This window comes from Monocercomonoides exilis (assembly GCF_001643675.1).
Source record: "Monocercomonoides exilis strain PA203 chromosome Unknown scaffold30-1206723, whole genome shotgun sequence".
In the NCBI taxonomy this organism is placed as follows: domain Eukaryota; phylum Preaxostyla; order Oxymonadida; family Polymastigidae; genus Monocercomonoides; species Monocercomonoides exilis.
Window position 1 is genome coordinate 533,882 of NW_027150575.1, and position 217,517 is coordinate 751,398.

General features: G+C 35.1%; 39 protein-coding genes across 39 annotated transcripts; 13 read left to right on the forward strand and 26 right to left on the reverse strand.

Moving 5' to 3' along the window:
* Window positions 1-1,707: 1,707 nt before the first annotated feature.
* Window positions 1,708-2,238, reverse strand: MONOS_14491 (uncharacterized protein; the record flags this gene model as incomplete). The annotated part of the gene is made up of 2 exons (XM_067867296.1): window positions 1,708-1,942; window positions 2,054-2,238. The coding sequence occupies 2 exons, from the start codon at window positions 2,236-2,238 to the stop codon at window positions 1,708-1,710; spliced, it is 420 nt and encodes a 139-aa protein (XP_067725124.1).
* Window positions 2,239-3,525: 1,287 nt separating this feature from the next.
* MONOS_14492 (uncharacterized protein) lies at window positions 3,526-4,795 on the reverse strand (the record flags this gene model as incomplete). Its single annotated transcript, XM_067867297.1, has 3 exons — window positions 3,526-3,873; window positions 3,924-4,381; window positions 4,432-4,795. The coding sequence occupies 3 exons, from the start codon at window positions 4,793-4,795 to the stop codon at window positions 3,526-3,528; spliced, it is 1,170 nt and encodes a 389-aa protein (XP_067725125.1).
* A 238-nt stretch (window positions 4,796-5,033) lies between these two features.
* On the reverse strand, window positions 5,034-5,411 carry MONOS_14493 (uncharacterized protein; the record flags this gene model as incomplete). The annotated part of the gene is made up of 1 exon (XM_067867298.1): window positions 5,034-5,411. The coding sequence occupies one exon, from the start codon at window positions 5,409-5,411 to the stop codon at window positions 5,034-5,036; it is 378 nt and encodes a 125-aa protein (XP_067725126.1).
* Window positions 5,412-6,804: 1,393 nt separating this feature from the next.
* MONOS_14494 (uncharacterized protein) lies at window positions 6,805-7,410 on the reverse strand (the record flags this gene model as incomplete). The annotated part of the gene is made up of 1 exon (XM_067867299.1): window positions 6,805-7,410. The coding sequence occupies one exon, from the start codon at window positions 7,408-7,410 to the stop codon at window positions 6,805-6,807; it is 606 nt and encodes a 201-aa protein (XP_067725127.1).
* Window positions 7,411-8,620: 1,210 nt separating this feature from the next.
* Window positions 8,621-12,241, reverse strand: MONOS_14495 (uncharacterized protein; the record flags this gene model as incomplete). The annotated part of the gene is made up of 1 exon (XM_067867300.1): window positions 8,621-12,241. One exon carries the CDS (start codon window positions 12,239-12,241, stop codon window positions 8,621-8,623), a length of 3,621 nt encoding a protein of 1,206 aa, XP_067725128.1.
* A 10,108-nt stretch (window positions 12,242-22,349) lies between these two features.
* Window positions 22,350-23,549, reverse strand: MONOS_17765 (uncharacterized protein; the record flags this gene model as incomplete). Its single annotated transcript, XM_067870717.1, has 1 exon — window positions 22,350-23,549. The coding sequence occupies one exon, from the start codon at window positions 23,547-23,549 to the stop codon at window positions 22,350-22,352; it is 1,200 nt and encodes a 399-aa protein (XP_067725129.1).
* A 140-nt stretch (window positions 23,550-23,689) lies between these two features.
* On the reverse strand, window positions 23,690-31,389 carry MONOS_8980 (uncharacterized protein; the record flags this gene model as incomplete). The annotated part of the gene is made up of 5 exons (XM_067879435.1): window positions 23,690-23,970; window positions 24,153-26,380; window positions 26,552-29,909; window positions 30,372-30,794; window positions 31,143-31,389. 5 exons carry the CDS (start codon window positions 31,387-31,389, stop codon window positions 23,690-23,692), a joined length of 6,537 nt encoding a protein of 2,178 aa, XP_067725130.1.
* Window positions 31,390-33,474: 2,085 nt separating this feature from the next.
* Window positions 33,475-33,906, reverse strand: MONOS_8981 (uncharacterized protein; the record flags this gene model as incomplete). The annotated part of the gene is made up of 1 exon (XM_067879436.1): window positions 33,475-33,906. The coding sequence occupies one exon, from the start codon at window positions 33,904-33,906 to the stop codon at window positions 33,475-33,477; it is 432 nt and encodes a 143-aa protein (XP_067725131.1).
* A 152-nt stretch (window positions 33,907-34,058) lies between these two features.
* MONOS_8982 (uncharacterized protein) lies at window positions 34,059-34,718 on the reverse strand (the record flags this gene model as incomplete). The annotated part of the gene is made up of 1 exon (XM_067879437.1): window positions 34,059-34,718. One exon carries the CDS (start codon window positions 34,716-34,718, stop codon window positions 34,059-34,061), a length of 660 nt encoding a protein of 219 aa, XP_067725132.1.
* A 10,362-nt stretch (window positions 34,719-45,080) lies between these two features.
* Window positions 45,081-46,707, forward strand: MONOS_8983 (uncharacterized protein; the record flags this gene model as incomplete). Its single annotated transcript, XM_067879438.1, has 4 exons — window positions 45,081-45,193; window positions 45,247-45,392; window positions 45,700-45,991; window positions 46,218-46,707. 4 exons carry the CDS (start codon window positions 45,081-45,083, stop codon window positions 46,705-46,707), a joined length of 1,041 nt encoding a protein of 346 aa, XP_067725133.1.
* Window positions 46,708-49,046: 2,339 nt separating this feature from the next.
* Window positions 49,047-49,340, forward strand: MONOS_8984 (uncharacterized protein; the record flags this gene model as incomplete). Its single annotated transcript, XM_067879439.1, has 1 exon — window positions 49,047-49,340. One exon carries the CDS (start codon window positions 49,047-49,049, stop codon window positions 49,338-49,340), a length of 294 nt encoding a protein of 97 aa, XP_067725134.1.
* Window positions 49,341-51,386: 2,046 nt separating this feature from the next.
* Window positions 51,387-52,081, forward strand: MONOS_8985 (uncharacterized protein; the record flags this gene model as incomplete). The annotated part of the gene is made up of 2 exons (XM_067879440.1): window positions 51,387-51,419; window positions 51,515-52,081. The coding sequence occupies 2 exons, from the start codon at window positions 51,387-51,389 to the stop codon at window positions 52,079-52,081; spliced, it is 600 nt and encodes a 199-aa protein (XP_067725135.1).
* A 5,759-nt stretch (window positions 52,082-57,840) lies between these two features.
* MONOS_8986 (putative CMGC/CDK protein kinase) lies at window positions 57,841-59,917 on the reverse strand. The gene is made up of 7 exons (XM_067879441.1): window positions 59,880-59,917; window positions 59,714-59,785; window positions 59,543-59,599; window positions 58,962-59,481; window positions 58,655-58,718; window positions 58,347-58,489; window positions 57,841-58,085 (listed from the first exon to the last, which is right to left on the reverse strand). Exons 2-7 carry the CDS (start codon window positions 59,781-59,783, stop codon window positions 58,040-58,042), a joined length of 900 nt encoding a protein of 299 aa, XP_067725136.1. The 5' UTR covers window positions 59,784-59,785; window positions 59,880-59,917; the 3' UTR covers window positions 57,841-58,039.
* A 9-nt stretch (window positions 59,918-59,926) lies between these two features.
* On the reverse strand, window positions 59,927-65,555 carry MONOS_8987 (uncharacterized protein; the record flags this gene model as incomplete). Its single annotated transcript, XM_067879442.1, has 2 exons — window positions 59,927-65,451; window positions 65,541-65,555. The coding sequence occupies 2 exons, from the start codon at window positions 65,553-65,555 to the stop codon at window positions 60,055-60,057; spliced, it is 5,412 nt and encodes a 1,803-aa protein (XP_067725137.1). The 3' UTR covers window positions 59,927-60,054.
* Window positions 65,556-65,608: 53 nt separating this feature from the next.
* MONOS_8988 (pre-mRNA-splicing factor ATP-dependent RNA helicase PRP16) lies at window positions 65,609-69,291 on the reverse strand (the record flags this gene model as incomplete). The annotated part of the gene is made up of 2 exons (XM_067879443.1): window positions 65,609-68,824; window positions 68,934-69,291. 2 exons carry the CDS (start codon window positions 69,289-69,291, stop codon window positions 65,841-65,843), a joined length of 3,342 nt encoding a protein of 1,113 aa, XP_067725138.1. The 3' UTR covers window positions 65,609-65,840.
* A 22-nt stretch (window positions 69,292-69,313) lies between these two features.
* On the reverse strand, window positions 69,314-70,231 carry MONOS_8989 (uncharacterized protein). The gene is made up of 3 exons (XM_067879444.1): window positions 69,991-70,231; window positions 69,769-69,921; window positions 69,314-69,712 (listed from the first exon to the last, which is right to left on the reverse strand). The coding sequence occupies exons 1-3, from the start codon at window positions 70,200-70,202 to the stop codon at window positions 69,562-69,564; spliced, it is 516 nt and encodes a 171-aa protein (XP_067725139.1). The 5' UTR covers window positions 70,203-70,231; the 3' UTR covers window positions 69,314-69,561.
* Window positions 70,232-70,261: 30 nt separating this feature from the next.
* Window positions 70,262-77,000, forward strand: MONOS_8990 (uncharacterized protein). The gene is made up of 16 exons (XM_067879446.1): window positions 70,262-70,311; window positions 70,380-70,636; window positions 70,691-70,832; window positions 70,898-71,128; window positions 71,284-71,493; window positions 71,738-72,302; window positions 72,556-72,795; window positions 73,026-73,122; window positions 73,341-73,621; window positions 73,815-74,405; window positions 74,603-74,693; window positions 74,939-75,032; window positions 75,270-75,367; window positions 75,645-75,734; window positions 75,944-76,073; window positions 76,254-77,000. Exons 2-16 carry the CDS (start codon window positions 70,416-70,418, stop codon window positions 76,416-76,418), a joined length of 3,246 nt encoding a protein of 1,081 aa, XP_067725140.1. The 5' UTR covers window positions 70,262-70,311; window positions 70,380-70,415; the 3' UTR covers window positions 76,419-77,000.
* A 7,906-nt stretch (window positions 77,001-84,906) lies between these two features.
* On the reverse strand, window positions 84,907-86,522 carry MONOS_11608 (TSET complex, TPLATE subunit A; the record flags this gene model as incomplete). Its single annotated transcript, XM_067864154.1, has 4 exons — window positions 84,907-85,878; window positions 85,940-86,022; window positions 86,241-86,430; window positions 86,498-86,522. The coding sequence occupies 4 exons, from the start codon at window positions 86,520-86,522 to the stop codon at window positions 85,007-85,009; spliced, it is 1,170 nt and encodes a 389-aa protein (XP_067725141.1). The 3' UTR covers window positions 84,907-85,006.
* Window positions 86,523-87,444: 922 nt separating this feature from the next.
* Window positions 87,445-88,320, forward strand: MONOS_11607 (uncharacterized protein; the record flags this gene model as incomplete). The annotated part of the gene is made up of 1 exon (XM_067864153.1): window positions 87,445-88,320. The coding sequence occupies one exon, from the start codon at window positions 87,445-87,447 to the stop codon at window positions 88,318-88,320; it is 876 nt and encodes a 291-aa protein (XP_067725142.1).
* Window positions 88,321-90,445: 2,125 nt separating this feature from the next.
* On the reverse strand, window positions 90,446-90,865 carry MONOS_11606 (uncharacterized protein; the record flags this gene model as incomplete). The annotated part of the gene is made up of 1 exon (XM_067864152.1): window positions 90,446-90,865. The coding sequence occupies one exon, from the start codon at window positions 90,863-90,865 to the stop codon at window positions 90,446-90,448; it is 420 nt and encodes a 139-aa protein (XP_067725143.1).
* Window positions 90,866-92,480: 1,615 nt separating this feature from the next.
* On the forward strand, window positions 92,481-92,845 carry MONOS_11605 (uncharacterized protein; the record flags this gene model as incomplete). The annotated part of the gene is made up of 2 exons (XM_067864151.1): window positions 92,481-92,607; window positions 92,691-92,845. The coding sequence occupies 2 exons, from the start codon at window positions 92,481-92,483 to the stop codon at window positions 92,843-92,845; spliced, it is 282 nt and encodes a 93-aa protein (XP_067725144.1).
* Window positions 92,846-97,125: 4,280 nt separating this feature from the next.
* On the reverse strand, window positions 97,126-98,403 carry MONOS_11604 (uncharacterized protein; the record flags this gene model as incomplete). Its single annotated transcript, XM_067864150.1, has 1 exon — window positions 97,126-98,403. The coding sequence occupies one exon, from the start codon at window positions 98,401-98,403 to the stop codon at window positions 97,126-97,128; it is 1,278 nt and encodes a 425-aa protein (XP_067725145.1).
* Window positions 98,404-99,951: 1,548 nt separating this feature from the next.
* Window positions 99,952-101,231, reverse strand: MONOS_11603 (uncharacterized protein; the record flags this gene model as incomplete). Its single annotated transcript, XM_067864149.1, has 2 exons — window positions 99,952-100,953; window positions 100,998-101,231. The coding sequence occupies 2 exons, from the start codon at window positions 101,229-101,231 to the stop codon at window positions 99,952-99,954; spliced, it is 1,236 nt and encodes a 411-aa protein (XP_067725146.1).
* Window positions 101,232-104,660: 3,429 nt separating this feature from the next.
* MONOS_11602 (uncharacterized protein) lies at window positions 104,661-105,119 on the reverse strand (the record flags this gene model as incomplete). The annotated part of the gene is made up of 1 exon (XM_067864148.1): window positions 104,661-105,119. The coding sequence occupies one exon, from the start codon at window positions 105,117-105,119 to the stop codon at window positions 104,661-104,663; it is 459 nt and encodes a 152-aa protein (XP_067725147.1).
* Window positions 105,120-105,603: 484 nt separating this feature from the next.
* MONOS_11601 (uncharacterized protein) lies at window positions 105,604-113,079 on the forward strand (the record flags this gene model as incomplete). Its single annotated transcript, XM_067864147.1, has 1 exon — window positions 105,604-113,079. One exon carries the CDS (start codon window positions 105,604-105,606, stop codon window positions 113,077-113,079), a length of 7,476 nt encoding a protein of 2,491 aa, XP_067725148.1.
* Window positions 113,080-118,003: 4,924 nt separating this feature from the next.
* On the forward strand, window positions 118,004-118,317 carry MONOS_11600 (uncharacterized protein; the record flags this gene model as incomplete). The annotated part of the gene is made up of 2 exons (XM_067864146.1): window positions 118,004-118,112; window positions 118,166-118,317. The coding sequence occupies 2 exons, from the start codon at window positions 118,004-118,006 to the stop codon at window positions 118,315-118,317; spliced, it is 261 nt and encodes an 86-aa protein (XP_067725149.1).
* A 1,834-nt stretch (window positions 118,318-120,151) lies between these two features.
* MONOS_11599 (uncharacterized protein) lies at window positions 120,152-120,802 on the reverse strand (the record flags this gene model as incomplete). The annotated part of the gene is made up of 1 exon (XM_067864143.1): window positions 120,152-120,802. One exon carries the CDS (start codon window positions 120,800-120,802, stop codon window positions 120,152-120,154), a length of 651 nt encoding a protein of 216 aa, XP_067725150.1.
* A 141-nt stretch (window positions 120,803-120,943) lies between these two features.
* On the reverse strand, window positions 120,944-122,845 carry MONOS_11598 (uncharacterized protein; the record flags this gene model as incomplete). The annotated part of the gene is made up of 2 exons (XM_067864142.1): window positions 120,944-121,358; window positions 121,602-122,845. 2 exons carry the CDS (start codon window positions 122,843-122,845, stop codon window positions 120,944-120,946), a joined length of 1,659 nt encoding a protein of 552 aa, XP_067725151.1.
* A 12,803-nt stretch (window positions 122,846-135,648) lies between these two features.
* MONOS_7838 (uncharacterized protein) lies at window positions 135,649-136,552 on the forward strand (the record flags this gene model as incomplete). Its single annotated transcript, XM_067878194.1, has 2 exons — window positions 135,649-136,371; window positions 136,445-136,552. 2 exons carry the CDS (start codon window positions 135,649-135,651, stop codon window positions 136,550-136,552), a joined length of 831 nt encoding a protein of 276 aa, XP_067725152.1.
* A 1,732-nt stretch (window positions 136,553-138,284) lies between these two features.
* Window positions 138,285-139,306, reverse strand: MONOS_7839 (uncharacterized protein; the record flags this gene model as incomplete). Its single annotated transcript, XM_067878195.1, has 2 exons — window positions 138,285-139,097; window positions 139,160-139,306. The coding sequence occupies 2 exons, from the start codon at window positions 139,304-139,306 to the stop codon at window positions 138,285-138,287; spliced, it is 960 nt and encodes a 319-aa protein (XP_067725153.1).
* A 23,319-nt stretch (window positions 139,307-162,625) lies between these two features.
* Window positions 162,626-166,975, reverse strand: MONOS_7840 (uncharacterized protein; the record flags this gene model as incomplete). The annotated part of the gene is made up of 1 exon (XM_067878197.1): window positions 162,626-166,975. The coding sequence occupies one exon, from the start codon at window positions 166,973-166,975 to the stop codon at window positions 162,626-162,628; it is 4,350 nt and encodes a 1,449-aa protein (XP_067725154.1).
* Window positions 166,976-167,011: 36 nt separating this feature from the next.
* Window positions 167,012-171,007, reverse strand: MONOS_7841 (uncharacterized protein; the record flags this gene model as incomplete). The annotated part of the gene is made up of 3 exons (XM_067878198.1): window positions 167,012-170,171; window positions 170,247-170,648; window positions 170,796-171,007. The coding sequence occupies 3 exons, from the start codon at window positions 171,005-171,007 to the stop codon at window positions 167,012-167,014; spliced, it is 3,774 nt and encodes a 1,257-aa protein (XP_067725155.1).
* A 13,381-nt stretch (window positions 171,008-184,388) lies between these two features.
* On the forward strand, window positions 184,389-189,203 carry MONOS_7842 (putative Multidrug Resistance Associated Protein (MRP); the record flags this gene model as incomplete). Its single annotated transcript, XM_067878199.1, has 2 exons — window positions 184,389-184,823; window positions 184,895-189,203. The coding sequence occupies 2 exons, from the start codon at window positions 184,389-184,391 to the stop codon at window positions 188,744-188,746; spliced, it is 4,287 nt and encodes a 1,428-aa protein (XP_067725156.1). The 3' UTR covers window positions 188,747-189,203.
* A 307-nt stretch (window positions 189,204-189,510) lies between these two features.
* Window positions 189,511-195,510, forward strand: MONOS_7843 (putative glycogen synthase kinase 3; the record flags this gene model as incomplete). Its single annotated transcript, XM_067878200.1, has 9 exons — window positions 189,511-189,652; window positions 189,708-189,865; window positions 189,918-190,001; window positions 190,052-190,162; window positions 190,221-190,296; window positions 190,453-190,507; window positions 190,640-190,746; window positions 191,127-191,320; window positions 191,527-195,510. The coding sequence occupies 9 exons, from the start codon at window positions 189,511-189,513 to the stop codon at window positions 195,508-195,510; spliced, it is 4,911 nt and encodes a 1,636-aa protein (XP_067725157.1).
* A 2,929-nt stretch (window positions 195,511-198,439) lies between these two features.
* On the reverse strand, window positions 198,440-200,742 carry MONOS_7844 (putative beta-N-acetylglucosaminidase). Its single transcript, XM_067878201.1, has one exon. It carries the CDS (start codon window positions 200,724-200,726, stop codon window positions 198,852-198,854), a length of 1,875 nt encoding a protein of 624 aa, XP_067725158.1. The 5' UTR covers window positions 200,727-200,742; the 3' UTR covers window positions 198,440-198,851.
* Window positions 200,743-200,809: 67 nt separating this feature from the next.
* Window positions 200,810-202,819, reverse strand: MONOS_7845 (uncharacterized protein; the record flags this gene model as incomplete). The annotated part of the gene is made up of 2 exons (XM_067878202.1): window positions 200,810-202,738; window positions 202,801-202,819. The coding sequence occupies 2 exons, from the start codon at window positions 202,817-202,819 to the stop codon at window positions 201,033-201,035; spliced, it is 1,725 nt and encodes a 574-aa protein (XP_067725159.1). The 3' UTR covers window positions 200,810-201,032.
* Window positions 202,820-203,042: 223 nt separating this feature from the next.
* On the forward strand, window positions 203,043-206,016 carry MONOS_7846 (uncharacterized protein). The gene is made up of 4 exons (XM_067878203.1): window positions 203,043-203,078; window positions 203,148-203,677; window positions 203,749-204,071; window positions 204,283-206,016. Exons 2-4 carry the CDS (start codon window positions 203,219-203,221, stop codon window positions 205,406-205,408), a joined length of 1,908 nt encoding a protein of 635 aa, XP_067725160.1. The 5' UTR covers window positions 203,043-203,078; window positions 203,148-203,218; the 3' UTR covers window positions 205,409-206,016.
* A 1,375-nt stretch (window positions 206,017-207,391) lies between these two features.
* Window positions 207,392-209,264, reverse strand: MONOS_15915 (beta-amylase). The gene has a single exon (XM_067868819.1). It carries the CDS (start codon window positions 209,225-209,227, stop codon window positions 207,911-207,913), a length of 1,317 nt encoding a protein of 438 aa, XP_067725161.1. The 5' UTR covers window positions 209,228-209,264; the 3' UTR covers window positions 207,392-207,910.
* Window positions 209,265-213,852: 4,588 nt separating this feature from the next.
* Window positions 213,853-215,634, forward strand: MONOS_15914 (uncharacterized protein). Its single transcript, XM_067868818.1, has 2 exons — window positions 213,853-213,889; window positions 213,973-215,634. Exon 2 carries the CDS (start codon window positions 214,064-214,066, stop codon window positions 214,973-214,975), a length of 912 nt encoding a protein of 303 aa, XP_067725162.1. The 5' UTR covers window positions 213,853-213,889; window positions 213,973-214,063; the 3' UTR covers window positions 214,976-215,634.
* Window positions 215,635-217,517: the final 1,883 nt, after the last annotated feature.

The window sequence follows — 217,517 nt, forward strand, 5'->3', positions numbered from 1 at the left end:
AAAAAATTTTTTAACGAAAATTTTTTAACTTTGAGATCTCGGTATTTTTCAATTTTATTTTTTGATCATTAAATTGATGGTCTTTCCATGAATATAACATTCTGGAAGTTTAAAGGGACATCAACATTACACATCATACCCTTTTTATTGTTTTTATAACTTTTCACATTTCACAAGTTTCTTTTTCATCTGTTTTCTCATTTCATCCACTTTTCGAAAAAATGAAATTTTTTTAAGAACGATGAATTTTTAAAAAAAATTTTAAGATGATCATTTGTTAATATTAGAATGTTAATTATGTTGATATTCAAAAAAGTTTTTTACAAATTTGATTATTAACAGAAAAATGAAAAACATCAATTTCGGTAGTTTTGATTTTTACAGCCAGTAACATTTTTTCATCAAAAAATAATGTCAGTGCACAATAATATTTTAAGTTTTAAATGATATACAGCTTAAAAAATTTAAAAATTGCATTTCATTCAATCAATAATATTATTTTGATAGAACGCAGTGAGAGCAGGTTTGCTCCGAAATTATGAGTTTGATCTTTAAGTGTGGGTGGTTTTAGTGAGAACTTCGCCCTCCCAAATATGACGTGGAAAAAAGGAACAGATGAAAATATTGACAAAAACATTTGAACTATTGAAAAGAGTATTATGCATTGTCCGCTTCACTTCACCACCGACTTCGCCTTTTCGCTTTGGTCACGAGGATCAGAAGGCAGGGGACATGCCCCTCGGAGCTGTCTCCTGCAGTCCGTGCAGGGATCCGGAGAGGCGAGTGTTCCAAAACGGAGCAGAAAGAAAAACCACTCTCGCTTCCGAGAGGAGTGGAAAAGAAAACTGCACGTGATGTGCTCTGCCTCCCTCTCTTCTGCTGATCCAGCAGATCAACCCCAATCATCACACACTGCATATTAAATATTTAATTCTTCTCCGTAAAAACAATAATAATCTGGTTTAGGAGTGGGATCATGTTTTCACTATTCATTTGTTCCCATGTTTCTCTGAACAGGTTCCAGGTTCACTCTTGTGACTTCGTACTGTTGATCTTTCTTTCTTCCCTTGAATATCTCGCTCCCTTTTTCTCGTCATATTGCTCCTAATATTTTTCTCTCTTTGGTACCCAGCTGCTTTGATTCTCTCCATCCGCGTTCGTATTATTTCGGAGCAAATCCTGTCTCACTGCGTTCTGTCAATTCGCAATAGAGCGAATATATGAACGCAAGGAGCAGGTTTGCTCCTCAATAATGAGTTCTGAAATCCCTCACTCTTTCTTCTCTTCTGATCTTAAACACTCCTGTCTAGCACCACATCGTGCGGCGGATGAATAGAGGGACTGCGGATGAAGGTGCGGACCTTGTCTCCACTCCCTCCCTTTCTTGGAATGTTTTCGGGGTGTCCTTGATCGGGTCTTCTGCACTTGAGCGGGCCTGACAATTTGTCCTATGCTTCTATCTCTGCGTTTCCTCCGATCAGTTTCAAGTTTTTTCTGTGAGGCAGTCCGTCTGCCCTCCGTCAGCTCCATAATGCTGCGGGGAATTATGGGGGGTGTCTCATCACCTTTAGGAAGTTGTGCTATATCACTCTCATGCTGCGAACTCCTCTCTCGAATTGTCCCTCGTCTCTTCGATCTCTTTTTCTTGCTCATATCCACTTCTCCCCCCGCTTGTGATGTTTCTTTAGGATACTCCTTTGTTTCAGATTATGTATTCTCATTTATAATATCCTCTCTTTCGCTATCCTTCTCAGACTTGTCTCCCTTTTCAGCACGGGGTACTGGGCTACCGATTGTCCCCAGGATCCAATTTGTGTCTTGAACAAGTAACACTGAATAATATTCCTGGTCCACTCTCGAACCTTGCTCCCATCTCTCATAAGCATTGATAGCCTTCCAGTCCGCTCCTTCTCGTCTTGCTAAGTGTGTAATCACTGCGTGTCTTATTGAGAACACCGTGAAAGTTTCGGGTATTCCGTTCTCTCTCAGAACAGCCGTTAACTCTTCCTTAATTTTCTACAGATTAGCAGGCATGCTCCCTTCTATGTCAAACCGTACATGTTCATCCTTGAACGTTGTCTTTGTCAACTCCATCCAGCGTTGAAGCGCCTCCACTGCATCGATACGTGGATTGGGGTGTTTCTTTATGATAATCTTAACCGTCTTTCCCCCTGATGTTTTTGTTTGAACTTGTGTCTGGACAAAATTATCTTTAAATTTCGATGTCTCACTTCTCATTCTCTCCAGCTCTACTGGCCTTTAAGCACCAAAAATCATAATGAGGATGAGGGCTATCTTCTGGAGTGTTTGTAGGTCTGTTATATCGTGGGTGGCTTCTGCCCATTTCGTGATGATTGTTAAGCCCCACATTGATTTGTATCGCTTGCCCCTTCTCGGCTTCTCCCCAACGTAACTCTTTAGAAATATATCTTTATCTTTCACATAAATCTTTATTTCTCTTAATAGGTTAATAAATTCCAGTACTTTCCGAACTGTCTGATAAATCAATTCACTTTACTGGTTAGTATTCGAAAGTGTTTTTGTGAACTCTGCCATGATTTATTTGACATCTTTGGTTGCGAGAGGGTCAGTGTCATTTATGCCTTCTCAATCCAAGAATTGCTAAAATCTTTTCAGCGCTCTTCATATATCTTTTTCACTTTTCTGATTTTTCAGTATTGTTGCTGCTATGTCCTTTGCTCCAACGCATTCTCCCCATGTTAAGAAGAGATCCCTTTTCTGTATGTTCTCTTCTCCAGCGTAATGCTTATTACCTCTCCTGGGGGTAATTTCCAGTCATCATTTCTCATCTCTTTTGAAGTCAATCCAATGTTTCTCAATATCGAACTAGTTCAATCTCGTTTTTAAACAATTCCTTCTTTCTCTTCCTTTTCAAAGAGGATAGTCTCCACATATTTCTGCAGGGCACCGAAGCAATCGGGTCTGAAATTGAATCAAGTCTTCTCGGTGCGACTATTTGCAATATCTCTGTGACTTTTTCCACTCTCAGTGCATGGTCCGACTTTCTCGCCATACGGCTGAGTAAATATGCCTCCGTGTTCTGCTCTCACGGGAGGTGTTCCGTTTGTATTGTCATGTCCAGGCTGTTCAGTTTCTTCTCCAATGCTCTCAGTGTTGGAATGAGCGATGGAGCTCCCCTCTTCTTCTGAATTGTCCATCTCGTGGACATGTTGTCTGTCCTCAGACAGATGTGGTCTATCTTCTGTTGTTTGCAGCCATGCTCCCTATCTTTCTCGTGTCTTCAACACTGCTCTGGACTCATTCTCGTCTGTCGCTAACGCGCTCTCCTGATGGGTCCAACTTCCATGGACAAAAATCTTCTCCTCCTTGCTCTTTGTCTGTGCTGTTAACACTGCACCCCATCCCAGCTCTGACGCGTCTGTCATTAACTCTGCTGGTCTGTTTCTTCTCTTCAGACTCCTTGGTCTGATCTCTTGCAGGATCTTTCTTCAATGTGTTTATTCTCCCAGTATCATTGGGTTGACTGTAATTGTTCCCTTCCAGTCACCGCGGGCTATCGCCTGACTCAGCCCATATTGCATGCGCTTCATCCACAAGCTCGCTATTTGGTGCTTCAGCCTCACAAAATTCAGTCTCCCGAGGAGTTCTGCTAAGTCTCTCGTCTTTTGTCTCCTTCTTTCCTTTGCATGTGCTATCCATGTTCGCACATCCTCTAGCGGCAGCACTCTCTTCCTCTATTGGAGCGTCACTTCTATCTTCTCTGAATTCCACAGCCATCCCAAAAATTCCGCACTCCTTGTGTGTTCCAATTTCAGTTTCTCCTCCGATAGTATCCAGCCCAGATTCCTCAGGAACAGGGCTATCTCCTGTGAGATCTATCTCAAAACTTCCCTGTCTGGGTGCATGAAGAGGATGTCGTCCAGATATATCACCAGCTTAACCTTCCAATGTTCTCTGATATATGACGCTGCCCGTCTCATAATTTTTATAAGTTCTCTGGGGGATCTTTCGCTCCAAAATGCATCCCCACGTAGGCGTAGCAGTGACTTTGAAAGCTGAAGCACAGATAGGGACTGAACTGTTCGTCCAATTTGACATGCTGGTATGCACTCGATATGTCCAGAGTGGTCATCCAATCGTTCTCCTCCAGGAGTTCCACCACTGTCTCCTGGTAATCCATCTTGAAGTGCTTTCCCTGCACTTCCTCGTTTGGAGCTCTGCAGTCCAAGATCTTTCTCCACTTTCCATTCTTCTTTATCACCATGAATGTCGGGTTGAACCACTTCACCTCCGACTCCTGTATGGGCTTCACCACTCCGTCCTTCAATTCTTCCTCCAAGAGGGATAAATGATTGTTCGTCATCTCCTTCGTCCCTCGAAAATCTTGTCTGTGATTTTTCTTCTCGAGTGAAATTGGGGAGTGGGGACTTTTCCATCGGGCTTTAATACCACGGCTCACAAGTTTGTCTCCCCCAATCTTCTTCCACTCGCTCAGCCTGTTCACTTGTCTCCCCGGAAGTGGTTCCCTCAGTGGTCCACTCGCTGCACTCTCCATCACTTCTGGTATCTTGTGGCCAGGCTGCATCTGTGTATTCCCTTCTCCTTCGAGAGTATCTTCAATAGCTGTCTTCGAGCTCACCTCCAGAGCAGTCCCAGTTGGGGACTCTGAAACAGTCCCAGAAACTCTCCAAACTATCTTCTCGTTCCTCATCTCACTCATCTGTCTCATCACTCGGGAATATGTGGAGTCTTCTTCAGTTGTGTCGTATCGAGTTGCGTATCTTTTCTCAATTTCTCCATCACGCGATTCCATGTAGTTTCTTGTTCTCTCTCCTTCCTTTGGTCTAACGAGCTCAGAGTCTCTCTGACGTTCACCTGTTGTTTTGATACTTCAGTCTCTGATCGCTTCTCGCCTGGAGCTACGGTTTCTCGTTGTATATTCATTTCGCTGCAATTTGCTTCTCTCTCTCCTCTCTCGGTCTAGCGGCTAACCTCGTCTCTCTCTTCTCTCTCTACTCTCTCTTCCCTTTTCCTCACTAATCCTGTGCACATTATCTCTTTCCGAAAGTCGATTCCACAGCTGTTCCCCATTTAGTACTTGGAGGAGCTGATGGCAATGGTCCAATGATAGGGGCTGACCTCCCAGCGAATGTTGGAACAAACTGGGACTGGAACTGGGGTGTTCTCTTCTTTCCTTTGAAGTCTGTGAAGCTCCTGCCGTATCCTCTTCTCTGGAGCTGTCTGTATACAAATCCTTGGGTGCTTCTTCCCGAACTGTATCTTCTCGTAAGTCCACCTCTGACTGTTGTGGGTCCGAAACCTGTTGGAGAGTCGGGAGATGCACCGTATCCTGCTGCATCTCCCTCTGCTTGAAAAAAGCTTGTGCTCTCCACGAGTTTTCTCAGGTTCTCCGGCACTTCCTTAGACATTCATCCTTCTAGAAAGCCTTTCGCACTTTCCCAACTCGATTGGGGAATAACCTTTAGTAGGTTAATTCTGCTGATACAGTCGGCGATAAGCGCATAGGAGCAAAACAATCCTCTTAGTCGTTCCTTCTCCTCTTCCATGAGGTGCGTTTTCTCCAATTCCTTAACCGTGAGGGCGGCGATCGCTTTCGCTGCTTCGAAGCCCGATTCCAGGGCAGGCTGGAGGAGTTCGATTGCTCGACTAGCCTCTGGTGAGTCTCTTCTCCCCTTCGTTGAAATAGCTGTCCTAGCTAGCGCGTTCCAGCTTGTGTCTGTGTGTCTGTGAAAAACTCCATCTCGCTCTCTGGAATAAATGTATTCAATATGTCATCGCTCATTCTTATCGAGTCAGCTTTGCAAAACTCAATAAACTTCCTCAACTCACCAACCTGTTTCATGGATATCAGCCATTCCCAAGGAAAAATTCTGGAAAAGTCTCGTGAGCTTTCTTCTTCTTCCCACAGCTGTTGCTCTTCTGAAACCCAATCACTGTCATCTTCATCCTCCAATCTCCTCATCCGGCTGTATGTGCAATGTCCTTTCTCAGGCTGTCCTTGTTTCCCCCTCGCGATCACATCAATAAAATTTGAATCTTACTCAGGCTATCTCGATCTCGATCTGCTTCTTCTTGTAAGTAGTTCCCTCTTAACTTTCTTCATTGGCAACACTCCCGTTGATCCGGACTGCATTGGCCATGTTCAGCTCCTAGCGAATTCTTCAATCATGTTTTCTACTCTTGAAAGTCTATGTGCAAGATCAAATCTTATGTCCTCGCTGTCGCTGTTTGGCATTCAAACAGGTTTTTGTTCCATTTCAAATGCGGACAATGATGTTCAAGAAAATGTGAGCATTGGAGAAGTTTGATCTAAAACAACCCATAAATCGTAATCAATTCTCATTATTGAGGAGCAAGCCTGCCCCTAGCATTTGTTGATTCACTCCATTGCGAATCATCATAAATACATTAAAAAAATTAAAAGTTGAAAGAATTGTCAATCAACTTATCGAAAGGAACATAAAATATTTGTCTGTCTCAGAGGCTTAAATATTAATAGCATTAAAAATATATATTTGCATATTCATCACTTTTTTTTTCGATCAACCAGACTCTTTACGCAAATATTTTTTGATAACACTTCGTTATTTTTCATGATAAAAAAAGGAAAATCAGTCATATGGTTGTTTTTAGTCATTCCCTCACTCAAACATATAAATATAAGTCATTTTCATTTTCAAAAAATTGGTACAAGTCATTTGAAAGATTTCAATGAAGAATTAAAAAGAAGAGCATTTCACAACATTTGAAGTTGAAAGTTTCATTCGATCATTGCTAACTTCTTCAATTACAAAGAAAATGCTAATATTTCCAGAGAAAATAAAAATGACCAGAAGAAGAGACGGAATAAATAAATAAATTTCCAGGATGATTGAGATATATTTTGTTGAGCTGGATAAAAAGAGAAGAAATGAATTTAAGGAGGTTGTTTGGAGGAGAAGGGAGGATGGGGCGGACGAGGAGTGAGAGAGAAGGTGGGGGAGGAAGAGGAGGAGGAGGATGGGGAAGAGGAAGCGGAAGAGGTAAAGGAGGAGAGAGAGGAGGACAACGAGGAGGTGGAGGAAGAAGAGGTGGAGAAGGAAGAGGAAGCGAAGGAAGAGGAGAAGAAAGTGGAGAAGGTGGGAGTGTATTGGTGAGTGGGTCAGATTTCTCATCTTTTTGTGTGTCTTCAGACCCGTTTCTGGCACCGCCTTTGATACCCCTTGTGACACTCACCCGACTGACCTTCTTCAACATCTCCACAGATCCACAGAAAACAACACATCTGGGTGAAGGGTTGGGCCAAACATCATTTCTGATGAGTGGGTGTGAATTTGTATCAGTGTGGGATGTGTATGATGGGGGCATTGTCCCCTCGCTCAACAGCCCCTCATCTTCCTTGGATGCCTCGAACACCTCGTTTGTCATGTGCTATCGATCACAGAATGTTGCAATCAGCGGGAGTGAAGGGAATCCATCGAAACTAGCGAGACAGCAGAATTCAGATAATGGGACGAATTCGTTAACTTGGTGTGTGTGGAATGGGTCAAAAACTGCGGGAGCAGCAAATTATGAGACAATTCACTTGAAAACTGGGCATCAATGGGCATGTGTGTTTTGTCATCATAAACGCTTTCGGAAAAATATGGCTCATTTATTTAAAAAACAGAATGATCCAAATTGTTGTTTCAGTTTTTTGAGAAAAGCATAATTATCAAAAAATGAAAAACAAAAGAGAATAAAAATCAAATATAGCAAGCATCGTGAATGGATAAATTACGAATCCTAAGTGAATTGTCAGTCAACTTAAATCGCATTAAGCATGGATGCAAGTTTCCGAAAATTTTCATCTTTTACCCACATAAGATTGCTTGCAATTTGAAATCAAAGAGTTTTGTCTGCTTTTTTATAAAAACAAAATGTTTCGAAATTCGATATGAAAAAGAAACTCACCGACAAAATATGAAGAAAGAAGAAGTTTTCAAACAAATTAAGTTGGAAATCAAATCACAATTTTGCAAATAAAAATGAATTAAAAGTCATGAGCTCTTTTCATAAAATAATTTTTGATATTATTTTCGAATGCAACAAATTGATAACTTTTTATCACTATTGATAATCATTTGCTTTAGAAATTAATTCTATTGACTTTCAATAAACAATTATCAAAGTCAATATTTCATCAAAAAAGAATTATCTCAATAATGGTTTCCTATATTCATTCTTTTTTAATAACAAGGATCAAAAGTTAATTTCAAAAGCACAAACTTTTTATTTGAACGACAAATGCACGATGAGTCAAATAGCATTTCAAAAAATGAAAATTTATTGAAAAGTTTTGCTAATATATTCATCAAAGACTGAATACAGCCTTGATGATGATAATAGTGCGTGGAATTGTGCCACAAAAATAAAATAAACAAATTAATTATATCAAAAGATAAAGGAAAAGAAAAGAAAAGAAGGAAATAGATGAAAGATTGCATGTTTGTTATCAACAAACAAGCATAATAAAAATCAAAAACTTCAGCATCACGGGTTTAACTTAATTAAAAATAAAAAGAAAAAAAAAAAAATAAGCCTTAAACTTTTTTAATATAGCACATCAGCAACAATTAATGTTCTGACTTTTCTTTTTTTAGTTGCGAGACCTCTTCTTCCTGACAACAACAATTACAATAATCACCACAACCACAACAATCACCACAACAACAATTGGAACCACAATTGCAACAATTGTTCCAGCACTCATCTTCTTCTTTTCTGGTTCTGACTCCTCTTTCTTCAAGTATTTCTCATACACATCTTCAAGGTCAGATTTTTCATCTTTTGCTCCCACGATCCATCCTTTGTTATCATTGTTGTAATTCTTTGCAAACCCAAATGCATTTTCTTGTTTACAAAAGTTTTCAAAATCTTCAGCAATAATGCACAACGATGCAACTGATGAATCTTTCCCTTTGTTTGTGCTGTCAATATCAAGATTTCCTTCAGCTGGAAGTTTCAAATGATCAACTGCTTTTTTCACCTCAATGAAAATTGCACCTGCCTTTCCTTCAGCTGCGACACACGACTTGAACGTGCATTTCTTTTCTTTTCCCATTTCCACTATTGAATCCCCATCAACCATCTTCATCAATATTCCTGCAGTAAATCCGCTTTGTGATGTCACGCCATTCATGGTCAACCCTTCAATTTCGACTTTCATTGCTTTATCAGTAGCATCTTGAATGCTAACTGCCGCTCCATCCATCACTATCACTTTATTGATCTCAACTGTGTCTAATTTCACAGATGATGCTCCATTAACTTCGAATAACGGTTTCAAGAAACATGCTTCATTCTTCTCATCAGTGCATTTCACATCTCTCATTTCTAATTCTCCAGCTTTGACATTTGCAATCTGGATCATTGCAGCAACAACATCATTTGTCGGTGCAACTGGCTCTGGTCTGACAAATTTGCAGTTCGCAACGATCAACTTAGCATCTGCTCCATCAACAACAATCAGTGAATAAATTTCTGGTTCATCATTTAATGAAGCTGGAGGATCAATCGGATACAACGACAATGGATACAAAAATGAAACACTTCTGAACTCAACTTTTTTCTTGCATGTGAACAAATTTCCTCCATTTTTGGCATCACAATCAAGTGTCACTTCTTCTTCAACTTCTTTTGTCGTTTTGGTACTTTCATCTTTAACTTGATTCACTCCAACAATCGTAACTTCTTTTTCGAATGTCACAGCTTCTGCTTTAAGAATCTTTTCAGCATCTTCTTCCTTTATTATTTTGATCATATATCCAGAGATGCTTTTCTTTGTAATTAATTTATCATACGCAGCTTTAATGCTACCCATTGGAGTTTCATATGTTTCTCCCTTTTCATCACTTCCATCTTTCTTCACATATGCAATTGCTGGATCAAAGTACTTTGAGGTGAAGTCAACATCTCCATCTTCACTGTTGGCAACAATATTCCAGTCATTTGTTCCTCGTTCATATCCTGTTGCAAAACCATCTTTCATTTCAATTGCAATTTCTTCATGAAGGGCAACTGGCACATCCAAATATATTCCTGTACTCTTTTCGGAATCTCCTTTACCTGCTGTGCACTCAGTGAATTTAAAATTATTTTCAGTTTTTGGCCATTTCAATTGGTCTGCTTTTTCAATATTTGTCATTTTCAGATACAAAGCACCTGACTTTCCTTTTGCACAATTACATGATACAAATGATGTTGGGTATGTCTCTTTCACTGTAAATGTGCTCCCTTTATTTTCACATTCAACAAACAATGCTCCGCTTGTTGCTGTTGATTCATCACTTGAACTGCAACTTGCAAATGAGCAACCATCTAACACAACTTTAACAGCTGTATCAGCTTTTCCCACTATCTTCACTACAGCACTCTCTTTTGAAGTCAACTTTTCAATGTCCAGCAAGGTTAATGAAACAGCACTCACACTTTCAATTAAAAATGGTGATTTTGAAAATAAAACAGCACCAAACTCATCTTCTAACACATTTGGGCACCCAACCATATTCATGGTCAGAGTCCCTGCACTCATTCTTACAAGATGGATTTTCACCTCATCGCTATCCTTAATGTCTGTTGATGGACTAAATATGCAAGTGTCAATAGTCAGAGATGTTGATTCCGAATCTGCATGAATAAGTGCCAATGTTCCATCATTTGACATAGCTGTCCCCTTTTTCTCAAATGATAATGGGAATGTCATTTTCAACTTTTTGAATGCAACAGCTTTCTTGCACGTGAATAAGTCTTTTCCTTCAGTTCCTTTTCCAGATGCGCAATTAACTTCCACAACCATTTCAGACTGAACATTATCAAGATACCCTTCAATTGTCACTAAAGTTGCTTTATCAAATGTGTTCACCTCTGCAACCAATGCCGCCACTTGTTCATCAGCTTTCATAATCTCAATACAGTAACCATCTTCGCTTGCTTCAGTTAAATGATCATAGGCTTCTTTTATGTTGGCCCATGGTTTTGAATCTGTTCCTTCTCCTCCAGTTGCCCCACTTTTGACATAAACAGTTTTCACATCCTTTGGAGCTGGGTCAATGTACTTTGAAACAATATCTTCATCTTCATTTTCTGTTTTTTTTGCCATTATATAATTTTTATTTGTCGTTCTCACATAACTATGTGCAAAGCTCGCTTTCATTGCAGTTGCAATTGCTGCATGAAGAGATACTGGAACATCCAAATATAATGCTGTCATCGTCAATTTTGTTTCATCTCCAACAGCACAATATACAAATTGTAAATTGTTTTCCGTTTGAGGCCATGATAACTTATCAGCGCTCTCTAATGATGTCATTTGAAGAAAAATTGCACCTGCTTTTCCAGTTGGGGTCGTGCACCCAACAAAATTTGTTGGATTTGTATTTTTAACAGTGAATGTACTCCTCTCATTCACACTCTCCACGTGTAATGCACCGCTAAGACCTTCTGCTGAGACAACCGTTGAAAATTGACAACTGTCCAATGAAATTGATAGTGCATCATTGTTTTTTCCAACAACCTTGATCACAGCACTTGGAAGTGATCCCATCATTTGTAAATCTAATGAGGCCAAATTGACAGATGTGACTCCCTCAATTAAGAATGGTGTAACAGTGAACATTATCATGTTTTCTTCGTCACTGCATTGAACATCACTCATTTGCAACTCTCCTGCTTTAACATTAACAAGATGTATTTTTGCCATTGAATCTGCTGGAATAACATCAGGACGTTTAAACTTGCAACTTGTAATTTTCAACAAATTTGAATCGTCTTCAGCCGCGATCAGTGAAAGCGTATCAGTTGTTTCCGCAGATGCCAATGAAAAAGGGAAGATGAATGAAATCTTACTCAATTCAACTGTTTTCCTACACTTTATCAGATCATCTGTTGCTTCAATTTTGCAATTTAACTCCACTTCAGCTTCATCCTCTGAATTATCTGCTTCCTTTATGGCTACACCAACAACTTTCACTCCGATTTGTTTGTCGAATGTTATTGATTCAGCTGGTTGAGGATCTGCTGTTTTAATTATTTTTATTGTATATACTGCATCGCTATCTTTGCCATCGAATTTTGTATATGCCGTGTTCAACGTTTTCACTGGACTTTCCTTTGTCCCTGTTCCTGAATCATCAATAGCACTTCCTTTTACATATATAGGTTCAACTGTTTCTGAATTAATGGAAAGAGTAATTTGCAATAATACAAATGTTAAAAACATTAAAGTTGATGTTCTTATCTCAGAACAATTAAAGATCCACACAAACATAAATTGCATTGAAATTATTGTCATTTATGGTTCATTGTATACTTTGTATTTTTGTTCTCAAAGGTTAGTTGTGATTATTTTTTTCAATTTGATAAGAATAGATATTTTCTGACATTCTTCACACAAAAAATATTCCTGATACGAGAACAATTCCTGAAAATCATTATCTCATTTTTGACTTTCAAATTCTTGTTTTTCTCCTTTTTTTTATTCGAACAACTAAAAACATAATAAAAATACTGACTTTTTCATGTTGAGTGAAACGCATCTTTTCAGAATAAAAAATCATTCGAAAAACCGTCTTTTATCATTTTGAGAACTCTCATCTTTTTTTTTCACAGAGAATGCACATATGTTTTTTTAGAAAAAAAAAATAAAGTCAATTTGTATTTATTCATTTGGTATATATTCCATTTTTATTTATTTTCAAGATATACGAAATTCACAATTATAAAAAAAAATAATATGTTTTAATTATTAACTATAATATTTTTTGTGTGTATTTTTAATAAAACTTTGTTGAAACAGCAAGAATAGACATTCATTTTTTATTTAAGCAACTTAAAGCGCACAAAAAATCATTCATTTTCTTGTTGAGCTGAATGCATCTTTTTTAAATGAAAATACACTTGAAAACCCATCTTTTATTATTTTCTATTCCTTCATCTTTTTTTTATTCATTGAATATATCTCAATCGTAATTTTTAAATAATTTTGAACATATTCATCAAAACAAATATCATTTTCATTTATATTTTGTATATACGAGATTCACGAGAAATGAAAAAAAGTTATATTTCAAAAAATTGCCACTATAATTAATTATGTGTATTCTTCACTAAACTTAGTTGAAATAACGAGAAGCGCTATTCATTCTATTTTTGAATATGAAAATTTTTACGCATCAAAATATTAATTCCTTTATTTGATATGAAATGAATTTGGTTTGTATGTTTCATAATTCTTTTTATTCATATTGCTTCCATTTATTGTTTTCTTTCATTGAATACGATCTTCAATTGAAGCATTGATTCAAAACATTGAAATTTTCAATTTTTGTAAATATATAGATTATTCCAATTTTTTTTAAAATTTTTGATTGTTATTCAATAAAAAATTGACAAGTGAGAAAATTCAATTGAATGTTTCAAAAGCTTTATAACAAATTAACATATCATCAAAAATAGCTTATGTTTGAAAAAAAGCAATGATAAATGTGTGTTTTCAGCTTTTATCTGTCAAACGTCTTGCCAATCGTCATATTTCTCATTCTGCTTTGATAGAAGGATGATTGGATTGAATCTTCCAAGTGAATGCGATCTTAGAACTGCCTGGCAAAAGTTCAACAGCAACGAGTTTGAAGATCATCCATAAAAGGAGATGCTTTTGTGTGAAGTGTGCTGGTGAATTGCAGCTGGACGGACATTTTTTATTCACATCGCAACTTTTTCATCAATGATACAGCTAAGTGCAGGGAAATATATTTGAACTGCAAAAATGACAAAGAAATCTTAACTTACTCCTATTTCTGCTTGATTAATGAACAGTTTGCTGAAGATTCGGAAGTGTTTGTCAGAAGCGAATAGACATTTGTCGATACAGATATGTTCTTGTTTCTTGATCGATTCCATCACACGAGTTGAACGGAAAAGAAAAGCTTCGAACAGATTCATATGGAAAAATTGCACCAAAGGAGATGGGTCATCAAGCTGACATTAATCGTTGCGTGAAAGTCTTATTTTTTGTTGATCATGGGAAAAACTCACGAAATTGTTGTATCTGTGAAAATTCGAAAAAAAACATAAGAATGAACAGAGAAGCGGGGAGGAGAGAAAGAAAAGTTGAAAATACGAAAAACGGTTACCAAAAATTATTTAAGAAAAGAAAATGAATCTCACTAATCCGTTAGAGATGTTGCCTGAGAAAAGTTTCTGCACTCATAGAACATCGATACATGATTTTAGAAGATATGTATTATTGGAACGAAATAATTCGAAAGGGGAAGATTACTGCAAAATAAAGTTATTTCCTTCATTTCACAACGATCAGGATACTTTTCTTTATTTTTTCTCATGGAATAAATTGCGCAAATCATAAAATCCAAGAAGCAAAATCAATTCGTTGAATTTGTTAGATCTTTTTGTTGAAATATACACAAATTGTTTATTTATGGAATAATGATTCAATGATAATTTTTTATTGAATTTATCTGTGGAATTGAAATCCTATTCAATGCTTGCATAAACATTGAATTCGACAATAACATGTGTTTCAATACTTTTGTTAGCAATAAAATTTTGGTTGGTGATGGGCACAAACCTTTGAATAACACAGAACATTTTTTTGATTATGCTTATGAAACGCACATGAAAAATGTTAATTATGTGTTCTAATAAATTCGCTTTTATTCACAAACTCAAAGAATTTGCCATTTTGTTTGATTGTTTTAAATTCGAGAATGAATCGTTTGTTTTTCTTGCTTCACTGTTGAAATGAATGGCACGAAAAAAAAAAGATGTTATCAATGAAAAAGAAGACAAGAAAATTGCACGTTTTTGTTTGTTATTTGAATAAAATTTTCGATTTCCTTTGGTGAAATTTCTTTTCTTGTTACATCTTATCTATTCTCAATTTAAATTTCATGAAGAACAGAAGAATATGGCAGAGCAAAAAATGGAAGAAGCATCTTTTCTGAGATTTGATTTATTATTTATTTATTTATTTGATAATCTATTGTGCTTTGAATGGGTATTTTTGATTCGTTGTGATATGAAGATCTTGATTTTCTTGAGATTGAGAAAGCGCAACAAGAACAAACAATCAAAGAAATCAAAGAAATCAACATATACCATCAGAGATATGGCTTCCTTGTTCATCAGTCCTATTAGATTGACTGATTTTTCTTTTTTTGAAAAGTTGATAAAGATACGGAAAAAGTTATGAAGAAAAATCGATGAATGAGTTGCACTTTGCGAGAGAGAAAGTGAATGAAAAGGAAGAGCATGTTAAATGTGCGGATTAAGAGAGAAAAAAGGAAAGGAAGCGAAAAAAGAAATAAAAATCGGGAGATTGAATAAAATGAGTTCACATTTCCCATCCTCATATAAATTGTTGAAGGATGAATTAGCAGGGATTATTTGCGGCATTTCTCAGGTATTTCGAGCAGAAAAGGGTTATTACAGAGAAAGTTGAAATCGATGCATTTCTAATTTCAGAAATGCAGCAGAAAACAGAAATGAGGATATAGATGATTTGTTGGAGAGTGGGGCTATTGGAGTGTTTTGGATGAAATGAGACAATCGAATTTGCAAAAAATGATTCTGTGGAATTGTTAAAATTCCTTTTTGAGTATTTCAAAACGATTGAAAAAAAAGAAGAAAGAATAAATGGAAGAAATGAAAAGAAAAACAACAAAAAGAAAGATATTTGTGAAGTTGGAAGAAGAAGAATTAAGAGTAATTTAACAAGCTTTCATAAAATATTTGATCTTCAAAACAGAATATTTTTTGATGAAATAACAATAGGTTTGTGAGTCTGCTTCGTGAATGCTCAAGGAAATAAGATGTATTTTTTTTCACATCTCCGAATAGCAAATATTCTTTTTTCACCATTTCACAGAATTGAAATTTCGCAATAGAGCGAATCTACGAACGCAAGGAGCGGGTTTGCTCCTCAATAATGAGTATTAATCACGATTTATGGGAAGTTTGAGATCTGACTTCACCAATTCTCAAATCCAAAATTGATCCTAATTGTCCTCAATGAAAATGAAGCAACAACCTGTAATTATAAAACACAGAGAAGGAGATGGAAAAGAATTAGATCAATTTTTGAAACTGGAAAGAGGAAAAATTATTATTGAAAAATTTCCAGGATCTGTGAATGTTAAACAACATCCGGAACAGAAGATAGTGCACAGCCGAAAGAATTGAACAGAGAGCCGCACATTTTGAAGAGATAATATCAATAACAGAAGCTGCAAAACAGAGTGAGATAATTATTTGAATTAGTAAAGCGTTGTGCCACAAGACAATTTCAGAAACTGAAACCACGAGAAATAGTGAGATATTTAAACAAAATGAAGAAATGATAATTTATTGACTTTAAAAAAGAGAATAAAACAATATAATATTTTGTTTATTTATAAGGAAAAAGAACAACGTATTGAAGTGATAAATAGTTAAATTAAAAAAACACTTGAAACCTCAAAAATTAAAAATGATAGATCCATAAATTACAGAGAGATTATTTTTGAGAAAGAACTAGTTTTCAATTGAAAGATAATTTATTGAAGTGAAGCTGTGCATTCTCAGAAGATTATTCCAAAGAATAAAAATACAAAATAGAGAAAATATTAATGAAGACAAAAGTGGAAAAGAGCCGTGCATTGCCGTGAGATATAGATAAATGGAAAATCTGCAAAATATCGAAGATGTTTTTGAGAATGTTGACACACATATAACAGCAAGATCATCATCAATAAAAAGTTTTGTTGAAATTGAAATATTTGAAATTGAAATGAAACAGTGCATTGTCTCGAAATAACTGCAATGAGTAAAATCGTGTTTAATCTCTTGACCTTGATTGAGGTGAGAGAAGAGAGAGCCGCGCTTTGCCGCAAGATCATGATTTGATTAAATAAAAGAAGAGCCGAGAACTGAAGCGAGAGATGGATAAATAGAGAATCTGCTTTATATCAAAAGAAGATTATTCAGGAAAAGAGCTGCGCAGTGACACGAGATATTGATAAATACAGTGATGAAATATTCATATTATTATTATACAAGGATATTTGTGAAAATTGATACATATATTTCAGCAAGATTGCAATAGAAGGTTAATTTCATTGCGGTTAAAAGATAATTATCAAAAATGAAGCTGTGCATATTCGAGAGATAGTTTCAAAAATCAAACTTCGTTAGATCTCGAGATCATGAGAATAGAGAGAGAAAAGAGAGCTGCACTCAACCGCCAGACCAAGAGATGAAAGAGAAACCGCGTTCAATACCGAGACCATTAGAGGTGAGATTGCAGAGAACCGCGATTTGCAGCGAGATGATAATAGAGATCGAAAACTCAGAAAATTAATAGCTATTGGCAAATGAAATATTGGCAAGCTATATTATGAAACAATATCAAACAAAAAAAGTGAAATATCATTTATTTACTATTAGAAATGAGAAGATTCATTATAAGAGAAATTATCACAAATGAGAAACCGCAAAACATATCTGGACTGAGAGATTAAAGACAGACGTGAATTTTTGCGAGATTAAAGTGGAGTGACAAATCACTTTTGACTAAAAGGGTTTGAAGGAAGAGAAAGCTGAGTTTGCTGCGAGATTAGGATAGAGAAAGAAATTAAGAGAAATTGCGAATAGATAATACGAAAAGAAACAGTGCATTTTCGCGAAAAAGGTTTCGATATTGTAACCGCGAAATTTCGCGAGAAAATTGAAGAAGTGAAACTCAAGAAAAAACGAGGAGAAGACAGAGAATGAGACCGCTGAAAACTGCGAGAGGCGGATACAGATATAAGCCGCATTGCATGGCATGATGAAACTAGGAGAAGACTCCGCTTATCTCAGCTAAAATGCTGATTGACGCACTCAGCTGGACTTAGAAGAAACCGGACTATGCACTGAGAGTGGAAAAAGTCACAGAGATATTGCAAATAGTCGCACCGAGAAGACTTGATTCAATTTCAGACCCGATTGCTTCGGTGCCCTGCAGAAATATGTGGAGACTATCCTCTTTGAAAAGGAAGAGAAAGAAGGAATTGTTTAAAAACGAGATTGAACTAGTTCGATATTGAGAAACATTGGATTGACTTCAAAAGAGATGAGAAATGATGACTGGAAATTACCCCCAGGAGAGGTAATAAGCATTACGCTGGAGAAGAGAACATACAGAAAAGGGATCTCTTCTTAACATGGGGAGAATGCGTTGGAGCAAAGGACATAGCAGCAACAATACTGAAAAATCAGAAAAGTGAAAAAGATATATGAAGAGCGCTGAAAAGATTTTAGCAATTCTTGGATTGAGAAGGCATAAATGACACTGACCCTCTCGCAACCAAAGATGTCAAATAAATCATGGCAGAGTTCACAAAAACACTTTCGAATACTAACCAGTAAAGTGAATTGATTTATCAGACAGTTCGGAAAGTACTGGAATTTATTAACCTATTAAGAGAAATAAAGATTTATGTGAAAGATAAAGATATATTTCTAAAGAGTTACGTTGGGGAGAAGCCGAGAAGGGGCAAGCGATACAAATCAATGTGGGGCTTAACAATCATCACGAAATGGGCAGAAGCCACCCACGATATAACAGACCTACAAACACTCCAGAAGATAGCCCTCATCCTCATTATGATTTTTGGTGCTTAAAGGCCAGTAGAGCTGGAGAGAATGAGAAGTGAGACATCGAAATTTAAAGATAATTTTGTCCAGACACAAGTTCAAACAAAAACATCAGGGGGAAAGACGGTTAAGATTATCATAAAGAAACACCCCAATCCACGTATCGATGCAGTGGAGGCGCTTCAACGCTGGATGGAGTTGACAAAGACAACGTTCAAGGATGAACATGTACGGTTTGACATAGAAGGGAGCATGCCTGCTAATCTGTAGAAAATTAAGGAAGAGTTAACGGCTGTTCTGAGAGAGAACGGAATACCCGAAACTTTCACGGTGTTCTCAATAAGACACGCAGTGATTACACACTTAGCAAGACGAGAAGGAGCGGACTGGAAGGCTATCAATGCTTATGAGAGATGGGAGCAAGGTTCGAGAGTGGACCAGGAATATTATTCAGTGTTACTTGTTCAAGACACAAATTGGATCCTGGGGACAATCGGTAGCCCAGTACCCCGTGCTGAAAAGGGAGACAAGTCTGAGAAGGATAGCGAAAGAGAGGATATTATAAATGAGAATACATAATCTGAAACAAAGGAGTATCCTAAAGAAACATCACAAGCGGGGGGAGAAGTGGATATGAGCAAGAAAAAGAGATCGAAGAGACGAGGGACAATTCGAGAGAGGAGTTCGCAGCATGAGAGTGATATAGCACAACTTCCTAAAGGTGATGAGACACCCCCCATAATTCCCCGCAGCATTATGGAGCTGACGGAGGGCAGACGGACTGCCTCACAGAAAAAACTTGAAACTGATCGGAGGAAACGCAGAGATAGAAGCATAGGACAAATTGTCAGGCCCGCTCAAGTGCAGAAGACCCGATCAAGGACACCCCGAAAACATTCCAAGAAAGGGAGGGAGTGGAGACAAGGTCCGCACCTTCATCCGCAGTCCCTCTATTCATCCGCCGCACGATGTGGTGCTAGACAGGAGTGTTTAAGATCAGAAGAGAAGAAAGAGTGAGGGATTTCAGAACTCATTATTGAGGAGCAAACCTGCTCCTTGCGTTCATATATTCGCTCTATTGCGAATTGACAGAACGCAGTGAGACAGGATTTGCTCCGAAATAATACGAACGCGGATGGAGAGAATCAAAGCAGCTGGGTACCAAAGAGAGAAAAAATATTAGGAGCAATATGACGAGAAAAAGGGAGCGAGATATTCAAGGGAAGAAAGAAAGATCAACAGTACGAAGTCACAAGAGTGAACCTGGAACCTGTTCAGAGAAACATGGGAACAAATGAATAGTGAAAACATGATCCCACTCCTAAACCAGATTATTATTGTTTTTACGGAGAAGAATTAAATATTTAATATGCAGTGTGTGATGATTGGGGTTGATCTGCTGGATCAGCAGAAGAGAGGGAGGCAGAGCACATCACGTGCAGTTTTCTTTTCCACTCCTCTCGGAAGCGAGAGTGGTTTTTCTTTCTGCTCCGTTTTGGAACACTCGCCTCTCCGGATCCCTGCACGGACTGCAGGAGACAGCTCCGAGGGGCATGTCCCCTGCCTTCTGATCCTCGTGACCAAAGCGAAAAGGCGAAGTCGGTGGTGAAGTGAAGCGGACAATGCATAATACTCTTTTCAATAGTTCAAATGTTTTTGTCAATATTTTCATCTGTTCCTTTTTTCCACGTCATATTTGGGAGGGCGAAGTTCTCACTAAAACCACCCACACTTAAAGATCAAACTCATAATTTCGGAGCAAACCTGCTCTCACTGCGTTCTATCAAAATAATATTATTGATTGAATGAAATGCAATTTTTAAATTTTTTAAGCTGTATATCATTTAAAACTTAAAATATTATTGTGCACTGACATTATTTTTTGATGAAAAAATGTTACTGGCTGTAAAAATCAAAACTACCGAAATTGATGTTTTTCATTTTTCTGTTAATAATCAAATTTGTAAAAAACTTTTTGAATATCAACATAATTAACATTCTAATATTAACAAATGATCATCTTAAAATTTTTTTTAAAAATTCATCGTTCTTAAAAAAATTTCATTTTTTCGAAAAGTGGATGAAATGAGAAAACAGATGAAAAAGAAACTTGTGAAATGTGAAAAGTTATAAAAACAATAAAAAGGGTATGATGTGTAATGTTGATGTCCCTTTAAACTTCCAGAATGTTATATTCATGGAAAGACCATCAATTTAATGATCAAAAAATAAAATTGAAAAATACCGAGATCTCAAAGTTAAAAAATTTTCGTTAAAAAATTTTTTCTGTATAAGCAAAATATATTAAAATAAACATTTCTAGTTATTTTTTGTTGGCTACAGGCTTGTATTAAGCCGTAGCCAGCTCCACAAATAAAAAGGTGGGAGTTAAAAAAAGGGTCAGAGGTGAAAGTGTAACCCTATCAAAGAACATGCTTTTGAAAAATTTCAACAATTCTGCAGCTTCATTTATTTCATTCCTTGAGATATATTGTCCAATACACTTTGATAAAAATGAAATAAGACATGAATTCGAACTTGAAAACTTTGAGATTAATATTTGTGATTGCATTCTACAGGTTAATATACAAAGAAGGAAAGCGATTTTTTTGATTTGATCCTTTTTTTCTTCGACATTGATCCTTTTTTCATTTGTGAAAAAAATTGAAAAGCTGATTGTCTCCCTCTCATTCGCACAGTTTAGGTTCTCCGAATTTTTATTTATCAATTAAAAGGATGTGAAAAAATGAAAATATCAAAATTCTTGAGAAATAATTAACAATAGAAATAATTCAGTCAATATCATCAAAGTCTCCACTCATGAATAGATGTTTGATTATGAAATGACGTATGAATTTCTGTAATCTTTATTTTTGTCAGGACTGGTTGAAAACGGAAAAGAAGAGAAAGAGGAAAAGGGAACGGAGGTAAGTGCAACAATTACAGAGGGATAACAACAATTCAGTTCAGAATGGTAGTGTTGTTGCACTCGGTTCTGCTATGCGTCCTGTTCTCAAATAGGAATTTTTAATCATCTGTTTGTTCAGTTCTGCTGTTGCCTAAAAAATTGTTTATAGATAGAAATTTTATATTTGAAAAACAAAATGATTGATACAATTTCTGGAAAATCTGTACGTCAATTATTTGTTTTTGAAAAACTATTTTTATCAGTCGGAACATATTCAGCTCACTTCAAAGAAGATCCATTTTCTGTTGCTTAAGACAACTTTCTCTTCGTTTGCTAACATCATCACATGTTTTTGATATTTTGCAAATTATTGAGCATTATTCGGCTTTGTTGTTGCCTTGCCAATGGAGCTGTGTGCATCGTCTGCCTGACACGATTTATAAAATACACTCCAAGTTCTTCTTTCTCAATATTTATTGAAAAGAAAAGGAAACAAACTGAAGTGATGATGGGGAGCAAGCAAAACATAAGACACAAAGACTTTTATCCCAAACACAGCCAACTATCACATCGCTAACACATACAAACATACATATAAGCATATAAACAAGAATTTTCAAAGAATAATTAAAGAATTAACAACAAAACAAAAACTCATAGAATTGAAAATCAGCTTAAAAAAATTCAAAAAGACACCACAGCACTCTCAAGCAACAACAACAATATCATTTGTCCAATTTTTTTTCTGTGTATAAAATGCACCACATGGCTCGCCTTCTTCTCTCACTCACTGCACAAGAAGAACAATCCGACTGCTTCCTTCTGTTCCTTCTCCGTTTCCATTCCCACTTCCACAAGAGGGCTCCCTCTTGTTCCCATCTGCCGAATAGCAGCACAGCGCATCTGTCATAGTCATTATCAACGATCCTGCCGGAAACCGCTGAATGAACTCTCTCTTCAACTCATTCAGGCTCCCCAGCTCTCTCCAATCCTGCGACACACACTTCTTCACCAGCTCCAGATAGCTCGACTGCTCCGCCTCTCCCATCCCTGGCCTCTCCCCATTCACAATCTTCTGCCCTGCCACCTCCCCTTCATACTCCCCAAACGGGATTTGAAGAGTCAAGCACTCCCACAGCATCATCCCAATCGAGAATACCACCGACTCCTTTGTTGCTCCCATCTTCTTCATCAGCAGCTCTGGTGCCTTCCACCTCAAACACTCTTTTCTGTTGTATTCATCATCCTCAAACGCTGATGAAGGAAGGGAATCTTCATCGTCATCATCATCACTTGCAGATGTCACAACAGTTGATGAAGATATGGATGATGAGTCTGAATCATCAGAAGAAGAGCAGTCCGAGTGGAGGGCAATGCAGATCACCATGTGCTCTGAGAATAAAACAATGTGTGGACTCAAAGTGGAAAGAGAAGAAAGTGGATTTTCCATTTCATCAAACGAGTGGAGTGCCAGATTGGCCACCCAGAACAGGATCTGTGCGGCTGTTTGCTCCCTCTCCTGAAGAGTGCCTATCGCCATCTCCTTCGTCTTATTTCTTCCATGCAACAACATGAACAGTGAATCCCTCAGATCCACAATCAGCTTCTCATGAGGAGACGAGCAGGCCATTGCATCCACCAGATTAGACATCGACGAAGTGGTTGGACACAGACTCTCCGATCGAACAAATGTTGAATCTGAATCTGTTGTTGAAGTTGATGAAATTGATGGTGATGGTGTTCTCTTTCTTGTTTCCTCTTCTTCTTCCTCATCAACCTTTTCCAGCATCCATTGAGGAATCTTGTCTGAATCTCTCCCCAAAATGTATTCAGTTGATCCACTTTCGCTCAATAAATGTTCTGATGATTTCGAGTGTCCCAAGCTTTTCTCATACACTCTCTTTTTTATCCTCTCTTCATTCTTCTTCTCAGCCTCTTTCTCTGCTCTTCTCCACTGCTCCTCAGGTGACATCTCCATCGTCACCATTTCAAATGCCTTCGGATCCTTTTTCACTGTGTCGTTCACAATCTCTCTCAGATCTTCTGCTTCATTCTTCACCTTCTTCCATCGAACAATGAATATAATGGATACAATTAATAATATTACCACGATCACAATACAAACAATCAAAACCCATGAGATTTTCCTTCTTTCCCTCCTTCAGCAATCCTTTCATCTCCTTTTCCAACACTTTCACTCCTGTTCTTCACAATAAATCGCTCTGTTGATGAAGGCGAATCTCCTTTCCCAAACACAATCCACGCACTCACTTCTGTCTCTTCTCTCACTTTCTCCAGTTCTGAACATGAAACAAATGTGTGAATCTCATTATCTGACACAAACCCTTCTTCTTCAATCCCTTTTCTCACAATCTCCTCCTCATCCCCATTTTTCATGCTCATCTTCACTGACAAATCACATGGCAGTAACAACTTTCCCGCAATCATCAACTCCACATCCCCATTTGGCTGTGTTGTGTTCTTCACCTCTTCCAAAATGGGGATGAAAAATGATGATCCTCTTTAGCTGCTATCCCTCCCAATTCGCATCCTTCGTCCAATATCCAAAGCGATGTGTTTGGCAACAAACCATCTCCCCCTTTCACATTCACAACATCCAATTCTCCATCCCCTTCACAAATCACATTCCTTCGCGCTGATGGATATCCCTCAATCGATGGGTTGTTGTTCTCAAACTCTCCTTTCTCAATCTTCAAACTCCCTCCACTCACCCACAACCCTCCTCCCTTGCTCTTCATAATCGTTGTTTCCCTCATCTCCGCATTGCTGTTTTCAATATCAACCAATGACCCATTCCATTTGCACAATCCCTCTTTTCTATTGTTTTCTTCATTGGCAACCTCGACTTCTTTTTCTCCATCAAACACACATGCCTCAATTCTCACATCCTTGGAATTTTTGATCTGCATCATCCTTCCCTTATCAACAGAATTCACACACTTTCCGAATGAGCTGTTCAGCACACTCACATCTTGCTCAGCTTCATCCATCCCAATCACACACCCCTCTAACAACAATGTCACATTCTCAACTCCCATCTCTTTCATCTCCACTTTCGCTTTCCCTCCAACACTCACAACATCTCCCTCACATTCGATATTCGATATTCTTATTTCATCAATTGTCACATTCGATTCTTCATGGAATGAAAGCACTGACCTTGTTGAATGAATATCCCTGAATGTTGTTTCTGATATCTTCAGCTCTCCACTCTCCACACTCACAATCGAACTGTTCAACTTCATCTCCTCAACTGCTGTTGTTGAAGAAGAGAAGAATTTGCATTCCTGTATTTTTGTCATTCCATTCTTCACTTTCATAAAATAAGTGTGAGTTGACTCAAATCCATCTTCAAACTGGAATGAGCACCTCTCCACTGAACATTCATTCACAAACTCCATCACACAATCCTTCTCTGCTGATTTCTCAATCTTGCAGTTCAATCGAACAATCCCCTCTGTCTTTTTCAATGAGTTCACAACCAGATCTCCAATCACGCACTCCTTCCTCACAACCCCTTCCCCATCAATCAGAATCCCATTCATCACCCCTTCCTGGATGTGCTCAACCCCACAGTTGATGCTGAGACATGGATTGCTTTGAGCTCCACACCTTCTGCCATCAGTTCCTGTTGCGTTCACAAACACTTGAAGCCCATAAAAATAGGTGATTAGCGGAATCAGATCAACAGCTCCCTCGCTCTCAGAATCCCTCCCACAGATGGAGTTGTTTGAATTCAATGACTCCTGATTGTAGTTCAGCGCAAACAGTGTTTCGTTGATCTGGTGCTCAATCGAGTGGCATCTGACAAATATGTCTTTCCCCACATGTGCCTCATTCATCACAAACAGGATGTTCACAATCTTGAAGTTCAATGGCGGAATCGGACTTTCATTTCCATAATTCGCATGTGGGTCGGACCCATCAATAAACAGCCCTCCTCCACACCCTGTCTCACTCGAGCACTTGCATATCGAAAATGAGCTCCCATTCACTTTCATCACTGATTCCCCACTCTTCAGCACCACTCTCATCCCCCCTCCTTCAGCACTCAAACCACTCTTGCAGCTTGACATCGAACACTCATCCATCACACACTCCACCCCATCCTCAAATGATCCCACATCAACAACACTCGCTCCAATCCCTTCATTCGTGATGTTCGCAAATGAACATCCAACAACCCTCAAAACTGGTATGTTCCCATTTGAAAACACCTTCTTTTCTCCATTCATCTTGTTCACCTCTTCTATCATCGATATCAGGCTTCTTTCTATCACACCAGCAAATGAAATGTTCACATTCTGAACAGTCACCTCAGATGCACTTGGGCTGAAACAGATGAACCCTTTCAACTCTGAAATCAAACTCAACGAACACTTTTCAATAAATACACTCCCCCCATTCACTCTCATCAAGCAGTATCCAAAACTTTCTGCCACCCCTCTCCCTGGGCCAAATGAACAATCTGACACTGACAATAATGTGTTTGTTCCTGTTGACTCAATCAACACTTCATGATGGGTTGTGATGGATGGCTTGGTGAATGACACATTCACAAATGACAGACTCACATTCGATGATATCATTGAACCATCATCATCCAATTCATTCTCATCTTCATCACTGATCGTCACTCCTGTCCCTTTCTTTGTCCCTTCAATCACCACTTTTGGTGACTCTGAAATTGATGATGAAGAAGAAGATGAAAATGAAGATGAAAATGAAATGGAATGACTCAGCAACCCTGATCCCACAATGGAAATATGTGTTTCCCTTTCTCCAAGTGGTTCGTATCTCAGTGATACAAGTGGTCAATCGATGAACATGGCACTTCCAAATACCCACACCCACTGAAGTCTCCTCCTTTCTCTCGAGAAACAAACCCATCCCCACTCCAGTTCCTCCACAAATACACAACCAGTGGAATCACATATCCCTCATCTGTGCTTGCTCTCCCATCCACACAACTCATCCAATGATCTCAGCTCCTCTGAACTCATCTCCCATTTCAGGTGCTCCTCACTCACAATCTCTCTCAGATCCCATCCTGATACAAACACATTCTTCTCTTTCCACCCATCACATCCCTCAAATTCCATCCCTTCCATCACAAATGTTCCCATCTCATCTGCCAGCTTCACAAACATCCCTCCTCCCATTCCTCTCCCTCCATCCCCAACATCCTCTCTTGGCACTTCACACCCAGATAATTTCACTCCTTTCATTTCCAAACTCCCTCCCTTCCCCACTGATATCTTCATCCCTCCCCCTTTCACCCCACTCCCCCCTGAACACACTGATGACAAATTGCATCCTTCAACATTCACAATCCTATTCACACCCATCTCCACATTCAAACATCCTCCTCCTCCTCCAATTCCACCAACAACTTCCACTCCACTCATTCGGCTGTCATTCATCTCCAATGTCACTCCATTCGAAACAACAATTGGTGATTTCCCACTCATTCTCACTCCCCCTTCCATCACAAATCCATCCACAACCAACCCTCCTTCCTCAACACATATCACATTGAATCCAATCATTTCATCATTGACAAATGAGACTGAACAACTCCTGATTGTGATGGTTGATGATGATGAGGAGGAGTGAATGAATCCATTTCTCTTCCCATTCATCTCTTCATTCAGCACAAATGACAAATATCTCATCTCAAATGACTTTGTACACTCAATGAGGTTGTCTTGATTTATCGATCCTTCATCTCTCACAATCACCCTCATCCCTTCTTCTTTCCCTGAAACACTCACCCCAAATGATGCAACTTTCATCTCATTCTTTATCAACGATTCTGAGATAATTTCAATCTCATTCACATTGCTGCTCGCTCTCTGACTCACACAATAGTCAATCGTCAAACACCCAAACTCCTCAAACCCACAATGGCTCTGATCCAGTGCCCTCTCTCCTCTCCCATCAACTCTCAGCTTTGTCCCGATTGAACACAAATACACAAACAGCGGAATCACTTCCCCTTCTCTCCCGTCCTCGCTCCCACACAACTTCAACACATCTGTGGGAATCACACCAAAATCAAAAAATGAAAATGAGCTCCCATTCACTTTCGACTCCAACAACACTCCTCCACCACATTCAACAAACACATCCTTCCCATATGAAGCTTTGTTATTCTCCCCAAACATAAACAAACCCTCTCCTCCAGACTCCATTTTCATTGAACCATCCCTGCTCTCCATCACAATCATCATCCCTCCCCCTCTCCCTTCACTTCTCCCTTCTGAACTCTCCCCTGAACCCTTCGCCTCACACCCATCAATCACACAACTCCCATTCACAACAACACTCCCTTCCCCCTTCACAACAACACTCATCCCTCCTCCTCTTCCACCAACACACCTGCACCCCTTCACAACACACGATTCAATCACAATTATCCCATTCTTCCCCTCATCTCTCTCTGCTCCAACCACTCCACTCACCCATCCCCCATCTCCACTTCTCTTCTCAATGTTGTTCACCTCACATCCACAAAACACAACTGATTCCACCCCTTCGCCAAACTCAATCAGTGAATGTTCCCCAAATGTCAAGGTCTCTCTGATCACCAATCCCTCCACTTTCACTTTTCCCCCAACCACATTCACAAAACAATATCCAATGGAATTCTCGGATGAACAAACAACAGAGCAGTCAGTAAGTGTGAGGAGTGTGGAATTGGATGTAATCAGAGATGATGATGATGCACCAGATAGAGCAGATGGAATACAGAACTTGATGTTTCTGATTGAACATTTGCTCTGAACCTCAATCAGACAAGATGACTCAAAATTCTCTGGTGCTTTCACCCCAACCTCCATCCCTTTTCTCGCACATGAAATCTCCCATTCATTGCCATCTGTCATTCCAACTGCCTCACAAAGCTCATATCCTGAATCCAATTCGATCTTCTTGTTTGTGTCTGCATATCTCATCTGCGCTGCATGCGTGATGGTGGCACACGGATAATAGTCGAACCCACAGAACCACGAGTCGTATCCACCTAGCCCATCCTTCCCCTTCCCCACATGTGCTGCACTGGGATATCTGTCCAAATACACATTCAGTGGGAACAGCCCCATTGTTGTGTCACTCCGATCATATCCCGCCAGCTCATTGTATTTTGATTCATCATGTTGGACATCCAGCTTTTCTGTTGTTATTCCCCAGCTCGCTGAATTGCTCCCATTCACAAACACATAATTCCCTCCCAATGAGGCAGAACACCCTGAAAAGTCAACTGACACAATCGAGAAGTCAATCGAGTTTTCAGCCAGATACAACATCATCCCTCCTCCATATTTGCCACTTTTGCATCTGTTCATTGTTGTTGTTCTTTCAACCTGAAGCTTGCTCGTATCTGTTTCCAACTCAACCTTGATCCCTCCACCACTGCCATTCTCACATTCACAATCCTCGATTGTCACATTCTGAACAACAAATGTCTCTCCTGCCTTCACATTCTTTCCCACAACCACCCCATCTCCTTCTGTCAACTTCACATTCCTCACAGACAAGTTCGCCAACACGCTCTCTCCTGATGCTGTGGATGACAAAAATAGAGCAGATGACGACAATGAAGATGGTGTTATAATAGGTTCAGAGAACAATGATTTTGAGACATTCATATTCTTGATCTCCACACCAACCATCGACAGCTGTAACAGCGGCACCACAAACACTGAAGAAGATATCATATATTCTCCAATATTGCTCGTGGTGATCACAACATCCTCCAATGAGAGTGACCCACTCCCATCAGACACCACAACCACACTCGGCGAAGGATTTGCATTTGAGTTGCAATCAACCTTCATGTGCAATAAACCAAGTTGGCCTGTTGTCGCACTGAACAGCGCTCCAGTTGATGAAAGGGCTCCTGTTCCAATCGAACTCTTCTCTATGCCTATCCCAATGACCGAAATCTTCTTTTCTCCAATCTCAATTGTTGTCACCTCGCTCGTATGATTCCCTTCCATCAGTGTGATTGCCAAGCTAATTTGCACCTCACACATTTCAAACGCCTTATTCACTGTCAGACACGGATATGTTATGTTTGCTCCACAAAGCGGAGTTGCATCGTTCCCATTCACTGAAACATAAATTGTCTTGTCCTTCAGCCAATCCTTTTTTGATGTTTGGTCATGTGTCCAACTCCCTGAGTCAGAATATTTATATGCATAGCACACTCTCTTTTCATCTGTATTTGTTGAGCAACATTCTTTGAACGGAATACTAGAATTCAAATAAACATTGTGAGCATAAACAAAAAATACATCGTGGCCATCTGGAGGGTTTTTCAGTCCTTTGCATTCATGAAAAAATATTAAATAGCAAAAACACCCATCACTTGGAAGTGTTTCTCGATTAGGTTCAAATCTCATTCCCCCACCTTGTGATGAAGCTTAACAGGAGATAAACTGTACGCTCCTCATTTTGAACACTGCAGGTATATTCGAGCAATGCATGCCTCCCCCAGCTGATGCATTCACTGAACATGAGGCGAAACGGCAATCAAAAATGCATGCGCTTTCTCCTTTTCCGTTTTCCTCTCCAATACAGTCAGGTCCCGAAACCTGAAAAGAATATAGATAAAGCCCTCCTCCATATCCAATTGCTTTACAATCCTGGAATTCACATTCGCTGATCCGAACTCACGAAGATATGTAATAAACATAGACCCCTCCTCCGTGATTATTTCGAGCCATACAGCCTTTAAACATATTATTTTCAATATGAACTGACTTTATTGAACAGCACAAAATACCGCCTCCGTATGCATATGCAGTGCATCCATTGAAAGAGCAATGAGAAACAATAAGTTCACCATTCTCCAGATTGTGCATGCAAATTGCTCCTCCACTTGAAGTTCCATCAGTGAATGAATCGCTTGTTCCTGTTGTATTTGATCCATTCCATTCACACCAAACAAAAATGTTTGCTCCATCATCTGTCACATTTTGTCTCCCTGGATGCTTCTTATTATCTTCAGTTCCTGTGCATTCAACATTTCTTGTCCGACAACACCCAACGAATGAGGTATTTGAAACAGATAATGAAGCCAAGGGGTTGTTCAGAGAATGAACAATTCCACCATCATATGCATCACAAACTGATGAAAATGAGCAACTGTTCATCAAACATGTGGTTTGGGTTGACGAAGTTGCTGGAGATGAACAATCCAAAGATGCTGTTGAAATATTGAAAAATTTCATATCGAAAAGTGAAAAACTTCTGATTGTTGCAGATCCAAAAAGAGGAGCAGATGATGCGCTAAATGATGAAAAGAACGATGAACAGATAAAAACACAGCCACGATCAGATATTTCATGTTCAGCAACATTCGATGAAAAAAGTGGTGAGACTTTTGACGAAAAAGGATTTGAAGGTCTCAATGTGATGTTTGTCATCATTCCGCTGCTTCCAGCAATTTCGAAAATGGACTTTTCACAGCCAACGACAACTTCACATGAACTCAAAACAACATTGCTTCCTTCTCTCCATCAAATAACCGATGTCCCATTCCCGCACTCCAAACTCATTCCTCTCCATTCAACAGAACTGTTCTTCAAATCAAAAACTCCATAAATCTGGCACAGCCCAATTTCCTCAAATATCACTTGCCTCATTTGATTGTGCTCATCAACATTGGATGCAAATGAATTCATGTTTCTGTCTTTTTCAAGCCAAAGCACTTTCCCTTCTTCATTTTCTCCATTTTTCTCATCTTTGCTTCTTTCTTCTCTTTTTTCCTTCTCAATTTCGTCTTGAAATGCATTGTTCATCTTATTATTAATATTCCCACTGCTTTTGTCTTTCGGCTCCTTTTCAGTGAATATGCTTCCCTGTGCAGGAATTATTTTCTCGCTTTTGAAACAGTCATTCTCATTCGCACCCTCAACACTTGAATCAAATAAATAATGTTGACGTTGAATGCTCCATCCAAGTTCCACCAATGCCAAAATCATAATGAGCATCATTGGTGTGAATTGCCTTTTTTTACTTTTTGCTTATATTCTTATTTTATAAAGGGTATAATTTGATCATTCTTTTTTTTATTTTCTTTGAATCAAATACTTTTGATATCCCTGAGAAAATAAGTGTCAAAAGATAATGAAGTCATGAAATAAAATCAAAATTGAAAATGAACAGGATTCTCGATTTTTCATAATTACACCAAAAATTATTTAACACCGAATATTATATATCATCAAAATTTTTGAAAGAATTTTCAAAATTCAAATACTTGTCTGTTGTTATTCTTTCAGAGAAAAATATGAGAAAATAATAAATTTAAATCAGAAAAAAACAATTTTGATGTATTTTGATGTTCGTGAGCAATTTCGTGATTAGGGGAAAGTTGTTTATTAATAAGGTCTGCACACGAGCTCGGGAGATAATAAGTGAATTTCACAAAAAAAGAAATAAGATAGGATAGTTTTTAATCTTGTTATTGACAAAAAAAACAGAAATTTATCTCATTCATAGAAAACGAAATATTTTGAATTTCATTTATTGAATTTGCAACTGATAAAATAAAACATTTTCGATATTTAATTTGATATTTTCAAATTCGTATAATACTTTTTCGATATTGTTTTAAAGTTTTACTATCTTGAATAAAAGTTTTTTGATGCTGAATCATTTTTGGTGTATTTTCCTTAAACGCATTTCTTCTTCGCAATCTTTCAAATTGTTCAAAATCTCACTTCAAAAATTGATGATATGGGTGATTTTTTTTGATTTCATAAAAAAAGATCAAAAATCAAAAAAAAATAAATTCTATTGTGGTATTTTCTGATCAAAAAGAATAATTGATTTAATGCAAGTGATCAGCTTTAATAACCGTGATGTGTATGTGTTTTATTAATTTATAAAAAAACATACCTTTTTATGTATTCAGTGAATATTCTATTTATCGATCAAGAAAAATAAAGGTGTTAAATTAAAAAATAAAACTGTTTTCGATAAACGTCAAGTTTCTCAGATTTCCAAACGGTAGTCATGAATTAAAAAACTTTGAAAGATTTTATTGAAACGGTTTGCTAAAAAGAATGTTTCAATAAATCGATTTATATTTTTTGACTTAATAAAGCAATTGGTTTTATTCACTCAATTTTTTTCTTCAACTGAAATATCATAACAAAATATCAGTCCTTTCTTTTCGATTCTGTTGCTTCATCAAACGTTGAATGAAATACGAGGAAATCAATAATCAATGAAAAAAACTGATTCGAACTCGTCTTTTCTCTCTTTATTCTTCTCATCACTTTTCCTTCCCGCATCCTTTTTCATCCTCTCTCATCTTCCTTCAATATCTACTCTGCTTCTAAAAATTCTCCTTTTGAAAATGCCTCTGACGTTGCTTGATTCCTTTCCAGCACTTTCTGTGTCATTCTTCTCGTTGCATTCCTCAATAACTACAATTGCTTGTTAATCTCTTCTGGAAACAAATTTTCTTTTACACAAAGATCATTGGTCGCTGTGTGAGCGACGAGGTGAGCAAAGGAGGAGGATGAAGAACAACAATCCGAGGAATTTGAGGAAGAAGAAGAAGTTGTTGTTGTTGTTGCTGCTGTTGTGTTTGAATGAGAAAATTGCTGAGGATGTTGCTGAGCAGATTGAAGAGGAGGAGAATAAATACTCTCAGTCATCTTCAAATTGTCAGCATTGTCAGACGAAGAAGCATGAAAAGGCATAATTAGCTGCTGAGGTGTGATTTTAGAAGAAGGTGGAGGAAGAGACGAAGCCATAGGTTTGAGTGTGTGGTGACTGTCATTATTTCCAATTTGTGAATGCTGCTGAGTTTGAAAAGAGTCTTCAGTGCGCATTTGGAAAGAAGAAGAAGAAGAAGAAGAAGTGAATGAAGTTTATGAGCAGGCAGAAACAAATGTTGAGAAAGTGAATGGTGTTTCGATAATTTGCTGCTCAGTCCTTCTTCGATGTTTGATTTCAGGTAAAAAATCTGAGTAAAAAGTGGTTAGAATCGTTACAGGCCTATTCTTCTCTTTTGTCATTTTGATCTTTTCTTTTGCTCCTCTTTCTTTCTGAGCCTTTCTAATTTCTTTGTCAAATCCATCTTCTTCTTCTTCTTCCTCTTCTTCTTCATCTTCATCTTCATTTTTCTCATTATCTATGTATTTATCTGTCAGACACAATGATCCCTTTTCATCTTTATCACTCACAAACTCATTTGCATTCCTCTTCTCATCCTTCTTCTCTCCCTTCCCTTCCTTCCCCTCCTTCTCTCCACCCACCCGAATCACCTGGCTAGCCACATACGCTGCATGGTTCAGTGCCATCCTCTGCTGCTCAGCACATCCCTCGTTGCTGACGCGATGCTGCTCGCAAACACATCTGCATTGGATAATCTGTTCTTTCCAAGTATCTCACAAGGAATGGGCAGCAAGAAGAAGGAAATGGAAGAACAAAGGGAAGAAGATGCAGAGCTGGGTTAAGTTATGACAAGAGATTTCTGTGCGAGAGAAGAGGAGTATGTAGCTGGAGATGAATGAGTGAGTGGCTCTGGAGGAGTTCCAACAAGATCAGAAGGGGCAGACAATTGTGTGTGCAAAAAGGGAGAAAAAGGAGGAGCAGCAAATGTTAAGGATACCTTGATGTTTTCAACGTGTAACTTAGCAGATGAGAGTGAGCTGTCAAACGAGTAAAATGTCTGCTGCTGTTCATCATCATTTTCATCACCTCCTCCTTTTATTCCCATGTCCCTCCTCCTTTCTGTTGATGCCCGTGAAAGTCTTGTGTCGAAAGTGCCAATTTGATATATGAAAAACTCCTCTTTCTCTTTTGTCTTCGTCTTCGCCTTTGGCTCTTCCTGTTGCCTCCCTTTCCTCTCCTCTGCACTCAATTTGCTTCTGAAATCCCCCTTCTCTGCCTCTTCCATTTGAACTCGCACTCCTCTCTCTTCGCTTCTTGGCGGTGTTATAAAGCAAGTGGATGAACGCAATGTACCAAACAGCTCCTTCCCTCTTCCACTGCCATTTCTCATTCGATGTCCATTCACTCCATCCAGCACAGCCGGAGAGCGGAAGTCGTCCAAAGTGCAGAAGCATGGAAGGATGACCGCTGCAGAAGAGAAGAGGGTTCGAATGCACATTCAGTGAAGCTGCAGAATGCATTGATTGCGATGATGATGAAAAAGAGAATAATGAAAAAGGAGGAGGATGGGAAGAAGAAGAGGAGGAGGAGGAGGAGGAGGAGGAGGAGGAGGAAGAAGAAGAAGAAGAATTAAATGAAGAAGAAGAAGAGGAAGAGGAAGATGGAAAAGGAAGAAGATGACGATGAATAAGAATAAGAAGAAGAAAGAGAGGAAGAGGATGATGAAGAAGAAACAAAAGAAAGCGAGACGAAGATGAAGGTGAAGAAAAAGAAACAGTTGAGAAATTTGAAATCAGTTGAAAGATATTTGTGAAGTTAAGAATAAATTGCATGAAGTCGTTTGCTGGACAAAATATTGAATTAGATGAGTTGATTCGAGAAAAAGTGAATAATCGTTATCACAACACTTGAAAAAGGCTAAAGGAAATTGATTGATGAAAAATGGTATTCTCAGTTCGTTGATTGAATTTTTGCAATTGTTCTGCACTTCACTTAGAAACAAAAAATGAAGATATTTCTTAATTTCCTTCCTCTTCCATTTTTCCATCTTCCATTCAGCTCACAAAATTCTCTGAAAATATCAATCCCCTCCTTTTCTTCATCTTTCGCAGTTTCTTCCATAAAACATTCTTCTCCTCTCATAAAAAATACCCCTCTTCCATTTGAACACTTCAGAATATTCTTCTTCCTTCCCGCTTTTGACCTCTTTTCCTTTTTTTCATATTCCAATTCTCCAATTTGTCTCAAATATCTTCCACACCATCCCCAGTCACTTCTCTATATATTTACTATATTATCTTCTCAAAATCTCCACCCACTCTTCCTCAGCCCTTTGCCTCAGAATTTCAATCAATCAAAAACCCCTCTCGAAATATTTTCATTCCAAAAAAACACTCAACTCCCACCCCCTGCCACAAAAAGTATTCTTCCATCTCTTCTCTGCCTTATATCCCTCCTGTGCCTGGTGTTCATGAGATAAACATCAAATATTGATTTGGATGTTTGAGAATATTATTAAAGGAGATGATCATGACAAAAACAGAAAAAACACCTCTGCATATCCACCGCGATGTGTACGGGCTGAGAAGACCCTCCAGCGAGATACACGATGTATTTTGTGGAGATGCATTCCATGCTGCGATTCAACCATTCTGGTGCTGAAATGAAGAGATTGAATTATTTTGAATGATGATGGCTGTGGAAATGAGTGTGTTTTGCAAAATACAGTCGAAGGGCAGTTCGGTCTTTATTTATTTTTCTATATATGAATATTAGCCTTTTGATGTTTTTTGTGTTTCTTTCAGGGCAGGCGGCGGAAAAGAATGAAAATGAATGAAAGCGGGATATCTCGTTGTGCAGGGTGGCTATGGAGTTGGGAGAGCGAATTCATATGGAAAGAATGCATGATGGAAGGATTGGGAAGGAAATTGAAGATGTGAATTTTTGAAAAAAACCAGGACGCTCTGAATTGAGATAGATAGAATTAAGCTTAATGAATAAACTTCACATTTTTGGAAGGGAAAGAAATCTACACATTTTTGGAGAAATAACTGTTAGAAAGGATAATTGGAGAATCAGTTGCTAAAACTGGAAAATCGATTGATTTCAACAAATTTGCTTCGATTTTTAAAATCAATTTTTTTATTTCTTTGTTATATCATAATTTAACAGCTTTTTTTTATTTAAGATATTGATAAATTTTGTATTGTGATTATTGTTATCATGCTTTTTGATCCAGTAAACTAATATTTTGCTCTGTTTATTAAAGTTTCGATATTTTTTGAATAACTTTTTATGTTTTTTTCAAAATATGAAATACAAACAATTGGAAACAAATTAAAATTAACAAATAATTTACAATAACAATATATAAATGTGTATTTTCTCATTATTTTTCAAAAATATTTTTCTTTAAATTTATCCCTTTATGAAATAATTTTTTGATCAAACGTCGGAATTTTTTATGATATCAAAAAAAATCACCTTTGTGGGTAATTATTTTTGATAACAAATTTTTTCCATCAAAAGTTACAGTTTGAACATCAGTAATGAATTTACGTATACGAACCCTGAAATATTAAAGATCTCTTCAATGAAGCATCTCATTTTCTTTCAAGTCAAACTTTGGATTTTGAAATAATAGATTAGACATGTGTTACAGATTAAATAATTCTTGTCACGTCCGTCTTTTATTGAAAATCCACGTCATTATTGGTTTTTTCAAAAAGTCCATTTATTTTTATTGATTTTTTGGGGATCACATAATTCAAATCGATTCATATCAATTAATTCATTTTTTTAAAGACGAACTTTTCTTTGTTTCATAAATAAAATCTAAATATTTTTCCACTTGATACTGACTTTTTTTGGAAGTCACTGACTTCACTTACGGTCTGATGATCAAATAATTCCCATTTTGACTTTTTGTTAATATCCTTTTGGAAAAACGTATTCTTATTCTTCGCAAATTTGAATTATTGTTTAACAATAATTTCATTTATTTATATTGTTTTCATTGTTGACGTTATAACGTGAACATCAAACTCGACCCATCAGGAAACCAATTGTTCCTGTCAGTGGTTGCAAAACAACACATATTCGCGTAAGATAAACATATTAAATTTGAATGAAAATTATTTTGCAAATGACAATGAATTTTCATAAGAAAAAACACCGAAAAAAGATGATTTCAAAAATGAACACACATTTTGAAAAAAAAAACGGTCATTAAAGAACAATATTTTCTTGTGAAAAATTCCACTTTATTTTCCCGATAGTCATTCCTATTTTCATGAAGTTGCTGTGTGCTGTTTTAATTTAACTGTAATTGTTAGTGTTAATAATTGAAAAAAAAATAATTTCTTTAATTCAAATATTTTTGATTTTGATCAAAAAAAGAAAATAGAACTTGTTTCTGTTCATGTTGGTTCAGAAAGCATATCTGATCAAAATGATGTGTTTTATAACGAATACACAACTTGGAATTATATTCTCATGCTTCTTTAAGAAAAAAAATATTGTGCCGCAAACATAGAATCCAAATGAAAGAATTGTTTAAAACAATATCAAATTTCAGATAACGAAAGTGAACGAAATGTTTAAAAAAAGACGTCAATATTCAAAGAAACGATTTGAAAGAATTTGAAAGCTTTTTTTGAACTGCATATTTTGATTTGTTTGCACAATTGGTGAAAATTCCTTCAACAATGATGTCAACTGTACTTAGTGTTGGTGAAAAGATGGTGGGATTTTGGGGGAGCATCATTTGTATGTGCTGTTCAAAATAATGGAATTCTTCACAGCGAGTTGTTGGTGGAGAAGGAAAGACAGTTGAAATCGATGAGGCGATATGGAGAAAACGAAAATATGGAAAAAGGAAAAAGAATGATCAGATATGGATTTTTAGCTGCGCTGAAAGTCTCGAAGGCAGAGGGGCAGGATCTTTCTTTGTGACCATTGTTCCGAATAGAAAAAAAAATACATTGATTTCAATAATCCAAAAATACATTCTGCCGAAAACAATGACCATTTCAGACGAATGAAGAGCATATTCATGTTTGGAATCGATTGGATACGGGCATCAAACCGTCTGTCATAAGAAAGTGTATGTGAACAAAGAGACTCATGAATGCACAAACATGATTGAAGGCCTATTGTCACATTTAAGAGCGTTTTTTCCACGTTTTGGAACTAGAAAGAAGTCTATTTATGATCATATGGGTAATTTTTTTTGACATCATAAAATAATTTCATGAAAGTTTATATTTGTTGGAAAAAAAGATTATGGATTATTTTCATAATTAATCTTCGCAAATCATAAAGACTATACAAAACAAATTCGATATTTTTATTATTTGATTAATCGTTTGCAAAAACAATTGAATAATTAAGGATTATTCAAATTTTTGATCATTCATTATCTTTTTCACAATCAATGAAGATATTTTGAATTCAAGAAATGAAAAAGGATTTATTGTCTTCAATTAAATTTATTGAGAAAATCAAAACTTGAAATCGTTGGGGAAAAAAAGGTGAATAAAAATAATAATTTATTTGAAGTGTTTTTTTCGTTGTGTGATTTTTTTAATAAACAAAATTATAGCAGATGCAACAAATAAATATTATCTTTTATACAAAATAATAAAAGTATAATGGAAGACATAAGAAAAAAACATTGTTGTTTCGATTAAATTGAACAAAAAATTCAAACAATGTTGATAGTGAAGAAAACATCAACAAAATTTTAAGTGAAATTGACAAATGAAAACAGAAAGAAAATATTTGACCAAAATCATCAACCATTTTTGAACTGCACATTTCACCTTATCAATAAATAATAACGTTATACTCGAAAATTAAACAAACAACTTTTTCAATTCTTTCCACATGATCGCAAACAGTATCTCTCTTTTTTTTTAAAAAAAAATTAAGAAATCTTCTTTAAAAAAATGATGAAAAAAGAGGATGAAGAAAATGCTGAATAAGATAATTTGACAAATAAAAAACTTTTATTCCTATGTACACTCAGAAAAATTGTAGTTGATAGAAAACGAATGGATGAATAATGAAAGTTCAAAAAAAAATTTGTATTTCTCGAAAATGACAAAATTGTTGATAACGAATCAAGGAAAAAAACACTTAATTGTTAGGCAGAAAACGATAAATCTTTTTAATCTTCTTCAAATGATAGAATAACAATGATGACTATTTCTTTTCCAAAAAGTTCAAAAAAGCATTTGCAAATAATCTTTCCACACCAAACATACAAAAAAAACATTTCAAATATCACTCAAAAAAGAAAATAATCCATCTCAATTTCTTCGAATAATATTTTCCACAAAAGAACTCAGATGCACAATTTGCAAAGCCCAAACAAAAAACTTTTGAATTCGAATTACAAAAGAAAATCAATAATTGTTTCAATAAAGAGCACATTCACTCAATTATTGACCAAAAAAACATCTTCTCAATACAACAAAAAATCAAAATAATTAATTAATAATCATATCTATCTATTATTTCCCCAATTCAATTTCAAATAACACAAATAATAAATAAAAATATAAATGAAAATAAAAATAAAAACAAAAAATAAATTAGAATTAAGAATCTTAAAAAAAAAATAAAAATTAATCATTAATCATTAAAATGTCATCAAAAGATGAAGACAATATTATAAAAAGAATACATATTTTCGTGAAATTGTTTGAATCAGAAAATGAAAGCCGTGCACCTGGGAGGCAAAACAACGTATCCAAGTTTGGACAGAAAAAGCTGTCAATTTGTTTTGTCTAGTCTTATATTTTTTTCGATTGAATATAAGATAAGCATGCGCAAAATAATTGGGTAATTTTTTATCTCGACAGTTTTTATTGAAATCATCAAACAATAAATAAACATTTTTCAAAAGATTAGCACGATTATCATACAAAACATTTGAAAAAGAATTAAATGAAACAGAATTTTGGGAATATTTTTTAGAGAAATTTGGTTTATTAACTTTTTGTATTTTTTCTTTGATTGAGTATCCGTTAATTGTGATCAATGAACGTTGTGAATAATGACCGACAATTGATACACAAATTGATTTTCCTTTTCGTTCAAAAAACAAATAATTCTTCATATGAGGAATCACAAAAGCACATCGTGTATTTACTTTCGATGGAATGTATTCTTCAAAGAAACGTTGATGAATGACTTTTCTTTTTGGAATGAAATTATAGGGCATGTGTTCGTAATTTGAATGTTGTTTTGTTTTGCTGTTGCTTTGATGATTGGAAACGTTATTTTCATTATCAAAATGTTGCTTGAAGAATTCAATTAGATCCTTTTCACTAACAATTGCATCCGATTCAATGTTGTTTTTAAGAACATTCACAAGTGTGCCGAATTCAGAATCACATTCATTTTTCCGTGGTGTTCACAGAAAAAGTTCAATTCACATTTGCTATTTTTGAATAACGTTGATTGAGGACTCAGAACAAAGTGAAATATGTATTTGTTTCTATTGTGAGGCCCAGAATCACAAAAGAACTTGAAAGAAGAAACATTTTCGTAATCTTTCCTTTTCAGCACAGAAGTTAAACAGTCAATGATATAATTGTGATCGTTTGAGATGTTGTTTGAAATAAAGTTGTTTGTTTTCTTCAATGTGTTTGAATTAGAAGCTTGATATGTGATTATTGAGAGGTGAGATGCTTGATGATAGTTGTAAAACTTCTGTTGAAGTTGATCTTTTCGAAGAGGCAATTTCCACTATTCTTTGAAATCCCACAACACAATGACTTTATTATCCTTCAATGAATCGATTGAGAGATGAAAGTGCCTCCGCTGTAAATCAGCAATTGCTTTGTGCAGTATCAAAAATTTGATTTCCTTTATTTCTTCATTTGAAAGAGTTTTCCCTTGTTGAAGTGATCTCTGCTTTATTATTAAATGCTCGTATTTGTGACACAATTCGCAAACATCAGTTCTCCTTTTTGCCCTGACAAATTGAGAAGTTAATTTATAGAAACTGGACAATGAAACTTTTATTCCAGTTTCAATAATGAATTCTTTCCAAAGAGTTGTCTTTGGTTTGAATATTAAACGCCTTTCAAATGGAGAAAAGACTTTTATTCCATTTTTAATTTTTTTGCTGAGAGAAGATGTCGAAGATGAAATGGTGGGGAAAATGTTCGATGAAATGGCGTTTGCCCTTTTCATTGCTCCAAGAAGTTCTGCATGTGAAAATGTTGGAGGAGAATTATCATATAGAAGATTCTCGTCAGTTTTTTTCCCACCTTTTGTTAATGATGTTTTTGCTGCAATTGTCTGGTTTTTGTGATACAGAGAAAAGGATGGAACGTAATCTTTTTCAAAATGATGTCTCCAAACTTCTCTCCATTTTGATGGTGATATTTCGTTTGTTGTGGAGTCATTGCAGACAAACCAATGATCAACTTTATTGAAAACGGTTTTGCTCACGCAAACATAATGACCGTTTGAATTGTCAAGTTGCTTAAACAAAATTTGACCGACCAGATCGTATGATATGCATTCTCCTTCATTAACAAGTTCGTTCTCATGAAGCTTATCATTTGCATCATCGCAATGAGTTGTTTTTGAAGACTTGTCCATTCTGAATATTAAACTTTTGGGAGGGATTGAAAAATTATCATCTTTCGTTTCATGAGTGATGGTCAATACTGTTGGAAATTTCTTGATTTCTGTCCATTTTTTCGAGTTTTCAAATCCTTGGCATTGTTCACAAAATATTTTGTTATCCTTTGTAAAATTTTCTTTTGAAAATTCTTTCCTCTGCCCTTCAATTACCGAGCTATTGGAAATAATGATGTTTCAAACAAAGTTGTTTTGCTTTGAGTGGAATATTCCACAATTATTGCATAACTCATTGTGCGAGACTTGAATTGTGAATGTGTCAATGTTTGAGCATCCTTATTTATCAAATAGGTCAATCATTTTGAAATATGCTTCGGACACATTCTGTTGATTGAAATGTCCATGATTGCAAAAATTATCCCATTCGAATATGAAATCTGGATTCCAGAGTGCAGACGAGTAATCATTTGTATGTGATGACTTTGCGATGAAAAGGACCTTGTGAGAAAGTTTGTTTGCTGTTTGCTGATTGTGAAAAACTGTGGAACAAATTAGAGTTTTAAAGAAGACAAACATTGAAGCAATGACGAGAAGTAACAAGTATTTCCGAGATTTTCGAGACCTTTTCTTTTTACTATTTGATCACAATGAGAATAATGAGAAAAATCTTCATTCATTTCTCCTTTCGATGAATGATGCTGGTTTTGAACGTTTGACTCTGACAATTGTTGAAATTGTTCGTTCACTGTTATCTGCATAAAAGGAATATTAAAATCCTTCCGTATTGAATGATTTTGATTGCATGGGAAGACTTCATTTGATAAGCTATCTCGTTTTTCCGATAATTATTTTTTTTGACTTGAACCTGATGAACAACATTTTGAATTGTTTTGCGGGCTTTTCAGAATATCGATATCATGATGATCGCTCAATTTAGTCTCAAGAAAAGTGGACCAAAACGTGTGAGGAACAAGAGGAGGAGAAGAAATGCTTAATTTGAAATCATGAATTGAAGATTTTTCACTTGCTTGTGATTATTTCATTTGAACACCAGAAGTCTGTAACTGTGAATTTGCTTTATTTTGTAAACTCAAATCTTTATGGATGGTGGTTATTTGGTGTTGATGGTGATACTTGGATTGTTTTTTGGAATCGTTATTGCTGAAAAAAGAAATGTGAAGAGTTTAATTTATAAATTACGAATAAAAATCAAACGATTTGCTTTTGTTCTTCTCCATCGAATGAACAATGCATTTTTTATCTTGCTCTGGAAGAGATTCAATCATAATTCCAGCAGCTTTCAGGACTTTTTCATTAACGAAATTCTGTTCAGTGGTTTCACCTCCATGACAAATCAGATCATTCCATGCAGATTCATCCAGATACTTGGCTTCCGATGAAGAGATTTTTTTCTTTTGACTGAATGACAATCTGGATGATAATTCAGATGAATGTTCTATCATCCAATTGATTTCCGACATTCCATTCTCCATCAGTCAACCCAAAAATTTTTTGTGATTTGAACTTAGAAAGAACAAAAAAACAAAATACCTTTCTTGCATTCCGGAATTTTAGGTTGTTGCGGCTGCTCGATTATTCCTTGGTTGCGCTTCAAGACACTTTTTGAATAGCTGAACTTTCCTTGAGTAACGTCGAACTCTTTATTTAAAAGCTGCCTTAATGATAAAAAACGAGAAAGAGCCTGCAGAAGCATTGTTTGCGTATGCTGATGCGCAGTGTTGTAAATAATCGCTAAATCACTAGTCAACATTTTTTTGTTTTCTTCGAAATCGAAAAAAGTGAATGAATAACAATAACATTATAAATTATTTTTTTGAAGAGTTTGTTTGAAGAATAGTCATATATCATAAATATCAAATAAACAAAAATATAACAAACCATCAATCTCTTGACGAACTTCGTTCATAACCTCAGACGCATCTCTGTGACTGTTGATGAGGTAGATAATCACTTGCTTTGTAGAATCTCCGCATATTTCTTTCAAACTTTCCCAAGCAGCCGAAGCTTTGGTGGATAAAGTTGATTTTCGAATGACAAAAGATGACATATTGTTCAATATGAAATGAGCAACAAATGCAACCAAATAATATTGATAATTATAGTTAACTCACATTATTCAAATTTTTGTTTTCAAGATAAGAATATTTTCGAAAATTGAGGGTTTTTCAATGGGCAATAATTCAGTGCTGACAGCAAGCAAGCAATATGGTTGAAGAATAGAGGTTTGAGAACAAGTAGCAGAGCTGAAAAAAAACATTTTTTTTTTTGGTGAATGGTGTTGAAGCAAATGAATGTTTTAAAGAAAATAGAGAGAAAAGAAAGAAGAGAAACGAAGAAATGAGGAAGAATTATTAAGAAAGTTTGAGAAGTGAAAAAAATGAATTACGATTAAAATTTGGATGAGATGGAAAACATATCACATTTTTTTATTATTATGAAATTAATTTTTCTTTTCATATGTTTTATTTTCACACATGAATATGTTTTTTGGATCAAAGCAAGACACAAGGATATAGACCAAAGGGATTGAGGCGGAGCAACAACCAACATGACAACGGGGAAGCAGGTAAGTTTTCAATTTAACATTCTTCATTTTCATCACCTTCCACTCCATTTAGCTTCTTTTACTTCTTTGTGCATAAAAATCAAGATAACCATCAGCACAACAAAGGAACAGCCTTCTTTCATTTGGTTAAATGAAACGTTGAAACAATAAATCTGGATTTTGAGCTTCATTAAATTATTCTTGCTTTCAAAGGGTGTGCGGTTGATTCTATTTGAAATGGACGGAATTGGTTAAAATTGAGCAATGCTGATTATTTCTGTCAGATTTACAAGAGAATTTTTAATATTAGGCTGTGTGAAATGCGATAAATGTGAACGTTCAAGACGGGAAACACTGCGAGCTCTATAAATGTTTGCTAATGTATCTGTGCAACCCAGACGAAGAAATAATTATGAGGCTGCTTGAATTACAAACAGAAAATATTGATACATTGATTTTTATCGCATGAAGAGTGACACATTTTGTTTATTTTTTTTTTTTTGGAAAAAGAGTAAAATGAATGAGAGAAAAAAAGTTGGGACAAGATAGAGGAAAAAAGAAAGAGGAAAAAATAGAGCATGGAATTTTGAGAGAAGATGCTTCTGGATTGCAGTTGACTTGATAGAGGAGTTGGTGATATGATGCAGTTTGAAAGGCAAAAAAGTGTTGCAGCGGTTGCTGGAGATAAAGAAGATGCAACGTTTTGCAGAGAGCAGGGAAACTGCGGGCTGTGTGCAAGGAATGGATTTATTCTGTGCAGATGAGCACATGGCCTGTAGAAGCGAAATTGCTTCGGAAGAACAGGGGTTTCGAAGAGATTTTTTGTAGTGTTGATTAATACCTATTCCTCTTGTTTCAGGTGTGACGCCAGCGCGTTCTGTCTTATGCAGACTCACACAAAGGCCGGCAAGTTCAAGCAAGCTAGTGATATGAGCATTTCAAAAAAGAATCTCTCGCTTTTCTTCTTAACTTTTTTGAGAAGAATGCCAGGGCATATTCACCAGAGTTTCTTTCTCAATCGCTAAACTCACTGTCTTTAATATCAAATTCAGCAAATCCCACCATTTCATCTTCTACCTCATCTTCCTCAACTTAATCATGTTTTCATACGTACCACCACAACAAATGTAAATATTTATTTGCATAATCTTCTTTGTCATTGCCATTGAAATCTTCATGGACTCAGCAATTTTGATTTCTCCCTATATTTCGACAGCTTCTTCTTCTTCTTCTTCTTCTGTAACTACCATAACAACTACTTTCTATTCTTCGGTTCGTTCAATCATCTCTTTGATTGATCCATAACATACAGAAGATATCAAGTCGTCAGATCTTCCTCGGCTGAAACTGTGTGAGCTGTCGAAAGCCAATCGTGTTCAGTCAGAGTTGCTGAATCATATTGTGTATTGGATAAATGAGAAAGAAAATATGAGGGTAGAGATGGTTAAAGGGGTGGAGGAAATTGGAGGAAAAGATGAGGAAAAGAAGGAGAATGAAAAAAGAGAAATAAGTGAAGCAACCGAAACAGAGAGAAATGCATCAATGGGAATGGGAATAACGATTCGGAAGAAAACAGATTTGAAGGAAGGAAAGAGAAAAGAAAGGTGAGCTCAAAAAAAGCAGAGGAAAGAAAAAGAATGGAAAAGAATGAAGCACAAGGGAAAGATGAATTAAACAAAGTGAATGACTCAACGAATAAGAACAATGACAGAATACAGACAAGAGAAGGCAGAAATGAGAAAAGGAAGAGGAGAAAGATTCATGTGGATAAAGAAATTGAGTGGACGCTATTGAAGAAAGGAGATAGTCATTTCTTGAGTTATGGGAAAGAACAAAGAGCGGAAGCAGAGGAAATGGGGAACACAAGGGAAAGGAGAAAAATGGCGGGAAAGAAGGGAAGGGGAGTGCAGAGCGGATGAAGTCGCTGTTTGGCGGAAAAGAAGAAGAGGAAAGGAATGAAAGCAACAACGACAGCGACGATGAGTGGTTCTACGATGGGAGTGTGAAGGGGAAGAGGAGGAATGCGAGTGCGCTGACAGAGGCGGGGCAGTTGGCGCTGGCAGGAATGTACATGAGCTCTCCTTCGTCGGCATCGTATTATATTCGACTGTCGCTGCAGGCAAGAAAGCAGCAGAAGATGAAGGAGATAGAGAGAAAGATGGATATCACTGAGAAAAGAAAGGAAGAAGAAGGAGAAGATAATTGTTATGTTGGAAAAATCGAAAGACAAAGTGATAGAATAATCGAAGAAAAATCGAAGAAAAAGAAGGAAAAAATTGAAAACATATTTTTGAATATGAAGAAGGGAGATAACATTTAAGTCAGACTGTGAATGAACAATATTTGCTAGTTCCAACTCATTCATTTATGAAAGTGAGAGCAAGAAAAGATTATTTAGTGAGGAATGTGAATGCAAGGCGAAAGTTATCCATCATTGAAAAAGCATGCGATTTGGAGCAAATAAATGAAGAATAAGCAAAGTTGAAGTTTTCAAGATGACAATAAGAAGATTAAGTAAGATGGAGAAATAATGAAAGAAGAAAAAGAAGGAGAAGGAGATAAAGAGGAAAAGAGTGAAGAAGAAAGTTAAGAGATTTCCAAAGAAGAAGAAAAGATGAGAGAGAAAGAGAGAGAGAGAGAGAGAAAGAGAAAGAGAAAGAGAGAGAGAGGAGGTGATGAGAGATTGAAGGATTTGAGAAGGGGTGAAGGGAAGGTCGTATGCACCTGCGACAAAGAGAAATCAAAAGGAGATAATATTTCTGTATTCGAAGCTGTTCAGTATTTTCATTGTTTACAAACGCCGAATGGAGGAGCTGATGATTCAAACAAATTTCACGCATACAGGAGAAGGCGAGAAGACGTTGCAAGAAAATTACAATGGCAATGAAAATCGCCACATCCACCTCTGACGCTAATATAATCCCTGGAGATATGAGCAGATCAGCAATGCAGAAAATTAATATGAGAGTGGAAACAAAGATGGAGAAGCTGCAAACGAAAAAGAAAGTCAAAACGGAGAGAATATGGATCATGAAAAGCAGTGTGTGTCGAGGCAGTGCAGAAACAAGAAATAAGTGGAAAAGGAAATACAGCAAAAAGACCAGGAAAAGGACCAGGAAGAAGTGCACAAAGAAAAAATAGAGGACAAGCGAGAGAAATTGAAGGAGAAGCTGAAGCCCAGAATGGATCTGCAAGAGACGGATTAGGGGAGCCACTGAATGCAACGCTTCCATAATCACCAGAATAGGATGAGCTTTATCAAAATCGCTTCCGTATTCATACGGTACGGGACAAAACAAGCAACGAGAAGGGATCAAGTCTTTCATATGTAATGAGATTAGATCCATCGGCAGCCATAGTATCTACGTTTCTATTTGGTTCGTTGACATCGCGGACAAGTGGATTGGGAGTGGAACCGAAAATAGGCTTTGGGACATTAGACGGATGGAAAAGAGGAGGATAAGGACAACAGCTTTGGATAGAGAGAACGAGCGGAGCAGACAGGAAGAAGTGATGGGTTCGGGGATGTCCCACTTCTGCGCCTGAGCCAGGTGAAGGGGGTTGAGAAATCGCATCGAGAGAAGAGAGGAAAGCTGGAATGGAGAAGGGCACTGACGCCAATGCGGGAGAGGGAGAAATTTCAACATAAACGAGGCAGAAACAGATATGACAAAAACAACTGTTGGGAGTTTCTTCGCGCACGTATTGTTCATAAGCTGCTTCTAGCATCATCTTTCACACCGACATGCACATTTCCAGATCTATAGACAATTTGATATATATTTGGAATTTTTATCATCTCGATAATGAAATTAACATTTTTGCAGAATATATGCTCGAAGTGTCTGAAACCTCAAACTCTTTTTCTTTTGCATGTGTGAGAACGAGACATTAGAGATGTTATTATCAATCATTTTTCCTGCGCACTGACTTTACAAACTTAACTTCCACCTTCTGCTCCACTCAAGCATTCTTCTGCATCTGATATTTTTGGCATTGCTGAACATATGGGGAATTAATGGAAGAACTCTCTTTTTATACTCGCCAACAACAGCATTTCTGTTGGCTCTGCTGACAGACGCACTTTCACCACCTCTTCAAGATTCCACTTCATATCTCCCATCCTCGACCTCTTCATATTCCCAATCTCCCTCCAAATCTCATCTGTCTCATATCCTCCAAACAATATCTTCAGCATCACATGCACCTGCACCGTCTCCTAAATTGAAAACTTTATCGTCTTCTTCGTCTCATGTTTTACACATCTTGCTTAAAGAAGAGGAAGTGGCAAAAAAAGTGATTTGAACGCAACGAATCAAATTGAAACATGAACCGACTGTCGTTGTTAAAGACAGAGTAAAGAAAACACAACTCGGAGAGGGGCAAATAATTTCAAAGCTGTGGAGAATAGGGGCAATGAATATTCATAAATGAGTATGAATCAATGTTTGATAAGAAGATGAAGAAGAAGAGAAGGATGTGGAAGGAGCAACAGAAAGAGAGATATTGAACGTGGAAGAAGTGTACATCCCTTGCAGAAGCTCTGGAGAATTTACACAGAAAGCTTGCTCATTGGTGCGAGAAGATCGCAAATCTTGAAGAATACGAACTGAAAATTGAAGAAAGATGTATTGCTGAACAGCTGGCTAATGAGGCGATATGGGAGAGCTGAAGAACATGGGCAACAGCCTTCTTTCGAGACGAAGAGATGGAAGTGAAAAAGGAGGGAATGATTTGAAATTTGGCAGATTGACATCAACATTGTGTGGCATGGGAGGTATTGGAACAGGATTGAGAGTGATGGAAGTGGCACATCGATTGCTGCAAATTCAGATGGAGCAGATGGGCTTTCCGCCTGATTCAGTCACAAGGAGAATTCAGCTGAAGTGGGTGCTGTTTGAGGTACCGAAGGAAACAGACGTTGAAGAGATTTTCGCAAGCTTTCGTTGCTGAAGAAGATGAAAAAAGAGGAACAAATGATCGATAATCTGAGAAGAGAATGAGAGGAAGGTGCGCCCACAGTGCCTGTAGCCCAGAGGAAGTTTGATGGGAGAAACGGAGCAGATGCCGAAAAGGAAAAGATTAATATCTTCCATTTCTCACCACGTGTGCGGAACACATGGCGTATCAATCACGAAGGCTCTTCACGCACGCCTGCCCCGCAGCCATCGTCTGTCCCTCAGCGCGCGATGGACTTGTTCTGGAAGCAGCAGGAGTAGCCTGCATTGATTCTGTAGGTGAACATCGAATGTGAATTGTTTTTTTTTTTTTGTGTGCAGCTCTGAACGTGAGCACGAACCTGCTCTGCACACTGAACGCCAACTCAATTGAGCATGAAGGGTATTAAACGGCAGACGAAAAATTTGAGACGAATAACCAGCTCATTTTGTGTGAGGGTTTCATTGTGAAATTCTCTCGCAAGTTCCACTTTTCGCGCAGTCTGGAAGACCCAACGGAAGAGAGAATAATTGCATCGCGGAGTTGTATTTGATCCATAATGCACACAGCAGATACAAACTGACGTGGCTAAAGTTGCAGAGGAGGAAGAGAAAGCAACGGAAGCTTCAGCAAGATCAGTTATTCTGCATTGGATTTGTCGCTATCAAGGTCGTGGGCAGATGAGCTGATGAAGATGAAGATAATGCGAACAAATGGGATTGTGATTGGCAAGCAGATGCAGTTCACATCACAAGAAGAGGAGTTTGTTGAAGAAGCAAATTTTGGTTTTCCAAGAATAGCATGCATTGTGAGTCTGATGAGGAATGCTTCTATCGAACGGGTAATTTGAAACTCTTTTGTTTAAGATTGCCTGAATTTTCAAAGAAGAGAGAGTCAGGAAAGTGAAATAGGAGAATTTGAAGAATGAGTTATTGAGAGAAAGAGAAAGAGAAAGGTAGAATAGAAAAAAAACCATTGCCTTTCCTTTCAAAATTTCATCTTCTACATAACCACTCACTTCTGTTTGGCATTATATCTTCATAACAACCTTATCTTTTGCCTTCACGCATATTCCACTCGCATCCACATATCTGTTCATCGTTAATTTTGAACACACAGCAATTTCATGTTTTGCATTCAGTGTTCTCTTGTAGTGTTCCATTTCATATTTCGCGACCAAAAATGGTACCTTCTTCAGCCCACTGCACGCATCCTCCTTGCAAAATGTTCTATCCGCATCCACCTTGTCAGCAAAGAAACCTTCAAAGAATACAAACAAAACGGAATTCCAGTTGCCAAATGCTTCTGCTCTGAATTTTCCAGCAATCGCATCGTTATTTGACTGATGATTCTCAATAAAGTGAAAGAAGATTCGTTTACAGAAGCGTTATGAGACTTATATACAAAATACACATCTCTTCCTTGTGCTCCTTCACTAATCTCCTGAATAGCAAAGCAGCCGATGAACTTGATGTGGAACAAAAAAGTGTTTTCAGAGGTTTGAAGGCGTTATCAGAAAAATAAAAGGATATCATGAGATGAATGGAGAGAAAAGTGTTGGAGGAAGAAGAATATTGCATCATCAATGTTTCGAAAGGGTAATTTGGATGAATGAAAGAGGAAAAGGAAGAAAGAGGAATGGAGGATAAGAAAGAAGCTAAATGGGAATGTAATATGAAGAATAAAGAGAGAAAGAAGAGTTTATGAAAATTATTATCATTAATTATTGTTTCTCCTTCATTTTTTGAAAGGTTATTTGCAAACTCTGTTGAACTGCTCAGCAATAACAGGAACTTTGTGATGATGTTTCAGCCGCATAAATTCAAAACACATTTCTTCAAATTTTGAATAAATCAATTTTTCATATTGATATCTATCTGTATAATTTTTTATTTATTTGTTCTGTTTTGTAAGTCTTGAAACTTCTATTTTCTCTCTTTAAAAATTGTTTTTTATTAATTTTTATTAGACCTTATTTAAATATATTTTTTCAATTAGAAAAAGTGGAACAAAATTGAAATAAGTTTGATAAAAATACGATAAAACAAATTCTTTTTCAAAATGACTCAATCAATTTCAAAACTTCAAACACTGGTTTGTCGATCATAAAGTTGATTGAACAAAAAATGGTGAAAGATCAATTGAAATTTTGCAAATAAATATTTGTCATGGAACGATTGAATTTTTAGGAGGTTCTTGAGCGTGCAGAAAAAAGAATTACGCTTCCAACGCATAAGCCAATAACTCCGGAAGAGAAAATAAATTCATTAATTGAAAAAGTATGTCAAAAAAGCGAAGATTCCATTCACGGGTTTTTCCGCTTGACAGGTTTCACAAGAACAGAATTTGATATGTTGCTTCTTCTTCTTGATTACGAATTACCTCCACATCGTGGAAAGCAAAAGGCAATTCAAAATATTGATGAACAACTTTTTATTTTACTCATTTTCCTTCATTTGGGCTCAACATCAATGACAGAACTTTTGACTTATCCATTTTACAAATCACATAGCTCAGTTACGCAGTTATTACACAGCATCGTTGGAAACATAAAAGATACACTTGTTAATTTACTTTTGATTTTTCGTAAAGATAGAATCAAAGAGTTGCAAGAGGTTGGTCTAATTATGGATTGCACAATTGTGCCTATAAACAGGCCAAGTGGAAAATTGGCAGATGGAATGAAATTTTTGAGTGGAAAACATTATTCTTACTGTGTTAAAGTTGAAATTGGAGTCAATCCAAAGAACGGATAAGCCAGCACAATCAACGATTTTTACCCAGGAAGCGTTCATGACTACGAAATTTTCAAAAATCACTATCCAACCTTTTCTCAAAATCTCAAAGGTTCCAAAATCATGGCAGACTCAGCCTATATGGGAGCAAAGGCAGAATTGGGAGCTATTATTACAAAACCACATGGAACGCCATATCTATCGAAGCACAGAGTTATTGTGGAAAGGTTTTTTGGACGATTAAAAACTTTATTTACTGTATTCAGAAGAAATTGGCCAATGGATATTAAAACAGTTGAAGATTTTTTTATTGTTTCAGTTTGTTTAACCAATTTTCACATTTTACACAATCCTTTAACGAAATCAGATTGCGAAGCAAACGAGTTGATAATTTACGAACTTCACACTCAATTTTTTCAAAAAAAGGAAGCGAAAAAGAAAGCGAACGAGCAGTATATCGAAAGACAAAGAAAAAAACTTTCTCTTGCAAATGAGAATTCAACTTTTGAATATTCGAAGTCAATCCAAAGAATTGGTTTGTTTTTGTTTTTACACCCATATTGTTCTTTTGAGCATGAAAAGAACATTTTTTTCACTTTCATATTTCCATTATTTATCATTTTTAGAAGAATCAGCAGAATCAGATGACCCATACTGCGAACGATTTTCAAAGCATTCAGATCAAGAGAAAAAACAAAAACACACATTATTGGAATTAGAAGAATGAGAAGAAATAGAAATAGATGATGATTCAACTTTTGAAGAAAAAGAAAAAGAAAAAGAAAAAGAAAAAGAAAAAGAAAAAAGAAAAAAGAAAAAAGAAAAACTGTCAATTCCAATATATCTGAAAGAAATGAAGATAAATTGAAAGAAATTGAAAGAACGAACGATGATACAAGAAGTTTCCCTTTTTCTTGGTTTCTTCCTGATCAATGGAATTCAACTCGTCTGCGGAAGTCGACTTCATCTGATCAATTTTATTCGAATTCCCCTTTGCCTCTAACAAATACACAATATTCTTCTCAACCTTTACGGAATGAATCGACAATTTCTCCTCAACGACTGTTAAATACTCCAATTTCGTCTTTGAATTTTATTTCAACTCATCATTTATTTTCTCAACAATCAGATTCTTCAACATCTTCAGATTCAAACTTATCTTCCCTACGGTCTTCTTCTTTCTCATCCGATGAAAGTCATAGTCAAACAAAATAACAATCACTATATTCAAATAACCACATGAAGGCCATTTTCATAATTATCATTTGTCTTTATAAACATTCACCAATTTTCTCTCTCATTTCTCTCTTTTTAAAAAAAAAAATTTTTTTTTTAGAATTATAAGATTTTTTTCTTTTGTTTTATTTTTCAGCAAAAAATTATTAAACTTAAACTTCATTTTCATTCTTTGTTATTTCATAGCCAATTAAAATTGAAGTTGAAATGAAAATATTGAAAAATGTTAAAATATTTTAGAAAATTCAATTTGAATCTCGTTAAAAGCTAAAATGGAACATCCAAAACATATTACAATATGCAAAGCTTGTGTGCGAAAGAGAATGCATCAATAATAAAAAAAGTCACATTTAAGAAAAATAGACAGTAAAAACTCAAAAATTTCTAAAAATTGATCATACACATTTCTTTTTAATGATGAACCATAATCTTTTGTTCAGTTTTCATTCAAAGTTCGTGAAAAATGCACAAAAACAAAAACTTGCGATGATTTTGTGTTGATCATAAAATTGCCCTTTTAACCAAAAAAAAGTTTAAGGGAATTCGAATTAGATCAAGCAAATTTGGATAAGTTGAAGGTGATTGAAATTGAGTTAATATATTTAAATTTATTGATTCTAACTAAAATAGGTCTATTAAACTTGATCAAAAAATTCTTTTCCACAAAATAGTGAAAAAGGTTTGTTTTTTTTGCATATTAAAATAAAACAAAAACATATTACAGAAATAAAAGCTAAATAATTGTAAAAAATCAATTCAACTCTTTGATCAAAAAATACCACTATAGATTTTATTTATTCGATTATTGATCTTGTTTTACGATGTCAAAAAAAATCACCCATATCGCAATGTGTAAGGTGAAATCCTCAATGAAAATGAGTGTATTGGATCTGATGCAGCATATTTCAAAATGCAAATAAGAAAAAAAGGAGGAAAAGGAACACGATGAAGAAATTGAAATCGATGAAGATGTGCCTATTATTGAAGATTTTTCGGGAAAAGAAGAGAAAGAGAATGAAAATAAAAATCGGAAGATAATGATTCATATTGTATTGGTGATGCAGGCAGTACTTCGGAATATGCTTTATAATGAAAAATATGTCGATGTTTCCTTATAATTAATTGAAAAAATATTTTCCTTATCAAAAATTGCATAGTCCCAATCAAAATTTTTTGAATAAATATGTGTGAATTTTTTTGAAAAATTCCTTTCGATAAGTTTTCTAATAAAATAAAAATTTCATTATTTCACCAAATTTCTGTTCCCACTCTCGAAATTTCTCTAAAATGGAAATAAAACCTAAGCAATACTATTATCACCATCACAATGAAATTTCATGAGTGGGAACAGAAATATGATAAATATATGAAATTTAAGTTTTAATTGAAAATTTAACAAAAGGAACTTTTCAAAAAAAAAAATAGCCATTTTTTTAAGTTTTCCTGAACATTAATGAGTTTTCGTTCATAATAAACAACATATCCATGCTTTATTTGGTATTTCCAATTCATCCATAACGAGAAATATCAAAAAATCACATGACTGAATAACACATCTACACCATGAAAGATTAAAAAATTGGATATTCTTCAGAACATAATTAAAATAATGGAAAACAATAGTTGTTAGAGAAAAAAGAAGATACAAATGAAATTTAAACTGAAACCATTGAATTATTACTTTTCGAAATAGATAATTTTCGAACAATTGTTGAAAAGATTGTTCAAAAATAAACAGAACTCCATATTTATTTGTTATCTGATTCAATATAACAGATACAGTTTTTTGATGCAAATAATTGTACTTTCATAATTAAAAATAAACTTTCATCATTTGTGGAAAAAAGTTATAAATAACAGTGAAAGCAACTTTTTTGCTGAATCTGCGCTCATAGCCATAAAGTATTTGATTTTTTCATTCTTTCAAAAACATAAAAGACTTACACAATGAGTTAAAAACCCGGGACATGGGAAAAAACCGGGACTTTTAAAAAAAAGAACTTTTTTCTTTTATTGAAACATTAGCTTGTTCAAACAAAATATTGACCAATGAAACATTTGAAGTTGGAATGTTAAAACAATTCAAAATATGCAATGTTTTTCTTCTCAACAAGTGTTGTTCGCTTGATAGAATGGTTGATTTTAATTCTTTTTTTGTTGTTGAAAATTCAAGATGAAATAAAGCTAATTGAAAGTGAAATGAAATTATCACACCGTATTTTTAACTGTTTTCGATTGGTTCATATGATTTGACTTTCAAACAACATTTATCCATTTTGCTCATTGTGATCATTCCCTTTTTTGAAATGGAAAAGAAATCGATTTCTTCAGAAGAACTTCTTAGGATTGCAGCCACAAGAGAATACCGCACAATCCATTCCCGATCGAGAAAAATTTTTGAAATCAAGAAAACATATCCATTGACAGTGAACGTTGCAGTCAAAGCGAAAGCAATAACAAGGCAGGCTTGGTACAGAAGCAAAACAGCTGAAAAGGAAAACAGAGATGTTGGAAAAGAAGGAAGACCATCTCTTATCTATTCTGTACAACTGGAAAAAATAAAAAATCAGGTTTTGTCTTTATTATCAGAAGAAGTTATTGTTCGAATAAAGCACATACAGGAAATGGTTTTCGTTTTTTAATATGCAATTTTTTTTTATCTTTGTTTTTTTATGAAATTAACATTTTAAAAACGGAATCAACAAATGAAGAAGAAAACGAGAAACTCCATCCGAAATTATCTTATTATTAAGTTCAAAGAAGCTCCATATTAAAGGCAGCCCTGTCGAGACCGCTTGAGATTGCAATAATCCGGTCACAGAGCCCTGAAAGTGTGACTAATTGGTTTGAAGAAATGAAAGAAATCGTAGAAGGAAACAATATCGAAGTTTCCAATATTTTTAATTTCGATGAATCTTCTGTTCAAATCGGAGAAAGTTCTGCAAAGTTGGTCATCCGTTTGAAGGACCAAATCCCTCCTTCTCCTCCTGAGCCTCGAAAATCTTCAAACGCGACTTTTTGTATTTGCTTGTGCTCAGATGGTTCTCATCTTCCTCATATTTTTTTCTTTTTCCAAAGAAGAAAATACCAGAAGAATTTTCTCATTTTAAATTTTTTGATATTAACTATATTCCTGCACCTTCAGGATGGATAACCACTGAAATTTATAAAATCATCATGCTTCAAAATTGGATTCCTCTCATTCATCAAAAAATCCAATCGACATCTTCGAAAAAGGCTCTCCTTCTTCTTGATAACCATACGAATCATCCATGCTCAGATGTCATTCGTGAAGCAGAAAAAAGCGGAATCTTCATTGAAAAGTTCCCTCCTAACATGATTCATATCCAACAACCATGCGATAACGTAATTTTCTCCAGATTGAAAAGAACGATAAACAATAATTACAAAGTCCCTTCGGATGATTCATCTTCTTCTTACAGAAAAGCACTTGCTGAGGTTTTTCCAGACTCAATCCCTGAAGCAACCACTCCTTCAGTAATAAAAACAGCTTTTTTGAATACAGGAATCTGGCCACTAGCGGCTTCTCAAGTTCTATCAAAAATTAGTGGATCACCGTCAAAATCTTCTTCTATAACTTCTTCAGATGAAGCAAAACAGGAACTATTTGATTCTTTCGCACCGAAACGGAAAATCAAATCATCAAGAAAGAATGAAATGGATATTTAAATCGATGAAAAACATAGCATTGATGGATGGACACAAACAGAAGATAATTTATTCAATGATGAAGATCGCCGTCCCAATTCTGATAGTTGCAATTTCACCAAAAGAATCATCAGAACAAGAAAGAAAAAAATTGACATCGACTTTATATATAAAGATGACGAAGATCACGAAAAAGATGATAGGAAAAGTTAGCAAAAGGAAAGCGCAGAAGATACAACTCAATTTGAAAGTGAAAAATTAAAAATACAGCATGATGATAACGAATAGATGGAAACACAAACAAGTTTGTTTTATAATTCTTTTTGTTGGAAATCATATCCAATTTTTTGCCCAACTTTTAAATTTTTAGCTTGAAATTAATTGTTTGTCTTGTATTGAATGTTTGATGCGACAATTTCTTCAATTCTTCATTTCCAGCTAACTGAATTTAGAAAAGACAACGGATGAAATTCACTGAGCATTGGATAGGAAGTAACTTAAGTTGCGTCGATAGCAACTTTCATTTTTTTTAAAATAATATCACATCAACAATTTTGACAATTAGAGAAATACCATTTCACATTAACGTCTATGAATTCGTTGAAAAAAAATACAAAAATTGTTTTATAATACAATTCTCAATTCAAAAAATCTCCAAATGTTCATTAATAACTGAATAAAACATAAAACATATCGGTCAATTGAACATATTTGAATGAAACAAAATGCAGTTGCAATATTCAAAAAGTCCGGGTTTTTTACCATTTCCAGGGTTTTTTTCTCATTGTACATCTATGTTCTTCAAAATGAAGTTTTTTTGTTTCAAATTCTAAAATTTTCTTTATTATTTAAAATCAGTAATTTAAATTTCAAAATCACTTCAAATAAGATGAATGTTTATTCAATAACCAGAGGTTCTTTTAAAAGAAAAAAAGGAAGTTGAAAATCTAATCGAAATGAGATAGATTTGAAATTTTGATTAACTTTATATAATTGAATGCAAAGCAAAGCCGCAATTTGCAATAAAATTAATTGAAAAAGATATGTTTGCCTCCAACACATATAAATGTTATGTTACACGGTACACTCTTCGCGAAGCTCGCGAGGAATGTCTGAGAACCTGTTAAAAAAGAAAATAAACAAAATTTTGGATTTTAATAATAATAATAATAATAATAATAATAATAATAATAATAATAATAATAATAATAATAATAATAATAATAATAATAATAATAATAATAATAATAATAATAATAATAATAATAATAAAACAATTTTTTCTTTCTTTGTTTATTTTATTTATTTAAAAAGAAAATGCTTCTCAATTCCACTCAACCCCCCAATTATTTTTCAACATCTCACTCTCAAATCATCATACCAAGGATGAGCCATGGCGGCTTTTGCAGAAATTCTACGAGCAGGGTCATACTGAAGCATGGATGTCAGCAAATCGAGTCCAGATGGGTCGAGTGTAGGGACAGCTGAAGCCAGTCCGCGTGGTGGATACTCCGGAAGAGGCGTCTGAGACACAGTTATTATTATAGCAATTATTATTATTATTATTTAAAAAAAAGAAGTTGAAAAACAAAATATAAAATAAAATTATTATTTATTTATAATTCAGCATAATTATATAATAATAATAAGATATTTGTTCAACTAATTTTGACATTAAAGGTAACACACAGCAAGAGATGTTGTAAACTCAGTTAGACCAGGCCACACTTCGGTTGTTGGCGTTCCAAGTAATCTGATTTTAGTTCAATAAATAATCAATCATAATAACAAGCATGATAAAGCAAAAAAAAAAAAAAAAAAAAAAAAAAAAAAAAAAAAAAAAAAAAACTCCAAAAATTTTGATCATATAAAATCCTGACCATTTGTATCATAAAAAAAAGATAGAGAGAAAAAATATAAATAGAAAAATACTATATCTAATCCCTTCAATTTTCAAAAATTTCTGCATCATTGAGAATTGCTTTATCGATCATACTTGAAGATTCTAACCAGTTCGTCTTGATCTGATGAACCAGGGAACAACGGCCTTCCAGTAACCAACTCAGCAAAAATACATCCACAACTCCAAATGTCAACAGGAGTTGAATATTTTCTATTGCCCAACAGCACATCGGGGGCTCTGTACCATAAGGTAACAACTTCATGAGTAAATGAACGCACAGGAATGCCAAATGCACGAGCCAAGCCAAAATCACCAAGCTTGAGTTTCAAATCTTTTGAAATGAACAAGTTTTGTGGTTTTAAATCTCGGTGAAGCACTCTTCTTTGATGGCAATATGCTACTCCTGCCAATAACTGATACATCAAACTCTTAATAATTGGAACAGCAACACGTCCTCTATTCATTTCCAAGTACTTTTTCATGTCAAAATCGAGGAACTCAAAAACCAAGGTAAGCTTTTTGTCCGAATGTATAACATCTTTAAGTTGAACAATATTTGGATGATGGAGTTCTTTCAAAAGAGAAATTTCTCTGATTGCAGTACTTGGAACGCCTAATAGAAAAAACAAAACATAACACTGAAAATATAGATGTACAAGAAGCATTTTATAAACCTTCTTCTTCAGATTCTAAACGAATCCTTTTGAGTGCAACAATCTCTTTTGTAACTTGTAAACAATCAAAATGAATAACACATCAAAAAACAATAATCCACAAAAAATAAGAAATTTAAATGAGAAATTTTCAAAAATTGATGAATCAATAATCAATAGAAAATTGCATATTGTGTCTTGCTTTGTAGACAACTCCATATGTGCCTTCTCCTGCCTTGTCAATTTTTTCATAATTATCCATGGCTTTAAACGTAATATTTCAAATCACAAAACAAATAAGATATACAGTCAAGAAAAACAAAGTTCGATCTGCAAATAAAATGCTTTAGTGACAAACTTGATAAATAACACAATTATGATCTGAAAGAAAAATGTAAATGGGACTTCCCCTTATATTTTTCATCATTATTATTGACTTTTTTCATTTAAATCTATTTGAAAAGTAAGTCGTGTTTCAGACTTATGACGTGAAAAGAGGTGTAATGAAATAAATATAAAAAAATTGTTTTTTCTTATTTTCTATCCTTCACCAGCAAAAATAAAGACTTATCAGAAGTGGATAAAGGTTTTTCTGTTGTAGCAGTTACGGTCGAAGGAAACTGTTCAACAGAAAATTGGGAATTTTGCTGGGCGAGCTGCGGAATAGGCCTAACTCTTCTGATCTGAGAAGGTCCTGTGGGTTTCTGGGCAAACAAGGACGGGGCGGAAGTGGGTGAAATGAAAGCAGAAGTGGAAGCAGAAGAGAAAGAGGAGAGAGAAGAAAGGGAAGAGAAAGGAGAATTAGCAGAAAATGGGCGAGAAGAGAGCGAATTTTGGCTTTGGAAGGAGGAAAAGGGCTGGTGAGGTGAAGCAGCTGGGTTGTATGAGGATTGGATGGGCTTGGGATGTGCTAGGGAGCAAGAGGAAGAAGAAGAAGAAGAAGAAGAAGAAGAAGAAGAAGAAGAAGAAGAAGAAGAAGAAGAAGAAGAAGAAGAAGAAGAATGTGATTGAGAAGAAGCTGATTTAACAGCGAATGGATAAGAATGAGTGGATGGGTATGCCATATTTGTAGAAGGAGAGAACCATCTTTGTGAGGGAGAAATAATTGGAGTGGAAGAAGAAGAAGAAAGAGAAGAAGAAGAAAGAGAGGAGGAAAAAGAAGAAGATAAATCTTGTTGAATAAGAGGAGAAGAATGAGATTGAGATTGAGAGGAAGAAGAAGAATTCTGTGATGTTCTTCTCAGCTCAGCAGAATAACCAGAAGACGGATAATTAAACAAATTATCATCATTTTCTCTTTCTCTTTCTCTTTCCCTCTCTTTCTCTCTTTCTCTTTCTCTCTCTCTTTCTTTCTCTTCCTCCTCTTCTTCTCTTCTCATTGCCTCAATCTCCTTCACAATTATCTCTTCCTCTTCTTCTTCTTCTCTCATCCTCTTCAATTCCATCCGTCTTTTGTACCATTTCGCTATCCTGTTTGAATAAACTCTGCATTTACACTCACAATGCTTGTAATAATATTTCATTTGATTGTACATCAACTTCGAGAAATCTATTAAATCTTTCTTTATGTCTTCTTCTTCTTCTTCTTCCTCTTCTTTCTCTTCTTTCTTCTCCTTCTCCTCTTCTCTTTTAACTTCGTTCTCTTCTCCATTTTCATCAAAGTTTGCTGAATTTTGCAAGCTTTCTTCTGCTTCTCTCAGAATTGTTGGTTCATTTCGATTCCTTTCATTCTCTTTCTTCTCTTTCTCCTTCTCCTTCTCTTTCTCTTCTTCCATCTCCTCTTCCTTTTCTCTTTCTCTTTCCTTTTCTCTTTCCTCTCCCTCCCCTTCTCCTTCTCTCTCTTCTCTCCCTTCCTCCTTCCTCTCCTCTTCTCTCCTCTTCTTCTCCCTCTTTTCCTTCCTCCTGTGCACTTTCATATACAAACTTATCCATTTCAACCCCATTCTCAATGAAAACAACCCCAAAATCGCAAAGAAAACAATGCAAAACAAGAGCGAAAAGCAGAAAGTTGTTTGAGAAGAAGCAGGAAGCAGCAAAAACTGCACGCAAACTGCAAAAAGGAAAGAAAGAATGACTTTAATCAGAGTGAAAGGAAGGAACAAGACACCAACAAAGGAGAAAAGAGGGGAGAATGAAGAGCGAATGGAATAAGAAGGATGAGTCAGTTTTTGTTTGGCTTGGCACAAAAATGAGTATTTGTGGAGAGGAAAAGAGGAAGCGATGGTTTGGTTGTCTGATAAAAGAGAATACTGTCTTGTTGTTCTTTTGCGATGATCCATTCTGTAATTGTATGAAATCGTGTTGATTGAATCTGAATTTGAAGAAGAAGAAGAAGAAGAAAACTGCTTTTCTTGTCTTTTCTCTGTTTCTTTTGGTATTCTTTGAGGATATCTTGATAAACTATCTGGAATATACTGCGTTCGTGTTTCGTATCTTTCTTCTCCTTCTTCTCCACTTTCTCCTTCTTTTTCTTCTCCCTTTCCGCTTTTTCTTCCTTTTCTTCCTTTTCCATCTTGTCTTTTAGTAACATCAATTGCATTTTGTGTCAACATATCGTTTATTTCACTTTGTGTATCAGCCATAATTGAATGGTATGCCCCCATCACAGAATTAGATGGAGAACAAGAAATGCTTTCTTCTATCCAATTCACAAAGGAAAACGAAAATGATTGCAAATTTTGAATTTGTTCTTCTTCAGATAATTCTGATGGTTTGACAGGAGTTGATTCAGTATTATTATTATCATTATTAAGAATTGTGTTGTTGTTATCATTTAAAGTCTCATTCATTGAAGAAATGCCATTGGTTTTGTTTTGTTCTTCTTCAACATTATTTACATTAGCATTCTTTTTTTCTTTTTCACTTTCTTCCTCTTTCACCTCTGAAGTTGCATTCACATTAACATTCTCAATACCAGAATTCTCAATCGTGCTATTTATTGTATTAATTATTGCCTGTTCATTGATATTTTCTTTGTTTTCATTGTTATTATGCAAGGTTTCATTTTTGTTGATTTCATTCTGAAGCTCCTTAAATATCTTCTCTTTTGACTTAACTTCAGTTTGTTTATTTGTTTGCTTTTCTTCTTCTTTTTTCTCTTCCACTTTCCCTTTCACTTCACCTTCAAAGATATTCCCTTCCTCATTCAATCTATTGTTATAATTATAATTATAATGATTATAATCATTATTATTGCTGTTGTATGTGCCAAACATCATCCTCTCTGCATTCTGATAGAACAGATCAAACGCTGTCTGTCTGTTTATTCCACATTCTTCATCGATTCTATTCAACTGAAGCAATCCCTCCACCACACTCATTTCATTCCAGTGCTTCCCATTTGATTTCGCATCAAGCTTGTAAAATGTGCTGTTTCTATTGATATTGTTATTCATAGAAGAAGAATTATAGTTTGAATTAGAAGAAGATAATGAAGAAGAAGAAGAAGAAGAAGAAGAAGACGTTTCTAATACTGTATAGCCCAATTTCCATGGCCACATTCTCTTCATCACCTTCTGCCTCAGCTCTCTTCGTGTGACAGTTGGTGTGCTGCTTGTCCAACACAAATATTCTTCTGACTGTTTTGCCAGCTCCTCTTCCATCACCTTCATCAAAAGAGGTGTTGAAATCTTCTCTTTCTCTCTTCCTTTCAAATTTGAATGGTTTATTCCTCTTGTTGTGGCTGTGTCGACAAGCTGGATGGGGTTTGGCTGCTGACGAGGAATGCATTTCAGTCTTCTTGTTTGTGAATACAAATCTATTGCTCTGTTTGATTCTTCTCTTTCTCTTTCTTCTCTATCTCCTTTTCCATTGTAATTGTTGTTGTTATTATTATCTCCATCTTCTTTCTTCAAATGAGCAAATTTTGAATCCAATTTATTCTCTTTCCCATTTTCCATCAAAGAAGACTGCTTGAGCTGCCCAAATGAGAAGAAAGAAGCCAAAAATGAGTCTGGAAGTTTAACTCGTCTGTATTCTCTATCACACACTGCAGTTACAATTGGCTGTGAAGTAGTAGTAGTAGTAGAAGAAGAAGATGAAGAATGAGAAAGAGAAGGATCAACGGCGATGCAATCAGCATGGCGAGGGCAAGGAATACAAGAAGACAGAGAAGCAGAAATGATCGAGGAAGAAAGAGCAGATTGAATAGACAATGAATTATTAGCTGATAAAAGCAGATAATGTGGTTCAGAAGATAAACGAGAAAGAACAGAATGTGGAAGATGGAGAGGGCGATGGAGGGAATTTATCGGGGTGGGGCAATAAGGTTTTGTGTATGTGTCCTTCCAGTTGTTGAAAGTTGTCACAAGAAACAGTCGTTTGAAGACGGATTTGAGGAAATTGAAAGAAGGTTGGATGAAACGAGAGTAGAAATGGATTGAGCTGATGGAGGAAATGATGGAAGAAATGAATGAAGAAGAAGATGGAGGCATTTGTTGATTAGGAACAGAAGAAGAAGAAGAAGAAGAAGAAGATGTTGATGATGAAGATGTCAAATATATTGCAACTCCTGCAGTTACAAGCAACGCAAATCCGACTGCAAACAAAGCAAGTCTTCGTTTTGGTGAGTCAAATCTGTTTTTGATTGAAGAAACATAATTTTTGGTTTTGGTACACGTTCTTTTTGTGAATTGTTTCGCTTTTTGAAACAGAGGAAGATTGAAAAATGATCGAAAACTGCGCAAAATTGAACTTAAAGCAGAAATGTGGAAGTCTGAGAAGTTGAACAAGACTTCATTCAAATTGGGTGAAGAGTATGGATCTGGTTCAGGCGAGTCAGAATATTTGCGAAGATTCTGGTTGATATATGTGTCTGTCTGTGTGACAGAGAAGGGGAGATTATCAGAAGAAGAAGAAGAAGAAGAAGAAGAAGAATTAGATGAATCTGTCTTGTTTTGTTTTGAAGATCTTCTTTGCCTAGTTGATTGCTCTTCCTTTCCTTCTTCTCCTTCTTCTTCTCTTTCGTTTGATTCTCTTTCTATTTTCGCTCCCTTTCCAGACCTTCTTCTTGTCAAAGGTGTTTCATAACTATCCTCTTTTTGCATGTTCTCTTTCTCTTCTTCTTTTTCCTTTTCTGATTCTGAATCGTGCTCCGTTTCTGGTTCTTCTTTTTCTTCGTCTTTCTTCGTCTTCCTTCGAGTCTGTCTTTTCTGAGGTGATTTTGGTGGAAGCGGAGGCTTTTTGCTTGTTCTTTTCCTCTTAAGCTCAGCGTGTTCTTGTTCTTCATTCTCTTCGCTTTCTTCTCTTTCTTCCTTCTTTGTGCCAGTATGTCGTGTTGACATTCTCGTAGGTGATGGAGGTGTAGTTATTCTTTTTGATTTTGACCTTGTTGATGCTCTTGCAGTTTTTGAAGGCGTTTTTGTAGTTTCCTTCTCATCTGCTTCTGGGGACACAGACGACCTCAAATTATATCTTGATTTGTGGGGGGTCACTTCAAGGGGAAGAGGCGGAGTTGCAGTTCCAATATTTGCTAATTCCGAATCCAATGTTTCATTTGAATCTGGAAGAAGTGGAGAAGTTGGATTTAGTTTTTTGTACTGATTTATAAGCCGAGGGAGGTTATCAATCGCATACAATGTGGAAGGTGTTGGGGGATTGAGAATATTTCCATTGTCAATTCTTGAAGAAGCTGGGGTGCGAGTTGGAGGAAGAAACTGTGAAGAAGGCAACAATGAATTAGTTGAGGATGAACTAGATGAAGAACGAGATCTACGTTCCGAAACTATCTCACCTGCATCTGTTCCATTATCAGAAGAAATATGACGATTTGTAACATCATCTTGAAAATTCGTTGTAGCATCATCTAAATCTATATTTTCCTTTTTCTTTCGAAGGGGAAATAGATTTTTTAATTTACCAAAAGCAGCTGAGAACTTTGATTTTGGTTTTTGCGACGAGTCAATCTCATTAATGTTCTCCGTAATTTCAGCCTAAATTAAAAATTTACATTTTTTATTTCCAATTCATTTTAAAATATAAATTAAGTTCATTGAATACAGTTCATCAAATTAATACAAACCTCCTCAGAAGACATTAAAATTACGTTTCTTTCAAATGATTGATCAGATAAAAAGCAAAACAGGAATATTATACAATGAAATCAAATTTTTATGGGTAAGAATGAAATTAAAAAAAGAAAAAGTATCTTACAACATCGTTTGGTGTAAAACTAACTTTTTACAAATTATTTTTATAACAAAGAAAATCTGTCATCAGCCTGATTTGGCACGATCATATGTCAGATTTTCAACGAATTTATATGTTGGATTTTTTTTATTTTTTTTAAGAATAGAAGTAATATATCATCTATTTTTTTTTTTCATTTTTCCTCAAATTTCATTGATTCTGAAGATAACACATCCTCCGAATCATCAGAGCCCTTCAAAGAATTCTGCGAAAGCGGAGCCGGGGGAATAAAAGACGTCTGTTTTGCATCTTCCCCAAAGTGAATTCTGGGTGTGTTCATAACAGCATTCGAAGCAAGGGTTGAAGTTGCCTTTCGAATGGCACTTGAATAAATTCCATCTGATTGTTTGTTTTCTGATGAAGAAAGAGAAGAAATGTTTGATTGAAGCAAAGATGATTGCCTGGGCTTCTTCATACTGCCACCAAAGAGAACAAGCCCTCCTCCTCCTCCGCCTCCAAAAGTGTTCGAATGACTTCTTCTTCTGAATAGAGAAGAAGAAGAAGAAGAAGAAGAGGAAGAAGAAGAGGAAGATGATGAAGAGAAATGAGATAAACCAATATTCATCAGATCCTCTTTAACGGAAGAAGATGTATGAAAAGCTGGTTGCGATGGTTGCGTTGACTGAAAAGAAGAAGAAGAAGAAGAAGATTTCATTCTCATTGCAGCATTCATCCCTTTGCTTGATTGTTTTGATTCTTCCTCTTCTTCTTCTTCCTCTTCTTCTTCTCTCTTCATTGAAATGTTTCTGTTTGCACCGCCTAAAAGAGAAGGAGGAGCTGTGATTGCGGTTGTATTGACAACAATATCAGATGATTGAGAAGAAGAAGAAGAAGAATTTGAAGTGAATGATGGAGAAGAGGAAGAAGAGGAAGAAGAAGAAGAAGCTGAAAATGAACTGTTAAACCATCCTTTCTTGCTCCCACTTCCATTCAAACTTAAACTTTCCTTCCCTTTCCCTCTCTCCTTCTCCTTCATCTCCCTTTCCCTCTCTTTCTCCTTCTCCTTCTCCTCCAACCCTCTCTTATACTCTTCCTCCATCTTCTTCACCGTCAGCATTTCCTCTTTCCTCCTCCTCCTCCTCTCCTCATACGACAACTTCAGTGAAAAAAACATGGGCCCCAGCTCAGCCAGCCACCTCCCATCAACTGCAGTGACACACTGCATGTACTCCTTCGTCGTCATCACCAGCTCATGATACACAATGTAATCTGGTGGCTGCGTCCCAAACAGAGCAGAGGTTGGATGCAGATGACACGGCGCTCCTGTTCTCATGTTCACATACTGCCCGATCCCTTTCAGCTTCGCGGCCTGGTGGAAGTAGCTGGCACAGATGCACTTCCGCACCAAATCAAAGTTTCCGCAGCACGATTGATTCGGATTCATCTTCGCTTTTGTCACAATATCCACCAGCTGCTGTCGTATTTCCCTTGCTCTCTCCATCGCCTTTGGCTGGATGAAGTGCCTGTTGCACCATTCTCTGTTGAATCTGTTGCGCTCACAGTGTTTGTACACCTCCAGCAGTGTCAAATGATCACTTCCAGGCACAAAGAACTTTTCTCTCTCTCTGTCGCTCTCTTCCTCTTTCTCCTTCGGCCGGTGGAAGATGTTCTGTGCAGACAGCATCGACACAATCGTCAGAATCTCATTGGTGCAGCCCAACTCATCCGCAAAGCAGATCATCTTCGACAAAGGCGGATCCAGCGGAAACTCCACCATTTTCTCGCCCAGTCTTGTCAGTTTCCCCTCGTTTGTGAGTGCCTGCAGCATCCACAGCTGATACATGGACGAGATGATGTTCTGCTGTGGAGGCGGGTCGAGAAACTGGAAGTCCAGCAGATTGTCCACGCCCAGCGACTTCAGCAGCAGCAGGATGTGCCCCAAGTTCGTCCTCTGCACCTCAGGCACAGTGGTCGTGAGCAGATAGCTCTGATACGTCAGCTCTGTGTAGAGTCTGTAGCACTGCCCGGGCTCTGTTCGGCCTGCCCTGCCTGCTCTTTGATTAGCACTTGCTTGTGAAATCGGAGTCAGCTGAAGGGTGTCCATACCCACAGCCGCGTTAAACACCTTCAGCTTGCAGAAACCTGTGTCGATGACATACCTAATCCCATCCAGAGTGAGGGAGGTTTCAGCAATGTTTGTCGCCACCACACACTTTCTGATAGGAGCTGGCTCGAAAATCTTTGCCTGCACATCTGCCGGCAGCTGGGCGTGAATGCGCAAAAGTAGCAGAGGGCGTGCACGTTCTTTTTGCTCCTCCAGCCGCTCAGTGATGGCAGCACAGCAGCAGTCGATGTCCTCTTTTCCTGGCATAAACACAAGAATATCTCCCTTCTGGTCATTCGACTGCAGATGGATCGCCAGCACATGCTTCACTGCCGCCTCTACATAGTCCATCACGTTCTGCTTGGCAAATAGCACTGTGACGGGAAAGGTCTTTCCAGGTATCCGAAACACAGGCGCCCCGCCGAAGAACGAAGAGAAGCGCTCAGCATCCATCGTGGCTGAGGTCACGATGAACTTCAAATCTGCCCGGCGAGGCAGAATCTGACGCATAATGCCAAAGAGCACGTCGGTGTTCAGCGATCGCTCGTGCGCTTCGTCCATCACAATGACAGAGTACTTGCTGAGGACTGGGTCGTGCAGAGTCTCGCGGAGCAGGACTCCCTCCGTCATGTACTTCACCACTGTCTTCTCACTTGTCATATCTTCAAAACGGATGGAATAGCCCACTTCTTCGCCAAGCTTCACACCGATTTCGTCAGACACCCTTTGAGCTACAGAAATCGCAGCCACACGTCGAGGTTGGGTGCAGCAAACTATTCCGTTTCTTCCGTACCCGTCTTCAAATAAATATTGTGGAATTTGCGTTGTTTTTCCTGAGCCTGTTTCACCAACAATTACCACAATTTGATTCTCTCTAATAATCTGTAAGAGCGAATCGCGAACAGCATAAATAGGAAGAGATTCCCTCTGTTGTTTAATTGTTTTTGTCTTGGCAAAATCGGAAACAGCTGTATCCTTAGTTGATTTTAAATATTTTCCAAATTGATTCTTCTTTCTGTAATCAACAACTTCCTCAAATGGCTCAGCTGGAGAATCTAAAGGTTCATCGCCATCTGGTATCAAAAATAAAACACAGCAAAATCATTAAATAATCGAAAAACAGAAATATAATTAATATTGAATAAAAGTGTTAAAAATTAGTAAATCTTAAATGGAAAATACCTATATCTTCTTTTGGATCTGCGCCAACAATAAGTCCCAAAGTCGATGTTGGATTTATTTCCCAAGGCTTGGAAGATTCTTTTTTCCTTTCCTTCTCAATTCTCATGCGAGAAACGAGTGCAGATCCCTCTCGTGCTGCTTTTGCAATATCGGATGTTGAGTCTTTAATGACTGGAACAGGTTCCAGTTGTTTTGTGTAACAGACTCGACCATCTAAAAACGGAGGAGTCAAATTTGATACAATTAGCTCAACTCTTTCTTCAATTTCATCATCGACTTCTAAATCAGCTTTTTGGCGAGAAACAACCCCAGAAGAAAGCAGCCTATCTTCTTCCCATTTATCAACATCTTTTTGCATGAAAAAAATAAAATAATGAAAAACAGGATGATCGGCAACCATTTATTAAAATATTATGTTCTCAAAAACACACAAAACATCACGACTCAAGACAAGATAATATCTCATCCAATTAAGCTAGAATGCTGATATGGTAGAAGTTATTGCCTTGAGGCGTTTAAAAAAAGCCCAAAGGAAAAAGTTATATAGAAAAAAAGTTATGTGGATTGAATTCTCGAATAAAAATACAGGAAGTTGAAAGATTATAGAAGAGAAGGGTGGTGTGAAAATCTACTCTTTGCCTTTATTCTTCAATCTAAGCATCATCTGTTTCATTCTCTCAACATCTTTCTCGTGTGTTGTTTGGAAATCACACATGTCAGCTGCAGCAGCCCATGGTGCTGCAGTTTTCTTGTTTTCCAAGAAAACTGCTTCTTCCTCTCTTAAAAAATTGATTGAAAAATAAATCATATGTTATAAAAATTCCAAAATTCAAACTGATTCTTCTTTTTCTGTGTTTCAATCATCTGGGCGCGTTCAGTTAGAAATGATTCTTTCTCTCTTTCAGCTTGACCAAGTGTTTCTTCAAGCATTTTTGCTGCATTGTCTCTCAATTTTTGCAAGTCAATAGCATGTTGCGCATAATAACGTCTGCAAGAGTTTGAAATATGATTGTTGCAAACATAAAAAAATGCAAAGATATTTGACTAAAATTCATACTGCATTGGAGTCTCCTCGGGAGCAGATGAAGCAGATGCTGATTCAACATCATCAGAGGGTATTGACTCAGTTTCACCCTCAGCTTCAGGTGACGCTTCAGCTTCAATAAATTCAGTTGTTTCGATTGGGTCAGTTACAACTTCCAAGGTTTGTTCTTCAGGGTGTTCTAATTGAATGAGGGTCTCTCCGTTTTCCTCGATTGTTTCGCTCATGTTGAAATCGATCTAGTTCAATGGGATCTAACCAAACGTACTTTTTTTTCTCCCATTTTACATTTTTGAGATTTTGAAGAAAAGCATCAAATATCGCAAGAGTTAAATTGTGCTATTTTCTTTTTTCCCTAATATTTCTCATTTTATCTTGAAAATTCATTTTTGAAAAAACTTCAGGGAAATTAGATCATTAAAGTATTTTATTCGATTTATATGAATAATGTCTGTTCATTAGAACAAAAAGCGTTGTCTAAAATTGCAACAATACCAAATACACTTGCGGATTTGGAAAAAAGGCTGATTCAGGTTAGGGCTGACAAGCAACGATTGACATCCACTCTTCAAGCATCAGTGCATTCTCTTCTGACTGAATCCGGGCTGGCACTTAATTGTTTGAAAAATTGTAGAGATCTTTCCGCAGAACTTGATCAAGGGTATGCCTTTCCATTTTTTTCATTGATTGTGTAGCTATTTTTGATATTTTAAAGAACTCATGATTCCTATTTGTACTGCCAATCTTGTTCTGAAAAAATAGAAATTTTTCAAAAAGCAAAAGGGTTGGTTATCAAAAAGCGAAACATAGAAGCAACTCTTGAACAAGTTAAGGCGCTTTTTACAACACCTCTACAAGTTTGCATTTGGGAAAGTATTTTCATCATAAAGTGTAAGTTCTATTTTTGGAAAAAATTTTATAGATAAAAAAAGTTAATATTCAGCTCGAAGATGAAGAAGAAAATCTGTACATTATTTATCAATCACTTCGTGCTTTAACTGATTTGCGAACAGATCTTCTTTCTGTGACAAATGGAGTTCGAGAGGAAGATTTCAATCGATGCTACACATATTTCAGTGAAATTCCTCAACTTGTTGGAAGATACAATGAGCGAGTGACAAAAGCAATTGAATCATTGTTCAAATTCTGTGAAGTATGAAAGATTATTTGAATCCTTAAATTTTTTGTATTTAAATTGTTAAAATTGAATACTCATTGTTTTTATCTTCTTATTTCGTTTTGGTAAATGATACTATGGCTTTTGTTTTTAATTATTTATTTATTTTATCTCGATGTTGTTATTTTTAGGATAACGATGAAGATAGAATTCGTGATCTTATTGCAGTGATTGAATTTGATGAAAGATGCGATGACCGACACTTTCTGTTTGGACAACGCACAATTGAGCCTTATGAGTTTAATGTGGATCCTCGCTTGATCCGACCTGCAAAGCAGTTTTTTTACATTTTGGCAGATGTCATCAGAGACAGAATTGTGAACACAAGAAAAGCAGCATTTGTATGTTTATTTTGATGCATTTATCTGTTTTTTTTTTTTTTTTTGTTATGTCGTTGAAACAAGCTGTATTTTTTTATAGCTTTCTTTTTGTTAAATCTTAATTTATTTTTTTATTTCATCTCTTTTCTTTTTATCTTCCTGATCATCAAATGATAAAATAACTATCTTTGTTGTTATTATTTTCCGGCACATCACTTATATATATATATATAATTATTTAATATTATTTAATTTTATTTCCTAGGAGAACGACCCAGAAACTGTCAGTTCTGCGCTCTTGTCGATGATTGATGACGTGGCGCTGTTCCACAACAAGCTGATGCCTCTGGTGGAAGACAGAGAAGATCCAATTGTGATTACCATTCCTCCGAGTGTGGCTGAGAACTTGATTGCACAGGACACGAGGCTGAAGCAGCTGTCGATGGAGAACAAGCACAAGAAGAAGAACGAAGGGGACGCGAGGGCGAGGAGGAAGAAGGAGAGGAAGAGGAAGATTGAAAGTGCAGAGGGAGAGAAAACACTGGGAAGAGATGCAGCGCAGCTGACTTCTTTGTCTGACACCATTTCATCCACTTCTTCTTCCTCTTCCTCTTCTTCTTCTTCCTCTTCTTCTTCTTCTTCTTCTGAAGGTATGCTATTTGCCGATGAAGAGGAAGAGGTGTGGACCTTCTGCGATGAAGACGACAGCCTGTGGACAACATTTGTGATTACATTTGATCAAATCATGGCTGAGAACTTTATGATTCTGGTGGATGTGTTTGAGACACAGGGGAGACTGCAATATTCGACTTCTTCCATCATTAAATTGGGTGTGTGATTTGAGGAGAAGTAATCAAGTGAAGAGAGAAAAAAAAAGGAAATAAATTATTTGTCTTTTGTTCTTCAAAGGATGAAAGGAAGAAAGGAAGTTTTATTTTTGATTGCCATGATGTCTCGTTTTTCTCTTTTCATTTCTATTTTATTTACACCTTTTTTTTTCTCTCTTCTATTCAAAATTATTTCACTTATTTCTTCTCTTCCCTTCCCTTCTCTTCTCTTCTCTCCCCTCCACCCCTCCTTCAGTTGAATTCCCTCATCTGTACAAAGAGAAGATGCTCACAGCAGGTGTCTCAGACGAGCTGCTGGGTTCAGAAAAGCTAATCAGAGCAGTCAGCGGGCTTACTGCCATCTACGTGAGGAGCGTGATGGAGAATGCGAACGAGTCGTTAGACAGAATTTCGAATGATTGTGTTCAGCTGGAAGGCGATTTCATGATTACTGATGCTTTGAGCACACTACAGATTAAGCTGAATAAGATACTCGGTGTGTTTGGTTTATAGATTGTTTCGAAGTGAATGGAAAAAAAAAAAAATAAATGGGGGAGGGGGTGAAGAGAGAAGAAGGGCTTTATGTGGGGAATATTTGATGACTTTATTGTTGAATTGCAATATTTAATATTTATTTTGAATGAAAATGTTTTTCTTTCTTTCTTTCTTTCTTTTTAAACTTTAACATTTTATTCTTTTATGTGTTATTTCTGTTTTATTGTTCAGAGGAAGCAATGCAGTATGGAAAGTTGCTACTGGCAGCCACAGTCATCCCAGTGTATAGGCAGATAATTGAGCGATATCGAGATAATCTGCTTGGAAAGTGTGTATTTATTTGATGCCTTTTTATCAAATATATATAAATCTTCTTATTATTGCATTTATCATTTTATTTACTAATATTTTAAATCCAACTTGAAATTGTTATGTTTTCAATTAAAATACATTTGATTTATTAATTCATAATCTTTCTCTCATTCTCTTTATCACAATTTCTCAATTTTTTTTTCTTTTTTTTTTTGATTATCACCATAACCGCAGATTTGAAGAGTATTCGACTCAGATGTTTTCTGTGAGCGATCTGAAGAAGAAAGTGGAAGAGAACAAGAAGATGTACGAATTCCCAGCACCTTTCCACATGATCGTCGCCATCAACAACTCGTTCGAGTTTGGGATGCAACTGCTGGTGGCTGTGCCTGCTATCACAGACATCATCGAAGAAGGGATCAAAGAGAAGGCAGCAGCCGATGCTGCAGTGAGAGAGGCAATGGAAAGGGCGGCGAAGACAGAGGAGGCTGCCGCTGCGGCTGCTGCTGGTGGTGGTTTGATGATTATTTTTTGTTTATTTTAAATAAAATAATAAATTAAATGTTGGTATATTTATGTGTGATTGACAAAACTTCTTGTTTTTCATTCTGTTTGAAAATGAAACAAAACTATCTTCTTCAAAATGTGAATGAACGCTTATTTTCCTTCATTTTTTATTTGATTTACATATTAATTAATTTTATTTAGCTGGTGCTTCGTCTTCTTCCTCGTCATTCTCATCTGCTGTTGCTGGAAGTGGCACAGGAAGCAGCCTCGAAAAGCAGAAGCAAAGGATTGCCTCTGACATCTTGTCAAAGCCTGCTCCATTCACTTCATCTTCAACAACACCTTCTTCTTCCTCCTCCTCTTCATTCTCTTCTTCTTCCTCCTCTGACTATCTATCAGAATTCAAAAAAGTGAAAAGAGGCTCAGAAAAAAGGGGAAGCGATGATTTTTCCGGCTCTTCCTCACAAAACAGCGGTTTCTCCTCTTCCAGCTTGTCTGAGTTTGTGAAGAAAAAACCCGGCACAGCGTCTGTTTTTGAGTCCTCGACGTCTTCCACCACGTTTTCTAGTTCAGCAGACGATAACTTGTCAACAGTGGTTGTGGCAGATGCAGATGGGACGCAGTTTGAGCAGGCAGACAGCAGCACAGGGGAAGATGGGGAGGAAGGGGCGAGTGCTGAGTCTTCTGCCCCGCCGACGGAGATACAAGTGCTGCAGACGACGGCGCTGAAGCTGGCGCAGTCGATTAAGCAGTTCGAAACGCTCAGGGAAGATATTGAGACGATTGCAAAACGTGTGTTGTGGATCGAGTTTATCTTTTGATTGGTTTTTTCTTTCTTTTTTCTTTTTTTTTTTATTTAATTTCAATATTATTGTATTTATTTTTGCTATTTATTTTAAAAATTTTCGTTTTTCTTTTCAAATTCTGATGAGCATTTATTTTCAATTTATTTTCTTTTCTGTTCTATTCTATTCTTTTTGTTTGTGTAGTGTTTGATCAGCAAGGCTCAGAGCTGCTTAATCGGTTTGTGGATGTTGCATATCGCTATCCATTCACTCAGGGACAGCAGACTGAATCATGGTGTGATTGCATTCATCCTTTTTATTTATTTATTTATTTATTTATTTATTATAATTCTTTTCTTTTCTTTTCATTTCTTTTCATTTCTTTTCTTTTCTTTTCTTTTCTTTATTCATTGATATTCATATATATTAATTGTTTAATTTCTGTGGAAATGTGTCGAATTATTGTTTTTTTTAAATTATTATTATTATTATTATTCCAAATTAATCAAAAAATTATTCTTTCGTTGTGTTTCTTCATAGGCAATTCAAAGGAATGAAGAAAAACATCACGACTTACCAGGCTTTCTTAGACTTTGTGAAAGATCGCTGCAAGCAGAAAACTTTAGATACATTTGTATGCTAACATGTTTATTGACTATTACATTATTTCTCTTTGCTAATTGTAATTATTTGTATCATTTGCATTCATTTCTAAAATACCTTTTATTTTTTTTTTTTTTTTTTTTTTTTTTTTTTTTTTTGGCGAATGATATTTTTTATTTCATTTATTTTATGTTCATTTATTTTTATAAATAAAATAAATCCATCTTTTCTTGATGGACATCCAATTCATCGGGATGGGATGCTTCAGGCTGATAAGCTGATGGATAAAATTGTGTCTGGATTTGTCCACTCGTTCCTTTTTGACAAGTTTCAGATCGACGAGTCTTCGTTTGATGACTATGTTGAGTATGCAATTGGATTTTGGTTGCATTTTTTTTTTTCGGTTTATGAGAAAAAACGAACGGAATATTTTATTTTTTATTCTGTGATCGTTTCTATATGCATTTATGATGTGAGCAAAATTCATTCGTCTAACTGATTAATGCTTTGAAATTGAAAAGAAATATTTTTATTTTTTCGATTGATTATTCTTTTTTGATGTTTTTATAACTTGTTTATTTTTTCTCCTAATTTTTAATCTAATTTATTTTATTTTATTTTATTTGTGATATTTTATTTTCAGTGCTTCTGAAAGGATTCTGCGTCTAAATAATAAGTGGGAAATGGACGTTGAAACAGCCATTATAACACATGTCCAGGAATTTGTGCAAGCGTTTGTCATTTCTTTAATTTTTTCTTTCTTTCTTTCTTTCTTTCTTTTTGAACTCACATTTGTTTCTGAATAAATGTTTTATTTTCAATGATTCATACTCATCTTTCCTTTCCCTCTTTTATTTTTCAAATAATCTTTTTGTCTTTTGAATATTTTATTTCTTTGAAATTTTTTATTCTTGTTACTATTTTATTCTCTTGTTTGTGCAGATGCGTGAAGGATCCAATATCAGACATTCTTGTTACTACAGGCCTGACAAAAATTGTGGATATTATCCCTGAATTTGACGAGAAAAGCGCTCTTGCCTTTGTAAAAAGGTTGACAATACAAAAAAGCAATGTATGAACGTAACTTCGTAATTTTGAGATTTCATTGTTATTTTTTTATTTAATTATGCATCAAATTATTTAATTTGATTTTTCTTTTTCAAAATGAAAAATGGATAAATATATATAAATATATTGCATTGAATGCTTCCACACAACGTGTGAATAATGATCTTTTCTGCCTCACTTTCAGGCTACTGCCATCACAAATTGTATTAAAGCGAACTTTTCTGATAATCGATCCTCTTCTTCTTCTTCCTCTTCCTCTTCTTCTTCTTCTTCTTCTTCCTCTTCCACTTCGACATCTTCCTCTTCTTCTGCTGCATCCAAGGTTCGGTCATTCCTTGGATTTGGTTAGTGGCTTCCTTTGAAAGCTTGTTTGTTTTATTCGTACAATAATAATTTTTTTTTCATTGCAATCCTAGCAAATATATTTCGCATTTATATTGAGTCAGTGCAAATATTTTTTGTCTCCATTTTCTTTTTCTTTATTGATATTTTTAGTGAAATCAATTCACGCACCGTCTTTTCAGCGTTGTTGCGTTAATATTGTGCAAATTGATATTTTGTTTGTGTGTTTGACATAGTGTCAGAAATTTATCGGTACCCAAAAAATTAATCGGGACCTAAATTTTCTGGCTCTCAAGAGCACTTTTAGAAAAAAATTAATAATAGAAAATTATTAATATATTATAATATACTATTTCTGAAAATATTTTTTCTTATTTTAATTTTTGTGAAAAGATCTGGTGTTTTTTGTTTTATTTTTAAGATCAAAGACTTGCTCGTATTTCAATGAGCTTTTTGTTCTGAGATTTTAAAGTGATGCTATTACTATTGAACATAACTTCTTTATAATTTTGGTTATTTTTCATTGTTTGACACTTCATTTTTTAATTATTTTTTCCATTTCACGATTTTTTTAACAAATTGAAGAATTCATTTGAATAAATAAGTTTTTTCGTTAATTAAAAAGCGAAAATACATAAATTATCAACTAAAAATGATATACAAAAGGAAGAAAATCTTCAATTTTTTTATGATCGAGATTATTATTCAAAAAAAACTTGTTTTTGCGTTTTTTTATTACCTTTGCTTCAAATCATATTGTTTTGTTTTAAAATTTTTGTAATAATCATTACATTCGTTTTTCCAACTATTTTTCAACATTAAAAAAACAAAAAATTCAATAATCACCACAAAATCTTAAATTTGTTGAAATTGAGTGAAATTGAAAAAATAATAAACAAACGAAGTGTTAAACAATGAAAAATAACCAAAATTATAAAGAAGTTATGTTCAATAACAATAACAATACTTAAAAATCTCAAAACAAAAAGCTCATGAAAATACGAGCAAGTCTTTGATCTTAAAAATAAAACAAAAAACACCAGATCTTTTCACAAAAATTAAAATAAGAAAAAATATGGCAAGTTACAAGTATATGGACCATCGATAAAATATTTTTTATATATTTATAACGAAACAAAATGGAATATTAATTAATTTAAAATTAGTTATTTTTGTCGAAAAAGTGTTTTTTCAACTTTCCATTTTTCTTTTGATCTGTCCCATAACTTTTTCTTGTCTTATACAGGTTTGAAAAATTAATTTTATTTAACGAAATATACTATATTCGAACTTTAATGTTATTTGAATAGAATTAGAATTGATAAAGCTTCTAATAGCTTTAATCGGAGAACGATGAATCCGCTCTGCAAATTAACAGCATTGTTCATTTGAATCGGGCATCAAAAGATAATCACAGAGAAATTAAGATGGACTGTGTTTATGCATTGAAAAAAACAACAGAAAGCAGAGTTGGGAAAGCTGAAGACATTTGGAAAATGGAGCAGTTGACGCAGTTTTGGAAGAAATTGAGCGACCAGCGTTGAAGGACAAAATTGCACAAGTGTGAACGTAATTTTAGATGTTCGTTTCAAGAAGATTGAAAGAAGGAGATAATAAGATGGAAGAAGTGAAAAGAAAGACATCCAAAAAGAAGACATGTGGATGGATGGAAGAATTAAAGAACGAAGGTTGTATCATCGGGTTGGACCATTACATTGGTCGAGATATATTTGGAATCTCTAATTTGATAAAGAATTATTCGGATTTTTTTTCTATATTTCTAATTTTTATCAATAAATATACACTCCATCATTTAATATTTCCATTTTGTAATTATTCATGTTAAAGGCATATTCACTCGAAAAATAAAAGAAATGTGATTTGCAAAATAGATGAAAGTGTTTTCTCAAAAAATATCAAGAATTATTATGAAAAATGAACATTTGAAAAAAAGGAATCTTTAAAAAAAAAAAGAAATGAAAAAAAATCGATAGAGAAAGAATCAATCCTGTCGTAATTTTCTGTTTTATGGAAAAAAGAAAAATAAACCGCTTCTAAAAAACAATCAAATAAAAGAAAAACTCATCCAATTCAAGAAAAATCTGGGCTTTCAAAATAGAAATTTTATAAAGGAAAATAATGGAGTATAAAAAAACACTGGTTTGTTATTTCACACTTCATCAGATATTTGAGTTACAAAATGAAATTCCTCTTTCTTCTTCAGATATTCACAAAATAATCGGAAATATTCAATCACAATACACAAAAATATTTTTCTTAGAAAAAAAATACAGTTTCATTGAAAGTTGTGATGATATCTTCGGATCCTTCTTCTTCCATCTTTTCAAAAACCTTCCTTTTCGTTGACTTTCTTTCCTCTTCTTCCTTATCATCTTCCTTCTTTTCTTTCAATCGTCTTGAAACATTCGTAAAGATTTGCAAGCAATGAAACATCAAATTGAAATTTAATGTTGACTGCTGTATCTCCTCCAAATGGAGTCCAATAGTTCCGCTTTTCAAAAAGTTATAAGTTTTCACATCTTTATTTTTTGCTGCTGCTTGAAATACATATACACATTCTCTGCGAATCCCTCTGCAATCATCCCCTTTTCCTGCTCAATGAACCTGGACAATGTTTTTGATCAGCACCACATTTTCTTCATTCTTCAATCGGCAACTGGGAAAATAAATCACGACTGTAGCAACCCATCTCTTCAATGAAAGCTCTTCGTTCGTTTCTCTTCCTCTTCTTTTTTTTCCATTTTCTTCTTCTTTTCTATTCCAATCGATGCATTTCATCAGCTCTTCCAATTCCCTTCTCACCTCTCTTCCGAAATGCAGCTCATTCATAATAAAACCTTCCAAGCTGTCATCATGGAAGATTCTGTTTATAAAAAATAGCCATGCAGATTGATAGGCCAGATACGTAAGATTTCTGTGTTTCTGTTGAGTTCGATGATTTCTGTAATTTCCTTCAAGTACAGTTCTCGTTCGATAAACTAATTTGAAATAAGGGTGGAAAAAGCAAACATAATAAAAATGAATAACTATGTTCATTCACAAAATCCCATTCAGCTCAAAGCCAGCAAGGCAATTTCCACTTCTTTTTGTGTCTCCTCGTTTTCCTCTCTGCTCAATGAAGCTTTCAGAAGGCACGGTACACAGGTTGAAATCAATTTCAAAGGTGGAACTCCGCTGTGAAACAAAAGATAACATTCGCAGAAGTCAATAAGAAGATGATTGTTATCTTTTTCCTTTTTTTCTTCTTCAATAATTATCTTATGCAATTTTTTGCTCAGAGAAGATCTTTTTAAAGACAGATTCCATACATTTTTCAGCTTGATGCTACATCCAATGCGCCTCAGCAAATAAAAAGCATTTTCCATTAACATTTTCCTTTCTTCAATCATTTTTTCTATTTTGTTGAATGTTTCTTCGTTGAAAATTGATTTGAATTCTTCTTTATTCATTCCATAAAGTATTTCATTCATTTCTTCAATTTTCTGCTTCTGTTCTGCTTCAGAGAATTGTTCCAACTGTGAAAGTTTCACTAAAAAAAGTGAAAAAATCTAAAAAGAAAAAAGAAGCATTTATTATTTAAACCAACTATTTCTAATAACATTTTTACAAACCCAGAAACGTTTGTGTTTTTGAAGGTGACTGTGAAATCGCAAAATGATTTCAACAGCGTAGAAATATCTTTTTTCGAATCACGAAAAATTGGCATATAACTAAAATCAAATGGTTTTTGACAAAATCCTCACAAATAACGAATAAACCAATTTTTCAAACCTGTATAAAACAAGAAAAAGTTATGGGACAGATCAAAAGAAAAATGGAAAGTTGAAAAAACACTTTTTCGACAAAAATAACTAATTTTAAATTAATTAATATTCCATTTTGTTTCGTTATAAATATATAAAAAATATTTTATCGATGGTCCATATACTTGTAACTTGCCAAAAATATTTTCAGAAATAGTATATTATAATATATTAATAATTTTCTATTATTAATTTTTTTCTAAAAGTGCTCTTGAGAGCCAGAAAATTTAGGTCCCGATTAAAAAAGGCGATATGATAAATTACTGAACCTAAGAATGTTTTGTTGAAAAATTTTTCTCTGCTTATTTCTTATTATTTCATTTCAAAACGCAAATGTTGGTTATCGAATTATTTTCATTTACCACTGAGAAATTCGAAAACATTTCAAACGACTCGAGAAAAAAAAATCATTTGAAGTTAATATGGTGAAAAATACGGACTTTCAAGCTTTTCAAGCACAAAGAATGAAAAAAATCGATTCACTCATAACTTTATCTATCATTCTCAGATTTCAATTAAAATTGGTTTTTCTAATCTGCAAGTTGTCATCATTGATGTTATTTCAAAAAGTTTTGTGACATTCCATGAATGTCAAAAAATAAACCCATTTTTTTGTATTTAAAGAACACAAAAAGCTTATCGAAAGAGTAAATTTTTCAATGAAAATGCCGGAAGTCAAATATTTTATCCCATATTAATTAACTTTTATTTTCGAGGAATAAAAACCATTGTGAACATCTTAATTTTCATATCAAAGAGAATTTTAAATGTGTTGTATTTATTGTCATGAACAAAATTAGGGAAAGGGACAAAACCCGGGAATGTCTTATGAAAAACGCATAAAAGAAAAAGTGAATTAATAAAATTGAAATTGAAAATAGCTATCATTTTCCTATTTCTCTTCAAATTTTCGATGCTGTCTTTTTTTAAAAATATGAAATATCAGAATTAATTCAATAAAATGAATGGATCACAAAGTATTTATGTTTTTTTTTCCTTCTTCATCGGAACTTTAAAAAGTTTTCGCAACAGCAAAGTTTCTTCAAATGAAATCAAAAGTTGAAAAATTTTATTTTCTTCTTTCAAGAAAAGATATCTTACACAGAAGAATTATTTTTTTTGTTATGGTCCCTTCCTCTTTACTATATCGACATATCTCTTCATTGAAAAAGGGAAGAGATCAATAGCATATATGAAGGCTATATTTATTCAATATCGAGGAACAAGAAGAAACTTAAAACTGTGACAAATCTCTATTGCCTTCAAAGAAAAAATAAAAATCAAAGACATTGTTTGAATTGTTTGACTTATATTCAAATATTATCTTTGAACCATAAACACATAATGTTATCACGCCGAGAATGAGATGAAGCGAAAAAAACATAAATGAAGATGACATCTGTGAAAAGACGGAAATCAATGAAAAATTAGCCAGACGATTCATTCAGAGTAGCAATGTTTAACAAATGTCAAAACCAAAATAAAAAGACAATAAAGGGAAACTGGCATCCTCTTCAACAAACATTTCGTCACAGTTTTCTTTGTTGTGTAATGAAATGATAACAGAAAAAAATCAGTTCAGATCTGATGTTGAATTTTCATGAAACTGGAATATATTTGTGAAAATCTGATGACAATTACGTAATCAATCGACAAGATAAATAAAATCCAATTTTTCATTCGTGACAACTCTATCCCAATACATCTTTTTTTTTTCGAATGTTTGCTGATTGCTCCTTAATCAATTAAGCGATGCAAAAGCCTTTCAAAGTTGTCTTCAAAGATCCAATTTCTTTTTGATTTCGTAATATAGAAAATAATTATCAAAGGAAGCGGTTGATAACGAAAAAGAACTGTTGAGAAATAATGTTGAATTGACCATCACCAACGAAGACTCGTTTCTGAAACAAAGTGGGGAAAACAATTCTATTTCATCTTATAGTGACTCTCCTTTTCATTCAATTTTGTTTTGTTATTTATCTTTTGGATTTTGTTCAGTTTATTTGATTTTTTCTCTTTGTATCATACATGAGAATGTTTTTTCAATCAGGATTTTGAATGTTCATTTATTGCCACAATTAAGAAAAACTTGTTTTAAAATATTGCATGAACGTTTTCTTCAAATAAATATTAATTTCTGTTGATTCATAATAAAAGATATCAGGAAGTGGAGTCAATTGTTGAAAAACTCCTCAATTGATTAGACATTCCCTGGTTTTGTCCCTTTCCCGGGTTTTGTCCATAACTATATATGTATTTGTTTTAAATAATGATTCCTGTTTTTATAATATGTTGTGAATTCGAAAAAAAAATTTTTTTTTCTTGTATAATTCTCACTTTCAATTTAAATTCTATTTTCTTGAGATTAAAAAGCACATGTTATCAAATCAAAATGTTTTATCACATTTTAAAATAATATATTCACCGATCAATGATAAGAAATTGTCAATAATTTTTCATTTTCATTGTCAGATATGGCTGATCCATTTTGAAATCACACTTTTTTTCGAATTTTGATCAAAAATTTTTATCTCAACGGGATTTGTGCCAAATAATGTTTTAGCAATAGCAATATCATAAACAATAAGTGTTCCCTATTACAACTCATTTTTTTCAAAATCCCATTGAGATTAAAATTTTGATCAAAACTCGAACGAAAAAATGAATTCAAAAAGAATTAGCCCTTTTGTTTAATTAACTTAAACATAAAAATTTCATATGTGTGATTATTTTTGAATACATATTTTTTCTTTCAAAAAATTATGATTGAAAATTTCTTTTTATTATCAACAAAAGAACACAGAAAATGGAAAAAGAATGCAAAAGATATTTTTATCTTATTTGAGGAAATTTTTTTCACTTCAGGCGCTTTCATTGAAAAATTATGCACTTTTCATCGAATTTTTTCGACCAAAAAACAGACTTTAAATTTGTCCATTTTTTGACATTCGTGAAATGTCACAAAACATTTTGTTATTTCATCAATGGTGCCTTCTAATGGATATGAAAATCAAATTTATTATAATATCTGGTTTAGTTTAAAAATGTTATAAGTGAAGTAATTTTTTTTGAACGTTGTGCAAATAAAGCTTGAAAGTCCGTATTTTCCCCCATATGATGAATTGTGTAATAAAAATACAATTTGAAATAGAATTATGTTTCCAGATTGACATTGATAATTCGTGTATTTTAAGTTATTAAAATATATCCAAGTTCTTTTTCATCAAATTGATTTATTTTGAGTTTGCAATACACCAATGTTTGTTTTATTGCGACAATTCGTCTGAATGAATAATTTCAAATCTTTTATTTCCATTATCTCAGTTATGTATAAGCAACATATTTGTGAAAGAAATATGGTCAATATGTGAAATTGTGAGAAATTATTTATTGAAATTAATATTCGAGTTATTTTTTTTTTGATCATTCCTTTTCATGACAATCATGTATAATATTCTGTTAGTAATGATTCAAAGCAAAATCATTCAGAATATCTTTGTATTTCCTCAAAAAACACTGATTAATTTAGTTTTATATATTCACCCAAAAAAATAACAAATGATTGAATGAAATCAAAAGCTCAATTTTTTTTTTCAAATTATAAAGCTCAAAGTGATTTTTGATTGCAATGCATGTTCAAGAAACAAATCCATTTTGTTGTTTCATGAAAAATTAATTTTGCTAAGCTTATTCTTTAAAATAAGAAAGGATTCCATGTTAATTTTCAATAACCGCATTTTTTTTCAAACTATTGATGTTAATTCATATGAACATGCAAAGCTAATTGTTTTTTTAAAGAATTTCTTTTTGAATTTTTGTTTGTAGATTTTGTAATCAAATCATTTTGAAATAACTTTCATTATTAACTGATTTGGAAACCAGGATGTGTTGGCAAAGGAAATGGAGAAGGAAAGTGCTTGCTTGTTAAAATGATCATTCATTTCGTGCTCACTAACAAATACAATTGGACGATGGATGTATTGCTACGGTGTTCCGGCTTCATTCAAAATGAAGGAACAACAACAAAAGGAAAAAAAAAAAAAAAAAAAAAAAAAAAAAAAAAAACTCTGCTGTTCTTATTTTGAGAAGATCATTTGAATGAAAGTGTTTTGAGAATGGAACGAAGAAATGCTCAAATGAAAAAGGAAGAATTTCAAATGACAACCGAGGGAATGAAGAGAATCATCAAAAGATATTCTTTTCTGACACAAAACAAGTGAAACGATTGTGAGAGCTTTTTGTGCTGATTGGAAGAATGGACAAGCAGGTGAATAAATGAGAGAAAGAATTCCATTTTGATTGACTTCTTCAGATAAATTTTTTGTGAATCGCAAATCGCATTTCTTCTCCTTCTTCAAATACGTTGCTGCTTTATTCTGCAATTTCAACATTTTCGATTGGTTTCTTCAGCAAACAATTCTTTCTTCATTTCATTTGTATTCTTCTCCAACATCTTCATTTTTTCATTGAAAATTTAATCATAAAGAGAACAAGTTAAAGAGTTCTGATGATTCAAGAGGCAATGAATGAATAATTGAATGCATTGTTGTATAAATAAATCTTGTTGAAGAAGATGGAAGGTAATGATCCATTCAATGAAGATTCTCGATGGAACTTATTGAAAAGAAATTCTTTTTTTCATTTTTTGAAAAAGGAAAGAAGAATATTTTTAATAAAAATACAATTCTTGTTTTCTTCACATTTTGTGAAAAAATGAAAAAGAAAAGAGAATATAATTTAAGAGTTACAATTTTTACTGAAAAGAATTTGGCTAAACGTTAACAAAATAATCAGAAATTTTCAAAGAAAAAACTTCACAATAATTTTCGTTTTGAAAAGAAATCACTCCATAAAGGCTTGTGATGGTATCTTCATATCCTTCTTCTTCCATCTTTTCAAAAACCTTCCTTTTCGTTGCCTTTCTTTTCGCTTCCTCTTTTTCTTCTTTCTTCTTTCCATCCTTTTCTTCTTCCTTCTCTTCTTCCTTCTCATCATCTCTCTCTTCATCCCCCTCATCAAACTCCTCTTCTTCTTCCTCTTCTTCCATTTCATCATCCTCCTTTTCTTTCAATCGACTCGAAACAAACATAAAGAAACGCAAACAATCCCAAATAATATCATCATCCAAAGTTGATTGATTCATTTCCTCCAAAACAGCATCAATAGCTCCGCTTTTCAACAAGTCATCAATTTCCACATTTCTATTTTCTGCTGCACGTCGAAGTGAATCGAGACATCCATTGCAAATATCTTTGTGATTGTCCCTTGATGCTCGAATCATTTGAACAAGGCTGCCTATTAGTCCAGCAAGTTCTTCGTCCCACAATGTGTATGAGTTTAAGAACTCAGAAATCACATCGAACCATCTCTCGATAACAAGCACTTCCTTTGCTTCATTTTCTCCTTTTCCGTCTTCTTTTCTATTCCAGTCAACACTCTTTGACAGATCTTCCAGTTCTCTTCTTGCTTCTCTCGCGAAATGCAGTTCATTCACAATCACTTCTTCCAGCTTTCGTCTTTGTTTAATCTGTCTATTAAAAAGTCCCATGCAGACTGATGGGCAAGTTTTGTAAGATTTCTTTGTTTCTGCTGATGTTCGACGATTTCTGTAATTTTCTTCAAATACAGTTCTCGTTCGATCAACTAATAAGAAATGAGGGAAAAAAAAGAAAATACAATAAAAATGAAATAGAAGTGTTCATACTTGAGTTCCAACATTGCTCAAAGCCAACAAAGCCGTTTCCACTTTTTTTTGTGCTTCTTCGTTTTTCTCCTTGTTCAAAGAAACTTTCAGAAGACAGGGAACGCAAACCGGAAATAGATTTGAAGAAGCCCACCTGTTCAACAAAAAATAGCATTCGCAAAGGCTAACAATATAATTTTCATCCTTTTCTTCTTTCTTCTTTTCTTCTTCAATAATCATCTGTTCGAATCTTCTTCTCAGCGAAGATTTATCAAATCATGGATTCCACTCGTTTTTCAGCACATTGCAATATCCGACACACTTCAGAAGCAAAAGTGCATTTTCCATTGACATTTTCTTTTTTACTATCATTTTGTGAATTTTATTGAACAGTTTTATTGTGAAAATTGATTTTAATTCATCTCCATTCATTTCATTAATCATTCTTTTCATTTCCTCCATTTTCTGCATTTGTTCATCTTCTCCGCAATCTTCAAGTCCATCAAACAATGCTTCAAAATTATAAAGAAAGAAAGAAATGCAGTTACCAGGAATTCAAATGTAACAATGGATGCAAACCAGTGAACTTTTCAGTGACGTTCATTTCCTTCGACTTTTTGTTAAACGCATCGTTCAAAAGACATCAACATTTTAACCAATCCAAATGAAAAGAATAACCGAGACAGAGAATAAATGACAAATATAAAATTTACAAAACTATCTGGAAAATGTCTTTTCTCATACCACGCTTTTAATGAAAGCACTTTTGGCAAGGAATTGCAGAGAAAAAGAACGCTTAATCCTTTTTGGTTTGCTGTTATGGACGTTTTGATCAAAAATTTTGCAGAAATACAGGAAGATGAATAGAATAATTAGATATTATCAAATTCATTTTTTATATTAAATTATCCTATAGATCCAGCGAAGTTAAAAAATTATGGAAAAGAATTCAAAAAAAGAACATGCAATTCACACTACGAGAATTGGAAAAAACATTGATGAAAAACATTTTATTTCAAAAAAGTTTATTATTTCGGCATTAACACACATTTTGGCAATAAGCAAAATCAATTTTGAATTCTTTTCATGAATATTTAATTTCAAATTATGAAAAGAGAAACCTGCTTTCTGAACGAAAGCATTGGAGATCGAACAGATTTTTTTTAAAGAAATATTACGAATTAAAAAGATTCCATTTCCAAAGATACGAATAAACAATGATAATATGCAATATTTGAATGGTTTCACTCAATGAAAGAAGAAGTAATTTTTTTTAAAAATAGAAGGAGAAAGAAACAGTTTATCATTCATGAAAGAGATTCACTTTGTTTTGATAAAATAAGATTAATTAAAAGCTGTTCCGAAAAGGATTTTGTCAGATATTATCAAAATTAATATTCTTTTTTAAACAGAAAAAAGGCTTGGAGGAGAGCACTTGTGTGTTCGTGTGTTTCTTCACTTCGTGATTGCTTACGAGAATTGATGGTGGAGGGATGTTTTGCTACGGTGTTCCATCTGCATTCAAAATGAGGAGCCTACAGTTTATTTCGTGCTCTGCAGCATCATATGGAGGAGGATTGGATTTCAGGCCATATCAATCAACAGCTCCAAGCAACAACCTTTATTGCTATTTCTTCTTCTTCCACGATTGCAGTTGCAGTAATTCTACTTTATATGACCATGATGTGTATTTCTATGATGGATTCAATCTCTTTGATTCGAATAATCCGTTCTATGAATCATATACAACGAATAGCAATGATAAGAGAGTGTACTACCAATATTATAACGGAAACAACTGGGTGTATCAGGAAACACAAAAGAAGGGATGGCTGAAGGAAGGGATGAAGGATAGATTAGTTGGGGTGAATGGGAATGACGCAAACAATCTGTGTGGGATGAGTGAGGCAGCGCCGTGCAAGACAGTGGGGCATGCAGTGGGGTCGAGCATGGCGCAGCTGAGCTCCACAATCACGTTGCTGAGTGGGAGGCATGTGAGCGAAGAGAAGACGATCAATGTTGGGGAAAAGAAGATTTCCGTTGTTGGGAGAGGGAAAGCAGCGAGTGTGATTGGGACGAGTGAGCTTTCGACCTCTTCAACAACGTTGTTTAGCGTATCTTCTGGCCAACTGGAGGTGGGGCGTGTGGGGATCGACCACAACGCGACAAGAAGCTCATCGCCGAGTATGTTTGTGGTGTCACTGGGGAGCGGGACACTTTTGCTGGAGGATGTTTTGATCGACTCTTCTACATCAGGAGGGAGTGGAATCTCGTCATCAGCGTTTGAAGTTGCGCTGAGGCAGTTGAAAATGATTGATGTGGAGATAGAATATATGAAAATATCACAACCTCTTTTCGCTGAACCATCATCAGCAGAATCAACAAAAGGAGAAAGTTGCTGATGAATGTGACAATTCGGAATGTGAATCGTGCTGGAGGAGATACAGTGAGTGCTTTAGCCGATCCAAGTGCAAAACCCGATCCTTGCAAATATTTCTTTTTTCGTAAAAAATTATTTTAACTTTTCAAAGAAGCTATCTGGTGGTGAAATTACTTTTAACAAGTTCGCATTGGTTTTGGCAACAGATTTATTCTGTGAAGTTTCGGAATATTGGATTTTAAAACAATTTTCTAAGTTAAGAATATTTTCTGTTTTCATTGAGAAAGGATAAAATAAGAATTTTAAAAAAATTACCTGCGTGCTTAAAAATTGAAAAATTACTAATATTTTAACAATTTTTTATGATTTGAAATTGTCTGCAATTATTTTTCTCTTTTTCTTTGTTTGATCATGCCCATTAAGATGCGAAAAACAAATCCAAAGTTCTTCAGCATCTTTGAAAGATGTTTGCGACTATAACTTTGAATGTTTTTCGATGGAAATTAAGTTAAATAATTGTTGAACCTTTAAAATGCCCAGTTTTAATTTGTTTGTATTTAAATTTCAATTTTTATTATTATTAGTTTAATTCTTTGTTTCTTATGTGTATTTATCTTTATAATAATTAAACTTCGATACGCCACTGAATATAGAATTCATATTTAATATGCTCAATAAATCTGAATTATTTTTCGTTTTTATTATTGCATGTTTTTAAAATTGAAAGATTTGTATTGTTTGGAATCCTTTCGATGATAATGACATTTTCATGTGAAATAGTGTTTTATTGTTTGTTAATAGATAATGTTTGCGAAGCCTATATTTCCATGAAAAAAAATATTTTCACCGTTTTTATTTTTCAAAAAATTTAACATTTCTTAGCAAATATGTATTTTTGTTTCATTTCAAACATAGATTATTGTTGCAAAAGCTGTTTTTTCTTTTATAAATTATATTATTGTGTTTCAAAAAATGTTATTTGCTTTGCTTAATGATTATTTTAATTAGCTCTTGTCAATTTCATTTTTCATACCAATTTTTCTTCTGAGGCAAATGTTGTTGACAATAACGTAACAATAATGAAAACAAATAATGCACAAATCTTTTCATCATTAAAGTATTTGCTGAAGATGATAAAACTTTATTCAAAAAATGTTATTAGATCAATTTATTCATTGAGTTTCTTATGAAGAAAGATTTGTAATTTGGTGATTATTTTTTCACATCACAACATAACATTAATAATTATTAAGTTTTGCAAACTTGAAGAATAAATCTTTGATGTTTTTATCCTTGTCATTAATAAATAATGCCTTTGAAATATTCAATTATCAATTTCGAATTTGATAATATGGGTGATTTTTTTTGTTATCATAAAAAAAGATCAAAAATTGAAAAAATAAATTCTAATGTGGTATTTATTGATCAAAAATCAAATTGATTTATTGTAAGTATTTAGCTTTTATTTCTGTAATATATATTTGTTTTATGTATATATTCAAAAAAGCATACCTTTTTTCATTAAAAAGAGTTTTTTGATCAAGTTTCAAAAAAAAAAAAAATGAAAAATCAATCTTTAAAAGGAAAATAAAAAGTTACAGTATTTGTATTGTTATACAAATGCTGAAAGAACATTACAAATAAAGATTGGAGAATATTTCAATGAAGATTAGAAAATTAAAAATTTTAAAGGATGATAAACGTTTGTTTTCTCCAGTTCTTCAGCGAAAATTGTTTTGTCATATCTATCTTCCAGCTATGAGGCTCAACAGTTTCAGCAAAAGTTGAACGAAATTGATGAACATCAGATAACGCTAAGAACAACAACTATCTCCACCTATTTGCTTCTATCTTTATTCTTCCTATTTAATTCACTTCTTGCTTCCTTCTCCATCTGCCACTCATATTCCTTCCATTTCCGCTCTTCCTCAACTTAATCCTCAATTCAAAAATACCACTAAAATTGAAAACTTCCCTCTCCAATGTTTTCTACCATTATTTCTCCACGTCAATCTGTTATTCAAAAACCTTTTATTGATATTGATTGCTCTTTCTTCTCTTCTCAATCCAATATCCAACTAAATTCTCTTCTTACTTCCATTATTCTTCCTTTAAAAAATTTTTGCAATATTCTCTCTGTCTCGTTTTCATTTTCCATTCATCTTTGATAGTTCCATCATCCTCAATAAGCACAATATTTTCTTCCTTTCTTCCCTTTCCATTATCAACTGCACCAAAAACAGCATCATCATAACATAGCTGAACCAAAAAACTGCAACCAATGGTGGGCGCATCTCATTTGCCTCATCTGCCCCTGCCAACACATTTTCTGTGAGTGACACCATCTTCTCCAGCTGTTGTGTGAGCGAGGATACAAGTTCTGGAGGAAGAGGCGGCGCTCTCATGATCGAGTACAAGGATGATTCAGAAGTGTCATCCACAACCTTTTCCATCACCAATATCGTGTTTTCAGCCAACAAGGCCAGCGTCGGAAGAGATGTGTATTTTGTGTGCGAATCCCTTGTCGCTTCTGTGAAGGAACCCTTGTTCGCCTTCATGCTCAGCATCACAAAAAAATATAATCCAGTTGTTGGACATGTTTGAACAAATGCATTTGGCAACTGGAATGTCGATTTGATAATATTTCTTGATGGGCAGACATCTGACAATAAATATGTGGATAATCATCTTGGCAACAAAGCAATGTATTGCTGGCTATCAAAAATACACTTCAAGAGCACACACAATGCGAAGGAGCTTCTGAAGAAGGCGCAGAACATAAGACAGAGATTTTTGAGTGAGTTGATTTGTCTGTGGATTTATGTGTGTGAAAACCAAATGGAGGAATGGAGATTATATAAAGTTGAAGAAGAAGAGGTAGCAACAATTGGAGAAAGTGTGGAAGTTCAGATGAAGTTGAATTGAAGCGAAACGATTAATCCTCTTCTTTTCAGTATAGAAAATCATTATTATTTCATTCACCACTCCTAAAATATCTTCTTTTCTATCTTTCTTATTAAATTTCATACGGACAGCGCCATTCGTTGTCAAATGTTCAAACCCTTCTTTCCTCTCTTTAACTTTCTCTATTCATCATGAAACATTTTTTCACCAAAACATTTGTTCAATCACATTTGTAACAATTATCCAATCACACTTCTCCCTCTTCTCCTTCTACATAACAATCATATTTAACAAGAATAACTTTTTCTTCTTCTTCAATTGCTCCTTCATTAACTTCATCTTCATTCATTTTATCTCCTTCATCTCCTTCCCCTTCTCCTTCTTCTTCCTCTTTTTATTCCTCCTCCTCCTCTTCTCCTTCTTCTCCTTCTTCTCCCTCTCTTTCTTTCAACACATAAGAAAATAGATCTTAATTCTCTTAACTATCTCAATTTGAACTTTCTAATTACTTTCTCATTTCGCTCATACGCAGAATCTTCACTCTTCTGCGTCTTGTTGAAGCTTTGCGGAATTTTTGTTTCTTTTCTTTTGCTTCCTCCTACGCTAAGTGAGTTAAAATATTCGTTGAATTCGATTCATCCAGTTATCTTCGCTTCTCTCTGCTCTTATTATGCTTATGTTCCATTGTTTTAGCATCCACTTCATCTCTCTTTTCCTTTTTCTCATTTCTCGTGAATATATCTTCTACATTTTACTCATCATTATCATCATTATTATTTCTTTAATCGTATCTTCTCCTTTCCTTCCTTCACTTCCTCTTTTTTCTTTTTAATCTCATCCTCCTATCAGATTGTTAAATTAGCTGCATTTTGTGTTGTGTTTCAGAAGAATGACTTCTCACACCTGAATATCACCATCCGCGAACATTTTTGCAATACAGGGGTCATCTGCAGAAAGTTGTTGTGCTGCTGATGCAGAAATCGATAATTGATCTTGTGATGGGGTTGCTAAAGGAGAACATCGAGATGAAGATATTTGGCTCATTGCTATGGTGAAAGTGCTGGACAACTAGGATGCAACGACCTGGGGCTTCAGCTGTGCTCGCTGGACTGGCTTGTGAGGAAAATGTGAATAGATTCGCTGTTCAGGCCAAGAGAAAGAGAGTCATTTTATATGTAAATTCCATGTAGTGTGCTATTAGTGATGGTCATTTCATTGTTGCATAATGTGTTGCTGAAGGAGCCTTGTTGAAGTTCGAAGTGCTTCTGCTTATTGAACATGCCTCAAGTGTCGCTGAAGAGCGAAAGTGGAAAACTGATGAGCTTTCAAGAGTCAATGGAACCCCACTCTGGGCAATGGTTTCTTTGGCTGTTTCACTCGCTGCGCTGCTGTTTCACTATGATAGGTTACCACAGAGCTGATTCAGCGAGATTAAGGTGAAGAAAATGTGAATCATGCTTTAGAAACTTTCTGGTTGATTTGTGATAGAAGAAGCAGAAGAAGAAGGAAATATGTTCCGCAAGGGATCCGCCGAGGAGGCAGTAGAAGGAAGAGCGGGCAAATACGAAGGAAAAGCGGCAGCTGATGAGGATGCAGTTGTTGAAAAAAGCGACAACGGCAACGAGAAAGTTGTGGCGAAGTGAACAGGGACAAGATTTCCAGAGGTTCAATCTACTCGCACGTCAGCAAGAGAGATATGGGTGTCGAAGAAAAAGGAGGCGAAGATTCAGAAGGCGTTGTCGATGGTGCGGTAGAAATAGAGTACGACTGTGAAGAGTGAAGCGCAGGAGGCAAGCGGGGAGCATCACGGAAGGCAAAAGAGATGATGTCTTGGTCGACGAATATCTGTTGGGCGCGTAAGAAGGTGATGAAGGGGAGAAGTTCGATATCTGCATCGAAATCCAAATCAAAATCGGAATGGGAGGAGTCGGAACTACAGTTTGATGTGTTTGTATCGAGGGAGGGCTGTGTGAAGTCGATGGAAAGGAGGGACTCGTTGATCTGGGCGGGGATGGAGGAGCACCGGAAATAATCATCCTTTCCCATAAAGGCAGCATTCAAGGCGAAATGGATGTTGAGGATGAAAAGAGAGGCAGAGGTGTTTGCATGCTTGGGATCGTTGACAAACAGCCCACTAACTCTTTCTGTTGTTTGGGAGCAGTTGCCCAGGTGGAGGATGCATGCTCACATTAACAGCAGCAATTTCTTGCAAAATAGAATAAATGATCGATAACCAGAGAGCAGTCCAGTACCCATATGCGCTGAAGTCCAAGCCTGTTTCTCAGTCAACAAACACCTTGCTGGTCATGTTGGTCCAGAAATATACAACAAGCAGGAAGGAATCCTGAAGCAGGATTTCGCCGGTTCGAATCTGTTGAACTCGTCAAGGGAGCTCAGATTGGTGCTGGTTATGGTCCAGTTGAAATAATCGGTATCCACCACAACCGACAGAATGCTATCCGACACAAACACCTTTTTTCTTTTCCACTCATCACATCCGGCAAACACAACCACTTCAAGTGTAAACTGCTTGGTAGTATCTACTGCTCCAAAGAGCATCTCGCAACCCAGGCCAGAGCTTTGTTCCTGCCTCCATTTGTAGAAGCTGTTTCTTCTTTGAAGGACGAATCATAAATCAGTAAGACATTCTCTACCTCCAGCTCGGCTGCAACACCACCATCTCTGGTATTCGTTTGGTCCCTCATTTCCTACCCTGCCTCGCCTCTTCAAACCCCTGCCATATTCACCAGCCCGCCGTCTCAACTTCACGTCTGTAAATGATTAAAAATCATTTTGCTTCCCTTCACAATGCTGCAGTCTGTGCACTCTGTTGGTAAAAATATGATGCTAGCAACTTCGTCCAGTATTTTGAAGCCGCTCAGAATCGAACTTTATGATCCTAGTGTTATCAGCCAGAAGATCAACCTCTCCACATTTCCAAGTTGCAAGCTGCGACTTGCGTTGCACTATTAGCGTGGCTATTCTAACTTTTAGCTGTGCAAGTGGCACAATGAACCAAAAGCTGTCAAAATTTTGGATCAAATTTTTGTTCAGAAAATTATTAATCATCAGTTAATACAGTGTTGTCTGTGAATTTGGAAGATGGATAATTTTTTCAAAAAGGCAAGTGCAGAAAAGCAGTGGATGACGTTGTCAGTCAGACAATAAATGGGTGAACCTAAAAGGAGGAAGTGGTAGAAGTGTCGTTGAAGAAGAAGCTTGAGAAAGATGAAAGAGAAGAAGAATGGATGCCTGTGAGGAAATCATAAATATGCTAAGGAAGTTTAAGATTTATCTGAAACTGAACTTCTTGAACTGTGTTGCCTTTTCCTTTGCATTTTTAAAACAAAAATTTTCAATAACATTTTTTGATCAGTTTATTTGGAAATTCATTTTATTAAGTAAAACAAACACAACTCATAGTTTTTTTGATAAATGTTATTCATAACAACACATTTATGTTTCATATGCTTTTGAAAAAATGTTGTTTTCAGCAAATTATATTAAAATTAACAAACAAATTTCAAATTTTCTTTTCAGAAACGTCATAACACAAATTTTTCAAATATTAAGATTGATAACGTTTCAATGATAATTGTTATTATAATTTTTAAATAAGAAAACTTAAGTTTTGATGTGTTCATGGAAGTTTTGTATTTTTTTGCATAAATGTTATTATTTTTAAAAATATGAAACAAAAAGTTTAAAAAAACAAATTAAAATCTTCAATTAATTGATAATAATAAAATATTAAACAATTTTCGAATAATTTAAATAAAAAAACTTTCATATCAACCCCACCCTTAATGAAATAATTTTTTGATCAATCGTCGGAATTTTTTATGATATCAAAAATAATCACCCATATTCGTATCAAATTTATTGAAATTATTCTCAACACAAAAACCAAGAATTAATGTGTAACAACATTATTAGAGATAAAAAAGAGTTTTCTTGATAATAACTGTTATGTTGAGAAAATATAAAATTGATAAAAGAGATAATAATTTACAAATCAGAAAAATTTGAAATTTGTGAACTTAACAAGTGAATTTACAATTACACTTATATTGAAAACTTTAATAAAAATTATGATATAATGCACTTCACATTGCATATTTACAAAAAATAGTTTTTCAATAAAAACAAACTTCAGAAAAAAATTGACTCCATCACAATGCGTATGTTCAATGCTCTTATGAAAGAAAAAACAATAAGATGTCACTTATATAAAATTTAAACAATCACAAAAAATTAACAACATATTTTTAACAAAAACTCAACACATATACAAACAAATTAAAACTGGGCATTTTAAAGGTTCAACAATTATTTAACTTAATTTCCATCGAAAAACATTCAAAGTTATAGTCGCAAACATCTTTCAAAGATGCTGAAGAACTTTGGATTTGTTTTTCGCATCTTAATGGGCATGATCAAACAAAGAAAAAGAGAAAAATAATTGCAGACAATTTCAAATCATAAAAAATTGTTAAAATATTAGTAATTTTTCAATTTTTAAGCACGCAGGTAATTTTTTTAAAATTCTTATTTTATCCTTTCTCAATGAAAACAGAAAATATTCTTAACTTAGAAAATTGTTTTAAAATCCAATATTCCGAAACTTCACAGAATAAATCTGTTGCCAAAACCAATGCGAACTTGTTAAAAGTAATTTCACCACCAGATAGCTTCTTTGAAAAGTTAAAATAATTTTTTACGAAAAAAGAAATATTTGCAAGGATCGGGTTTTGCACTTGGATCGGCTAAAGCACTCACTGTAAGGTGGTGATGACAAAGAGCTAAAAGGCAAGAGAGACATATTTTTCTCGGAACACGAGAGTGCAATGGAGCTCATTCAAATCGTGTTTGAAAGGGCTGCGTCAGCAAGAATTTTTATCATCGATGTTTTAAATTTTTCATGATTTTGAACAAAAAATAACAATTTTTTTTGTTTTGGTAAAACCATCCAAATCAACAAATAACCACTTGAAGTCTTTAATACAAAACTCAAAATATAAAATAAACATGAAACACTTCAAATGCTTTAATTCCTGAAAACAAAATTTGATAAAAGTCAATTATCTGTTTGAACATTTGGAATAAAAAAATGTTTCTGAAACGTGCATCTGTGAAGTTATCAATAAATTCTTGCCAATAGAATAAATAACTTTCTGCTATTATACCAGTTTTATTCAATTTTTTTGTTTACGAGGCATGTTTAATGAAAAATATTTGAATGAAAAAATGCCAAGATTTTCTCACAGATAGCTTTTTCAAATAAATACATATAAAAATCAAAAAACATTGAATTGGAATTAGCATTTCTTTAAAAACAAAACAGTTATTCAAAGGACTGATGTTGAAATGAAGAAAAGAAAAAAGACGACAAATTCTCTCCAATAAACGAGTCTTTTGCTTTTCATCTCGGAGCATCTGTTGTTATTACAATAATTGAAACATGCTCATCTTGTATATTTCTTTTGATACACAGCTGAACGACAGAAACAACAAGTTAATCAAAAAATAATTTGTAATGGTGATATTGAAGATCAATTTTTGAGTTTTTGTCTCAGAATATAGATAACAATGAAATAAAACAAACAAAAAGGAGAATTACAATTAATTGCAGCAAGAGAAAAAAATAATAATACTTTATTTGTGTATACTCAACAAAACTGACTTTTTATTCAAAAGTATTAGAAAGACTCAAAAATCTTTGAAAAACTCAAAATTACTGGGTTATTTCAAAATAACTTGATCATTTCAAATTTTTTCAAATATTTCGCATTTCATCTATTTAAAACAATTGTGAAAAAAAAAATTAAAAGACGTTTCAATAATCATTAACAATATGGGTATAAGGAAGCTTTATTTCAATCAACCTAACATATTTTAAACAATTTTGCTCATTTGAATAAACTCACTTTATTCTCATTTTATCAATTTTAACCAAATTCTTTTTCATTGCTTTGATATTCCCAATGTAGCCTCTATCATATTTTTCCTTTCTTCGATACGTGATCAGGTCAACTATATCTGTGCAACCTTCTTCCTCAAAAAGCTCTGCTAAATGAACACATCGCATAACAGCCATTTTCACTTCACTTGTGCTATATTTTTTAATAAAGTTATTTTTAAACCCAAAAATTCCTGATTGCTCATCCGATGAATTCTTTTCTTCCTCCAATTGATTGCTGAGATACGAAGACATTTCCATAAACATTTCTGTTAAATTCGTCACAAATCTTCTCAGAAATTCCAATCGGATAAATAATCCAGTGGTGTACAGAACAAAATCGAATGCACATGAAAATATATCTGGATATTTTGAGAGCTCAAACACAGTGTGCTTTGAATTCAAAAGTTCATTCAAAATTAAGCCCAAATAGCTCCTCCATGAATGCTTCGCGTACTTGATTGCAGGAGGCAAATCATGATTAGATACAAAATGAGAAGAGAAATAAATTGTATTTTTCTTCACTGCACGCATGCAAACAACCAAAAACTCCCGATACTCCGTAGTCCCCACCAATCGCACCAAATTCTTCACTTTTTTAGTCGAATTGAAAATAAAATACACAACTGACGATAATGGATCTTTATATCCGTATTTTGCAATATATTCAGTTTGTTTCAAGTAGTAATCGAATGAAACTATTCTTTTAGTAGAATTGAAATAATCATCCCTCATTGGGTTCAAGTGAATCCCTTTTGTCTGCACCAAAAGAGGCTGAATGCACACAAACGAGAGAGGAATAAAACAATAATTTGGAGTTGATTGATGATATAAGCAACTTATCCGGCAAGCAGGTTTCGTTTGTTTTCTTTCTCTTGTTTCTTTGCCTTTCAGCTGACAAACCGAAGAATTCATATTCTTTCCAGGATTTTGCAATGAAACAACTTTGCGTCCAGAAACAATAGATTTTGTACGTGCCGAACCTGAAATCTTCGCTTTTGAGATTGGTTTTTGAGGAGACGATGAAACAGAAGACGAGCTTGCAGAGCTTGTTGGCTTGACATTTAATGCTGAATTTGACGTTGTTGAAGAAGTACAAATTGAATTGGTGTCTGACGACGAAGCAAACTGCCCTGATTCGCTACCATTTAACGAAGAAGATTGCTGAGTGCACTTGAAACCATCTTCAGGAAACTTGCTGAACCATTCTCTAATAAGTGAATAACATAATTCCATCATCATTTGAACTCTCTCTTTTCCAAATAATGCAATTGGCTCACAATAATAACCAATAATTGAATTTAGTGATTCAATACACAGCCATTGATGAAATGGTGGAAGAGAACATGCATTATTCAGCAAAGAAGTTAAAATTTTTTCTCCTTTCTTTTCCTTTATTAATTTAGAAACTGAAATGCATATCAACAGAAATTGATAAATCCAAGCGATCAAAAAATTATAAAACAATTCCAAACCGTTCTCTGAAAATTTCAAAAAGGAGAAGCACGTAATAAAAGAGTCTTCTTCGTTTAATGGTTTATTCAAAAGATTTTCAAAAGCATCGGCAATTGTACTCGTTTCTTCAAATGACAAATCGAAATTAACCATTGCTATAATGCGAGCAATTATGTTTTTTAAGCGCTGAGGCGTTCTTCGCGAAACTATTTGGTTCAGAAGTATTTTTTTCATATGAGAACGCTCAAAAATAGATCTAATTTTAGCTTCGCAATATAATGAGCACGACGATGACGCTTTAAAAGCAATAAGCTCCAAAAGGGAAAGAATTGAACTTTTTAATTCTACTGAAGGATTTTCAATATAAGTTGAAAGCATTCCAAATGAATCGGTTGTAAATTTTCGAACTTTGCAAAGAGGAATGCTTGCCAGACGCATTCCAAGCTGTTGAATAATGTTTTGTTGAACTTTTTCATTATTCTTCTGTGTAAAATAATAAACTGTCTCTTCAAAAGATAATTCTTTTCCAAAAGTGCTTTCAAAATCTTCTTTTTCTTTAGCCCTTCGAATCAATAAAATTATTTTTGTATTTGCAAAAAATGAATATCAAACATTGAGTAAATCCACAGTCTGGAAGCTTTTAACTTTTTGATTCAATAAAGATCATAAGCATAATAAAATAATTATTTCCAAAGATTTGGGGTGAATATTTCACAATTATGAAAAATTCAACGATATGTTTCAGAATTATTCCGCAATCTCATAATTATAATTCTGACTTCACTGTTTGAAAATAAAAATTGAAATATCAAATAGTTCAGAATAATCTTTGTAAGAACTGTGAAGAACAAAATTCATAAAGCAAAAAATATAATCCCATTTTGTCGCAATAATTAACAGTTATAATTTTATTCTGTACAACATTATTTGGCAAATCATAACAATAGCGGATTGAAAAAGGTCCAGCATTTTCTATTGTTTTCAATAGAAAATTTTGAAATGAGAAAAGAAGGATGATTAAAAATGAGATTTGGTAAATGGATAAGATCTTAGGGTTATCATTTAACCCCAACCCATTTTTTTATTCTGACCAAAATTTTTGAAGTGAAAAATTTTGAAAAAATAAAAAAATCCAAAAGAAGAATCAATTCTTCGAATTATCTTTCTTTTTCCTGGTTTTCTTTGCATCTCTTCGTTTTCCTCTTCGTTTGGGTCATCAAAAATAACATCAGAGCGTCTTCTTTTGATTTTATGTTTGAATTCAACCATTTCATCTTTTTCGTTTTCTTTCTCTTGTTTCATGTCTTTTTCCTTCTCCTTTTCTTCATTTCTCCCTTAAAATCTTTCCCAATTGTCGAGAAGTTCTTTTTTTGTTATTAACTTTCCAAAATAATCGAAACGGAAACGATGGGAAGGATGAGGGTATTTTGAAGATTCCGGCAGTTTGCGAAGAACCGGACTGAAAGTATTATGAATGACTCCGCTTTCTTCTGAAGCTTTTTTGATGGCAGAAGGAGTGAAAGCGGAGTGAATAGCTTGAGGGAGCACGTCGACAAGTGCTTTTCTCGAAGCAGACGATGAAGTTGACGATGGAGCATCAAATGATGAAGAAAGAGAAGTTTTGAGAGTTGCAAATACTCCTCTATCGAGTGGTTGAGACAAATGGGTGCTGTGGGGGATGAACGTTACGACATCTATGTTATTTTCTGAGAAAGTTTTCCAAATTGAAGGATCACCGCGTGAAGGATGAGAGCCGATGAAAAGAAGATATTTCTCTATATCTGGTGACATGCGCTTTCTTCTTTCAACGATGGAAGGGAGAAGAACTGTTCCCGCATATTTCTTGAAGTTTTGCTTGTCCATCCAGCCACTTTTATTAGGCCAGATGTCCAGAGTTGGAGAGAGAAGAGGCTTCAGTTCGTCCGGTTGTTTAACGCTTGGCCAGAGAATGATGCATGGCAATGAATAACCATCTGCAGCCACGGCAGCAACAAGTGTTGCATTGTCCATTCTCTGCGCTTCCTTGCAGAACCCAGCGCTTTGTCCAGTTGGATGGATCACTTCAATATTAGCACCAGATGGTACACGCAAAGATGATTCATCAACATTAAATATTAATGAAGGTGTGTGATGATTTTTTTCATGTAAATCTGTAATCATGTTATACCAAGGCTTCATTACACTCTTGCAGGAAACAGCCAGCCTATTTATGTCCAAACTTTTCGGTTTGCTCTTTGTCAACTCAGGATGCAGCTTCAAAAACCCGTACGCTGCAGCATTTGAAACTGAAATATGTGGCTCGTTTTCTTCTTTTGTATCGTTTGAAACATTTTCCATCTAGAGAAAAAATGTTATTTTTTCAATAAAAAACTTGAGCAAACCAATTCTCTAGTTTTCTTCATTGTTAAACTGCTCCCACAAATAGAATCAATTTTGATCACATCCAGAACTGTTTCTTCTTTCTCTTTGCTGATTGCCTGCGGTCTCCCTGGTTTTCCAATTTCAATTTTCGCTCTCAATGATCGAACTGCGTTTTTAATGCTGCTGCGGCTGAATTGCTTAGAATTAATGGCGTCTGTGATCCTGACGAAGCCATCATGCACAATATGTGACATTCGTTCCAGTTTATTCTTGTATTTTCTATATTGAAAAGAAAGGACAGTTTGGCATGTTTAAATTTTTTAAGTCCTTCTTTTCTTTTTTGTTCAAAAAGAATTCTCATTTTTTATTTTTGTGTTTTGATCTTATTTTCAATATTTCAAATAATTAGAAGTTTATTTAATAATTATGAAAAATGTTTTGAATGAACAATGCAGCTTTTCACACCTTGAAACCAACCAATTTCTCTTTGAAGTTTGATGGAAGGTAAATCCCCCCTCATCTTCCCTGGTGAGATATGGGCTTTATTTAAAAATTTATTTTAAAAATACTATATGGGTGATTATTTTTCAAAACATAATTTTTCATTCATCATTTTCGATTCAAAAAATATCCTTGATAAGTAGTAGATGAACGCTGAAAAGTGAACAGGTGTATTCAAGAGATCGTCATCTTTGTTTTAGCTCATTCATTTGTTTTTAATACAATCGTGATGAATTCAGCATTTGAATTCAACATTTCATCCCAATGACAAATAACCTTCTTAAAATTAACACTCCGAAAAAAGTTATGATTTTAATAATTATCACCCAAATAGATTCCTTTTTATGCAAAAAATCAAGTTGTTATTTCGTAAAGTGGGATTGAAAACTTTGGAAATAAAAAATAAGTCAGAGTTCAAAAAAAAAAAAGAAGGGGTTCCATAATAACCCTATATGCTTTGAAGGAATGTGGACTAAATTTCGAAAATTGTCATCAATAACTGGAAAACGAGATCATTTTGTTGATGGATAATTTTAAAAAAAATTTCTGGAAAAAATACAGAAAATTGATTTTTGAAATTTTTGTTAAAAAATTCATTATTAGAAACAAATTTAATATTTATTGAAAAAATAAAGAAAATTATCATCCAAAAATTTCAGAGAGGAAAAAGGTTCATATGGATTTGTTGATGATTCCATATTTCACCAAAAATAATTCAAATTCGAAAAAAAAAAGTTATTCAGCTTGCAAAACAACACTGATTTAAAGAAAACATAATTTCAAAAAGTTGAATAAAAATGCGTAAAATAAATAAAGTTGAATAGTTTCAAAAAAAACAATTACAGGTATTTTTCTTTTTTTATTCACTCGGCTCATTCATCGCTAGTAAATCACCGTTATTTATATTCGGTCCAGCAGCTTCATCAAACGTTGAACGAAAAATGGTGTAATTATTAGTCATCCATAAAATAAACGAACATCAGCTTTGCAGTAACATATTAGAAGAAAAAGTCAAGGAATATGAGGCATTTCCTGCTCTGTTGATGAAATTGAGGATGAATGTAGAATTAAGTGGCTGATGATGCTAAAGGCACATTTTTTGAAGAAATGGTTATGATAGAAGATGAATAAACACGTCAACAGCAAAACAATCTTCTTCGATCCTTTTCCCTCAAAAAACTGCCACATCAGTAAATATGAGGATTCATCTGCATGTTCCATTTTCTTTCCTCTTTCAGGCGGTGTTGATGAATGTTGGCTTATTAAATCTAAATCAATAAATCCGCTTCTGTGGCTGCACTCTTTTTTTGAGAAAATATCATCATCATTTCCATTTGCTCTTTCCCTCTTTAAATTCTTTCTCAAAAAATACCTTCCAATCTAGCTCAGCCCCATTGACTGCTTTTCCTCTCCCTTATTTCTCCTTTTCATTGTTATCTCTTCCCTCCCTTTGTATTTCCTCGTTCTGCACAGTTTTTCTGCCTTTCTGTCTTTTCCCCATAATACAATCTTCAAAAAGAAATCTGTCAGGAACAGAGTAAAAATAACTTTTATTTCCTTATGGCATAGGAACATAAAGACAAAAACAGATGTGAAATTTCCAATCCAAAATACAATAGAAATACAAAACAATGAGATTTTTCATGAAAATATTCAAGAAAAACAAACATTCAACGGATATTCGTTGATAATGTCATTCTTTTCTTAAGTGCCTTTGTTCTTTTCAAAATTATCCATTTTCAGTCATTTCGGACTTTCACCATTTTCCTTTTTCTCTCAAATTGTATCATTTTCTGCCCTGTTTCAAAAATAGAATCAAATGAATGAATAAAACACCCAATGAAACATCTAATATAAATCTATTCCACACCTTCCATCTCATTGGACGAGAATGTCCAATTCAGCCATCCAACGCTTCAGAAAATAACAATCAAGAAATAACCCTTCCAAAATGCCTCCAATGACTGCAAATGAAAAAATCACACAATTGCCAGAAAACAAAATATAAAAAGTTTCTTAAAAAAAACTTTCACTGCACAAACCTCATCTATTGCTCAGATAAATGAATTCCAAAAAGAAAATCGCTTCTCCAACTTTCCCTTCACATGAAAAAAGAATAACTCACTCAAAGGCTTTAAAACAAATGTTATGACAAATAGATTGAGTTTTAATAGTCTTTCTGTCTGTAATAATGAAAATATCAAAACAGGAACATTTTCAGTCAATCATTTTGTATTATTCAAATGATCAAACAACAAAGAAAATTTTGCTCATTCATAATATTTCAAAATGAATTAAATAATATATCTTGCTTTGCAATTGAACAGGAAAAATATTCTATTTTTCATTAATTTTTATTATTGCACCCATTCTTAAAAAGAAGAAATCCAGAAAAAAAGAAAAGTGTCTTCTTCGTGCAGATAAGTTCCTATGCTGACAGGAATATATTGTATTGTGTGCATATTATGTGTGGAATGCCTGCGCAATGGTGCCACAAATGATGAATCAAATCTGGTGGAGAATTCAATGATTGAAAGAAATACAGATTATTTCAACAACTCTTTGTTTGATCTCCTTCCAAATGATAAGAATGGAGATAAAAACAAGTTAGAAATGATTGTTGAAAGGAATGAAGGTGGAATGGAAGAAAATGAAGAAAAAGAAAAATCAACAAAGAAATATACAAATATGAAAAATCAAAGAGATTGCCGAATTGTGAAAGGAAATCAATTTGAGAAATCGAATGATGAACTTTTCCATTATGAAGGAGAAATGATGAAAATTGAAAAAATATTTGAAGAAAGTGAGATTGAAGGATGTTTTATTCTGATCAATTCTTCAATGAAGTTCAAATCATTGGGGATGATTCAACATGAAGAGAGAAATATTGTAAAAGCAGGGGATGAAAGTCTCGTTGAATTGAACGAGTGTGGTCTTTTTTTGATGAGCGGAATGTCTCCATTTTGTTTCACTGGAGGTTGTGGGGTTTTCAAGAATATTTCACTCAGATCGCGCTCAAATGGGTTTTTGGAGACATTTCCATCTCTTTTCTCTTCAAAAGCACAAGAAGGAGAGATTTCTCAGAAATTTCATGTTTCTGTTTGTTCATCTCATTTTTCCTCTTTTTGTGTGTCATCAGCTCCATTTTTCTTTTCACCATCAATACCCCTTGTATCCCTCTCTCAACTGACATTTTCCAATATTTCAACAGCAAATGGGGCATGTTCACCTTCAACAACAATGTCAACCCAAACCACTTGCATGATGAGTAGTTGCTTATTCTCATCAGTTTGCGATGCATATGATGGAGGGATTGTTCCCTCTCTGAACAACCCCTTGGCCTCTTTGACTGCTTTTAACACCTCATTCGTTTGGTGCTGTCGGACAAGAAATGTTGAATGCATTGGAACTGCAGATAGAAAATTGACTCCGGGGAGACAAAATGAAACATTCAATGGAGCAAACTCATTCACTTGGTGCGAATGGAATGGATCGACAACAACTGGAGAAAGTGACTCGTGGACTGATGGAGTGTCAAGCGGAGGGGCCATCTGCATGTACAATCTGGGAAATGGAGAACTTTTTGTATCACATTGTATATTCAATGGATGTGTGGCATACAGTCGCGGAGGCGGGATCATGTGCTATTCGATTAGATCTTTTCTTATTGAAAATTCTTTGTTTAATGAATGTCATGCAGAAAATCATCATGGAGGAGGGTTATATGCAACTTCCATTTCTTTTTGCACTCGGATCAGCGGGTGCAAATTTCAGAATTGCAGCGCATTTGACTATGGAGGAGGATTATTATTGCAGTCATTTCAGGTTTCTGGAAAAGAATGCATTGGAGGAGAAAATGGGGGAGGTGAAAGTTCATGCCTGTTTGACTGCAGTCTTTCTTCATGTTCAGTTTCACATATTTATGGTGGAGGCTTTTATTGCAGGCATGTTCCTGAACAATTCAAAATGAGGAACATTCAGTTTATTTTATGTTCTGCAGAGCGAGAGGGCGGAGGAATGTATTTTCATTCAAATCAATCATCAATACAAAATGGCACATTCTATTGTTATTTTTTGTTTTTCTATGAATGCAAATGTAATAACAATCCATCATACGGGCATGACATGATGTTTTACGATAGCTATAATTTATTTTTGTATTCGGAAAATCCGCTCAAAGAATGCTTATCTTCAAATACAGATGAACAGAGAGTGTGCTATGGATATAATTATATTAGTTCATGGAATTGGGCGTTTCAACACACTGAAAAGAAGGATTGGTTGAAAGATAAAACGTTATATGTTTCTGTGAATGGGGATGACTCAAATGAGCAATGTGGAGCAAATGAGAAGCATCCATGCCTTTCAGTGAAGAAGGCTTTTGAGATGTGTGAAATATTATTGAGCTTGTCGATCACGCTGATGGAAGGGAATCACACAAGCGAGGCAGCAACAATAGAAATAGTGTCGAAGAAGATGAGAGTTATGGGAGTTGGAAGCGAGATAAGTGCTATTGGAACGAAGACACTTTCATCAGTTGGAGCGCTGTTCAGTGTGTCAACAGGTCACCTTGATTTATTGCACATGAAGGTTGATTGCAACTCAAGTGCAAATCCTTCTTCACCAAGTGTGGTTGTTGTGTCTGATGGGAGTGGGTCACTCTCATTGGAGGATGTTGTGATCACCACGAGCAATATTGGAGACCATGCCATATCTTCTTCAGTGTTTGTGGTGGTGCTTTCACAGCTGTCGATGACTGATGTGGAGATCATTAATATGAATATTTCTCAATCATTGTTCTCTGAACCTGTTTTATCTTTTTCTTCGTCATCATCTGCTCTATTTTTGACAGCCACTGCTTCTGGAGAGAGCACGCTGGCGAACTTAACAGTGAGGAATGTGAAGTTGACAGAAGGAGATGGGGTGGTTGTGGCAAAGAGTGTGGCAGAAGGGGAGACATTTGTTGTTCAGAATGTGACAATCGAAGATTGTGAGTGTGAGAATGGCAGTGGTGGTGGGATCAAGGTTGACCTATTGTCACCCACAAGCAAGCTTCAAGCTGAAAGAACAACAACAATGAACAGATGCACAAGTAGCGAATATGGAGGAGGGATGATGCTGTATCTGGCTGACAACTCGATTGACTTCTCGATTGTGTCAGTTGACTTTTCAGGGTGTTCTGCTTCATTGGGGGGGAATTTTGTGTTTGTGAATGGGAGCAATTCTGTGAACTGGGGAATAACAACAGAAAAGCTGAATGTCCAGCGTGACAATTCAAAATACAATGAGCTGGTGGGATATGATCGGAGTGACACAACGATGGGGCTGTTCCCACTGAATGTGTATTTGGATTCATATCCAGATGCAATTCATGTGGGGAAGGGGAAGGATGGGCTGGGTGGATACGACTCGTGGTTCTGTGGGTTTGACTATTATCCGTGTGCCACCATCACCCATGCAGCGCAGGTGAGATATCCCGACACAAACAAGAAGATCGAATTGGATTCAGGATATGAGCTTTGTGAGGCAGTTGGAATGACAGATGGCCATGAATGGGAGATTTCATGTGCCACAAAAGGGATGGAGGTTGGTGTGAAAGCACCAGAGAATTTTGAGTCATCTTGTCTGATTGAGGTTCAGAGCAAGTGTTCAATGAGAAACATCAAGTTCTGTATTCCATCTGCTCTATCTGGTGCATCATCATCATCTCTGATCACATCCAATTCCATTCTCCTCACACTCACTGACTGTTCTGTTGTTTGTTCATCTGAGAATCTCATTGGATATTGCTTTGTGAATGTGGTTGGGGGAAAAGTGAAAGTGGAGGGATTGGTGATCACAGAGACCTTGATATTTGGAGAGCATTCAGTGATTGAGTTTGGCGAAGGGGTGGAATCGGTTGTGTTTTGTGGATGTGAGGTGAACAACATTGAGAAGAGAAGTGGAGATGGAGGATGGGTGAGCGGAGTGGTTGGAGCAGAAGGGGATGAGGGGAAGAATGGGATGATTGTGATTGAGTCGTGTGTTGTGAAGGGGTGCAGGTGTGTTGGTGGAAGAGGAGGTGGGATGAGTGTTGTTGTGAAGGGGGAAGGGAGTGTTGTTGTGAATGGGAGTTGTGTGATTGATGGGTGTGAGGCGAAGTGTTCAGGGGAGAGTTCAGAAGGGAGAAGAAAAGGGAGAGGGGGAGGGATGATGATTATGATGGAGAGCAGGGATGGTTCAATGAAAATGGAATCGGGAAGAGAGGGTTTGTTTGTGTTTGGAGAGGATAACAAAGCTCAATATGGGAAGGATATGTTTGTTGAATGTGGTGGAGGAGTGTTGTTGGAGTGGAAAGTGAATGGGAGTTCATTTTCATTTTTTGATTTTGGTGTGATTCCAACAGATGTGTTGAAGTTGTGTGGGAGTGAGGATGGGAGAGAAGGGGAAGTGATTCCGCTGTTTGTGTATTTGTGTTCAATCGGGACAAAGCTGAGAGTTGATGGGAAAGGAGAGAGGGCACTGGATCAGAGCCATTGTGGGTTTGAGGAGTTTGGGTGTTTGACGATTGACTATTGTGTTGGGAAGAGAGCGAGCATCAATGTGAATGAAATTGAAGTTGCATCAGAATCATTGATAAAGAATGAGATGAAAGTGGCATCATTTGAGGTGAGTGTTTCAGGGAAAGAAGAAGGGATGAGGGTGATTGTGAGAGATGAAGGATCGATAAATCAAAACAACCTCATTGAGTGTTCAAAATCATTTGAGATGAGATATTTGTCATTTGTGCTGAATGATGAAATGAATGGGAAGAGAAGTGGATTTATTCACTCCTCATCATCTACCATAACAATCACCAGTTGCTCTGTCTCATTTGGAAATGATGAAATGATTGGATTCAATGTGATTTGCATTGAAGGAGGAGGTGTGGTTGTGAATGGATTTGCGATGGAAGGGGGAGTGAGAATGAATGGGAAATTGCCAATTGTTGTTTCGAATGGAATTGAATTGGAGATGAATAACAGCCGAATGAGTGGAGTGGAAGTCGTTGGCGGAATTGGAGGAGGAGGAGGAGGATGTTTGAATGTGGAGATGGGTGTGAATGGGGTTGTGAATATTGAAGAATGCAATTTGTCATCAGTGTGTTCAGGTGGAAGTGGGATGAAAGGGGGAGGGATGAAGATATCAGTGGGGAAGGGAGGGAGTTTGGAAATGAAAGGAGTGAAATATTCAGGGTGTGAAGTGCCAAGAGAGGATATTGAGGAAGGAGGGAGAGGAATGGGAGGAGGGATGTTTGTGAAGCTGGCAGATGAGATGGGGTCCTTTGTGATGGAAGGGATGGAATTTGAGAGATGTGATGCCTGGAAAGGGAAGAATGTGTTTGTTTCGGGATGGGATTTGAGAAAGATTGTGAATGAGGAGCACTTGAAATGGGAGATAAAGGAAGAGGAGTTGGGATCATTGGATGAGTTGTGTGGATGGGAGAGGAAGACAGCAGGAGAGGAGGGATATGTGATTCCGCTGGTTGTGTATTTGTGGAGGAACTGGAGTGGGGATGGGTTTGTTTCTCGAGAGAAAGGAGGAGACTTCAGTGGGTGTGGGTATTCAGAAGCACCATGTTCATCGATTGACCACTTGATATCACTTCGATATCCAACACTTGGAGAAGGAGAAACACATATTGCCATTGTGGGATCAGGGTTGCTGAGCCATTCCATTTCATTTTCATCATCAATTTCAGAGTCACCAAAAGTGGTGATTGAAGGGACAAAGAAAGGAACAGGAGTGACGATCAGTGATGAAGATGAGAATGATTTGTCTGATGATGGTTCAATGATCTCCTTGAATGTGAGTCTGTCATTTGTGAATGTGTCATTCACCAAGCCAGCCATCACAACCCATCACGAAGTGTTGATTGAATCCTCTGGAACAAACACATTATTGTCTGTCTCAGATTGTTCATTTGGCCCAGGGAGGGGGGTGGCAGAAAGTTTTGGATATTGTGTGATGAGAGTGAATGGGGGGAGTGTTGTGATTGAGGGGTGTTCGTTGAGCTTGATTTCAGAGTTGAAAGGGTTGATTGCCTTCAGTTCAAGTGCACATGAGGTGACTGTTCAGAATGTGAACATCTCATTTGCTGATGTGACAGAAAGAAGTCTGATTTCGATGATTGAAGATGAAAACCAGATGAATGGAGAAAAGAAGGTGTTTTCAAATGGGAACAGACCAGTTTTGAGGGTTGTTGGGTGTTCATTTGCGAACATCACGAATGAAGGGATTGGAGCGAGTGTTGTTGATGTGGGATCATTTGAGGATGGGGTGGAGTGTGTGATGGATGAGTGTTCGATGTCGAGTTGCAAGAGTGGTTTGAGTGATGAAGGAGGGGGGATGAGAGTGGTGCTGAAGAGTGAAGAATCAATGTTGAAAGTGAATGGGAGCTCGTTTTCGATGTGCAAGTGCTCGAGTGAGACAGGGTGTGGAGGAGGATTGTTTATTGATGGATCAGACCCACATGCCAATTATGGAAATGAGAGTCAGATTCCGCCTCTGAATTTCAAGATTGTGAACATTCTGTTTGTGATGAATGAGGCGCATGTGGGGAAAGACATATTTGTCAGATGCCACTCGATTGCTCGCCAGATCAACGAAACACTGTTTGCGCTGAACTACAACCAGGAGTCACTGAACTCGAACAACTCGATCTGTGGGAGGGATGTTTGGAGCGAGGGAGATGTTGATCTGATTCCGCTGATCACATTCTATTATTCGGCACAGGTGTTTGTGAGTGGGAGAGGGAGTGATGGGAGGGGATGTGGATCACAGAGCAATCCTTGTTCCAGCATCAACTGTGGGGTTGAGCACATTCAGGAAGGGGTGATGAATGGGATTCTGATTGATGGAGAAGGGTTTGTGAGGAAGGAGTGTGTGATTGGGGATCTGGTTGTGAATTCATTGAAAAAGACACAGGGGATTGTTCGGTTGAACTGCAAGATTGAGAAATCAGGTGAGAAGGATTGTGTGATGGAGTTTGTGAATGAATGTTCAGTGGAGAGGTGCTCATTCCAGTTTGAAGATGGATTTGAGTCAACTCACAATTATCTCATGAAAGTGAAGAATGGAATGACGAAAATACAAGAATGTGAATTCTTCTCTTCTTCAACAACAGTTGAGTTTATGAAGTTGAACAGTTCTATTGTGAGTGTGGAAAGTGGAGAGCTGAAGATATCTGAAACAACATTCAGAGATTTGTATTCAACAAGATCGGTGCTTTCATTTCATGAAGAATCAGAAGTGACAATTGATGAAACAAGAATATCGAATATTGAATGTGAGGGAGATGTTGTGAGTGTTGGAGGGAAAGTGAAAGTGGAGATGAAAGAGATGGGAGTTGAGAATGCGACTGTGATGTCAAAGGGGTGTGTGATTGGGATGGAAGAAGCTGAGCAAGGGGTGAGTGTGCTGAACAGCTCATTCGAAAAGTGTGTGAATTCGGTTGATGAGGGAAGCATGATGCAGATCAGGAATTCCAAAAATGTGAGGATTGAGATATGTGTGTTTGATGGAGAAAAAAAAATCGAGTTTATCAATGAAGAAAACAATAGAAAAGAGGGATTGTGCAAATGGAATGGGTCATTGGTTGATATTGAAAACAGCAATGCGGAGATGAGGGAAACAACGATTATGAAGAGCAAGGGAGGTGGGTTGTGTGTGAGTGGAGGGAGTGTGAAGATTGAAAATGGAAAGTTTGAGAACAACAATCCATCGATTGAGGGATATCCATCAGCTCGAAGGAATGTGATTTGTGAAGGGGATGGGGAGTTGAATGTTGTGAGTGTGAAAGGGGGAGATGGAATAGAGAAAAACACTTCATTGTGGATATTGAACGAGGGATGTGAATTGGGAGGGATAGCAACTGAAAGAGGATCCCCCTTCTTTATTCCAATTCTTGAAGATGTGAAGAACACAACACAGCCAAATGGGAATTTGGAGTTGATGATTGCGGGAAAGCTGCTTCTTCCATGTGATCTTTCAGTGAAGATGAGCATGAAAAATGGGGATGAAGAGGAGATTGTGAGAAAGGGGATTGAAGAAGAAGGGTTTGCGTCAGAGAATGAGATTCACACATTCATTTCATGTTCAGAATGGGAGAAAGTGAGAGAAGAGACAGAAGTGAGTGTGTGGATTGTGTTTGGGAAAGGAGATTCTCCATCAGCAACTGACTCACTTATTGTGAAGAACAGGAGTGAAAGTGCTGGTAAAGGAGATGAAAGGATTGTTGAAGGAGGGAAAGAAGGAAAATCGTATTGGTTGTTGATTGTTATTGTGCTAGTTGTGATATTATTGATAATTCTTATCTCACTTGTGATATTTGTTGTCAGATGGAGAAAGCAAAAGAGAAGAACAAAGGAATTGGAGGAGATTGTGAATGACACAGTGAGAAAGGATCCGAAGGCATTCGAGATGGTGACGATGGAGATGACACCAGAGGAGCAGTGGAGAAGAGCTGAGAGGGAGGCAGAAAAGAAGAATGAAGAAAGGATAAAGATAAGAATATATGAGACGAATATGGAACATTCAGAGTCATCAGAGCATCTTCTCTCCGAGAGTGGGTCAACAGAATATATTTTGGGGAGAGACTCAGACAAGATTCCACAATGGATGCTGGAGAAGGTTGACGAAAAGGAAATTGAGGTTGAGGAGGCAAGAAAGAGAACACCATCACCATCCATCTCATCAACTTCAACAACAGATTCAGACTCAACATTTGTTCGATCAGAGAGTCTGTGCCCAACAACCTCATCGATGTCCAATCTGGTGGATGCAATGGCCTGTTCATCTCCTCACGAAAAACTGATTGTTGATCTGAGGGATTCACTGTTCATGTTGCTTCATGGGTTGAATAAGACAAAGGAGATGCCTATTGGGACTCTGCAGGAGAGGGAGCAGACAGCTGCTCAGATCCTGTTCTGGGTGGCCAATCTCGCACTCCACTCCTTTGATGAGATGGAAAATGGATTATCTTCCCTCTCCACTCTGAGTCCTCACATTGTACTGTTTTCGGAACACATGGTGATCTGCGTTGTGATGCACTCTGACTTCTCATCAGATGATAGTTCAGACTCATCATCCATCTCGTCATCGACCATTGTGACATCCGCCAGCGATGATGATGATTCTCTGCCATCTTCAGCGTTTGAGGATGATGAATACAACAGAAAAGAGTGCCTGAGGTGGAAGGCGCCAGAGCTGCTGATCAACAAGAAGATGGGAGCAACGAAGGAGTCAGTTGCTTTTTCGATTGGGATGATGTTATGGGAGTGTTTGACTCTGGAGATTCCGTTTGGGGAGCATGAAGGGGAGGTGGTAGGGCAGAAGATTGTGAATGGGGAGAGGCCAGACATGAAGCTGGTGGAGGAGAGTGGAATGCCGTTTGTTGTGAGCAAGTGCTTTTCGCCAGATCCTTCACAACGACCAACACTGGGGAATCTGAAAAAAGAGTTTATCCAGCGCTTTCCAGCAGGGGCAGTGATGTTGACTGTGTCAGATGCAATCGACTTGGAGGAGCAATCAAAAGAGGAGGGAGAAAGCAATGGAGAAGACACAGAAACATTGTTGTCTTGAGAGATAATTGAGAATAACAGTGAGCAAAAGAGCCAGAAACGACTTTTAAGTTTCTCAAGAGAGTATTCTGTCAGCATTGCAACCAGAAGATCATGGGGTAATATAGAAGCCTTTCTGTTGCAATGCATGATTTTTCATGAAAAATTCAATGAAACATTTTTTGCAGATGAATTTTTTTTTCATTATAAATTGGATATCCATAAACACCCCCTTGCAAAAGCTCGCTTCAGGTTTTGGGCTCTTTCACTTCTGAAAGATAGAACCCGAGCTCTCAACCGATTTTCCCATCTTTTCATTTTCTCCTTTTTCCTTTTTTTTGCTAGAAATTTTATATTTATGAAAGTGTTTGTGATTTTGAAAAAGTGTTTTCAGTTTGTTGAGATTTGTTTTTAGTTCGATTTGTATATTTTCAGTTCATACTCGTTTTAAATTTGAAAGACAGATTTTGAGTTTATTCAAATTATCATTTTTTTAATTTTCTTTCATAATCACCCATTTCGAATCATTTGTTGTATTCATTTCTTTTTTATTTAAATTTAGAAATGTGTTTTCTTATTTTATTGGTTTGGAGATGTGAAACGTGTTCTTATTTTGAAAGAGAATTAAATTTTTAATTGGTATTAGCTGTTATCTTCTCATTTGGTAAATTATTCTTCTTTTTAAGTTATTTTTTGTGCAACAAATACCATATATACCAAAAATTATTCTAAATCGAAAAACTTTCGATCAAAGTCGACATTTTCGTTAAAAAAGACATATGTTAGGTTAATCACATCTCTAAGAAATTTTCAGAAACTCGTTTTTTTTTTCGGATTTTTTGTGATAGAATGATTTAATATCAAATAATAAACATGCTAGGGGTGAATGTCCCATTTTTAATATACTTTTTTCCAATTAAAAAAATCGTGATTTCGAAAGTATTATGGTTTTGATCAAACTAATTTCAAAATTTTTTGTTTTTAATTGAACAATTTTTGGAAATTTCAAAGTTAAGTTTAACCCTGGGTAACGTGGTGACTTCCGACGAGACATTTTCGATTTTTGACTGACGTTACAGATTTATCCATATCACAAAAAAAAGAAAAAAAAATCAAAAAAAAAAAAATAATTATCAAAATTACCATTGCACATTTTGAACTGACGTGCAAGCGGTTATCGGATTTTTGACACGTCACTGACGTCACCTGTCTCTGACGTCACGCCAAGTCAGAAATGTGTAAATGCTTTAAAGATGTCAAGAAGAATCAAATAGTCAGTAATGTTACAGAATTGTTATTGCTTTTGTTTTTCTGCTTTATTTCCATAATTTTTTTTTTATTTTTCCCTCAATTCTCCATTAATTTCTCAGTGAAATACATACATGAAAAGAAAGAACATGAAAATGCTATTTATTATTTTCTCAACGCAATTGCACAACATTGCGAATGACTTGTTGTCGAGGTTTTAATTTTGTTATTATTCATTTCAAATTTATATTTAGTGTATATTTTCGATCATGACTTAACCTGCAAAATTGTCTTTGAAAGAAAAATGAATATTAAGTTTATTCAACATCTTTGTTATAGAAAAACTGTTGGAGATTGATTCAGTTGTTGAAGAAAAGAAGAAATAAGATTATTTGATTGTTTCCATTTTTGTAAATTTTGTTTCATTCATAAAAAAAGAAAAATAGAAAAAATTCACAAACAAAACTTTTTCATATTTCGAATAAAAATCTAGTTTCAATTTTGTGAAATGGAGAAAAAAAGAAAAAAGAACATCAAAGTGACAATATTCATTTCATCTTATTTTCTCAATCATACGTTTTATAGACAAAAGTGTTCATTGGCAATTAATCAAAATATTTTTTATTTAAAAAAAGAAAAAGCAATTCGCAAAAAATAGCGATGATTTCTTCATATCCTTCTTCTTTTATCTTTTTGAACATCTCCCTTTTGGCAATCTTTCTCTTTGCCTCTTTCATTTTGTAACCAGTTTTTTCTTTCATTCCTTATGACAAGAAAAAAAAATATAAGCACAAATATGCTGCTTTGTGATCAATTGTTGATTGCTGAATTTCCTCAAAAAAAAAATTATTACAGCTCCCCATTTCAACAAGTCTTCAACTTTCACGCTTGTGTCATCTGCTGCTCTTCGAATTGATTCAATGCATTTTTGGCTCATTATACCAGAAGTATCCGTCGCTGCTAGAAATACCTGAGCAATACTGTTGATAAGCCCAGAAAATTCTTCATTCCACAAATGAAAGTTGAGAAAATATGGCTCCAACGAAAGGAGCCATCTCCAAATAATAAACACTTCTTCTTTTCCAGTTTTTTCTCTTATTTCTCTCTTCCAATCCACACATTTCGACAGCTCTCCAAGTTCTCTCCCCGCTTCTCTCACAAAATGCAGCTCATTTTCAACAAAATCTTCCAAGCTTCTTTTGAAACAGTATTTATGAATCAGAAATTCCCAAATAGAATAATAGTTAAGATGAGAAAGAATGTTGCGTTCCTGATTACATTGGATTACTCCCGCTTCCCATTCAGATACAGTTTCTGCTCGACAAACTTCATTAAAACAAAAAAAAACCTTGACATTGGAAATAACATAAATATATTCACACATTCTGCCCAAAAGCAACTCAAAAACACCAATTCCATTTCCACTTCTTTTTGCAGCTCTTCATTTTCCTCTATGTTCAAAACAGCTTTCAAAAGACAAGGAACGAAAATGGAAGGAACTTTTTTTGAAATTTAACCATTGGAAAGAAACAGATAACAATCACAAAGATAAACCAGAGCATTTCTTTCTTTTCTTCTTCTTTCTTCTATTTTTTCGAGAATAAACCTCTCTTACATTTCACAAAGAAACGAACGATTCAAACCATCAATATTCACGCTCATCAAAATTTTCCAATACTCAACGTGCTCCACAAACACAGCTTCAGTGCCAGACACAATTTTTTATATTCGATCATTTTGTGTATTTTATCAAACATTTTTTTTGGGAAAACAAATTAAATTCTCTGTCTAACATTGTTTCTATTCCTCCATGCATTTCTTCCATTTGCTGTCTGCGCATCTCCATTGCATCTTTCAAGCTCAGAAAACATTTCTGAATAAAATCAATAAGATATTATCACAATCATTAAAAATTCAGCATTAACATAAAACGCAAACTCAAAAACGAATTTTCAATATACTTCTCCTTTATTTTTTTGCTTATATTGCAGTTGGAAAGTTTCACACTCCAACAATTCAAACAAAATAAACACATGTTAATAAAGAAGAAAGAAATTGAAGTTATATGTAAATAAGTGTGAAAAAATTTGAATTCTTCCAAGATTAAACTGATTTATTCAATAAATAAGCCATTTTGAAGATAATTTTTGAATAAAAAATGAATAATTTTGAAATGGGATATCTTGATCATTCACAAAAAATTCAAAAAAGATATTATTATATATGTTCATGTATTTATTTATAATATTTTTTTGTTGTTCTTTTCTTAGATAAATTGGTTTATTATTAATATTATAATGTGGAAAATTGGTGATGGACGTTACGAACTTTTTTCTTCACGTCACCCAGGGTAAGTTTTGTTCAAATTGATTTGTTTATAAAAATCTTTCTGTTCAAAGCAAGTGTGTTGAAGATATTTGAAATTCTTATTTGTTTGTATTTTATTTTATTTTATTTTATTTTATTTTTATTTTTTTGGTATGAAAATACGTGAAAATGAACTTGTAATATTTCGTTCTTCTTTTGGGTTTTCTCTCGAATCAAGATATTAGGTTTTGGGTTTTTGTTAAATTTTTGTTCATTTTTTATAAATAGGGTTAGGGTTTTTTTCAAAAAATCACTTTTTCACACATCAATGGCTTTTATTTAAATGATTGTGCAAAATGATCAGAAAAAATAATAAATATTTGAATGAATTGATAACTTTTTCTATTTCTTCACTATATAAAAGAACAATAAAGGAAAGAATATCATAAAAATTTATCTTGAATTTATTATATATATCGATTTTAATTTTAATTTAATAATAATAGTACGTTCATAACCATAATATATTCGAAATTTTGATATTTCCCAGAAAAAAAATATTTTTTTAAAATGGAAAATTCACTTTTAGCATGTTTTTTATTTGATATCAAATCATTTTATCACAAAAAATCCAAAAAATTTAATTAATCCAAAAAAAGAATTTCTGAATGTTACTTGAAGTTGTGACTCATCTTCGACTTTTTTTGATGCTTTTTTTCGCTTTTTCGATTTGTGTGAGAGCTCAAAAACAAAAACAAAATAAATAAACAGCTTTATTTTTTTTTTTATAAATTTTCAGCATTTTGAAGAGAATATGGCACTTATTCTCCACCTTGCCAAATAATTGATAAACATGAGATCATATGTTTAAAGCACATTTGAAAAGATAATTCAATCGTTAATTAGTGGAAAAGTCAGATTTTATAGAAAAAAAATTGATCAACCCATGAAAAATTCAAAATATTTGTGCACAAAATTGAAAGATTAAGTATTGATGAGTATATATATTTTCCAAAAAACATTAACGAATGTCAAATATTAAATCATTTGATGGAGGAAAAACAGAATTCACAAAGATTTTTTGCGATAATGGGAAAACCATGCAATAGCTTCACGACAATGTGATTAACACTGTCAGATGATGCCCAATTGCAACTTGTCGTTCATTAATGATTTTGATTAGAGGAAGCGAAGGAAAATGGTTCTTCAGATTCAGCAAATTCCGAAAAGAAGTCTCTAATAGAACAGGAACTCCGTTTTCAAAATCTAGGCTTTCAATTTCAAATCTTATTCTGATCCTTTTCTTCTAAAACAATCATCTCAACTCAAAACAAACATCATCTCTAACCAAATGATAAAGACATAGTGTTTCTTATTATTATTGCATTTGCATGAGAACATGTGCTCAGATGATTGGTGGAATTCAAACTCCCATAGGAGGTCCTGGCCGCATTGTGGAAATTGACGAAGCTGTTTGGAGAAGGCGAAAATACAAGAGAGGTACTGATTCAATATCTATTGAAACTTAATTATCAATTGAACTTTTTTGTTAGGTCGTACAAAGAAACAAATTTGGATTTTCGGAGCTCAGGATCGTGGAGGAAAAGCATTTGTTTACCCTGTGGCAAAGCGATCTGCTTTAGTATTAATTCCGTTAATAAAAAAATATATTCGTCCTGGAACAGAAATTCACTCTGATCAATAGAAAGTGTATTTTTCTTTTGGTGAGAATGGATTCACACACAAGACTGTCAATCATTCCGAGCATTTTGTAGGTTTTTTTTCCACTTTTTTTATTGTCTTTTTTCATGAAATGTTATTTTGTACTTATTCAGATCCAATTACCTGTGCTTGCACAAATAATATCGAATCGTTGTGAGCTGCGTTACGTAAGTTCATGCCTTCACATGGAGTGAGACCGAATAGAATGCAAGAATATGTATATTCATTTTTCTTTTTCAGAAATAGAAAAGTTTTTTTTTAATTTTTTTGTTGAATGTGATGAAATACAGTGATGAAGAATACAAAGCTCTTGAGGATGAAGCTTTTGTGTGAAAAGGAGATTAGGAAGAGGTTGGAGCAGAAATGCTTCGCGAAGAAGAATCTTCAGAATCAGATAATGAACTTGAAACAGAAACATCATTCGATTGGGCTGGGGATGGAGCTGATGCATCTAAATGGGAGGCTAATAAATAAATCCCGATTTTTCCACAAATCATTCTTTTGAAATTTTATAAACAACATGCTCTCTTTGATTATTTTTTTGTATTATAAAGATTTGCGAGGTGGTTTTTAGTTCAATTTGCCTTCTGTTGAAAGAAATTGGGGCAAGTTCCAAGAATATGGACCAGCAATTAAAAGTTCTTTTCATAAATAATACAAAAGAATATGTTATATAAATGAATAATAAATTAGTTTTATTTGTCGATAATGCAATGAAAATAACTTTTAATTTTTTCATTCGATCTATCCCATAAATATTTATATAAATTTCCTATTTTTATTTCGTCTCATCAATGAAGGCTTGGAGCTTATTCCTCTCGTTACAAGGAATTCTACAGATTAATTTTATATTTAATTGCTTTTAGCTTTTTCTTGAATTTTCAAATCACCATTTTTGACAGTTCTTATTCAAAACAAATAAAATCGTTATGTTTTTACTCAATTTAGAAAAAAATTTTTTTATCAAAAATAAGAACATGAATTTCATTGAATGAAAGCTTACTTTTATAAAACTGATGTTGTGCAATATTTGATCTATTGATAAAATTTTCAAACTGAATTTAATCAAGAACTTTTATGGAAGAAATCCAGAAAAATGAAACGATAATGTATCTGCTCCTTCATGCGATGTTAAAAAAGTTTTATTTGTTCTTGATAATGAATTTGACAACTTAGAGGTTACAGCTGACACAACAAATAAAGATAACTCTTTGAAGATCACTCCAATCAATGCTACAGTGGAGTTTGAGAAAATCTCAATTAATGATTTACCTGCTTTTAACTTTTTTTAAAGACAACGAAGAATACAAAGATGAAGGAGATTCAGATGAAGTCTAAGCAAAAGAAATCCAAACAAATCACTTTTCACCAAACGCTTCTGCTGATGGTTGTTTCCTTGATTCCTGCAAGGAGATTGTTGAGAAATAAACATTGCTCAAACACAAACAATGACTCTCAACACAAATTACAGTATTTGCCAGCTGCTCCGGCTCTTCTGACGTGATTGTGCAGTCACTGAGCGTAAGATTTCCGTTCCTCACTCCAAAGACAGAGCGATGTGGTGAAACGAAGCTGGGGCCGAACACGATGCCCATCTCCAAAATGCTGCACTCCTCAGACGAAGACACCACACAATGGGCGCTTCCATCGGTCTGAGCGATTTCGGAGTTGAACTCAAAAACAGCTGGGCTGCCTCCGACTGCCTGAACTGTCGCTGATGAAATGGCTGTCTCTGCTGAAACAGCTGCCTTCTTCACCACCAGCACGTTCTGGTACAGCTCGTCGTTCAGATGCAGCACAGCCATGCTCAGCGTCTCTCACGGGTCTTCCCTTCGCCCACAGTCCTTCTCGTTCTTCCCGTTTTCTACTGACACAAATATCTTCTCTGACTTGTAGAACACAATAAATGGCACAAAATCAATTGGCTCGTCGTGAACCTTGTCCACCCCGTAGATGACATTTTCTCTGTCGAAGGCCAACTCGCTGAAGTCCATCACAAACAGCGCCTCGTTGATCTGCTCAGCAATCGATCGGCATACAATGAAAAGATCCTTCGCCACACTCGCTCTGTTCAAAGAAAACCGAATCAGCAGAAATTTGATTGGCAGCGCCTTCGCTTTCTCCGAAGACTGTGCATCTGAATCTTCTGAATCGTCCAGGCAGTTTAATGCAATTGCGCCTCCTCTGCCTTTACTCGTTGAGCACGCACATGTAACAAAAGATGACAGATTCGCCAGCACACTGCCTTCATTTGCCCAGCTGCCGGCCAACCCACCCGCCTTCTCCTTCATCCACACACAAAACGCCCCTCCCAGCCGAGACTCGCTGTTGCAGTCGCTGAATGTCGAGTTGTCCATCATCAGCTGTACAGACAGCGCGCTCTCATAAGAAATGATCGACGCCTTCGCATTTGTGCTGCAAATGAGATGCCACTGAAGATTCTCCAGTCTGATTTCGCTTGCTATCATTTCTTTGTCATTCCCTGATAAACTAGATTCCTCATTACCCTTCTCTTCTGCATCGCCCACAGAAATAAACGATCCATCTGCAAAATTCAGAACATCAACAGAAAACGCACTCGCCACAAAATGTGCAACCGGCGCAGCAAGTTAAATGGCTGATGTCGCAAAGGAGAGCTCGGCCATTTTGGACTCTTCAATCGAAAGTGTCCCAGACGAAACATGGAATAGCACAAAGGCAATGCCTTCTTCTGCTGTCTGCATCGCAAAGGAGCATTTGTTAAGTGTGGCTGTTCCTGTCTCAGTGAAAAGAAGTTCCTTTTGCGATGTTTCGAAAGACGAAGGCAGGCAGAAGTTGATGGAGGTGAATGTGAGCACAAGCTTGTTTGTAAGCACAGCCTCAGAAGGCTCAGAAAGAGATTGAATAGCTTTTCCCACATTGATTGTGCATTCATCTGAGGAAGGCTCATCAGAGGAAGAGGAAGAAGAAGAATAACCAGGAGAAGAAGGAACAGCTGGACTTATTGAGCTGTTTGAAAGGTCCCACTCGTCTGAAATGGAAGCACTTGTGTTGATTTTAATTTCTCTGAACTGAATTCCTTTTCAAAAATGCCTCATCCCTTCCCAAAACGACTGACTAGGCTCCTTTTCTGATCCGCACCTGTGGATGTCTCTTCCACTCAACGACACAACAACAGAATTGTTTGTGTGATCAAACAGCAGCTTGTCCAAAGTTATGCCTTCTGAAAAGTTCACTCCATCTGTTCAAAAGAAAGCTGTTGTGTTCTTCCATTCGGTCCAATCAAACATCAACCTTTCAATGACATCTGCAGAATTCAAATCAGAGCTCAATATAAACATGTTTCTTCCAACATATGCTTCATTCTCAGAAAACACCAAATCAGACAAAGAAAATCCATCGATCGAGTTGCAGCAGCTCAGATACAAAAACCCTCCTTTTCCGACAAAAGTCGAGCAAATGCAATGGCTAACAGAACTTAACTGCTCGGAATTTTCTCCCTTCAGACAGAAGCTTCCTTCTCTTCCAAGTTCAATTCTCATTCCTCTGCCTTCCACACTCAACGCAGATGTCAAATCATCCAAAGAGCAGTTCACAATTGACAGATGCGTCTCAAGCTGAACAGATCCAAACGAAGGCTGCTCGTCATACTCACTCACATGAAGAGATTTGAATTCACAGTTCTTGAAGCTTATTTCAGTTGGCTGAGATTCTTGATTGGCTGAAGAGGAATAATCATCTTTCTCTTCTGTTGTTGAAGGAATCAGATCGAAAAGTGAACAAGATGAAAATGACAAATGCGTAAAGCTAACTCCCTCGAATGAAGCTTGGGCTGCTTGTGAAATCACAAAAGGCGTAACAGAAAACTCTGCTTTATCTGCATGGCATTGAGAAAGCTGCACAGCTCCACCCAAAACGCTGATCAAATGCACGCAACTTGAAACATCTTTCGATTCTGAAGAAGTGAGAATGAAAGAGCACAATGAAAATTGGATGTTTCCTGCTTCTGTCGAAGAGGAAAACAACGAAGCACCTTCGGGTGTCTCAACAGCAAAAACAGAAGGAATATGAAAATCGATCGAAGAAAACGAAAGAGCAGCTGTTGATGAAACAACACTCCCAGATGCAAAAGGAACATTGGTGCTGATGTTAATCCCGCTGTGTTCTTTGCCAAATGACACAACATTGACTGAGTTGAGTGAAATGTCATTTTCGATCGAGCCATTCGATTTTACAGTGATCACACGAAGTGGCTCATCTGCACTGCTCTCTGCAAGTCGATTGACAGAATAGTCAAGCGATTGGCAAGGAACATATATGTTCCCACAAAACACCTCGTTCTGCCCTGCTGGCGCCTCAACCAGAACAGATGCATTCACAAAACCTTCCACAAAAATCATCAGATCAACTGCCTCGTTAAAATAACTCCTGTCAAATCCAACCAGCGCATTCGTTTTGTCCTCAAATTGCGTTGCAAATGCAAACAACTCAGAATTCACTCCCTTCCTCAGATCATTCGCCACAATGAACATGTCTCTTCCCTGGTGTGCCTTGTTTCCTCCAACACTTATCTCTGAAAATGAATATCTGTCATTGTTGTCTGTTTCACATTCCAAATAGATTCCTCCCCCACATCCTACAGAAATGCTGAAGGGACTACAGTCAAAACCGGATATAATCACGTCGAATATTATCACATTCGTTTATTGTCACATTTTCCGATGCACCGATATTTTTTGATAGATTTTCATTCATTTTCCATCGAATATAATCACAGGGATGAAAATATATAATCACATTTTAAATAATAATGGGTGCTTTTTTCAATGAAAAATCGATTTTTTGATCAAAAATTTCAATTTTTGATTTTTCAAAAATGTGCTTAAATAAGTCTGAATAATATAATAAAACAATAAAAATTGTTATTTCTATTGAAAAATGTGTATTTGTGTAGAATTTCCAAAAATTAAAAAATCTACCCAAAATTAATTATTTCAAAAATTAATTTTTAATTTTTTCTGTGTGAAGCAGCATCGTTTATTATCACAATCGGATATAGTCACAAAAAGTCGTGCAAAAACTGGTGTGATTATATCCGGTTTTGACTGTACTTGTAATTCCCACATTCCTCATTTTCAGCTGCACATCTGCCCCTTTCAGCCCAAAAGACATCGCTCCTCCCTTTTTGCATCCTTCTGAGCCGAGTGTTTGAACTTCAAATCCAAAAACTTCGATTTCAAAGGTGCTAAGAAGAGGAAACTTCTAACTACACAGATTTGATGCTCAGTTGATGAAGCTGCTGAATAATGAAGATCACAATAGAAAAACTGTAACTGAAAAATCCACTTTGCCTTTTTATTTTTTTGTTTTTAAGTTTTTCCTTTTTAAAGTATAATGCAAAATAAAAATTTTATTTATGCATGTTATTTTGATAAAGATTCTGATTGCTTGATATGAATGGGAATTAATATCATCGATGAAATAAACAATAAAATTGAATTTTGATTTTCCTATTCAATCATAAATACTATTTGCAAAAAATGCTGTTTGTTTTCGACATTTGATTGTTTTTTGATGATTTCGAAATTCATGCATTCTTTTGTTCCCTAAATATTCAATGCAAAAGAAAAAACTCATGGGAAATTTATTCGTTCGAAAAAACATGGAAAAAATAGAAAATATTGCATATTTGTATTTCCAAAAAAATGAGCACAATAAAAGCAAGCGTTCGAAAACATCACATATCAATGACAAGCAGAAAACAAAGAATTGATATTAAAAAAAGTTGAAAAAATATTTATTGGATAGATCGAATTAAAAATATAAAGATATAAAAAGTGCATTATCGACAAATAAAACTAATTTATTATTCATTTATATAACATATTCTTTTGTATTATTTATGAAAAGAATTTTTAATTGCTGGTCCATATTCTTGGAACTTGCCAAGAAATAATGTCATGATTAAATGATACTCTATTTAACACACTTCACACTATTTCTTAATCATGAAAAAAAAAAACGACAAAAGTGTTTTTTGACAAAGAGATGTTGTATTTGAAAGAAACTCATTTTCCAAAGTGGTGATTCTTTTTGATATAATCTTTTTTTTTTAAAACATTTCTGAAAAAAATATCACTTGATTATTTTCAAAAAAAAAAACATTGAAAAGTTAAAATGCTTGAAAAAAATATCTTTATATTTGTTTTTGCACAAGCATTTGCTTTTTTAAATAGTTGAGCTGTATTTTCAAATTAAATTCATAATTCCTTCACAAAGACAAATTACGTTTGAAAAATAAGTTGCTCGAAAAAAGTTATGATTTCAAAAATAATCACCCATATATGATGAAACATCATTATTTCCATTGGGAAATTTGAAGTTTTTTTTAAAATAGTGATCAAAAAAAGATTTATTTTTTATGACCCAATTATTAAACAAATACAACTTTTTCAAAAAAGAAAAAAAAGGATTGCAAAAAGTTCATTGAAATGCTATTAAAATAAATTTTAATAGGAGATGAATATAATATTTTCCTATTTTCAAACGAAGGAATTGCTTTTCACTGTTTCAACGATAGCATTCAATAATCATTTTCATTGAGATATTTTCATTGATTAACAATGATCAACAAAATGATCATTCATTCATTTTTTTTTAACAATTAACAATTCATATAAATGTCCAATTTTTTTATCATCTGGTGAAAAATTTTTCCCTAAGGCATTTTCATCGAAAAATTAAACTCTCTGGATGAACGTTATGTACAGAAGAAATACAAATGAAAAAAGTTTTTTTCATGAAATTTGTGTGAGGGTTTGAAAAAATCTTGAAAGGATATCATTGACATTAATTTGAATACATGAAAAACCATTTTTTTTTGAAATCTTATTAAATTTTATAATTATTTGAATGAAACAATAATTAATTGTTTTAAGAGAAAAAAAGCATCTTTGTCCGCATTTTCTCCCATTTGAACATTATTTTACTGTTAATCGAACATGAATGAAAAAAATAAAAGGAATATCTGAAATATCATTTATTAAAGATTTATCCAGATTTTCAAAAGATTATCACAGAATAAAATGGAAAGATCGATAGATTCTTTGTTAAGAATGTTTATATGCACTGTTTCAGTCACAAGAACCACATAAATCTTTGTCTTTTGTTTCTTTGTCATCCACATCCTCTTCATTTCACAATATGGGTGATTCATTTTTGAAATCACAACTTTTTTCAGTGCGTTGATTTTTCAAAAGTTTCATTTCTTTGAAGAAGAATTATTCATTCAAAAAAAAAAAAATCTTAAGAATTGTTAAAAATAAAGATGTTTGAAATTGAATTCATCAAAAAATTGTCTTCGAATATAAGTTAAGACTTTTCAATGTTTATATGTCAATAATCAAAGTGAATACCAAAACCGAAATTTTTGAATAAAATAATCTGGATTCAAAAATTATTAACCATATTTCAAAAAATCGTATTTTCTTTTTTGAAAAGTTGCACATTTTATATTTGTGGGATCAATAAAACAGATTATTTATTAATAACTTTTGTAAACAAATCCTACAATTTTCTCTTCAATATGATTAATCTCACATCAAATAAAATTTATTATTCAAATTCGCCAAGTGATGATGCTTGATGTTTTTTTTTTTTTTTTTTTTTTTTTTTTTTTTTTTTTTTTTTTTTTTTTTTAGCGAGCGAATAATGAAAAATTATTTTCTCACTTTTATATTAAACATATGAAATACAAAAAAAGAAATAACCGATATTCCTTGATTAAAAATCCTGAAAAATACTAAAGATAATTATTATTTTTAATTTCAGACATTAAGAAAGTCACGTATTTTAATTATTAATTCAAAAATGAAACAAATGTTTTATATTCGGGTTTTATCGAGCAGATTTATTTTTATCACTTTAAACATCTTTTCAATCGAACTTTTTCAAAATGCAATAAAGAACATGAACATTCATTAAAAGGAAGAATATCTTCATTTCAGTGAGAATGAATTGATAATAAAAATTTTCTTTTAAAAATTCCTTCAGCAACCTTTTCGGTGAAAATGAAAACCGAATATTTTCAACAAAATATCATTCCAACTCATAAAACTTCACAAGAAGGATAAAAAGAACATTATTTAGCATTTGTTTTCATGCCGTTGTATTTTTGTGAGTTGGAATTAATTTTTGATAAATAATTTCAGTTCTTATTTTCACCAGTTAATCAAACAAAATGAACTTTACAATAAATATTACACATATGGGGAAAATGAATAATATGAAGGATCAAAAAAATAATGGATGAATTGATGATCAGAAATCGAACACAAATCGTTCAAGAATAACATTTTCTCGAAAGTTCAAAAAATACCAATTTTAATAATTCAATCAACAGCAATGAACAGAATTTGAAGTTTTGAATTACAGCGATAAGATTTTAATTAATGGAAATTTTGTTGAAAAAACGTTATATTTATTTGCGATAATTGAAGTAACACTTTGACAAAAATCCAATATTTGAGTGGGGAAAAGCCGTTTGAATATTTCAATAACACAAATTCTGATGTAGTATTTGTTGTAATTATAAAAGATCAATAGCGAAAAAATCATATTTTGAAAAGATCCATAAGTTATTAATTGAATGATTTCAACACTTTGAAAATTTCAATATTTCAAGATTGTTATATTGTAAACATTAGCAATGGTGGACACATTCAAAAACCGTGGACAGTGGAATAAACTCAACAGCCGTTGACAGTTAACTTTTCGTCAATTAACTCTATTATTGGCTTGAAGTTTTCAAATTTTTGTGACACACATAAATGAAACGACTTGCAATTCACCATAAAGAAAAAAACATTTTTTAATTTTTAGAGAGTCTTGAAGAATGTAATTTCTTCTGATTTCTCATTATAAAAAATTTTTTTTGAATATATTTCGTTACGCAGGAAGAAGAATAATTACGAGGCAAATGAGTTTGTTTTCTTTGAGGGAAAAATTGTAAAATTTGTTGAAAAGCAACAATCAACGGTTTCAAAAATAGTCCACCATAATTATTTCTTTCTTTTGTTATTTTTGAAATAGTCATAGAATTTCAAATAGACCTGTACTACAAGTGGTAATTTTTACCAGTTACTGACACAGGTGACCGACAGGTTCATTTTTTTTTTTGATCAAAAAACAGTTTTATTTTCAGAATTTAAATTACAAATTTATTCTTACGGAAAAATAAAATTAAATGCTGATTATATGAAATTAGTATTGTTTTTGAAAAAGAAAAAGCATATTCGTAATGAAAGCGAAAAACTAAAAATTATTTAATATTAAAATTTTCTGATTATGGTTTAGTGACAAGATCAGCGAAACTTGGAATAAAAAAGCCACTGAAATCCACTTTTGTCACTGACTTGTCACAAGTCTGAAATGTGAAAAAGTTGGAAAAAAACAAGCTAAAGAATTTAATGAACAGAAAAGCAATAATAACATTGAAATTTTAATTACTGATAATATGAAACCATAACATTTCAGAGACAATTAAAAAAGTTTGTTTTTACCAAAAAAGAAACAAGTGAAAGTTCAAGAAGGGGCGAAAGAAAGAAGATCATTATTTTGTTCACTCGAATATGTGACATGAAACGAAATTATACAAAGTTTTGTTTATTTATATCATATATTTTGTTAACTCATTTGTTATGAATCACAAGCAAAGGATTTTTTCTGAGTTAAAAGCAAAAAGAATATCTTTCGAAGATATTGTTATAGGTTTTTTGGAATTCACTGTGACAATAAATGCTTGTTATTTTTGAGATATTGATGAAAAACAATACTTGTTTTCAGCTTCGAACCTGATTGAACAAAAGAGTATTATTTGGAGTTTTGCAAGTCAAGAGCACTTGATTTGTTTGAAACAAAGGAAAAAATTACCTTATGCGTTGTTATTAATCAAATTTTTGGAATAATTAAACAATATTTTTTGATCCACAGATTGAGTTGAAAAACAATCTTATGTATTCAAATACGGAAAACACCCGGCAAGAATGCACATGTAGGGACCTCAAATTTTTTGAAAATTTTTGCAAAGAAAAGAAGAATACGGGAGGAATCGAACCCGCATCCTTCTCGTCCTGTTCCAACACCCTAACCTGTTGTGCTATTTCTGGACCCCAATGGGTTTAATTTTCACTTATTCTTTTATCTATATCCCTAACCCTAAAAATATGGTCTATAAAAAAACTCACTTTTCTCATCAAAACCATAAAAAGAAGACTCGAGTAAACATGTGTGACTTTGTGACTATTGACTGACAAAATTGGTTTCCTGACGGGCTGAGTAATAATGTTCACGTCAGAATATCAAAAATAAGAACAAACAATTGCATATGCAAATATTGATAAATATTTATTCAAATAAGTAAAGAATGAAAATGCATTTCTCAAAAAAGAATATTGACAAAAAATCAAATTTGAAATGAATTGATCATCGAAATGTTAGTGAAGTCAGTGAAGTCAGTGACTGTTAATGGAGTCAGTATTCTGCAGGGAAGTGATATAAAATTTATTTATAAAAAAAAAGAAAAGTTCGAAAAATAGAACAAAATGAATATATAAATATAATTTGATATATATTACGAAAAGTCCAAAAATCAGAGAAAATAATCTTATTTTTCAAATACCAATACTGACGTGGATTTTTTATAACTGAAGGACGAGTCAAAATTTTTTAAATCTGTAACACATGTTTAGATTCGAGACACAACCCTCTAACCTAAAACAACTTTTTGAAGAAGATTTTTATGATAACCCTCACACTAAAACAAATACAAAAGTCAGAAAAAGAATTCATTCAAACCCTATAAATATTATTTTGGTTCGATGATCAAAAGGGTCCGCATATGTGCAATCTTTCCAAACACCCACATCAGCTTAATCTGTCAGTGTATATTAATTTATATTTTTTTAAGCAATAGGGTTATCATTTAACCCCAACCCATTTTTTTATTCTGACCAAAATTTTTGAAGTGAAAAATTTTGAAAAAATAAAAAAATCCAAAAGAAGAATCAATTCTTCGAATTATCTTTCTTTTTCCTGGTTTTCTTTGCATCTCTTCGTTTTCCTCTTCGTTTGGGTCATCAAAAATAACATCAGAGCGTCTTCTTTTGATTTTATGTTTGAATTCAACCATTTCATCTTTTTCGTTTTCTTTCTCTTGTTTCATGTCTTTTTCCTTCTCCTTTTCTTCATTTCTCCCTTAAAATCTTTCCCAATTGTCGAGAAGTTCTTTTTTTGTTATTAACTTTCCAAAATAATCGAAACGGAAACGATGGGAAGGATGAGGGTATTTTGAAGATTCCGGCAGTTTGCGAAGAACCGGACTGAAAGTATTATGAATGACTCCGCTTTCTTCTGAAGCTTTTTTGATGGCAGAAGGAGTGAAAGCGGAGTGAATAGCTTGAGGGAGCACGTCGACAAGTGCTTTTCTCGAAGCAGACGATGAAGTTGACGATGGAGCATCAAATGATGAAGAAAGAGAAGTTTTGAGAGTTGCAAATACTCCTCTATCGAGTGGTTGAGACAAATGGGTGCTGTGGGGGATGAGTGTTACGACATCTATGTTATTTTCTGAGAAAGTTTTCCAAATTGAAGGATCACCGCGTGAAGGATGAGAGCCGATGAAAAGAAGATATTTCTCTATATCTGGTGACATGCGCTTTCTTCTTTCAACGATGGAAGGGAGAAGAACTGTTCCCGCATATTTCTTGAAGTTTTGCTTGTCCATCCAGCCACTTTTATTAGGCCAGATGTCCAGAGTTGGAGAGAGAAGAGGCTTCAGTTCGTCCGGTTGTTTAACGCTTGGCCAGAGAATGATGCATGGCAATGAATAACCATCTGCAGCCACGGCAGCAACAAGTGTTGCATTGTCCATTCTCTGCGCTTCCTTGCAGAACCCAGCGCTTTGTCCAGTTGGATGGATCACTTCAATATTAGCACCAGATGGTACACGCAAAGATGATTCATCAACATTAAATATTAATGAAGGTGTGTGATGATTTTTTTCATGTAAATCTGTAATCATGTTATACCAAGGCTTCATTACACTCTTGCAGGAAACAGCCAGCCTATTTATGTCCAAACTTTTCGGTTTGCTCTTTGTCAACTCAGGATGCAGCTTCAAAAACCCGTACGCTGCAGCATTTGAAACTGAAATATGTGGCTCGTTTTCTTCTTTTGTATCGTTTGAAACATTTTCCATCTAGAGAAAAAATGTTATTTTTTCAATAAAAAACTTGAGCAAACCAATTCTCTAGTTTTCTTCATTGTTAAACTGCTCCCACAAATAGAATCAATTTTGATCACATCCAGAACTGTTTCTTCTTTCTCTTTGCTGATTGCCTGCGGTCTCCCTGGTTTTCCAATTTCAATTTTCGCTCTCAATGATCGAACTGCGTTTTTAATGCTGCTGCGGCTGAATTGCTTAGAATTAATGGCGTCTGTGATCCTGACGAAGCCATCATGCACAATATGTGACATTCGTTCCAGTTTATTCTTGTATTTTCTATATTGAAAAGAAAGGACAGTTTGGCATGTTTAAATTTTTTGAGTCCTTCTTTTCTTTTTTGTTCAAAAAGAATTCTCATTTTTTATTTTTGTGTTTTGATCTTATTTTCAATATTTCAAATAATTAGAAGTTTATTTAATAATTATGAAAAATGTTTTGAATGAACAATGCAGCTTTTCACACCTTGAAACCAACCAATTTCTCTTTGAAGTTTGATGGAAGGTTTTAAACCCCCCCATCTCCCCCCCATGAGAAATAGGCTTCATTTCAAAATACAATTGAAATTCAATATAGATTCCTTTTAAACAAAAAATTGAGTTATTATTTCAAAATGTGGGATATGAAACTTTTGTAATAAAAAAAAAGGTCAGAGTTAAAAAAAAAAGGAGGGGGTTAAATAATAACCCTATTTAAGAAAAAATTTTCATCACAATGATCATTCGTTTTTTTTATCATTTTTGCGATCAAAAAAGAACACTTTTGTTAGATTCTTCTTTTCGTCACTGTGAGAAATGTTGATTGATTGGTTTTAATTTTAATTCTCATTTCGCTATTGTGAACAAAAACATATTTGGAAAAACAATGATTCATTTTTTTAAGAAGAAACATAGAAATAATTATCAATACTTAGGAATAATCTCAAGAAAATATGAATGAACAAGTGCTTATTTTTTCCCTCATAAATCTTTAACAGAGAAAATCATTTGAGGATGTTTTTTATAGAACAGAAGATAATAAATAAGGCTCAGAAGATATCTCACTTTAATTTTTAACATTCATTTTTCAAAATAAAGTGAGATAAAAAAGGTTAAATTTTTCATTAAAAAAACATGTTGCAATTTTCCTGAAGTTTTTAAAAATGATGAAAAAAGAGAAAAATCATCATTCAAAAAACAAAATGAGAAGCATTTGTTCATGTATTCGCAAAATTGTCAGCTATAGCTAATGGTTAAACACGTAAGGATTTTAGTTAAGAAAATCAGTTATTTTATGAAATGTGGAGATGCAATATTCGTATCCTTTTTCTTCCATCTTTTCAAACATCTGGATAAATTTTTTTGAAAAGTTCCTTTTGTTTAATTTTCAAATGAAATGTCAATTTCATATTTTCATCAAAATTTTGTTCCCACTTATTAAAGTTCACTAAAATGGAAATAAGAACATTGTCTTGATTTTATTTTTATGACAGCGAAATTTGGTGAGTGGGAACAGAAAATTGATTGAAATATGAAATTTTTATTTTATTTGAAAATTAAACAAAAGGAACTTTTCAAAAAAATTTAGACATCTTCATTTTGGTTGCCTTTCTTTTCTATTCTTCCATTTCATCTTTCTCCTTTTCTTTCAATCGACTTGAAAACTCATCGAAAATTTTCAACAAAAAATGTCATTTCGTCATCCGATATCAGTTTCTGTGTCACCTCCAAAAAAACATCAATTGCTCCGCCTTTCAGAAAGTTATCAACTTTTATTGCTTTGTCATCTGCTGCATTTAGCGGATATATGCATTTCTCGCCATTTCTTCGTAATAATCCCTTGATGCTGATAATATCTGAGCAACGATGCTGATAAGTTTACCAAATTCTTCATTCCTTAATTGACAACAGCGAAAATAAAAAACAAATTGTTGTTGCCATCCCACTAAAACAAGCTTTTCTTACGTTTCATTCATTCATTCTTCTTTTTCTCCATTCCAATTTACGCTCTTTATCAACTCTTAAAATTCATCTCTTTCCTCTCTCAAAAAATGCAGCTCATTTGTATGAATTCCTTTTCAATTTCTATTATACTCAAATCTTTGAAAAAAGCTACCAACCAGACTAATTTTCAAGGAGGATGAGATTGTGATATCTCTGATGGTATTTTATGATTTCAGCAATCATCTTTAAAAATAGTTCTTATCAAACTATCTAATAAAAAAAAAGAAAGATATAAAATATTAAAAATTTTGAATTTTGAAATGAACACAAACAAATTATTTCATCATTAAAGTTTTCCTTCCACATCTTTGATAATGCATTTCAAACAGAAAACGCGTGATTTTAATCATTCAAATGAAATCTTTCATGCTTTCGGGTTGAAGAAATTCATGAATTATTTTTACTCAAAATAATCACATGTGTATGAGCACTCAAACCATTTTTTTGGGGGGGTTTGATATAAATAACAAATTATTTTTATGTATGCTTAAAATTATTTATTTGTTGACGTTATTATGGTTCACATGATCTTATAAGTGTTTGCGAAAATAAAAATACATCAGTTTTAATTTGTTTATTTTGTTTAAGGCTTTTATTAACATATTCGCATTAAATAAAAATAAGAATTTAAAGACACGTTTTAATAAGGTTAATTTTTTTTTTTTTTTTTTTTTTTTTTTTTTTTTAAAGTGACCGATAGAGTGAAAATGTTGCATGTCGTGTCGCACAGGTCTAATTTCAAATGCAAACACAATGGAAATAAACCTGTCTGACGTGATGACCACTGACGTGAAATTTTTCAATTCTGACGGACTTGACCCAAACATTCACGTCAGCGAAATATTTCTCGAATTTTCAGAAGCAGATTTTTTTTTGAAAAATGAATCATTGTCGATTATTATTTCATTATCTTTATTTTTCACTGAATAATTATTCTTTTTTGAAGCTTTTTTTTCTTGTTTAAAAAACAATAAATTATTAATTTTTATGGGTTACTGACGTGAAGGCAAAAAAGGAATATCAGATCGTCATTGACTGTCCTTGTCAGTCAGGTCACACTAACGTCTTCATGAGTTTGATTGAAAAAGAAAAGCAATACGGTTTAGCTGAAGAGTTAAAATCGTCATTAGTTAACCCTGAAATAGTTTGATATTTTTTGTAATTTGATAATTCAGATTCATTTTGCTTTTTATAACGAAATCCAAGTTCAATGCATTTGAAAAAAAAATAAAACAATTGGAAAAGGTTAATTGTCAAATTGTCCAGTTTGAAATACACTGTGAAACACCATCAGGAAAAGGTTCACTTGTTTCTTTTCTTTTTTTTAATATTTCCCATTTTAAATTTCAAAGTTTACAAACACCCCAAGAAATATAACGAATTCATATCAAAGTTGTCATTTGAAATTGTTGGAGGTGAGTTGTGGATATCTTATGTAATTGTGAACATTGATGGTTCTCCAAAAAAAGATTGTCATAAGTACTATATCTGCCCAAACAGCAAGGAAGGTTATGCTTGTGGAGTATCAGGGCGAAAAACTTATTCTTCAATTGTTAATCATAATTGCAGTTTACTAAATATTTCTTGTATTTCATCTTTCAAAAAGCAACTTGATTTTCAACCAAAGCCAAAAATTGTATCAGAGAAAAAGCTGGATGGATCCGTATCAAAAAGTCAATTACAAGAGTATTTTGCATCATTTGTGAGTCGGAGCAATATTTCTTTTTTATCATGTTCATCGAAGGAAGCAAACACTTTTTTTTCATCACTAATTAAAGCAGGTCAAGAAAATCCATCAAAATCTCCGCAATCCATTTTCCCCTCTTTAACTCGTTGTTCAGTGTCAGAAATCATGATGAAAGAACAAATCAGAAAAAAGGAAGAAAATATCAATAAAATCACCAATACAGGAATTTGTCTCATGATGGATGGAGCAAATGTTGCTGGCAATCAGTACACTGTTGTTACAGTTTCACAGTTGAACATCAATTCAATACCATTTTTCTGGGGTTTATATGAATCCTGCGGATCAACATCAGAATACGAGAAATTGATTTATTCATTAGTATTGGAATTTCAAAAGCATGACGCTGTGGTGAGGAGCATTTGCACAGATGGGTGTGCGTCTCAAAAGAAAGCAATTGAACAATTATCAACAAAAAATTCCTTTCAATCAGTTGCAGTTGATTCAGTTTTATCAATAAATCCGGTATTTATATACTGTTGCAATCATCTGACGAATTTGGTGATTTATCATTCATTCAGCAAAGTTCAATTTTTACGTGATTTAAAAAGACAAATACTGGAATTCGCTCAGCAAGCAAATTTAAAGAAAACCAAACATCTTTTCAAAAAAAGAATACCAACATTTATTTCCACGAGATGGCAAAGTCTGTATGAATTGTGCTCATTTATAAGAAAAAATCGAGAAGTAATCCTAAAAGAAAATCTACTGAATGATGGAACATTGTGTAATATCATGAAAGCGGAAGTGTTTCTTTTCCCTCTTCACCTTTTGCAATTAAAATTCGAAAGTGATAAAACAAAACTATCTTTTGTTTTCCCTTTATTGCTTGAAGCATTTGGATATTTGTTTTTTTTGACTGAACATCCCTTATTTTCTGTTAATGAATGGCACAATGCGATTGTCAACGTGATCGTGTATTTGTATAACTATTTTTTCACTGGTAATAGAGGCATCACAATACCGTTATCATTTGCATTTACTCCAATTGGTTTTCAACTTTACAGAAGAGGAGAATTTACATCGCTTTATTTCAATTCACCAAAATGCTTTACTGAAAAATGCAATGACATTTCAAAGTCAAATGATTCATATACAAAACATCACACTTTTTCATTTCTCTTTTCATCAACAACAGCTTGTCACTCGGAAGCTCAATCATTTCATGCTTCTTCTGAAAAAGATGACCAATTTTCTCAATTCAATTCTTCAATGATCAAAACAAAGGTTTCATTGTTGGCAAATGACATCCAAGAAGGGGCAATGAAAAGATTGAATGAAAAACAATTTGATGGAGATGTCAACATTTTTTCACATTTTGGATCATCAATGGAAAATGATAATGATGAAGAAGAAAGCCACAAAACCTCAAATCACGATGAATTTTCTTCTATTCTTGAGCTGATAACGGAAATCGAAAAAGAAAATTATATCATTCAAAAAGACATAGCAGGCAATGAAGAAGGATCGGATTCGCTCAGTGAAGAAGATGAATATGGATTATTTCTAGCGGAAGAAAATGATGAAGGCGATGAGTACGTTCCAAGGACATGTGAAATCTTATCATCTGAAACTCCATTATCTTCTTCATATTCATCTTGTTCAGCTTCAATATCTCTTTCCACACACCCATCAGCAACATCATCATTCAGTTCATTTGAAAGAAGTCATGCAATATCTTCAGAAAGGCAAGTTGAACAAACTCGTGTTCAACGAAACAAAAAAAATGAAAACAGTGAACGTTTTGATGATGAATGCTACAATTTTGAGTTCAACGATGAAAACGAATGCGATACAGATGTTGAAGAATTATTTTCTACAGGAAAAATTCAGATTTGTTGTGATATGAACGTATTTAAAGAAAAGGAATTGTTGAAAAAGGTTGAAAATTCAATCAAAAAGGACTGGGGGCCACGCCTGTTTGATTCCTTTATGAAATATTCCAAAACAGCGTTGCAAATGCTGGATGAAAATGCTATTCAAAATTTGAACTTACTATTTCAAAGACAAATGCATTCCTGCCCTGAACAAGTCTTTGAAGAAGATCCCGAGGTTTATTACAAAGCCTTCGCTTCATATGGTGACATTCCAATCCTGTTTTCCGGATTATGCTTGACTTTAATAGATTCTCCTTGCAGCGAGGCCAGCTGTGAAAGAATTATCTCAAGGATGCGTTTCATATTGGGAGATAAAAGACATTCGATATGTGCAAAGACATTGGACGCACTGTTGAAAATGTAGGTCTGTATTTCTTGTTTGCATACATCAACATTTCAAATAAATTTAAATGCATTTCATTTTATATCAAAACGAAGACGAATGAGGAATAATACGAGCTATTCATTTATTAATCTTTTGAAACACTGAAATGAACGAAGGAAATATTTTGAAAACTGTGGAATGAATAATTTCATATCGTTTCGTTTCTTTTATCACATTCACATATTACAAATTTCAGGGTTTTTTCTTTACCTTTTTTTTAAATTCACCTATAAAGTTTTTCTCATTTCATACACTTTGGATAAAGTGTTTTCACAAAAAATGCACTATCAAAGGCAGATGATGCAAATAAGATGTACCAGCAGATGGTGGCAGTCTGATTGTTCAGCTGTGGCGAGTCGATATTTGTCATAGAGCAGTTGGTGATGGAGAAAAATAAGGCAGGGAAGGTGGTGGAGGAGAGGATACAGTTGGCGGAGGTGGATGAAGAAGTTATGTAGGTGATGGCGGTTGTGCTGAGATTGATGGAAGGAGACTGATCGGAAAGGCGGAAAAGAATAAAGATCACAGTAATAAAACTTTTGTAGAATATATCTATTATCAGAAACTTAATAGAAAATAAAGATGAAAATGAAATAGAAGCAGAAAAAGACGGAGAAGAAGAAGAAGAAGGAGGAGGAGGAGGAGGAGGAGGAGAAGAAGAAGAGGAATATGAAGGTGATGATGATGATGATAATTGATCAAATAGAGATTCAGCTTCGTCTGTTGAGAGATAAAGCATATCAGAAAAATCTTCATCCATTTCGCCTTCTTCCATATCTCCTTCTGCTGACATACTATTCGATGGGAAGAAGAAGATGGCGAAGAAGAAGGTGAAGAAGAAATGGAAGGAAACGAGGTTTAGGAAGAAGAAGGAATAAATGAAATATAAGTTGGAGAACAAAAATGAACATTGAGAAGAGGCGAAAGATTTTGCATGCCATTTAATGAAGAGAGTGAAGAAATGGAAGAGAGAGAAAAGGAAAAAGCAGAAGGAGATTAAGATCAAATAGCAATTGATTCTTCCTCCATCTTCTCATCTCCCTCATTCAGTATCTTCAATATCTTATTCCCAACCAATCTCTTAAAGAAACTTGGCGAGCCAGCTCTTTCTTCATATTCTGCAACATGCCCGCGCCGCTTCTTGCCTTTTGTTGTTCTGCTTTCTCCAGCTCCAGCCGTTGCATCTCCAGAACATCCTCGGCTGAGAAAGGCATTTCACCTTGAGTATCGTTTCAAAGAATGTTTTTATTAAGAAAGCAAAGAGATTCGTTGAATTGGCATGTTTATTACCAGAAATAACAAACAAAATTGAATGAAGAACGTTAAATTAAAACTTTTTTAGAAAACATTTTTTATCACAGGTTTATTAAAAATATTTAAAAAAAGAAATGCCAAAATGTTTGCTTATTAAATAATTGTTATGAACATTATCACGAAAGTTATTGAACAATGAGAATAAATAAGTCTGGAAATGAAGCAAACTTTGCAAACATCGATGCAGCATTGGTATATCTATAACTAAATAATGTTCAATTATTTGAACTTTTTGGACTCTCATCCGAATGGTTGAATAGAACTGTGGTCTGACAGAGGAAGTTGCCTTGTTCCTCCCTCTTAACGTCCTCTCTCTGTTTCGTTACCAAACTTGTTATCTTTTGAGCAGTCCCAGAAAAATACGTGTGATGATTGGTTCTGTTTGCTCTTCAAGTCAGTTGCGCATGTAATAAAATTGCAACTTCAGTGAAGAGTGGCGTTGCGCGAGTGAGCTCCAGTGAGTTGGTTGTGGTTGTTACCATCTTTCTGTCAAGAAACAGAATGAAGTGTAATGGCTGAGAACAAAAAAGTGATGATGAGGAAAGTGATGATGTTGATTGTGATTGTAAATGTGAGTTTGATGGTTGAGGGATGCCACTGGAGGCGATGATGGTGGCAGTTGCATCGTTGCCTGTAATCATTATATTTGGGGCACGGAATATGAGAGTCTTTAAGGGAGTGAAGGTTGAGGCGAGGAGCGTGAGGGAATTGTCTTGATCATCTGTCAAACATTCAAGAGCATACTCGATTGTGGCGCATGGCCTAAGATGTGTTACTCCGCAGACATCACCATCTGTTCCGTTGCTTGCAATGATTTTGTAAGTAGTAATGAGAGGAAGCCAGCCATTATATATTTCGCTATCAGCTGTTCCATAGATCCATACTCTGTTCGTTGGAGTGGTTGAGCCACATTGCTGGAAAGGAGATTGGGTGATTGCATTGCCATTGAAGAACAAATCATTCCCCCTGCCGTTTGTTGCAGTGTTGCCATCAAAGAAACAGAATGTGATGAATTTATTTCCTCTCATCCAGGAATAAGTGGCTGAACAGCAAAGCGCAGCTCCTCCCCATGAAGTTGAAGTTGATATCAATTTGTTATTTATAATCTGGCAATCATTAACAAAAAATTGATTTGGCTTATTTACAGGAGGATCATTGAATGTGAGAGAACCAGCAGAATCACCACCAGAATTTGAAATGCACTTGCATTTGGTGAATAAGAATTTACCATTTGATGGAAAATCACCAATCCAGAAATACCAACCAGTTCCACACCAGCCAGATATTGAACAACTTTCCACTCTGTTATCTGAGAATGAATAAACAGAATTTGATTGTGACCAGCCAACATGAGAAACTCCTCCATTAGCTGCAGAACAACTTGTGAAATTGGATTTAACAATGTTAACATTTAACAAATATATGCAATAGAACGCTCCACCATGATTATCATTTGAATAATTGAAAAGCGAGCAAGAAGTGATTGTGATACTTGCATATGCGCAAGCAATTTTAAGAGTACCACCTTGATCTCCTGTGCAATTTGAATCATTCCACTCGTACCTTTCAAAGAGATGATTGTTCCTATCAAAAGTGGCCAATCTTAGTGTTTTTCTTTGAGATTCTGTTCCAACATACACAGCAGGTGTATTAGAAGTAGATCGATAAAGAAAAAGAAGTTGGTTGCACAAACGAGCAGAAAGAAAGAATGAAGTGGTGTAGAGGGAGAAATAGATACGGAGTAGAAGATGAAAAATACATTGAAAAAGATTATCTTAAAGAAAATACAAAGAATAATTAAATTGAAGAAGCACTTAGCGTTAACAAAAAACCGTCTGCATTACAGAAATATATGAATGAATTATATCGTTGAAATATTTTATTAAATCGATTGAAAAATGAAAAATGAAAGGAATTTCAAAGGTTTCAAACTGTTGAAGAAATAAATAGCATATATATGTCTGATAAAAAAATAATGTGAAAGAACAAAATACACATTGTTGCACAATCAATGCAAAACGAATCTTAATAAAGAACAATTCATTCGAAAATTCAAACTGAAATAAATTTATGGGATATGAGAAAAAATCAATTTTTGATAAACTCAAAAATGAAAAAAACAAATAAAGTTCAAAAAATAAAAACTCACATAAAAATAATAATTCACTCTTCAAAAAAAAAAAAAAAAAAAAAAAAAAAAAAAAAAAAAAAAAAAAAAACACTGGAAAACTACTGACGGACGTGAAAAATTTTTTTCAACACGTCATACAGGTTTAAATGGAAATAATGAAATTGCAATGAAATTTTCAATCAGATAAATATGATTATTCAAAAATTGTTAAAAGGAAAACTGTTGTTAAAATCATCAATAATAATAAAATGATATTATTTTCATCTGTTATCAAATAAACTATTTTTGGTTGTTGTTTTCGGTTCTATCAAATGTTTTTTCTTTGCGATTCTTAAAGATAAAATTTGATCATAAATATTATTGAAAAATACGAAAAGAAAACGCAAAGTTAAAAGCAATGCAATTCATGAAGTTTAACTTCAGATGAATCAAATGCTTCTTCAGCATATTTTCGAAGTCTTCACAAGAAATCCGCACCTTTTCTCCTCTTCTTTCTCAAACGACATCTCCAATAATTCTTCTTCCACTTCCTCCTTTTTTGTGTAACCTTCTGTTATCTGACTGATAACATCTGCTATTGCTTTGATGCACTTGCTGCTATTAAACAATTTTTTATCTTCCATATTCACTGACAGCTCTGCGTCAATTGATGATTAATATTCTTCTGACTTGTCATTTGAGACAGAAGTTAGACAGCTTTTGGTTCACCTACCACTTGCTAAGCTTAAAATACAACCAGCTACACCAACAATGAAACTCATGTTGCAGCTGGAAATTTGGGGATGTGGAAAGATTATTTTTCAGGTAGATATTATACAGGTTTGAAAGGCGGATCCTGAGCGACTTCGAAATGCAATAAAAAATGGCATGCAGTTTGTTTTCATAAATACAGCGTGAAGGCAGCAGCGATGTTCAATGAAGAAAATTAATTTTTGAATGTTCACAGAATTGGAGAGGAGATGATTGGTGCGTGAAGATAGCAGAAGTTGGAGGAGGTAAAGCAAAGCTGGAAATGAAAAACTACACGAAGGACAGAGGAGGTTGAGTTGCAATCGAGATGGCATCAGAAACAGTCCTTGTTTCAAATGACTTGTTCTTTGAGAACTGTTCTGCATAGGTTGGGGAATGGCAAAATGCAGAGCCATGGCTTGAATGGCGAAGTATTCTTGGAGGCAGCAGATTCCTCCAGACAGTTTGCCCTTGTTTAGGTGGTATTTTCTTATGCGATGCGAAGAACAAAAAGAAATTGACATTGGACAGTATGCTGCAAGCTGTAGTTGGTACATTCCATTTTAACAAGATCTTTAGCAGCATAAATTTGTGCTTTTTCGATGAACTCAAAGCATTCGAGCTGGTGACAGCCTGCCTCTTACACCCCATTCCCCTTACAATGTATTTCTTGGCATTTACGGTGAGCAAGGCGTTTACCGACGAAGACACAGGTTTGGACTTCAGCGCATGCAGGCACTTGGATACTCTCTGAACATCGATCCTTCATTCGATTTTGAAAGAAGTTACAGCTGCTAATATGAGCAAGCATGCTCTCCCAGGAAATATGTTTCCGAACAACAGACAAAGTCAATGGGATATGTGTTAACTACTATCAGCTTGAAAACAAACATTTCATCACATTTTCCATCTATCCATTCCACTTCACCTTGAACGACTTCTTTGTGAGAAAGAATATATTTCTTCTGTTCTCCAGCATTTCTGCAGAAATCAACGAATTCTTCTTTTCCCTCAACTTCGCCAAATCATCTTTCTCCCAAATACCTTCATCTGCGGATTCATCTCCTCCCATTCCTGCTTCAAACTCAATCCAAACTTCCGCTCCTTCATTTCCTTCTTCCACTTTCCTTTGATATTCATCAACCAAGACACGTGCATCAACAACATCCGAATTGGATTGTTTTCAAAAAATCTTGTTTGGGTTCATTTCGCAAACATCAGCTCGCAAATGCTGTATTTCTCAGCGACTGTATCTTCACAAACTTCTATTTCCTTTTATTCATTGATAAATCTGTATGCATTTCAATCTACTGCCTTCTTGAATATCTTCTGAATGTTTTTTCGTCTCTTTATTTTGGAACCAAAGGGCATATCATCTACAACTTCGTTCTTCTGTGCTTTTCCAACTTCCTGCACCTTTCTTTTCCATATCAACCTCTCCGCTCTTAATGCTGCCTCATCCGTGTTTGCGTTCGATGATAGCTCTTGCGACTCTATCGAGCATCTCATCTCTGCAGATCTCTTCGTTGCAACTGACAGCACTGTTCTTCCAAACCCCTTCTGCTATTCCCCTTCTTCTTCTTCTTTTTTCTCGGTGAAATCGACCAGAGGGCTTCTTCATCGTCACTATCTCCTTCTTTTGCCCCGATCCTCCTCATCCTCCTCTTTCGTCTTCTTCTTCTTCTTCTTCTTCTTCTTCTTCTCCTTCTCCTTCTTCTCCTTCTTCTCCTTCTTCTCCTTCTTCTCCTTCTGCTTCTAATTCATTTTTTTATTTGATACCTTTATTTGCTCTTCTTTTATCAATTTGATATGAATCTTGGCATTTCCATATTTCTTTTATATCTTCAACCGAGATGAGTATTGGCTAACAGAAAAAAAGAACATTTTCGAAAGTGTTAAAAAATGTTATTATTTTTTTTTTCTTTGGTTTATTGAAGAAGAGGTGGTTTTCATGAAATTGGGATAATTGGATAAACATTTGATAGAAAGATGAGTTGACAGATTATTTCGCTGAAAAGAAGAATCTGTTAAAGAAAAAGAAATTAAGAGAAAGATAGATTTTATGGCAACTGAATTTTTCCTCCACACAAATGTTTGAAGCATTTTAATGAAATTTCTTTTTGAATATTATTAATCCAAAAATGTTTATCTCTCTCGAAATTACTTATCCTATATGGGACGAAATTTTTTGATTAATGAATTTAGTTCCGTACAGTTCTTTCATAGATTTTTCTCAATTTTTTTTTATTTTCTTCATAATTATGCATGGGAATGTTAGACTTATTATTATTCGATGACAAATAAGTTTGGTACATATAGTTGTGTTTTTTATAAATGCAAATATTTTGCTTCAAATGCAGAAATTCTGTCCCATATTTATTTATTTATTTATTATTATTTATTTTTCATTTTTCATGAAGTGAATAAATGACTTTGACAAAATAACTCAATTGCTCGCTCAATAGCGAAATGAACACAAAAAAGAAAAAAAGAAAATCTGGAGTTACAAAATTCAATGCATTTTCTCAAACTCTCACAAAATAATCAGAAATATTCAAAAATAAATGTGCACGGTATAATCCGAGGAAGGTCTTGAGATACTTCGTGAAAGCTAGTTATGATATCTTCCAATCCCTCTTCTTCCATCTTTTCAAGCAACTTCATTATGATTACTTGTCTTTTCGCTTCTTTCCTTTCAAACATGTTCTTAACTTTTATTTCCTCCGAAATTGAATAAAAAAAACCAAAGATTTCAAATGTCATTCTGTTATTCAACGTTGGCCTATGAATCTCCTCCAAAACAGAATCAATAGCTCTGCTCTTCAGCAAGCAATCAGCACTAAAGGCTCCTTTTTTTGTGGATATTCTTAATGAATGAATGCATTTATTGCATATTTCTCTGTGATTATCCTTTGCTGCTTGAAATACTTTTATGACACTTCTGAAAAGTGAAATATATTCTTCGTTCCTCGAATTGCAACAGTGAAAATAATGGTCTTCAACTTCAAGCCATCGCTTTAAAATTAGTTCTTCTTTCTTTTCTTTTTCTTTTTCCTCTTCTTTCTCTCTCTTCCTATTCACACATTCCATCAGCTCTTCCTGTTCTCTTCCTGCTTCTCTCGCAAAATGTAGCTCATTCATGATGACTTCTTCCAATCTTTTGTCGAAATTGAATCTGTTCATCAAAAATTGCCAAGCTGATTGATATGCAAGCCACGTCAGATTGTGACGCTCTTGATGATATAGGATGATTTCTTTGATTGCATTAAAATATATTTCTTTGCCTATTTCCTATGTGAAAAGAATGAAAAATAAATCAATGATGATAAAAACGGAAATTGAAATTCAAACATCAAATTCGTTAACATTACTCAAAGCCAACAATGCCATTTCCACTTCTTCTTTAGTCTCCTCATTTTCCTCTTTGTTCAACGCGGCTTTCAAAAGACAAGGCACACAAATTGAAAGCATTTCAGGCGATATGCAATAATTTAGCAAAATATCGCATTCGCAAAGGTTAACAAGTAATTTTTCGTTCTTTTCATCTTTTTTCTTTTCTTCTTCAATTATCATCTTTTCTAGTCTTTTGCACAATGAAGATATTTCAAAGCATCGATTTAATGCATTTTCCAGCGCTTTTCGATTTCCAAAATGCTTCAATATCTCAATGGCATTTTCAATCGTCAGTTTCTTTTCTTCAATCTTTTCATGAATTTTGTTGAATATTTCAACATCAAAAACAAAAAATAATTCATCATCATTCATTTCATCAATCGTTTCATTTATTTCAATGATTGCTTGTTTCGGATTTAATTCAGCAGAATTCATCAATTGAGAGAGTTTCTCTGAAAAAATTGAAAATTATAAAATAAATTAAAAAACATCATTTGTCATTCAACCATTCATTTCTTATAAAAATATTGCAAACTCTGTAAAATTTGAAATTTTGAAGGAATCTGTGCAAATGCAAAATGAAACCAAAAACAACAAATAAATTCGTTTTTCAGAATTGTTGTGAAAAATTCGCATAAAAAGAATTAGAAACAATAGATCAAATGTTCATTAGCACAGGAGTCTAAACCTCTTTTTCCATCAATGACTTTTGCCTCAAAACAAGCAAATAAGAGAAAAAATATTCTCCTTTTTGAGCAAATAAATAAGGGTTTGCAACCTTTAATTTTAAAAATGAAGATTTTTGCTTGATGTTTATCTTCAATATGAGGATGTCTGAGATGCTTAGACATGCGGCCACAGATGCACCCATGTGAGTTATGGAACTGCAGAAGAACAGGGATTTAACTATCAAATGGAGGAGCGAGTGGCTGTTTGCATCGATTGCTTGTGAAAAGTGAATTGGTGGAGGAGATTGCATGATATTTAAACTTATTAATATATTGCAAAACATATGACGCGACATCAGTTTCAATATTTTGAATGAAAAATAACTCAAGCAAGATGCAGAAAAAGCGATGAGAATAGCAGAAAGATTGAATTGAACCACTTGTTCATTTCAAGGGAAATATGTTTCACTTCACATATCTTTTGCGCATGACTTGCTTTGCGTGATTTTTTGTGGGATGGTTGGTTTTGTGGAAAAGGAAAGGGAATTGAGGGGTTGGACAATGGAGGAAACGAGCAGAGCGAGACACTCAGCAGGCCTCAATAACAATCGTATTTGCCTTTTGAACGAAGCAAGTTGGAAAGCCATCAGCAAAGACATTGCGTTGAATTGGGTTTTGAAAAGGAGTTAATTTGGAGAATATGTGTTTTTATCTGATATCATGGTCAGCTTCACAAGGGATTCTCTGTGTTCGATGATGTTCTTTGCCAGCCATTTATAATCCAGTTATCTGCTTTTTTTTGTGAAGGTGAGATTCAATTTTGGAGAGCAAAACAGCCAACTGGGCTGATAATTACCAATCCCTTGGAGATGGAAAATATTTTAAAGCCAAAAAGATGGTTTGATTTTTTTGATTTCATTCATTTTTCTTAAATGGGGTATTTTCAATGAATACAGAATGACTATGAACAGGAATGCCATAGAAAGAGAAGCCTTTTTATCCTTTTTCAAAAGATTCGAAGTTTTGAGACTATTCTTGTATGAATTACACACACCGATGGCATTCGTGTCTTTTGCCATCTGTCTTGCATGCTGCATAGCATAACAATGTTTTGCAAGAGCTTGAAAGAGAGAAAAAGCAGTTTGTTTGGGATATTTGTTGAGAGTGTTTGGCAGAGGCGAATCTTTCATCAGAGATGATGAGCTGACAGGGTACTCTCGTTCACAACAAATTTATCTTTTTTTGTCGATCAATTTGAATTGGAAAAGCTGACATCTTCTATTTTTCTTCCCCTTCCCCTTCTTCTTCTTCTTCTTCTTCTTCTTCTTCTTCTTCTTCTTCTTCTTCTTCTTCTTCTTCTTCTTCTTCTTCTTCTCCTCCTCCTCCTCCTCCTCCTCCTCCTCCTCCTTCTTCTTCTTCTTCTTCTTCTTCTTCTTCTTCTTCGCTTTCATCATCATCTATGTTATCTTTTTTATCTTCATTCTCAAGTCAGTGTGTACAATAATATTATCTGCAATTTCCTTATAACAAAGAGAAACCACAGATTAATTTGCATGACTTTTTTTTCTCTTTCCTTCTCCATCTCCTTCATTTTCATGTGCTTCTTCTTCTTCTTCTTCTCTTTCTTCTTCTTCTCTTTCTTCTTCTCTTTCTTCTTCTCTTTCTTCTTCTTCTTCTTCTTTCAAACAAACTCGCAATTTTTCCAACACATTTTCGAATGAACAAAATTCCAATGAAAATGTTCATTTTGATTTTTCTTCTTCTCTTCCGCCTTCGTTTATCTCTTCCACTCCAATTAATTTGGATTCTATGAATGAAAAATCAATTTCTTCTTTTTCTTCTTCTTCTTCTTCTTCTTCTTCCATCATCTTTTCAGGAGGAAGTGGTGATTTCATAACTTCTTGGCTTGTGACTTCTTCTTCCTCTTCCTCTTCTTCCTCTTCCTCTTCCTCTTCCTCTTCCTCTTCCTCTTCCTCTTCCTCTTCCTCTTCTTCCTCTTCCTCTTCCTCTTCCTCTTCCTCTTCCTCTTCCTCTTCCTCTTCCTCTTCCTCTTCTTCTTCTCCTTCTCCTTCTTCTTCCTCTTCCTCTTCCTCTTCCTCTTCCTCTTCCTCTTCCTCTTCCTCTTCCTCTTCCTCTTCCTCTTCCTCTTCCTCTTCCTCTTCCTCTTCCTCTTCCTCTTCCTCTTCCTCTTCCTCTTCCTCTTCCTCTTCCTCTTCCTCTTCCTCTTCCTCTTCCTCTTCCTCTTCCTCTTCCTCTTCCTCTTCCTCTTCCTCTTCCTCTTCCTCTTCCTCTTCCTCTTCCTCTTCTTCTTCTCCTTCTCCTTCTTCTTCCTCTTCCTCTTCCTCTTCCTCTTCCTCTTCCTCTTCCTCTTCCTCTTCCTCTTCCTCTTCCTCTTCTTCCTCTTCCTCTTCCTCTTCCTCTTCCTCTTCCTCTTCCTCTTCCTCTTCCTCTTCCTCTTCCTCTTCCTCTTCCTCTTCCTCTTCCTCTTCTTCTTCTCCTTCTCCTTCTTCTTCCTCTTCCTCTTCCTCTTCCTCTTCCTCTTCCTCCTCCTTTTCTTCTCCTTCCTCTTCCTCTCCTTCATCATCATCTTCTTCTTCTTCTTCTTCCAACACAAATTCATTTCCTTCTCATAACATCTCAGATATCCACAGTTCAGATGATATTTCTTCATCTTTTCTGAGTTTGTCTCCTTCTTCTCCCTCAAAACACACAAATGACAACACAAACAGAAACAGAAATAAAAGTAAAACAAAAAGAAGCATCAAAACAACAAATTCATCATCATCATCATCATGTTCTTCTTTCTCTTCTTCTTCTTCCTCCTTTTCTTCTCCTTCTTCCTCATCCTCCTCTTCCTCCTCTTCCTCTTCCTCTTCCTCTTCCTCCTCTTCTTCCCCTTCTTCTTCAACTTTAACGTTTTCTAAGATGAGCAACATAATGAATATTGTTATTTCCATTTCAACGAACTTTCATCGAATTCCTCGTCAAATATCTGCTTTCTTTTCAATTCAGAAAGACAAAAGGAATGTTTCTTCTATCGCGAAATTTCAGCTGAAGTTATATGTCAATGAAAGTGATTCAATGTCAAACCAAGAATAGCCGATCATCAGGCAAGAAATCAACATGAAAATCGAATCTGGCTTTTTCATTTCAAAACTGAAGTTAACGCCGAAAATAGAAAGAGCAAGGTTTAAAAAGATTTCTTTGAACATACAGTTGCAAGGATGGTTTTCGAGAGATTTCACAAGGCCACATGCCTTCAACAAGTCGCAGAAGATGAAACGATGAGGGAAACATATTTATTTGAAAAGGCAAATTTGGAGGAGAATTCTAAGCAACAAGAGAATAAATGCCCGACAAGCAATGTTGATTTCATCAACCGCGTGTATGATGCAAATTCTTCTATTTTATGTTCCAACAACTTAAATTTCTTCGACTTTGCATTCATTTGCACATTAATTCACCGACAAGTAAGCCGATGAAATGATTTCAGCCTTATGATCTGCACTTTCTTCAGAAGCCTCGTCTCATTGTGCGCACTCTTGTTGGGAGTCTTTTCCAACTCGCAATTCACTTCCTTGATGCCAAGTATTCTTTCCACATGTTCATTGTCAGCTGTATGCCCGTTGATAAAGATTTATTAATCGAAATTCCAATCACCGAATGCTTCTGTTCTGTCATGTCCAACAGCCGAGTTGTCATTTTCAGTGATGCTTGTCATGAAAGTGAACAAGGGTTCCTTCACAGAAGCGACAAGGGATTCGCACACAAAATACACATCTCTTCCGACGCTGGCCTTGTTGGATGAAAACACGATATTGGTGATGGAAAAGGAAGATATTGATACTTTGTGAGCCATTGTCGAGCTCAATCATGAGAGTCACTCCTCTTCTGCCTGTTGTATCATTGCCCGCGTTCTTTCTTATGCAGAATCAGCCAAAAATGGTGTGAAGGTTAATTTGCCAGCAGGGATGGATTGAAGATATTGTGGTGTTGAGTCAAAACTGATCATGGAGCATTTGCCGAAGGTGAAGGAGATGAGATTTGAGATCGCGGAATGATTGAGGAAAAGAAAGTGCTTGAAAGAGATGCCTCACGTCCTCAGCAATGCTTTATAAAAAAAAGGAGGATTTGGATGATGCAGATAGGAAATAGAAGGAAGAGGAGAAGAGAATTGGGATGGAAGGTTAGAAAACAGTATCATTGGAAGCATGAAGAATTAAAAGAGGGTAGAGTAAGTTATCCTGATTGATTGTTATCTCCCAGATGTCACATTCTCCGTTTGATGAAGCTGTTGAGCTGCACAGCTGACACGGAAATTTAAAGAAACAGTAATAGCTGAAGAATTGGAAGAAAGCAAGCATTTGCCATCATTTGAAAAGTTGAAGTTTATTATTCAAATTGCAATCTTCTCCATTCTGTATTTATAATGTTCTTAAAGTATTCCTATTATAAAACATGTTTTGAAACCTTTTATTTTTCTTTTAAGATTGATTTTTCATGCTTTTTTTTAATTGTTCTTTTTTGAAACTTGATCAAAAAATTCTATTTCACTTTAAACATAAAAATAGGTATGCATTTTTGTTTAAACAAATAAAACAAATACCTGTTGTAGCAACACATGCTTGATACTATTGAGAAATCGGTTTTTGCTGATCCAAAATACAACTTTTGACTTTGTTTTTATCTCTTTCTGATCTTGATTTATGTATCAAAAATAATTACACTGATTAATTAAATAAACAACGTTTTTTTGTCACAGGAAATAATTTTCTTGTTTCGAAATAACTTCACAACAATCTATTCATTAAGTTATTTGTCTCATAAATATATTTATCGTTCAAAAGTTATAAATAGAATCATAAATAATTATTTTCAAATTCAAAAAAAATATTTTGTTCAGTGAATGACTTGGAAATGATAGTTTTTATTTCTATTTTAAAATATTGAATTTCATGCAATAAATATTTGTTTTTAAAAAAATGAACTGAACATTCAAAATATTAACTTTTCTTTTTGCCCATTATTAATTTTTGAATAAGACAAAGAGAACAATGTCTGCTTTACCGCAACGGGTTTGTTTTCATTTTTATTCGCATTTTAAGTTTTTTAAGTTTTTGAATTTTTTATGTTCATTATGGTATATTTCTTGATGTCTTTCTTTTTTTTTTTCTACAAATGAAATTTTGAAATTATTTTTAGGAAATAATGACTGAACAATTCAAGGGTCTGTAATTCATTTTCATTTTATCAACTTGTGCTATTTTTTCTTTATGCAGCATTGCTTTTTGAACTTGAAGATCACTCGGATTTTGATCAAAAGAAGAAAATAGAAGAAATAAGTAAAATAATGAACAAGATGGATCGAACAGAATTTGAAGCTCTTTTCACAAATGAAATGCTGGATGAAAGAGAAAAGATAATAATGGAAAAGAAAATGCATTTGGAAAGTGAGTTTATTCTGTTTAAGCTAATCGGATTTTACAAAATTATGAAAAATGTGCAAAGCAACTGTTTTTGCTCACCTTCCTTGTGCCAAAGAATTGAAAATATGATGTTCGAAGAAGAATTGAAACAAGAAAAAAAGAATGAAAAGCTTCTTGTCGATCTATGCGAATGCTATCTGATTCTTTATAATTTTAATGCTGGAGATATTTTTCTGTCAATTTGTGTATCTTGTTTGATGAAAGTCGCATCAAATAAAGAGAAAGACGATGAAACACAAAAAGAAGTCGAAATGGCTTTGTTTGCTTTGAGCAACATTTCAGAAAAACAAGTTCGTTTTTTAGATATATTTATGAATCTATTCTTAAAATAATGATATTTATTTTTCCTCATATTTTTTATTAGCTATTGCAAATTGAATTGAATTTGAATACAATCATTGACATTATTAAATATCATCGAGAGCATCACAACCTCACTCAGCTTGCCAATCAGTCTGCATGGCACATTTTGATATTCAAATTTCAAAATGAAAAAAGTTTGGAATCTGAAAGTGTAAGTTGGTTACATTTCTTGATTGACGCAACAAAAGAATTGGAATTGTGGTCACGAAATGTGAATTGGAAAAAGAAAGATATTGAAGAAGAAGAAAAAGAAATGTTCGTAATCACACGATGGCTGGAAACAACATGGAAATACGTTTTTTATTATTACGACAGGAAATACAAAGCAGAGAATATTGCGTTTATGAATTCAATTGCTTCAATATATGGAGCAGCAAAGAATTGCAATAAATATATATGTAAATGGTGCGTGAATCTTTTTCATTTATTGAAGGAAAGAGATGAAAGCACAATGTATATATTGATGAAAAGTGGAGCTGCTGCATATGTTTTGGAAGAAATGCACAGACTTGTATTGAGCGAAGGTTCAATTTTGTACTGCCTCGACATTTTCTCTGCACTTTGCAATATGTTGAGAAAAAGAGAGAATGATGAGCCCTTGAATTTGCAATGGGAAAGGTTAAAAACATTCATTATTGATCGGCTTGAAGAAGAAGGATATGAAGATATTATGATAGGATTTCAGAAAATGTTCCACGATTTAAACAAAAGATATTCACAACATTTTTCAGAAAAACCTTACGAGTATTTTATCTGTTTTTAACTTTTTTTTTCACTTCATGCTTTTTTAAAACATATCAGAAAAGCATTAAATATTGCATTAAAATGAGCTCCAATAACGCTTGAACTATTTCAATGGCAAATGAATCTTACCCAAAACTTGAAAAGTACTTCGCTAAATATGAAATAAATTTAAAAGAATACTCTTTTTCTGATAAAGCTACTGGAAATGCTTCCTTCTTCTTGAGTGTCTCTTTCTTGTAAAAAAGCACACATCTAATAGAAATGTTTCTTTATGGCTTGATATTATTCTTCTTCGTGAAAAGCTCTTAATACTGTCTTTGATAATATTAAGACTTTATCTTCTTTCTTCTTTTGAGTAAGTTCAAAACACAAAACAGTTATTTTGAATATCCTTCGACATCACATTGTTTTTCAAAAAAAAAATAAAAATTATGGAATTTTTATTTTGTCTTTGTCAGATCTGAAAAGAGAGAAGTTACGTAGAAATGAATAAACTTGGGAAGCTTATGAAAAAGAATATAAAATTCAATAACAACTTTACAACATCAGCTGCAAAGGGAGATTGGATCTTTTCAGAAAAGCAGCTTAAAGACCTTCTTCTTCTTTGAAAACTGAATTTTTGAAGATTGAAGAGAAAAAACTCAAAGGAGGAATTTTGTGAATTTCCATTTCTTCATATTAATTCAGAATTGAAAGTTCATTATTTTCATCTTCTCAATTTGTTCAAAGCGATCCAATATTTAAGTATTTTTGATTAATTTCTCTAACATTGTTGCATTTGGAAGTTGTGGGGGGGAAAAATGGATTTTTTTTTAAAAATAAATATTATAAAACTATTTGTTTTCTGTTTTGTGAAATGTTTTTTTTCAAAAAATATATTTATATAAAAATAATTTTGCGTTGCAAAATTCTAAGCATTTCCTTTCCTTAAATATTCACAAAATAATCTGAAATGTTCATCGACAAATTACGATCGTAGCTTTTTTTCAGAAGAGTGAAATCTCCATAAAAGCTGGTTTAGTAATCTTCATATCCTTCTTCTTCCATCTTTTCAAATACCTCCTTTTTTGTTGATATTCTTTTCATTTCATCATTTTCACTTTTCTCCTTTCCTTTCAATCTTGTTGAAATATTCTTGAAATATGCCAAGCTTTCATATGCCATTTCGAATGATAAATTTGGCTGATGAATCCCCTCCAAAACAACATCAATAATTCCGTTATTCAACAAATCTTCAATTTCAAAAGCTTCGTTTTTCGACATTTTTTCAAATAAAAATATGCAACCGCTGCGAACAATTTCGAAACTGTCTTTTGCTGCTCGATACATCTGAATAATGCTGTTGATAAGTCCAAAAGATCCTTCATTCTTCAATCGGCAACAACAAAAATATCTATAAAATATACTGAGCCATCTCATCAAAGCAAGCTCTTCTTTCTTTTCTTTTTCTTTTTCCTCTTCTTTCTTTTTCTTCCAATCCACACATTTCATCAGCTCTTCCAGCTCTCCTTTTGCCTCTCTCACAAAATGCAGTTCATTCATTACAACTTCTTCCACATTTTCATCCTCCTTTAATCTGCCAAACACACCCAGGCGGATACATACGCAAGCCGTGACAGATTGCAACGATCTTGATGATGTTTGATAATCTCTTTAATTTCATTCAAATATAGTTCTAAATCCAAATTCTAATAAAAAAAAAGAGTGGAAAAATCAGTCGTATTTTTTAATTAAATAAAATACTTATACATCAAGCACATAAATGCAACTCAAAGCCAATAATGCTGTTTCCACTTCCTTTTGAACCTCCTCGTTTCCCTCTTTTTTCAAGGCAACTTTTATTATGCAAGGCACACAAATTGAAAGCAATTCTTTGGAAAGGCCATATTCAACGAGAAAAAGATAGCATTCACAAAGATCAACAAGAAGCTTTTCATTCTTTTCTTCTTTCTTCTTTTCTTCTTCAATAATCAATTCTTCCAATCTTTCGTTTAGCGAAGAATTTTCAAATAATAAGCACCATATATTTTTCAGCACATTGCAATATCCAATGTGCTTCAACAGCAAAATTGCAATCCCCAATTTAACTTTCTTTTCTTCAATCATTTCATGAATTTTGTTGAACGGTTCTTCTGTGAAAACAAACTTAAATTTTTATTCATTCATTTCGTCAATTATTTCATTCAATTCTTCAATTTTCTGCTTTTGTTCAATTTCTTCACAATCTTCCAGCTCACAAAGCTTTTCTTCAAAAACATCAAATTGTGCACAAAACATTGAAAGTTGAATCAAAATAATAAAGCCACAAACTTGTAAACATTTCTTTGAGATCTAATTCGAATTCTTCGTCTTCGTAAAAATCATCATCGTAAGAATTTTCTTCATCCTCTTCTTCTTTGACATTATGCGCTGTACAATATTTGTTCATAATGTATTCTGGATAAATGAATAAAATAATAACACTTCAACAAACAAAGCAAAATTTTAATACAAACATCGTTGATTGTTTTTTCTGAATGAAAGGATTGAAGTATCAATACAAATACCTTTTTCTTCACAAGATAAGCGTAAGTATTGAATATTCAATAAGCCCTATGTCTTTGGCTTGGAAGAGACAGAAATGCAACTATTTTATTTCTGTTTGATCAAACCAACAGGACTTCAAAAAAAGGATTGGATTACGGTTTTTGGTTCATAATTCTGCTTGAAGCAGACATTCTGCATCCGGTGCTGACATCAATTTTCAATACAAAAATGGAAATTATACATGAGAGAAGGCAAAAAAAAACAGCCAGGCACACTTCTTGAAGAAAAAAGAATTTTTCTCATTTTTTGGTCTTCTATTCCAGGAATGGAAAAGTCTGTGCAAGATATCGATTTTTTCGTATGGTGAATGTTTTCCAAGTTTGCTTTTTTTTTTGAGCTGGACTTTGGAGTTTGTTCAAAACAGCAGGACGGACTGTTGGAGATGAAAGAATTTGAAAGCCAAAAAGAAATGAGCAGTCAAAAAGCAATGGCAGATTGTGTGCAAAGAAAGAGATGAAAATGTTTGCAAATTGGCAGAAGGATACACCCAAATTATTCCGAGTGAGATGAACAAATCATGAAAACAGTGAATCCCAGCTCAAACACCAAAGATTCCGAGACTCATGGTTGATGGAACAACAACAAAACAGTGAACCCTTTTTCTTTTGAGATTTGTCAAATACCTTGGATTGCAAAAGCAATCTGATTTCACCCGACTGAACAATTTGATAAGGAGGCATGAGAAAGCAAGCCATTTTCCAAGATCAATCAAGTTTGGTTAGCTCTGAGAAGGTGCGTCCTTGAAATTCAGTTGCTCTTTGAAATGATGATGATGATGATGAAAAGAAAGAAATTTCCCTTGTGAATCAGCCGCTATTCCAGAAGAATGAGTTGAGAGATGATCATTTTGGTTGAGCTCTCAAGTTCTTCGATGTCAATAAAACCTTCTTTGAACTCAACAAAAAAGCTCTTCTTTGGACTTCAAATTCCACATTTCAATTCTAGGCCACCAAAATCAGAAAGGTTGTTTTTTTCAATGGACTCCATCAATCATTCGTTTTTCTGCTACCAACACAGCATTCCAAAGAAACACCTCTTTTTTCGGCTGGTTTGAAGGAATAGTTGAAAAGAGAATGATTTTCAAGCAGCATCATTGCCTTTTCAACACATTTCTGCTGTTGCTGTTGAGGTGGATCCAGGAAAACTTGCCGCCCACAACAGCATGTGTTACAATGGAATTCAACTTAGACGACTTGGTTCTTTTGATGAAAACGCTGAGGAGAGAAGCATTTTTTGACTGTGAAAAAATTTTTCGTTCATTTCGTTTTCTTCTAAAAATGAGGCTGGCCTCAACTTATTTTCTTCTTCTTCTTCTTCGAAGTTGCAACGAACATAAATTTTTCAAGTCTTCTTAAATCAACTCATATCGTTGCTGTTCATATTGTTTGGAGTTGAAAGGATTTCTGCATTCATTCCACGAGCAGTTTCTGAGTAACTTCTTCTGAGCATCAAAAAAAAGAAAAAGAAAGAGATAAGAGAAGAAGTTTGCCAAAGTGCTATAATTGAATCCAACTGCAGTGAAAGGTGAATTTGTGCAGAAAAATGATTTCCGCTTTTTTTGAATGTCGAAAAGCATTCTTACGTTAAGGATCACCAACTGATTGAAGAAAGAAGAACACATCTTCTCGTTCCTGAACTACCATTTCTGCATCCGCTCAGTCAATTCAACATGTCATAAAGTTATCAAACAACAACAACTTTGTCGTGTTCGTTCAGATCCTCACTTCATTCAGCATCTCTTTCTCTCTTTCATTGGTCACACCACTCCGAAATGATATACTTGCTTTTCAACTTCCACTTCACCCATGATTGCCTTTTCCAAAGAATTGGTTGTTCATTTGTGAAACCTGTTTGTAAGTTCGATCTGTTGTTTCGCAAAGTTTGTCTCATATCAAATTTTGCCTTGTTTTGGAGATAAGCAACAAAGCTGAAGCAATCAATGTTTTGATGGAAAAGTTCTATTTTGTTTATCTTGGTTGACTTTTATCTCCTTGATGGTTTTTGTTTCAGTTTTCCTTTTTCATTTCTTTGTGATTTTGAATCTTTGATTGGATCAGTATCATTGAAAACTTTTTCTTTGTTTGTTCTGTTTGAGACAACATGACAACTTCGACACCTTTTATGATCTTTGGAGTATATAATTATTCAAGTTGAGCTCACAGTAGAACCATTTTTGCTCGAGTGGATTTCGAGTGAGCCAGATAATTTCGATTCTGCTGAAGTGTTTGCAACGATAGTCCTGGCAGAATCAACCAGATTCGATGGTCATTCGATTCTGCTGTTTCTGATTTGTCATTTGGATTTTGTTTAACAATCATTTTCAGGAACCTCAATGAAACAGACAGAGAAGGCACTTTCCACTTCAAATCTCTGTTCATTCACTTGCAGCTCTATCCATCTTTGACTCCAACACACATTCATATTCAACTTCACTGATCCAGAATAGCCTCCATCTTCGTTCATTTGATCCACACACACTCACATTCACTCACCCATCAGTGAATATCATATTAATCACATGATTTCTGCTGGTTGTCAGTGTGCATAAACGATAACCCAAGAATTTGGTCGCTTTTCTCTTTGAACTCAGAAATGTTGTCTCCTAATTCTTCTTCTTCTGTTTTTTGTTCATATTTCTTTTCTTCCTCAAAACAGTATCTTCAACTTCCATCTCTCCAAAACGCTTCTTTCGGAAAGGAGAAAGTCACAACTGGCTCCAAAATCATCACTTCCATGAAATAAATTCTTATTTCCATCAGATTCTTATTAACGAATAGCTTTGGAATGAATAACACCCATTTATCTAAATAAGTTCTAAGAAAAACGAACATAATAAATGTGTTTTCACTTTTTATTTGCGAGTTATGAGGTGAAAATGAATGGAGAAATGGTTATTGAAAATTTGCAATAGAGTGAATCTACGAACGCAAGGAGCAGGTTTGCTCCACAATAATGAGTATTATTCACGATTTATTGGCGGTTAAAGATCTAAATTCGCCAATACTCAAATTCAAAGTTGATCCTAATTGTCCACAATGAAAATGAAGCAACAACCTGTTGTTATAAAACACAGAGACGGAGATGGAAAAGAATTAGATCTATTTTTGAAACTGGAAAGAGGAAAAATCAATACTGAAGAATTTCCAGGATCTGAGCATGTTAGACATCATCCGGAATGGAAGATAGTGCACAGCTGACAGAGCCGAGCAGAGAACCGCGCATTTTGAAGAGATAATATCTATAACATAAGCGGAAAAACAGAGTGAGATAATTATTTGAATTAGTGAAGCGTTGTACCACAAGACAATTTCAGAAACTGCAACCACGAGAAATCGTGAGATATTTAAACAAAATGAAGATATAATATTTTATTGACTTTGAAAAAGAATAAAACAACAAAATATGGGTCAAAATATTTGATTTCAGGCATTTTCATTGAAAAATTATGCACTTTTGACAAGCTTTTTGACTTCAAAAAGTTTTATTGAAATGGGTTCATTTTTTGACATTAATGGAACGTCACAAAACATTTCGTGAAAACATCTATGATTGAGATGTGCAGATAAGAAAAACCAATTTATTTTGAAATCTGAGAAAGCGAAAAAAAGTTATGAGTGAAACAATTTTTTTGTGCTTTGTGCATAAAAAGTTTGAAAGTCGATATTTTCCCCCATATTTCGTTTATTTGTCAGGAGAAAGAACCGCGAATTGTTGTGAGATATAATTAAATTAAGAAATCACGTGAAACCTCAAGAATTAAGAATGATAAATCCATAAATTACAGAGAGATTATTTTTAAGAAAGAACTAGTTTTCAATTGAAAGATTATTTATTGAAGTGAAGCTGTGCATTCTCAGAAGATTATTCCAAAGAATAAAAATACAAAATAGAGAAAATATAAATGAAGACAAAATGGGAAAAAGATCCGATCATAGCCGCGAGATATAAATTAATAAAGAAGTGATAAAACAGCAATTGTTTATGTGAGAAGATAGACACACATATTACAGTAAGATCGTCATAAATAAAGAATTTAATTACAATAAATATATGTATTATTAAAATGAAACAGAGCATTGTCTCGAAATAACTACAATGAACAAAAATGTGTTTAATCGAAGGACCAAGATTAAAGAGAGAGAAGAGAGAGCAGCGCTTGCAACGATATCAAGACTTGATTAAAAGAAAGATGAGCCGCGTATTGTATCAAGATAGGGATATGAAGAGAATCAACTTTTAAAAAGAGAAAATTATATAAGAAAAGAGATTCACGATGCAGAAAGATATTGATAAATCCAGCAACAAAATACACACACATTTTCATAACAAGGATATTTGTGAAACAGATACACATTTTGCAGCGAGATATTAATAGAAGGATAATTTCATTACAGTTAAAAGATAATGAATTGAAATGAAGCTGCACATATTCAAGAGATATTTGCAGTGAACAAGACAACGTTAAGTCTTGAGATCATGAGAAGAGAGAGAGAGAGTAGAAAGCCCTTTCTGCAGCTAGTCCTAAAGATGAAAGAGAAAAACCGAGTTCAATCGTGAGACCATGAGAGGTGATAGAGCAGAGACCCGCTCTTCGCCGCGAAATGATAATAGAGATAGAAAGCTCTGTAATTGATAGGCTTTAACAAAGGAAATATGGACAAGCTGCGTAACGAAAAATATCAAAAGCAGAAACGAAGAAATATAATTGATCAATAATAAGAAGTGAAACTGTATTTATTTAAGGAGATAATCACAAATATGAAACCGCGATAAATAACGAGACTGAGAAAAAAAGATAGACGTTTAATGAAGCGAGATTATTTGGAGAAATAAACCACTTTCGATCGAAAGATTTTGAATGAAGAGAAAGCAAAGTTTGCTGTGAGAAAAGGATGGAGAAAGAAATTGAGATAAATTGCGAATCGATAATACGATAAGTAACAGTGCATTTTCGCAAGATAGGTGCAGATATAGTAACCGCGAAATTTCGCGAGAAAATGGAAGAAGTGAAATCCGCGAAAAAATGCGAGGAGAAGACAGAGTTTGAGACTTCGGACGACCGCGATAGGCGGATACAGAAAGAAGCCGCATAGTGCGGTGTGATGAAAATAGAAGAAGACTCCGCCTATCTCAGCTAAAATTCTGATAGACACACTCAGCTGGACTTAGAAGAAACGGGACTATGCACTGAGAGTAGAAAAAGTCGCAGAGATATTTCAAACAATCGCACCGAGAAGACTAGATATAATTGAAGACATGATTGCTCAGGTGCTCTGCTGAACAATTTGTAAACAATCCCCTCTGAAAGGGAAGAGAAAGATAGAATTGTTTAAGAACGAGATTGTGTTAGTTCGTTATGGAGAAACATCGGATTGACCTTGAAGGAAATGAGAAAGGAAGGAAGGAAATCACCCTCATAAGAACTCATAAGTTTAAGACTGGAGAGGAGAATATCTAAGATGTGACCTTTTTTTAAACATGGGGAGAAGACGTAGGAGCGAAGGATTTATCAGCAGCTATATTGACTAATCAAAAGAACAAAACGGATACGTGGAGAGCGCTTCAAAGATTGCAGCAATTTTTGGATAGAGAAAGAATAGATGAAACTGACACCCTCACAACAAAAGATGCAAAATGGATTATGGCAGAGTTCACTGAAACACTCTCGAATACGAACCTCTCAAGTGGAGTGATTCATCAGACAGTACGGAAAGTACTGGATTCTATTAATCTGTTTAGAGAGATGAAAGTTGACGTGAAAGACATAGAGATATTTCTTAAAACCTATGTGGGGGAGAAACCAAGAAGAGGCAATCGATACAAATCGATGTGGGATCTTACTATTATAACTAAATGTGAAGAAGCCACAAAGAATTCTATTGACACACAAATACTCCAGAGGAGAGCCCTCATCCTCACTATAATTATGTAACTTAAGAGCCAGCTGAGCTGGAGAGATTGAGAAGGAAGGAATCTATTTTGAAAGACAATACAGCATTAAGGGAAGTGCAGATAAAGATAACATAAAGGAAACTATAACAATCGATATTAACAAATATTCAAACGCACTCATCGATTCAGAAGAAACGCTCCAACATTGGTTTAATTTCACCAGGATAACCTTTTAAGTTGAACATGTGTGGTTAATATAAGAGAAGGTTAGCCTGCAAATATGCAGAGAATAAAAGAAGAGTTTGAAGCTATTCAAAGAGAGTATGAAAAACACGATCCTTTGAACGTGTTCTCGATTCGATATTAAGTTGCAATACACATATCAAGACGAGAACGTTTGGATTGGAAAGCGAGCAACACGCACGCAGGAGGGGAGCCACGATCAAGAGTGGATCGAGAATTTAAAACATTCAACCTGGTCAAGATATGAAATGGATTTCTGTTGACGATCAACGTCCAAGAACCCCCTCGTGGAGATGAAGAAAAGTTGGATATGGATAGAGAAAGGAAGGAAATGAAAATCGAGAAAGGAAAATTAGAGATGAAAGAGTTCACACAAAATATATCAGAGGCTGGGTGAGAAGAAGATATGAGGAAGGAGAAATCGGTCAAAGAAACGAGACCGATAGCTTAAAGAAGAGAGAAAGCATAGGAAAGCAACTTTGTCACAGAACTCCTCATCCCGACAACCATAGTATCGGAGAACACCCCTCATAATCCGCAGCAGCGAAAGCGAGCTGACTGGAAGCGAACACACTGCCTCACTGAGAAAGAAGGGCACAGACCGGAGGAAGCGTGGTGTGAGAAGTCAAAAGAAGATGAAAAAGAACTCAGAAGAATCGAACTCTCGGCTGGGAAGGCCTCAGAAGCACCTCAAGAAAGAAAGGGCGTAGTGCGGGTTTGCCGCACCTTCATCCACACTCTCTCAGTTCATCCGACGCACGAGCTCGTGCTAGGCAGGAGGGTTTAAGATCACGAGAGCTGAAAAAGAAGAGATTTCTAGACTCATTATTGAGGAGCAAACCTGCTCCTTGCGTTCGAAGATTCGCAGAACGACGAATTGATAAAAACGCAGTGAGACAAGTTTGCTCCGAGATAATAGGAATGCGGATGGAGAGACGATAGGCGGCTGGGTGCGAGGGCGAGACAGAAGTTTGTGGTAAGATGACGAGAAAAAAGTGCGAGACAGAGAAGGAAAGACCAAAGATTAACCGCCCGAAAAGATTTTTCTTTTCCTGACAACGATGCAGATACACAGGGATGAAGAAATTGCTCATATCGAGAGCGCACTCCTGACATCGATTGTGAATGATTCGCATAGAAGACATAAGACACTCAATATGCAGTGTGTGATGATTATGATTGCTATGCTAATACAGAAGAAGAGCGGGAGGCAGAGCGCTGCAAAAGCAGTTTTCTTTTCCACGCCTTGCATGAGCGAGAGTGGTTTTTCTTTCTGCTCCGATCAGAATACTCGCCTCACCGGATCCCTGCACTGACTGCAGGAGAAAGCTCCGAGGGGCAATGTCCCCTGCCCTCTGGTCTTCGTGACTAATGCAAAAAGGTGAAGTCGGTGGTGAAGTGAAGTGGACAATTCATTATACACTTTTTTATAGTTTAAATGTTTTTGTCTATATTTTCATCTCGCCCTTTTTCCCACGTCATTTGGGAGGGCGAAGTTTTCACTCAAGCCACTCATAAATCATGATCAATACTCATTTTCTCGGAGCAAAATTTGTCTCTCTGCGTTCTATCAAGAGTTGATTGACATCTTCCCACAAAATAATGAAAGAAACAAATAACGTTGAGAAAATCCATGAACGATAAATTGAGTTTAATTATGAAATGACATTTTAATTTCCCCAATCTTTATATTTGTCAGGACTGGTTGAAAACGGAAAAGAAGAGAAAGAGGAAAAGGGAATGGAGGTAAGTGCAACAATTACAGAGGGATAACAACAATTCAGTTCAGAGTGGAAGTGTTGCTGCACTTGGTTCATCAATGTGTCCCGCTCCTCAGTAAGATTTTTTATAATCTGTTTGTTCAGTTCTGCTGTTGCCTAAAAAATTGTTTATAGATAGTAATTTTATATTTGAAAAATAAAATGATTGATACATTTTCTGGAAAATCTGTACTTCAATTATTTGTTTTTGAAAAACTATTTTTTTTTTTTTTTCAGTCGGAACATATTCAGCTCACTTCAAAGAAGATCCATTTTCTGTTGCTTAAGACAACTTTCTCTTCGTTTGTTAACTTCATTGCCTGTCTTTGTCGCTCTGTAAATTGTTGAGCATTCTTTGGCTTCGCTGTTGCCTTGCCAATGGGGCTGCGTGCATTGTCTGCCTGATCCGATTAATAAAATACACTCCAAGTTCTTCTTTCTGAATATTTATTGAAAAGAAAAGGAAACAAACTGAAGTGATGATGGGGAACAAGCAAAACATAAGACACAAAGCCTTTCATCCCAAACACAGCCAACTATCGCATTGCTAACATACATATAAACATATAATCAGGAATTTTGAATAAAAAAACAATTGCAAATAAAATGGAAAATCTGTTCAAAAAAGATTCAAAAAGACACCACAGCACTCTCAAGCAACAACAACAATATCACTTGTCCAATTTTTTTTTTCTGTTGATAAAATGCACCACATGGCTCGCCTTCTTCTCTCGCTCACTGCACAAGAAGAACAATCCGACTGCTTCCTTCTGTTCCTTCTCCGTTTCCATTCCCACTTCCACAAGAGGGCTCCTTCTTGTTCCCATCTGCCGAATAGCAGCACAGCGCATCCGTCATCGTCATTATCAACGACCCTGCCGGAAACCGCTGGATGAACTCTCTCTTCAGCTCATTCAGGCTCCCCCGCTCTCTCCAATCCTGCGACACACACTTCTTCACCAGCCCCAGATAGCTCGACTGCTCCGCCTCTCCCATCCCTGGCCTCTCCCCATTCACAATCTTCTGCCCAGCCACCTCCCCTTCATACTCCCCAAACGGGAGCTCCAGTGTCAGACACTCCCACAGCATCATCCCGATCGAAAACACAACTGACTCCTTTGTTGCTCCCATCTTCTTGTTGATCAGCAGCTCGGGTGCCTTCCATCTCAGACATTCCTTCCTGTTGTATTCATCATCCTCAAACGCTGATGATGGAGGTGGCGACTTGGTGAATCTCTCGCTCATCACTGAAACATCAGAGGAAGATGTGACCATGGTGGAGCTTGAAGAGACAGATGAACTGTCAGAGTCTGATGAGAAGTCGGAGTGCAAAACAATGCAGATCACCATGTGTTCTGAGAACAGCACAATGTGCGGAGTGAGATTGGCAAGAGATGAGAGAGGATTCTCCATTTCGTCAAATGAATGGAGTGCCAGATTGGCCACCCAGAACAGGATTTGGGCAGCTGTCTGCTCCCTCTCCTGCAGAGTCCCAATTGCCATCTCCTTTGTTTTATTTAGCCCATGAAGCAACATGAACAGCGAATCCCTCAGATCCACAATCAGCTTCTCATGAGGAGACGAACAGGCCATTGCATCCACCAGATTCGACATCGATGAAGTGGTCGGACACAGACTCTCTGGTCGAACAAATGTTGAATCTGAATCTGTTGTTGAAGTTGATGAAATTGATGGTGATGGTGTTCTCTTTCTTGTCTCTTCTTCTTCTTTCTCATCCACTTTCTCCAACATCCATTGAGGGATCTTGTCAGAGTCTCTTCCCAGGATGTATTCAGTCGATCCGCTCTCAGAAAGAAGATGTTCTGATGACTCTGAATGTTCCAATGTCTTATCATACACTCTCTTTTTTATCCTCTCTTCGTTCTTCTTCTCTGCCTCTCCCTCTGCTTTCCTCCACTGCTCCTCTGGTGACATCTCCATCGTCACCATCTCGAATGCCTTCGGATCCTTTCTCACTGTATCATTAACTATCTCCTCCAATTCCTTTGTTCTTCTCTTTTGCTTTCTCCACCGAACAGCCAGAACAACAGATACAATCAGAACAATCAAAAACAAAACAACAAATATCAGACAAAAAACAGCCCATGATGATTTTCCTTCTTTCCCTCCTTCAACAATCCTTTCATCTCCTTTTCCAACACTTTCACTCCTGTTCTTCACAATAAATCGCTCTGTTGATGAAGGGGAATCTGCTTTCCCAAACACAATCCACACACTCACTTCTGTCTCTTCTCTCACTTTCTCCCATTCTGAACATGAAACAAATGTGTGAATCTCATTCTCTGACACAAACCCATCTTCTTCAATCCCCTTTCTCACAATCTCCTCTTCATCCCCATTTTTCATGCTCATCTTCACTGACAAATCACATGGCAGAAGCAGCTTTCCCACAATCATCAACTCCACATCCCCATTTGGCTGTGTTGTGTTCTTCACATCTTCAAGAATTGGAATAAAGAAGGGGGATCCTCTGTCAGCTGCTATCCCTCCCAATTCGCATCCTTCGTCCAATATCCAAAGCGATGTGTTTGGCAACAAACAATCTCCCCCTTTCACATTCACAACATCCAATTCTCCATCCCCTTCACAAATCGCATTCCTTCGAGCTGATGGATATCCCTCAATAGAGGGGTTGTTGTTCTCAAACTTTCCATTTTCAATCTTCACACTCCCTCCACTCACACACAACCCACCTCCCTTGCTCTTCATAATCGTTGTTTCCCTCATCTCCGCATTGCTGTTTTCAATATCAACCAATGACCCATTCCATTTGCACAATCCTTCTTTTCTATTGTTTTCTTCATTGACTATTTCATCTTTTATTTCTCCATCAAACACACACGCCTCAACCTTCACATTTTTGGAATTTCTAATCTGCATCATGCTTCCCTTATCAACCGAATTCACACACTTTTCGAATGAGCTGTTCAGCACACTCACCTCTTGCTCAGCATCTTCCATCCAAATCACACATCCCTCCAACATCACAGTCACATTCTCAACTCCCATCTCCTTCATCTCCACTTTCGCTTTCCCTCCAACACTCACAACATCTCCCTCACATTCGATATTCAATATTCTTGTTTCATCAATTGTCACTTCTGATTCTTCACAAAATGAAAGCACCGATCTTGTTGAATGAATATCTCTGAATGTTGAATCAAATATCCTCAGCTCTCCACTTTCCACGCTCACAACCGAACTGTTCAACTTCAGTTCATCAGAAAAAGAAAAGAACTCGCATTTTTGGATCTCCATTGACCCGTTCTTCACTTTGATGAGATAACTGTGAGTTGATTCAAATCCATCTTCAAACTGGAATGAGCATCTCTCCACTGAACACTCATTCACAAACTCCATCACACAATCCTTCTCACCTGATTTCTCAATCTTGGAGCTCAATCGAACAATCCCCTGTGTCTTTTTCAATGAATTCACAACCAGATCCCCAATCACACACTCCTTCCTCACAAACCCTTCCCCATCTATCAGAATCGCATTCATCACCCCATCCTGGATGTGCTCAACCCCACGGTTGATGCTCACACACGGATTGCTCTGTGCCCCACACCCCCTCCCATCACTCCCTCTCCCACTCACAAACACCTGTGCCGAATAATAGAATGTGATCAGCGAAATCAGATCAACATCTCCCTCGCTCCAACCATCCCTCCCACAGATCGAGTTGTTCGAGTTCAGTGACTCCTGGTTGAAGTTCAGCGCAAACAGTGTTTCGTTGATCTGGCGAGCAATCGAGTGGCATCTGACAAATATGTCTTTCCCCACATGCGCCTCATTCATCACAAACAGAATGTTCACAATCTTGAAATTCAGAGGCGGAATCTGACTCTCATTTCCATAATTCGCATGTGGGTCAGACCCATCAATAAACAGCCCTCCTCCACACCCTGTCTCACTTGAGCACTTGCATATCGAAAACGAGCTCCCATTCACTTTTAACATTGATTCTTCACTCTTCAGCACCACTCTCATTCCCCCTCCTTCAATGCTCAAACCACTCTTGCAACTCGACATCGAACACTCATCCACCACACACTCCACTCCATCCTCAAATGATCCCACATCAATTACACTCGCTCCAATCCCTTCATTCGTGATGTTTGTGAATGAACACCCAACAACCCTCAAAACTGGTTTGTTCCCATTTGAAAACACCTTCTTTTCTCCATTCATCTGGTTTTCCTCTTCAATCATCGAAATCAGGCTTCTTTCTGTCACTCCAGCAAATGAGATGTTCACATTCTGAAGTGTCACGTCATATGCACTTGGGCTGAATGCAATCAACCCTTTCAACTCTGAAATCAAACTCAACGAACATCTCTCAATCAATACATTCCCCCCATTCACCCTCATCACACAATATCCAAAACTTTCTGCCACCCCCCTCCCTGGCCCAAATGAACAATCTGACACTGACAATAATGTGTTTGCTCCAGAGGATTCAATCAACACTGAATGATGGGTTGTGATGGCTGGCTTGGTGAATGACACATTCACAAATGACAGACTCACATTCGACGATATCATTGAGCCATCATCCAGTTCATTCTCATCTTCATCACTGATCGTCACTCCTGTCCCTTTCTTTGTCCCTTCAATCACCACTTTTGGTGACTCTGAAATTGATGATGAAAACGATATGGAATGGCTCAGCAACCCTGATCCCACAATGGCAATATGTGTTTCCCTTTCTCCAAGTGTTGGACATCGAAGTGATATCAAGTGGTCAATCGATGAGCATGGTGCCTCGGAATACCCACACCCACTGAAGTCTCCTCCTTTCTCTCGAGAAACAAACCCATTCCCACTCCAGTTCCTCCACAAATACACAACCAGTGGAATCACATATCCCTCCTCCCCTGTCGTCTTCCTCTCCCATCCACACAACTCATCCAATGATCCCAACTCCTCTTCCTTTATCTCCCATTTCAGGTGCTCCTCATTCACAATCTCTCTCAGATCCCATCCTGACACAAACACATTCTTCCCTTTCCACGCATTGCATCCCTCAAATTCCATCCCTTCCATCACAAATGTTCCCATTTGATTGGCAAGTTCAGCAAACATCCCTCCTCCCATTCATCTTCCTCCTTCCTCAACATCCTCTCTTGGCACTTCACACCCTGAATATTTCACATTATTCATTTCCAAACTCCCTCCCTTCCCCACTGATATCTTCATCCCTCCCCCTTTCATCCCACTTCCACCTGAACACACTGATGACAAATTGCATTCTTCAATATTCACAACCCCATTCACACCCATCTCCACATTCAAACATCCTCCTCCTCCTCCAATTCCACCAACAACTTCCACTCCACTCATTCGGCTGTGATTCATCTCCAATTCAACTCCATTCGAAACAACTATTGGCGATTTCCCATTCATTCTCACTCCCCCTTCCATCACAAACCCATTCACAACCAACCCTCCTCCCTCGATGCAAATCACATTGAATCCAATCATTTCATCATTTCCAAATGAGACTGAACAGCTGGTCATTGTGATGGTTGATGATGAGGAGGAGGAGTGGATAAATGCATTTCTCCTCCCATTCATCTCTTCATTCAATACAAATGTCAAATTGCACATCTCAAATGATTTTGAATATTCAATAAGGTTGTTTTGGGAAAACGATCCTTCATCTCTCACAATCACCTTAATCCCCTCTTCTTTCCCCGAAACACTCACCTCAAATGAAACCACTTTCATTTCATTTTTTATTGACGATTCAGAGACAACTTCAATTTCATTCGCATTGCTGCTCGCTCTCTTCCCAACACAATAGTCAATCGTCAAACACCCAAACTCCTCAAACCCACAATGGCTCTGATCCAGTGCTCTCTCTCCTCTCCCATCAACTCTCAGCTTTGTTCCAATTGAACACAAATACACAAACAGCGGAATCACTTCCCCTTCTCTCCCATCCTCACTCCCACACAAGTTCAACACATCTGTGGGAATCACACCAAAATCAAAAAATGAAAATGAACTTCTATTCACTTTTGACTCCAACAACACTCCTCCACCACATTCAACAAACACATCCTTCCCATATTGAGCTTTGTTATCCTCTCCAAACACAAACAATCCCTCTCTTCCCGATTCCATTTTCATTGAACCATCTCTGCTCTCCATCACAATCATCATCCCTCCCCCTCTCCCTTCTCTTCTCCCTTCTGAACTCTCCCCCGAACCCTTCGCCTCACACCCATCAATCACACAACTCCCATTCACAACAACACTCCCTTCCCCTTTCACAACAACACTCATCCCTCCTCCTCTTCCACCAACACACCTGCACCCCTTCACAACACACGACTCTATCACAATTATCCCATTCTTCCCCTCATCCCCTTCTGCTCCAACCACTCCACTCACCCATCCTCCATCTCCATTTCTCTTCTCAATGTTGTTCACCTCACACCCACAAAACACAACCGATTCCACCCCTTCACCAAACTCGACCAGTGAATGTTCTCCAAATCTCAATGTCTCTGTGATCACCAATCCCTCCACTTTCACTTTTCCCCCAATCACATTCACAAAACAATATCCAATGGAATTCTCTGATGAACAAACAACAGAACAGTCAGTGAGTGTGAGGAGAATGGAATTGGATGTGATCAGAGATGATGATGATGCACCAGACAGAACAGATGGAATACAGAACTTTATGTTTCTCATTGAACACTTGCTCTGAACCTCAATCAGACAAGATGACTCAAAATTCTCTGGTGTTTTCACCCCAACCTCCATCCCTTTTGTGGCACATGAAATCTCCCATTCATGGCCATCTGTCATTCCAACCTCTTCAGCAAGCTCATATCCTGAATCCAATTCGATCTTCTTGTTTGTGTCGGGATATCTCACCTGCGCTGCATGGGTGATGGTGGCACACGGATAATAGTCAAACCCACAGAACCACGAGTCGTATCCACCCAGCCCATCCTTCCCCTTCCCAACATGTGCTGCATCTGGATATGAATCCAAATACACATTCAACGGGAACAGCCCCATTGTTGTGTCACTCCGATCATATCCCACAATCTCATTGTATTTTGAATTGTCATGTTGGATATTCAGCTTTTCTGTTGTTATTCCCCAGCTCGCTGAATTGCTCCCATTCACAAACACATAATTCCCCCCCAATGAAGCAGAACACCCTGAAAAGTCAACTGACACAATCGAGAAGTCAATCGAGTTGTCAGCCAGATACAGCATCATCCCTCCTCCATATTTGCCACTTGTGCATCTCTTGATTGTTGCTGATGTTTCAGCACGAAGCTTGCTTGTGGGTGACAATAGATCAACCTTGATCCCACCACCACTGCCATTCTCACATTCACAATCTTCGATTGTCACATTCTGAACAATAAATGTCTCCCCTTCCTTCACACTCTTTGCCACAACCACCCCATCTCCTTCTGCCAACTTCACATTCTTCACTGTTAAGTTCGCCAGCGTGCTCTCTCCAGATGAAGTGGCTGTCAAAAATAGAGCAGAAGAGGAAGATGAAGAAGAAGATAAAGCAGGTTCAGAGAACAATGATTGAGAAATATTCATATTAATGATCTCCACATCAGCCATCGACAGCTGCGACAGTGGAACCACAAACACTGAAGACGAAATCACATATTCTCCAGTATTACTCGTGGTGATCACAACATCCTCCAATGAGAGTGACCCACCCCCATCAGACACCACAACCACATTTGGAGAAGGGATTAAATTTGAGTTGCAATCAACTTTCATGTGCAATAAACCAAGATGACCTGTTGACACGCTGAACAGCGCTCCTGTCGATGAAAATGCTCTTATTTCAATCGAACATGTTTCCCTTCCCTTACCAATGACTGAAATCTTCTTTGTTCCGATATCAATTGTTGTTGTCTCGTTTTGATGATTCCCTTCCGTCAGCGTGATTGTCAAGCTAATCTTAACCTTACACATCTCAACTCCCTTCATCACTGTCAGACATGGATATGTCTCATTTGCTCCACATTGCTCATTTGAGTCATTTCCATTCACAGAAACATAAACCGTCTTTTCTATCAGCCAGTCCTTCTTTTCTGTTTGTTTATATGACCAGTTGTTATCAGTGTAATTAAATCCATAGCACACTCTATGTTCATTTGCGTTTGTTGTGAAGCATTCAAAGAACGGATTTCCAGAAGAATGAAAAAGATCATAGTGCACATAAAACATTACATCATGCCCATATGGAGTGGATGTTGTTCTGCATATGCATTCATGAAAGAAGAGGAAATTTCAATAAATGCCATCACTTGGAGCTATTGATTTGTCTGGATACATCCACAATGCCCCTCCATATGAGGATGCTGAGCATGAAAAAAACTGAATGCTTCTCATTTTGAATTGTTCAGGTGTGTATCTGCAAAAAAGACCTCCTCCATGATTTGTTGAAATTGAGCATAAGGTGAAACGGCAGTCAAACACGCACACACTCTCCCCTTCTCCTTTTTCATTTCCAATGCGATCTATTCCTGAAAACTGAAATAATTCAAGATAAAGTCCTCCTCCCCAGCTGATTGCCTTGCAGTTCTCAAAGTTACATAAGCTGATCCGAGCGCACGATGAAATCGAATAAGCATACAATCCTCCTCCATATTGATTTTGAGCATTGCAAGAGCTGAATGAGTTGTTTTCAATTTTAATCGACTTGATTGAACGGCACATGATCCCGCCTCCGCGACTGAATGCAAAACAATTGTTAAACAAACAATGTGAAACAGAGAGCTCTCCGTTTCCAAGATTGTGCATATAGATGGCACCTCCACTTGACACTCCATCTTCATATGAATAACTTTTTCCAGTTGTCTTCGATCCGTTCCATTCACACCAAGTGAATGAATTCGCTCCATCAGTTGTTTCGTTCTGTCCCCCTGGATGTTTCTTATCGCTTTCGCTCCCAATGCATTCAACGTTTTTTGTCCTGCAGCAATCAACGAAGGAGGTGTTTGAAACAGACAATGAAGCAAAGGGATTGTTGAGAGAATGAACAATCCCTCCATCATACACATCGCAGACTGATGAAAATGAGCAACTGCTCATAAAACATGTGGTTTGTGTTGACGTTGTTGTTGAAGGTGAACATGCCTCATTTGCTGTTGAAATGTTGAAAAATGTGAGTCTGGAGAGTGATACAAGGGGTATTGATGGTGAAAAGAAAAATGGGGCTGATGACACACAAAAAGATGAAAAATGAGAAGAACAAACAGAAACAGAACATTTTTCTGAAGACTCTCCTTTTGGGGATTTTGAAGAGAAAAGAGATGGAAATGTCTCCAAAAACTCATTTGAGTGCGATCTGAGTGAAATATTCTTGAAAACCCCACAACCTCCAGTGAAACAAAATGGAGACATTCCGCTCATCAAAAAAAGACCACACTCGTTCAATTCAACGAGACTTTCATCCCCTGCTTTTACAATATTTCTCTCTTCATGTTGAATCAGCCCCAATGATTTGAGCTCAATTGAAGAATTAATCAGAACAAAACATCCTTCAATCTCACTTTCTTTATATTTTCTTTCAAGTTTCCTCGTTTCTCCTTTTCCAAAAAAAATGCTCATTATTCACAATATTGACTGAATTGTCCTTCCCAAATTGATTGCTTCTTTCATCAAATAGTTTTTGATTATTTTTCTTTGATTTTTCTCGTTTTTCATCTTTTTCCATTCCATTTTCATTCCCTTCAACAAACATTTCTAACTTGTTTTTATCTCCATTATTGTCATTTGGAAGGCGATCAGACAAAAAGTTTCCAGAAAAATCCGTTTTTCTTTCAATCATTGATTTCTCCACCAGATTTGCTTTATCATTTGTGGCACCATTGCACAGGCATCGCACACATATTATGCAAATAATGTAACATGTTCCTGACAGCATGTGAACTTATCCACACAAAGAAGGCACTTTTCTTTTTTTCCGGATTTCTTCTTTATTAGAATGGGTGCAATAATTAAAAATTTGAAGAAACATAAATAATTTCCAATTTGAGAATATAGCAAGAAATATTGTTTTATTTATTTTGATGAGTTTTGAATGAGAGAAATTTTCGTTTTCCTCTGATCATTTGAATAATACGAAATGATTGACTGAAAATGTAAATGTTCTGATATTTTCATTAATACAAAGAGAGAAGTTGTTAAACTCAATCTTATTATCTTTTTATTAGTTTTTAATCATCTGAGCCAGTTTTTCATTTTTCAAGTGAAGGGAAAGTTGGAGAAGCGATTTTCTTTTTGGAATTCATTTATCTGAGCAACAGATGAGGTTTGTGCAGTGAAAGTTTTTTTTTAAGAAACTTTTTATATTTTGTTTTCTGGCAATTGTGTGATTTTTTCATTTGCAGTCATTGGAGGCATTTTGGAAGGGTTATTTCTTGATTGTTATTTGCTGAAGCGTTGAATGGCTAAAATGGAACATTCTCGTCCAATGAGATGGAAGGTGTGGAATAGATTTATATTAGATGTTTCATTGGGTGTTTTATTCATTCATTTGATTTTATTTTGGAAACAGGATGGAAAGAGATGCAATTTGAGAGAAAATGGAAAATGGTGAAAGTCCGAAATGACTGAAAATGGATGATTTTGAAAAGAACAAAGGCACTTAAGAAAAGAATGACATTATCAACGAATATCCGTTGAATGTTTGTTTTTCTTGAATATTTTTATGAAGAATCTCATTGTTTTGTATTTCTATTGTATTTTGGATTGGCATCTTCACATCTGTTTTTGTCTTAATGATATAAAACCACAAGGAAATGGAATTCATTTTCTCTGTTTCTTTCAGATTTCTTTTTGGAGATGGTATTTTGAGGAAAAGACAGAAAGGCAGAAAAACTGTGCAGAACGAGGAAATACAAAGGGAGGGAAGAGATAACAATGAAAAGGAGAAATGAAGTGGAGGAAAAGCAGTCAATGGGGCTGAACAAGATTTGTGGATATTTTTTGAGGAAGGATCTGAAGAGGAGAAAGGCAAACAGCAATGATGATGGTATCTTCAAAAAGAAAGAATGCAGCTGCTGAGAAGGATTTATTGTTTACATATTCTATGAACTAACCTTCATCAATATCGCCTGAAAGAGGAAAGAAAATGGAACATGCAGATGAATCCTCATATTTACTGATGTGGCAGTATTTTAAAGAAAAGCAATCGAAGAAGATATTTTTGCTGTGGAATGGTCTCTTCTTCTATCATAACCATTTCTTCAAAAAATGTGCCTTTAGCATCATCAGCCACTTTCTTCCACATTCATCCTCAATTTCATCAACAGAGCAGGAAATGCCTCATATTCCTTGACTTTTTCTTCTTATATGTTACTGCAAAGCTGATATTCGTTTATTTTATGGATGACTAATAATTACACCATTTTTCGTTCAACGTTTGATGAAGCTGCTGAACCGAATATAAATAACGGTGATTTACTAGCGATGAATGAGCCGAGTGAATAAAAAAAGAAAAATACCTGTAATTGTTTTTTTTGAAACTATTCAACTTTATTTATTTTTCGCATTCTTATTCAACTTTTTGAAATTATATTTTCTTTAAATAAGAATTGTTCAGTTTGCTGATAAACTTTTTTTTTCGAATTTGAATTATTTTTGGTGAAACAAATGGAATCATCAACAAATCCATATGAACCTTATTCCTCTCTGAAATATTTGGATGATGATTTTCTTTCTTTTCACAATGAATATTAGATCTGTTTCTTATAATGAATTTTTTAACAAAAATTTCAAAAATCAATTTTCTGTATTTTTTCCAGAAATTAATTTTTAAAATTTTCCATCAACAAAATGATTTCGTTTTCCAGTTGTTGATGAAATTTTTCTGAATTGAGGCCTCATTCCTTCAAAGTTTATAGGGTTATTATTGAACCCCCACTTTTTTTTTTTAAACTCTGACTTATTTTTTATTTCTAAAGTTTTTAATCCCACTTTACGAAATAATAACTTGATTATTTTTATGAAAAGGAATCTGTATGGGTGATAATTTTTGAAATCATAACTTTTTTCGGAGTGTTAATTTTAAGAAGGTTATTTGTCATTCGGATGAAATGTTGAATTCAAATGCTGAATTCATCACGATTGTATTAAAAACAAATGAATGAGCTTAAACAAAGATGACGATCTCTTGAATACGCCTGTTCACTTTTCAGCGTTCATCTACTACTTATCAAGGATATTTTTTGAATCGAAAATGATGAATGAAAAATTATGTTTTGAAAAATAATCACCCATATAGTATTTTTAAAATAAATATTTAAATAAAGCCTATTTCTCACCAGGGAAGATGAGGGGGGATTTAACCTTCCATCAAACTTCAAAGAGAAATTGGTTGGTTTCAAAATGTGAAAAGCTCCATTGTTCATTCAAAACATTTTTTATTTTTTTTTATACACGTCAAATTAATAAAAACAATGAAAATTAGATCAAAACACTAAAATGAAAAATGAAAATTCAGTCGAATAAAAAAAAAAGAAAATAAGGGATTAAAAAATTAAAACTTGCCAAACTATCATTTCTTAAAAAAAAATACAAGAACAAACTAGAATGAATGGAGCTCATTGTGTTTGATTGCATCGAAAGAATCACAGACTCCATCAATTCAAAGAAATTCAGCTGAAGAAGCATTAAAAGAGCAGTTCGATCGATGAGAGCGAAAAAGGCAGGAGGAAAACTAGGGAGATAGCAGGTTATCAGCGAAGAGAAAAAAGAAACAGTTCTTGATATGATCAAAATTGATTCAATTTGTGGAAGCAGTTTTCAATGAAGAAAACAAGAGAATTGGTTTGTTCAAGTATTATAATACAACAATTACAATTTTTTCTTTTCACGGAAAATGTTTGAAACAATTCAAAAAGTGAAAAAGATCCATCTTTTTATGTTTTTAATGAAGTTGCACACAGGTCTTTGAAGCAACATCCTGAGTAAAGCAGGAGCAAATAAAAAATTCTAGGTTTTAATCAGCAAGTTATGTCTTGAAGAAGAGAAATGAAGCCTTTGTATCAGATGATAACTGAATTACACAAAGAAAATAACTCTTAACCTTCTTTTAATTCAATGTTGACGAGTCTTCTTTACGAATATTATTTGCTGCCAACATCGAAGTTATCCATCCATTTGCATAAAGCGATGGGTATTTCATGAAAGCACAAAGAATGGAAAATGCAACACTTGTTGCTTCAGTGGCAGCAGATGGTAATTTATTTCCTTGAATCATTCTCTAGACAAGTGTCAAACAACCTGACGAACTGAAGCCTATTCTTTTCCCTTTTCATCACATCTGGCCTAACAAAAGTGACTGAATAAACAAACAAAATTTCAAGAGACACACTAAAACAGTTCTTCTCCCTTCCATCGCAGAAAGAAGAAAGCGCATGTCACTGGAAACAGAGAAATGTCTTCTTTTCATCGATTCCCATCCTTCTCATAGGGATTCTTCAATTAGGAAAACAATCTCAGAAAATTACATAGATGTCGAAACATTCATCCCCCACTGGATTCACTTGTCTCAGCCACTCGAGGGATGAGTATTTGCATCTCTCAAAACTTCACATTTCTTCATCATTTGATGTTCCTTTATCTTCCTCCTTTTCTGCTTCAAAAAAAGAACTTGTCGACGAGCTTCCTTAAGCAATTCACTCCGCTTTCACTCCTTCTGCCATCAAAAAAGCTTCAGAAGAAAGCGGTGTCCTTCACAACACGTTCGGTTTGATTCTTCGCTATCAACAGGAATCATCAAAATACTGTCTCTTTTCTCAATCCAATCGTTTTGAATATTTTAGAAAGTTGTTCATAAAAAAGAACTTTTAGACAATTGGGAAAAATATATTGGGAGAAATATAGAAAAGGAGAACGAAAAAGACATGAAACAAGAGAAAGAAAACGAAAAAGATGAAATGGTAGAATTCAAACACAAAATCAAAAGAAAACGCTCTGACGTTATTTGAAATGAACCAAACGAAGAGGAAAGCGAAGAGATGCAAAGAAAACCAGGAAAAAGAAAGATAATTCGAAGAATTGATTCTTCTTTTGAATTATTTTTAATTTTACTAAATTTTTCACTTCAAAAATATGGGTCAGAATTAAAAAAATAAGTTGGGGTTATATGATAACCCTAAGATCTTATCCATTTACCAAATCTCATTTTTATCATCCTTCTTTTCTGATTTCAAAATTTTCTCTTGAAAACAATAGATAATGCTGGACATTTTTTCATTCCGCTATTGTTATGATTTTCCAAATAATGTTGTTCAGAACAAAATTATAACTGTTAATTATTGCGACAAAATGGGATTTTATTTTTTGCTTTATGAATTTTGTTCCATTCATCTCCAATAATAATTTTTTTTAACAATTTTTGAACTTATCTGTAATTATTTGCATTGTTATGGTTGAAACATAATGATAAGGTTGGAGAAAAAGTTTGGTTCAAATCACAGTTTTTTTCACAGTTGCAAAAATTAAACCTCAAATGAACGTGAAATAAATAACTTGATTGTTCAAGGTCAATAAAGAAAAAGTCTCTTTCGCTCTTTCTCTCTCTTTTTCTTTCTCATCCTTTTTGTTCACCAATGAACATCCTTTCCATATTATTCCAATCATTCGGTACTCGCTTTCATTCCCACACAATATATACACCTACATGCAACATCCATACAGCTGATTGATGCAATCTTGAGACTTCTGTCTAGTGAGGCAATCTCCGTCTTATGAACAGTCTTCCAAAGAAGAAGAAGAAGAAATTGATTTTATCAATCAATAGAAAAAAACATAACAAAGAAGTCCCAAATTGGTTGAGATGAAACAGCCAGCGGAAAAGTTGAATGTTCAGAAGAGGAAGATCACTCAAGAACTGTTTCATCAACAGAAGAGAATGAAGTGAACTGCCTCATCTGCTGGAACATGCAGAACAGAACGTTGGCCATCAAACACAGTTGATTTCATATGAAGAAATAAGGGAACGAAGACAATCGGATGGAAGATTTAAAAGAAGCATCTTCAAATGAAGATGAGGAAAATGAGGTTTGAGCAGTTGAATAAGAATCGCTGAAACACAAATATCTTCTTTCTATCTCATGTTAAATGAAAACCTTCTGATTATTCAGAGTTCATCTTCTTTTCATTGCATTTCTCTTCAATCATCCACTCCATTTGATGTCTTTCCATCAATCTCTCTCTTTTCACCTTCTTCTCTTCTTCGTCTCTTCTTCGTCTCTTCTCTTCTCTTCTCTCTCGAACATCACCACATATCTCGCATTTCGAATGAACAATGTCACCATTCTTTTATTTGTCTGCCTTTTCTCTTTCAATCTTTCTCTTGAACTGAAATAGCCCTTTATGTTCTGCCTCTGATCAGACCAAACAGACACAAAAACGAAGGCAACTGAACAATCAGCGAAGAGTCGAGGCTCACAATCGAAGAATGAAGACCTTTCCTGTGAAGAAGAAGAAGAAGAAGAAGAAAAAGGCAATGAAGAAGAATAAAAAGATGATGATGTGGAATAGGAATAGAAATGTATTTTTTCTAAGCGTATTGTTGCTGTTTGGCTGACAGAGACGTGTGAATAAGTTTTGCTTATCTTTCTCTTTTTCAATTCACTTTTTCTTTTTTCTTCATCTCTCTCATCTCTCCTCTTCTTTTTCTTCTTTCTTCATCGAAATTCCATGTTTCGGCTGATCTTCTTGAGCGTTTGCAGGAATGGCAAATACAAATGTTTTCTTCTTCTTTTCTCTCAAAGCTGATTTCGAAGAATTCTGTTTCTTCTCATTTGAATATCTCAGTCTTTGCTGCTTTGAAAGGCGGAGAATGTTTCATGAAAGACACCTCATCCTTTCTTTCTCTCTTTCTTCTTCGTCCTCATCTGGAACAGCTTCAATTGCATGATGGACAAATATCGCACTTTAAATCCTTTATACGAAGCACCTTTTTCTCTGCCTTTCTCCCTCTCCCTTTTCACTCTATTTATGTTGCATTTAATCTTCACTTTTTCTCTTCATCTTTCCTTCTTTTTTTTCCTCTACGTCATTCCGTTTTCTTCTTGTCATGTTCTTCTTTCGTTGCCTTCGCTTCATTTCTTCTCTTTCTCTTTCTCTCTATCTCCAAAAGCATGACTCTCTCCCCAGAATTGTTAGGTTATCGCTCCATCTTCTCTTTCTTCTTCTTCTCTTTCTTCTTCTCTTTCTTCTTCTTCTTCTTCTTCTTCTTCTTCTTCTTCTCTTTCTTCTACTTTTATTCTGCTTTTCTTGTTCATATCATTTTTCATTATGTTCCGGTTCATCTCCTCATCTCCTCATCTTCCCTCCTTCCTCTTTCCCTTTTCCAAATCCTCCGATTTCAACTCCATTCCAAAGTTTCTAGAATTCTATCAAACTTCATTCAATTCTGTATATTTCTCCAGAATTGTGAATCTTGTTGTAAAAGCATCAAAATGGCTGCTTCTATCTTGCAATCAATGGAAATGACGAAGAGGAATGACAAATCACATGAGAAGTCGGATGCTTTCTGAATGTGAATGTTGAAAGACCATATCTGTTCAAAAGATGCTTCTTCCAAACGCTCTCAACAAACATGCCAAACAAACTGCTTTTTCTCTCTTTCAAGCTCATGTTAAGCATTGTCAGGCTATGCAACATGCATAACAGATAGCAGAATACACGAATATCATCGTTGAATGCGATGTAAATAATAATAGTCTCAAAACTTCGAATCTTTTGAAAAAAGATAAAAAGGCTTCTCTTTCTATGGCATTCCTGTTCATAGTCATTCTGTATTCATTGAAAATACCCCATTTAAGAAAAATGAATGAAATCAAAAAAATCAAACCATCTTTTTGACTTGTATTATTTTCCCATCTCCAAGGGATTGGTAATTATCAGCCCAGTTGGCTGTTTTGCTCTCCAAAATTGAATCTCACCTTCACAAAAAAAAGCAGATAACTGGATTATAAATGGCTGGCAAAGAACATCATCGAACACAGAGAATCCCTTGTGAAGCTGACCATGATATCAGATAAAAACACATATTCTCCAAATTAACTCCTTTTCAAAACCCAATTCAACGCAATGTCTTTGCTGATGGCTTTCCAACTTGCTTCGTTCAAAAGGCAAATACGATTGTTATTGAGGCCTGCTGAGTGTCTCGCTCTGCTCGTTTCCTCCATTGTCCAACCCCTCAATTCCCTTTCCTTTTCCGCGAAACCAATCTCCCGATTAAAAATCACGCAAAACAAGTCCTGCGCAAAAGATATGTGAAGTGAAACATATTTCCCTTGAAATGAACAAGTGGTTCAATTCAATCTTTCTGCTATTCTCATCGCTTTTTCTGCATCTTGCTTGAGTTATTTTTCATTCAAAATATTGAAACTGATGTCGCGTCATATGTTTTGCAATATATTAATAAGTTCAAATTTCATGCAATTTTCCCCAACAAATTCACTTCTCGCAAGCAATCGATGCAAACAGCCACCCACTCCTCCATCTGCAAGCAAAATCCCTATTCTTCTGTAGCGATTTGACTCACATGGATACATCTGCGACTGCAGGTCTTAGCACTCAAACATGCTCAGGCTGCAGCAAATCATCTATCTAATATTATTTCTTAGAGTTGTGTGCAAGATCTGCACTTGTGCAAAAACCAGCACACTTGACATTTTCTTTCGAAATGCTCTTCCACTTTCAAACATGTGAAAGCGTTTGGCATTTTGATGGCACCTGTAATCTTTTTGTCCAATATTAAGTATTTCGAATGAAAAATCAAAAACAAAAAATTTTGATCAAAAGATCAAAAAAGATCAAAAATTTTTGTTTTTGATTTTTCATTCGAAATACTTAATATTGGACAAAAAGATTACAGGTGCCATCAAAATGCCAAACGCTTTCACATGTTTGAAAGTGGAAGAGCATTTCGAAAGAAAATGTCAAGTGTGCTGGTTTTTGCACATTCCATTATATAATTAAAGGTTTGTTACCCCTATTAAGTTTCCAGAATATATTTGGTTCATTTGTAATTAGGTTGATTTGTTTTGAGGAAAAAAGACAAAGAGTGATGATCGGGAAAGTTTTGAGATAATTTTTAATACACATTTTGAAGAGTATTTTTGCATTTTGTTTTGAAAAATCTCAAAAATTCCGAAAATGTATTTATTATAGTTTCAGACTCGTTTTGCGATTGCACAAGCACTTTCATATGAACAAATATTTCAGAGTTTGTAATGTTCAATATGAAATGATTTGTTAAATTGGGAAATGATTTTTTTTTTATTTTTATTATTTTCATATTTTGAGAGTAACTTTATCGATTAATGAATTCCGCTGACGCTGAGCAGAAACAGATAATCGAAGAAATGAATGGACTAATGGAGAAAATGGATGAAAATAAAATTAAATCCGTTTTCATTGCAGAGCTATTCAACAAAATTCATGAAATGATCGAAGAAAAGGAACTTTCGATGGAAAATGCCATTGAGTTATTGAAGTATTTTGGATATTGCGTAGTGCTGAAAAATGCATGGCGTGAATTTGGGAAATCTTCGTTGAGCAAAAGATTTGAGAAGATGATAATTGAAGAAGAAAAGAAAACAGAAGAAAAGAATGAAAAGCTTTTGGTTGACCTTTGCGAATGCTATCTGACACTGCGTGATAGCCTCTCGGAAAAATTGTTTTCTAACTGTGTTCATTGTCTTATGAAAGCTGCAATGAACAAAGAGGATAATGAAGAGACTCAAAAAGAAGTGGAAATAGCTTTGATGATTTTTAGTTACGTTGGCATGTGTTGTGCATGAACGTTTTCATTTCATTTTTGATATTATTTATTTATTTTTTTTTTATTTGATTTTTATAAGAAGAGGGAAAAAGAACTGTATTTTGATCAAATTACAGAAATCATTATCATCAGGAGAATCACTATCTGACACGGTTTGCATATCAATCAGCGTGGCAGTTTTTAATTGACATTGCTGTCTGTGAAAGAAGATCAGGAGGTCTTGTCTTATATGAGATGTATTTTGGGAGAGAGGCAATAAAGGAACTAGAAGAGCTGACAAGATGTGTGGATTGGAAGAGAAAAAAAGAAGAAAGAGGAAAAGAAACGAAAGAAATGCTTATTATCGTGAGATGGATCAAAGAAGAAAAGAATAACTTATTTTCATTCAGATTGCGAAATGAAGAATCAGTTGGACTTCTCAGGAGTGTTGTTCAGGTGCTGAGAGCTGCGAAGGATGGTAACAGAAACATTGGTCAATTGTGCATTTTTTTCTTGAGAAATGCAGCAGTTAGCAAAGCTGTGGAAGTTTACGATTTGTTGAAGGGAAAAGCGATTGATGCTGTTTTGGAGGAGATTCAGCGAACAATGTTGGATGACAAAATTGCGGATAACGGCTTGGAATTTTTTATGAATATTTCTGAAAGACTGAAAAAAAAGCAGAAATATGGAATGGATGAAGCGAAAAGAAAGACAATAATAAAAGAGTTTTTGGAAAAGATGGAAGAAGAAGGATACGAAGATACCATCACCAGCTTTTATGAAACTTTAGAGTTTTTTTAAAAAAAATTATGATTATTCATTATCTTTGAATATTTCTGATTATTTTATGAATATCTGAGAAATTGAAATATATTAAACTTTGTAACTCAAAAAATATCCTTTTATTTTATTTTATTTTATTTTATTTTATTTTATTTAATTTTTTTTTTTTTTTTTTTTCATTTCATAAAATTTTGGTTCCAATAAAGAAAAAGTACCAATAAAAAGATGACCCTTTTTACGATTTGTGTTTCGCTTTTCAAAAATTAAGATTTCTTTATTCTCTTCGATTTCTCTGTTTCGTTGTTGCTATTTTCTGAAATGCTTGATAAAAATTATCTATCAAATATAATTTTTCTGGTTATCTGTTAATTTCAATCTCTATTTCTCTCTTATTTTCTATCTTCTACAAAAGAGTCAAGCAGAAACAAAAAATAATTCAGCTTATCTTTCGTCTTTCTGGCAATTTCTGCTGTTGTTTTTCTCGTTCATTCTGTATGTTATGCTCAAGATTATCAAATTACTTAAAAAAAAAAAACAAAAGAAAGAAAGAAAAAGAAAATCTATCAATGAGAAGGAAGCTTTTTCTGTTCTTTATTCTTCATTTCTTTTTGCATCGGCATATCCTCTAATGGCTTCTCCTTCCTTAGTTAGTATGCTTGCCTGCTTCCCTCTTCTCATTTTGGCTTTTTTTCTTTAGATTGTTATCTCTTTCATTTTCTTGTTTTTCATTGTTCATTCATCTATCTTTTCACTCTTTTTGTTTCAAATTACTTTCTTGTCTTCAGTTTTATTCCTTTTCATCTTCTTTCATAAAAAAAAATAATTGTTCTTAATATTCGTAAACATCCATAGCTCCTTCATCTTCCATTGTTCACTGATGAATAAAGCCAACAGCAATGTATTCGCATCACAAGCATAAATTGGAGAGTTGCAAGTGACAATGATGAACGAGCATTGCCTTCCTCGCTTAAATCACTCGAATCGTTAAAATTATGCACCCATTTCTGCTATTGTGGTCTTCAATATCACTTATCAATCTATCTTTTCATCTTTCTTCTTCATTCTTTTCCTTAAAACTCTTTTTGTTCTTTTCTGCGTCTTCACTTATTTTTCGTTTACTTATTTATGTATTTTCAAATATCATTTCCCTCGATCTTGATCTGAGTGTAGTTCTCATATCTTTTCCATTTCTGTCTGCGTTTCCTTTCTCTAGTCTAAAACCATCACCTTTCAGAAATCCAATTTTTTGCTTTCAAACCATGTAACATTTGATGCTTGTGAGATTGATGAAAAAAATAGTCTACGATTTCTTTGAAGAAGAAGGGAAAATAAAATGCCTAATGTAAAATTTTGTAGGGATAAAAGAGAACTTCACTGAATGTCGATTGTATTATCAATTGCACACATTGCATGAATGAAATTGAGTGTTCAAATGGCAAGGCAAAATAATATGAGTTAAACGAAGATGAAGAATGTTGAATGTCAATGATTTACGTTAAACTGTAATTGCTATGAGATAATAAAACGTATATAGAAAGAAGAAAAGGCAATAAATTAAATTCAATGAAAATAAATAAATAAATAAATAAATTTCTCACAAAATGCAAAAAGGAAAATGCTTGGGAAATACTGTGATGCATTCAAGAAAAAGTTTCAACAAAAGAGACTAAAAGTTGGCTTCATCAACAAGAAAAAAACAGCCATAATCTTGATAATTTGAATAAAATGCACACTTTCGTCCTTTTTCATTTATCAAAAATGATTGTTGTTATTTTTACGGTGATAAGCAATATTTTCAATCACTATTCTTGGAAATCATAAAAGAGACAAAAATTTAACATATTTAAATAATTAATAGCAAAAGGCTAATATCAAAAAAAAAAAATTAAACCAAAAATAAATTTCATACGCTAGTCCATGTTACTTCTGTAATTGCATTCTTTTTCTTTAACATTGATCAATATTACACAATTTAATTTCATACGGAAAAAATTGAACCCATATTTTTCCGCCATATATTTCCATATTTTCCGAGTTGCTTTATCCGAATAACGTAAATTTATGGGTTGATTTATTTTCCGTTTATTTGTAAAACAAACTTGAATTTTCATGACAGAGGATAATTCAATATTAAAAACTTCCAGCTGTAATTTGAAGCCCGATTCTAGTCAGATTAATGAAGTTCCTGAATCAAATTTGCAAAATGGAGAAAAGAACATCGAAATGGAAGGAACAGATATCATGGAGAAGAAAGAGGTCATACTGTTAAATGATTCTGATAAGAAACAACAAGAAAAAATCACTTTTTCCGAAGAAAAGCCAAAAGAATTCAAAAGACTCAAAAATCGTGAAGAGAGCCATTTTTGCCTTTGGAATTTCTTCTTCTGTTTCTTCTTCCCATTTGTGTGCCGAACAAAGCCTCTTACAGATGACGACATTTACGAGGTGCAAAAAAAGGATAAAACTTCGACAGTTTCCGAAAAGTTTATTGCAAGATGGGCACCACTTTACACAAAATATGTGAAAGAAATGGCTGAAGAAGAGCAAAAGAAAGCTGAAAATCCAGAGTTTGCTACGTTTTAAACCCTTATTGGATTTTTATTCCTTCATTTTTATGAATACTTTTTTCCCAGATATACAATGAAAAAAATTAAACCTCCACCACTTGCCGGAACTGTCATCAAATCCTTAATGAAGCCTGAAATTATATTTGGTCTTGTACTGCAGTTATTGGCGTTTGCTGGCACTTTTTATTTCTTATGCTCAATTTTTCCATAATAATGTTCTTAAATACAAAATATTTTCCTTTCCAATTTCTTCGCAATAAACAAACAAAATACCAAATTATCTGAAATTTGAACATGAAAATTCAGAGTTGGATTTTATTTGGTACAGCCAATAATGATGAAAGAGGTTTTGAAGGCAGTGACATTGAAAGGAATATATGATTCAACAAACGGAATGATGGGGTCGAACACTTTTCCGTATGCATCGGGGATTATACTGATGTTGTGCCCTATTTTGAATGCGCTGCTTGATGGATGTGGCTTTCGTATGCTTTACCATTTTGCCGCACAAATACGTGCTGCATTTACAGGAGCCATCTACGACAAGACGCTTCTTTTGAATATCACAGCTCAGAGCAATATTGATACAGGAAGGCTTCTCACACTCATTTCTGCTGATGCTCGAAATGTGGCTGAGATGATTCCAATGTTCTTGATGATGCTATGGATTCCAATTCAGATTCTTGTTCCATTTGGCTTTTTAATTGCAGATTTCGGTGCTTCCACACTCATTGCTTTGGCGGTTATTGTCGTTCTTTTACCATTTGAGGTTTGAATTAAAAAAAAATTTTTTTTCATTAGGAAATTTTTCGATATTTCTTTTCAATTTGTAAAAAACAGATATTGTGTGTTTCTGTAATGATGACAAGAATGAAAAGTTATCTTAATCTTAACGATGCTCGAACAAAGATCACCAACGAGACACTACAAGGAATGAGAGTAGTGAAATACACAGGATTGGAAGAAGCCTTTATCGCAAAGATCAATGAACCCAGAAAAAAGCAAATAGATGCTGCAAAATCTATGACAACGATCATGCAGATTATGAATGCAATAATGCGTGTAACTCCACAGCTGGTGAATCTTGCGACGTTCTCTGTTTACATCTTTACAAACAACATCACTCAAGATATGTTTGCAGTTTACGTGATGGCAAATTTAGGCTTCTTGACGCTGATGACGCAGCCGATGACGATGCTACCCATTATATTCCAGGGGATTGGGTTAATTAATGTGTCCATAACGAGAATTCGGGACTTTCTCATTCTTCCTGAACTGAAAATAGAGAAGCGAGATAAGCCAAATGACCCAGAAGTTGCCTTGCTGATTGAAAACGGCACATTTAAATGGGGAGAACCTCCAGAAATTCCACTTTCAATGTCAGAAAAAGCGGCTCTTAAGAAGAAGATGGCTGAAAAGAAGAAGGAGGATGCGCAAAGACAAAGAGATAAAAACAATAATACGATTGAAACAAATGAAACTTCTCAACAACCAAATGCGACTATTGTTTCAGAATCATCAGGTTCATCATCATCATCAACAACAACAACAACACCTTCATGTCCTACACCGACATATGCTTCGGTGGTCGATGCTGGAACGCAGTCATCGTCATCATCAAAATCTCTTGTTCCCTCCACCACGCAATCTGATGCTGTTTGCTCGTCTGCCCCAGTCTTCGCGGAAACAGCTGCTGAAGGTCCTGCTAATGCGCCTCCGCCTGCAGATACGACACCCAAGCAGATCTCTCCTGCAACAACTGAATCAAGTGAATCAGCACAGTTGTCAATGGAATCAGCAACAAGCACAACAGCAGATGCTCCAAAAGAACAGAAGGTGTCTGTGTTTGTGCCAACCCCAACGACTGCCTCGTGTGATGGCGTTTCGAGTACTTCAGCAACACCAGCTCTTCCACACTCAGTGTTTTCAACCACTCCAACGCCAATATTCTCTCGCACGCCTTTCTCTTCTGCCTCTCCCAGTCCTTCTCCCACGCCTTCTGAGTCGCCTTCCGGTTCCAACCGCAACGAACCTGTCTTGCGGGATGTGAACTTGGTGATGAAGAAAGGCACACTGACAATGGTTGTCGGTGGTGTTGGATCAGGAAAATCGTCGTTGGGAGCAGCGATCATTGCAGATGCAGAGAAAGTGAGTGGAAAAGTGGAGGTTGATGGACAGGTATCATACTGTGCTCAGACAGCTTGGATCAACAACAACACAGTGAGAGGAAACATCACATTTGGATGTCCGTTTGAACAGGAGAAGTACAGCGAGACAATTCGTGTGTGTGCACTTGAGAACGATCTGAAGCTTCTGGCAGCAGGAGACCAGACAGAAATTGGAGAGAAAGGAGTAAATTTGAGTGGTGGGCAGAAAGCGCGTATTCAACTGGCACGTGCTGTGTATTCAGACAGAGACATTTACATCCTGGATGATCCTCTTTCGGCTGTGGATGCACATGTGGGACGGTATCTGTTTGATGAGTGCATCATTGGAACTTTGAAGAACAGAGGGAAGACAGTGCTGCTGATGACGAACCAGCTGCAGTATCTGGATAGAGCAGACAACATCATCTTGCTTGGAGGAGGAAGAATAGCAGCACAAGGAACAGAGAAGGAGCTGCGGGATCAAGGAATCGACTTCAGCGAGTACATCATCCGGTCGAGCCATAGCGATGAAGACGACGATGAAGAGGAGAATGGCGAAGGCAAAGATGGGCATCACCATCATCATCATCATAAGAAGGGAGGGAAAGCAGCGATGATGTCGAAGAAGAAGAGAGAGGAGATGGCGCGTGGAAAGGCAGGGAACAAAGAAGATGAGAACGAAGAAGGATCCGAGGCTGGAAAGCACATGATGACAGAAGAGGAACAGGAGACTGGTTCTGTGCCGTTGAAGATTTATGTGCAATACTTCCTATCTCTGCTGCCTGGATGGGCCCTTGTTCCGTTTTTGCTTCTGATGCTGCTGTCAGATGCTGTGATGTCTATGGGATCATACTGGGTGGGTGTGATTGGAACAGCAACTCAATATCCTTCAATCTCATATGAGTGGAAGATAGGCATCTACGGGTTCATTGCGCTGGCTGTGCTCGTGCTTCTGCTGATAAGGGCAGCTGTTGTGCGACCAATGTCAGCGAGGTCCAACAGGCTTATTCACAGCGAGCTGCTGCTGAATGTGATGCACTGCCCATCATCTTTCTTCGATACCACTCCCATGGGACGTATCCTGAACAGATTTACTGGCGATATCCCACAGGTCGATCAGCAATTACTGTCGCAACTGCTGCAAGTACTATCAATGTGGCTTGGCTTGATTGGACAAGTGGTGATTGTGGCTGTGGACACAGTGTTCTTCCTGGCGATTGGACTTCCAGCTCTTGTTGTGTATTACATCATCCTGCAGATCTACTCGAATGCTTCAAGAAATCTGCAGCGGTTGGAATCAATGTCTCGATCTCCTGTTCTTTCGCTTTTCAGTGAGACTGTCAGCGGGGCTGGTCTTTCAACAATTCGGTCGTATCATCTGGAGGAGACTTGGAGGCAACGGTTTTATGCACTGAATGATGAATGGAATGTGAGATTTGTGCTGTTCAGAGAAGGACAGAAGTGGGCAACACTGTTTTCATCTCTGCTGTCAACAATTCTGATGGTTGGTATTATTTTGCTGGGGTGGTTCTACATGGAGCCTGCGAAGTTGGGCGTGGCTGTCTCTTCTGGCATCATCTTCTGCATGTTGGGACAACAGATAGTGCAACAGAATGTAGAGTTAGACTCTCGAATGACTGGATATCAGCGTATCAAGTTCTACTCATCACAGCTGCCGCAAGAAAAAGATCACACAAAGAAAGAAGGAGCAATTGACCCACCGAAAGAGTGGCCAGAGGAAGGGAAAGTGGAATATGACCATGTCACTTTCAGATATCGGCCGGGGCTGCCGTTTGTGCTGCGGGATGTGTCGTTCTCGTTAAAGGCAGGAGAGAAGATCGGAGTGTGCGGGCGGACAGGTGCTGGGAAGTCGTCTTTGCTGTTTGCTCTGTTCAGACTGGTTGAGTTGGATCCGTCGCTGCAGCCAACGATGATTGATGTTAACACTGGATTTCCGATTGAGGCAGATCCGAACGAGGTACCGAACAGCGGGCGGGTACTGATTGATGGAGTAGACATCTCAAAGGTGAATCTGGGGAGAGTGCGGAGATCGATTGCGATCATTCCACAAGATCCCACTTTGTTCACAGGAACACTCCGATACAACCTGGACATTGGGAGCAAGTGCAGCGACGATGAGATCTGGGAGGTGCTGGAGCTGATTGAGATGAAGGACATTGTGGCAGGGCTGGAGTATGGGCTGGACACACAGATGGCTGAGGGTGGATCGAACTTCAGTGCTGGACAGAGGCAGCTGATCTGCTTCGGGCGAGCGATGCTGAACAAGTGCAAGATTGTGATTATGGACGAGGCCACAGCAAATGTGGATGTGGAGACAGATGCGAAGATCCAGAACACGATTCGGCGGGTGTTTTCGAAGCAGACGGTGATTGTGATTGCGCACAGGCTGAACACAATCATGAACAGTGACAGAATTTTGGTGATGAACCAGGGGCAGGTGCAGGAGATGGACTCTCCTGCAAACCTCCTCGCCAACCCCGACTCTGCTTTCAACGCGCTTATCCAGAGCTTGAACGGTGCATAGAGCAGAATGAAGGGAAATTATACGAAAAATTACAAAATTAGAAAGAAAAGAAAAGAAGAAGAAGAAGAATATTAGAGAAAAATAGAAATTAGCCCCAAATCGTCATTCTCAACACTTCATTTTCACTTCATTTCTATTTGGGAATTAATGATTGAAGTTATTAATTTTTATATACCGTTTATTTCACTCTCTTTGCCTGTTTGCTGATGTCTGGTGCACTTTTGCAATTGTATGCAAAGCAATGCAAAGATGTTATGTCCAATACAAACTCAAAAAGCAAAGTTTTGTCTAGAATTTTTTTAATTTTATTTTCATCCATTCGCAAGTCTTTTTGAAAGTGAAACTTTTTCTTTTATATATTTATATGTATATGCATGTTAGTATTTTTCTTTGTAATTTTTTTAATATTAAAATATAACGACAATTCGTAAAAAATTAAAAATAGAATACTGAAATTTTTTAATTCTTTTTTTTTTTTTCATGAGTTGGTAAATATCAATTTCAATCAATCATCAAAACAACAATTTCTTTGATTGAGTTCTATTTGTTGGAAATGTTGGAAAACAAAACGATACAAAGATTAACATTGTATTTGTAAGAAAATGCAGAAAATACAAAGAATAAGTGATTTTATCTGTTGATTATATCATTCTTCAATTTAAATAGGATCGAATAAGATCACGATAATCCAAAGATCGACCAAAAATTTTTCAAAGTTCCACTGGGCTCTTATTACTTGGAATTATCGGCAACACATTATCGTCATGACTGAAAAGCAATCTCAGCACAATTTGCCGGGAGTTGTTTTGACCAAATTCAAATCTGCACAAAAAACTGAGACTTTGCATCGCACCCAGTTTCAGTCGCTCTCCATGATGAAACAGGCATTGACGGTTCTTGACATGGGTATAAATTCTTTTTTGTATAATTTCCATTTGAAAATGAATTTTTTTCTTTTCAGAGGATCAAGAGCTTGAATCATCTCAATATATTCAAGATGCTTCGCTTGGAACAAAGATATTGGGATCGGGAAGTTTTGGCGTCGTTTTTAAAGCTGTGGTGAAAGATCATGATGAAATTGTTGCTGTAAAACAAGTTGTTCAAGACAAAAAATTTAAGGTTTCAATCTAAAAATGTGTTTTTATTCTCAATTTCTTGTAAATTAACATAGAATCGAGAACTTCAAATATTGAAGCTTTTGAACCATCCAAATTGCGTGCCCTTACGTGGTTTCTTTCGAACCAAAGATCCAACTGTATGCTGAGATTTTTTTGTTTTTCAAAAATATTTTCATAATTTGTGCAGAGCGACAGGACACTTGTAAATCTTGTAATGGAATATCTTCCACAAACCCTTCATAATGTCTGTCATTTTTTTGTAAAGATGAGAAAAACAATTCCATCATTCCACGTGAAGGTTCGCTCTTTGTTCTATTTTTATTTAATTGAAAATTACATAATAAATTTGAATACAGTTGTTTTCGTATCAGCTATGTCGCGCTCTAGCGTTTTTGCATGGAGTTGGGATAAGCCACAGAGATTTGAAACCTCGTTTGTTGAAATGATCTATTTTTTTTTTTTTTTTTCTGATTGATGAATCGAATTATTCAAAATTTTGAACTCATTGCGATGTTATACAATTGATTTTATAAATTTTATATTGATAATCCAAATAATAATAACCGTTTTTCCCTTTTTTTTATCAAGAAAATATTCTTATTGATCCCGTCAAAGGAATACTGAAAATCTGTGATTTTGGAAGGTTTGTTTAACAGTCATTTTCTCATTAAATTACATGTGAATTTTTATATTTTTTTTTTTCAAAACAATAATAATAATTATTATTATTATATTTATTTTTTTTCAAAAAAAACAACCACGATTTATATGAAAGTGCAAAAGTGTTGAAGAAGGATGAGCTGTCAATGTGTTACATCTGCAGTCGATTTTACAGGGCGCCTGAACTGATCTTTGGAGCACAGTTGTATTCTTCTGCCGTTGGTATGATTGATTCAAATTGATTGGTCGATGGATTGGTTGAGAGAATGAATGAATGAATAAGAAAGAGAGAGAAAGAAAGAAAGAAAAAGATGAAGTGCGATTATTCTGATAGTACTTGTGGCTGTTTCATTGCACTCAAATTTTTATTATAAAAACTGTTCAATTTGTGCATGAACATGTATTTATTCGCTTTTCATGAATTCTTTTCCTTTCTTTTTTATCTTCTTTCTCTTTCTCTCTCTCTTTCTCTTTCTCTCTCTCTTTCTCTTTCTCTTTCTCTTTCTCTCTCTCTTTCTCTTTCTCTTTCTCTTTCTCTTTCTTTCTTTCTTTCTTTCTTTATCTTTTTCTTTCTCTTTCATTTTCTCTCTCTCTTCCCTCAGATCTCTGGTCTCTGGGGTGTGTGATGTGTGAGATGCTGCTCGGCCGCCCTGTCTTCACAGGCACCTCAAATGTTGACCAAATCGTGGAGATTGTGAAGATATTAGGCACCCCTTCCAATGCAGACCTCGTGGACATGTGCATAGACAGAGGAGATCTCTCTATCCCTGTGGTGAAGCCTGTGGACTTTACAAGGGTGTGGTTGATTTTTTTTTATTTTATTAATTTTTTATTTATTAATTTTATTTTATTTTATTTATTTATCATTTCATTGATTCGATACTTGCTTCATTGTCATCATTAAAATCATATCTTCTTCACTTCCTCTTCTTCCTCCCTCTCTTTCTTTTTTTCTCTCTTCTTCCTCTTCTTCCTCCTCCTCCTCCTCTTCCACTCCCCCAGCTCTTCCACCCCGCCACTGACCCTAAAGCAATCGATCTCATCTCCCGTCTCTTCGTCTTCTCCCCTCCCCATCGCATAACTGCCTCACAAGCTCTTCTCCACCCGTATTTCTCTGATTTGTTAGACGGGACCATCACAAACCTTCCTGATGGCTCGCCTCTTCCTCCGCTTTTTGACTTCAATGCAGTCGAACTGGAGGTCACACCACAGCTGGCGAAGTGTGTGGCGTATAGGAGATATGTGAAGGAGGGGAAGGAGAAGGAAGGGAGAGAGGGGAAGGAGGGGAAGGAAAAGGGAGAAGGAAGAGAAGGAAGAGAAGAACAAGTAATGCCTTCAGAACAGAATGTGAATGCATCGCAATCAACGTCTTCTTCTTCTTCTTCTTCTGTTGGAGCGTCTTCATTTGCAACGCCAGCACTTGTCTCTGCTCGAAGAAACGAAGAAAGCAATGTTAACAGTAATAAAAATGATAATAATAATAGTAATAGTAATAGTAATTTGAATAATATTAATAATAATAATAACCCTTCTTCTTCTTCTTCTTCTTCTCTTCCTCCCATCAAAAAATCCTCCTCCTCCTCCTCTTCTTCTTCTTCTTCTTCTTCTTCCATCATTTCTTCTTCAAATGACAGACACACTTCACTTCTTCCTCCAATTTCTTCCTCTTCTTCTTCCTCTAATCAGATTTCTGCTCACACTGCTTCCTATTTAAGTGCAACAAAACATGGAAAAGAAGGAGAAACGGGGCAAATGAATGAAGTTGTTGGTGATGTTGGTTCTATTCCTCTTGCTGTTGAAATATCTTCTTCTTCCTCCTCTTCCTCTTCAATGAATGAATTTCAAAGTAATCAGGTTAATCAACAACCAACTTCTTCTTCTTCTTCAAATACTTTTAATTCTTCTTCTTCTTCTTCTTCCTCAACAAAACCTATTCGAAAGCCTCGTCCTCCTCTAACTCTTGTGATTCCTCCATTCAACAGACAGAACTTGAACAAGCGTCATTCTTCTGGTTCTTCTTCTTCTTCTTCTTCCTCTTCTTCCTCTTCTTCCTCTTCCTCTTCCTCCTCCTCAAATTTTGGTGCTAATTCTTCTTTTGCTACTCCTTCCTCTTCCTCTTCTTCTTCTTTGTCTTCATCTTCTACTAACAATCCTTCTTCTTCCATTTCTTCATCATCATCATCTTCTTCTTCTTCTTCTAATAGTATCAATAATAATAATGCTAATTATCCTTCTTCTTCTTCTTCTTCTTCTTCTTCTTCTCTCTTCCCAAAATCTCGTTCCAAAATCACATTCAGCAAACAGTCGAATAGCAGATTGGGAGGAGGAAAATTTGGTATCTATTACAATGTGGATGATATATCACATAAACAACCTTCTCTTCCTTCTCCTTCAACTTCTTCTTCCTCCTCATCTTCCTCTTCTAATGTTGGTTTATCAAGTTCTTCTTCTTCTTCTTCTGAATCTCAATCTTCATTTCCTTCTTCTTCGTCCTCTTCGTCTTCTTCTTCTTCTCTCTCTGACCATTCGCATACTTTACCTCTTCCTTCCTCTCTTCCTCTTCCTTCCTCTCTTCCTCCTCCTTCTTCTCTTCCTCTTCCTCTTCCTCTCTCTCAATCTCAACCTCAATCTCAATCGCATTCTCTTCTTCATCCGCAAAACACACCAAACGGAGAAAAAGCATCCATTCATCAACTGTCTCTACCTCCTCCTCCTCCGCCTCCTCCTTCTTCTCTTGGATCATCATTGTCTTCTTCTTCCTCTTCTTCAGTTTCTTCTTCTTCTTCAATTTCATCATCATCATCTTCTTCTTCTTCTTCAAAGTCTTTTCCTTCTTCCTCTCCTTCTCATAAGAATGTCCCTTCTAATATTATCATTCCTGTTGCTGAATGTCCTCCAAACGACGAAGTTGTTGTCAGATGTATGATGACTCAAGGATTGCCTTTATCTTCTTCTTCCTCCTCTTCCTCCTCATCATCTTCTTATTCTTTCGATTCTTCCACCTCTCCTTCCTTCTCATCATCATCTTCCTCTTCCTCCTCCTCAGCCTTCTCCAACTGCTCTGCCGGTATCGACCACTCCTTCCTCCCTCCCCTCACCATCCCTTCCACTTCGGAGGCTGATTTAGACAGCTCCACCGGCCTCTCTTCTCCTCCTTCTCGCGCACACAGCCAGGAACTGCTTGAACTTCAATTCGCTTCTCTTTCTTTCTCTCAGCAGCATTCGCATGGCTCCTCAAAGAAAGTCGGCTCAAGGTCTTCTTCTCCTTCTGACTCGGCGTTGCTTCAGGTGCCTTCTTCCACTTCTCCTTCTTCTTCCTGCTCTTCTCTTCTCCTGAATGCCTCTTCCTTCACCGCTCTCCCGGCAGCCATGTCTTCTCGCTCGTCTTCTTCTTCCTCTCTCCAACCATCGTCCCATCACGCAGCACACTCAAACACATTGCAGCAGAATCAGCCATTAGACATGCACTCACAAACAACCAAGTTGTTGATTGACGTCAGTCTCCAGGTGCCAAAGACACCAGCAATGGCACTGTCTCCTCTTCCTCAGAACACTTTTTATTCTCCTTTTACTTCTTCCTCTTCTTCTTCTTCTTCTTCTTCTTCTTCTTCCAACAAAAGGCATTCTTCTTCTTCTTCCATATCTTCTCTTTCTTCCTTGCCTTCTGACCCAACCTCCCCTTTCACCCCACACACCGCCATCTCTCCTCTCCATCAGCCTCATCTCCTCTTAGCTCCTTCTCCTCATCACCCTCACCCCCACCCCACTCCTTTCTCTAATGCTACTTCTCCTGCTATTTCTTCTGAAGGTATCAGTCCAATCTTTCCCGGCCGTCAAACTTCGAGAGGCAACTTATTGCCTGTACAGTCACCCGTGCTGAAGCCTGTGGTGACTGGGGCAGCTGCGCCTTCTTCACCGCCTGCAACCACTCCGACTTCTGCTTCTTCTACCTCGTCGTCGTCGTCTTCTTCTTCTTCTTTCTCTTTGTTCCACTCTTCGTTGAGCTCTGGCCCTGTTTCTCCCTCTCCCTTTTCCAGAAGGTCGCTTTCTTCTCAGCAGATTGCTGTGTCCAACCTGCAAAGCCCTTCAAATTCAAGTGCAAATTCAAAATCGAAGTCGAAGACGAAGTCAATGACAAAGGCATCTTCGAAGAGCAAAAGACTAACAACACCTGGAAGAATACAGAGGTCGACATCAGATTTCTTACCTCCACTTTCTCTTTCTTCTTCTTCCTCCTCCTCTTCTTCTTCTTCTTCTAATTCTGGTGCAAAAGTGAGTGCAGCGCGAACAGCTAATCTTCTCCCAGTGCGCAATGTGTATTATGACTCAGATGTAAATCTTACTCCTTCTTCCATTCAGTCTTCCCATTCAAATGTTTTGTTCTCCACCCGCCACAGTCCCAGTCAGAGCAGCATGTTGGACGATCCGAGGTATTCTCCTGTGTTTTGTGACATGAGTGATGAAGAGTTTGATGGGTGTGGAGGAGGAGGAGGAGGAGGAGGAAGTGGATTTGGGTTTGGGTTTGGAAGAGAAGATGGTGAGGAGGAGGAGGATGAAGAGGATGAAGGAGGAGAAAGAGGAAATGATGTGGGAGAATTCGAAGATGCACGAGATTTTGATGAGGTTGTCGCGTTTAGCGAGAAGGAAAGAGAAACAAAAGGAAAAGAAAGAGAAAGAGAAAGAGAAAGAGAAAGAGAAAGAGAGGAAGAGCAACTAAGCAATGCAAATGTTGATGTCGGTGATGGAGAAGAAGGTGCATTGTCTGATTCTTCTTCAATGGGGAAGTCTCCAAAAGGAGAGAAGAAGACAGAAAAGACGCTGCAGCCACGGTTTATGAACCGTCTTTTCCAGAGGTCTTCTTCGTATTCGATCAGAGCATCGTCGAGAAGACAGAGTGCTCAACAACAACAGCAACAGAAGCAGCAACAGCAGCAAACACAGAAGCAACAGCTGCAACAACAACAACAACAGATGGATAAGAAATAAAAAGAGGAAGAAGAGGAGAATGTGTTATGATGAAATGTATTGAAATGATATGATATATTACGTCATAAAATGTTATGTAATGTCATATAATTTCAGATAATGTTATCTAATGTGATGAACAATGTATTTAAGAATAGCAGTATTTTGGACGAAACGGGCGATGAAGATAATGTTGGTGAAGGTTGTTTCATGGACTTGTATGAATGTTATATCTAATGGAAGATTAACTTGTGTAATGGTTCTTAAATTTGAAAAAAAAAATTGACTTTCTTTGCAATTGCAATTGATATTGCTCTTGTTCTTGTTATTCAAATGTATTGATGCTTCATCGCTTTATTGACAAAATTGAATAAAAATGCATCTGTTGCTGGCTTCTTCAAAGAGAAATGACAACTTTTTAGAATGATTTTTCAGCATCATATTGTTGTTTGTTGTTGTTTGTTGTTGTATTGTTATGCATTCTTCTGTCTATCTGACTTGCGTTGATTGAGCTAATCTTCTCCTCTCTTCTTCTTCTTCTTCTTCTTCTTCTTCTTCTTCTTCTTCTCTTTCAACATTATATATCTTCTTTTCTTTCTTTCTTCATTATTTTTTTGAATGTTCTGAGCTAAAAATCATCTTTCTATGTTAAAAAAAGAAATCAAATGACATTTCATATTCTTTCTATTCTTCGTTCATTTCTTTATCACCAATTTTCATTGTTCTACCTATTTTATGCTTATTTCTTACTGAAAGTCACTTATATTTCATCTTGTTATTCCACAAATGCTTTCATTTTCGAAAATCATCCGCATTTTCAAAAGATGAAGTGTTTTATTTGGATTACTTGATGTTTTTAATGTTTGTTTGAAACACTACAGAAATTTTTTTATTTTTCTATTGTTTTTTTTTTTGTTATTTTTTTAAGTTTTACCGCTTTTTTCCGTTGATTTTTTGATTAAAATTTCGCATGTTATAATTTGATTATAGCAACATTTCCATCATATTTATGTTAACTTTTAATTTTTTATGTTTTATTTTATTGAACTTTTTTTTTTTCGTTAGAGAGTGAATATTGTTGTCTGTACAATATTTTTGTTCTATTTAAGCTCTCCCACATACACATTGTTCATATTTTCATTCTTTTCTGTTAACTTTCACGAGACTTATAATTCGTGCATTTTTTTGTTTGGTTGTTTCATTTTTTTAAAGATTTTTAATGTTTGTTTTTAATTTTGCGATATTTTTTGATTAAAAGTATCTTTACAGTTTTTCTTTCATTCAAACAAATATATTCTTCCATTTCGTTTTATTGCATCGATAAGCATTGGAGAAAAAACATAATCCTTTGTTTTGTTGTTGTTATAACCGATGCATTCTGTTTTTTGGTTTCATATTGATTATTTCATTGAAATCAATTTTTTATGCAGACTTTCTTCTTTTAACATCTTTTTTTGTTTCTATCAACTTATTGCTATTCAATTCGAATATGCATGTTCTTTGTGTCTTTATGATTTTCTAACTTTGCTATTGGATAATGTATTTCTCTAACTTTATCGCTCTTTTGTTCTTCTATTTTTTAAAGTCTCTCTATCTTTTCTTTGCAAATTTTCTTTTTATAACTTTTTAAAGCAATGTGCATATTTTCTATTTTTAATGAATGTTGTCTTGTTTCTAATATGCTTCTTTAGAATTCTTTCTTTCTTTCTTTCTTTCTTTCTTTCCTCTCAACAAATAAACATATGTAGATTGAATATACGAGCATTGTACAATTTTTTATTTTTTTGAATTCTTACTTTTGATATTTATTTATTTTGTAAAGATCTTTCTTCATTAGTCGATATCACTCATATTGAAATTCTTGTTTTCAGTGCTACAATGTTCAACTATAAGTAAAAACTATGGCTATACATTTTGTTTCTTTTTATTTTCCTTTTTAATTTCAAAAAATTTTTTTGTTATCATTACTTTTTTCATCTTCGCTTTGCATTCAACTTACAATGTAAATGCTTCGATCTGTTTGATAATTGTTATTTTCCTTCTCTTTCTTAAAAAATTTGTTACAATCTCTCGTAATATTTAATTCATCTATATGTTTCTTTTGTTGACTTTCTTTGACACTTTGTTTTCCTGAACAATCTTGTTCTGATCGAGGTAAGTTTATCGATATTATCTTTTATAAAAAATGAAATAAAAAGTATTTTTTAATTTTTCGTTCTTGTTATCTTTTGCGTCTTGTGAAAGTTGTGTAAAATTGATTTGTGTTTTGATCAATATATTTTTCCAAAGATTTTATTTTTAAATTATTTTTTTCGGCTTTTCTGTTGTTCGTACATTCAACAGACAATTACAAACTGGTTTGTTTTAATTGTGTTTAATTATTAATTATCAGTTTATTTTAAAGAAAAAAACTTTTTTTCTTCTGAATTTCCTTCTTTCAAATCATTTGCATTGTGTTTGCATTCTCACTTTTTTAACATGAGTACCAATCGTATCCTCTTGGTTTCATTGATTCTTCACGGCTTTAAACAATCGCTTGTTTTATTTTTTCTCTCTCTCTCTCTCTCTCTATTTTCATGAACACAAACTATCTCATTTCTCTTTTGTGCAATCACTTTCTGAACTCATCTTCTTTGAGGTTTTGTCACCTTTTCATCCATCTTTTGCATAATTTGCTTTGGATGGATGTATTTTTTTCTGCTGCTTTTTTAAGAATACCAACACAATGAAACATGACGCTTTGAAGGGGGAAACAGTTAAATTATATTTTTGTGTTTATTATTAATATTGAAGGAATCGTGTTTTTTAAAAACTCAAAACTTATAATTCATTTGTTTCACGATAAGTTAGATTCTCAGTTTCAAATTTATCTCAAACTGCATCAAATTTCTATGAAATATGAAATAAGTCCCTTTGCTTTAATACGATTTTGCCTTGTACCCATTTAACAACAGCCAGTCAAAATGTCTATTTAATTATTATTCACTTTAAGATTATTTTTGATTGAAATGAGCTTCGTCCCTTTTTTCAAAAGAAACAATGCTCAAACATCAAAAAAAGAAAGAAAGAAATATAGAAATATAGAAATTCGATTTCACTCGAAATAAAAAAAAATTGCTTTATTGTGGCCGAGCACCACAATAAAACATGAAAAGTCATCTTTTTGCCTGCGAAATCGCATTCAAAAGAATGCAACTACAAAATTCTAATAATCAATTTCTTGTGTTGTAAAACGTAAGCAAAAAGAGTAAAAAATGAATAACAATTTTGAAAATCTGTCCTTCAAGTGTTTATCAAGCAAACAAACAAGTTTAAAAAATAAGAACTTATAAGTATTTAAAGGCATAACGATTGCATATTCTTTATTTCAGAATATTTGCTGGGTTGTAATTTATTCCAATTGTCTTGTAGTGACCAACAAGATGATATGACAGTCGCTTATGGAATTCGGTGTAATCTTTCTTCTCCTTCGGAGTCCACAGGGCTTCACTCAACGCAGCCAGACGAGGGAACGTGTTGTAATCGCGATTTTCCTGTCTCGGCAACCGCTCCGTCCACAGATTCGCTTGTCCCCCGATGACATGCTTTGCAGCTTTCTCTTTCTCGTCGTTGCTCATTCTCTGCCATTCAGCTGCATTTACCTCGTCTTCCTCGTTGTTGCCCTTTCTCCCTGAGCGCGGGATCGTCAAGCCCAATGGGTCGAAGTCGTACACGTGCTTCAGCCCAGCATTGGCCAGCCGGTTGTCTTCGCTGTTCTCCCCAGGCAGAGGCGGCAGCGGGAACCGCGATGTGACACGGTTCATCAAAGGATACTCACGTTTAAACATTGCAAATGACGATGAAGAAGACGAAGAAGAAGAAAGTTCTTTTTCTTCGTTCTCCAATGCTGCCTCGTTGGCCTCGCTGAAGTCAAAGTAGCAGTGGGACATTGGAGACAGAACCACATCGTGTCCTTCTTTTGCCACGCTGTATGCTGTTGATGGAGAGCGCCACACCATCACTTGCTCATCAGGATCCATGTAGCCTGCATGTGCAATCTCATCCCACCCAATAAGTCTCCTCCCTCTCTCCTTTGCATGATCTGCAAGCTGCTTCATTAAATAGCCGTGGAGATGGCCCACAGATGTCAGCTTGTGCTTTTCCATCTGCTTTTTGCAGTTCTCGCACCTGCTCCAGTCATGTGTTGGACACTCATCACCTCCGACGTGAATGACATTCCCGGGGAACAGATTCATAACTTCCGTCAGAACATCCTGGAGGAATTCAACCACTTCGTCTTTTGTGCAAAACACAGGCGAAAAGATGCCCCAGGATGTGATCACTTTGACCTCTTTTCCAGAGCAAGAGAGCCAAGGATATGAGGCAATAGCTGCTACGGCATGGCCTGGGGTCTCGATTTCAGGTTGAATCCGAATAAATCGCTCGCTTGCGTACTTCACGATTTCTTTAATCTCATCTTGTGTGTAAAATCCTCCATAAATGTCATTCTGTTTTCCAGAATTAACATATCCTTGATCTTCATCTTCATTTTCAGAAACTTCATTTGTTCTTGATTTTTCTCCTCTCCACGCGCCAATCTCAGTGAGTTTTGGATATTTATTTATGTGTATTCTCCAACCTTGGTCATCAGACAAATGAAAATGGAACACGCTCATTTTGTGAAGAGCAAGCAAATCAATCAAGCGTTTAACTTGTTCGACAGTTGAAAAATGTCTGCAAGTATCGAGCATAAATCCTCTGTATGGGTACCGTGGATAATCCAATATTTCGACACATTGTATTGGAACGACATTCTTTGCAGATTCAGCTGTGCAATTTTTCGATTCAATAAATTCTGGAAGCATCTGGCGAATTGTTGTAAATGCATGAAACATTCCATGTGCAGTTTTTCCTTTTATGGTAATTTTAAATGGTTCAATTTTTAAAGTATATCCTTCTTCTTGTTCAATTGAATTATCATAAACGAAAACAACTTGAGATGTGCCTGTTGCAGGCTCGTTTCCTTCATATTCAACGACATCAAATTGAATTCCAACTGAATTTTTAAAAAGATCATTGAAAGCATTGACCACATGTATGACTTGTTCATCGCCCTTTGGATAATTCAGCGTAACCTTCTCATGGAATAAAAATACTCCAGACAAAGGATTAACAGACACGGGCCAAGGTACAATATTTATGCTATCAATAGGACTCGCACAACAAACAAGTCCCAAAAAGAACAATCCAATTATCATCTTGGTTTGATCTTTCAGATAATTTAATTTGAATATAAAACTTTTTGCTGTTTTCGATCATTTAAATAAACAAAAATGGAAAATTTACAAAACATTTATATATTAAAACAGATAAAAATAATAATTTCTGAATGTAAATATAAAAATCAAAACATTTGATATGTAATAAACTTAAATTTCTGGTAATATTTCTCGAAATAACAAATTGCATTCCGAAGAATATTTAATGCCTTCAAATGTATGAGATGAACTTAGAGTGATGTGTAGAAATGAAAGAATTCAGAGGGTGATACGCGAAGATTCAGTCTACATAAAAGGATTGTCCTCATCAGCCTCAGTACCAGAAGCCTGCTCACCTCCAGCATCGCCATCGCCATCTCCCCCATTCGTGTCTGTGTTGCCTGTCGTGATATCTCCGAAGTCCATATCATCATACGTCACTTTAAACAGGTCTTCCATTTCTTCGTCTCCTCCTTCTCCTTCTCCTGTCTCATCAACAGTCACTTCTCCCTCAGGTGCATGTGACTCTTCTGTCTCTTTGTTCTCTTCCTGTCCTTCGTCAAATGTCGCATCACCATATTCTCCCAGATCATCTTCAGCAGCTTCATCAGCCTGGTGCTCATCAGCATTCTCCTCTGCTTCTCCTTCAATGTTGTCTTCTCCTCCTTCTTTCTCTTCTTCTTTTCCACTTTCTTCTGCTTCTGCTTCTGCTTCGGGCTCTGGCTCTGGTTCAGTCTTTGATCCTGGTTCTGGTTCAAATGCATCGTCTTTGTATTCTAGTTCTGTGTTCTCTTCTTCGTGTGATGTTTGTTCTTGATTGTCGGTTGTGGTTGTTTCAGATAAAGATGATGAAGAAGAAGTTGATGTTGTTGTTGTTGGTGAAGATGTTGATGATGATGAGGAAGAAGAAGAAGAAGAAGAAGAATAGGAATTCATATAACTTGTGCTAGGTCTTGATCCACTAACATATTTTTTCTCTGGTTTTTTCTTCTTTCCTTTTTTCTTCTCTTCTCCTTCAAATCCATCATCATCGTCATCATCATCGTCATCTCCATCTCCTCCAGCATTTTCAGACGATGCTGCTCCTGAGTAGAAGTTCCTTATTGTTTTGCCTTCCTTCTCCATCATCTTCTTCTTCGGGTCGTTTGTGTACAGCCTCGAAACTGTCTCGCTCTCCTTGCTGCTGATCGTCCGCATCCTCTTTTCATTCTGGCTTGTCCAGTCCTTCTGCCTCTTCTGCTCTTTTCTCTGCATTTCTTCCTCTTCTTTCTGCCGCATCTTCAGTTCCCGCTGCTTTTTCTGCCGCTGCACATCGCTCAAATAAAGCCGGGCAACAATGTGCTCGTTGGTGACTCTCAATCCATAGCTCACATCTTTTCTTTTCATTTCCTCCTCCTCTGCAATCGGGTCATACTGCCGCCCTCTCTGCTGATCTTGTGCTTTCAGCAGCTGATGCAGTCCTCTTAATCCTTCATTACGCCTTGTTGGCCGGGGACGCTGCACAGGAAGTGTGTGTGTTGGCCTCGAAAGCTCGTCCCTCATTCGTTCTTTTTCTGTTTTCTTTCGTCTCATTCCTTCTCCGCTGTTGCCCAATGTCCTATTGCGTTGTGAAGAACGCGAGACGGCCGATGAAGGACGTGAAGCGTAAGAATGTGAATTGTGTGGTGAAGAACTACTTAAGGAAGAATATGGCGATCCACGAGAATGGGCTGTTTGTGGTCGAGTCTGTTCGGGTCTGTATCCCGGTGACGTGGCATTTTCACTGACTTCGTCATTCGATGTGGACGAAATATCCTTTTGTTCTTCAAGCTTTACAATTAGCCGATGGGTTGCAATGAGATTATTTTCTTCATCAATAAAAGCAATTGGACGATTAAACCATCTTCCCAGTGAATTCCACAGTGGCCTAGCAGAAAATTGCTGATCGAATCTTACGGGTCTTTCGGAAGAGCCATCATCAATGAGAAGAGTGCAAGTTAGGCTTGAATTTTGTTGATAAGAATGAAAAGTGTCTTTGAGTAAAATGTCAAGCAAGAAAATTGTGCTTTAATATCACAGGATAAAAAAATCATACCTTCATCTATCTCGAACATGCAACGCTTTTGCTGCAAAAATGGAGAACTTAAAAATTCATAAGGAAAATGGAGAAGCCTTTGAAAAACAGAAACTTATAATGCTTGAATTTTATCAATAACACACTGAATTCCAATTTGCATCGAACTGCCAGGCGAAAAGCGATCACTTTTCAATGCGAAGTGAGTTATTTCAAAATAAAATGCTATTTTCATAACTGAAATTTAAAAATATGGGAAGATATTTTTATTTTCGAGTTGCTGAAGTTTCAAAAATCCTGTTTGCATTTATTTATATTGAATTATAAACAAATTCTTCTGTTTTCTTCGACACTTTGTTGGGAACAAGAGTTATTTATTTGAATCAACATTTATCAAAGATTTTAAGAAATTGCTTTTATTGAAGATTTTGATGGATTAATGGCAAATACATCAGAACCTTTGCAAAAAGAGATATCGTATAATTGTCCTGTAATTTATGGAGCTTCTGGATTTCCTCTTTACATTTTGGCTGTTCTATATTTTCTGTCATTGATGTATTCTGGATTTTACACTGCAGCTGATTTTAGATCGCAAAAAAGAAAAAGAAATCGATTAAAAATTTTATTTCTAATCGCAATTTTTATATTTCTTTTTATTAAGACTTTTTTTCTTGTCGTTCCACTTCCTTATTCCATGTTCTCATCTTCATTCGCATGTTACTCGTTTCCTCGTTTTATCTTACTAATTGCATGGGAACTCATCGTTTTGTGGCTTGGCCCATCTGTTGCAATTCAAAGAAAAATTACAAAATGCAGAAGAATGACAATTCCAATAGTTTTTGTTATTATTGATATTGTTGTTTTAGCGCTTAATTTCTGCTTTAGCTTTTTGCGCCAGGTTAGCGTCATTTGTCATTCGTTTATAGGTTGATTATTTAATCAATTTTTTGTCTGTTTTTTGAATAATAGAATGAGTTTGCTAATCCGAAGGACAATGAAAATGATAGCAATGATCCTACAACCTTTTTGTCTTATATAGGACTTGCAGTGACTTATTTTATTATTGCATTGTTTACAGGTGCATACTGCATTGTGCTTGTGCACACGGTTAAAGTGGGCAAGCTGAATCGACAGTTGAAGTGGAGAACAAAAGTGTTACTGCTTGTTACATTTATCCAATGTATTCTGTATTTTGCTCGCTGCTTCTGGAATGTTGCGGTTGTGTTTGGATTCAATGTCATCAAGGATTTGTGGGTGACTACATTTCAAGAATGCTTTCAAAATGGAATATGGTATGTTATTGTGGCGTCATAAAGTTTTAGCCAAAAGAATATTTAGATTGAAATCATTGACAATTTTGTTTTTGCTTGTTTATTTGTTTATTTGACTTATTTTGATTGAAACTTTGAAATTATTCACATTTGTATATATATGTCATAAAATGGACATTTTCTTTCTTTCTTTCTTTTTTGCATCCCCACTTTACATATTTTTTCTGTGCAGTTGGAATTATTATCTCCACTACTTAGCATTCTACGTCATATTTGATCTCCTTCCCTCTCTTCTTCTTCTCGTTGCCTTCTCGCACATCACCCAGCGCAAGCAGAGCAACTCTGCCAGTTCCAGTTCCAAATCCAGCATCAATTCCTTATCGTCCTACGATATTCGTGGGATGGCCAGCAGTGCATCTGCCTCTTCTCTTGCCCTATCCACCACGTCTTCTCAGGACTCTTCACTCGACACGGGCTCCAGCAGCATGTCCCTCCGCCGTCCAGTCATCGGCACGGAGCGGAATGACATTCTGACTGGCCTGAACACGACGGGGTACAACAATGGCTACGACTTCAACCTGCTCTCCACGGACGACTCCATTTTGGATGGGAAAGGAAGGAGCAAGTGGAGGAAGAACGACAAGCTCCGTGCGCTGCAAGACACCTCCCAGTCAGACATTAGAGACGGGCAAAGCGGCGGGTATACGCCCCAGGACATGTACTCTATGTATCTGGCAGCGTCGTTCTATGGCATTCAGGATCAGTACGGCATGATCCCCATCGCGAACACTGCGGCAGCCAGAGAGACTGTACCAGCACTCGAGCCTTGTCTTGGAGAATCGCCGTCTTCTTTGACTTCGAAAATGCATTCTTCTTCTTCTTCTTCTTCCTCTAAGAAAAGGCCTCGCGATGCAGGTATCTATCATTCCAGATCACCTTCTCCTTCTTTGTCTTCTTCAGCACGTCATTCGCCATCTTCTCGCGCTCAACCTTCGATTTTTACCAGACGGGAGCAGCATCTTCCAGACAGCAGCGATGGAATTGTTTCTTTGCTATCACCGTCATATGCACAAAATGGGGCACGTCTTGCTGGATATATAGAAAAAGAAGAGGGGCAGGGAAATGTGTATCTTCAGCAATCACAGTATATTCGAGGCAGCAATGAAGCAGATGGGAAAGAGAACTATTCTGGAAGGAGAAGTGATATGAACGACGAAGCAGCTAATTATGAGGCTGATGGGTCAGCAATTTCTCGAGATGGTTACAACTATAGCGATGAAGCGAAAAGGACAGTGAAGAAAAAGAAGAAGAAGAAGAAGAAGAAGTTGAAGCGGATGGAGATTGGCGATGAATCTTAGTAATTTATTGCTGTAATGTTTATAACACATGTCGAAAAACACTTACTTAATCTATTAATCTGTTTGAGACTTTACATTTTTATTTCATTTACAAATGAGTTCTTGGTTGAAGGGAATATATTGTTTTGCGAACGCAATCATTGCAATTTATTTGATTGTGGTATTTGTTTGCGTGAGTGTGTTTTGATAATAAATAATTTTCTATCTTTTTTTTTTCTTTTTTTTTCGTTTTTTTACATGTACTTTTGTTTTGGTAATGTGATATGCATTTGTAAAAATTATTTTATAAGAGTATAAAAAATATTTGGTTTTTTGTTAACTTTAGTTTTTGTAAAGGCAGATCGAAATAATATTTTCATGAATTTTTCATGTGTTCAACAATTGTTCAGAATAAAATATTACAAACAGAGAAAACAACATACACGATTATTGGAAGCAATGAACAACTTTTAGTAAATACTCATTTAATCAATTCGAATAATTATTTATTGAAAGAGTATTTTTTAAACACACTTATGACATAAACTCTTCATTTGTTTTTCTATCTGGAATAATAACTTATCAATAATTTTTTAAGATTATCAAAAGAAAATTTCAAATTACGTTCACAATCGATCTCATTTGTAGCAATTCCATCTGACAAATAGAAAAATATTTTTTGGCTCAATTTGATTTATGTTATTCTTTTTTGAACAATAAAATTTCAATTTAAAAAAGAATTCGGTTTGGAAATTTGATAAAAGCGCGTGAGTGATTATTTTTGAAATCAAATTTTTTTTTCAAAAAAAAATTTCGTTCCAAAGATTTTCTTGAATATTATCATATGGGACAAAATATTTAACTTCAAGCATTCTCATTAAAAATAATGCACTTTTCATTGAATTTTTTAATCATTGAAAACACAATAAATATGTGTTCACATTTTGACATTCGTGAAATATTGGAATACTTTCTGTTTTGATTTTAATGATGCCTGTTCACGGATATGAAAATTAGATTTATTTTGAAATCTGAGAAAGAGAAATAAAGTTATGAGTGAAACAATGATTCAAAGCCTTGTGCAAAAAAAGCTTGAAAGACCATATTTTCACCCATATGAACGTTGAAAAGTGAAAAGGCTTATTGAAGACATTATTATCTTTTATTCCGCAAAAAATATTTGTTATTGAATCAGTTGTGATGAATTCAGCATTTGAATTTGAAATCTCTTCCCAATGACAAGCAATCTTTGAAAATAACACCCTGAAATAATATATGATTTCAAAAATTATCACCCATATAGTCTTTGAATGTAGTTATATCTTTTAAGTGATCATTTATCAGTATTAAAAGAAATTTGAAGAAGCGAAATTTTTGTTAGAGAACACATTGATAAAATTATAATCACCTGAACGCAAAAATTTTTATTCAATGAAAAGTTCCTTTTGTTTGATATTCAAATAAAATAAATATTTCATATTTCAATCAGTTTTCTGTTCCCACTCACAAAATTTCGATGTCATGAAAGAAAAATCTTTAAAATGTTATTATTTCCATTTTTGTGAATTTTCATGATTGGGAACAGAAATTTGATCGAACTATAAAATTTTTATATTATTTGTGAATTAAACAAAAGGAACTTTTCAAAAATATTTGACTATTATTGCTTTTTTTAAAGAAGAGCACTATTTGTCCAATCTTTTCACCTTTCATATCACAACAAATCGAACAATTATGTCCTTTTTATTCAAATAAATTACAAAATATTTTTTGCTAAAAAAATGCAAAGAAAAAAAAAACAATTATTTTTTCAGAAAAAATCTCTTTAAAATATCTAAGAACTCTTTTGTTTTCTTTTGATTTTTCATTTCAACTCTTTTCAATCAATTTGACTTTTCATTATTGTCTTCATTATTGTCTTCTTCTTTTTTTCCTTCTCTTTATTTTTATTATCAAAAAAAAAAAAAAAAAAAAAAAAAAAAAAAAAAAAAAAAAAACTTGGAAATTAATCAAATTGCTTTTTATTTTTCATAATTTGTTTGATATTGGAGCAATAAAATATCTAATTAATTAATGAAAGTGATTTTATTATAGAAAATATTCATTATCGTAAACTGTGAATAATTTTTAATGAAAATTTTATTATGTTAATTTACCTATTCTGAATTATTTTTGGTGATTCTTCTTTCTTAATACTTTGTCAAAAACTTTTATTCTATAAATGGAAAATATCACTTATGTTTGTCGTAACGGAGAAGCATTTGTTATATTTACATGAGCTTCATCCCAACTAACTCATTGCTTCGCAAACAAAATCAAAAAATAAGAAAAAGAATTTAGGAAATGCAGACAAAGAAAAAAGCAAGAGCAATAACGACAAACAATTAAAAATAAAAAAGACAGCTCCATTAATATAATTTGCAAGCAAGTTATATTAGAAAGCAAATTGTGTATATATACTTTCAAAAAAAGTTCAACCTCTTTTAAGATTAATAAAAAAATATAAGCTCAACAGTTATTCGCTTAGCAATTTGCAATAGACGAAACTAAACGTTTAAATTCATTCAGATTGTTCTGATTATACACCAATTTATCATTCAAACGCAGATATGTGAATGCTTCAACTTTACCACCTTTGTTGCATGTGTTTTGAATAACTCTGTTATAGGCGGTGCTGTCGTACCTCTCCAATGCATTCTCAGATGACATTGTAACACCTGATTGTCTTGTAGCTTGAATGACTTGATTGACCAAATCCTCTGGCTGGCATCTTGAGTCTGAAGGCTGTTCATTATTTGACATCTCAAAGCAAGTAAAGTCAAATATCACTCCAAGCTCTCTAAGCAAACTAGCAACGCGCTTGTAGAAATCTGATCCGCTAATTCCATTACCATTCACATATCCAGTTGTCATCTCTGAAGCATGTGATGCATGGCCATACCACCAATGGATTCCTGCGACTTTCATGGCAACTGCGCAATTGCTGCTGCGGAAAATGGAAACAGCTGGGGTCAAGATTTTGCGAGCATGCTCAATCAACAAGTTGGAATACCAGTTCATAAAGAATTTTCCATATTCAGTCTGATATCCTCCTGAATTTGCACGGAAGAAACTTGTATCATCTGGGCGAGAATTGTAAGATCCAGCATCTGTTGGAGGAGAATCCCATTCTGGATGATTTGCTGCTTTTGATGCATTTTGGAACATTTGCTTCATTTTTGGTGCGAAAGCTTGAAACTCTCCAACACCTGGGAATGACCATCTGTCAGATTGATATCCTGGATATCTCAGTTCACCACATGGTCCAAGACCAACTTGAATTTCATTGATAACGGTTCCAATGCGGTTGCCCATGCTTTGCTTGAACGCATTCATGTAATCAGTATAAACTTGAACGGGAGTTCGACCTTGAAGAACAGGATCATTATCAACAAATAATCCAACAACTTCCTTGTCGTCATGTCCATGAACATCACGGTACCAGATGTCATTTACGTTTCTGACCCATTCGGGAATTGGAATATAAACATTATCTCCAACATTTCCTCCGCATTGATGGAAACTCATGACGCATTGAAGCTTAAGTCCAGCTTGTTGGCAAAGATCTGCAAGACGCTGATATCCTCCAAAATTATAGCGCTTTGGAGATGGTTCGCAAATTCCCCACCACACATCCACCATAACTCCGTAAACTCCAGCATTTTTAAGAATTCCAAAACTTCTAACAGCTGTTTCATTCAGCTTTCCGTTATTTGCAACAGTATCCAAAGGCATCATAACATTAACTTTTGTTGCGCTGCAAATGCTAGAAATAGCAATTAAAATGCAAAGTGCGTTCATGACTCTTGAGGTGTTGTAAAGAAACAAAGATCAAAATAACCTTTATATGCTCTTTCATTCTTAAAAAATCATTTTAGAGAAATAAAATTTTAAATGTTATTTTTTATAATAATAATAATAGTAATAAAAGCAAAGAAGAATATCCCTTGAAATTATTATTTTTTTAAACATTCTGAAAAAGAAAAGATGATATTTTTTGTATGCTTCATTCTTTAGATAAGGAAAAAAATAATTAACATTTTCTGACTTTTTGAAAATTGAAATTTTGATAACATTATTCTTTTCATCGATTCATTTGCGAATAAAAAATTGATAACGATTTCATCGTTTTTTCACACGAAAAAAGAAAGTTATAATCATAACAGTGTCAAAATACAAATTGTGTCAATGAAGCAAAAATTCAAAGAATATACCATGATGTTATTGGTCTTCCACAATAAGTTGCTTAACTTTAACTGTTGAAGAAAAATTTTTGTCAAAAAAGAGACCTAGAGTTTTTTTTTTATTCATTGCCATTTTTTGAATATTGATTGACTGAACTCAATTTCCATTATTTAACAAATTCATAACATAAAATGAAGCATGTTTGAAAACATTTCAAAAAAATCACGTTTCTTACGAACAATCACAGTTCAGAGAAAGCTATCGAAACAAAATACATCTCCATTTGAAACTAGTTCAATTTTAATCAATTTGAATCCGAAAAAAAAATTTTTTTTTCATAAGACCATTTACAAAAAGAATACAACAAATGATGTCAATTTGCATTCATATTTTGAAAAAACGGAAAAGTCCAGACTTGTTTCCTTTGAAAAACGATTCGAACGATATAATCACTGAAGCTATAAACTCATCAGAAAAGTGCTTCCATCTGATATAATAGCTTATATATGTTCTAAATATGATAAAAACTTTATTCTTAACAATTTCCTTTGCACTTACTTTCCAAAACGAAGCAAAATCCATTTCATCATAAAATATTTTGTATTTCTTCAACAGTTTCGAATAACACCCCATGGAACACACACAAAAAAAAGACATTAATTTTGCTTTTATAATAAATTCTTTTTCGCTCTTTGATGTTTCACGTTTGAAGTATTACTGAATTGAAACCATTGATAGTCTTTGCAAAATAGCAGGTGAAAGATAAGCATATAAAATGTCAATTGAATTTGTGCTCATGAAATAATTCATATATCACATCAATATTTCCAACAGTTCAAATTTTAATGAGGTTGCTGAGTTGATATAATCAATTTTTTGATTTTAGCAACAATATTTGATTACACTTTGTTTGAATTAGATCTTTTGCAAGCAAGAATTTCACAAATTGTGAAATTACACTATAAATTATTTCTATTCATAAGGTGCACGACGAGCAAATTCTTAAGTGTGATAAGAAAAATCGATTCCCTATTAAAAAAAGGAATTTCATAATTTCGATAATAACATGTTGCATGACTAACACTAACGATATTTTCCCATTTTATCCTTTCTTATACTGCGTCGATTTCCATGTGATCATTAATTCAAAATTATAATGCTCTTAGTTGTGCACTGCATAAACGACATTCAAATAGTTATGAATTGACCATTGAATGAAACAAACACTTTCATTTCTTATCAACCGTGGAACTGTTTAAACATTGTAATCTATAATTCATCCAAAATATTATAGGATAAAAATGGTTGCTAGATGAAAATGAAAAAATCAAAACAATGCTTTGCTGTGATCTTAATCCCTTTTTCATTTGAACAATTCTTTTGTTTTTCAGATAAATCACTGCACATTGAAATCTAACATTCAGAATTAACATGATGCATAATAAATGATCAATTCATTATATGTCAACTATTTTCTGATTATTCAAATTTATAATAATCTATTTTAAGAAGATACACCATTCATTTTCGAAATATTCCAATTATTTATTTAATCAAAATTTCATCATCACACATTTCAACAACACATATAGATAAGGCTTCCGCGGAATAGATACTTGATTCATATCTGTTTTTACAACCAACAGACTTCAACATCGAAACCTAAATATGATTGGCTTTCTTGATCTTCATGCTGTTAAAGCTTTCAAATGTTGCATCGATGCATTTTAAATAGAATTGAAAAGAGTGACACACAGAGAATTTATTATGAATTCGTTGGATTCACCATGAAAACATATTGAATTCATAAAAATTTTTTGGGGAACACGGATAATGCACTTCGTTTCTTTTGTCAATGTTTCTGGCTTGTTAGGAGCACAAAAAATAAAATTGAGAGGAAAAATCAGAAATTCTTTTGAAACCATTTATCTGCAACTTGCACACATTCTTCAGAAAAGTTGATAATTTTCAGCTCAAAGTTATGAAATAAGAGGAGAACAATAAAATGAAAATGTGAAAGTTATCAATGCTCAAAATAAAATCATTAAGAAATTATCATAAATGCGAATTTGAGTGAAAAAACGTTTAATGAATGAAGAATTCAGTATGATATTTGTTTCACATATGTGCATCCCTTTAGAGCAGCAAGATAATATACTACCACAGACGGGAGCAACAATCAAATGATGTCGGTTAATATAATCACCATTCTTCATCAAACACTCGAATTCCAAAAGAAATCAATTGTTTTCTTTTTCTTCTTCATAATTATCATACCATCAGTTTATTGATAATCAGTGGTAAGAGTAGATCTTCTCGCAAATGTCTAACACGAAGAACGCATCTTAAATCTCAACATTCATGATGCTGTGCGCATAAACGTAACTCTCAAAAGATGACTGCATCGATATCGAATTAACATTGAAAAATATGCTTCAAATTGTTCATTGAACTGATACAAAATAAAAAATTCACATATTATCCATGATGCTTCCCGAAGATAAGTTATCGGTCTTTTCTATTTGCATTTACCGATATTTTAAGTGGGATAAAAATTCCGATTTACTTGCGAAAATTTGCCAAAATGAATTTTATTCATAAGCAATCATAATTATTCTTGCCCATTATAATACGGCTAAAAATTCTTCATTCATTTGTACGGAACAATGTAATATATTTTATTAACTATTACTGAATTTAAAAAATTTAGCAAATTATCTCATTGATATTTCATGTTCATTAGAACAATGATCAATATAACCCATATAAAGAGTGAATTGCAATAGTGGGTTTTGAACGGATAGTTTTTCAAAATAGAGCTTTGAATAGCTTTATCAGATATTAATATACATAAAACATCACATTTTCTCTGCATTTGCAGCGAAACGGGCAGTTCCCATATTAATATTTTATTGATTCAAATTTGAACAGTTATTTTTAAAATAGAAATATATATATTTAGAACAAAATTGTTTGATGTAAACAAGTTTTGTAGTTAGTGCGAAAGTGACAATATGAGTCAATTTAATTTTTTCATTCAATTTTTTTTTTGAAACACTCAGACTTTTTCTTTTTTTTTTCAACGAATGTTCTCAGAATTTGAGACATTTCTTAAAATTTTAGTTATTTTCAGTTCAAATTTTTGAATAATAAATATGCAACTTCGATGTGATTTCGTCTGTTTAATCCTAATTCTTTGAGATTCATAATTATTCATTTTTTTCAAATGCATCCGAAAATAGCCTGTTTTAATCAATTATTGCTTTTCTTGTTTGACTGTTAAAAGAACTTTTGGATAAAACACAATTTCACTCTTATTAATTTGGACAAATTATTTACAAAGTAATTTTCATCAATTGGAGAGGCTGAAAGCATTTTCGAAAAGAATGAGATGTGAATTATATCGTCATTGAATTTTCTTCTTCAAGCACATTTATTAGTTCTTCGAATCCGAATTAATTGACACATGCAAAAAATTTTGATAAAAATTTTTTGTTATGGGTATATTCCTCCAACAAAATATTCCAATGAAAGAATGGCGAAAGACATAGATAGCTTGCAGTTAACATTATCATTTAATTGTCCTGTAATTTATGGAAATGCAACTGTTCCACTTTGCATTTTATTTGTTATCACTTTTATTTGTCTTCTTTGTTCTTGCTTTTTGACGTTGAAAGAAGTATTACAGAAAAAGAGAAGATCAATAAAAAGCAAGACTTTTGTTTTATTTTTCATAACAATGTTTTTTTTCTTGAGATGCTTCGTTATTCTTGTACCTTTGAAGTATACTTTTATATTTTATTCCCTATTTTGTTATCAAGCTCCAAGATTTATAACATTAATATGTTGGGAATTCATGGTATTATGGATTCTTCCCTCCATAACCATATCTACGCAAAACTCATGCAGAAAAAAGTTCCTTTTTCCAATACCATTTTTATTATTTGATGGATTAATGCTCATATTGATGATAATAAATAGCATCATTTCGTCAAATCAAAAGAATATAACAGAGGCTATCACTAATTTTTCTACAGTTACTTTCAGTTTTATAATTGTGTTTTCTCTGACAATTGTTGTAATTCGTCTTTTGAAATCACAAAATCTTGTAAAACAAGTTCGTTGGAGAGCCATTGTTTTATGCATAACATCAGGACTTCACAGTTTGATATCTTTTGCGCGTTTTATTTGGAATCTATGTGATCTACTGAACAGCAATTCATTGAAAATATTATGGAGAGAAGCATTTACCACTTGTCAAAATGAAGAGACAAAATGGTTTGACCAGAAATCTTATAACTTAATTAAATTAAATAATTTATTTGAATTTGTTCATTATGTTCTATTTACCAACTATAAAGTTGGATCTTTCTTTTATACAATTTTGGCTTCTACTTTATATTTGAAACAATACCTCCATTACTCCTTTTAAGCGCATTTGCATTGACAAACATGCGATTCCAACAGAAGAGCAAGCACACGAAGGAAATGCTTACAAAACGCAAATCAAAAAATAGCAATACGAACAGTAATTTTAACTTTTTCGATAAAAATCGATCTGAAAATGACAAGTCAGCATCAAAAGAGAGAGGCAGTACAATCGATGACTGCGAACTTGCGAATCCACTCAGGGAATTTGAAGGAGATGATATGAATGGATGCACAACAGGAATAAGCGAAGAAAGGAAAGAAGGAGAATATAAACCCCCAAACGATTGTTTCCGATCATTTAACAGCGGAAATGAACGAAATCAATACACTCAATTTTCTCAGTCATTTGGAAAAGAATGTGACAAAAGCAAGAATTCAAACAATTGTATGGAATTATCTTCTGAGCAATTTGAATTGAACAACAGAAGCAGGTCTGAAAACGGTTATGCTGATCCAAAATTCTTCACTCATTCTGAACAAATTAGCAATCATGACCCAACAAAGCAAGTAAATTCACTCGAAAAGAACAGAAAATTGGCTGAGAATTCTGTTGCAGCGTTGTCTGTGGCTGTGAAGATGAACAAAGAAGAAGAAACATTGCTGCAAGAGGAAGAATATGAGTATACACAACAGATTCTGCTCAACGAGCTGGAAGAGGAAGAAAGCTGTCAATCAGAAGAAATCGAAAGGGACAATAAAAAAATGAGAGCGAAAACAATGACAGGGCAGATGAATGAGCTGCTGGTACGTCCAAAGGGTGTTGATTCAGATTATCCTTCGCGCTCTTCTATTCCACGTCACTTGACTTCATCATTTCATTCGGTTAGACCTTCAAAGAATTCTTTGCGTTTCTCGAGGAATGTAACTGCAGCTGATGATGCAATAACAACAACAAAGAAAAAGAAGAAAAAGAAAAAGAAAAAATTGAGTTGAAATTGAAGACTTTTTTAAGGTTCGTTTTGGTTGTGTTTTTTTAATTTGACACTTTTTGTTGTCAGATGTCTTAGCATTCAAATTATATGTAATATTTTTTATTTCACATGTTTTTATGAATTTTAGAATTTTCTTTTACACATTTTTCATTTTCTTCTTATTTTTCTTTTCTTTTCTTTTCTTTTTTTAAATTTTTTAGAGTTTATTCTTTTGCTTGTATAATCCAGAGATATCATTGAGTGTTTTTAGCAGTTCTCTATTAATTTTTAATTTAAATTTAGAGGCATTCAGTCTTAATCTTTTATTCCTTTCTGATATATTTCTTCTTTACACACCTTTTTATGAGTTCTTGCAAATCCTTTGCTTAAAGCGAAACATCATCAAGAAGAGTTGCACTAATCATTTGTCTGTTTGATGTGTCTTTTTTTTACATGTTGTTAGGTGATAATTTTCTTTCTTTGATTTTCGAGTTTAGAATGAGAATTTTTGTTAAAATTGTGTCTTTAACATCATTTTTGGATTTTAGCTTTAATTTTTTCCAATTTTAAATTTAACTTCAATGATTTTTTTTTACAAAGACCAAGACGTTGTTTATTTTATTTCATTAGGAGAAAAGAAAGTTATGAGAAATAATATGATAAGAGTATTTTGTTAGTTGAGTTCAAAGCTTACGTGCGATAATTATCAAAAAGATGCGATTAACATTATTAAACACGAAAAAAATGCAAGGATAGTTATTTTGAAGTTCTTTATCCAAATTTATTATCTAAAGAATTCAAATAAAAAACTTTGATTTTCTTCATAATAACTTTTCAATTTTCATGAATTGTTTTAAATTGTTTGGTTGATTTTGGAGAAGAAGAATTATTAATTCCAATAAAAAGTCAACTATTGAACAAAGAAGTAGATACAATGAGTATAGAAATGTTTTATTCGAATTAAAATGACTTATTCAAATATGCAAAGTTTATTCGGAATAAATAATTTTTATTGGAATAAAAAAAATAAATTGGAATAAACTCTGGCTTTTCGGAATAACTTTTTTCGATAAAAATTTATTGTGGTTTCAAAAAAATTCTCAAGAATCACTTTCTTTAACAACACTTAAAAATTAATTATAATTATCCATTTATATTTAAAAACCATTTAATTGACCAGATATGTTTAAAATGAATTACGATCAAAAAACATTGAATAGTTTATGCAAAATGAACTATGATAAATATTTTTATTTTATTCACAAATAATAAAAGCAATCAAAATGGACTTGCAATTAGCTATAAAATATAATTGATCATTTCACAATGTTTGTTAATTTTTTTTTTTTTTTTTTTTTTTTTTTTTTTTTTTTTTGTTATTTTTTCATCTATATTTCACATTTATGATCAAACAGAAAAAAAATACATCCAATTGCAAATGGAGAAGTTATTGAATAAACAACATTTTGCTGAAATTGTTCCAGATTCCTGATAACGCATGCTATTCGCACCTTCACTTGAAACTCTATCAATTGCAGACAAGTGAGTTCCAGTTGTTTTTGAATCATTCCATTCGCACGAAGAGAAAATATTTTCCTGATCGTTTGCTATCTGCTGTTTCCCCAACTTTTGCAGATTCCTTGCACTTTTATTACTACATTTCTTCGAGATCGATAGAACTCAATGAATAAATTGTAAGATGAAGAAAATGAAGGAAAGGAAGAAGAAGGCGTGCTCAATAAAGAAGCTGAGCTTGGGTCAGATATGTCAAGGTACTTCTGTATGAGTGATGAAGAGTCTGTATCGAAAGACGATGGGATGAGTGGCTTCGGCGGAACGTCAACAAGAACAGAAGTTACAAACAATGGGTGTGTTGTTAGGGGAAAAAGAAGGTGAAGCAAATGTTGAGGATATTGCGATGTTTTGAGTGTGCATCTAGACAGATGAGAATGTGCTGTCGAATAAGCAGAAAATTTGCTATGTTCACTTCTCAACCTCTGCCCCTTTTTTTCTGTTGCTTTATGTGCAAGTCTTGTATCGAAAGCGTCTATTTTCGATGTGCAAAACTCGTCTTTCTCTTTAGTCTTCGACTTCGCCTTTGGTTCTTCCTGCTGTCTCCCTTTCCTCTGCTCTGCGCTCAATTTGCTTCTGAAATCCGCTTTCTTTGACTCTTTAATTTGAGCTTGAACTCCTCTCTCTTCGCTTCTCGGGGTGATATAAAGCAAGTGGATGACTGTGATGTGTCTGGCAGCTTCTTCCTCTAATTCCCATTTCCCCTCGATATCTATTCGCTCAATCAGCACAGTTATCTAGCGGAAGCCGTTCAAACCTCCAAGCAGAGCAGGATGCACAGCTGTGGAAGATGAAATAAATCATGGTGCACATTCATAGAAGCTGCAGAATGCATTGATGGCGAAGAAGAAGAAGAAGAAGAAGAAGAGGAAGAGGGAGAGGGAGAGGAACAGGACGATCTGTTCGAAGACAGAAAAATCTGCGGTATCTGAACAGAGCCAATATTCCATCTCTGGCAACTGAAAGAGAAGTGCGTGCCTTGTCTTGTGCAG

What these genes read in the sequence shown, in the direction of transcription:
- MONOS_15914 (XM_067868818.1), top strand. Translation starts at nt 214,064, where the DNA reads ATGCGATTCCAACAGAAGAGCAAGCACACGAAGGAAATGCTTACAAAA.
- MONOS_8986 (XM_067879441.1), bottom strand. Translation starts at nt 59,783, where the DNA reads ATGGATAATTATGAAAAAATTGACAAGGCAGGAGAAGGCACATATGGA. An exon ending in TGTCTACAAAGCAAGACACA is followed by an intron (nt 59,600 to 59,713) that starts ATATGCAATTTT and finishes TTGATTGTTTAC; the next exon opens with AAGTTACAAAAGAGATTGTT. An exon ending in AGTTTACAACATCTCTTGCT is followed by an intron (nt 58,490 to 58,654) that starts GTGTGTTACCTT and finishes ACTGTGTCTCAG; the next exon opens with ACGCCTCTTCCGGAGTATCC.
- MONOS_7844 (XM_067878201.1), bottom strand. Translation starts at nt 200,726, where the DNA reads ATGATAATTGGATTGTTCTTTTTGGGACTTGTTTGTTGTGCGAGTCCT.
- MONOS_8990 (XM_067879446.1), top strand. Translation starts at nt 70,416, where the DNA reads ATGAATAATGTCTGTTCATTAGAACAAAAAGCGTTGTCTAAAATTGCA. An exon ending in TAAGCTGAATAAGATACTCG is followed by an intron (nt 72,796 to 73,025) that starts GTGTGTTTGGTT and finishes TTTATTGTTCAG; the next exon opens with AGGAAGCAATGCAGTATGGA. An exon ending in GGACAGCAGACTGAATCATG is followed by an intron (nt 74,694 to 74,938) that starts GTGTGATTGCAT and finishes GTTTCTTCATAG; the next exon opens with GCAATTCAAAGGAATGAAGA.
- MONOS_8989 (XM_067879444.1), bottom strand. Translation starts at nt 70,202, where the DNA reads ATGAGCGAAACAATCGAGGAAAACGGAGAGACCCTCATTCAATTAGAA. An exon ending in CCCGAGGAGACTCCAATGCA is followed by an intron (nt 69,922 to 69,990) that starts GTATGAATTTTA and finishes AAACTCTTGCAG; the next exon opens with ACGTTATTATGCGCAACATG. An exon ending in ACACAGAAAAAGAAGAATCA is followed by an intron (nt 69,713 to 69,768) that starts GTTTGAATTTTG and finishes CAATTTTTTAAG; the next exon opens with AGAGGAAGAAGCAGTTTTCT.
- MONOS_15915 (XM_067868819.1), bottom strand. Translation starts at nt 209,227, where the DNA reads ATGAACGCACTTTGCATTTTAATTGCTATTTCTAGCATTTGCAGCGCA.
- MONOS_7846 (XM_067878203.1), top strand. Translation starts at nt 203,219, where the DNA reads ATGGCAAATACATCAGAACCTTTGCAAAAAGAGATATCGTATAATTGT. An exon ending in GCTTTAGCTTTTTGCGCCAG is followed by an intron (nt 203,678 to 203,748) that starts GTTAGCGTCATT and finishes TTTGAATAATAG; the next exon opens with AATGAGTTTGCTAATCCGAA. An exon ending in TGCTTTCAAAATGGAATATG is followed by an intron (nt 204,072 to 204,282) that starts GTATGTTATTGT and finishes TTTTCTGTGCAG; the next exon opens with TTGGAATTATTATCTCCACT.